The sequence below is a fragment of the Podarcis pityusensis genome, assembly GCF_964106645.2.
Source record: "Podarcis pityusensis genome assembly, chromosome: 17".
Taxonomy (NCBI): domain Eukaryota; kingdom Metazoa; phylum Chordata; class Lepidosauria; order Squamata; family Lacertidae; genus Podarcis; species Podarcis pityusensis.
Genome location: NC_138042.1, coordinates 10150720 through 10436021, shown reverse-complemented (window position 1 = coordinate 10436021; position 285302 = coordinate 10150720). Strand labels below are relative to the sequence as shown.

At 47.1% G+C, this 285302-nt stretch overlaps 7 protein-coding genes and 3 long non-coding RNA genes across 24 annotated transcripts in view; 4 read left to right on the top strand and 6 right to left on the bottom strand.

The window, feature by feature from the left end:
- The window catches only part of LOC308466951 (uncharacterized protein), a 20483-nt gene extending 13562 nt beyond the window's left edge, over positions 1-6921 (bottom strand). For 3 of the 5 annotated variants that reach the window (XM_080988320.1, XM_080988321.1, XM_080988324.1), the window contains exons 1-2: positions 6655-6920; positions 3924-4028 (exon numbers count right to left, since the gene is read on the bottom strand). In XM_080988320.1, coding sequence (XP_080844446.1) covers positions 3924-4028; positions 6655-6736 — 187 coding nt within the window. In that variant the 5' untranslated portion in view covers positions 6737-6920. Of the gene's footprint in view, positions 1-3923; positions 4029-6654 lie in introns of all 5 variants that reach the window. The other 2 variants (XM_080988323.1, XM_080988322.1) reach the window with 2 other exon arrangements.
- Positions 6922-7106: 185 nt separating this feature from the next.
- PNPLA6 (patatin like domain 6, lysophospholipase) lies at positions 7107-96291 on the bottom strand. 6 transcript variants are annotated; one of them, XM_080988047.1, is made up of 37 exons: positions 96195-96291; positions 68838-68919; positions 67613-67681; positions 66088-66175; positions 65899-65981; positions 64573-64667; positions 63171-63311; positions 60825-60984; positions 59818-59898; positions 58966-59094; positions 58171-58251; positions 57149-57299; positions 55155-55238; positions 54938-55044; positions 53926-54117; positions 51646-51723; positions 50336-50541; positions 48352-48483; positions 47089-47212; positions 45561-45674; positions 43985-44060; positions 43765-43905; positions 43600-43663; positions 42689-42857; positions 41730-41912; positions 39631-39749; positions 31244-31400; positions 28949-29065; positions 26965-27034; positions 22943-23059; positions 21791-21907; positions 17190-17338; positions 15831-15983; positions 14706-14822; positions 13138-13234; positions 12444-12559; positions 7107-10888 (listed from the first exon to the last, which is right to left on the bottom strand). In XM_080988047.1, the coding sequence occupies exons 2-37, from the start codon at positions 68874-68876 to the stop codon at positions 10811-10813; spliced, it is 4194 nt and encodes a 1397-aa protein (XP_080844173.1). In that variant the 5' UTR covers positions 68877-68919; positions 96195-96291; the 3' UTR covers positions 7107-10810. The 6 variants fall into 6 exon arrangements, with proteins under 6 accessions (XP_080844173.1, XP_080844175.1, XP_080844174.1 ...); XM_080988049.1 differs by lacking the exon at positions 96195-96291 and adding an exon at positions 89178-89198; XM_080988048.1 differs by lacking the exon at positions 96195-96291 and adding an exon at positions 74035-74409.
- Positions 77594-80280, top strand: LOC308466614. Its single transcript, XR_013980914.1, has 2 exons — positions 77594-79360; positions 79459-80280. It is a non-coding gene; the product is annotated as an uncharacterized lncRNA (long non-coding RNA).
- A 9407-nt stretch (positions 96292-105698) lies between the features above and the next one.
- Positions 105699-127789, bottom strand: MCOLN1 (mucolipin TRP cation channel 1). The gene is made up of 15 exons (XM_080988180.1): positions 127713-127789; positions 124322-124435; positions 123833-124050; positions 120625-120792; positions 120386-120542; positions 119047-119164; positions 117230-117326; positions 116937-117036; positions 115397-115503; positions 114029-114178; positions 112762-112863; positions 111621-111743; positions 110278-110484; positions 109105-109235; positions 105699-107465 (listed from the first exon to the last, which is right to left on the bottom strand). Exons 2-15 carry the CDS (start codon positions 124323-124325, stop codon positions 107429-107431), a joined length of 1719 nt encoding a protein of 572 aa, XP_080844306.1. The 5' UTR covers positions 124326-124435; positions 127713-127789; the 3' UTR covers positions 105699-107428.
- On the top strand, positions 120801-218697 carry LOC308467007. Of its 2 annotated transcripts, XR_013981060.1 has the most exons (4): positions 120801-121134; positions 212462-213385; positions 216101-216499; positions 217731-218697. It is a non-coding gene; the product is annotated as an uncharacterized lncRNA (long non-coding RNA). The 2 variants fall into 2 exon arrangements; XR_013981061.1 differs by lacking the exons at positions 120801-121134; positions 212462-213385 and having other exon boundaries at positions 214928-216499.
- CYP4F22 (cytochrome P450 family 4 subfamily F member 22) lies at positions 134300-193355 on the bottom strand. 3 transcript variants are annotated; one of them, XM_080988185.1, is made up of 13 exons: positions 193276-193355; positions 171060-171282; positions 167610-167754; positions 158669-158722; positions 155214-155341; positions 149457-149578; positions 147935-148202; positions 146371-146437; positions 145010-145139; positions 139222-139355; positions 136746-136810; positions 135996-136078; positions 134300-135091 (listed from the first exon to the last, which is right to left on the bottom strand). In XM_080988185.1, exons 1-13 carry the CDS (start codon positions 193338-193340, stop codon positions 134914-134916), a joined length of 1662 nt encoding a protein of 553 aa, XP_080844311.1. In that variant the 5' UTR covers positions 193341-193355; the 3' UTR covers positions 134300-134913. The 3 variants fall into 3 exon arrangements, with proteins under 3 accessions (XP_080844311.1, XP_080844310.1, XP_080844312.1); XM_080988184.1 differs by lacking the exon at positions 193276-193355 and adding an exon at positions 176009-176144; XM_080988186.1 differs by lacking the exon at positions 193276-193355 and adding an exon at positions 175562-175728.
- Positions 178424-183466, bottom strand: LOC308466953 (uncharacterized protein). Its single transcript, XM_080988328.1, has 2 exons — positions 183321-183466; positions 178424-179527 (listed from the first exon to the last, which is right to left on the bottom strand). Exon 2 carries the CDS (start codon positions 179337-179339, stop codon positions 178488-178490), a length of 852 nt encoding a protein of 283 aa, XP_080844454.1. The 5' UTR covers positions 179340-179527; positions 183321-183466; the 3' UTR covers positions 178424-178487.
- PGLYRP2 (peptidoglycan recognition protein 2) lies at positions 196057-207830 on the top strand. Its single transcript, XM_080988224.1, has 5 exons — positions 196057-196211; positions 200511-200620; positions 201437-202333; positions 204321-204531; positions 207308-207830. Exons 2-5 carry the CDS (start codon positions 200560-200562, stop codon positions 207642-207644), a joined length of 1506 nt encoding a protein of 501 aa, XP_080844350.1. The 5' UTR covers positions 196057-196211; positions 200511-200559; the 3' UTR covers positions 207645-207830.
- Positions 218698-223093: 4396 nt separating the features above from the next.
- Positions 223094-269432, top strand: RASAL3 (RAS protein activator like 3). 3 transcript variants are annotated; one of them, XM_080988059.1, is made up of 20 exons: positions 225656-225962; positions 227141-227468; positions 227851-228268; positions 236265-236389; positions 237859-237940; positions 239143-239240; positions 240357-240445; positions 241488-241593; positions 242150-242248; positions 243840-244385; positions 245751-245895; positions 247604-247748; positions 257267-257503; positions 258203-258404; positions 259317-259420; positions 261627-261927; positions 262771-262893; positions 263650-263849; positions 265064-265139; positions 267479-269432. In XM_080988059.1, exons 3-20 carry the CDS (start codon positions 227851-227853, stop codon positions 267632-267634), a joined length of 3252 nt encoding a protein of 1083 aa, XP_080844185.1. In that variant the 5' UTR covers positions 225656-225962; positions 227141-227468; the 3' UTR covers positions 267635-269432. The 3 variants fall into 3 exon arrangements, with proteins under 3 accessions (XP_080844184.1, XP_080844185.1, XP_080844186.1); XM_080988058.1 differs by lacking the exons at positions 225656-225962; positions 227141-227468 and adding an exon at positions 223094-223902; XM_080988060.1 differs by lacking the exon at positions 227141-227468.
- A 3657-nt stretch (positions 269433-273089) lies between these two features.
- LOC308467035 lies at positions 273090-275222 on the bottom strand. Its single transcript, XR_013981109.1, has 2 exons — positions 275082-275222; positions 273090-274283 (listed from the first exon to the last, which is right to left on the bottom strand). It is a non-coding gene; the product is annotated as an uncharacterized lncRNA (long non-coding RNA).
- Positions 275223-285302: the final 10080 nt, after the last annotated feature.

The window sequence follows — 285302 nt, the reverse complement described above, 5'->3', positions numbered from 1 at the left end:
TATCCAGAGAAGAGAACAAACAGTTGTTATACATATAACAGTCCCCTGTTGTTTCAGTTCCACCCTTGGAACTCCCCACCACTGGTTTCACCAGTGTACCTCTCTGGTTGTCTGGCTTCCAAGGAATGAGTGCTTCTGCATTACCTTGGCTAGCTACCCTCTGTTGTGTCTTTGTCTCTGACTTAGACACTGCTTCAACCTGCTTTGAGTTGTTAACAATAGCAACACACGCAACAGCTAAGTTAGCAAACTCTTTTGAGTACCTGTTTGGTGGTACACCCTTTGTAACTCTCTCAGACCTGCGTATGAGGTGCTGATCCTCTCTGCTCACTGGTTCAACCTTTGGACTCTGTTGAGAACCAGTAGCAATCAGTGGTTCTTCCTTCATCTGTGAAGGTCTATCCATTGTGTGAGATTTTCTCTCAATGACTGTTACAACTGAACTCTCTGAGCTCTCACTGTCATCATCATCAGTACCACTGTAATCTGTGACATCAGAAAAATCATCATCATCATCTGAATTGTCACCTGTGGGAAATGTCTGTACTATCCGCTCTTGCTTTGGAGCACTCTCTAGGAACTTTGTGAGAATCACCTGACCAGATTCAGACAAAATTACTCTGTAGAGACCCTTTTCATATCCCACAAAAATGCCTCTGGCATTCTTTACTCCACCTGGAGCTTCTGTTCTCACATGAGACCCGAAAACCTTAAAATAGGCAACAGAAGGTTTTCTATTGAACAGCTTCTCAAAAGGAGAACATCCCAACTCTGTTGAGACCTTTCTCAACCACACATGAAGATAGGACGCTAGCGATTCGGCCCAATATTCATGTGGCAAATGTGAACTCAGCAATTGCGCATTCATCCCCTTTTGCAATTCTTTGTTCACTCTTACACAGACCCCCCTGTTCCACGCTTCTTGCGAAACTGCCACTTTGTGGTCTATCCCTTTTCCATCCAGGAACTTCTGAAACTTCTGTAACAGAAAAACTTGTTTGTCATCTGTGAAAAGACAATCAATGTTAGCATCATGCATACTTTTAACCTTGTCACAAAACTCCTGAAACTTTTCTAAAGTTTCTTGTGGTTTCTCCATCATATAAACCCAAGAATAATTTGTGAAACAATCCACACACACAAGGTAAAATCGTGCACTGCCTCTAGATGGTTCTAGAGGACCAATTACATCAGCATACACCCGCTGAAATGCTCTGTCGACCTTCTTCGTCACCTTCCTGGTGCTCACACTGGTCACACCTGCAAGAGAGATTTCGTTAGAAACAGAAGAATTACATTTCATGTAATCACTTTGATCAAAAGTCAACAAATACAGTCCATCTTTCTCTTTGGCAGTAAGAAACAGTTCTCCATCTTTGTAGATCTTGCAGCTTTTAGCATCATAGTACAGTTTCAGTCCTTTCTTTGCAATCTGCGACACGCTCAGCAGATTATATCTCAGTTCTGGAACCAGGTAAACATCATTTATAGTCAAGTTCAGACTCTCAAGATACACAGTCCCAATTCCAGTCGCTTCCAACTCCTGACCGTTGGGCTGTTTCACAGTGAAGCTTTGCTTCCTCAACGTCGAAAACAGTCCTCTGTGCGGGCACATATGAACCGTCGTGCCCGTGTCAATTATGAACGAGTTCCCAACATTTGGCGTGGTTCCTTTCGCCATCATAGCCTTTGCAGGTTTCACCTGGCACTTGGTACGGCTTTTGCCTGACGCCTCAGGCTTCGTAGAGCTGCTCTTTGCTCTTCTTGACTGGCGCGGCTTCTTACAGTTTCGCTGTAGATGCCCAGTCTGTCCACAATTGTAGCATCGGACAGCACTCAATGCTACTCCATGCTTCCCGGTAGCATCAGCAGTGGGGGAATTTGAACTCTGTTCTTCCCTCCCCCTGTCAGCAACACCCGTTGCACCTTGTTCAGGAACACCAACAGTTCCTACAGCCACAGTTCCTGCACTCTCCCCTCTGGGGTCAAAGCTCTCCTCAGCTTTCGTTGAGCTCTTAGGAACTTGGCCAGCATCATCTTGGCTCACCCCTTCTGGGGTAGTTATCCATCCAGACCCTGATGAATAACTGTCTCTGGTCAGGGGAGATGAGTTAGGCAAGTCTCCCCCCCTTCTTGGCATCCATTTTGAATCCAAGCCTCCAGCTCACACTGTCAAACAAACTGTAAAATCCAACAGTTGTTTTTTCCTTTCTCACGCAGGAAAACTGCAGGTTGTTTACGCTCTTTGCACCTGGCAGCTAAACTCAGGCTGCTATTGAAAGTCCCTTCCAAGAGCACGTAAACTTTGTAGCCAAAACACTCTCTGGTTTTGTTTCGCTTTCCCAGGCTCACAGTCCAGCCCCTTTGCCAGTAACTTTCCAACTTTCCGTTACTTAGCAACAATGCATGCCAATAGGACTTCTTATCTTAACCACAAAAATTTGTGGAATGCAGGCCTCTTCTCCCGGAGCTGTATTTTTCCAAGATGCAGCTCCTTGAAGCAGTGAATTAATCCAACTGCGTTCACACTTTTAGCCCGAAATGCAGCATACCTTGAGCTCCGTTGCTTGGAAAACACCTCTTCTTTCCACCAGCTGTCTGTGGAGCCTCTGGCTTCTTTCAGACGCTTGCCTTCTCCCTTGGAGCAGAGGAGGACAATCCACCAGCCTCTCATGCAGATGTCCGATGAATCGCAATCATCCTCTGCTACCATTTGTCAGTATCTTCTTCAGCTCACAGGCAGAGGTACCTGGCCTCCCCCGAGGCAATTGAGCAAGATACTGTGTGTTTACCGTCCGTCTGCGACCTCCGGCAGGCTAGGTAAACAAACCGGCGATCCTCCTCAAACGTGAGCAGGACACACCCTCCTCCTTCTCTCCCTCCCTGCACTCCCCCAGGGAGGGGAAGAAAGACAGACAGGAGTCCTTTCTACATGTTTTATTCCTGTCACTCAACAGTACATAGAAATGTGACTGTTCCCTTCAGACTCCATCAGAAGAGTCTCACACTCCTCCCCTGTACTTCCAGCACAGGTCATATGACACACTGAGCTAACATCCGGTGCTCAGTACAGAGAATAGGCTCCACCTTTTCTCCAACAGTACATCTGCACTGTTTTGCATTCCAGCCATCTGGAGCTGGCTTTTGCCTTGGTGCTTTTTCCCAGTACATTAGCTTTGTAAACAAGCATTTTGGTTTCCCTGCGAATGTCCTCAAACACTCTGCACCTCAATCGAGAGAAAGCTCAAAGGGTCCTCTAACCCAACCCTCTGCAATGCACTCTTAACTCTATAAGTTTATTGCTTTGGGGCCATTTGCTATTTATTTGTTTCAGCAGCAGCAGCAGCAGCAGCATCAGATTTTATGACACAAAAAAGGCAGTAGTAAGCAAACTAAAAAGGAAGCAACCTCCAAAATACAATTTAACAATGGGGGGAGTCTAGAACATTGGGGTTCATTGTAAAATACAACCCTGGGTTTGGGCGGGGTTGGGGGACGAATGGAGGTAAATGAACACCAGGCTCAAGAAATCATCTCCCTACACCAGTGATGGCCAGCTGTTTTGGAACTACAACTCCCATCATCCCTAGCTAACAGGACCAATGGTCAGGGATGATGGGAATTGTCCCAAAACAGCTGGATAGCCACGTTTGGCCATCACTGCCCTGCACAATATGGAAGGCTTCCCATTTCCTACTTTGCACAAATCACTCTCCATTTTCTTATCTTTTCTTCCCCAAATAAATATGTAGGTCCTTTGCATGGCCTTCTTAGTGACGAGGCTCCAATATTCTCCACTGCTAATGGGACTTCCCACCCCCCCCAGCCCACTGCCTAAAGAACAGCCCCAGGGCAATACGTGGTGACTTGTGAGTGAACTCCAGACCCCCTGAGGATCCCCCTGAAGCTCAGGCCGGACATACCTGGGTGCCATGGAACAGCCACCTGTCCTGCTTGCTTGCCCTCCAAACTGGCCACAGCATCAAAGGGCTCATAGACACTCTCTTCCTCGGGGTACTCCTTGGTGTCTGCATGGAGGAAAGCAGGAGCTAAGTTAGGGCATTTCCAGACTGTCACTATTTTGGGGTGTCATCAGGCCACATACAGGCCAAGCCAGGTTGTGCATGTATTGTTGGTGATGTGCTTGACAAACTCACCTCCCTGCCAGAACCAGTCTTTTCGTGATAAGGAAAAGGACAAGGAAATGCATCTGTAAGTGTGGTCCCTATGACCTCAATAACATACCTTCCAACATTTCTCCAATGGAAAATGGGACATCCTATTCCTTAATAATAATAATTTTACTATTTATACCCCACCCATCTGACTGGGTTGCCCCAGTCATTCTGGGCAGCTCCCAATATATAAAAAATAATAATAAAACATTAAAAAACCCTTCCCTGTACAGGGCTGCCTTCAGATGGCTCGGGGGTCAGAAAACTCAGGTCTCCGATGAAAATATGGGTGTCCTAAGGAAACGTGGGACATTCCAGGATCAAATGAGAAACCGGGGAAGATTCTGTAAATCTAGAACTGTCCCTGGAAAATAGGGACATTTGGAGGGTCTGACAGTGAACTTGTTGTGGTCTGTACAAAAAACTAACTGAAAAAAGCACTTTGCATCAAGTTAACCTAACATTTGTGTGAAGAGAGAAGCTGAAATTCCACTGTGGGGGGGGGCACAGATTATGCAAACCATGCAAAAACTGTGTGTTGTTTAATTCATTTAATTTATTGTGCTTTTGCTGCACATTAAGTTAAAACGCCTCTCACTCCCTAACCCTTCCCCATGTCTGCTTTGCAGCTATTTCAGCCAAAGTGTCACTCAAATGTAAAGCAGTTAAGAGACTTCTCTGCCATGGAAAGTGGAGTGTTGGTTCTGTGTTTTGCCAGCTGTGCTTCAGCTGCCTGTCCGACTCCTTCAAGGCTTTGGGCTTCTCAGGAAACCTGGGAGCATTTTGCCTTTGGTGTGGAAGCAGACAATGCCTCTTGATATCCAAAAACCTAACCCATTGGGCGAGAGCAGTTGTTGGCTTTCATGGACAAAGAAATGTTTTTGAATTCAACTAGAGTCATAAACCTTTTGGGGCAAAGCTTTCCAAACTGTGTGTTGCGACATGTTAAGTGTGTCGGCTGCAGTGTGTAGGTGTGTTGTGTGAATGCTCCCCTTGATCCTCCCAGAGCTGGAAAGGGGTTAGATTAACCTTTTGTTTGCCAGCAAACCTGAATTGCTTTATTTTTCTGTGTATAACATGCCTCCTCCCCTGTATAATTTGGGACTCCAGATTGAGAAAATGGGGGGAGATTGCCCAGTTGTTTAGATTTTTTGGGGAGGGAGGGGGGGGTTGCTGAATATCACTCACCCACAGGACCGCCACAACCACATCAACAAAACCACCCATCATCGGCACGCCCGCCTAACAAAAGCAAGTGCCAATCACCCCACCCAATTGCTGCAGCAGTCAATAGCCAGCGGAGTTTGCCACACCCACCAATCACCCACAAAAACGCCGCTTACAATCTCTTGTTACCGGCAGCCACCAAACGCCAGTCTCACCTCTCCACTATCCGTGTATAAGATGACCCCCCAATTTTTAGCATAATTTCTAAATAAAGTAACCTCATCTTATACACAGAAAAATACGGTACCGTGTCATGAAACGGTGCATGTCCAGAAAGTGTGCCACCGACATGAAAAAGTTTGGAAAGCTCTCTAGACCATTATCAGGGGTCTGCCGCGCCTACAGAAGTTGTGTGCCGTTGGGAGAAAATAAGTGGGCACAATTAGGGATGGGGGGGAGAGAGATAAAAACACAACAGCCTTGGTTGAAGCTGCATCCTGTACGGAGCTAGGAATGGAGGCAGGAGTAAGATCATCAACTCTGGGATTGCTCCACCAGGACCCTTGCCATCTCCTAATAATCCTCAGCAATGGACCCTTTTCCTATGCGCCTCACTCTGTTTATTTATTAAAGATTTTCTTGATTTACAAAAGTGTGTGCAATGCCTCTCTCTCTCGTATTTCCCCCCCCCCCCATGTAACATTTTTACAAATCAGTTTCATTTGTTGAGGCATTAGAAAGAAAAGGGGGAAAGTTGTGGGGGGGATAGATGGGTGGGGGTGGTGATGTTTCTATCTTACTTACTATATGTAGGGTTTGGTGTCAGTGTTGCTTGTGCAGGTTCTTTGCTGTTCACTTGTGTTGCTTGGGTGGTGAGAGAGGTTAGGGTTGGCCTAGGGTGTGGTTATTCATTTGTGGTTGGCTGTGGTGGTCTTTGTTTTCATGTGTGAGTAGGGTGGAAATTACCCCAGAATTGGCCTTACTAAACATCTCCCAAGACAACAATGCCCATTTACACCACAAAGAACTCATAACCCACCTACTTTCAGCAGCCAGAAGCATCATAGCCAGACACTGAAGAGACCTGTCAGGTGTAAGCATGGACCAATGGTACCAAATAGTATGGGAAACAGCCCTACTAGAAAAATTAACCAATAAACTGAAACTGACATGGCGACAGATAGAAGACGCCTTCACCCCGGTATAGCTCCCCTTTATCACATACACAGCCCAAGAAGACAATGACAAAAATCCACCAACAGCATACAAATAAATATGGCTAACCTAATGTGCCTCACTCTGTGCCACATACCTGCTTGACTCCTCTGCTCAGGGGCCTTTGGGTCTTCTAGCCCAAGGTCAACATTTCTGTAGAGTCCCTTCCACGATGCCATCACAGCAGAAGGCTCCTCGGAAAGCCCAACAGAGGATGCTTGCCAGCTGATAAACAGAGAACTGCGGGGCCAAAAGGCAAGGAGCAGGAGGATGCCACAAAGACCATGGCTGGCTTCCAGGAAGGAAATGATGCATTCAAAGGATGGCTCTCAGGTCCTCGCTGCAAAGTGCAACCAATGAGACGTCTCCCATGGTGCCCTAAACTAAACAGCAGCTGTTTGGTGGGCAAATGTTGGTTGCCACCACCTGATGGGCGAAAGCTGAGATCTTGAGAGAGGAAACCCAGACAGAGCTTCAAATTTAATTTAAAATTTCCTATTTTTTTGGTGTTGTGTGTGTATGTACGCAAAGAACAAAAAAACCAAAACGAACACTTTTGGTAATGTATTATCAACCAGCCAATAACCACATATCAGCATTTCACAGAATGGTTTTAGCTCACACAGCAAAAGTCCATTTCTTCACATCAGCCCAGTTTACTCACGGGCCTGCCTAATCTGCATTCAACCCTGAGTGAATCTACTTCCTTCCTCCCAAATGACTCCATCCTATGGCACTATCTCTGTTTGAAAGGGATATATTTGCATGCAGCAGCCTTGCAGTTCACTGCTGCAAACAAGGCTCTCTGGATGAGGGTGGATGTTTTCCGTGAAATTTAAAGCCAAAGGCTTTCTCTGTAAGTGTTAAACCATCTTGAACACGGGCTTGCTTTTAAGCTGGGACTGGAACTGTTAGGTGTCTTCTGGACAACGTGTTTCTTGAGCGTTCATCCCGATTTGCTTGCACAAAGTTTGCAGGGAGAGTTCACAATGTCAGATGCTTATTGAAATTATTTCCGGTTTGGTTAAAAGACATTGTGTCAAGCAACTGTTAGGTCAATGCATTTTCCAGTCACTTTTCTTACAGGTAGAAGTATTCTTGTTCTTTTCCAGCAGCAGCACCAGGTTCATTGCACAAGAATGCCAAACCTGAATCTGCTGGTGTGTGGATGAATCCTACCTGCATAACAGCAGCAATCTGCAGAGATTTCTGCCTTCGTGAGATATATATGGCAGCTGAGTGCATTGCCATATTACGATAATCATTGCCATTTTAAAGTGCAGCTTAGGATAGAAATGTAAACAATTAAATGCCCAGGTGCATACTAGTCAATCTCTTTTATGGGTTGACAACCATCCTTTTCCAGTAGGAAGTCATGCAATGCCAGCAGCTGTAGAGGTCCGGGCAGAGGATTAGTTCGGCGGCCAAGTCTTGCTACGTTTTTAACCTTCTGGCAAAGAGGACCACAATCAAACACTCAGGCAGCAAAACAGTTTTCTTTGAATTAAATGTTTGCCTATCAAGTTGCTGCCATGCTGGTCACATTGGACAAAGTGTTGGTGCTGACCTTTAAAGCCCTAAACGGCCTCAGTCCTGTATACCTGAAGGAGCGCCTCCACCCCCATTTTTCAGCCCAGACACTGAGGTCCAGCACCGAGGGCCTTCTGGCGGTTCCCTCGCTGTGAGAAGTGAGGTTACAGGGAACCAGGCAGAGGGCCTTCTCGGTAGTGGCACCCGCCCTGTGAAACACCCAGATGAGCCCCGTAGGATATGGACAAAAAAGCTGTGCCAAGGAGAGGAGGCAAGGTGCGGCAAGATCTAACCTGCCACCCCGAGAAACTACAGACTCACGTGGGTCACCCATCTGCATCAATACAGCACACATCCAACATGAATAGATTTTTAAAAAATTAGTCCATGTTGCTTCCTGGGTAAGGGTGGCTCATGTGAGCCCCCGCATTTCCACCCCAGGAGCCCTGGCCTGCATGGTCAATGGTCAGGGACGATGGAAATGGTAGTTCAGGGACATCTGGAAAGACACAGGTTAGATACCCACCCCCTGAACTAGAGGTTGGGGGTGAGCAATAGGGGGAGAGGCTGCTAAGTGTTTATTTGAGTGCCGGGCCGGAAGGAAGGGAAGATCCTGGGTGCACAAGATGGGCAGGAAAAGCACATTGCACACCCTGTCTTGGGCCTGAACAGGAAGCTGCCTCTGCCTAATCAGCAGCCTGGTTCTTGCGCGATGCCAAGAAGTCAAGCCCAGAATCAGAAGAGGTGGCGGAAACAGCCAGCTGCCTGGTGGCCGTGTGCCCCTTATCACTTCTCCAGCCCTGTGTCCTGTCCCCCTTTCCACCCAGCTGGCTGCATTGCTGACAATCAGTCACACACAGGCACACATACACAAAGTGCCACCCAAGCCCAGAATCCAAGAGGCTGGAGCCAAGCTTCGACACCTAACCTTTTCAGGCTCTATTCCTGCCACCTGGCAGCCTGATCTTTATCTCCACTGCCCACTAGTATTGCTTTTCTAGCATGCATTTCTATTTATTGCATTTCTAAACAGCTCAGGACTGCAATATCTCAAGGACCGCCTCTTTCCATATGAACCTACCCGGACTCTGAGATCATCTTCTGAGGTCCTCCTTCGTGTGCCTCCTTGAGAGGTCAGCAACACGAGAACGGGGCCTTCTCTGCAGTGGCTCCCCGTCTGTGGAATGCTCTCCCCAGGGAAGTTTGTCTGGTGCCTTCATTAGACACCTTTAGGCACCAGGCAAAAACGTTCCTTTTTAATCAGGCCTTTGGTTGATCCAATTTACATCCTATGCCCTTTAAAAATGTGTTTTTTGGTTTGGGGGGGCGATATTGGGTTGTTGTTTTTATTAGGTATTTTGTGGTTTTATATCTTGATTTTATTCTGTGAACCACCCTGAGACACTCAGGTATAGGGCGGTATATAAATTCTAATTCTAATAATGATGATGATGATGTCAGCGGCCTAAGATTCAATTGCCCTTTCTCTTACCCTACCTGTCCGCTGCCTACCTTGAAAGCTTCTTTTTTTGAAGAATGCTTCTGAATAATCTTCTTGAAAGAAGGGTGGCTCTGAAGGTGATAACCACTGTGCCCCCCTCCCGAGTTTTCCTTGCAGGCATGCCAAATCTAGGGGAGCCATGCATGCTAGGCCCCCTCAATCTTGGGGGCAACTTGGTGCCTCTGTTTTCTTGTAGATACTTTATGGTCCCAGGATATGTATGGTTTGAAGGCAGATGAGCAGACCTGGTTCTGGTCAAGGTCTGGATGGGGGGCTGCCAGACAACCACATGGGCAGCACTTTTGCATTCCAAGCGGAAAGGGAATAAATAAATACAGTACATGATAAACACCCCCCTCCCCACCAAACATAAGCCCTGCATTTCTTTCCTGTAAATCCGAAGCAAAGAAAAAGTGGGTTTCTCATTCGTTTCTTTTTTTTCCTTTTTAAATATAAAATAAAGAACAGTCTGTGTGGCCACAGCCCGAAACCTCAGGCAGGCTAGGAACATAAATGCCAAGGAGTGTCAGGGCTCAGCTCAAAGCAGGATTAAGTTAAGTCAACATAGGGACAAGGTATGTTTCTGTACCCTATTCGCGGCGGTGGTTCTTCCATAACGGTTAATGCTTTGACTAGGAACGCTCAGCATCAGAGAGAGCCTCCCTTTTGTCAGGTCACTGTGCAAGATCCCTCCCTAAGCTGGTTGTGCTAAAAGGGCACTGCCTGGGGACGGGCAGGATTCGAAACCGGTCCCTCGTGGTACTAGGCCAACGCAGGAGGAACCTGCAACGTCTTCTCCCTGGCCCCTTCCTAAAAATGGAGTGTAGTGTAAGTAAAATGCTGCCCTCTCCTCCCCTTCCTCACTCTCCGGCCCACTTCAGGGCTGTTTCAAGTAGGGGAAAGCTGGAGGAGAAAGGCAGCGGTCCAGCCAAGGAACCCTGAAAGCACTCGGCTCCATCCCCACACCTGGGCAGGTAACTCTGAGCAGCATCTGCTTGGCAGCATCCTTCGGTTTGTGCTGGGAGGTCTACAGTTCCGTCCAGCGGGTCACCTTCTGGCGTGGCACAAGAGGATCAAGGAGCACACCAGGGCCAGCGTGCCTGCTAGCCAGGCGGCAAAAAGTTACAAACGGTGTGATCTGGAGGGCTCCTCGCTGCAGCTTCCAGGAGGGCAAGTGCAAGGTTTGGTCTCAGTTTCTCTAGCTCAAGTAGCAGCACCCCTCTCAGGGGGTGGGGGTAGTCGGAAGGGCAGCGGCTTCCTGATGAGTCCCACGGCGATATCGTAGGCTCTTTTCCTCATCCTGAAAGAAGGGGGAAATGCTGCTGTGAAACCAGCGTTGACGGAAGAGAACCGCAGAGAGGCATTGACTTGATGTGATATTCAGGGCGCGATCCAGTATTGATGGCTGGATACTGACCGCGGGGCAATCTGGTAGGAGAACAGATACCCTGCAATCGTGGCGGACGCACCAGTGGGATGCTGACAGGCTTCAAGGGAATCTGATCCCTCCCACGGTGGGCAGCCAAAGAGTAGACAACAAGAAGAGTTCTTAAAAGGTAAAGGGTAAAGGGACCCCTGACCATTAGGTCCAGTTGTGGCCGACTCTGGGGTTGCGGCGCTCATCTCGCTTTATTGGCCGAGGGAGCCGGCGTACAGCTTCCGGGTCATGTGGCCAGCATGACTAAGCCGCTTCTGGAGAACCAGAGCAGCGCACAGAAACACCGTTTACCTTCCTGCCAGAGTGGTACCTATTTATCTACAGTGGTACCTCGCAAGACGAATGCCTCGCAAGACAAAAAACTCGCAAGACGAAAGAGTTTTTCATTTTTTAGTTGCTTCACAAGACGAATTTCCCTATGGGTTTGCTTCGCAAGACGAAAACGTCTTGCGAGTTTGTTTCCTTTTTCTTAAAACCGTTAATACCGTTAAAACCGTGCTTCGCAAGACGAAAAAAATCGCAAGACGAAAAAACTCGCAGAACGAATTAATTTCGTCTTGCGAGGCACCACTGTACTTGCACTTTGATGTGCTCTCGAACTGCTAGGTTGGCAGGAGCAGGGACCGAGCAACGGGAGCTCACCCCGTCACAGGGATTCGAACCGGCGACCTTCTGACTGGCAAGTCCTAGGCTCTGTGGTTTAACCCACAGCATCACTTGTGTCCCTCTAGAAGAGTTCTTACCAAGTCCTTTATTCGATAAACACAGAGAGAGGCTTTGGAAAGTGCCTCTATATTGCAGTAATGGCGTTGCTCCAAGTAAAGCCCCACCCCTCTGTCTCTCCTATTCTACGTCATCCCTGCGCCGGTTGATCAGTGCTTTCTGCCTCTGAGCTTTCTGTTCCTCTACTCTCAATGCACGTTGGGTCCTGGGGGTGGTGGTGTCTGGCATGCTTTCTAAAGACACTGAGTCTGTCAGCTGTCTCTCACCTGGTCTGCTTCTTCTTCCAGCTCCACTCCCAATATTTCCCAGCTTCTCCCCACTGCAGCCTCTGAACTATGCCCTTCTGCAAACCGCTGTTCTAAATCTATGCTGTCCTCTTCTCGGGAAGGTTCAGGAAGAGGAGGGGTCAGTCCCCACCATTCCTCCTCCGTCCAGTCCCTGAAACATGCTCTGCACCAGCAGGACAGTTTTGTTGGTGAAGATGCCCCAAGCAAGGGATGAGCAGTTGGGGAGCCTTGGATGCCCCTGACCCAGGAAAAGGGAGGCCATGTCCCCCTCTGGCGTTCAAGGCTAGACTTTGGCTCCCCTGCACAGGCTGGCCCTTACAGTCAGAGGAAACCTATTTTGTTTATTTATAGCTACAGACGAACATTTTCACAGGCTGCCCTATAATCAGAGTACTTTGGCGACTTACTGTTTCAAAGACAGCATTCGGCTCTGCTGGGGCAAAGAGCAGCTCCTGCCCTTCTTCCTCTCGCACGGTGTCCATTCCTTCGTCCTCGTACTCAGTCAAGTAGTCTGACTCTTCCCCTGGTTTGCAGGCACACAGAAGCAGCTTCATTGCTGTGGTTTTGGTTGCTGGACAAAAAGCAGTACCCTTCCCTCAGCCTAACCTCCCACTGCTGCCGCCGCAGCTCCTAATCCCCTAGTGTGGGATTTTTGTAAATTTCCAGGTGTGCTCACACAGCCTATGTGTGTGTGCTTGTGTGCACGAAAGAGTGAGATAGAACAAACACCAGCAAACATTGCTAAGGTCTTGCCACTGGTTACTTGATGTACATAGAGATAATAATAATAATGATATAATGATAATGATAATGATAATTTATTTATAGCCCGCACATCTGGCTGGGCTTCCCCAGCCACTTTGGGCGGCTTTCAACAAAATATTAAAATACAGTAATGCATCCAACATTAAAAGCTTCCCTAAACATGGCTGCCTTCAGATGTCTTCTAAAAGATATACTTGCTAACTTGATGAACATGGGAACTGTGGTGCCAGGCATGCCACATTCTGCTCCCAAATACCTCCAGCTGGAAGCATCCCGGGTCCATTGCTAAAAGCGGGACCTGAACTAAGTTGAACCTGCTAAGCAATAAGTACTCACCATCGGCATAGCTGTCTGACAGGTAGCTCTTGGCTGGCTCGATACGGGACACAATCTCAGCCAGGTCTGTGAATCCTGCGCTGGGGCACATCAGTACCTGAGGAAAGGAAAGGAAGTTTGCCAGAGCAGCTGAGACTGTCTATGCACAACACAGAGGTGGAGAAGTAGTGCGTGCCAGTACAGCCGTAGCTTGGAAGTGGAACGGAATCTGTTCCAGAAGTCTGTTTGACTTCCAAAACATTTGGAAACCAAAGTGCGGCATCCGATTGGTTTCAGGAAGCTCCTGCAGCCAATCAGAAGCCACGGAAGCCCCGTCGGATGTTCGGCTTCCAAAATTAGTTCGCAAACTGCAACAATCACTTCCGGGGGTGCGGTATTCGGGAGACAAAACATTCGAGAACTAAGCTGTTTGACTTCCAAGGTACAACTGTAATTAGCAGGTGCAAAATCAGGGTGGTTGGTGTTCTGCCTGCAAAACTTTCCCTAGTTTGGAGGCAAATCATTCCAGTAGGGAATATTTGTTTATTTACATATTTGGATTTATTTTCTGCCCTGCCACAAAAGGTCCTACGTACGTCCAATATTTTGAGCAACACTTTCTTATTTTGCATAAAGTGGGGCCTGGAGCTAAAAACTTAAGTCTACAGGAAGAGCCTGCCAGATCAGGCCGACAGCCTATTGAGTCCAGCATCCTATACTCACAGTGGCTTGTGGGAAACCCACAGGCAGGGCCTGAGCACAAGAATACACTGAATACACTGGTATTCAGAAGCATTTATTGGCTCCAACTGTGGAGAGCAGACCATAGCCACCCTGGCAAGTAGCCACTGACAGCCCTCTCCTCCACAAATCGGCCTAATCCTCTTTTAAAGCCATCTATGTTGGAGGCCATTAGTGACTCCTGTGGGAATGAGTTCCATAATTTAACTTAAGTGCAGCATGAAGAGGTCCTTTCTTTTATCTGTCCTGGATCTTCCAACATTTGGCTTCGTTCGACGTCCACGAGTTAGAGGATTAATTACGAGAGAAACTTTTCTCTATCTGCCTTCTCCGTACAGTGGTACCTCTGGATGCGAACGGGATCCGTTCCGGAGCCCTGTTCGCATCCAGAAGCGAATGCAACCCGCGTCCGCGTGAGTTGCGATTCACTGCTTCTGCGCATGTGTGTGACGTCATTTTGACTGCGCATGCGCGAGTGCATGCACAGCGCACAACCCAAAAATACTTATCCCGAAGCTACTTCAACCCAAGGTATGACTATACTGTGTATCATTTTACAAACTTCTATTGTGTAATCACTGACTCGCCTTTTCCCTAAACTGAAAAGTCCCAAATGCTGCAACCTTCCTTCACGGGGTTTTTGTTTCAGCCGCTCTGGGCAGCTCCCAACAGAATATTAAAAACACGCTAAAACTTCAAACATTAAAAACTTATTGGCTGCCCTTTCCTGAATTTTCCAGCTCTTCCGTACCCTTTTTGAGTCGAGGCAACCATAGCTGGGTCCAGCAGAAAGAACCCCAGGTGAGGGCTGTTTTGACTCCTTCCCAATCCCCCATCCCCACACTTACATCCATGCGTTTACTCTCATAGAAGTCTGCCGAATGCCGATCCTTGACCATTTTTTCAATGATGTCGCCACGGCACCAGCCGTCAAACACCACCTTCCCATGCTGGTACCCTACGTCCTATGGGAGAAGGCCAGAGGAAAGTAAATTAAAAGTTTCCTGGGTTTATAAGGAAGTTTGAAGAGGGTTCTTCTGGGGGTTTTGCAGCAGACCCCAAGACCTTTTGACTGGAGACTGCAGTTGCCATAGAAACGACACATCACACGGAATTTGAAACAAATGTGTGGGTGGGGGTCCCTTGTCATACAAACAGTGAAGAAACTTTAAAGAACATCCTAGGACTCGGAGGTTATTGGCCCAGAGGTAGAAAGAAGATAAAGTCCCGACCAGAGAAGAATGGCAGATTAAGTTGATGGATTAAGTCGAAATGGCTAAAATGACCGGAAGAATCAGAAACCAGGAAGACCAAAATTTTAATAAAGAATGGGGAAAATTTAAAACTTACCTTACATTTTTAAATAAAGAACGAGGAAAATTTATAATTTATCTTAAAAACCATTGTAAACAGATAAATTTGTTAGTAGGATTGGAGCAACACTTGTAGTTTAATGGTGAATTTTGGATATAATGGAGACCAAAAAGATGTGGAGTATTATAAAAGATGCAGGAGGAAATGACTAGCAATAGGACCCACAAAGGGGAGGAGGGAAGTCCAGGAGATTCCGAGGAATCTTGTTTGTTGTATGTTGGATATGTGATTGTAAGACTGTAATTCGAAAAACCAAATAAATAAATGAAAGGACTCCAAAAGAGTTTCAAGGAGATGAGCACAATTTCCGGGGCTGGCGATTAATTTGCACCCCACCCGGCAACTGGAGATGCTGCCAATCTTTTGTCGGCGGCCAGGAGGCCTGACACCTCTTTCTTTCAAGAATTTGAGCACTGTGAAAACACAGCTTAGACCAGGTTTAGATTGAACATTGGGAATCCCTTCCAAGGCTCAACTCTCCTAAGGAGGCATGTGTGGTCTGGAGAGGTTTAGCCTTCCGAAAAGGCAGCCATTATGACTGGACGAAGCTCCTGATATCTAAGGATGTGAACAGGCCCAGCTGGGGTCCCAGGACTCACGTAGATTTCGTCAAACTTGCCGAAGTCCATGGTTTTGAAGCGATCGATGGGAGGGCGGATGTACTCACAGTACGAACTGCTCTTCACCACCTCCAGCTGCCGCACGCAAGAGACATAGGCCAGGCGAGACTGGATTTCGGCCATGTCAGGCACCTGGAAGGAAAGTGCAAAGGCACTCTGTGGCCACAAAGAGACAAGGTGCGTGTGTGTGTGTGTCTGTGTGTTTTCCCTTTAGCCATTTCCCAATTCCCTGTTTCCCCCCAAACCTTGTGTAGCGCAAGGAATAATAATAATAATAACAATAACAATAATCATAATTTATTTATACCCCACCCATCTGGCTGGGTTTCCCCAGCCACTCTGGGCACAGAATATTAAAAACAAAAAAAACATCAAACATTAAAAACTTCCCTAAACAGGGCTGCCTTCAGATGTTTCCTAAAAGTCAGGTAGTTGTTTATTTCTTTGACATCTGATGGGCAGGCGTTCCACAGAGCGGGCACCACTACCAAGAAGGCCCTCTGCCTGATTCCCTGTAACCTCACTTCTTGCAGTGAGGGAACCGCCAGAAGGCCATCAGTGCTGGACCTCAGTGTCCGTGCTGAAGGATGGGGATATCCTTCAGGTATACTGGGCCGAGGCCGTTTAGGGCTTTAAAGGTCAGCACCAACTTTGATTTGTGCTCGGAAATGTACTGGGAGCCAATGTACATAGGACTGGTGTTATGTGGTCTCGGCGACCACTCCCAGTCACCAGTCTAGCTGCCACATTCTGCCACACCGTGACGGAAACCAGAGCACATGGAAACGCTGTTTACTTTCCTGCCACAGCGGTACCTATTTATCTACTTGCACTGGTGTGCTTTTGAACTGCTAGGTTGGCAGGAGCTGGGACAGAGCAACGGGAGCTCACCTGTGGCGGGGATTTGAACCGCCAACCTTCTGATCCGTAGGCCCAAGAGGCTCAGTGGTTTAGACCACAGCGCCACCCGCGTCCCTAGTCATCTAGTTCTATATCGCAACATATAAAAGCAGTAATGTGAGTAATTAATGTTTCGCTATTTACATTGACATTCCTGGGCAGAGAAGTCACTGGATCCCTCACAAAGAAAAGATCTACGCATTTAGAGGACCACCCCTCCAACAATATTTGAAAAGGTCCTAAAATGTATTACTAGAGTTATTATCTTGGAAGTAATGCTAAGGTGGAGGACTTCTTCCTGATTCGTGCTTTCTAGACAACAAACAAGAGATTCAACAACTTTTGAAAGCCTAGAAAGAAGAATGATATGACAGATTGATAACTAATGAGCCCCACCCAGACAGGAATCTTCACCAGGAAGTTGGGGGGTGGCCTTACCTTGACCTTTTCAGCCCAGGGGTTGAGGCGCTTCCAAAGCAGCCACCAACCGGACAGGCAGTCTCCGTAGTTGCACAGGTCTGTTTCATCCTGACTACCCACATCGATGGCAATCACCGTCTTGGCACCCATGTTGCGGGCAATGTCAGCTGCATCAAGGGGAGAAAGAGAGAGAGAGATGCCTCAGGGAGATGGAAGCAACCTGGATTTCCGAAGGGATGGGCCACAGGAGATGCCTAAGAGCATCACAACAATATCAGAGAGCTGCAGTGGGAGAGGGCAGAGCGTTGCCGGTACCCCGAGTTGCAGAAGGGGAATCTCTCTCGTCTCAAACCTCTCTAGGGTTTGAGAGTGGATGGAAGAGTCGCTGGAGTCACCTGCCAAATCTCTTTTTTGCCGCACAGCTATTAAAGATGCCGAAATTTTGGGCCAGTAGCTAAGCAGCCTCACAAGACAGCACATCTCTTTTCTCTGTTGGTTTTTGGAGAAGGGAAAAGCAAGCCAGAAAACAAGGCCAACTTCTCCCTCGGCTTCGCTCAACAAGACAGCTTGAGCTTACCGGCCTGCCTGAATTGGAGGAACGGCAGCATAGCTTGCAGAGGGGCAGTTAAGGTAGCCGAGCCAAGCCCTTCACCCAGACTCTCTTCCTATAAGCTCTAGGAAATGAAAGAACCTGAAATTTAACATCCAGGGATGTTAATCAGGTTCGCAAAATGGTTTTCAACCATTTCTTTTAACAAGTCCTGATTCGGATTCAACATCTTGCTCACATGGTTTGAAGAAAAGTCTAAACTGGCATCCACTGCGTTTAATGTCTAGAATATAATTGGATTCAGCATTCTGAACTTTCTTTAAAATAAGTTTCTAGCCCTTACGGTGTTGAACAGATTTAGAAAAAACAACCGCATGGGCAGTGAATGGTGACATCTCTGAAGGTGCTAAGTGGTTAAGGAGAGGGAGATGTTTTAGAGGGGAAAATTCTGTGTAATCATCAGCAGAATATATTGAAATAATGCATAATCTATTCTGGTATCAGAACATGGCTTTTTATTGCTCAGCCATCACAAGAGCTCTGGTTGCAGCTGAGCACCAGTCAATCAGGCCAATCGGGTGCTGCAAGCACAGAAAACCAAGGCTGCAGGGACAGAAGCATCGGACAAAACCAAGGCCGCTTGGGGGAAGCATCTGCACTGAGATGATCTCGTCCAGGAGGTTGTAATTTCGTTATCACAAATCTGGTGGGAAGCCGAGAATGGGGGGAACAGGGCAGGGGGAAGATCAGACAAAGGCTACACAGATAAAAGAAGACCCGGAACACATCAACAGCCTTTCCTGAGATACGAAAGGAAGAAGAGAAAAGAAGAGTGTGCGTCAGCTCCGCCAAACAGAGGGAAAAAACCACAAGTCTGAATTTTACAAAGGCAAGGATAAGTGTTAAGAGGGAGTTCAGCAATAGACCAGAAGCAGAAACACAGGTGTCCAACAACATGCAGTAGCCTACGGGAAATGACTTTTGAAAGGGCTGCCTTGCGGCCCAGCCGTTGCTCCGGAGTGGGCATTGCTGCACAAGATCTTGAGAACAAGAGGGACGCCCACATTTTCCTTCTGCCGTGTTACATACCTGCCTCTTGCAGTGCAGGCATTGGGCAAAATAGGAAGTAACCCATCATAAGTCCATCTGCAGTGCAAACTTTCACCAGGAGGAAACTTGGGAATTATAGTCTGGTGAATACTCAGAGCCAAACTAAGTGCAGTGCGGAGGAGTCACCATCCGATCTTCTAGCGTCGCCTTCCTTTTGCTAAAAGTAGTCACGCTTTGGGACAGGGCTGATATGAACTGAGAATGAGGCAGAAAGGTTCTTTTAACCCTTTCCCAACTAAAAATCCTGCCCACTTGGGCTCCCATCAGTGACAGAGGGGGAAACATACAGGTAAATATATATATCGTGCCCTATGTTTTTTGTTCTGTGATCAACAGCAGTTCCAGAGTTGTTGGGGAGAATTTGCATCAGAAAATTGGCATAGAGGAATGAGTAACCATAATCAGGCAGCCTCTTTGTTCTGTACGGTGTGACAGCTTTTGAGGAAGACCCATGTCTTGTTCTGGGTTTTATTCCTCCACTGTTACAGCCAAGGATTGTGATTTTTTTTTTTTTTTTTAAGCAATGGGCAATGCCTAGCAATCCAGGATAGGGCCCTCCTGGTTGAGGTGTCCCAAATCTGAGATGTGCAAAGGCTCCAAAGGGATTTTTTTGTGGCATGACTGTTAGTTCCTAAGAGACAGCCAGCTTTTTTTTCTTTTTCTTTTTAAAGAAATCATGATTGGCGTAGGGGCATAATTTTCCTGGAACACTGAATGGGACTTGCACAGGAGACGCTCATAGGTGGATGGTGTACAAAAATGTTAGTCCTAATTAGCTGCAGAGATAAATTGAAAACATTGTATTTGTAAATGTAAAATGAACAATCTGGCACAAGGCTTTCTTGGTTGTGGTGCCCCAGATTTAGAATGCGCTCCCCTGGGAGACTCTGCTGGTGCCAACGCTGTTCTGCTTGGGGGTTTTTTGTGTGTGAGTGAAACCCCCTTGTATTTTCTCAGCCCTTTCAGACCTTTTGGTTGTATGCTGGCTGGAAGTTTCTCCTGTCGCTGATCTGACATGATTTTTTTAAACAAAAACAAACTGTTGTTGTTCATTCAGAGAAGCAAACCACCTGAAGCGGTGGGACAAGATGAGAAAAGAGGAAACTGAGAGGAAATCTTCAAATATCTCAAGGGCTGTCCCGTGGAAGATGGAGCAAGCTTGTTTTCTCCTGCTCCGGAGGGTAGGACTCAAACCAATGGCTTCAGTGACAGCTCCGACCTGGTGGAATGCTCTGTCCCACGAGACTAGGGCCCTGCAGGACTTGATCTCCTTCCGCAGGGCCTGTAAGACAGAGCTATTCCGCCTGGCCTTCAATCTGAATTAGCCTGATCCTCTATTCCCTTTCCCCCTTTCCTCTTCTATGAATAAACCCTTTCTGGGACCCCACATTTAAATTCTTCCCTGGTCTCCTTGCTGGCCCTAGTAGGACCAACGTGGCCAGTTAGCCCTGGTGATCATTTGATGTCTACTGACTGGGTCCCCCCCCCAAAAAAAATGACCCCTGAATTTTTGAATTTTATTGATATTGATGCTGCATTTTATGTTGTATTTTATGCTGTTTCTAAGTCTCATTTTAATCAATGTTTTATATTTGCTGTTAGCCGCCCTGAGCCCGGTTTTAAACTGGGAAGGGTGGGGTATAAATAAATTATTATTATTATTATTATTATTATTATTATTATTATTGTGGTACCTCAGGTTAATAACTTAATTCGTTCTGGAGGTCCGTTCTTAACCTGAAACTGTTCTTAACCTGAGGTACCACTTTAGCCAATGGGGCCTCCTGCTGCCGCCGAGCATTTCTGTTCTCATCCTGAAGCAAAGTTCTTAACCCGAGGTACTATTTCTGGGTTAGCGGAGTCTGTAACCTGAAGCGTCTGTAACCCGAGGTACCATTGTATTATTATTATTATTAAAGTCGCAAGAAAGGAGATTCTGACTAAACATCAGGAAGAAGTTTCTGAGGGTAAAAGCTGCTTGACAGCGGAGCACTCTCCCTCTGGAGATAGGTTTTTAAGCAGAAGTTGGATAGCCATCTGTCAAGGATGCTTTAGCTGAGATTCCTGCATTGCAGGGGTTCAGACTGGATGACGCTTGGGGTCCCTTCTAACTCAACAATTCCTCTCCCCTCTCTCTCTCTCTCTCTCTCTCTCTGAATAAATAGAAATGCGCATGTGGGCCTTAGTCCACAGGGGCTCAAAGTGGAAATCCCCCACAGGTTTTCCCCTCACTGACACTGAGGAGCAACGGGGCAGGCAGGAGACCTGTGGGAGATGAAGTCACAAGTAGGTATGAACTGTGACCAGATGATGCCTTCCTCTTCTTATGACTGCACTATAAAAAGGGCCTCCTGGATGACCAGCTCAGTCCAGCCTCCTGCTCTCAAAATGGCCACAGGGGCCTGTTAGAAACCTGCAAGCAGGATTCGAGTGTGAGAGCACTCTGCTCGCGATTCCAAGCAACGGGAATTCAGAAGCAGGGCTGTCTCCGGCCGCAGAGGCACAGCATACCCATTATTCTGTGAACCGCCCTTTATTCTGTGAATTGTCCCCGGGTATAGGGCGGTATATAATTTCAATAAGTAAATAAGAACAGCTAGCAGTCCTGGGCAGCCTTATCCTGCCCTCCCTCAGCTCAGGGGATGTGGAATTCAGTGCTGAATTTTTCTGCATACTCTTCCCAACAGCAGATGTTAGTTTATTAGGGTGAATCCCTTTGTGTGAGCGCAGCCATCATAAGGCACACACAGAGTTCCCAGGCCATTACTGTTTGTTCACTTCCATAACTTTCGGCAAGGCGGGGCTTTAGTCGGTTCCCCAATCCCAGCCCGTGTCCTCCTCGCGAGGGCTGCTAAAGGTGGGTGCCCGCTGCTGAAAATGAGATGTTTCAGGGGGTTGGGAGGCAAGGCGGGGTTTCCACAACCCTGCTCCTTGTCCTCCGTGACCAGCCGATACTTGCCTGGGAGGTTGTTGATGTAGCCGCCGTCCATCAGCAAATTGCCGTCCTTGGGGTCGCAGAGTGGCGGTAGGTACCCGGAAAGGGTCATGCTAGCTCGCACGTACCGCCACAGCGAGCCTAACCAATGTGGGAACAAATGCAATCAGTAGAAGAGAGAGAAACCCAGAGCAGCAACGAGCCCTTCGGAAGAGGGATGGAGAAAGAGGCCCCCAGCACGGCTCCCAAGGCCACCTTTCCCCTGGCGGGAGAATTCTGCATGGCTCTGGTAGGGCAAACTCTTCTGGCCCCAAACCTACCGTATTTTTCCCTCTATAGGACGCACCGAACCATAGGAGGGGGAGAACAGAAAAAAAAAATTCTCCCCCTCTCTGCTCAGCGCCCCCTTCAGCGAAGCGGCAGGAGAAACAGAGCCCCTTCCATTTCTCCTCCCGCTTCGCTGAAGGGGCGCTGCACAGAGAGGGAAAGCTGTGTAGCACCTCTCCAGCGAAGTGAAGCCAAGAGAGCAAGAAGGATCGGTGTGCACTGACCCCTCTCGCTCTCCAGGCTTCAGACGGCTATCTGCAAGCCTTCAGAGTGCAGCGGGAACTCCCGCTGCGCTCCGAAGGCTTGCAGATAGCCGCCTGAAGCCCCCGGAGTGCAGCGGGAGTTCCCGCTGCGCTCCGGGGGCTTCAGGTGGCTTCAGCGAAAGCAACGCGAAGCCTCTGGAGCGCGGGGGGAGCTCTCCCGCTGAACTTCGGAGGCTTCGCGTTGATATTGCTGAAGCCAAGGAACCTGCATTCGCTCCATAAGACGCACACACATTTCCCCTTCATTTTTGGAGGGGAAAAAGTGCGTCCTATAGAGGGAAAAATACGGTACCAATTTGCCTCCCCTTCTAAGCCCAGCAGCAGCAGTAGGGAAGAACTGTTCCCTTTCCATCTCGGCCCGCCTTCCCATATTGGGAACGGTCCTCCACGGGGCACCAGCTTCCCTTACCATGCAGAACCGCCAGCCCGGGGAAAGGGTGCCCATGGGCAGGAGACAGGCTTGTCGTAGCAGACGAAGGGCGGCGGCAGCGGTTCGGAAGGGTGAAAAGCGTGTCCCAAGTCAACTGACTGTCTCCATCCCCACTGCGCCCAGCAGCCAAGGTAGCGAGGCGAACGCGATGCTGACCTGGGACATTGTTAACATAGCAGCCATCCACAAGCAAGTGACTGTCCTTGGGGTCGCAGAGAGGAGGCAAATAAGGGGTGTAAGATGCACTGGCTCGGACGTAGCGCCACACGCTCCCTGCCGGATGGAAGACGGGAGATTCAATCAAAGGGAGAGAGGGGAGGGGAGGGGAAGGGAGAGGGGAAGGAGCACAGGACAGGAAATGACATCATGACAGAAGCTTCAGAAATACAACGTGCACGTGGTGGGGGAGTGAGGGTGGAGAAAAGGATTCTGGGAAGGCTTTCTTCACTGGAGGAGGACCAGGGTGTGCATCCATCAATCCATTCGATGTGAGAGGCCAAGAAACAGAGCAGGCGTCTTGCTGAAATCGAGCCCTCTGGGAATGCGGCTGTGCTTCCTATCCCTTGCACAACCCTGCCACCTACCCACTGCCGTGCCGTGTCACCGAATTTGTTTTCTGGCCTCTCCTCCTGTTTAAACTCCAAGTACCATCCGAAGGGACGCAGGTGGGGCTGTAGTCTAAACCACTGAGCCTAGGGCTTGCCGATCGAAATGTCGCGGTTCAAATCCCTGCGACGGGGTGAGCTCCCATTGCTCGGTCCCTGCTCCTGCCAACCTAGCAGTTCGAAAGCACGTAAAATAGCAGTTCGAACACACGTAAAAGTGCAAGTAGATAAATAGGTACTGCTCCAGTGGGAAGGTAAATGGTGTTTCTGTGGGCTGCTCTGGTTTGCTGGCCACATGACTCGGAAGCTGTATGCCAGAGCAGCGCATGGAAACACCATTTACCTTCCCGCTGGAGTGGTACCTATTTATCTACTTGCACTCTGACGTGCTTTCGAACTGCTAGGTTGGCAGGAGCAGGGACAGAGCAACGGGAGCTCACCCCGTCGTGGGGATTCGAACCACCGACCTTCTGATCGGCAAGCCCAAGAGGCTCAGTGGCTTAGACCACAGCGCCACCCGCGTCCCAACCTCTACTGTACAGCAGGCCAAACTAGGTCTGAGGGCCAAAAGCTCTCAATCGCTGGAGTAAAGGACACGGCAGAGTCTTCAGGGCAGCCATCATGGCCAAGAGATGGCAGAGTTCCGAAACAGGGAGGCTGGTTCTGGATCCCAAAGCACTGGGAAACCAGAGAGCCCCTGCCTATGGAGCAGCAACCATAGTTACCTGGGCCATAAGAAGCGGGATTAGGGCAAAAACGATGAGGAACTTATGTTGCATGGAATGGGGGTTGCAATGAGATTGATTTGTTTCTTGAGGTTAACAGTCACCCCTAACCACGGTTCTCTGGGTGACGAACCATCTAAACAGTTCAAGAAAACACAAGGCCACTAAACCAACAACACAACAACCAGAGAGAGGTGGGACATCCCCTTCACTGGGGGGGGGGTCAGTAGGAGACTCTCCCAGGGAACTTTGCAAAGAGGAGTGTTGGAGTCCTTTGGCAGCAGACATGATGCAGACAGGCTGCCACCACCATTGCTGCCAAGTCTAAGGCAAGGGCAGATAACCTGCCCTGCCTTGGTTGGCTCCCCACCCCCAGACTAGGAAAAAAGAGAGCAGGATGCTACCAGAAGCAGCACTTCATAGGAAACACTGGAATTTTCAGCCCCCCATAGAAGAGAACGTAGCACACTCCAGCTTTCCTCTGCAGGGTTTCCCAAACTTGGGTCTCCTCTCCAGCTATTTTTTTGACTACAATTCCCATCATCCCTGACCACTGACCCTGCTAGCTAGGGATGATGGGAGTTGTGGTCTAAAAACAGCTGGAGTTTGGGAAACGCTGCTCTATAGCCAATCTCTTGCAGATGGCGGGATCTGCAATGGAGCGCCCTCCTCCACCTTAGTTTGAAAGATCTGACTCCCTAGGTATGAAAAGATATATACAGTGGTACCTCGGGTTAAGAACTTAATTCGTTCTGAAACTGTTCTTAACTTGAGGTACCACTTTAGCTAATGGGGCCTCATCCTGAAGCCAAGTTCTTAACCCGAGGTACTATTTCTGGGTTAGTGGAGTCTGTAACCCGAAGCGTCTGTAACCCTAGGTACCACTGTACACACACAAACGTGCACACACACACACAGCCTGACTACCTGGGGATGGGGAAGAAGGTGTTAGCTGTGTTAGGAAGGACAGAAAAGTGGGCAGAGAATGAAGAAAGCCAGGCAGTTATAGCCTCCCGGTACCCCTGCCCTGCAGACGGGCATGGCTGCTGTGACAATGTCCCAGGTGAGATCTGATGTTTGCAACAGTGGGGCCCGAAGGGGACACGGCAACACCCCCCCACCTCCCTTCTCTGCCCCAGACACGATCCATCCCCCTTCTGAAGCAGGTTACAAAGCTCATTCATTCATTGCAGTTCACTGCGTTAAGACCGCTTGCCCACCCCTCTCTGCCCCAGCAGGACGCAGCTGGCAGGTACCCATTGCCTCTCCCCCCCTTGGGAAGGCAGGGAGGGGAGAGCTCTAGCCCCCCCTTGCTGCCTGGATCCCCCAGGACATGGGAATCTGGCGCAAATATGGCAACAGTTAGTGAGTTTAGTGCAGAGCAGAAGGGTTACAAGGAAAAGCAGGCCCCAAGGTTGGGCTGGAGAGTGAGGAGGCCACGGTAAAACAGATCACAGAGTGCTCTCTTCACTCTGCCAGCACTGCCATTGGAGATGGAGGAATGGGACCCAATGAATGCCAGGACTCAACAAACCCCTGTCTCCCCGCCCCTCAAAACACCCCTTTTTGCAATCCAAGGAAAGTAGGTGCAACCTTAGTTCTTTCTGACCTTCTCTAGTTACCTCTAGAGCAGCAACCTGTGGGTCCCCAGCTGTTGTTGGACTACAACTCCCATCATCCCTGAGCTCTGGCCTTGCCAACTAGGGGTGATGGGAGCTGTAGTTCAACAACATCTGGGGACCCACAGGTTGAGAAAGGCTGCTCTAGAGAAAGGCAGGATGCGAAGGACTCATCTCCAGCCAAGTCTTCTATATTAAGGAAAGGCCAGCCTCCCTGAGGGGCCACCCCAGATTTGGGTGGCGACCTAGGTCTTCTCAGCTTCTCCTGGCCTGCCTTTCAGCAAGCTGAAGACCTAGCTTCGCCAGATTGTGCTGGCAGGAGAGAAAGAAACTCGGGCCTTGCTCTAATGTGGGGGCTCTTTGACCAGAGACAAGTGTGAGGCCATAAAGGCCTGGCCAGGATCTTTGCAAAGAAGAAACTTCTCTCTAAAGCAGGATAGTTAAGTGGGGGCCTGTGGGCCACATCTGCCTCCTCCAATTTTTTGTGTGGCCCTCTCAAGGACCCTCCCCCCCAAATTATCATTCTTTTATATATCTATTTCTCTCTCTATCTCAATCACCCCATGGGTCCTTCCTGTTGTGGTGTCATGATGTCCAGATGTTTTATTGTGGCTTCTCAAGGTTTCCCTCCTCCCCAAAATGTTGTTCATTAAACGAGGCTTTGCTCTGAAGGGCGCCTTGTCTTGGCTGTGAAAGGGGCGTTGAATGGCCTTGAGAACTGAAGGTAAGCATCTGCCACAGAAAATTGTGCATACTCTGGGGCAGGATGACACAGTCTGCTCTCGCTTGGGCAAGCAACAGGCCCTCACATCTGTACCCCCCCCCCAACCTGAGGGGCCTGGGATTCTGCAGGAGACTCTAAGGGTACATCAGTAGGACCACCACACCTCTTCCTGTGCCAGGAATTGAGTGTTATGGTCCTCAAATGGGGATGTGGGCAAGAACCAAAACTGAGGCCTGGAACAACAGCAGCAGTGCAACAGACCTATTTTGAGCAGGAAACCAGGGTTCTCTGGAGACACCCGTTTCCCCTTCAGTCTCATTACCTCCAACACCCCAGGGGCCTCTCTCTAGGGCATTCCCGAAACCACATTTCCTTCCAATTGGGGGGTTCAAGGCCAGAAGTGTTTGGACATCATGGGCCGTCGCTGAACTTCAGGGGCCTGGTGAGTGAGTGTGTGTGTTTCGAACCCAAGCCCCCTGGGCCAGAAGAGGAAATGCACACTTACCATCTTTGTGGACTCGCATGGCGGAAGCTGTGATGTCTGTCGTCACGTTAAAATACGGGAGCCACAGATCCTGCATTGGACACAGCAGAGTGGGACAGAGATCACACACACAGGAATCCCGTCTTCAAGGGCTGTGAGGAGGGGGTGGCGAGGAAAGCTGCCAAGAGGACACATCTGACCTGCACATGTGAACTCACTTGCCCTCGCCCGAGTTCTATACCAGTCAAATTCTGCAGCTGGTACAATTTAGGCATATTGCTGTCTCTACTTGATTTGCTATGTTCCTGGTAGCCTTAAGGGAAACATGCAGAGCCTTGCAGAGAAGGGATGGCTAACCTTTCTTCAGCCAGACAGCTGCTTTGATGGTCAGCCAGCCCTACGAGGACTGCAGCAAGGGATGTGGTCAGTATACTGATACACTCACATGCCACACATGCACTGGGCATTTAACACACGCACTTGCAGTTCACACCCACCAGACATAGAATATCTTGCTCTTTTACCCACACACATATGCGTACACACTCATACTCACGCTCACTCAGGAAGACAGGCAAACTAATGCTAGTGTACTGGAAGAAGCAAAGATTACCAGTGTCAAAAGCAATGATTCTTCAACATCAACTTTATTGGACTAGTCATGTTGTGCAGATGCCTGATTATCATCTTCCAAAGCAACTACTCTATTTCCGAAATTAAAAATGGGAAGTGTAATGCTGGTGGTCAACAAAAGAGGTTTAAAGACTCTCTTGAGGCAAATCTAAAAAAGTGTAGTATAAACCCCAACAACTGGGAAACACTGGCCTGCGAGCGCTCCAGTTGGAGAACAGCCTTTACCAAAGGTGTTATGGGCTTTGAAGACACTTGAACTCAGGTCAAAATGTGCTAAGAGGAAGGGACACTTGGCAAACCCTCACTGTGATCAACTCCTGCCCGGAAATCTATGTCCCCACTGTGGAAGGACGTGTGGATCCAGAATGAAGGACGTGTGGATCCAGAATTGGCCTCCATAGTCACTTACGGACTCACTGTTAAGACTGTGTTCATGGAAGACAATCTTACTCGGCTACAAGCGATCGCTAAAGAAGACACACTCATACATACATTTTCACAGACAGACAGACAGACACACAAACAAACAAACAAACCATGTACTGAGCATTCCCAGTGCTCCTCCCTCCAGGACTGGGGCGGAATTGCAGGAAAACCTCGCCTTTTACTTTGCATAGAAGGATTTGTGAAAAGCAAACAGCAGCATTTCCACACATGCTCAAGTCCATTCTCAGTGCTGGCAGAAGGAAATGCTACCTTAAAGCCTCCTGCCTGCTCTCTGAGGTTAATCTCCAGACCGAGTGTTGCGGTGCTTAGTGCTAAAACCAGGGATAACAGATCCTTCTGACTGCTATTTATAGATTCTCTCCAAAAGGGCAGCCAGAGGGATTTTAAAACTCCCAATAAAGAGGGCTGATTGCCCTTTAGAAGCTGCTCTTTAAAGAACAGAAAAGCTTTATCTCCTGCTCAGATCAGCCTGGGGGCTGGGGGGTTAGAGCGCTGCCAGGGTTGGTGAGCTCCTTCCTGTGGTCTGGCAGGCCACATCTGGCCCACAGGTTTATCCTCACTGATGTAAACCAATGAATCTCTACTGAACGTGGCTCCAGACATTTAACACGGCAGCTTCCACCTGTGGTAATTAAGAGAACGAGCCACAAAGCAGGCACCACCAAATTATGGATTCTGAAATTCCCATATCTCAACATCCTGCATTTTGGCAGTAAAAGGGTTAGCACAGGATGTTTCGGTGCTGGGGGCAAAACACCCCACACCACAGATCCGACCCCTGCCGATGTGTTCTCAAGGAAAAGCGCTTCACCTGGCCTCACGCACAAGCCGGCCTTTGCCAGACACAAAGCTGCCATGATACAGATCAAAATGGCAGTGAAAGAGACATGCACAGGCATCCCTCATGGTGGCCCTGGGAGCATACCTCAATCTGCTTGTCCTGGAACACCTTGTGAATGCTGGTGTTGAAGGCAGAGCCTGAGAACATGGAAGTTATGGGATAGGTGAGGTCCAGCACTGTGGCAAACACCGAATTCATGATCTGCAGAAGCGACAGAAAAGTGTCTTGATGTTAGACAGAAACAGGTGAAAAATTTAAAAAGGATTCAGCCTCACCGAATCTAGAACAATGGGCTTCCTTCCTCACTCATACTGCCTCTTATAGCTTTATCAAATTTCATTTACGTGTTCTCATTTCTCAACTTATTTCATCTTCTGCATTCATGCTAACTTTTCGGGAAGAAAGTGTTGTTGCGTACACATATTAAAAAGCATGAGGGAGACAGAACCCACCTCATCTAAAACTCTGAATCTGTCCTTCCAGTAAACATTCAAGAATTCAGTTGGCCCTCCCCCATTTTATTTACTACCTTCTAAGGCTGGGCGATACTTGGTTTTCAACATTGTGAGGTTTTCCCGGCTAACCATCGTGACACAGCGACAGATCACGATGTCTGAAATAACACTGGAAAAGGCTGGAAAAGTGGCTGGGCTGGGGAGATAGGGAACAACCAGGAGAAAGGGAAGGAGATTGCCTGCTTGCTTGGGCGAAGGAGGTCCTGCTTGCTCCCTCCCTCTCTAGCTCAGTCCTGGCCTTGGCAGAGGGAGCCTGAGAAGCTGCTCCATCTGCCTGCCTGCTGGTCTGTTGCTTTGCCTTTGCAAAGCAAGCAGGGCTGGCTCTTTCCTCCCGGTGGGTTGCAGGAGGAGTGAACATAGAAAAGATGTAGCCCACTTGCTTGGGAGAATCAAACGTGCAGGCAGATGTGCGATCAGGCAATTTAAGGTGCCAGTACATTGCAGCTCCCTGGGCGCCACCAGCACCGTGCCTTTCTCTCCTGCCGGCCTGTGCTGGGGAGCCGTGATGTATCGCCAGCTCAAGAAATCTGAAGTAGGCATTGCGATCTGAACTTCGAACCCATTTCAGAAGATGCATTGCAATATTGCCTGGTTCTACTGCCTTCTACCCACCTAGGGCTAAAAAAGGTTAAAGGATCCCTGGACAGTTAAGTCCAGTCAAAGGTGACTATGGGGTTGCGATGCTCATCTCGCTTTCAGGCTGAGGGAGCCGGCGTTTATCCACAGACAGCTTTCCAGGTCATGTGGCCAGCATGACTAAACCGCTTCTGGCACAACGGGACACCGTGATGAGTGCCAGCGTGCACAGAAACACCGTTTACCTTCCCACTGTTGTGGTACCTATTTATCTACTTGCACTGGCGTGCTTTCGAACTGGGAGATGCCAGTGGCTCTGTGCTCTAAACCACTGAGCCTCTAGGGCTTGCTGATGAGAAGGTCAGCTGTTCGAATCCCTGCGACGGGATGAGCTCCCGTTGCTCTGTCCCAGCTCCACCTAGGAGCCCTCAGTCAAGAACCAGGGATGCAAGAGAGAAACAGCTGTACCAAGCGGAATTCCCGCAAGGCACACTGGAATGCCTCTCTCGGCTTGGGGGAGCGCCGTAGCTCCGTGGAAGGGCACTTGCTTGAATGCAGAAGGCCAACATCAACAATGTCTAGGCAACACAATGACCATATACATACGTAATAGACAATCTTTATAGAATTCCCTCAAACCATAAAAAGTTCTAAATGACATCTTTAGTCTCAAAGCCTCTGAAAATCTAAATGAAGCGAGGTACCAAATTTTGTACGATGAAAGACAAGCTGTGAAGCTTTGTGTATTCAACAAATATGACGTCCAACACTGAACAGTGATTCCGGATATTGACTACTGTTTCGTAGAATTCTTCATCAGCGTGGTGGGTGGATACAGAATGCTTCATAAACCCATCTTATTTCGAATGAATGCAGCGACTACATTATTACACGAGCACTGTTCCACAGCATTTGATATTTTCATTTACATACATTCATTCTTTGAGACTAAAGATTTCATTTTGAACTTTTTATGGTTTGAATGAATTCTATAAAGATTGTCTATTATGTATGTATATGGTCATGGTGTTGCCTAGACACTGCTGACGTTCTCTTTGCAACACAGGGGTTTGTTTGGATACTTACTGCATGCAGAAAGCCCCAGGTCCAATCTCTGGGATCTTTGGTTCGGACTGGGAATGCCACCCGTCTGAAACCTTGGCGAGCCATGGCCAGGCAGTGAAGGCAATACTGGTGGGGGGCAGCCTCCTAGGTCCTTATGTTTCCCGAAATTTGGCTGGAGTTTCCCCTCCCATTCCAAACCCTGCCGCTTCCAATACTTGCTCACTTTGGCCCACTCCCTGGCTCGCTGCTTCGTGCGCACGGCGCTCCTCTCCTCCGCGTACAAGGCGCCGATGAAGGAGCCAATCGAGGTGCCGCCAATCAGGTCGATGGGGAGACCGGCTTCCTCCATAGCCTTGATCACACCGATGTGAGAACAGCCCCTGCGGTGAAGGGAAGAGCCACACCTGAAGCAGGCCAGAGCGCAAGGACCGAGGGCAGCCGCGATGTCCCAGCCCTACTGCCCTGGGCTGCTCCAAGAGAGTCTGGGCCCCTCCTTCGCTCCTCCCTAGGCCAAGGGAACCGGGACGGCTCTCTTCTTCTTCCAGAGGCAGGGAACGGCCAAAGGAAGGTCCGCCCTGCTGCTCAAAGGCATCCCACCTCCCATTTCATGAGTGGAAGAAGGGTGGGCTCCAGAGGCTTGGCGGGGAAAGAGCTAGGTTCCTCTTTGGGGCAGGGGTGCTGGACGAATAGCTGCCTTCCCAGGACCCAGGCAAGCTGCATTCGGGCACCCTCCGGACCTCCCCTTTCGCCCCGCCCCAATTATATTTTCTTAAGTTTCAATATTTTAAACTTCTTCAATCAAAACACAATTTCCCCTTTTCTCTTATATTTGTCGACTTCCCACCCCCATTTTCCGGAGTTGTTGTTTTTCCCCTTCTGCTGTACCCTACCTGCTATTAATCATAACCATACAATTATAATCTAATTGCTTCAGTTGCACTTCCGGAGGCGGCGCCAGCGATTAATGGCGGATTTCCTCCACCGGAGGAAATCTCACTACGAATTAAGGGTCGGATCCCGCTTTCGGCGTAGCGGGGGACCCCTAAAAATCACAGGCGGGAGAAGCCTGTGAGCCTGGGACCCAGCGGGCACATTTGGCGCCCCCCCCAACCCGGTAGGAAGCCCGGCAACGGGCTTTGAAGCGGAGCGGGGAGAGCGCTGTGCTGTGGGCTGTCTGCTCGTTCGTGGTGTGAAGCCGCAAGCTGTTGATCGGAGAGCGCTGTCTTTCTTCCTTAAAATCCGGACCTGAAAATCAACGATCCGTGAGTAGGATACAATTTAAATTGGAACTCTATAAAATTGGAATCTGGCCGAAAACGGAAAGAGGCTTAAAAAGGAAGTCAGCCTCTTTATTTGTAGATAAAATAAAGCATTGAACTTGAAAGCGGAAGCAATTGGAAAGTACGTTTTAGCGGACTTTAATCCAATCATCTAACCTGGACTTTTCCCCTTTCAAATTGAGGGAAAAGGGGGAGAATTGTGGATGTGATTTCTTCATAAAGGGTGGAAAAGAAGGGATTGAACCACCACTCAACTCCCTGGGAAAGGATCTCCAGATCTCAGGAAAGAAAGAGAGGTACTGTCTTGCAATATATTTTGACAGCTAGTCCAGCACAAGAAATAAAAGTTTGGACAATTTATGTGAATATATTTCTCCTGGTCTTAAGTTAAAAATTCTGAATAGACTGCTTCTGTTCTGAAAAAACTAGGGGGGCTTGGAAAAAAAGGAATTAAAGTATCCAAGAACTTTTATGACTGTTACAGTGTCCCCCTAGTGGAACTTGGAACTGTTACAATTTGTTACAATTGAAACTGTAGCAGACTTGAGGAGTTCTCACACTGCTTGGCTAGGAAATTTCCACTGTTTAACTTCAAATACGTGACTGACCTTGGAGTTATCTAAGGAATGGCAGAGGGGAAAGAGAAAGCGGATGCTTTGACCACAAGATCTGGGAAGATTCTTCGCACAGAAGAAGGATTACAAAGGAGAGCTTCGGCCTCAGGCCCCTCTGGAACCTCATCAACAACCTCATCGGCACAATCAAAGGTAAAAAGTACGACAAGTAAAGAAGCCTTTGCTCATGTTTTGGCCAAAGTTAATGAATCTTTGAATAAAATAAGTCAACAAGTAGCAGAGGCTTCTGAGAAGATTGACCAAAATACATTAAGTATTAATCAGAATACAGCAAGTATTAACCAGAATACAGCAAGTACTAATCAGAATACAGTAAGTATAAATAATTTGGGCCAAAAAGTAAATACCAATACAGAGACTATCCAGAAATTATTAGAGGAATCGGCCTCAATTCGCCAGATTGCTGAAGAGGCTAAAGAAATTGCTACAACTTCTGCTACGGAAGTTAAAGAGGTTCAAGAGGAATTACCAACACTGCATAAACAATTGGAAGACCACAAACTAACTCTGTCTATGATAGATTTGAAGGAGAAGCAAGTGAACCTTCGGGTCAGATCGGTACCTGAGGTGGAAAAGGACAATCTAGCTGAATTTCTCACGCAGGAATTTTTGGACTTTTGGGATCCAGAATTGGTAAAAGACAGTTTCAGAATAGTAAATGCCTTTAGACTCGGGAGAAGAGGAGAGAAGAAGGTGAGAGACTGTCTGATTACTTTTCGAACAAAAGAAGAGAGAGATAAGATTTTGGGCCTACATTTTAAGAAGGCACTGGAAATCCATCGGACAAGGGTGGAAATATTCAAAGATATTCCGAAATATCTTCTGGATCTCAGATCAAAATATAAAGACTTGGTTATCCTGCTGAGAAGGAACAATATCAATTTCAGGTGGGAACTTCCTCAAGGCCTGTCTTTTAGCTACAAAGGAAAGAAGAGGAAAATAAGATCAGAAGACGACAAAGACAAATTTTGTAGAGACCACGGAGAAGACCTACAAAAAGAACTATCTCCGGAACCAAAAGACCTTTCGAAAGAAGGGATACCACCGACGGATGAGGAACAGGCACTAGGTGCAGTAGGAGGAGAACTAAAACAATAATATCATGGCCCTGCAACTTCTAACATGGAACTGTCGGGGTCTGAATTCCCCTCAGAAGAGGAAGTCAGTATTTCATATATTAAAAAAGGAACAATTGGACCTAATTTGTTTACAAGAAACACACATAACAAGATTACACAGGAAATTGTTGATAAATAAAAGACTTGGTTAGGAATTTATTTCGTCAGATAAAGTTAAAAAGAGAGGGGTTGTGATTTACGCAAAAGACAATTTATCACCAAAATTTGTTTTTAAGGATGACCAAGGAAGACTTGTGGCAATTGAAATTCAAACACAAGGAGAAAAATTTTTGATTGTAGGAGTTTACGCACCAAATGATGGGAAATCTGATTTTTTCAAGAAGTTGCATGAGACCTTGATGGACCATATGGATTACAACATGATTTTGATGGGAGATATGAATGGAGTGGTATCTACTTATATGGACAAGGCACAAAGACAGGTAGTCACCAAAGATGGTAGACTACCGAAAACCTTTTTTGACATGACAGACAACTTGGACTTAGTGGATATTTGGAGAATTAGAAACCCCTTGGCAAAAGAGGGAACTTTCTTTTCTGAAGCCAAAATGACTTGGACAAGAATTGACCAAATTTGGATAACTAGAGGAATGGCACCTAAGACAAGAAAGGTGGAAATCTGCCCGAAAATTTGCTCCGACCATAATGCTGTTAAGATGGAAATGAGACTAACACCAACTGGCTCCTTCAGATGGAAGATGAATGACACCTTATTCAGAGATGAAGAATTTTTTAAGAAGGCCCAAAAAACTCTAAGAGATTACTTTGAGATAAATCTCAGTTCCAACGTGGAGAAAAGAGTAATCTGGGATGCAAGTAAAGCTGTTATGAGAGGGTTCCTAATACAACAGAATGCGATAAAGAAAAAAACCCAAAATGAAAAGAAGGATAAAATTATGAATAAAATGAATGAATGTGAAAAAAGACTGCGAGTAAATCCCAAATCTCAAGAGATTCTGAGAGAGCTAAAGTTACATCAAGTACAATATATGAAAATAATGAATCAGGAAATAGAATGGAAGATTAAACAAATGAGACAAAAGACTTTTGAATCGGCTAATAAATGTGGTAAATTGTTGGCATGGCAAATGAAAAAGAGACAAAAATTAAATACGATTACGAATCTAGAAGTGGAAGGAAGGAATATACAGAACCCTGCAGAGATTAGAAGTTGTTTCCAGAAGTATTTTAAAAGACTATATACTCAAGGGCCAGTGAAAGAAACAGATTTAGACCAATTTTTGAAAACAAATGGATTACAAAAAATATCTCAAGAAAAGAGACTAATTTTGAACGACAGAATAACTGAACAGGAAATAGAAGGTGCCATTCAAAATATGCAACTGGGTAAATCTCCAGGACCAGACGGCTTGACCTCTAGATACTACAGATCTTTAAAAGAATGGTTAATCCAACCATTGAAAGAGGTCTGTAACGAAATTATGGAGGGGAAGAGGGCACCAGAGTCGTGGAAAGAAGCGTACATTACACTTGTACCAAAAACAGAGACTGAAAAGACACAACTTAAGAACTACCGCCCTATATCATTACTTAATGTGGATTATAAAATTTTTGCAGATATTTTGGCGAAGAGATTTAAGAAAGTGCTGTTGGAAGAGATTCATAAAGACCAAGCGGGCTTTCTCCCAGGAAGACATTTGTCTGATAATTTGAGGAATATAATTGATATCCTGGAAAAACTAGAAGTGAATATTAACACTAAAGCAGTGTTGATATTTGTAGACGCGGAGAAAGCCTTCGACAATATTTCTTGGAATTTTATGAAGAAGAACCTTCAGGGTATGGGGGTAGGCCAAGGTTTTGAGAATGGTATAAGTGCAATTTATTCAGAACAAAAGGCTAAACTAATTGTAAATAATGTTGTTACGGAAGAACTTAAAATTGAAAAAGGGACACGACAAGGTTGCCCAATTTCCCCACTTCTTTTTATTTCGGTCCTGGAGGTTCTGCTGAATATGATCAGAAGGGACCAGATGGTTAAAGGTATACAGGTCGGAATTAAACATTATAAATTGAGAGCATTTGCAGATGACTTAGTATTGACGTTACAGGAGCCAGAATCTAGTACAAAAAGGGTTTTAGAACTGATTCAAGAATTTGGTCAAATGGCAGGATTTAAATTGAACAAATCAAAAACCAAGGTTTTAGACAAAAATTTAACACCGTTTGAAAGAGAGAGGTTTCAGAATGAGACAGGTTTAACAGTGGTTAAGAAAGTCAAATACCTGGGGATTAACATGACAGCAAAAAATGGGAATTTATTTAAAGATAATTATGAAAAATGTTGGTCAGAAGTGAAAAAAGATTTAGAAATTTGGTCAAACTTGAAGCTTTCACTGCTAGGCCGTATTGCTGCGATAAAGATGAATGTATTGCCTAGAATGTTGTTCTTGTTTCAAACTTTGCAGATCGTGGACAAAATGGATTGTTTCAAGAGGTGGCAGAAAGATATCTCTAAATTTGTCTGGCAGGGCAAGAAGCCTAGAATAAAATTTAAAATACTAACAGATGCAAAGGAAAGAGGTGGATTTGCCCTGCCAGACCTTAAACTTTATTATGAATCAGCAGCTTTTTGCTGGTTGAAAGAATGGCTACTTCTTGAAAACACTGACATTTTGGACTTGGAAGGTTTCAATAATGTATTTGGATGGCATGCATATCTATGGTATGATAAGGTCAAAGCACATAAAGCATTTAAAAATCACATTGTCAGGAAAGCGCTATTCAATGTTTGGTTAAGATATAAGGATTTGTTAGAAAACAAAACCCCAAGGTGGCTGTCACCCATGGAAGCGAAAGCCTTGAAAAAGGTCAATATGGAGGTCAAATGGCCGAAATATTGGGAAATTTTGGAACAAGACGGAGATAGACTGAAATTGCAGAGTTTTGAAAAATTAAAAAACAAAGTGCGAGACTGGCTTCATTATTATCAGATAATGGAGGCATTTAAATTGGACAGGAAAATTGGCTTCCAGGTGGAAAGATCCAAATTAGAAACAGAATTGTTAGAACCCAAAACTAAGAATTTGTCAAGAATGTATAACTTGCTGCTGAAATGGAATACTCAGGATGAAACGGTAAAATCAGCTATGATTAAATGGGCACAGGACGTTGGACATAACATTATGTTTGCTGACTGGGAACAGTTATGGACCACAGGTATGAAATTTACGGCATGTAATGCCTTAAGAGAGAATATTATGAAAATGATATACAGGTGGTACATAACCCCAGTCAAGCTTGCGAAAATCTATCACTTGCCTGATAACAAATGTTGGAAATGTAAAGAAACTGAAGGTACATTTTTTCACCTTTGGTGGACGTGCCCAAAGATTAAGGCTTTCTGGGAAATGATATATAATGAATTAAAAAAGGTATTTAAGTATACCTTCCCCAAGAAACCAGAGGCCTTTCTCCTGGGCATAGTGGGCCAAATGGTGTTAAAAAAGGATAGAACTTTCTTTATGTATGCAACAACAGCAGCAAGAATACTCATCGCAAAGTATTGGAAGACACAAGAACTTCCCACGCTGGAGGAATGGCAGATGAAACTTATGGACTATATGGAATTGGCGGAAATGACTGGCAGAACCCGTGACCAGGGAGAAGAGTCGATGGAGGAAGATTGGAAGAAATTCAAAGACTATCTTCAGAAACACTGCAAAATTAAGGAATGTTAGAGTGATGTTGGATTGAAAATAAGTGGTTTCCAGCTGTACAGGTTAAAGTTAAGGATAGACTAAGATCAAAGATTAAGATTAAAGATGTTTAAAGAAATGGAAATTTGATAATAAAAGGGAAAAATTTAAAGCTATATGACATTAAGAGTAAGGATTAGGTTTAAAAAAGTTGAAGTTATATATTTTAACATTTTATTAAATTAAAGATTGGGATAAAAAAGTGGAAAAGAAACTGCTGGACAAATAATGTGGATTGGAATACAAAAGAGGGAGGTATGAGGAAGTCCAGAAAATAAGTTATTTAAAATTGGAAATGGAAAAGAGAGTTTGTTTTTAATTGTTATGTTTTATGTTTTCATTGTTAAGTTTTGTACTGTTCTTTGTGAGTGTTGTTTTTCTTTTTTCTTTGTTTAAAACTTTAATAAAAAATTATTTATAAAAAAAAACTAATTGCTTCAGTTGCTCATAGTTCAAATCCTCTGATAATATTTCTTGAAGTACAGTGGTACCTCAGGTTACAGACGCTTCAACTTACAGACTCCGCTAACCCAGAAATAGTACCTTGGGTTAAGAACTTTGCTTCAGGATGAGAACAGAAATTGTGCTCTGGCGGTGCTGCAGCAGCGGGAAGCCCCATTAGCTAAACTGGTGCTTCAGGTTAAGAACAGTTTCAGGTTAAGAACGGACCTCCGGAACGAATTAAGTACAGTGGTGCCTCGCAAGACGAAATTAATCCGTTCCGCGAGTGTCTTCGTCTAGCGGTTTTTTCGTCTTGCGAAGCAACCCTATCAGCGGCTTAACGGATTAGCGCTATTAGCGGTTTAGCGGCTATTAAAGGCTTAAAGGCTTAGCGGATTAGCTGCTAAAAGGCTATTAAAGGCTTAGCGGCTTAGATAAAAGGGGGGGGAGCGGAAAAAAAATATCAAGACTCGCAAGACATTTTCGTCTTGCGAAGCAAGCCCATAGGGAAATTCGTCCTGCGAAGCAACTCAAAAACGGAAAACCCTTTCGTCTAGCGGGTTTTCCGTCTTGCGAGGCATTCGTCTTGCGGGGCACCACTGTACTTAACCTGAGGTACCACTGTAGTCCAAAAAAAGATATCCATTCTTCTATAAAACATTCATCATTAGGTTCTCTTAATTTTGCTGTTAATTTTGCCAGTTCTGCACAGCCCACTATCTTACTTATCCATTCTTCTTTGGTGGGAAATTCTTCTGCTGACCAGAGACAAATGGCTGATGAAGATGATGGACTATGCTGAAATGGCGAAAATGACCAGGAAAATCAGAAACCAGGAAGAGAGGAACTTTAATAAGGAATGGGAAAATTTTACAATGTACTTAAGAGAACACCGTAAACATCTAAAAACTTGAGCAGCATTTGAGTAACGCTTGTAATGTACTAAAAACTAAGGTAAAAATGGATTATTTAAGAAAAATAGAGAAAATATGTGAGGCAGTTGAAAAAGGTTGAAAATGGAAACCATGGAAGGGTGGAGGGGAGTCAAAGGATTAGGGAACCCTAAATGCTGCTGATGGTGTCTAATGTTTGAATTTAAATGTTTAGTGTAAAACTGAATAAAAAAGATTGTACAAAGGAACTTCTTCCTTCTTTCCTTTTCTGTGCATAAAGAATCCTAGCTGCTGCTGTTATATACATAAACAACTTCAACATTTTCGGGGGGATTTCTGCCCCAATAATACCTAACAAAAATGCTTCAGGCTTTTTTATATATATACTCATTTTAAACAATTTTTAAAAAATCTCATCACGTATAATTTCCCAAAATACCCTCGCTACTCCTCAGATCGTATACATTTTTCAGACCTTCCCCGAGTGCTTGAGGGCAAATTACCTGGCTCCGCCACCCCCCAGCACTAAAGCGATGGTGTTGCCTGTGAGGACTCTCGCCAGGCGGGAGAAGTCGCTGTGGCGATCGGCGTTCTTCTCAAAGACCTTCTCATACATCTCCCTCTGCAGTGGGGGAAGCAGAAAAAGAAGGGAAGGGGGCTACTTCCACCAGCCTCCAAAGAAGCAGGAGAACGTGAAGGGGAGTCCTCAAGAGTTTGCCTGCTTCAAGGCATCAACTTTTCCCATCCAGAGAAAGGCACTCAAAATACCATATTTTTCGCTCTATAAGATGCACCAGACCACAAGACGCACCTAGTTTTTGGAGGAGGAAAACAAGAAAAAAAATATTCTGAATCTCAGAAGCCAGAACAGCAAGAGGGATCGCTGCGCAGTGAAAGCAGCAATCCCTCTTGCTGTTCTGGCTTCTGGGATAGCTGCGCAGCCTGCATTCACTCCATAAGACGCACACACATTTCCCCTTACTTTTTAGGAGGGAAAATGTGAGTCTTATAGAGCAAAAAATACGGTAGGCACCCGGTGGGGAGGGAGGTCCACTCACCTATCAGCAGAGCCCAAACAACAAAGCACACTTTCCCATTTAAGGAGCTGAGAGGCAGGGTTGTGCAATAGTTAGAGCGTCAGCCTAGGAGATTAGGGTTCAAATCCACATTTGGCCATGAAGCTCGAGGGCAGGGGTGGACTTTGGTAAGCTTTGAGCAAGCCCAAAATTTGGCACCCTCCCTCCAAATGCGTTATATGTAGGGCTGCCTACATATAGGTTCAGAAACTTCAGCTGGTGCAGAATTCAGTTGTTCATTGCAGCAAAATGTTTGAGCATCTTACACCGATCCTGGTTCGACTGCACTGGCTACCAATTAGTATCTGGGCCCAATTCAAAGTGCCGGTTTTGACCTATAAAGCTTTAAACGGCTCAGGATCACAATACCTCAAGGACTGCCTCTTTCCATATGAACCTACCCAGACACTATTTATTTTAAATAGTGTGATCTTTTCTGTGAACCGCCCTGAGACCTCCGGGTATAGGGCAGTATATAAATTCAACAAATAAATAAATAAAATAAATAAATCTCAATTACAGCTCCTCTGAGTTTTGTGCCCCTTTAAGCTTGGCGCCTGGTGCCTGATGTTGGCACCAGGCGTCCTTGGGACGGTCACCACCTCTCGCAACCCAGCAACAGGGTTGTTGCGGGGATTAAATGGCAGAACCACATAGGCCACCTTGAGCTCCTTGGAGGGAAGAAGACAGGGTACAAATGTGACAACAAACAAATACCGTATTTTTTGCTCTATAAGACGCACCAGACCATAAGATGCACCTAGTTTTTGGAAGAGGAAAACAAGAAAAAAAAATTCTGAATTCCAGAAGCCAGGACAGCAAGCTATCCCACTTGCTGTCCTGGCTTATGTGATAGCCACGCGCAGCCTCTCCCGGGCAGAGGATGAAGGCTCCCCCAAGAGCCGCGCTCCCTTTAAAGAGCGCACGGAGTGTGTGTGCGGCTCTTGGGGGCTTTTCCCCGAGGAGGAAGAGCCGCACACACGCTCCACGGGGCTCTTTAAAGGGAGCACTAAGCAGAGCCTCCCGCCTGCATTCGCTCCATAAGACGCACACACATTTCCCCTTACTTTTTATGAGGGGGAAAGTGTGTCTTATAGAGCGAAAAATATGGCAAATAAACAGGGAAGGGGGTAGGTGTGGGAGGGAGGGAGGCTTGGAGTGAAGGGAAACACTGTGCAAAGGCGAGTGGGGTTCTAAGCTCAATCAAAATGATTCAGGGGCAGGCATAGAATCACAGAATCATAGAGTTGGAAGAGACCACAAGGGCCATCGAGTCCAACCCCCTGCCAAGCAGGAAACACCATCAGAGCACTCCTGACATATGGTTGTCAAGCCTCTGCTTCAAGACCTCCAAAGAAGGAGACTCCACCACACTCCTTGGCAGCAAATTCCACTGTCGAACAGCTCTTACTGTCAGTAACATCCTCCTAGGAATGGGCAACTAAGCCTTGCCAGGGAGAGCAGTGGGATGAAGGGACAGGCTTTTGGGTGGGGAACACACATGGGAAAGTGGAATTGGCTAGTACCAGCTTGTTTGGGCTGCGTCTGGAGAAGACCCGACGCGGGCATTTGATGTGCAGGTGCCCCGAGCACCAGCTGCGCATGTTGAGCCACTCCACGGTGCGGGCAGGGCTGGGGCCGTCCTCCCGGTGCAAGAGGATGAGCTGCTTCAAGGCTCGGACGGCCGTGCTCTCCAGCATCTGCTCCAGCTGGGGAAAAGCAGAGAGAGGAAGGACATGGAGGGCAGGTCCTCTTTTTATCATCAACTAATAATCATAAATAAATAAGAATAAAAATGTGCACCCCACCTCCCGAGGCCATTCCATTGTAACTATCCAACCTTCCAATATTTCAACACCTCTTGCGATGGTTTGACCACTTTCTGTTTTAACGGTACAAATTCTACAAACTCCCTCCATATCTCCTCAAAATCATTTCTCCTACATATTCCTCACCTTTATAATTAATAGCTATATCCCACACCTCTTTATACCATTCTTCCATTTTATAGTCTGCTTGCCCCTTCTACTTCTTAGCTATCGTAATTCGTGCAGCTGTCAATAAATTTGCGAGCGAGTCCTTCATAACCTTCCACCCCATCGTAAATTGATAACAATGCTACCTCTGGACTTGCGCTCAGCTTTAACCCAGTGATTTGTGTTATCTCCTTAAAGACCCTTTGCCCAAAAATTTGTACAGATTTACACCTCCACCACATGTGAACACAATTCCCTGTTTCCTGGCCTCCCCTCCAACATAACACTGAATATTCCTTGTTTATTTGATTTAATCTGACTGGTGTTAAATACCATCCCCAAACTAATTTATAGTAATTTTCTTTGATTCTTATAGACATTTTCAACGTACGTTTCCCCCATATGTTCCCCCAGGCCAGGTCCTCTTGCCTCTGCCAAGGGCTCCCTGATTCCTCCTCCCGGGCCTCCGATCCCAGCAGAGAGCGCCTCGCTTCCCAGACCCTGCTCACCTCGCCCAGGGTGGGCTCCTGGTCCCCGAGGCCCACAATGAGGATGCAGTCAGCTTGGCGGATGCAGCGCACAGTCCAGGGGGTCAGGGTGCAATCGGTCTGGTACAGCACAATGCGATGGATGTCCTCTTGCTGGGCCAGCCAGCCAGACAGGCGGTATTCATGGATGCTGGAGGGTGTTTGGGGACATGGGAAATTTATTTTTATTTACTGCCATTTTTTATAGCCCACCTTTCAGGGTGTGAATCCTACCAAGGTGGTTTACAAGCAGTATTCAACTACGTGTTTTAAAAGCTACAACAACGCTATTAAAAATAAAAGGCAAACTTTCAGACTTGTACAAACAAGACTTCTCTAACCTCAAAAGCTTGAATTCTATTTCAACTGAAAGAAAAATGTTTAATTATAATTGGGGAGAAAAGGACAGCCGTTCATGTTCTTGCTGTATCCTCCTCACTAGGTGGTACTCAAGGTGAGGAACGGAGGTGGGAGAGTAAATTTAGGGAAGTCAACCTTTCGCCTCTCTCCTTCCTATCCCCTCTTGACCCCGCAAAGCGCCCACCCTACTGAACCTCTAGAAAACCTAATATATGGGAAATAATTGTGTACAGCTGAAAACACTGGCAGCATTAAGATAAATTCAACAGTGTAAACAAGTTTTGATGGATGCATTAATGGAATACTGAATGGTATAGTTTTTGTAAAATACGCAGGGATTTGTGATATGCAAAATGAACCGTGGAAAGAGAAGAAGGGAAATCATTGATATCTTAAGGAAGTAAAATAAGTTTTTGAAATTGTAAAACAGGAAATGTAATAAAACCTCTAAACCCCTGGAAGAATCTGGCAGTCACGACAATTCTGCCTTCGGACCCTGTGCAGGGGCACACAGGAACACACAGAGAACTTACCTGTCCAGGGCGGAGGCCCCAAGACGGGCCCGGATGATGTCACTGGTGAGAAGCAAGGTTGGGCCTGAAAAAGCCAGAAGAAAAGTGGTCATGACTGGTGGAGCCAGGGCCAGGGAACGGGAGACAGAGAGAGCGAGAGTGAGAGAACGCTGTAGTTGGGCTCACCAATGGCGTTCAGGGCGTGCTTGAGTTCCAGGGTGAAAGCTGCCATGGGAACATCATCACAAACCGGGAGGACGGCCACCGTGGAGAGGTTGCTGGCTGGATTGGTCAACTCTGAGCTGGAGGTCATGCCCAGTCCAGAACCTACAGAGCGAGACCCAGTGAGCATGTGGCTGGCACAGGCATTCTATGAATGAAAACGGGACTCTCTACACACTCCTACCTGGGAAAGGGCCACGCAGCTGCTGCAAGTTCCCCAAGATCTTCTGACTCAGTAGGTGTATAAGGCGAGTGACAACCTGTTTAAGGCAGAGGAAGTCAAGCAAACACAGAAACCAGCGAGTATCTCTGGCATGCTTAGCCTGGTTAAGCAGAACGCCGGATGAGCTGTTGTTGCCAGCTCCTGAGCAACACACATTCATCTCATGTGGGGCCCTGAGCCAGGTATTGGATATACTATGAGCAAGGGGCTGGCTGGGCCACTTGAAGCTCACAGGACAGCCCTTCCTCTAATCTTCCCTAAACAAAAAAGGTAAAGGTAAAGGACCCCTGGATGGTTAAGTCCAGTCAAGGGCGACTATGGGGTTGCGGCGCTCATTTCACTTTCAGGCCAAGGGAGCCAGTGTTTGTCCACAGAAAGCTTTCCGGGTCATTTGGCCAGCATGACTAAACCACTTCTGATACAACGGGACACTCTGACGGAAACCAGAGCGCACAGAAACGCCGTTTACCTTCCCGCCACAGTGGTGCCTATTTATCTACTTGCACTGGTGTACTTTCAAACTGCTAGGTTGGCAGAAGCTGAGACAGAGCAATGGGAGCTCACCCTGTCGTGGGGATTTGAACTGCCAACCTTCTGACCCACAAGCCCAAGAGGCTCAGTGGTTTAGACCACAGTGCCACCCGCATCAAGGTCCTAAACAAAACAACAATATCTTCCTGCACACATTTTTAAAAATAGCTCCCTGCATGTCATCACTCCTGGCTATAGCTTCACTCAGGCACCAAAGAGCAATTCTAAAGTGTACCCCTTGGTAGGATTCTCTCCAGCTACCATTTATGGGGCAATGAACTCTAGCCTGATAACAGAATAATATTTGTAGGAGGCATTATGTTAAGTGTGAAGTAGCATCTTCTTGTTGCTGCTCTCACTCACCAAGGCGATGCAATATGTGTGTGTTTCAGAGGGTCTTTCTGCTACATGGCACAGCAAGCTCACGGCAGTCCAGGAGAAACTGCAATATGAGGGTTTGCCTGCCTTCATCAATCAGATGTGTGGGTCTCAGCAACATCTCTGGGCATATTCAACAAACTTGGGATTAAGTTCATTGTGAAACAAGCAGAGGGCCTAGCAATTAAAAACTGTCTAGAGAGTTTGCAGGCAGAAAAAGAAATTGCTAATTTGTTTTATAATCACCAGGAAAGTCTGTGCGTTGTGAATTTATTCTCATGGAATTTCCAATACATATTTTGGGCAGTAACTGCTTACAATGGTGTGGTAGATGTTAGTAAAGTGCTTTGTTAAGGCTCCAGGCTTCGCTCTCTTGTGCTTTTACCACTGCTCTCTTTACTTCGAGTGTTTATAAAACCACTCTGCCTGGGTACATCTTCTGTCCCAAACACTTATCTCATATGTTTATGTCAGGAGTCTCATATTACAAATGATGGTGAAATAAACCCTCAAACCAGTTGCACAAATTAAAGTATGCGAGTTCAGGACCTGTTATGAACCGGCTTGCAGAACTTACTTTGAAGGCAGAATCTGGTACTTCTTAAGCACAGAATTCCTCGCCACCCACCTGAGGATACCGTCGCTTGATGTTGTTAAGGGTCCCTTCTGGGAGCTTGGCCAGCTCTGTGTCCCTTACAGCATGGACAGTGGTGGCTCGGACCTGGCGAGTCAGGGCTTCTACCTGAAGGGGCAAGAGGGGGAGGGGTGTCAGGAGTTCATCCTACACTCAAGTAGGACCCTGGCAGAGACACATGCCCGACTGGCATGTTCCCTCCCTCCTGGTCGATCGTTCGGGAGCTTCATAAGCTTTCTTCAGCCCAAACATCACAGCAACTGATGCCAACCGACATCGGCACGCTTAGGGATCTGCACAGTTTGTGCATCATGCGTGACAAACCTCAGCAACTCAGCATTTTGGCTAATCTACTTTATTTACATATAAATACACACGGAGCACTGCAACATGGCTCCCTCTCTCTCTAGCATCAGACAGCAAAGAGAAAAAGAACAAAGGACAATAGTCCCACTTCATGGAACACAGTAACACAAACATCCTGTCTCCGTCACTTCCCACTCTGTGGAGCCAAAACATATACCGTCATGTGATGGACAAAAATCCCATGACTGCAATCATGGAGCAGGAATTCTAACATCGGGGTCACATTAAGCAGGATTCCTAGCATAAAACGGATGAGCTCCTCAGATGTCAGAGCTGTGCCTGACAAATAATATGTTGGCATTAATGATTTAGGTTCCAGGCACAGAAGGACAGATATCTAGGAGGAGCCATGACTGGGCAAAAGTAGAGATGCTCACTGTGTGTGTCCAAGTCTAGGCTAAAGCGAGAGTCTGATACTGTGTACAGCTTAAGGGAAGAAAGGGACCACTGTACCCTCTCTCCTAAGAACAACCCTTGGGACCAAATTGGGTGGATAGGTCTCTTTGTCACGATTACCAGGAAATAGGCCTCTGTTCCAGCAAGACCTCCCCTGAGCAAGTCTCAAGGTTGCTGCAGATAGTTCAGCAACTACATGAGACTGCTCAGAGAAGGATCTGTATCTGCAAGGAATCTAACATTTGCTGCAAGTCCCAATGCTCCACTGGAACAGAGGTCTTTTTTCAGACACCATCAGATCACGCTGGAAGAGAGCAGAGTTTGGTGGTGTGGTGAAATTCTCCATCAGCAGTTAATGGAGTCTCTCCAACCCTACTTGTAGAATCACTCTGTTTTCCAGTCTGTCTCCCTGAGCCTTTCACCCTGGGACAACCCCCTACCTTGAACTTGTATTTTCTGCTCACTATTTGCCCAACCAAACAACAGCACTTTGCAAGGAGGGAGGAGCAAGTGGGCATAGTTTGGTCTCAGTTATGGTTTATAAACCCTAGAAGTTACCAGTGTCTTTGGTGGGGGAAGTTGGAGGAGAGGGAGAAAGAGGGGGGGAGAGAGAGACTGTACCCGGGAGCAGAAGCATCTATTCAATGACTTAGAATTGCAGAGTTGGAGGGGACTTAGCCAGACACACAGAGCAGGCAAGCTGCCCAGCATTCCTCTCCAAGACCTCCTTCTGCAACCATCCTCGTTAATAGCAACTCACCACTCCAATGAGGTCTCCACGGCCATATTCCCCAACCAGCTCCTTCTTGCCGTTGCCCTTCTGGATGACGGAGCGCAGCCGGCCATTCAGCACAATGTAGGTGCAGTCGGACTTGTCGCCTTGCCTAGGAAAAATGGAAAGAGGAGGAAAACCTGGTCAGATTGCCCTCTCTCTCTGTGCAGGGCATCACTTTCAACGGCTGGCTTTAGGGGACAGCAGAGGCCATCACCAAAGAGAGATATAATAATAACAATTTATTATTTATACTCTGCCCATCTGGCTGGGTTTCCTCAGCCACTCTGGGCAGCTCCCAACAGAATAATAATAATAATAATAATAATAATAATAATAATAACAATAATGTGATAAAAAGGGACGCAGGTGGTGCTATGGGATAAACCACAGAGCCTAGGACTTGCCGATCAGAAAGTCGGCGGTTTGAATCCCCACGACGGGGTGAGCTCCCGTTGCTCGATCCCTGCTCCTGCCAACCTAGCAGTTCGAAAGCAGGTCAAAGTGCAAGTAGATAAATAGGTACCGCTCTGGCGGGAAGGTAAACAGCGTTTCCGTCTGCTGCTGTGGTTCGCCAGAAGCGGCTTAGTCATGCTGGCCACATGACCCGGAAGCTGTACGCCGGCTCCCTCGGGCAATAAAGCGAGATGAGCACTGTAACCCCGGAGTCAGCCACGACTGGACCTAATGGTCAGGGGTCCCTTTACCTTTACCTTTAATGCGATAAAACATCAAACATAAAAAAATTCCCTAAACAGGGCTGCCTTCAGATGTCTTCTAAAAGTCAGAAAGTTGTTTACTTCCTTGACATCTGATGGGAGGGCGTTCCACAGGGCAGGCGCCACCACCGAGAAGGCCCTCTGCCTTGTTCCCTGTAGCTTCACTTCTCGCAGGGAGGGAACTGCCAGAAGGCCCTCGGCCCTGGACCCCAGTGTCCGGGCTGAACGATGGGCGTTGAGACGCTCCTTCAGGTATACTGGGCCGAGGCCGTTTGTAGAGTGGTTTGGATGGGAGCATGGTGACATGGGGCACATTGGTGGGGGGGGGGGAGGGCCGACTGGGGCTTCCTAGCAAGAGGGTCCCTCCTTCAGCAATGTCCTGGAAGCTCCTGCCCCACTCCCCGCACTGAAGCAGCAGGAAAGGACCAGAAACTGCCCCGTGGGGAGGATAACTTCAGAGCCCTGCGCCAAGGAGAAATGGGGGTTTCTGGGCACAGGGTGGGCATGGGTGGCAACAGTGCTTGCCCCTTACCTGTAAAGCGCCCGGCCAGCCTCCACAGCCATCCAGTCAATAGCAAAGTCCATCTGGCGCACAAAGGGAGACATTCGAGCTGCTACCGTGTGAGCCACGCTCAGGACCACACTGGGCTGTTCCCGCATAATCCTGGGGGGGGGGGGGGAAGAATCGCAGGTTAGTGGTAGAGGAAGTTGCCCCAGTTTGGTTCCCCCCACAGCCCAGCCCAGCATTTCCAGGGCCAGCCCCAGGAAGCACCTCTGACTGAGACCCAGGAAAGGCCAGCCAGGGCTAACTGCACAAGGCTAGCTGGAAAAGTGCCTGGGCTCAGCGCAAGGGCCAATTCACACACCAGCACCGAGTCACTACTAAGGGCAGAACAACCCTCCCCAAACACGGGGAGCTGAATTTTCCCTTTTGAACTTCATGACATTGTGCTCATCTTTACCTTTTGTACTTCATGATCATCAGGTCTATTTATTTATTTTTAATTAACTGGTGTGGCTTTTACTGGCTTAAGCGGATGGTTTTACTGTACGCTTGAGTTTTGCAGAACAACATTTGGTTATTTATTTTTTTAAAAAATATATAGTAACCAGTTTAATCCATTGCCCTAAATAAAGTAAATGAATAATAAATATTAAAATAAAAAGATGGGGACTGTCATAGTACCAGTTTCAACCATCCCAGCCAATCTTTTTGTTTTCAAAGAAATTAGCCAGCATGCTGAAAAAGTGATTCCAGCGGCTGCTTTGCTACTCAAGAAAAGAAAGAATAATCCTTAATGGTGGAGGATAGGAAAGCCCCCCTCCTCCCCCTATCCCCGGACTGTAGCCACATTACCAGAATGAAGAAATGAATGGAATCTGGGCTTTTCATTCTGCCCACCTGACTCTCCCTGGATCACATAGCAGAGGAGGAAGGATGGCAAAGGCGAAGAGAGCGGAAGTAACTAGGCAAGACTTGAGGAACAATATCAAGAGTCCAGGAGTGAGCAATGACAGGTGGGCAGGTGAGGAAAAAACAGGTACCACATGGCAAGGGGTGGGTGGAGGTGTGTTTGTCATTTTGCATTTCTTAGTGCAGAAAGCATTGATCTGATGTGTGTGATCTTTCCTATTCTACTTAATTCAAGAGGGTTCTAGAAGCTTCTCTGTGTGAAATAAACAAGCAGAAGGTTCCTGATGTTTGGGTTATTCCTTCAGAGAAGCTGAGTACAGCTGGCTTAAACTGGTCCTGTTATCTCTTTCTGTCAAGGTCATGCTGATTGTAATAAGGGTATACAACAAAGAAAATCCCCTGTGTTGCAAAGCAGAAAACTCTGAACCACCACAAGCAACACGCGGCTAATAATATATTAACAATAAATTTATAACATTATATTGTTCCTCAATTTATAAACAACAAACACGTAAACGTGCATGAAGTCACAAATGATAGGAGTCCAATAAATGTTCCATCAGCTTACTACACTTTTAAGTGATTGCTGATCCATTGCTATTAGATGTACTTGTGTGGACAATCTATTTGCTGATGAAGAATCATCTTTGAAACAGGTTAGCAGAGTGTGTAACCTGAAGCGTATGTAACCCGAGGTACCACTGTACATTCTTAGCTGCGTGTTGCTTGTGGTTGTTCAGACTATAATAAGAGTCCAGAAGGAGCCGGGGTTTCACTTTCTATCTCTTTTCCTTCTGGTGTGGTGTTCTGCACATAGTGTTAAGGTTTAGTCTTATTATAAGTTACTGTAAGCTTAGGTTAAGTCTGCTGCAAGTGGATCCCTTATGGACAGTGCCAATCCTGAATGTATTGGATCTGTGACCATTATGCTCATTTGCCTTCAGTAGCAGTAAAGCTCTGCTGGATGAAATACAATTGCCTCTGGTCTATTTTTTGAGAATCCTGCAACGTGTTTAAGTTTTTATTCTGCTAACCATACGCTGGAATCTGCTCTGAATCAATATTGAGTACAATTCCATGACCGCATTCCCGTGCCACTCACTCGTAAAAGTCGGACTTGGAGATCTTGAGGAAAGTGCAGTCGCGGTTGGCCTTGATGGTGAAGATGAGCGGCTCCCCAGTAAGCACGGCCAGCTGGCCCACCATCTCTCCGGGCTGCGTCAGGAAGAGGCACACGTCTTCGGCCTTGTCAATCATCCTCTGGTAAACGTGCAGGCAGCCCCAAAGCACAAAGTGCAGACTGACATCCTGGCAAGAGAGATCAGCGTGAGCAGCGTCTCCCCAGGGAACAGGCTCACTTTGGAGCATGAAACCCAACAGCAGAGCTCTAGAAAGCATTATTTTTTAAAAAATATTTTATTAAAGTTAAAGTTAATTAAACAATAATAAATGGAAGCAGAGGGTGTGGAGAAAGGCTTGGGGAGGCAGGATTTGCTAAGAAACATGTCCATCAAACATGGGGGGCAGCACTAGATGCAGTCTACTGGTAAAGGCAACTATTTTATGAGAGAGAGGGTGACAAAGAGAGGGGAATGTGCACTTTCCAATTCTTTCCTGTGCTGCATCATTGCATCCTCTCACTATATTGTGTGTGTGTGTGTGTGTGTGTGTGTGTGTGTGTGTGTGTGCTGGTCCCGTGGGTTACCCGAGAGGCAAGGTCCAAGTCCGGTCTGTGGTCAAAGGTGCAACATGGAGGCAGTCCGTAGGAGCTGAAGATGGGTGCAGGGCAGGGAGTCGGGTGAAGTCAGGAACAGGCTTGCAAGCAGGGAGCCAGGGCGGCTCAAGAGCTCAGGCAGGAAAGCAGGACAGGGTTCAGGCAGGAACTAACAATCAACAATGTTGCTCCCGCAACTTGGGACTGGGGCTGACCGGCTTTTATCTGCCCCGAGGCATAGGGCGGCCCCGATCCTCTGGTGACTCGCCTCTCCTGGCCTGGAGGCGAGCACTCCTCCTGCGGGAACTTAGTTCCCTCCGCCTCTCTGCCCTGAGCCTCTGCAGCTCAGGAGAGGCTGGAGGGTCACCGGACCCAGAGGCAACCTCAGCTTCCTCCTACAGGGCTGAGAGAGGAGCACCTGCAGGCAATGGGTCCTCCATCACCTCAGGAGCCAGAGCAGACTCAGCTGGTGCCTGCACCTGAGGATCCGGCACAGGTGAGGACCCTTCAGGCTCATGCTGGTTCTGGAGGCGGGGAATCCTGTGCAGGCTGGGATCCCTCAGGTTCAGCATCTGAGTCCGAATCCCAGGCCATCACAGTGTGTGTGTGTGTGTGTGTGTGTGTGTGTGTTTAACACTGGACTCCATCCTCCCTCCTCGGGGCCAGACGACTTTGCTGGTGCCACCCATAAAACTTACTTGATCTCCTTGGCGGGCAATGACGGTCCCAGCCTTAGCATGGTGCAGCAACACCCGGTTATTGAGCAAGGAGGAATCCTGTGGAAAGAGAAGAAGGGTGAGGGCAATCTGGGACGAGGGTGTGCTAGCAGGGCTGTAGTCCTAGCCCTGCAAGAGGAGCCAGGGTCTCCAACACCCGGAGCAAAAGGAGCCAGGCCAGCGACTGATCCTGCAGCAAAGAAGCCAAGTCCTCAGCATGTCAAAGCCCATGAAGACCCCGGCTCCTGCAGTGGCAGATGTGGGGGAGCTGAGCTCCCAGAAGGGAAACAACTTGCTGGGCCAGGTGAGGAAATCAGCACTCTTGAAAATTCCCTTGCCTGATCGTGACAGGTGAACATTGCACTGGCTCTCAACCCAAGCATAGTAAAAGAAACATCAACCCAAGAAATGAAACTAATACGGAACCGGTCTAGCTATCATGGCTCGCCTCAAAGACCATGGGAACTGCAGTTGTCTCAAGGCACCGAGACTCGCCTCCTTTCCAGGACTCAAAAAGCTCTGAACCTTAAAGCAGTTGGATGTAAGCCCTGACCCCAATTGTTTATGTAATTTACAGGGCATTTAATTTCTGTTAATTTCAATGCAAATTGACCTGATCGGCACCTCCCAGACTAATGTGTAGATCAGAATGTAATTATTCTTTTACGAGTTTCGCAAGCGCGCTTTTACGAGTTTTGCAACTGCAGTTCTTGAGTGACTCCAGATTGTCGGTATTTTGTGGGAGTGATTCAATCGCATGTCAGAAATTTAGGTTTCCGCAATTAAGGAGGATTAAATAATGGGCCCTGCCGCCAACAAATCCACAACCAACTTCTTACAGGTAGGAAGAAGACAGTGTGGGATTAACGACCGACTGATGGAAAGATGCATAGCCTTTGAAACCTTAAGTTCTTTTTCCTAACCAGTTTTTAAAATTGATTTTTTAAAAATTCCTTTTAATGTAATTTTGCATGTTGTATAACACCTTGCTGCATTCCCCCCCAAAAAAACCTCAGTCTATGAACACTGAAATATATATGAAATATATATTATAAAGCCTCTGCACAAACAAGTAGAGAAAGCTCACTACTTGTGATTCCCAGCAACTGGAAATCAGGGGCGTGACGGGACAAAACTAGCCGCTGATGATCAGAAGTCTCTTATGTGGCCTTGAAAACAGAGCAATTGAGAATTTCTGAAACAATGGGATATTAGCTCTGCCCAAGGCATGATGGAGAACAGCAACAACCGAGAAAAGATAGACATAATATTTTACAAGGACAGGAAGATACATCACGGACAGAATAATAGCCACACACAGGAAGAACAAGGATACAGTTTGAGTGCCTCACCTGTAGTTTTATAAATCATTTAATGCATGGGTAGGCAAACTAAGGCCCGGGGGCCAGGTCCGGCCCAATCACCTTCTCAATCCAGCCCATGGACGGTCCAGGAATCAGCGTGTTTTTACATGACTAGAACGTGTCCTTTTATTTAAAACGCATCTCTAGGTTATTTGTGGGGCCTGCCTGGTGTTTTTACATGAGTAGAATGTGTGCTTTTATTTAAAATGCATATCTGGGTTATTTGTGGGGCATAGGAATTCATTCATTATTCCCCCCCCAAAAAATATAGTCTGGCCCCCCACAAGGTCTGAGGGACAGTGGACCGGCCCCCTGCTGAAAAATTTGCTGACCCCTGATTGAATGTGTCAGTACAAATGGAAGTCATTAATATTGCAGTTGTCGTATAAGGGATTGTCATTTTGACCGGAGTTTAATTGAAATTAATAAGATTTTGGAACGCAGAAATAAAGTAAATCATCCAACCATCAATTCTAGCATGCTGGGAGGGCTAAATGATATAATTTGGCATCCGAATGATTGGTATTAGGAACTTTATTATAATTTAGAATTGTTAAAATGAGGCTATTATTGGTTTACAGTGGTACCTTGGATTACAAACCCCTCGGGTTACATTTAGGGTTGCAGACTCTGCTAACCCAGAAGTAGTACCTCAGGTTAAGAACTTTACCTCAGGATGAGAACAGAAATTGCGTGGCAGCGGCGCAGCAGGCCCCATTAGCTAAAGTCGTACCTCAGGTTAAGAACGGTTTCAGGTTAAGAACGGACCTCCGGAACAAATTAAGTTCATAACCAGAGGTATGTATTGTAATTGAAAACTAATAAAAAATTATGTGGCCTTGAAAAACAACCAATTCCCATGCAGAATGAGAAGTAAGGGATCCCAGACGGCATCTACCTCAATCTTCATGAGCTTGACCAGCTCCCGCTTGGCAGCCTCAAAGATGGCGCTCGTCTGGCATCCTTGGTAGGGGCCGAAGGGACAGTCGCCCGTTGCAGAGTCGTCCTCGCAGTAGTTGTAGTGGTAGATCCCAGACGGCTGTTCCTCCACTGTCACAGACTTCCGCTCCCGGGGCTCATGGGATGTCGACTGCCAAGGATGGTGACAAGGTAAGGTCAGGTAGGGGGCAGAGGGGGCAAGAAACTACCGGAGAGGAAGGCTCCCGCGAGAGGGAAAGGAAAGAACCCCACCATCTCCACCAGGCACAACCCCTTTTTTTATATACTGTATAAATACACTGGAACCTTGGTTTTGTTTTGTTTTTTACTTTTTCAATTTAAAGTTTTACAATCAATTATCCAACAACCAACATAAAAACAAGATTACAAAGATTCTCCTGAACTTCCCTCCTCCCCTCTGTGGGTCCTTTCATTAACCATTTCCTCCTGCATCTTTTAGAATAATCCAAATCTTTTACATCTCCATTATACCCAAAAATAAACTACAAGTGTTATTCCAATCCTACTAATGATTTTAGCTGTTTACAATGGCTTTTAAGATAATTTTTTCTCCGTTCCTTGTTAAAAATTTGGTCTTCCTGATTTCTCCTTTTGCCCTTCTAGGCTCTGACGCTTTCTGGTTTAAATTTCTGATTCTTTGCTTCTTTTTGTTATATGCTTGCACTTTGGTTGTTGCTATTGAATCAATAAGAAAAACGAAACAATGCAAGAGTTTCTACAAAAGCAGGGTAGCTCTAATTCTCTCTCACCTGAAGTCATCTGACTGAGAGACTACAACCACACATCACCACCTGACAGGCTCCATCTTGGGGAAACCTAGCCAGATGGGTGGGGTATGTATGTCTGTCTGTATGTATAAATAAATTATTATTATTATTCCCTCCCTCGCTCTAGGGCAGCAGCAGCATCCCACAGGCACCAGCAGAGCATCCCAATCGCTAGAGACTCACCCGGGCGAAGCCAGCCAGTGAGACGGAGCTGTCTTCCTGAAGGGACACTGAGATGCGGCCTCGTTCGTAGGCCATGTCAAAGTCTGAGCGGGGGCCCCTCTGGATCCCTGGGTGAGGAAAGAACACCAGAGAAATGGAGCCGACTGAGCCCAAGGCCCGCGGATGCTGCATCTCCACAGGAAGGCAGAAGGTGGTCAAGGCAGAGAGAGACACATACCTGAGATATCAACTGGCATGGAGATGCAGCGACTCAGCAGCGGGGCAGCGGGAGGTTCCAGCAGACCTGCTTTCAACGGGTCACCTGGAAGTATAAAAGACTATCACTCACCAGGCCCAGGAGACATGTGGGCACCTCATGTTAATAATAATAATAATAATAATAATAATAATAATATCTTTATTTATACCCCGCCCATCTGGCTGGGTTTCCCCAGCCCCTCTGGGTGGCTCCCAACAGAACATTAAAAACAGAATAAAACTTCAAACATTAAAAACTTCCCTAAACAGGGCTGCCTTCAGATGTTTCCTAAGTCAGGTAGTTGTTTATTTCCTTGACATCTGATAGGAGGGCGTTCCACAGGGTGGGCAGCATTACTGAGAAGGCCCTCTGGTCTGGTTCACTGTACATTTCTTGCTGTGAGGGAACCACCAGAAGGCCCTCAGAGCTGGACATCAGTGTCCGGGCTGAACGATGGGGATATCCTTCAGGTATACTGGGCCGAGGCCATTTAGGGCTTTAAAGGTCAGCACCAACACTTTGATTTGTGCTCGGAAACGTACTGAGAGCCAATGTAGGTCTTTCAGGACCGGTTTTGTATGGTCTTGGTGGCCACTCCCAGTCACCAGTCTAGCTACAGCATTCTGGAACAACTGTAGTTTCCGGGTCACCTTCAAAGGTAGCCCCACATAGAGCGCATTGCAGTAGACCAAGTGGGATGCTCACATCCATGAGAGGGACACCCAGACCCCCCAAACTCACATGTGCCACAAAATCATTCCTGGGGACATTTCTGCCCAGGGATAACCATCCAGATACTGTCAGGGACTGGCTGGATGAAGGGAACACCCAGAGGAGGAAGGCTCAGAGCCAGCGGATTGGTGGCAGTACACCGAGAAGAGGTCAGAAGGAGAAGTTTGGTGGGAGGTGTTGTTAGAAGCCGAAGGGGCAATAGGCTTTAGTGAGCAGGAAGAACCTGTGACACAGAGCAGTTCAGACTTTGAGGCGGAAGCAGAGGAGGGCAGTCAAGAGGCTAGTGAAGACCCCAGGGAGTCTCCCCTCTCCTGCTGCGACAAGCTCCCCTCCCCACTGGTCTCCAAGAATGCGCAGGATAATGATGGCAACGGAGGAGAGGCCAGAGGTGCGCAGAAGCATTTTGAGACTGCTTGGGAAGCACCCAGAAGAGGAGGAGCCTTAAGGCTGGCAGAATGTGGGGACCTTCAGTCCTGGCAACTGCTCCATAGGAGCAAGACCTACTGGGAAGTGTTGCTGAGACCACTAGGCTGAGTGTATGTTCGTTTCCTTGAGAAAAGAGTTCACTGAAAACGGAGATCTGCTTCTTTTAGCGCTGACCTGCATCTGGCTCCAGCCTTGACAGATACGTCCACCTGTCAAGGCCAAGAGTATGCAGGGAAAGGAGGAAGGACAGCGAAGAGGGGAGAATCAGCCGAGACAATGTGGGGTGCTGCTCTCCCGGCTGCTATGTAACTCAGACAGAGACCTGCAGAGGCCGTCAGTAGCATCACAGCCTCCCTCCCAGCTCCTGTGGTGCCATAGTGAGGGGAAGCCACTGGAGGCAGAAGCCAAGCTTGTTTGCTGCCCCAAACATTGGTGCACCCAAGAGAAGCGGCTTAAATTTCTGCCTGCTTGGAAGGAGTCAAATATAGCTGTCTGGGGCACAGTAGACAAGAGGGCAGGATCGCTGCTCAGAAAACTGACAACCCTTACTTGTCTCCCCTGAGCTCCAGTTTTGATTCCAAGAACAGCCCTTATTTCCTCCCCCGGAACCGACAGCTAAATCCACGTCTGAGGCGGCATCCTTTGTTTTTACCTCCCTCGCCTCATCTGCGTTGGGGAAGTTGAAGGTCAAGCTGGGGATGAGCTAAATGTTTAGCAGCCGGGGCCTGCAGAGCACCAGGCTCTCTGGAAACAGAGGACCCACCCACAGCTTCCTCATGGATTAAGTCAGATGCACGCGGGTCAAATTCCCTTACCTTGGTCCCTGGAGGAAGCTTCCCCCTGCCTTCCAGAGCTATCCTTGGCATCCTCGATGGAGGAGGCGCTAATGACACGCTTGCTGTGTCGGACGGGGCTGGTACGAGAGGTGTGGCCCGACTGGGGGAATAGCCGGAGTGGTTGCATCTCCTGGGGATGGAGAACACAGTCATGTTTGTCCGAGTACGTTTCCAAGCAAAATTCAAAGTGTTGGTGTTGACCTTTAAAGCCCTAAACAGCCTCAGTCCAGTATATCTGAAGGAGCGTCTCCACCCCCATCGTTCTGCCCGGACACTGAGATCCAGCGCTGAGGGCCTTCTGGCGGTTCCCTCATTGTGAGAAGCAAAGCTACAGGGAACCAGGCAGAGGGCCTTCTCGGTAGTGGCCCCTCCCTTTGGAACGCCCTCCCATCAGATGTCAAGGAAATAAACAACTATATGACTTTTAGAAGACATCTGAAGGCAGTCCTGTTTAGGGAAGTTTTTAATGTTTAATAGGTTATTGTATTTTAGCGTTCTGTTGGAAGCCACCCAGAGTGGCTGGGGAAACCCAGCCAGATGGACAGGGTATAAAAATAATATGATAATAATATCAGATGTCAAGGAAATAAACAACTACCTGACATTTAGAAGACAACTGAAGGCAGCCCTGTTCTGGGAAGTTTTTAATGTGTGCCATTTTAATGTATTTTTAATCTTCGTTGGAAGCCGCCCAGAGTGGCTGGGGAGACCCAGACAGATGGGTGGGGTACAAATAATAAATTATTATTATTATTATTATTATTATTATTATTATTATCACATAAGCAGGGGGGGAAGGGGGTGGTAGTGGAGGAGAGATGCTGCCCGCCAAAGCCTTTTGCTTAGCTTAGAAGCCCTAACCCCTAACACAGTGGAGGAAAGGTGGGATGCGTTCTGCACATGCTCAGGAGCCAGGTACGGTTGCTTCCCACTCTGAAAGCAGATTCCAGCCGGACAAGGGTGAGGGAGAGAAGGTGGAATGGGGTAGGACAGGAACTCACGTGGCTGAAAAGCTCATTGGTCAGGCCAAGGTAGTTGTGCAAAGCCAAGAAGGTGACTCTCTGAAGGCGCACCATGATGATCTGAAAGGGAAAGAGGCAGAAGGGCAGGTCACTTGTACAATTTCCTTGCAAGGGGGGCTTTTCAATTCCCTTTTCAATTCTCTCAGTCCGAGGGTCACTTCAGTCCGATCAAAGCTTGTGGGGTTCTCTATAGCAGGGACTGGCGAGGAGGTTTCAGAAACCTCTCTTCTCCACCACCGCATCTTTCAAGGACTTGGAAGCTGCTTGGGTTATCAAAAAGACTGAGCCCCACAATTCTGCCTTGGATTGGCTAAATCCAAATGGCATTTGGATGCCCAGAAGATGAACACCCACCCCCCCAAAAAAAGGATAAAAGCCTCCAGCAGCTGTTAAGTTCTTGGGCATGCCTTGGCTGAACACTTTCAGAGATGTGGTGTTCTGAAGATTGTGACAAGTGGGGGATGAGCCCTCTTTTTCCATCCATTTTTATCATCATCATCATCACCATCTCGTGGCCTGCTTCTGCCAATCATGGCAAGAGTCAATGACTTATACGAAGACACACAAACATCCTGGAAACCCCTGCTCAACCACCACCCATGGCAAGTATGTGAAATATACTCAACAACTTGATCTGGAGGTCAACCGTTGTGCATATATGCCAGGCCAAATGCATGGGGGGGGGGGAAGAGAAAGGGAAAGGGGGGGAAAGGACGGGAGGCAGAGAAAGAGAAACCACTCTGGAGACAGTGAAGCAATGGGCAGGGCACTCACCTGCACCACCCGGACCAGGCTCTCAGGGTACTTCTCAAAGACAGCCGAGAAGGCCTCCACTGGCAGACGCAGGACTGTGGAGTCCTCAGCTACCCGTGCAGAGACTGTCCGGTACGGGCGTTGGTGACCCTGTTGGGAAACCAATCTTAGAACAACAGGAGGCTGCCCCTGATTCGACCCACACCCGCCACTCCAAAGGGCCCATCCTCCTAGACAACCATGCCTTTTTTGTCAGAAGGCAGCTGCTTAAAACGGGGAAGTGGTGGGGGAAAGAGGAACATGTGGGGCCCCACTGGGCATGGTTGGACTCCAACTCCAACCCTAGCCAGCACGGCCAATGGTCATGGATGATGGGAGGTGGAGACTAGCAATAGCTGCAGCACCATGGGTCAGCCCCCCTGGACTTAAACGGTTCTGGATCCTTCTGCTCCACCAATTCCACTACACAGAAGAGATCATGGTGCCTCGGCCGCTGCTAGCCTCGAGATCGGTTCCCACCTTTAGCTCTTCCCGTGGGGCAAGCCAGGGGAGGGAGCAGCATGGGTGGGAGAAGGAGCAATGAGGCTGGAGCCCACAACTAGAAGAATGTGGAGCCTGGAGCCACATGGTGGAAATGGCAAGGAAGCAGATTTAGGCTGACGACGAGGCGAAACTTCGTAACCGCAAGAGTTGTCTGACAGGGGAACAGACTTGCCTCAGCAAGGGATGGGGTCTCCTCCCCTGGAGGCTTGGGATGCTGTGGTTGCATCCTGCATTGCAGACGCTGCGTGGAGAAAGGGGCCAGACTAGATGGCTTTGCAGGCCCCTTCCGTATCTAGGATTCTAACAGGCTGAGGTGGACAAGGATCCTACCGTGATGACGTCCAGGATGCTGAGGAGGCTGTGGACGCTGTCGCCCGGAAAGACCTCCTTCACAAGGGTCTCTTTCCCATCCTGAATCAAACAAAGAGATATTATTTTTTTAAACAATTGTTTATTTGGTTTTCAAATCAAAGTTTTACAATCACATATCCATATATAAGAAGACTCCAAGGAATCTCCTGGACTTCCCTCCTCCCCTCTGTGGGTCCTATTGTTAATCATTTCCTCCTGCATCTCTTATAATAATCCAAATCTTTTACATCTCCATTCTGTCCAAAATTCAACATTAAACTACAGTCGTAACCTCGGCTCCCAAATGCCTTGGGAGTCACATGCCAGCACCCAAACGATCAAAAAACCAGAAATGAGTGTTCTGGTTTTCAGATGATTTTGGGGAAGCCGACTGTCCAGTGCAGCTTCCGCTATTGTTTCCGGTGTGTCTGCGCAATTGGAAAGCAAACGGAAGCCGCACCTTGCTTTCCGAACATTTCGGATTCCGTTCGACTTCCGAGGTATGACTGTACAAGTGTTATTCTAGTCACGCTAACAATTTTAACTGTTTACAATGGTTTTTAAGATAAATTATAAATGTTCCCCATTCCTTATGGAGATGTTGGTCTCCCCGATTTCTGATTTTTGCCCATTCGGCATTTTCCATCAACTTAACCTGCCATTCTTTTCTGGTAGGGACTCTGTCTTCTTCAACCAAAGAGATTTGCAATTGGCTAGCCGTCCTCTGAGCCAACCAGGGGACCCCTCCCTGCGTCACCCTTTGCAGGAACCACAATCAAGGTCTCCCACACAAGCCCCACTGAAACGAACAAGAGCTGCATGCAACTGTGCCAATGTGTCTTGTGCAGCTCTGTTCGTTCCCTGCCGTGACGAACGCCAGGCCATGCCCAGCTCTTGTCCTCTGAGCCACATAGCCATGCACGGCTATGGAATCGTCCCCATGGAGTTTCCTGATGTTGCCCGACTGAGCTCCCTGCTGCCCTCACCTGCTCAGACAGGAAGAGCTCCAGCTTTCCGTCTTGGACCACGTAGATGCTGGTGTCAGGCTGACCTGGGCGAAAAACGTACTCGCCTTGCTGGCACTGATGGAAGGTCATGTGCTTGCACAGCTCCAGGAACAAAGGCTTCTCAAAGTGGCCCAGCACCCTGTGAGGAAGGAAGAGGGCATCATCACCAAAACACTCTCCTTGCACCATGCCATGCCCCTGAAGAGGGTTCAGAAACACCAGCTAGTTCAGAAACATCAGGATTCAGTTGCTCATCGGAGAAAGATGGTTTGAGCATATTACACCGATCCCAGTCTGACTGCCCTGGCCACCGATTAGCTTCCGGGCCCAGTTCAAAGTGCCGGTTTTGACCTATAAAGCCTTAAATGGCTCAGGGTCACAATACCTCAAGGACCACCTCTTTCCATATGAACCTACCGGGACCCTGAGATCAACTTCTGAGGCCCTTCATCGTGCGCCTCCTTCACGAGAGGTCCAGAGGGTGGCAACACGAGAACGGGCCTTTTTTGTAGTGGCTCCCTGTCTGTGGAATGCTCTCCCCAGGGAAGTTCGCCTGGCGCCTTCATTATACACTTTTAGACATTAGGCGAAAACATTCCTCTTCAACTAGGCCCCCAGCTGATTTGACATCCAATGCCCTTTTAAAATTTGTTGTGGGCATAGGGAATTATTGGGTTATTTTTGTTTTTATTACATATTTTGTGTTTTTATACTGTGATTTTGCGTTAAGAACCATCTTGAGATCTGCAGGTATAGGGTAATATACTACTACTAATAATAATAACAATGTTGGCTATTTGCTCTGGGCTGGCTGCAAAACCCATAAGGATAGCAGCAGCAAGGCATTCCTTTTAGGTATAATCACAAACGATATTCCTGACATTCAAAGGAAAGTATTCCTCTATGTGACAACAGCTGCTAGGATGCTCATAGCAAAAAATTGGAAAGGGAATAAAATTCCATCAATGAAAGAATGGCAAATTAAATTTTGTGAGTATATACATCTGGCAAGACTCACAGCATTCATAAGGGGACAATCGGACCAAAAATTATTAAAAGAATGGGGATGTGCTAAAGAGTATATGAAAAAACATTGTTCTGGAGTAAGTATATCGGTATGTAATGAATGAAGCTTTGCAGAGTTAAAGAAAGAGATAAATGGTGCAAAAAGTATAAAGATAGAGGTAATCTAAATTAGACACAATTTAGAAAGAGTAAAAATTTCGAGGTCATAGAACAAAGGAAGGAAGTCAATATGTATATACGTACGTAACAATTAGAATGATGATATGGTTTTATTTGTAGATGTGGGGTTTTTTTTTGTTTTGCTTGCTTGTACTGCTTTATTTTGGATTCAATGTTTGTAATTTTTGTTGTAATTTTGCATTGAAAAAATAGTATTTTTTTTTTTTTAAAAAAAGGATAGCAGCAGTAGCAGCAGCAGCAAAGCCAAGGAGCTGGGGAGAGGATTTTTTTTTTTTAATGATATTTATTAAAGTTACAAAAAATACAGAATACAGAAAGAAGAAGAATAAAGAGAGGATTTAGCAACCTGTTCCCCAGGCACAATTTCCTCTTCACGGTGAAGCTATATGCACATCCTCTATGAGGTGTGGTGAATGTGCAACAAAGGCCACTTGTTAGGAACATTAATTCTTGTTATTCCCCACGCACAGCAATCCAATTTGCTTGAATTCCCTCCCTTCCCCGACAGGCATTTCTGTGTACTGTTCTAAAAACCAGTTCGTTGGATTCTCTTGAGAGTAGCAGAAGCAGCAAGAAGAAGAATGGCAGAAGCTAGTAAACGGCCGTCCCAAATGTTGTGTGGAACCGACACTGCTCAAATCTACGCCAAGGAAAACAATGCAGGGAAACTTGAAAGCTGGAGATGTAGCTGTTACTTCAGGGGTAGCCAAGATGGTGGCCTCCAGATGTTTCAGACTACAACTCCCATAATCCCTTGCTGGCTGAGGCTGATGGGAGTTGTCCACAATATGAGGAGGGCACCAAGTTGCCTGTTCAGCAGCCTCAAATTTGGAAGCGTTTTGGCAAAAGCTGAAAAACAGCCTCTCTCCCGCTTGAAGCATGCATGCAAAAGCATCACCTTCCCCACCGCCATCATATTCTTATTAATTTTGTTAACTGTATCATCATCTGGCTTCCTACATTCTGGTGAAGGGTTGTGGCCTGGCAACAGGATCCTGACTCTGTGGCAAAGCAGAGGCACGCTCTGTTCAATGGCTGTGCCAGCTGCCCAGGTACTTCCTGCGGCTTCCCCCTTGACCTCCTATCCAGGTCACAACCTGAACCCCCCCTGCCACGTACCGCACATTCTTCAGCATGTAGAGCACTTCGGAGGGCAGGTGAGAGTTGGCCACGTCAAACTCTGTGAGATCGGCCTCCAGGACGGAGGGGGGCGGCTCCTTCAGCTGAAGGGTGGGCAGCTCCTTCTTGATACGCAGGATCCTGAGCGGAGGGAGGAAAAGGCAGAGGTTCCTCAGAGGGATGGAAGGAAGCCAACCAACCAACTAGCCAGCTTCTTGTTCTTGCAAATAAAGACAGAGACTCCCTCCTTCCCTCTACAGTGGATGCTCGGGTTGCAAATGTGATCCACGCAGGAGGCACATTTGCAACCCGCAGTGTTCGCAACCCGCAGCGCCACATCTGTGCACGCGCGGGTCGCGATTTAGCACTTCTGCACATGCACCAAAATCCGGAAGTAACCCGTTCCGGTACTTCCGGGTTCGGCGTGGTGCGCAACCCGAAAACACACAACCTGAAGCGTCTGTAACCCAAGGTATGGCTTTATTCCCCAAGCAAATAAGCAACTAATACACCCTTCTTCCTTCCATGCTCATTTTGGCTTCCGGGGGAATGTGCCAGTTTTAAAATAATAAATAAAATAAAATAAAATAAAATAAAATAAAATAAAATAAAATAAAAAAATTTTTATTTATACCCCGCCCATCTGGCTGAGTTTCCCCAGCCACTCTGGGCAGCTCCAAATTGAGTGTTAAACATTAAATATTAAAAACTTCCCTATACAGGTGTCTTTTAAAAATAGGATAGCTGCTTATTTCCTTGACATCTGATGGGAGGGCGTTCCACAGTTTTAAAGGCCTGAAAGAGGCACTGATTGACTCCCTCCCCCACACTGGGTCCTCTGTTTCATTTCTATATCGTTATTCTGCCCCGAGTTCACTGTGCCCACTTAGGAATAAACAACTTTGCAAGTTTCAAGGCTCATGATGCATGCTCTCTCTATCTCTCTTCAAGTTTCTAGTCCTCACAGGTGAAGGGAGCAAAGATGCAGAACTTGAAGGGATACAGAGGCATGTCTGAAGAAGGACCCAATTTGTGTCTTTGTGCAGGTTACCTACCTGCTCGCAGACAGCCTCGCCAGAGTGGTGCATGCTCTAGTTATCTCCCGCTTGGACTACTGCAATGCGCTCTACGTGGGGCCACCTTTGAAGGTGACCCAGAAACTACAAGTAATCCAGAATGCAGCAGCTAGACCAGGAATAGGCAAACTCGGCCCTCTGGTTGTTTTTGGCCTACAACTCCCCGATTCCCTAGCTAGCAGGACCAGTGGCCAGGGATGATGGGAATTGTAGTCCCAAAACACCTGGAGGGCCAAGTTTGCCTATGCCTGAGCTAGACTTTGCCCAAATATGGCCCTTCGTTTCCCTGACATGTGCATGCTTTCTGCTCTAGCTGACTGACTCACTTTTTGGCAATGTTCAACATCTTGAGCTTTTTCTTCATGCGCGGTCGGGAAGCAGACATGGTGGTGTCGACAAGAGAGGACGTGGATTGAGAAACCTAGCAAGAAAGGAAATGTGGTAAGTGGAAGGAGGAACCCTGCAGCCACCCAGCCCTATATACCTGCTGCTGGTCTTTTGTTACGCACATTTACTAGCCAGGATCAAGGCACCTCAACAAAGGCTTCAGGTTACCCTCCCAAGAGCCATGCTTTACATATCAGCTTCTCCCCTTGGGAACCACATGACAAATATCAACAGGAAGGGACTGATCCTGGCCCAGCCACACAAACACCCTCAACAGTCCCTGCTCCCACACCTGCCAAAGCCTTGACTGTCCAAGATATTTTCCTGAATAAGCAGACTGAAATTCCCAGGTGTCAAAAAGGGTGACTTATGTATGCCACTACTGTGGCACGAGTTTTGTTAGTCCCAAAATGGAAAATGAGCGAGGTCCCAACCAAAGAAGAGTGGCAGCTTAAGTTGACAGAGTATGCGCAGCTTGCAGACTTAACATATAGAATAAGAAAACAAAAAGAACAGGCGTTTAGAGCAGACTGGAAAACGTTTATTGAATAGATGGGAAATAACTGTGTACATTTGAAAACGCTGACAGCGTTAAGATAAATTCAGCAGTGTAAATAAGCTATGATGGATGTAATAATGGAATAATGAATTGTATCGTTTCTGTAAAATATGCAGGAATTTATGATATGTAAAATGAACCATGGAAAGAGAAGAAAGGAAGTCACTGATATTTTAAGGATGTAAAAATGAGTACAGTCGTAGCTCGGAAGTCAAACGGAATCCGTTCCTGAAGTCCATTCGACTTCCAAAACATTTGGAAACCAAGGCACAGCTTCCGATTGGCTGCAGGAAGCTCCTGCAGCCAATCGGAAGCCCCGTTGGACGTTTGGGTTCCAAAGAACGTTCGCAAACTGGAACACTCTCTTCCAGGTTTGCGGCGTTCGAGAGCCAAAATGTTTGACTTGCAAGGCGTTCAGGATCCAAGGTACGACTGTACTTTAAATTGGAAAACAGAAAATTTAATAAAAATTATAAGCAATAGCAGAAGGGTCACGGTGACTGACCCAGACAACAGGAGGCTCAAGTGAGCTTTGGGATGCAGAGAAGCCATTCGCTGGGACGCCACATAATTCCCCATTCCCAAGTCAACCAATTCATCTCAAAGAAGTCATTCTACCACTCCAGCACAACCATTCCATGCCACACACACACACACACACACACACACACACACAGTGTGGGTCCTGTCCCTTTCCTCCAATTACCTTGCGCATTATCTTCCTCCCGTAGAACAACACTTTGTCCCGCTTGCGAAAGCGATATTTGGGTTGTTCCTGGGCCTGGACCTCTGCAGGGAAGGGAGGAAGGAGGAGACCAAAGATCAGGTCAGGTCAGCAGGCCCGGCCCGGCCCCACCTTGGCAAAAAAGCTGCCCACAGCCCCATAGGAACTTACTCTGAAGGCGGAACCGGCGGATCAGCACCAGGATCAAGGCGGCAACAAGCAGCACGGAGAGCCCGACTCCTATCATGACACCCAGCACCTGTGGGGAAGGGTTAGTGCCCAGTTGGCGTGTGGGTTATGGCCTGCTGGAAAAGTGGCAGGCTGGCATTCTGTGCCCGGCCATTGATTCACTTTACTGTGGGAGTCACTCAGGGCTCTACTGTTCTGGGTCGATGCATAGAAGATTCCAACCTTGAACAGGCAGCTGTCAATTATCTGTAGTGGGTGTTGCCCCAGGGGTTTGCCCATCACTGGAATTTACAGGTAAAGTGGGTTTGGGTGTGTGCGATAATTGCTTTTAACATCCACCTGCCCTGGAGAGCCAGAATGCGACTGGCCTTAGGAAGCCACGTGGACAGCGAAGCTCACCAGTCCAAACCACTTCACTGCCTTTAAAATGCAATAGCAGGATAATAATTTTGTGACTAAACGGGCATAATTTTAGCCTCCAATGAGCCGAGTCTGTTTTCTTGACGCTGCTGGTAAATGCAACGAAACAAGCCTCTGGCGCCTGTCTCAGTACCCAGAATCCAGCTGCTGTGTGTTTAGCAAGCCAACACTGTGGGACGCCCCCCCATTCAGAGATCTTCTTCTCTTCCTGCTTACAGAAAGATACCCAAGACTCTACTGCTTTGACAGGCTTTGAATTCTCAGCGATAGATGTTGCTGATTGAAGTGTGTTTAAATCTGGCTTATTCCTTATCTTGGAGACCATTGTAAGCAGATGAAAACACTAGCAGGGTTGCAATAACACTTGTAATGTAGTAAGAACTATGGAGACAGTGGAGTTTTAGGAACATGGACTATTGAAAAAGATGCAGTAGAGAAGGTTTGAGAATAGGATCCATGGAGGGGGAAGGTGGGAAGTCCAGAGATTCAGAGGAATCTCTCAACCGTTGATGTGTATGGTTGTATTGCTATAATTTTATATGTGTAAAATCAAATAAAAAATATTTCAATAAATAAATAAATCTGGCTTATTCCAGGGCTGTTTTCTGAGGTGCTTCAAGTGGCTTACTCTGAGATTACGGTATTTTTATTGGCTGCTTTTATATTGGACTTCGATTAGGCGTTAATGGTTGGGTCACCAACTTGCTCAGAGAAGCAAGATAAAACAAGCAAACAAAGGCATGGCACTTTGCTTTTATCGTGCAAGAGCAAATATGGTGACAGTTCCCACATCTACCTTATAAGGTGGGGAGGTGAAGCCCGGAATCTGCTTTCCGAAGGACTGAAGAAACAGATCCCTTTCCTCAGGATTACACAACCCATCCTCTAGCAGTGTGTGTCCTTCCCCACTTAGTTTGACACCCATGCAAAGAGGTGTCTGTCCCTGGCAGCAGGAAACACAGACCTAACTTTCCTGGTGTCTCTGCTAGGAGGCGGTTTTGTACAGGTGTGCCACAGGTGGCAGCACCCATCGCATACCTCCCTGAGGCAGACCCCCAAAAGTGGTCTCTGTCCCCTTTCTACTCACCATGCTGGCCTGCAGCTGATCTGCCACAAAGAGCTTGACGTTGGAAAGTACAGCGGTCAGGGTTGCATCCTGCAGTGGGAGAGAACATAGCAGACACTGAAGGGCAGGATCAAGGATGGAGGACTCCAACGCAGAGGAGGGGGAAAGAGGTTAGAGGGCTTCCTGGGGCAGCGGGTATAGGCCAGGTTGTGGCGGGTGTTTCAAGGATATAGTTTGAGTGCCTCACTTGTAGCTTCATAAATCATTTAATGTGTGAACACAAATATGTTATCAATATTGCAGTTGCTGTATATGGAATTATTATTTTGACTGGAATGTAACTGAAATTAATAAGATTTTGGAACGCAGAAATAAAGAAAATCATCACACCATCAATTCTAGCACGTGGGGGGCCATCTAAATTATATAATTTGGTATTTGAATGACTGGTATTAGTAATTGTATTATAATTTGGCATTGTTATAATAAGGCTATTAGTGGACTGTAATTGAAAACTAATAAAAATTATTATATAAAAAAGATTATGTTTTAAGCAGTCATGCCTAAGTTTCCATTCAGCTCACACAAGAAACGTTCCTTTGACAGCAACTAAAAGGTAAAGGGACCCCTGACGGTTAGGTCCAGTTGCGGACGACACTGGAGTTGTGGTGCTCATCTCGCTTTATTGGCCGAGGGAGCCAGTGTACAGCTTCCGGGTCATGTGGCCAGCATGACTAAGCCGTTTCTGGCGAACCAGAGCAGTGCACAGAAACGCTGTTTACATTCCCACTGGAGTGGTACCTATTTATCTACTTGCACTTGATGTGCTTTCAAAGTGCTAGGTTGGCAGGAGCAAGGACTGAGCAACAGGAGCTCATGCCGTCGCGGGGATTTGAACCGCCGACCTTCTGATCAGCAAGCCCTAGGCTCTGTGGTTTAACCCACAGCGCCACCCATGTCCCATTCATTCATTCATTCATTCATTAACTAGGGTCCCATTGATTCCCAAGGCCTTCAAAAGAACAGAGCCAACCAACAAGCAAAAATAACGTCTCCGTCTAGAAGCAAAGCTGTTTCCCTGTACAGCAACAGAAACTTAACAGGGATAAAGGAAAGCTGCAAAAAGGATGGATGGGCAAATTTCAGGTGGGAAAGCAGAACAGCTCTAGCCCATTCTTTTTATTATTATAAAAGATTTTCTTGATTTACAAAAGTGTGTGCAATGTCTCTCGTTTTTTGGCGTTACCTCTTGCTCCTCCTGTGGCTCTGATTCACTCTGCCCCATGACGGCTATCGATGCCGCTTCCAGGCCCAGTGCATTAAGGACCCTGCATAAAAGAGAGAAATTATATATAGCACCCAGGACAATATAGAACGTGTGTTTTTCATGTAACTGGGCTTGAAGTATTGTACGGTTAGTGGGAGAGGAATCGAGGTGGGCCTGTCAATAGTGGTGGTTCCACGGCAGATACCGCTATGGTTTTCCAGGGAGTAAGAGCCTGTCAGAGCAGGTCGTATCAGGGTCCTGATGCTCAGCACAGGGCAAGTGTTCAACACATTGCTACTGCTGGCTTCACTTGAACTCAGGGCCCCAAAAGGACAGGTGACACCAGCCTTTGTACACCCTCAGTCATCCAAGACATTATTTTACAAACTTGTAGGCTGGGATCTTTCAAGAGAAGGATATGGCTTGATTTTAGGTTGCCAATATTCTCTCTAGCCTGTGGGCCATGATGGGCGACACATATGTAAACAAATTGGTTTCACAACCTCCAAAGTTTGACGAGAGAAAAATGAGTCATTTTTCTACGTTAAGAGAAAAATGGTTCCATAGGGAGCATGATGAACCTTTGAGTGATCTGCTAGCATGCCTTGCCAAAGAAGTATTGAAATATCATTTACAAAAATATTTGTTCTTTATGTAACATTGGGCTGTGTTCAACATAGCACCAAGAAGCATTTGCAAAGTGGAAAAACGTCTGCTTGTACTACGAGACCTCTGTACTCATATAAAACTGCAGGTTATTACATTAATCCTGCCAATGTTCTTATCTGTTTGCAATTGATCTGTAGATATTCAATAAACCATTTCCATTCTTTTACAAAAAGTTTGTTATCTTGATTTCTTATTCTTCCAGTAAGTTTCGCCATTTCTGCATTTTCCACAAGTTTTCATATCCATTCTTCCTTTGCTGGGACTTCTGCTTATTTCCACTTTTGGGCAAGTAGCATTCTTGTTGCTGCAGTAGCATACACAAATAAATTTCTATACAGTCGTACCTTGTTTTGCAGCCGGGATCCATTCTGGAGCCCCAGCCGCTAGCCCAAAGGGACGCAGGGCAAAGTGCTGCGTCTGCGCACGTACGCAATTTAGCGCTTCTGCACATGCGGCAAACCTGGAAGTAACATGTTCTGATACTTCTGGGTTTGCTGCGGACGTTCACTGGAATGGACGCTAGACAAGGCGGATGTTCGCAGAAGTATTACTGTACGATTTAGGTAGTTCTCTCTCCATAATTCCCAAATTCTTTTGTTTTTTTTAATAATAATTTTTATTCCATTTTCAATTTTATCATAATCACAATTTCCATACATAATTCAGTAAACTCAGACATTGCTCTATCCAAGCATCAACCTCCTCCCGCCCCTCTTTCTGACTTCTGTACATATTTACTTTATTCTTAGCATTTCTATAACCACTTTTTTAACCTTCTCTCTTATTTTTAAATTTCCCTCATTAAATGTAAATCAGTTCCTTATATTCTCATTACAAAACATTTCAAGTCAAAGCTACAAACGTTTTCAAATGTTTACAATGTTCTTTCATATATAATATGAATTTGCTCCAGTCCTTTTGAAACAATTCATCACGCTGATTCTGGATCTTCCCCGTCAGCTTTGCTAACTCCACGTATTCCACCATCTTACTCCGCCATTCTTCCACTGTTGGGACATAATTCCCAAATTCTTTGGGGCGCATTTATTTAATTATCACCCACTGCCTGGGATCCTCTGCCCTCAAACAAGCCAGCAGGTGTATGAGTAAAGAAAAGCCAAACTTTGCCACAGGACCATTTGCAGTGCTATCTGGGCCAGCACTCGAGGGAGCAGGAGGAGCTCTCCAAATGACAGGGATGCAGCAGCTGGAAAGGGGAGCTTCAGATGCCTCAAAATTAATAACAAAGCAAGAGAGGCAGAGGGAGAACTGCCTGTCAGGCATTATTTAGGCAGGGAAGGTCTGGCCTGAGGAGAATCAGGTCCATCGCTCAGGAGAGGAGAGGAGTGTGGGCAGCAGGTGAAGGAAGTCAGAGTGTCTGGAGGCGGTTGGAGGATGAATGGCTGCTAACAGATTGAGGTTGAATCCTGACAAGACGGAAGTACTGTTTTTGGGAGACAGGAGGTGGGCGGGTGTGGAGGACTCCCTGGTCCTGAATGGGGTAACTGTGCCCCTGAAGGACCAGGTGCGCAGCCTGGGAGTCTTTTTGGACTCACAACTGTCCATGGAGGCACAGGTCAATTCTGTGTCCAGGGCAGCTGTCTACCAGCTCCATCTGGTATGCAGGCTGAGACTCTACCCGCAGACTGTCTCACCAGGGTGGTGCATGCTCTAGTTATCTCCCACTTGGACTATTGGCATGTGCTTTATGTGAGGCTACGTTTGAAGGTGACTCAGAAACTACAACTAATCCAGAATGCGGCAGCTTGACTGGTGACTGGGAGCGGCCGCTGAGACCACCTAACACCGGTCTTGAAAGACCTACATTGGCTCCCAGTACGTTTCCGAGCACAATTCAAAGTGTTGGCGCTGACCTTTAAAGCTGAAAATGGCCTCGGTCCAGTATACCTGAAGGAGTGTCTCCACCCCCATCGTTCTGCCTGGGCACGGAGGTGCCTTCTGGCGAGGGCCTCCTGGCGGTTGCCTCACTGCAAGAAGAAAAGTTACAGGGAACCAGGCAGAGGGCCTTCTCAGTAGTGGCACCTGCCCTGTGGAATGCCCTCCCACCAGATGTCAAAGAGAACAACAACTACCAGACTTTAAAAAGACATCTGAAGGCAGTCCTGTTTAGGGAAGCTTTTAATGTTTGATGCATTACTGTATTTTAATATTTTGTTGGAAGCTGCCCAGAGTGGCTGAGGAAGCCCAGCCAGATGGGCGGGGTATAAATAATAAATTATTATTATGTTATTATGAAAGACAGATCCCTTCCTTCCCATTCTGAGGCTACTGAGGAGGAAGAACTGGGAAGAGAGGCCTCTCAAAGCTGAAACCCCATTTCACATTTTTTACAATTTCAATTGTCACCAGCATCTCATTCCTTTCACACTAGCAACATGACCAAACAGAGTCCTTGCCACTCAATTTCCCATTTCCTGGGAAATGATATACAATGAATTGAAAAGGATAAGTTTTATTAAAAAACAAACAAACCCAGAAGTCTTTCTTTTGGTATTTTTATGGACAAAACTACCTAAATTGTACAGAAATTTATTTACGTACACTACTACAGCAGCAAGAATGCTACTTGCCCCAAAGTGGAAAGAAGCAGAAGTCCCAGTAAAGGAAGAATGGATACAGAAACTTAGGCAATATGTGGAAATGATGAAACTTACTGGAACAATAAGAAATCAAGATAACAAGCTTCTTGTAAAAGAAATGGTTTATTGAATATTTACAGATAAATTGTAAACAGATAAGAACATTGGCAGGATTATTGTAACAACCTGCAGTTTTATAAGAGTATATATTTAAAATAGATGAATAAATGAGCAAATTAAATGAATTTCGATATGCAGAAGATATTTAAAAAATTAATTTAAGGAACTGCAGAAAGAGGGGAAAGGAAGTCAAACTTTGAAATGTTAAATTGATTGTAAAACTAATGAAATTGTATAAAATTGAAAAGATTGGTGGAAGTCAATGTCTTGTGGTTGTTGTTTTAGTGTTTATAATATTAACTTGTAAGACATGGATTTGGTTTTTTTTGTTTTTTGTTTTAGTTTTCGAATGTTGTTTTTTGTGTGTTGTGTATTGTTATTTTTTGATATCTTTTGTGTTGTTGTTGTTGTGTGGAAAATACTAATAAAATTCATTTAAAAAATTAAAAGAAAAAGAAAAGAAAAGTATAAATAAAAACTTGTCACTCAAAATGCTTAAGGTAAATCCCTGTATTAGATCTGACAACAACAACCGGTACATGCAATGACAAAACAGGCCATGTGCCGATAATACGCGAAAAGCAGGATACTCCTGGACCTCTTGGTGCTCCGAAAGTACCCAGAGTGTAAATTCCAGAAGCTGATGCCAAAAGGCTGCTGCTCTGCTCCATAGCCGCTGGGTTAGAGGGAGCCGGAAGATTTCATCTCAGGTCCTGTGCTTTTCAATCCCTACGTCAGGGATGAAGTACCTGCGAGCTTGAAGCTCCACCATCCCTAGCCATTGGCCATGCTGGCTGGGGCTGATGTCGGGTGGCAACTCACGGCATCAGGAATGCCAGTGTTCCCGCCCCGGTCTACTTTCAATTCTGGGACCCTACAGACCTCCAGATGTGGCTGGAAAGGTGACTCCCATCCCCCCAAAAACGATGCGTATGATTGACACTGGGCACCCACTCTCTTGCTTCCAACTTCTGAACTCCAAGAGGCAGGAGAAATTTTGAACTAGTTGGCGGTAGGTTTGGACCAGACAAAGATGAACAAGATGAAACCTAATCCCTTCCAAATGTGTTAAAGCCCTTCTCAATGAAGGTCGGATTTGCCATTTGCACCTGAATGCTCAGGTAGCACCAGCGGCCACCTATATACGTATATCGTCTTCCAAAGCAACTACTCTATTCCGAACTTAAAAATGGAAAGCGTAATGCTGGTGGTCAACAAAAGAGGTTTAAAGACTCTCTCGAGGCAAAGCTAAAAAGCATGTAGTATAAATACCAACAATTGGGAAATACTTCCCTGCGAGTGCTCCAGTTGGAGAACAGCCTTTACCAAAGGTGTCATGGGCTTTGAAGACACTCAAACTCAGGATGCAAGGGAGAAACGTGCTAAGAGGAAGGCACACGTGGAAAATCCAAACCGTGATCAACTCCTGCCCGGAAACCTATGTCCCCACATGTGGATCCAGGACATGTGGATCCAGAAATGGCCTCCACAGTCACTTATAGACTCACTGTGAAAACCGTGTTTATGGAAGACACTCTTACTCGGCTACGAGGGATCGCCAAAGAAGAAGAAGACTCCACATAAGACAATGCACAGAGCCACAAAGACAAGACAAGTTTGCGAGGGCTGCACAGTGGGAGCCAACAACATGTGCCTACTGACCCACAGGAATCTGGAGATCAATAGTCACCGAGTGTGCCTTCCTCAGCAGTCACACAAGAACCCTGCTCTCCCACTCTGGGGGAACATGATGCGCACATGCGTGCGCGCACACACAAAGCACTTACCTGTCCTGTGACGTGGAGGCAAACAAACAACAAATGCTGGTATTCGACAAGGCAGCCAGCCTACAAGAGAACCTCCTCAGGCAGTTCCCCTGACCACAACTTGTGGGGAACTTGCCTCCCCCCCAGTAGATTTTGCATTAAAGCTGAGCTTTCAGGAATGGTCCATTCTTGCTCCTCTTCCCTGATCAACAGGCCAGCCAGCAGAAGTCGCGCACTGTGTCTTTAGCCAGCTTCCCGGTGCAAGAGCAGGGTCATGTTCTCCTTCTGGCATGTTTCACAATAGCGAGAGCCCAAGGCGCAGTTGCTTCATGCCCAGGGATTGCAGCATTGACAGACTGCTCCTGCTCCAAGACACACAGAAACCTCTTTTCTCCTCTGGGGCTGTAGCAGGAACCCCCCCACCCCAATCATTCTGCTTGTACAAACTTCATACACACACACACTCACACACTACATACGCCACATTTCTGTTATAAATTCATAGAAAATCAACCATACATTGGATTTGCACTGTTCCATTTTTATTTTACTCCATATGACAAGAACTAAGAAAAGGGGAGGGGGGTTTGACCCTGGTCAGCCAAAATCCCTTCACTGTCTCAGCACATCTGCAGGAGCCCTGCCCAGATGATCCCAGACAGAAGACAATCAAAATCACAAAGAACCTGCATATGGGAGTGGATTCAGCATGGACTGAAACAAAGGACAATGATCAGATCTTCCCTCAGGGGGCAGGAAACTGCAAACTCCCTTTTGTCTCCTGGAAGTGACTCGAGGGGTAGGGGGGAAGGGAGGAACCAGCCAGGTGACAAGACACTCAGGTTACCACCAACTCCTCCCTCAACCCCTCCTTTCTGTAATGTATGCATGATGTTTCCACCACAACTCCACCCTCAACCCCTCCTGTCTGTAATGTATGCATGATGTTTCTGGGGGTGGGCTTGATCTAGAGGAGGGGAATTTCAAAAGTTTTTATAAGACCTGGCACACCATTTTTCTGGGTCCTTCCTCTCACCTGCGAGTGAGGGGAGCACCCTGTCGCGACAGTCTTTCTTCAATAAAGACCAGGCCTACAGGCTGCTGATTTGCTTCAATTTGCTCTGGTTGGTGTTTTATTTTTGTCCAAGGGAGCCCTCAGATTTTTCCTGCAACAGTTGGCGACCATTCTCAGGGACACTTGGTTCTCCTGCAAAGGTGAGAGGGGAGATAGAGGGGATCAGGCGCCACTGGGCAACCTTAGCCCAGGGATCCTTCTTCCTCTCCCTGCCTCCTCTTTGCGGGCGGTAATCAATCGTCACCAAAAGCCCAACCAGGGGAAGCAAAGGCGAGGTCAAGCCGGCTAAGGGGAAAGGATCCTGAAATCCGCAGGGGACATCTTCGAACGTGAGTATGGTTTGAAGTAAATACATTGGGAGGGGGGTGGAAAAGGAACATCTTCACGACAGCCAGACTTTCCTTCTTTCATTTCTGACGTTACCCCTCGGAGTCGCCCGGGTACGTTTAAATTCTGTCCTTTTCTACCCCGATTCTCCCCTTTCGGAAAGTGGCCAGGGAAATCGCGGAGCTTTACTGTCTGGCGCTTACCTCTCGGAGTCGTCTGGGTACGCCAAAGCCTTTCTCTTCTCTCCCCTCAATTTCTTACGCGGAGTGCAGCCGGGGAAATTGTGGAACTTTACTGTTTTCCGGCGCTACCCCTCGGAGTCGTCCGGGTACGCCTTAATCTACCTATCCCTTTTCTCCCCCGTTTTCCGTCTTGGAATTGAGTCCGGGAAAGCGTGGCTCTTTTACTGTTTCTCTGATGTCTTCCCTCGGAGTCGTCCGGTGGCATCTTTTCAAAAGTATTTTAACACAAGGTCATTTGCTTCCTTTCAAACCTTGGTTGTTTTCTTGGACCCCGATCTGGCACTGCATTGCGCAGGCGTTCAGTAGGGGATTCCGAACTTAGTCTCAAAGGCTAGGCAGGAGGCTGTTGTGGGTGGTAGAGGGGGTTTAGTCTTGTAAACAGCGCTGAGGTAAAGGAATTCCGGGCAGAGAGACCCGTGGTTTGAGTTTTCGGGCAGAGGGACCCGTGGTTTTGAGTTTCAGGTTCAGGTTTGAGATCTCCAGAAATTAATTCGTGGTTTATAGATAAGTAGGAATTGTGTTAGTCAAGGGTACTTTGAGTACTGAAAGGATCTTTTATCTGTCCCCCCTTTCTTTCCCATTGCCCCTCCTCCCTTGTGTGTGTGTTTCCACTCTTTCTGTCTTTAGTGTACGTCGTTAACGAAAAAAGCCCAATAATGACATATGAGAGAATGGGAGCTCACTAAAACACCCTAGCTGGACTCCTCCTGGCAACAAAGCTTCCATGAAGCCTTTTTGCCCCAGAGAGGATTCTAATATGCCCCTCCAGCTTGTCATCTCCAATTGGAAAAAAAAATAAAAATAAAGGGGAAAAATGGTCTTTCAAGTACAAAGTATGAGACCGTTGTAACTTTTAGTGGGTGGCTTAGGCTCACCACCTGGAACCCAGGGCACAGCAGCCACCTCAGGGATCCTTCAACAAAATCAGGGTGTGAACCCTTAGGGAGAGCTGAAAACATCAAATTTGTGTTGTTAAACTATAACCTAAAGCTAGAACATGAAACCGTAAACTTAATGGTGCTCAGAAGGCAGTAGATATAATAACAGCCCAGCCTGAGAGCCCACGCATTATAGAGATCTTAGTTATTAAAAAATAATAATAATAAATGAATAAGAGATGTACTCAAAGATTTAGAAATATTTCAAGGGTTTGTATTTACATTGGCCTCGGCATCCACAGACTGTTCTTAAAATGCACATAGTTTTAAATTGCAAACTTGCTTCAAAATTTTTAAAAACTAAGGAAGCCATGTTGGGCCTTGCCAATCTTAAACAAAACAAAATGGAGAATGAAGTGTGCAAATGTTTATTATTTGAGAAAAGCTCTAAAAGAGAGTTTTCCTCCCATGTGGTAAAATCCTGTATACATGCTACCTGTGTTCTGAAAGGGGGATTACCCCACCTCCTTCCTCTAATTTAAGAGAGGAGGGTGATTTTAAGTCTAGTGGTAAATGATGTTTTCTTGTAACTTTTGAGTTTGTGAGTCTACATCCGTTTTCCAGTCTTTTGTTCCAGTATTTTGAAATGTACTGTGAAAAAACAACAACAACTAATGTTTCTGCTGCAAAAGCCTAGTTGAGCCAACTGCTCTCTCAAGCTAAAATGCAGTGTATGTATTTCATTAAGCACATGCCTATGAAAGTGTGGTGTTCTTTCTAAGAAAATTGTTATTAAATGTAGAGGCTTCCATGGCCAGCAAAATTCTATGAGTCCAGTCCAAATATCAGTCTCTATAAGACTTCCTGGCTTCTTTCTTAGAAGATGCCCCCCCCTGTTTCATTCTGTCTCTTTCAGGTTTTTCCCCTCTCTCTCTTTCTTCTCCTTCTTACTTCTGTGCCAAGTGCATTTACTCCTGAGTAAGCTTCCTTTAAAGGAAACTGCAAGGGGGGGCTTACTATTCCCCTGCAAGTTCAGGAAAAATTGTTCACTCTTGTATTCCTTTTAAATCAAATCTATGGCTGTTTTAATTATTTGTGAGTGGTTATATCAATTGAATTAACTTTGCTTTATAAGAGATCCTCTCCCTATCTTAGGAAAAATGTTCACTTCAATCTTCCTTTAAAGATAATTTCTCTAAGAACTTGCATTCTTTAGTCTAAGGAAGCAAACTCACTCACACTATCTCAAGATCTGCAAAAAGGGTTCTGTGTAAAGTTGGGTACTTTTATTTTCCTCTTCCTTAGTACATGATAGGAGCATAGATGTTTCCTTTCCCAGTTGAAAATCTGTACTTAAATGTGTATGTCTCTTTGATAGTACAAATCCTGCTGTGAAATCTTGCTGTGAACTCTATATTTTGGAGGGTTGGACTAGATGACCCCAAGGTCTCTTTCAACTCTCCCAATTTGTGGCTGTGTGGAAGGAACATGTGTCTGCAAGCATTGGAGGGTAATTCCTAAATTCTGGTGTGCTGATGGAGTTGAAAATCAGCCTAGCTTTGCTCTTTAGTTTTAAAAGGTGAGAGGTGAAGCTGTGATGTTTTGAAGCACAACGGGTAATATCAAACATTTGAGTGATTACACTGTTTATCATTGGGGGGGGGATCAGACTTCAGAGTCGATTCAAAGTTTAAGCACATACAAATACATATGGGGGCCTTGACCAATCCTGTAAATAAAGGGCAGAGAAAAAAATTTTTTTGTCTGTAAATGGTGAGGCTGAAATGACTGAGAATATTTATAATAATAATAATAATAATAATAATATCCTATGATTTGTGACTCTCTGGCCATTTTCCCCATATATAAGGGCGTGGCATTGTTCTGCGAATAGCCAGAGGGATATTAGCCCTTTCCTGTACATAAAGGAAGCAGTCCTTTGCTTGGGCTGCAATTGCTAGCTTTGGTGAATACTTGAATTGCTGAGTTTCTCCTTTTGTTTTAAAACCTAACCCTATTTTTAAAATCTACTCCTTACCCTTTCCTTCCCTTATTCAAATTCTAATTTAGCCAAAGGTGCAACATTTTCAATAGTATAAAAGGTTTGCTTAGACATGAACTCTGCACATACACAGAGGCTAGATCAGTCAAAAAAGAGAGAGAGAGAGAGAGAGAGAGGAAAGGGGGGAACTGTAGGGTGTAGAGAGGAGGTTTCCACAAGACCTGGGCTGCAGGGAGGAACTTATTCAAATTTCCTTATGTAAAAAAACTTAGAACCATTGAGGGAAATCACCCTCAATGTGTCTTTGCTCCAGGGGCTACGTAAGACAAAAGGGTCAAAAAAAAAAAAAACTAGCCCATCAAAAGTCAAGAGCTTTCCAGGTTCCAAATCTTAACATGCCAAAATTCTTTTCACAGGTAAATATCAAAGCATTCCCCCCCTCAATGGAATTTAAATCACAGACTTTGTTTGTGTGCATCTTAGGAACAGCATTTTCTGACAGGCTTCTCACATGAAATAATTTTCCCTTTTAACAGGATATGTGAACCCCAATAACAAAGTGTTTGTCCTTTTTTTCCTCCCACAGCAACTTTCTTTCTGATCTGTGAAACAAGTCTGAATCCCTGCTATATTAGTGACCTCCATCTCTTTGTGGCTTTGACACTTTTAAAGTTACAAATAATCTGTTTTCATGTATTTAATCTGTTTTTCCATGATGTCTATGAAGTTAATCGAAGCACAACCAAACATTGTTTGTGAAATGGTACTTGTTTACCTTTGCCTGAGCATCTCTTATTAATTCTGTCATTTTGGCTAGTTCAAGGTACTTGCACAATTTTAAATTGCCATTCATTTTTCTTGGTATTAAGTCATTTCCCAGCATTTTGCTATTAACATTCTAGCCGATGTTGTCACATCAAGAAACACTCTTTTATTTTCATTGTTACTTCAGATTACTTAAAATTGTGTGTCTTAGCATTTATTTATTTTTCGTTCCTCATAAGTCATTGTGTGTGTGTGTGTTTCATTATTTTAACCTTGTATTTTTTTTTTCAGTTCTCTTTCTCTCCAAAGTGAAGGAAAGCAAACGAACTTAGCAGATAATAACAGTAATTATATGGAAATGTGATAATAATATTAAAATGAGTAAAATGCTTAACATGCTAAGATTTTATTATTTGCAGCTGATAACTCAAGGAGATTATCTTGGGGAGGGGCCTTTTGCCCCTTCTTTTCCTAACTCTTGTCTTTTAAGTCTCCAAACCCCTGCCCCTTACAGGATGTCACTTCTACAGATGTGTTGCTACAGACCTATGATGAAAAAGCCACCGGCTGCACCAACAACAGACACCAACAGACACCAAAGGATATAAACTGACGGGGGAGTGGGGCTGACAAAGGGGGGTGGAGTTGAATTGCAAGGACATTTTCTCATTTTTGAACCTTAAAGACTGTGCTCCAGGATTGAGAAGATCACAATTATCTCAAGATATGCAACTGATATTTAATTAGTTTGTTTTGTATTATGTGTTATTACGTAGGAATGTTGAAATGTGTCTGACAGTGTGCTATTTCCACAAAGGGGGGGGGCTATTTTGGGGGCTATTTTTCTGTATAATTGTTTTTATGTTTAATGTCTTATTCCTTACAACCCAGTGGAGGATTCTCATACATTTTATGCCTTTTAAGAGACCAGGCTATTATGTAGTCCAATGTTTAGAATTAGATAAATTTATAACCATATTTCGTTGTTCCACCTGGCACTATGCCAACCTTCCCTACCCATTTTAAAAAATGTGCTAAAACTCGCTTTACTAAGGAGAAGCTTCTAAGATACATGAAGGTGGATATGCTTTGGTTTAGCAGGAATAATCCCTTATAGAGTTAAATTGACTTATTTGGACAAATGCCCTCTAAGAATGGTTTTGTTTTAACAGATTGGTTTGAGAAGTTGGGAACCATGGGGCAAGATAAATTCAAATTGGACTCAGTTTGAATTGGGCAAGTGTATCCAGGCTGCAATTAGCTTTTGGTCCTTAAAGTGCAAGTGAGCAACTTCCCATGACTGCAAGACCAGAGCTGTGATGGGACGATGAGCTGCTTGTGTGTAAAATCCTAGTCCCTCAGAGTTTGGTCAAGTTTGCAAACCTCTGTCTGTAACGGAGCCCCTTAAACATGGCTCCGTCAGTCGCTGGCAGATTCCGACAGTGGTTGCTTTCGGAATCGCTTCCAACATAAAAGCTCCTTAACGGAAACACGTCTTCTGGACTCTCTGCGTGACAGTTTCCGGCGAGGAGTGGGTGTCCCTACAGGAGGTCCTGAAACCTCCCCACTGTTTTCGCTGGAAGTGTCTCTGAGCCATCCCTCCAGCTCCCTTTCCCTCAGCCCAGCTCCTCTCCCCCTACTGGTTCCCTCTTCAGCTGCTGAGTCTCTCCCAACCTGTGTGAGCCCTTTCACTTCCCTTCCTTCCGATGGCAGTTCCCTGACATCCACCTCCCCTCCAGGGCCCCCTTCATCCCCTCTCGCCCCCTCCTCTACGGGCGGTGAGGAGGCAAAACCCCGGAATGAACTTCCTTCATCTTCCGATGTCCCGAACACTTCTCTCCACCTGTTGCGGTTCCTGGTCTCGAAGTACTCCTCCTCCTCAGAGTCCATCTCCCCTTCCCCTTCCGATTCCGAGAATCCTTCCAACTCCTCCTCCTCATCGGTGGTCCCAAAGTATTCCCTCCGGAACCTCTCCACAGGCTGAGGTTTCCTTGGGAACCTTTGATGGAACGTTTCTATCAATACCTCGTCATTGATATCTTCTGCCATTACCCAAGTGTTTTCTGACTCCGGTTCTCCTTCCCACGCTACCAAATACTCCACCTGATCCCCCTTCCATCTGGCGTCGAGGATTTCTGCCACATGGCTGCTGCATTCCCTTTCTTCTATGACCGGTCCCCGAGTGGCCATCCCTTCTCGTCCCCCCTCATACGGTGACAGTAACGACCTGTGAAATACTGGGTGCAGTTTCATGTGGTTGGATAACCGGAGCCTGAAAGCCACTGGGTTGACCTGTTGAATGACCTCAAAGGGACCCAATCTCCTGGGTCTTAATTTCTTACAACCTCCTTTGAACGGCAACCCTTGGGTTGACAGCCACACCCTATCTCCCACCCTTATGGTTTCACCTTCCCTTCGGTTCTTGTCTGCCTGCCTCTTGTATTCTTCCTTCGCCCTTTCTAAGTTGAGTTGGAGCTGACGATGGATTGCTTCCATTTCTTCTACAAAATGCTCGGCTGCCGGGACACCCCATCTCTCCCCTTCTCCCCCTGGGAAAGCCCTGGGATGACACCCATAATTAGCCAAGAAGGGGCTCATCCCTGTGGACACATTCTCGGCATTGTTGTAGGCAAATTCCGCCAGCGCCAACTTTTCTACCCAGTCATTCTCTCTGTCATTGACATAACACCTCAGGTATTGCTGGAGGACCCCGTTTGCTCTTTCCGCCTGCCCGTTGGTTTCAGGGTGCCGGGCAGTCGAAAAGTTGACCTCCACCTGCAGTAAGCTCATGAGCTTCCTCCAGAACCTGGAAGTAAATTGTTTTCCTCGGTCTGAGACCACCCTCAATGGCACCCCGTGCAACCTAAAAATGTGTTCTACAAATAACTTCGCTGTCTCTTCCGCCGTGACTGCATGCGAGCAGGCTACAAAGTGGCACATCTTTGTTAGTAGGTCTACCACCACCATGATGGCTGTTTTCCCCTTGGACTTCGGCAGATCAGTCATAAAATCTATCGACACTGCCTCCCAAGGTCGTTCTGGGGTTGGTAAGGGTTCTAATAGCCCCGCCGGTGCCCGCCTCTCCCCTTTGGCTCGCTGGCATTGCTCACACCCTCTTACATACTCCCGTACATCTTCCCTCACCTTAGGCCACCAAAATTCCCTGGTGACCAACCACATGGTTTTGTGTTGTCCAAAATGCCCCGCCGTGGGGCTGTCGTGCAACTGCTTGAGTACCCTCCCCCTTAAGTCTCCTTCAGGGATATACAGTGCCCCTTTGTAATACAAAGCTCCATTTCTTTCCTCGAAACCCCCTGGTTCCTCTCCCTCACCCCTAAGACCTCTGAGCTTATTCTGGGCGTATTCATCATTCTCTGTTTCCTCTACCAGTTCTCTTTGTCCCACCAATGCCGCCCCACACACCCAGCGGTCCTCTGGAATGACATGTCTCTCTTCGGGTGCTCCCTCCTCCTCCAAATATTCAGGTTTGCGTGAGAGAGCGTCCGCCCTAATGTTCTCTGGGCCTGGCACGTAACAAATCTCAAAGTTAAATTTGGAGAACTCCTGGGCCCATCTCACTTGCCGTTGGTTGAGCACTCGTGCCGTCCTCCAATACTCTAGGTTCTTGTGGTCAGTGCACACTTGCACCTTATGTTGTGCGCCAATTAGCAGGTGCCTCCATCTCCGGAACGCCTCATGAATGGCTAGTAGTTCTCGGTCATACACCGTGTAGTTCCTCTCGGATTTGTTCAGCTTTCGCGAAAAAAAGGCACACGGTCTCCACTCTGACTCCTCCTTCCCTGGCTGCAGAAGCACCGCCCCAATCGCTCTGTCTGATGCGTCAGTTTCCACTCTCATCGGTTTTTGTAAATCCACATGCAGGAGTTGTTGTTCCGAGGCGAAGGCCCTTTTTAGTTCCTCAAATGCTCGCTCCGCCTCCTCAGTCCAAACGAACTTCTTCTTACTGCTGAGACAGTCCGTAATGGGCGCCGTCAGGTGGGCAAAGTTTCGGATGAACTTACGATAGAAGTTCCCAAATCCTAGGAACCTCTGCACATCCTTCCTTGTTTTGGGTGTTTTCCATTCCAGCACCGCCTGGACCTTGCCGGGATCCATGGCCAATCCCTTGTCTGACAGGCGATACCCCAGGAATTCCACCTCCTTGGTATGAAACTGACACTTCTCCAGTTTCACCCACAGCTGGTTGGCTTGCAGCCTGCTCAACACTTCTCTGACGTCTCTCACATGCTGCTCCTCATTCTCAGAATACACCAACACGTCGTCTAAGAAGGCCACACAATTCTTGTAAAGCAAAGGCCCCAGGACGTGGTTCATAAACGATTGAAAGCACGCGGAGCCTCCTTGTAGGCCGAAGGGCATAACTAAATATTCAAATGCCCCCAAAGGGGTGAACATGGTGGTTTTCCATTCATCCCCCTTCCTTATTCGTATCAGGTTGTACGCCCCCCTTAGGTCCAGTTTAGTAAAAATCTTTCCCTTCCTGACCCTTGTCAAAATGTCGTCAATCCTGGGCATAGGGAAAGCCACTGGTTCTGACACTGCATTTAAGGCCCTGAAGTCACACACAAGCCTCGGCTTGTTCGTGTTTTTTTTATCCACAAAAAACACTGGGCTGCCCCCCACCGCCCTGGACTCTCTGATGAACCCTCTCTTCAGGTTCTTGTCAATGAACTCTCTTAGCTCCTGCATCTCTCTGTCTGACATGGCGTACAGCTTGCCTACAGGGAGCTGTGCCCCAGGGAGTAAATTGATTTGACAGTCAAAGGGTCTATGCGGGGGTAATTGGTCAGCTTCCCTTTCGCTGAAGACGTCGCGGAGATCTGCGTATTGTCGTGGTACCTTCACGTTCTCCGTTACTTCAGTCCCTGCTAGGGTGGCTTGGGCCCCTGCCAAACCCTTTCCCTCTTTGCAGTGTTCTAAGCAATGTGCTGAACCAAAAGAAACCACTCTCTGATGCCAGCCCACCAGCGGATCATGTAACGCTAGCCAGCTCATCCCCAATATAATGGGAGCTCCTCCCAAGGTGGCCACATTAAACGCTATCAGTTCGGTGTGCCTTGCCACCTTCATTATCATTGGGACGGTCTGCAAGCTGACTTCTCCTCCCAACAGCTCCCTGCCATCGATCGTGGTCACCTGCAGGGGGTTGCTTAAAGGGATCGTCTGTATCTGGTGTTCAGCTGCAAACTCTTTGCTCATGAAATTGCAGGAGCTGCCTGAGTCCAACAGCGCCTTTATCTTTAGAGGGTGTCCGTTTGGCAGCTCTAGCGCCACTTCTATCACTAGGGCGGGTTTAGGAGGTTCTGGCGTGGGCACTTTCACTGCTCTTTGGCCTGACTGCTGTGCCCCGACGGTGGCAGCCAGGCGTTGGCTTTTACTTGCTTCGGTATTTCTTCCTCTCTTCCCTCCACAGCTCCTACCATCCCTTGCCATTCCTTCCTCTGGGGGCAGACTCTGGCAAAGTGACCTGGCTGTTGGCAGAGATAGCATTTCCGGGCGCCTTTTCCCTCCTTCTTTCCCCCCTCACTGGGCTTTGAAACTGCGCGCGCGCGCGCTGTTCCGATTTCCATCGGCTCTGCCGGCGGGAAAGTTGGCTCTGGAATGTCTGGAATGCGGAACTCCTTCCAACGTTCCCCCTTCCCTTCCCGCCTCTCCAATGCTCTCGCCTCCTGGCGCGCTCCTATGGTCAGCGCTGATTTGGTCAGCTGGTCCATAGACTCCGCCCTGGGCGCCCGGGAAAGTTCGTCTTTCACAGCCGAAGAAAGCCCTTCTTCAAAAAGCATTTGAATGGGTTCCGCCGATAGATCCCACCCCAATTTATGGATCAACATGGTGAATTCAGTCCAGTACTCACGGACAGATCGGCTCCCCTGTTTGCAAGCCATTAACTGTCTGCGGACCACTCCCTGTTCAATATCGCTGGAAAACATCAGATCCATGGCGCGAAAGAACTTCATCGTGTCCTTTAGGACGTCACTATTCGCTGCCATCAGGGGTCTAACCCAGTCTCTCGCCCCCTTTTCAAGATGCCCAATCACGAAAGCCACTCTTGATTCCTCGTCAGGGAATTCATCAAACTGCAGATTGAGGGCATATTGCATCTCTGTCCGAAAGCCATGATAGTCTTTGGGCTCCCCCCCAAACTTCTGCACCAATCCTGGTACCTTTCTGACGAGCTGGGTGTCTTTCCCCTTTTTGTCTGCATCCTGAGCCCTCCTCTCCTCAAGCCTCGCCGTCTGCAGCGCTAGCTGGACCTCCAACACCCGGTACCTTTCTTCCAGGCTTGGACCCGCTCCAGCTCCTGCTTCTCCGGTTCCGGCTGGGTTGCTCATGATGCCTTCTCCTGCACAAGCTGCTCACGAAGACTGTCGGAATGCTGTGATGGGACGATGAGCTGCTTGTGTGTAAAATCCTAGTCCCTCAGAGTTTGGTCAAGTTTGCAAACCTCTGTCTGTAACGGAGCCCCTTAAACATGGCTCCGTCAGTCGCTGGCAGATTCCGACAGTGGTTGCTTTCGGAATCGCTTCCAACATAAAAGCTCCTTAACGGAAACACGTCTTCTGGACTCTCTGCGTGACAGTTTCCGGCGAGGAGTGGGTGTCCCTACAGGAGGTCCTGAAACCTCCCCACTGTTTTCGCTGGAAGTGTCTCTGAGCCATCCCTCCAGCTCCCTTTCCCTCAGCCCAGCTCCTCTCCCCCTACTGGTTCCCTCTTCAGCTGCTGAGTCTCTCCCAACCTGTGTGAGCCCTTTCACTTCCCTTCCTTCCGATGGCAGTTCCCTGACAAGAGCCTATAATAATAATAATCCCATAGAGCGGCCAAGGCAAAGACACTTCTCTCATGACGTGCCCAAACCTGTGCCAGCTATGGTGGGTGCCATACAACATGGTTAATATGAAAGCCCTAAGTGGATTCACCAGGGATTGCCACTGCTGTGACACCATGCCAGTGTGAGACCATAGAAGAGCTACCTTGACACCTGAGAACACAAAAATGGCGGGGGACAAAGCGAACTGCATTTTTCAGTCATTAGTGGACCTTCCTGCTAAATGTAAAGCATACGCCACTATTGAGAAAATATCTCTTCCAAGGTACTAGAATGCCACAAGTAACTGAGCAACAAAATATTAATTTTGCATGATATCCTATGTCTAACTATGTGCACTGTTACACCATTATATTTCTATGCAAATATCCTTAAGAAGCATGACATCCAAGTCCCTTTCACGTTCACATGGACACACGGAGAATAGCAGGTTAATATTTACCACCTTAAATTGTGCGGAGAAAAGGATTGCAAAGTAGCCACCTTTGCAATCTTATCTCCGAAGGGGGGAACTGTAGCAGGAACCCCCCCACCCCAATCATTCTGCTTGTACAAACTTCATACACACACACACTCACACACTACATACGCCACATTTCTGTTATAAATTCATAGAAAATCAACCATACATTGGATTTGCACTGTTCCATTTTTATTTTACTCCATATGACAAGAACTAAGAAAAGGGGAGGGGGGTTTGACCCTGGTCAGCCAAAATCCCTTCACTGTCTCAGCACATCTGCAGGAGCCCTGCCCAGATGATCCCAGACAGAAGACAATCAAAATCACAAAGAACCTGCATATGGGAGTGGATTCAGCATGGACTGAAACAAAGGACAATGATCAGATCTTCCCTCAGGGGGCAGGAAACTGCAAACTCCCTTTTGTCTCCTGGAAGTGACTCGAGGGGTAGGGGGGAAGGGAGGAACCAGCCAGGTGACAAGACACTCAGGTTACCACCAACTCCTCCCTCAACCCCTCCTTTCTGTAATGTATGCATGATGTTTCCACCACAACTCCACCCTCAACCCCTCCTGTCTGTAATGTATGCATGATGTTTCTGGGGGTGGGCTTGATCTAGAGGAGGGGAATTTCAAAAGTTTTTATAAGACCTGGCACACCATTTTTCTGGGTCCTTCCTCTCACCTGCGAGTGAGGGGAGCACCCTGTCGCGACAGTCTTTCTTCAATAAAGACCAGGCCTACAGGCTGCTGATTTGCTTCAATTTGCTCTGGTTGGTGTTTTATTTTTGTCCAAGGGAGCCCTCAGATTTTTCCTGCAACAGGGCCAACCTCAGAAAGAGACAGAGGAGGTGGACAGAAGCTCTAAGGAGTGTAGCTGTGCTAGCCTCAGGCAGCAGAAAGACACAGGAACAGCCAAGGGTTAAACCACATTGCTCAGATGAGGCAACAGGAAAACAACATCCTCAGCTGGCAGTGCTAAACAGGGGTTTCATACAGAGCCCAGCTTCTGCCGGAAGGTCAAAGCATGAATATGCAGCTTCCATAGACCACGTCACCAAGTGGGAGACAATTACTATTGTAGTGCAGGAACCACCCACAATCATATTCTAGGAAGCAGAACCATTAAGGAATCGGGACTCCTCAAACTTGCCTTCACGTGTTTGTTGGGACTTGCTCAGCGCAAGCACGGAGGGCCAGACAAGAAGCAGCAGCTCATTTTTTCAGAATTCTCGATGACACCCCACCCACATAGTAAAAGCAAGACAAATCGAACTCAGCATGGATGTGGCCACTGCTATTTAGACTGCAAGCCTATGAACGCTTGGCTAGGGGGAAGCCATACTGAAAACAGTGGGGGCTTATACAATGCAGAGGACTGAGGCACCACCCAGTTACTGGTGACTGGTAGTATAAAGCAATATTGCAGGATTAAACAGACAATGGGCAAAAAACACAAGTGGCATAAAACAGGATGCAATAAGTTCTTTCTGGACAGCGGACACACACCTATGCTAACGAGTGCAGAGAGGTTGTCTCCCTATTCCCAGGTGTCAAAAAAGGTTGTTTATGTATGCCACTACTGCAGCCTGTGTTTCATTAGCCCAAAAATGGAAAACGAGCGAGGTCCCAACTAAAGAAAAATGGCAATTTAAACTGATGGAATATGCGCAGCTTGCCGACCTAGCATACAGAATAAGAGAACAAGAAGAACATACATTTAAAGAAGACTGGAAAATGTTTATTGAATATATGGGGGGGGGCAAATTGTGTACACTTGAAAACGTTGGCAGCATTAAGATAAATTCAACAGTGTAAACAAGTTTAGATGGATGTACTGTATTTTTCCGTGTATAAGACTATATTTGTTCCTAAATTTTTTGAAGTTTAAAATTAGGGGTCGTCTTATACATGGATAGTGCATTTTCTTTATTTGGAGTCCCCCCCCCCCGAAAGGGGGCGTCTTATACACGAAAAAATACGGTAATAATGGAATACTGAATGGTATAGTTTAGGTAAAATATGCAGGGATTTAAGATATGCAAAATGAACCCTGGAAAGAGACGAAGGGCAATCACTGATATTTTAAGGTTGCTTAAATTAATATTCTAAATTTAATTTAAATATATATATTAATAAAAGAGAAGTTGCCTCCCCAAGATCGTGGCAGACTTCCACACATGGCTTGTGGTCAGTATAGAGATGCAGTGAATGAACTCAATTTGAAGTGAAATAAGAAAGCATTCACCCTACCCTTTGAAATCTATTTGTTCTGGCCAGGAGGCAGCAGAGTACACCCCTCCCTCCTTTTTCGCCCGATCAGAGACTCAGATTTAGGTGGGACAACACAAAGATATACCCCGTTCCCACCCTCTCCCTAGGGGAAAGTTATGATGTAGAGAAGGCTGGGAGAAGCAACTTGGGTCTCCAGCAGCACCCAAGTCTGACAGTTAGCCAGGAGGCAAAATAAGCCCGGATGGGGCATGGGGGAACCTGGTGAGAAATAACCAGGATTAAATTAAATAAAGCCAGGGGGGAAAACAGGCAGGTCCACTGGCAGCGCTTACCTCTCCTTCCAGTTCAGGGGACAGTCATGCTAAGAGATAAAGAATAAACCAAAGACTCAGGCAAACTGCTTCAAGGAATAGTTGGGGGGGATACTAAACGGCTGTGGAGCCTTACTGTGGCTTAGAACGTTACAAATCTTGCTCACTTCAATGGGGCAGGCACAGGACACACCCCTGGCAGAAGGACCCACATCTGGCAAGTCGCTGGAAACCCATTTTGGAAAACAATGGAGCAAACACACCAGCTGCCCTGTAGGCACAAACAAGAGGAAGCCTGGAACCAGCAAGGACTGATGGATTGCAGTGAGCGTGTTAATGTCTGACTTGGCAGAGGGCCAGGCAGAGAGGCAGCTAAGAGGTCCTGGGAGGAAGCCAAACACAACCATTTATCCAGTCATCCTCTTTTCATCTGGGATGGGCGAGGGTGGAGCTCGTCCAATCAGTTCTGCTAAAGGCAAAAGTCCACCGAGAGCGAGACCCAGGAACAATCGAGCTTTGCTGTTTTGTTTTCATTGCCCGGCGATTGACTGCAGATTAGAACCCCATAGCCTAAGATTGGAAAATGTATATTGACTATATTGGGGGGAGGGTTGTGAAAACGTTGAAAACGTTGGCAGCATTAAGACAAATTCAACAGTGTAAATAAGTTTGGATGGATGTCAAAATCGAGTACTGAACAGTTTGGTTTATGCACAATATGCAGGGTTTTATGGTATGCAAAATGGAAAGCGAAGAAGGGAAGTCATTGATATTTTAAGGATGTTTCAATAAACCACTGAGCCTAGGGCTTGCCGATTGGAAGGTCGGCGGTTCGAATCCCTGCGACGGGGTGAGCTCCCGTTGTTCGGTCCCAGCTCCTGCCAAACTAGCAGTTCAAAAGCATGTCAAAGTGCAAGTAGATAAATAGGTACTGCTCCGGCAGGAAGGTAAACGGCGTTTCCGTGCACTGATCTGGTTTTGCAAGAAGTGGCTTAGTCATGCTGGCCACATGACCCGGAAAAACTGTCTGCGGACAAACATCGGCTCCCTTGGCCAGTAAAGCAAGATGAGTGCCGCAACCCCAGAGTCATCCGCGAGACACACACACACACACACACACACACACATCCCATACCCAGACAGCAAAAAGCCAAAAGATGTACAGAGACCCCTATGGCCATGGCTTTGTTTTCTCAAACATCCAGTGGCTCGCCATGCTCCTGAAGCAGGGCAGGGAGCAAGAAGGAAGATGAGGAAATGGGAGCCTCCTTCCAGAGAACTCCTGGCTGCGTCAACCTGGCCTCTTCAGGGACATCGCCAACAGTGCATGTTTACTCAGAAGTCAGTCCTACTCTGTTCAGTGGCGCTTACTCTCTAGTAAGTGCGTTTGGGAGTGCAGCCAACACACACACCTCTCTCTCTCTCTCCGGCGGGAAGAAGCAAACCCTGCTACTGCTGGGTTGTGTGTTGGAAGATGAAAGATGGTGTGTGTTGGAAGACAAAGAACCTTGTTTGTTGACTCTCCCGCACAGCCTGCTGAATGTGCAAAACAAAGCAGAGGCGAAGTGAGTTCACAAGCGCTTAGCTCGGGGTTACTCGTTCTGTAAGTTCTTGCCCGGAACAGCAGCTCTCATGTCCTAACATCCTCATGTGCACCTGCCAGAGCCTTTCACTTGGCTTCTGTGGGTCACCACGCCCTATACCTGGAACATTTTTGCCGGGCGCCTAAAGGTGTATAATGATTTGTTTGTTTGTTTGTTTGTTTGTTTATTGATTGAATTTATATACTGCCCTATACCCGGAGGTCTCAGGGTGGTTCACAGAAAAGATCACACTATATAAAATAAAAACAATAACTCAATAACACCCCCCTAAAAAAGAGCCACATTTTAAAAGAGCATAGGATGTTGATCAGGTCAACCAAAGGCCTGATTAAAAAGGAATGTTTTTGCCTGGCGCCTAAAGGTGTATAATGAAGGTGCCAGGCAAACTTCCCTGAGGAGAGCATTCCACAGACGGGGAGCCACTGCAGAGAAGGCCCTGTTCTCAAGTTGCCACCCTCTGGACCTCTCGTGGAGGAGGCACAGAAAGGAGGGCCTCAGAAGATGATCTCAGGGTCCGGGTAGGTTCCTATGGAAAGAGGTGGTCCTTGAGGTATTGCAGTCCTGAGCCATTTAAGGCTTCATAGGCCCAAACCAGCACTTTGAATTTGAGGAGGGTTGGGGAAACTTCTTCTGGCCCAAGGGCTGCCTTCCCTCCTGAGGCAATACTCTGGATGGAACTCTCACCAGTGAAGCAAGAGCTGCATTCTAGCCATACGAAAGTCAGAGGTTTCTCTGCACATGACACAGATCTCTACCCTGCCCTTCTCCATACAGGAAATGAGAAGCACAATCACAGTTACAACACACTCCAGCCAGGCAAAAGCATCCAAGCAAGGCTGGTGATGACTGTGGCCTAAAAAGCCCTGATCCAGGACTGGACACAAAGCCTGAGGGTCTTGACCCCTGGGCTAGAGAAAGGAATTTCCCTTGCCCAGCCATACACTGACACTGGGATGAAGTCATAAAGCTCTTTTTCTCTTCTTTTTGTGCAAAAGCAGAAGGAATCCGAAATACCCTCTGGCAAAGAAATCCAATCACTGTGGACGCCAATTCCTGCTTATCAGACACCATTTGCTGATCAGAGGAACTTGAGAACACCAACCTTCGGGTAAAGCCAGTGAGCTGGAATCAACGCAAACTTGCCAGCTTTTAAAATCCCAAAGCACAGAGAGGATTCAGGGCCCCAGCTTTATAGATTTTGGTTTATTCTTTCGGGTCCGTCTCTTGGCTCTTGTAATGTATGAAGGGGCCTGGGAATTCTGAGCCTGCAAAAGGGCCCACTGGCAAGGGGAGAATTGGGACCAGAGGATGCACAGTCCGCAATGACCCCCTCTCTTGTACTCCTTTTGAGTGTCAAAGCTGCTGGGCAACAATGCAGGACAGCTAGGACAGGCTTCCTCAAACTCGGCCCTCCAGATGTTTGGGGACTACAGTTCCCATCATCCCTGACCACTGGTCCTGCTAGCTAAGGATCATGGAAGTTGTATTCCAAAAACAGCTGGAGGGACAAGTTTGAAGAAGCCTGAGTTAGGAAGTTGCCACCACATCTCAGGAGCTCCTGGGATAGGAAGGCCCCATGAGATCCCTGCCAACAAACATCATCTCCACCCCAGGTGACTTCATGCAGAAAGTTCACATGGGGGAAGAGGGAGGCCACTTTTGTAGGAGGTGGCATCCATCTGTCTTGAGAGACAATGGAGTGCGCCTCTGGGGATGAAGCCAAACCGCTGTGTTAAAAGCACTGAAGTGACCTCTAAGGGGTGCAAGGCTGGGCAACGTGTCTGGAGGTCTTGGGCTGCCCAGACAAGACCGCCGCCCCCAGTCCAAAGGAAAGCAGAGCAATACATTTGGCACCAGTCTGGCTACAGGAGTTGCCAGGAGGAGGCGTACAAGGCGCCATCCAACCGTCTTAGGGACTCCACTCCAGATTTGTGTAGGATTTACTCTTTTTCTTTCCCCGAAGATATCCCACAAAGCAGCAGAAATTTAGGGTCAGAGTTTTCCTTCTCCTAGATGGGCCACCCTTCCCAAGCAGAAGAACCCCATTTGACCCTCATTGAGGTGTAGGCTATATTTTCTGCATTCCCTCCTGGGCAACTCCCTGCAGAGGCTGTACATACGACTAATACAGGCATCCCCAACCTTCGGCCCTCCAGATGTTTTGGACTACAATTCCCATCATCCCTGACCACTGGTCCTGTTAGCTAGGGATCATGGGAGTTGTAGGCTAAAACATCTGGAGGGCCGCAGGTTGGGGATGCCTGCACTAGTAGGTGGACCCCAAACTGGCAGTGAATGAAGCAAGGTCCAAAAGTTGGCAAGACTGCAAAGGAAGAGATATAATGCTCGGGAATTGATTGCTCACAAGGTGCTTTTGACCTTAATCTGAGGGCTGCATTAAATTAGATGGAGAGCTGCCAGGGTCCCTGCCCTGAATTTGGATTCGATGACCCTTAGGGGCCCTTCCAGCTCTACAATTCTATAATCAGGAGCATAAACATCTATCATATAATGTAGTGTCAGGAATGGAAATAAGGATTCTAGAAATCTCAGCTTTCTTTAAAGAAAGAGAAGGCACCCTTTTGTCCTTGTAATGGCAGAGCCCATTTCAAAGTGTGCAGTCCATGCTTGGTAAACTCTTCAAAACCAAAAGGCTTTATTGCCATTGCCCTTCACTGGGACTTGTGGAAGAGGAACAAATTGTGTAAAACGAGCAAATGCATGCCAGTGCAATTTGCACAAATGTTTCGGATCAACCCTAGCAATAAACAACTGTCAGATAATGATCACACACCTGTTTAACACACCTTAAACAGGTAACCAAAAAACCAGCGCCGCAACAATTTCACTACAGTACACAGAAGGAGGCATGGAATCCCTGAAAAAGATTCCCCAAGGCAGCCTTCTAGATCTCATTCACACAGAAGGAAACCTCGATAAGTGTGGGGACAGTTTGTGCACATAGCCCCTGGGTACTATTAGGGCAAGGACGTTCTCCTCATTCAGCACAGGTACCCAGTTCCTGCCTTTCTGTCTTGTAATAAATTTGTATAAATCAATATAAATCAATATAAATACCCACACACACACCTTGCCCTGTGATCCTTGGGTGACAGGTGTTATAGAAATTTAATTAATAAATAATATACCCCCGATCATCAACAAATAACTACAGTGGTACCTCGGGCTAAGTACTTAATTCGTTCCAGAGGTCTGTTCTTAACCTGAAACTGTTCTTAACCTGAAGCACCACTTTAGCTAATGGGGCCTCGTGCTGCCGCCGCACCGCCGGAGCAGGATTTCTGTTCTCATCCTGAAGCAAAGTTCTTAACCTGAAGCACTATTTCTGGGTTAGCGGAGTGTGTAACCTGAAGCGTATGTAACCTGAAGCGTATGTAACCCGAGGTACCACTGTATTATTATTATTATTATTATTATTATTATATCACCTTTTATCTGAAGATCACAGGGCAGTTCACAACATGAAAATACAAAGCGAGAACACAAAATACCTAATAAAAAAGAACCAAAACAAAGACCAACCGGTAACCCCCTCCCCCATCCCGCAAACACATTTAAAAAGCCGTAGAATGTTAATGAGCCCAAGGCATGATTAAAGAGAAACCTTTTTTTTTGCTTGGCAAGTCCTCCAAGACTGACAATAGGATGGCCCTGGGAGGAGCCACAGTGCCCTCAGGGTAAAGTTTAATTGGCAGCTCCATGAGTTGTCAATCTGAACCAGCCTCCCCCTGCAAGCGCATGTTAATTTTCCTACCAATGAAAACAAGACACTGAGTATTTATTTACTTACTGCATTTATATCACTCCTACTCCCTGGCTGGGGGGTCCAGCCTTTCTCTCTGCGGCTTCATGTCAGGCAATCCCCCTGCCCGCCCACCCCCATTTCTGCCTAGGCAATGGCTCTTCCATACCTTCCATACCTTCCCTCCTTCCTCTGCTTCTGTTTTGCTGGGGTTTTAAAAATTACTGACTTACTGCACACATACCACCCTCTCATGGCCTGTTGGGAAAGTCTGATTTCATTACGCTCTGCCCCTTTTGCGCCCCCAACAAAAGCCAATTCGTGCCCATCTGATGATGACCTTGAGCCTAGGCTGGGCACGTGTTGCTGGAAGGGGTCCAGGTTGCCAGGCAATGCGGTCTGCTTGAAATATTGGCTCCTGTGCAGGGCCCCACTGAACACCCCCTGCCCTCATTGGATGGCACCAACCCAACTGGGCAGGACCACCAGCAGGCTGGGATTGGTCAGCTGGACCCCTCCCCGGGTCACTTAATGGGGGGGTGAAGGCAGCAGCTGTCCTGGCCCTCATCTGGACAGTCAGCCGGCCCCGCTCTCTGCCATCAGACTCCCCAGCGGGCCTGCCCACCTGATAGCTCCAGAAGGGCATGCGCCACCTTTGTGCTCCATGCAGCAGCCAAGCCAGGTGGTGGAAGGGGCCGGCTGGCTTTAACCTCATCCAGAGTGGGTCTCGATCTCTTACCAATGCTCCATTGGCATGACCCAGGCCTGGGGAAGGTCTTGACCCCAGTGCCAAAGTTTCTCGTGGGGAGGCTCTGCTCAGTTGCCAAAAACGAGGGCGGCAAAAACGAACCAGGATTCCAGGTACACGGCAGTCTCCATCCCAGTGCCTGAATGTCTGCAGCACAAGTCCTACTCCCCGGCTGGGGGTCCAGCCTTTCTCTCGGCAGCTTCATGCCAGGCAATGCCCCTGCCCACCCACCTGCCCACCCATTTCTGCCCAAGCCACGGCTCGTCCATGCCTTCCCTCAAACCCCTGCTGCTGCCTGGCTGGGGTTTTAAAAATTCCCAAAAGGAGAGGGACCAGGGCTCAAAGCCTCTCCCCCTTTCGGCGCAAGCTATAAGGGCCTCAGGGTTACAGAATCGGGCTAGGACCCTGGGAGAGACCCGGGTTCAAATCCCCACTACTGGGCCAGGAAGTTCCCTGAGGTGACCTTGGCCCAGCCACTGACTGCCTCGTCTCTCGGCCTAACCTACCTCACAGGGCTGTAGTGGGGGTTCAATCTGGAGGGGGTGGCTAGCTCAGTCCGTACAGCACGAGACTATGGATCTGAGTCATGGGTTCGAGCGATGCGGCGAAAGGGGGTTGGACTAGATGACCCTGGTAGTCCCTTCAACTTCTAAGAACGTTTGTGGACGGGGGGGGTATGTACACCGAGAAAAAGCTGGGCTACAAGTGCAATAAACACGCGAATAAATATTTGACGTGGTGTTTCTGGCTGAAGGAAGAGCGGGTGGCGGGGAATACGCGTTCGCACTCTGTACATGCTCAGAGGCTCCACTGCCGCCTCTTCATTTCTTCGCACGTTACCGAGCGGGACCCCAGCGCTGGGCTCCAGCCTTTCTTTTACTTCCCCCGCCCTCTCGCATTGCTGTTATCCGCCCAAGACTCACCCGCCGCCGCCGCCGGCTCCGATCTGCAGGGCGGCCCTTTGAAGCCCATGCCTCTCTCTCTCTGCCTCCGGCTCGTAGCGGCGCCCTGGCCAATGACATCATCGCGCCGCGCCGCCGAGCTGGCAGCCGGCCGCCATGTTGCGAGGGGCAGAGAGGCAGCGCCATTGCGGGAAAGACGCCGTCGGTGGCTAGGAAGCGGGTTTTGTAGGGTTGTGGGAAAGGGTCAGAAAAGGGTCTAGAAAGGGTGTGTGTGGAGCCACACCCCTAGGAAGGAAGGTTGCAGTGCTTAGGGCTTGTTGTCTATATAATAATAATAATTTTTATTTATACCCCGCCCTCCCCAGCCAAGGCCGGGCTCAGGGCGGCTAACAAGCAATAATAAAAACAAGTTGAATGAATACAACTTAAAAACAAGATTAAAATACAACATTAAAATATTGAAACAGTAAAATATTAAAATGCAGCCTCATCACAGGAGGAGAAAGGAAAAAGAAAGGGGGGAGGGAATCAAATTGGCATTATTATTATTAATTCTTATTATTAATAATAATAATTTATTTATACCCCGCCCATCTACTTTTTCCTCTGGCCTAAAGTTGAGAATACAGTGGTGCCTCGCAAGACGAAAAGAATTCGTTCCGCGAGTCTTTTCGTCTTGCGAAGCATGGCCCGTCGCAACTTCGCCTCTTCAAGCGGCTTTAAAAAAAAAGCGCAAGACGTTTTCATCTTGCGAAGCAAGCCCATAGGGAAATTCGTCTAGCGAAGCAACGCAAAAACGGAAAACCCTTTCGTCTAGCGAGTTTTTCGTCTTGCGAGGCATCCGTCTCGCGGGGCACCACTGTAAGAGAATTGTAAAGTTGGAAGGGACCCTGAGGCTCAACTAGTCCCAACCCCTGGAGTAATAAACAAAAATCTTCCCTTATGGGGGAACACAAGAGCCCTTATAGAGTCCTTTGTAGGTTCTCCATCGGTAGGAGAAAATAACAGAGGCCAACCAGAGAAGCAAAGCAGCTAGTAAGCCTGATCTTTATTGAACGGTTGCAACAGGGTGCTCCCCTCACATGCAGGAAAAGAGGAGGACCCAGAAGGTGTGCCCGCCCTTATATAGACATTTTAAATTCCCTGCCCTGGAGCTCAGGACCAGCCCTCCATACATCATACCTGCATCACAGAAAAGGCGGTCTACAACAGAAATTTGAATGTTGTTGTTTTCCCGCCTGCCTGGTTATCTGATAATGCCTTATCTGATTGCCTTTCCTGGTAGTCTGGCCATTCCTTTGAGATGTTGATCACCCAATTCCTGAGACAATGGGAAGGTTCCCTCACCCCCTCCCTCCTTGCAGAGAACACATTTGGTCAGTTTGGGAGTCAAAATGGTTTCAGGACTGTTTTCCTGTGCTGCTTCAGACATGTTGTTTATATATTTATGTACATGCTTGGTTGGTACATTTATGAACATTTATTTTATATATATATATATATATATATATATATATATATATATATATATATATGACCTTCAATTTTTTATTTCATCTGCAATGCAGGAAGATGCAGTCGAACAAACCTGGAACCTTGGCATTATCAGCCCCATGCTCTAACCAGCTGAGCTCTCTAGAAAGGAATCTGCTAGATGGGTAAAGAAAAGGCGCTTGATATATGTGCATTACAACACTGTGACACCAGATGGCGCTGCGGAGTTCCATTTTTGCCAGCGCGATTTCTCATATAAAGTTTACAACGCGATTCCCTTTTTTATTTATGATTTTAAGATTTATACATGTCATTAATTTTACAATCATTTTAACATTTCAAAGCTTGGCTTCCTCCTCTTTCTGCGGTTCCTTAAATTTATTTTTAATATCTTCTGCATATCCAAATTAACTTAAATTTGCTCATTTGTTCATCTACAGTCGTACCTCGGAAGTTGAACGGAATCTGTTCCAGAAGCCTGTTCAACTTCCGAAAACGTTTGAAAACAAAGGCGTGACTTCCGATTGGCTGCAGGAGCTTCCTGCACTCAATCGGAATCCAGAGAAGCCACATCAGATGTTCGGGTTTCAAAGAACGTTCACAAACAAGGAAAACTCACTTCCGGGTTTGCTGTGTTCAAGAACCAAGGTACGACTGTACTTTAAATATACACTCTTATGAAAATGCAGGTTATTAGAATAATCCTGCCAATGTTCTTATCTGTTTGCAATTTATTCATAAATATTCAATAAACCATTTCCTTTCCTTTATAAAAAGTTTGTTGTCTTGACCTTTTTTTTTTTTTTTGCAAGTTTCACCATTTATGCATGTTCCATAAGTTTTTGTATCCATTCTTCCTTTGCTGGGACTTCTGCTTCTTTCCATTTTACAACGCATTTTCCGGAAACACTTCTTCGATGTGTCTAGATCCAGCATTGTGAAGTTTCTGAGGTGGGTGTCAAATGGTTCTCAGGGGAGAATCACTGTTATATGATATTAATTAAACAATTGTTCGGTAGCTGGGACAGGGAAGTGACCCCTTCTGCTGCTGTGCAATTCACCAAAAGGAAGGTACTTCTGGAACATCACCATATTGGACATATGGGATTTTTTTTTGGAGGGGGAACAGGCATTATGTTGAGGGGGGCAAAACTGTTGTCTGCAATGCAGTTGGTCATTTAGTTAAATATTTTTATTTTCTTGATGGGGGGGGGTTGCCCCCCACCTACACTCATGATTGGATATCGCATTTTTTCGAGTTAGTCTGTTCTGTCTACACCATGGGTAGGCAACCTAAGGCCCGGGGGCAGGATGTGGCCCAATCGCCATCTCAATCTGGCCTGTGGACGGTCCGGGAATCAGCGTGTTTTTATATGAGTAGAATGTGTCCTTTTCTTTAAAATGCATCTCTGGGTTATTTGTGGGGCATAAGAATTCGTTCATATTATTTTTCAAAATATCGTCGGCCCACCACAAGGTCTGAGGGACGGGGGACTGCCCCCCTGCTGAAAAAGTTTGTGACCCCTGGTCTACACCACACCATGTGAGACATACAGGAGCACGACAGCAGCTGGTTGCAGTTAAGTTAGTGTGCGAAATGTTCTTATGTTGCTATGCCTTTGATCCACGCTGGCCCAGGATATCTGGCCACCTGAGGCAAACCACAAAATAACTCCCCGCCCCCCTGCCAGGGAAGAAGGGTGAAGATCTGCATTGGGAACAAGAGGAGGAATCAAATCAACCTTACCTGACAGTTGACGTGGGATTCAAAGGCTGCCATGTGCAGGGAGCAAGGGGCTCACTCTGAATCATGCTGGGTGGGTGCAGGAGAGCAGCTCCTGCAGTTTCCTCCTCTTGAGAGACCACTGTAGAGGTGGCATTGGGGGGCTGAAGCCAAGGAGGCAGCTGATCTGGCCTCCAAGGAAGAAGCCCAAACCGTTGCCATTGTGGCAGCGGGCGATGCATTCCTTGCAGGACAGATCTGCTGGCCCTGTGGATCCTGCCGTCTGACGCGGCCGCCTCACCTTGCCTCACTAATAATAATAATAATAATAATAATAATTACTATTATTTATACCCCGCCCATCTGGCTGGGTTTCCCCAACCACTCTGGGCGGCTTCCAACAGAATATTAAAATACAATTACCTATTAAACATTAAAAGCTTCCCTAAACAAGGCTGCCTTCAGATGTCTTCTAGAAGTCTGGTAGTTGTTTTTCTCTTAGACATCTGATGGGAGGGCATTCCACAGGGCAGAGGCCACTACTGAGAAGGCCCTCTGCCTGGTTCCCTGTAACTTGGCTTCTCGCAGTGAGGGAACCACCAGAAGGCCCTCGGCGCTGGACCTCTGTGTCCGGGCAGAATGATGGAGGTGGAGACGCTCCTTCAGGTATACTGGACTGAGGCCGTTTAGGGTTTTAAAGGTCAGCACCAACACTTTGAATTGTGCTCAGAAACGTACCGGGAGCCAGTGTAGGTCTTTTAAGACCGGTGTTAAATGGTCTCAACGGCCGCTCCCAGTCACCAGTTTAGCTGCCGCCACTGGCTGTGGCGTTCATACAGAGCCCCTGGTCGTTTCATGGACTATTGACCTTTACACCACTGCTTTATTCTTCCGCTGCCACCAACCAGGTTTCTTCTGGTGAAATACTGAGTCTCTGTCAGGTTGTAAAGTCAACAACGAAGATTAAAGTTTATTGAAAAACAAACAAGTTTTAAATATGTTCAGAACGGTTTCTCAAATGCGTGCCCTTAACTAGATGTGGCACTATCTCACATTGTCACACTGTTCTCTCTCAGTTCCATCCCTGTCTCTCACCCTGTCACAACCGCTATATTCGTCTTTTACTCGCTCTGTCCGACTCTGACTCTCCTATCTCCCCATGGCAAAACCCCTGGGCTGAGCTGAGCCTCAAAACCAGGTAGGTTCCACCTCTGAGCTTTCTCACTGGTCAATCTACATTAACCATTCCCATCCCCCTGTACAAACATAATAACAAGGAATGGGCAAACGCCACACTGGCCAAATTGGTAATTACTGGACAAAAGGTAGGGGGTTGAGACAGCATTGTCTGGCTAAATTATGGCATAAAGAATACAGTCATACCTCGGGTTGAAGTAGCTTCGGGATGAGTATTTTCGGGTTGTGTGCTGTGGCGACCCGGAAGTAACGGAGCTCGTTACTTCCGGGTTTCGCCACTCGCGCATGCGCAGACGGTCAAAATGACATCACACGCATGCGTGGAAGTGGCGAATCGCGACCCGGGTTGCGTTCGCTTCAGGATGTTAATGGGGCTCCAGAACGGATCCTGTTCGCATACAGAGGTACCACTGTAATGGTTTCTCAGCTGTTCCTGGCATTGAAACAATTGGCTGCTGAGAACTTTCCCCTCAGAGAGGTCTTGTCTTATTTGAAGTTCAAATGATGTACAAATGTTTATGCAGAATGACTATGCATCTATTACAACCATGAAGGACATCCTCCCCCCTCTCTTTTTTAAAGAATATGGAACAGGCCCAGAGGGTTATTTACTGAGAACTGGCAAGTTCTGTTGGAGAAAGGAACTCTCTTGCTATGTTCCATCTGATGCCTTCTTACAGCTCTCGAAAGAACTGCAGCCAGGATGCCCCCTCGCCACTGGGGTTGAGATGTGCCTAAGAATGCACCCCCTAAATCTATTTAATTAATCACTGACACAAGTCGTTACAGAGATGCATCTTGCCGATATGTTAATCTTGCAAATATGTGTCGAAAGCAGAACATTCTGCCTTTTAAAGATATTAAGATACCAAGAAGAGCAGTCACATTTCAAAAGAACTAGTCAAATTTCACAAGGTAGACACACAAGATAGGACTGAAGAAGCTGGAGTGTTTACATTGTCTCATTTTTATTTTTGTTTCATTATGGCCAATAATCCAATAATTTTAAGATTGGGAACTGGTATGATGAAAACTCAAGACTAGGTAAATTACTGGCTGAGCTGGGTTTGGTCATTTTGGGTCAACTCCCAGATTTTACTAAGTCGCTTTTTATTGATTTCATTACAGGGAAGGACCAACTCCCTTCTCTTGCGGGGGCCCAATTAGTGCCATTGCCTTCCGTTAAGAGTTTGGGTGTAATCCTTGACGCCTCCCTTTCCATGGAGGCGCAAGTTACAGCAATAGCCACGGCGACATTTTTCCACCTTCGCCGCATCAAGCAGTTGGTCCCTTACCTTTCCCGCCCCGATCTGGCCACAGTGATGCATGCGACGGTCATCTCCAGGCTTGACTACTGTAATTCGCTCTACGCGGGGCTGCCCTTGAAGCTGACCCAGAAACTCCAGCGGGTACAGAATGCTGCAGCGAGGCTCCTCACGGGGTCTCTGCCATGGGAGCATATTCATCCAGTGCTTTTCAAGCTGCACTGGCTCCCGGTGGAGTACAGGGTCAGATTTAAGGTGCTGGTTTTGACCTTTAAAGCCCTTCACAGCTTAGGACCCTCATACCTACGGGACCGCCTCTCCCGGTATGCCCCACGGAGAGCCTCAAGGTCCATAAATAGCACCATAGTGGTCCCGGGCCCTAAGGAAGTTAGATTGGCTTCAACCAGAGTCAGGGCCTTTTCAATTCTGGCTCCGGAATGGTGGAACACTCTGCCTCATGAGACCAGGGCCCTGCAGGATCTGATTTCTTTCCGCAGGGCCTGTAAGACAGAGTTGTTCCGCCTGGCCTTTGGCTTGGAGCCAATTTGATTCCCTCCCTCCCTCTCTTTCTTTTTTCCTTTCCTTCCCCTCCTGCGATGAGGCTACATTTTAATATTTTAATGTTTCAATATTTTAATGTTGTATTTTAATTTTGTTTTTAAGTTGTAATCATTCAACTTGTTTTTATTATTGCTTGTAAGCCGCTCTGAGCCCGGCCTTGGCTGGGGAGGGCGGGGTATAAATAAAAATTATTATGATTATTATTATTATTATTATTATTATTATTACATTTCTCGCACCGTATCGACCCACCCATTTTATTTTATAATGACTTTGGTTGCATTCATTCCTGTTTTAGTTTAGACTGTGATGGACTATGGTTCAATGCAACGTGTTTGAACAGACTGCCTGAACTTCAGCACAAACAGCGACAGGAACACATTTAATAATTCTTGTTTGCTCTTAGACCAGTTCCCAGCAGACACTGCATACTGCTCTCACCCTGAATTCTCCAAGAGGCTGCAAAGCCTCCTTTGGCGAAGAGAAAGCAAGTGGTAAATTGTGCCAAACACTGCGGTGGAATCGCTGAATATATTGCACATTCACGCAGGGACAAGCTCACAGAAAGCAATTCAGAGAAAGGGGAGTGGAGATTCTTTGCTCCTGAAGCTATCAGCAGTAGAAAGGGCAATCTCCTCCTCATAGGAGCCAGAGTCTAAGCTAACTGGGATTAGACAATTTCACACTGCAGACTTCTTGTCTGCTTTCTCTTGCACCATGTGCTCCTCCTATCTCCCTTGCCTAGTATTTGGTGGCAGGAGCCGGCACATGACCTTATGGTGCCAACAAACTCCTTTCATCAAAACAACTTTCCCACCAGCATTCAGCTTTTGGCTATGAGGTTTCCGGCAGCATGGGTGTTCCAACCTTGACACCACAGCACACCCATGTTTGTGCTTCTATCCCTCTCTCTTCAAGATGAGGACATGCGTTATATTTCAGTCCCCCGGCCAGCATATCAGGAGGTTTCCTCTGCTGTTCTTGAGAAGCTGCAGCGGCTCCAGAATTCACAAAAGCCAAGAAAGAATCTGCAAAACCTATCTCGCTTTTTAATGTGGCGCCAAATCACCCCAAGGGAGAACCGGCAGGGGAAGGGAAAACATCTGCATGCAAAAGCACATGTTTGATGAACACACTGTTCCCGTCACCGCAGCAGACCAGGGAAAAACTTAGCATGAATTTTTTAGACCTTCAATAAGAAGAAAGCTGATCAGCTCATGTTCACACGGGCAGGGACACTTGTCAATTAGTTCACCAACAATTTCTTAAAGCTGGGGAATTATTTACATAGATGGCAATCTACTATTTTAATTGTAGATGATTGTGCCATCAGGTGAAAAATAAGCAGTATTATTATTGTTATTATTATTATTATTACTATCACCCACCCATCTGGCTGGGTTTCCCCAGCCACTCTGGGAAGCTCATAGCATATCTAAAAATATAATACAGTGGTATCTCGGGTTAAGTATTTAATTCGTTCTGGAGGTCTGTTCTTAACCTGAAACTGTTCTTAATCTGAAGCACTACTTTAGCTAATGGGGCCTCCTGCTGCTGCTGCACCACTGCTGCACAATTTCTGTTCTCATCCTGAAGCAAAGTTCTTAACCCGAGGTACTATTTCTGAGTTAGCAGAGTTTGTAACCTGAAGCGTATGTAACCCAAGGTACCACTGTAAAAAACATCAAGCATTAAGAACCTCCCGATCCAGGCCTGCCTTCAAACGTCTTCTAAAAGTTGTGCAATTCGTTATCTCCTCGACATCTGAAGGGAGGGCTTTCCACAGGGAGGGTGCCACTACCGAGAAGGCCCTCCTCCTCATTCAACCTAACTTCGATTCTCTCAGTGAGGAAACCAGCAGAAGACCCTCGGAGGACTTCATAAGGTTGCTGTTGCAGACCGGGCAAAGGGATGCAGAAGGAAGAGAAGATCCTGGCTACACACCCACACCCACCACTTAGAATAGGGGTGGCTAACCTTTCTCAGCTGGAGGGCAGCCCCAATCCTCTTGAGGGCTGCATGCCAGTGCCAGGCATGGCCAAAGCAAAAACAGATCCAAATTGTGCATAACACTCACAACAAATGCAGATAACCTCTCCTCCCTGCAATCTCTCCCATTTTGCTGGACCTTTCTAACCAGGGAGCTTCCGACTTCAGCATCATCTTCTTGCAGATCTGGGCTCTCCCTTCCTACTCAAGCCAGCTCTGCATTCACTTTTCCTCTTCAAGAGAGAAAAGGGGGTCAAGGCTAAGCCTCCAGGAACCCCAGCTGGCCGACCTGACTGGAAGAATCCGCGACCAGAAAGAAGAGGAGACACAAGAGGACTGGAAGAAATTTAAAGATGATTTAGCTAAATATTGTAATATAAGATAAATAGGAAATTCTTGGAAGTAACAAATAGGCCTAGGGGTAGAATAAGAATATGTGTTAGTAATTATTATGGATTTCAATATTAATAAAGGAGAAGAAGTTAGTAAATGAAAGAAGTTAATAGTACAGTGGTACCTCAGCTTAAGTACTTAATTCGTTCCGGAGGTCCATACTTAACCTGAAACTGTTCTGAACCTGAAGCACCACTTTAGCTAATGGGGCCTCCTGCTGGCGATGCGCCGCCGGAGCACGATTTCTGTTCTCATCCTGAAGCAAAGCTCTTAACCTGAAGCACTATTTCTGGGTTAGCGGAGTCTGTAACCTGAAGCGTATGTAACCCGAGGTACCACTGTATTAGAAATATTAATTTGGAGAACTGTTAAATAGGTGATATAATGAAATTCAGTTAGAGGGGATTTGAGGAAGTTAGTTATTATTGTAATGAAATTAGTAATTTGAAGTAAGAGTTTATTTTTGTGTGTTTTTTGTTGTGTGTTTTGTAATGTTTTTCCTTTTTCCTTTTTTTTTCTGTGATAAATGTGAAAATCAATAAAAAAAAATTTGGGAAAAAAAGGAACCTCAACTTCAAGACACTCCTCACTCCCAGCTCCCTAGCTGGCCTGCAACAAGGATAGGGGCAGCCGCAATAAAGCCGGAAGAAGACTCTGAATAGCATCCTGATCAGAAAGATCCAATGAGTTCATCAGGGAGCTCAGAAGCCTCTGAGCTGTGGAATTAATGTTGAAGGAGCCCCCTCTGCCTTTTCCCATGTTAGGGAATGGAATATTCATTCTTAAGAACCAACAAAGCTTTTGCAGTTGATATTTGAAATTACAAATACAAGATCCATAACTGTTTTAGCAAACCCTCCAGGAGACAAAAGCCAAACAAAAAACAACCCAAACGCTGAAACATCACTTTTCTCATACCTGTATTTCTGTTTAGCTGTAAATTATTTACTTCAGTCATTCAGAACTGAACTTCGTTGTTTCATAAATTATATTAACACTCAAAATTGGTTACATCTCATTTGTTGTAGCAGTTCTATAAAATTAATGCTTTAAAACAAGTGACCATTATTTGACAATACTTAAGAGGTCAACAGACCTCCCTCTCTCTCTTTTTTCACTAGTTCATTTATAGACAGTGGAAGGGAAGAGACGGCACAGTTAGCTCCTCTTCCTCCTGACAGAGTCCGGCAAGGCAAATTCTAAACCTGGTTGTAGACATTTCTGCGCCTGAAGTGAAGAGTTGCAATAATCCCCCTCGTCTCCTGGAACAGAGCTCATTTTTCTAAAGGAGGCCCAGAGAAAGCAGGAGAAAATGGTGTCCTTACTCATAAAAGCAACTGTTTCGGAGTAGAGCCAGAGCACTCTTGGGAATCAGTGGATGTGGTGATCCCTCGTTGGCATAAATACCAATTATCTTCCTTAGCCTCAATGCAAAATCCCAAACAACATGGAATTGTGTGCAAGAGACTGCCTTGAAGATCAAACTACCCACAGAAAGCAGTCCCATGCCTTAGCTGTAGGCGAGTGGCTCTTCTGAAGCAGAAAAACATATTCTCCAAAGTAGATTCCAGTCTTAGCCTACTCACAGTTCATTTAAGATCCCATATTCTCTTAATCCTAAACCTGACCAGTGAGCATGCTGCAATCTTCCTGTGCAACAATCCAGGGGAAATAAATTGATATACTGATACCTGATTGAAACGCAAGCCATGCCCAGCACAGTTGTCTATACAGAGGCTGCAGAAATGGGATTAGATGTGTCATCCTTAAGACAGGCCTACCTGCCTGATCGACAACAGAATCTGTTCCAAACCAAAACAGCAACAAGGCCCCGGACTGAAAGAGGATGGGAAGGGCACTTTAGCCGAACCCCAGAGCAAATCTTCCACAGGACGAGGCAGGAAAAGCCTTGCCCTTCACCCCAGTGTTTTGAAACAGCTTCCCCACCCCTTACGACACAGAGGCTTTGTTAAAATCCATCCTGTAGCATCCCAAACCTTCCAGGTGCCAGCCAGATGTCAGGTGCTTGAGGGAAACAAAGCAGAACCTTTGCGCCAGTCCTTCGGAGGCAAATGTGGCACTTGAAAAAGTTGATGCGCAGGCAGTGTGGAAACCTCCAAGGTCCTCAAAAGCGACGTAAAGGGCTTTGCCTTGACTCACTCCTGGCGTGACCTTTTGTAAGTCTTTTCTCTTCCAAAATAAAACCTTTTTTTTAAAAAAAACACTAAAGCAAAACTGCATTCCCTCGCTGCAACTGTCTGGCAAACCTGCTAATCTCACAGGGAGCCTGGGAAAAGCCAGTAGACACAGGCCAGCAATAAATCAGCCGGGACTATTGCAGCGCCAGTTCAAGACTGGGGGAGATACTGGTTAAAACTCTAGTCCCCTCCCCCTCCCCCTGGTCCCCCAAGTGTCTGTTGCTCAGACACCAAGGACTGTCTCAACAGCTCTCCGTGGAACCAGCACATAAGGTCGCAGCCCACAGGAGGCAAGGATATAGGCTGCCCTCTTCCGTCCTAGTCCCTGCCGGAAGACAGGAGACAGGAGGCGTCGTCAGTCTCAGAAGTCCACCTGCAGGTCCGTGCCCAGCAATGATCAGTCAAGGCAGTCCTTCTCGCTCTCTGTCACAGCGCTCAGTTCACCACCAGAACGTTCTCCTGCAGTGGGGTTCTTGCGGGAGGGGAGGGTTCAAGGAGGGAGGAAAAAAAGGGTCCTTGAGAAATAATCTTACAATGGGTCGCAAACGCTGTGGAGAGAACATGAATCGCAAAACAATATGGGGCCCAACACAAAATGGGTGCTGACTGGTGACAAACAACTACTGGAAAGTGAAATATGAAATGCAGAAATAAAAAAACCCCATCAGTTCTAGCATGGGAGGGGCCACCTAAATTATATAATTTGGTATCTGAATGATTGGTATCAGTAATTGTATTATTATTCGGCGTTGTTTTAATGAGGTTATTATTGGACTGTAATTGAAAACTAATAAAAATTATTATCAAGATGCTAAATACGGTGGAGAAGATAAAAATGGCGGCAAACGCAAAAGAAAGTAAAATTAATATGGAAATAGTAATGATTTAAAGTGGACAGGCAGGGGGATGTATAACTTTAGTTTTTTAAGGGAATATATTGTATATACAAGCAGGAATTGATAAATAGATAGCTGATGGATAAGGGGTAAGGGAATTTAAAAGAAATAGTAACTGTAAATTGAATATAAGGAATGAAATGCGAATTAGAAATAAATATGTAATAGCAAGCAATGGGGGAAAGTAGGGACGCATTTAGGATGAAGAGCGGGAAGACAACTTTTCGGAAAAATTGTATCCAAATTGATGTAATTTGGTATTGATGCGTTAAAAATTTGGAAAACTAATAAATATTATGTGGGAAAGAAAAAGGAGGGAGAAGAGAGAACCACCAAGCTTTGTGCCTCAGTGACCCCTAACCAAAGATGTGTCCTGGGCTCCAATCACTGACTTCTCTGCCAGCAATGAGTCCTTTAATACCTGTTCTGGAGGCACAGCCCTGACGCCCTGCACATAAGAGGGATTTGGGAAGGGGCAAGGTGGGGTCTTATGGGACACAGGTGGCGCTGTGGTCTAAACCACTGAGCCTTGGGCTTGCCGATTGGAAGGTCGGCGGTTCGAATCCCCACGACGAGATGAGCTCCCGTTGCTCGGTCCCTGCTCCTGCCAACCTAGCAGTTCAAAAGCAGTCCAGTGCAAGTAGATAAATAGGTATCACTCCAGCGGGAAGGTAAATGGCGTTTCCATGCACTGCTGTGGTTTCACCAGAAGCTGGCCACATGACCCGGAAAAACTGTCTGTGGACAAACGTCGGCTCCCTCGGCCAGTAAAGCTAGATGAGAGCCGCAACCCCAGAGCTGTTCGTGACTGGACTTAACCATCAGGGGTCCTTTACCGTTGTTTTTTTTAAGGTGGGGTCGGTTCTTGGAGTACAAAAGGGGCCTGGCCACCCAAAGAAGAGTTTGGATTTGATATCCCGCTTTATCACTACTCGAAGGAGTCTCAAAGCGGCAAACAATCTCCTTTCCCTTCCTCCCCCACAACAAACACTCTGTGAGGTGAGTGGGGCTGAGAGACTTCAGAGAAGTGTGACTGGCCCAAGGTCACCCAGCAGCTGCATGTGGAGGAGTGGAGACGCGAACCCGGTTCACCAGATTACGAGTCTACCGCTCTTAACCACTACACCACACTGGCTCTCTCAAATGGCTGGAGCCCAAGAACAGACATTCATAATAGCGGGAAAGTCGCTCGAGACCCATCCCCTGCAGACTCACCTCTCACAGCAGCAGAAGACCGAACACGAGGAACCACTATCCCGGCGGAACTTGCCCGATTTGGGGCTGTCTTTGCACTCGGCTATGTAAGCGTGGAGCTGGGTAATGGCCGCTTCCCCCTCAGACTGATGCTGCAAGAGCAAGAGACGAGAGACAGGGTTTGCATAGCACTATCTAGGGCTCAGAGCAGTTCTGGGACTGCAGGAAGGAGAGGACTCCTATCAGATGCAAAAATTCAGATGGTGTCTCTGGACTGGCGCTAGGCCTCAGGGCTGGAGTCAGATGCAGCTCAGCAGAAGAAGCAGAGCCAGCTGTTAGTGAAGTTACCTTCTTTATTCAAGGCAACGAACACACACTCAGCAACGCTCTCAGTAGGTCTCGCCAGGGTGGATAAAAATCAATTTATTTTTTTTAAAAAAATTAAAAAATGGATTTTTTTAAAATTTAAATCAGATTTTTTAAATTGGATTTTTAAAATAAAATGCTTTTGGAGGAAAATAGCTTTCTAAAGATAGTTTTCTATTTAAGTTACATTACGTATAGTCCAAAGGCTATTCATCAGAAAATAAGGATTTAAGTTTTTCATGTGTGCTAAAACTCAGGAATTTTTTTTTTTTTAAAGTCATTTAACCACATCAGTTAACAAACATGGATACATATCCTATAATGTTATCATTTTAGTTAAATAAATGGTTTAAATGGTTATTAAGGAACTGATTATTTTTCTCCTTCCAATGAAGTACAGAAGAAAAGTTGTCCAAATATAAACAGTTAACTTATTAAACCTCACAATAATTTCATAATTATCTGTCAATGTATTTCTAAAAGTATAAGCAAATCAGTAGTTTTTGATATAACTGTAAAAACTACTCTGAAAATTTATTATTCAAAAAATGAAACCTTCATCTGCTTGTAAATATTAAGATTATACCAGCAAGAATGAGTCTTTCTGTAAAAAAAAATGATTTAAATCAAGTCCTACTGACTAGTGATTTAAATTGTGAGGGCACAAGGAGAAGACGACGACAGAGGACGAGATGGTTGGACAGTGTTCTCGAAGCTACCAGCATGAGTTTGACCGAACTGTGGGAGGCAGTGGAAGACGGGAGTGCCTGGCGTGCTCATGGGGTCACGAAGAGTCGGACACGACTAAATGACTAAACAACAACAAACCTTGATGGTCTCGTAGGAGCCAGTGATGAGAGCAATGAAGAGGCTGAGCACCATGTAGATAAACAGGCTGATGAAAGTGTACAGGTAGACCTGGCTAAAAAGCCACACCAAGTAGCTGTTCTGCTGCATCGCGGCAAAGGTCACAAACATGTCGTCCCCGTTGATGAGCGAGAAAAGGCATTCTGACACCATCGAGAGGGTGCGGAACTGAAACCAAAACAGCAGACAAGAGCTGAGGACAAGCGAGGCCCCAAATCTGGAGACAATAGGTGAGTGGGAGAAACAGCCATTTATGACAACAACGACAACGATTTTCAGGTTTTCAATAATTTGACAGCTCTGCTGGCTTCACAGCGAAGCGGGATGAGGGACGGAAGGGGCTCTGTGTAAGGGCTCCCTTCCATCCCTCCTACTGATTCGCTATGAAGCCAGAAGAGCAAGAGCTGCTGCACAGCTATCGCTCTTACTCTGCTGGCTTCAGTGAGAGCTGTGCAGCGCCTCTTGCTCCTGCTGGCTTCCCACCTTGCTGTAAAGCCAAGCAAAGCACCTGCCTGGTGTCTCCTCCTTCTCTTCTTGCTCTGGCATCGCCGCGCTTTACAGCAAGGCGGGAGAAGGGATGGGCGAGCAAAGTGAGAGCTGTGCAAAGCGGGAGAGAAGCCATGTAAGCGGCTCTCGCTTTGCTTGCTTTAAAGCAAGGAAAGCGAGAGTCGCTTACATGCTCTGCGCAGAATTGGTTTTTTTCTTGCTTTTCCCCTCTAAAAACTTATGGTCAGGTGCGTCTTACGGAGCGAAAAATACGGTAATTCGGTATTTGAATGATTGGTATTATCAATTGTACAGTGGTACCTCGGGTTACATACGCTTCAGGTTACATACACTTCAGGTTACAGACTCCTCTAACCCAGAAATAGTACCTCGTGTTAAGAACTTTGCTTCAGGCTGAGAACAGAAATTGTGCTCCGGTGGCGTGGCAGCAGCGGGAGGCCCCATTAGCTAAAGTGGTGCTTCAGGTTAAGAACAGTTTCAGGTTAAGAACGGACCTCCGGAACGAATTAAGTACTTAACCTGAGGTACCACTGTATTATAATTTGGTATTGTTATGATGAGGCTATTATTGGATTGTAATTGAAAATAAATAATAAATAATAATAATAATAATAATAATAATAATAGCTACAAGCACTTGGCTCTGTTGTAGTGTTAACTCTTCCAAGATTTAGGCAACCATCCCTTTCCCCAAGGAAGACGCATATTAACAGTGACAATGATCTGAAAAGTTCTTTGCTTTGTTTGCACTGAAGCTGGTGGCTCCATGACAGTTCTGTCCCCCCTGCTCCCCTTACCTTGACATGGTAGGGTCCCAGCACAATCCAACCACAGAAGCAGTAGCCCAGGTAGATGACGGCCACACAGCAGCAGAAACGGATGACGTTGGGGAGGGCAACCCGCATGGTGACAATGAGGATCTAGGGAGACAGCAAGCGAGAAAACTTGAGTGGGAAAATGCCGCCCACAATTCGGATCAGGGAGACCTGGTTACAAGTCTCAGGTCGGCTCTTGTCTTGGTGAAATTAGTAGTGACCCAGATAAGGAACATTGAAGCTGTAAGAGCATCGGGCAACAGGCAGGAGATGCAAATACAACATTTGTTTTGGGGTACAGAATCCATCACCCGGGAAATCTCAGGTTTCTCATACGTGGTGGACATGTAAGGTAGTAAAAGAATTCTGGGAGATGATATATAATGAACTGAAAAAAATGTTCAAAACAACCTTTTCTTAAAAACCCGAAGCTTTTCTTTTAGGAATTTTAGGTGCCGGACTCCCAACGGATCAGAAAAGACTATTTATGTATGTGACCACTGCTGCTCGGATGTTATTAGCTCAGAGATAGAAAGAAGTCCCTACCAGAAAAGAATGGCAGATTAAGTTGATGGACTATGCCGAATTGGCAAAAATGACTGGAAGAATCAGAAACCAGGAAGACCAAAATTTTAATAAGGAATGGGGAAAATATATAATTTACCTTAAAAACCATTGTAAACAATTATTAGTAGGATTGTAGTTTAACTTGTAGTTTAATGTTGAATTTTGGGTATAATGGAGATTTAAAAGATTTGGATTAATAGAGGATTAATGCAGGAGGAAAAGGTTGATATAAGGACCCACAAAGGGGAGGAAGGAAGTTCAGGAGTCTTCAGAATTCTGTTTCTATGTTGGTTGTTTGATAATTGCTTGTAAAGGCACGGGAGTTGTATGATGGAAAAAAATATGGATCCCTAATGTAGATCTGTAAGCAAATTTCCACTGGGTGGAGAGAAACTCAGAACACCTGAATCTCAAAACCAAATAATTTTTTTTTAAAAAAAGGAAATCTCAGGTTTCATTTTTAAAAAGATAAAATAAAGGATTCATTTTGGGATCTTGCTCCTGCCTGTATATACTGTATAGGGCATGAGAAAGCAAGCAAAGGGACTCAGCTTACATTGTACTTCTGGAAGAAGCTGAGATAACGCATGACGCCGACCCAAACCAGGAGTGTGGAGGTGCCCAGGAGAATTCCACATACATCATAGTTGGCAAAGTTCTGCAAATAAACAACACATCGTGCAGGGTTGCTCTTTAGGTGTGGTGAGAGCAGGGTCTCTTCTGCTCAGACTGTAGCCCAGGATCTGAGACCTTCTTCCCTGGGCTCTAGCCCTCAGGCTGCCTGGTGTCAAGGCTTCAGGAAATCCTATCCCTCCCCCAGTGGGATGCCGAAAAGCAGAAAAACAAAGAGAGTTCTTACCAAGTATAATAATCATCATAATCATAATTTATTATTTATACCCCACCCATCTGGCTGGGTTTCCCCAGCCACTCTGGGCGGCTTCCAACTGAATATTAAAAACAATACAGCATCAGACATTAAAAACTTCCCTAAAAGTTTTAAAAGTAAAATAGTTGTTTATCTCTTTGACATCTGATGGGAGGGCGTTCCACAGGGCGGGTGCCACTACTGAGAAGGCCCTCTGCCTGGTTCCCTGTAACTTGGCTTCTCGTAGCGAGGGAACCGCCAGAAGGCCCTCGGAGCTGGACCTCAGTGTCCGGGCTGAATGATGGGGGTGGAGACGCTCCTTCAGGTATATAGGACCGAGGCCGTTTAGGGCTTTAAAGGTCAGCACCAACACTTTGAATTGTGCTAGGAAACGTACTGGTAGTTGCGCAGTCATACCTCGTGTTGCGCTAGGTTCATGGTGCGTCTTTTCAGCTTGTGAACGCGGCAAACGTTTTGCCGGGTGCATACATGCAGAAGCACTCTATTGCGCTCCACGCTTGCGCCGCTCCAGTTGCGGACTTTTCGGGGTGCGAATGGCACCCCGGAACGGATCGTGTCCGCAACTATAGGTACCACTGTATTCACAGAGACAAAGGAAGCGGTCTCTCTTGGATAATGGCGTTGCTCTGAGTAAAGTCCCACCCCCTAAGTCCCTCCTATTCTACGCCACCCTTGCGCCAGCTAATCTTTCTGCCTCTGAGATTTCTGTTCTGCTACTCTTATTGCACACCTGCTTCTGGAAGAGGGGGGATCAGGAATGCTTTCAAGAGACACTGAGTTTGTTAGCTGTCTCTCCCCTGATATTTCTTCTTCCTGCTGCTCCCCCAATATTTCCCAGCTTTCCCCCTCTGAACCATGCCCTTCTGCAAACCACTGTTCTAAATCTATACTGCCCTCCTCCTCAGTCCAGCCCAACACCTGGACTGTTTCTTACCTTGGACTCAATCCCAATCTTCATGATGGTTCCAGACACAGTAAGGATGTCACTCACCACCAGCAGGATGTACCAACCATTCACAAATTCCAGGCGGTCGGACAGGCAGATGTCTTGATTGTAGCGGCGCTGGAAAAAATGGCTGAACTCCTGTGCAAGGAAAAGGAGCTGCTGGTGAGCTTCCCACCTCCTGAAAAACACACGACCTCTTGTTCCCTCCTGTCAAAGTCCCCTCCGCTCTCGATTGCTCTCCTTTCCTGCTTCCCTTGCTCCAGAAGGGGGAGATAAGGACTTCTACCATTAAGCTTGGAAGACCCCAACCACGATGCACAAGCCTAGACAGCAACACAGTTCTTACGAGGCAACCGCTAGCTATTCCGCAATGGAGGGGGAAAACTAAGGCTGGGCGATATCTGGTTTCCAACATCGCGATAACAGCTAAACATTGCAATATACTGATATATCACAATGTATGAAATAAGGATGGAGCCACGTAGAGGCATTGACTGGCTTCACGGTTTTTCCCCCACATTGTGATTTTTGCATAGCGCACGCGCACACGCACACATACACACCAGGAGTCACAATATATTACCAGGTCAAAAACTATGAAACCAATACAAGATACGGAATTCAAATCAGGTTCGGATGATATATTGCTATATCACGCAGCCTGATAAAAAACCTGGCCGACATAGTCCCCACTGCTAGAAGAATACGGCACTGGAGTCTCTGCAGAATAAAAACTGCTGGATCACATAAACGCAGGATTTTTAATTTTGAAAGCAATTTTTGATTGCTACATTAAGCAGTGCCTTAAGCAGACGATGAGGTTTTCACCAATGTCCTTTGCTAACATCCCTGGGCAAACGTCTCATTTACGTTCTACCCCATCCTAACAACATTTTTCATGTTCTTCTTTTAAAAGTTGTTTTGGCACATTATTCCCCACCCCACCCTGCTACAATCACCAGATCTCCCTGCAATTTTATGTGTCTGTGTGTGTGTTCTGGAGGGGTGGTAGTCACCTGGTGCCTTCCAAACCCCCCCCTCCCTATTTCTGCACCCCACACAACTATTGCTGTGGCAGGTCCTCGTGCCATGGCCTGGCCAGACCTTGAGTTGCACGGGCTCCAGGTTTACGAATGCAAACGTACTTTGGAATATTTGTCTTCTTGCCCCACCAATGCTAGATCGCTTTCGGCTACTGCTCTTTAATGAAGCAGATTAGTGCAACAAAGCTTCTGCCTGCAGACAGCAGCACCCTGAAATTTGTGTGTGGCTGGCTCAGTGACAAGAGCACAGACTTTTCATGCAGAAAGTCCTGGGTGGTACGTCTGTAAATAAGGATGGCCCAGCAATGCTCACATGCTGCAGGAGAAGCCCCCTGATGATGGAGCGGCCGCACAAGATGAAAGATAGTACGCAGATGAGGAGCACCACCACATCAAAGAACATCCGGAAGCTGTTGTCTCCTGCAAGAAAGGAGGAAGGCAGTGGTGGGTTTCTAGAAAATGCAGGGGGGGGGGTTAGAGAACAAGGAAATGGTCACACTCCCCACCCGCAGAATTTTCAGTCCGAATAGGCTTGGTTAGAGAGCCCAGAGGTTGTGGGGGGGACGAAAGTTTGCACAGGCAGCAAAAATGATGCTATGAGGCACATGGAAGAAGTCCTAGGGTTTCTGGAGAGAAAAGTAGGCCAGCTGGAGCTGGGACAGAGAGCATTGTGGGAAAAGGAGGCAAAGGGGGTTTGCCAAAAGCAAATATGGGAGAGGAAGAGAGAATAGCCTGAGCTGTAGGGACTTAGGACTGATCGAGCCTAATTGGGATAAAAAACACACAGGGCAAGGACCTTGGGATCACTGAGAATATAAGCCATTTGGCTGTGACCATTGTAAAAAGGGCCAATTCAATGCTACAAATCATTAAAAATGGAACTGAAAGTACCGTATTTTTCGCTCTATATGACACACTTTTTCCCTCCTAAAAAGTAAGGGGAAATGTGGAAATGTGTGTGTATCTTATGGAGCGAATGCAGGCTGCGCAGCTATCGCTGAAGCCAGAACAGCAAGAGAGATTGTTGCGCAGCAATCCCTCTTGGTGTTCTGGCTTCAGGGATAGCCGCACAAAGCCTCTTCAAAAACATTTGATTCAGAATATTTTTTTTCTTGTTTTCCTCCTCCAAAAGCTAGGTGCGTCTTATAGAGCGAAAAATACAGTAAACCAGCAGGTGTCACAATGCCATTATACTAATCTGTAGCATGCCTGGCATATAAGGTACAGTCTGGTCATCCCAGTCCTTCAAAGAAAAGTTTATGTGCTTGAGAAGGTCCAGAAAAGGGACAAATAAACCTTAGTGATGCAAACATCTGTCCCTATGAAGAAAATCTTAAAGAGGTTGAGGCTTTTGAATTTAGAAAATGAAAACCACCAGCTAATGAGACGTTTGTGAAACTGGATACTAAAGAAATATGTTCCTTTCTGCAGCATAAGCTTATGAAATGATCGTCTCAGGCTTTGGCAAGTCATTAAACTAGACGACTAAGAAGGAACTGAGAGGTTTCCATAATCAAAGATGCAATTCAATGGGTTCATGAATGGGATAAGTCAGCAATGTGGAGGCTGAGAAAGAGTTCCATGTAACACTCAAATCTCTCTTTCCAAAGTCCATGTTTTGGCAGGATGAGGCTACCCCTTATGGACACATTCAGATTTACAGCCAAATATCCTTTAAGTCAATTAGGATATTGATTCTCATTAGCCAGGAACTAAAGACCAAACCCTTAAAAAAATCAGTCTGCAAACGGTCCCTGAGCAGTGCTTTAAGCGCTGCTCTTATACAGGTGAGGTGCTGCTTTCGAAAAGGTTTATGCTTGTACTGTGTTGCTCCCCCTGAAACCCCCTAATACCTTTGCCAGAGACACTGGGGTCTTTGCATTCCTGGATATCCACTTTGTTGTCCAAGTGAATCTTCACTCGGCCACTGTGTGCTTTATTGTCAAATGTGATCTGAGGGTGGAGGAGGAGTAGAAGAAGAAAAGAATGACAATGTACATCCTGGGGGAAATTCCACCGGGCAGCACAGCAGAAGAAGCCCCAGAGCAGCATCTCCGGCCCTCTCAGTCCAGCGTGTGAATGAGGGCTCCTCAAACACAGGCGGAAAGGAGGCAAAAGCAACACCTCCTCAAGCATCCTTACTCACGGTGATGGAAAAGGTGTAACAGTCCGGGATTTCGTTGTTGATGATGGTTTGGATGTTGATGGCTTTCAGCTTAAACCGGATGGTGACATTGATGAGCCTGGCAGAGACAAGACGTGGGGGGTCAGCTCTGTCACAATCTACCACCGAACGTCACAGTTTCCCACTGAATGACTGCAAACAGAATGGAGAGCCTCTCTTGTAGGAAAAACTGAAGGGAGCTGAGCCTTATAAGCTCAGAAAAAAGGAGGCAAAACCTGCACATTTTGAAAACCATGTGCTTCAGGGACTTGGCTTCCTCCCCCACTTTTGGCCGTGGATAAGCAGAACCAACCTAGCAGTTCAAAAGCACGCCAAAAGTGCAAGTAGATAATTAGGTACCGCTCCAGCGGGAAGCTAAACGGCGTTTCCGTGCGCTGCTCTGGTTCGCCAGAAGCAGCTTAGTCATGCTGGCCACTGGCTCCCTTGACCAATAAAGCGAGATGAGCGCCGCAACCCCAGAGTCGGACACGACTGGATCTAATGGTCAGGGGTCCCTTTACCTTTAAGCAGAACAAAGCGAAGGGAGTCTCTTACCAGTTAGAAATTCTAATGATCACAGCAAGAGAAGAATCCATCCTTTGGAATGAAGGTGCTCCCAATTAAGGGTTCCACCCACTTCCTCCCTAGTCCCCCCCCCCCGTCACTCCCGCATCTTGCAACCTGATCTCGCAACCATTGTGTTTTCTGTGCTGCCACCTTATCTGCTCTTCTTGACCTTGGGCTGAGTGGATGGATGCTTTCCAGAGTAAGTGGGTCTGTTAACTCTCTCTCTCTCTCTCTCTCTCTCTCCCAGTTCTTCTCCTCCTAGCTGGACTACTGGAATGCGCTCTATGTGAAGCTACCTTTGAAGGTGACCCGGAAACTACAATTAATCCAGAACGCGGCAGCTAGACTGGTGACTGGGGGCGGCCGCCGAGACCACATAACACCGGTCTTGAAAGACCTACATTGGCTCCCAGTACGTTTCCGAGCACAATTCAAAGTGTTGGTGTTGACCTTTAAAGCCCTCAGCCCAGTATACCTGAAGGAGCGTCTCCACCTCCATCGTTCTGCCCGGATGCTGAGGTCCAGCGCCGAGGGCCTTCTGGCAGTTCCCTCATTGCGAGAAGCAAAGCTACAGGGAACCAGGCAGAGGGCCTTCTCGGTAGTGGCACCCGCCCTGGGGAACGCCCTCCCATCAGACGTCAAAGAGATAAACAGCTACTTGACATTCAGAAGACATCTGAAGGCAGCCCTGTTCAGGGAAGTTTTTAATGTGTGATATTTTAGTATATTTTGGGTCTTTGTTGGAAGCCGCCCAGAGTGGCTGGGGAAACCCAGCCAGATGGGCGGGGTACAAATAATAAATTATTATTATTATTATAGCTGTTCCCCACCCAGTACTTCCCAGCTTCTGCCTTCTGAACTATGCCCCTCTGCAAACCACTGTCCCAAATCTATACTACTTCCCTGCTCCTGGGAAAATTCAGGAGCAGGGAGAGGCTCCCACCATTCCTCTTCAGTGCAGCCCTCCTCAGCACGGTCCCTGACACCATGTTGGGTACAAAAATCAACAGATGCAACATGTCAATTGATAAATGTAAGATTAGTAGGCAGAAACCTTCAGATCTGTAAAGCTGTCGTCCCCACAAAAAATGTAATGAGAGGCAGGAAGCCTCAATGACTTAAAAATAAAGTTGCAAGGGAATACATGAATTCCCTCCTGCGAATTCCTCCAGTTGGAGTGTGTGTCTTTCCCTTCTGGCTATTGCAAACACCAAGGAAGTGTGTCTACTTACTTGTAAAACTTGAGAGTGAAGTTCCTGTAGCTGCGGTCTGGTTCCAGGAGGGCTCCAGACGGCTCCTCAGAGTCCTGGGCAGATGGTATATTTTGTGGGGGATCCACACCAAGGCACTCTACACAGAAAAGAGGAACAGATTCCAGGCCTTGACACATTCAGATATGTAGGGGCAGCATTGAGGAGAAAGGAAAAAACGCCAGCAGTTTTGTGGTATCTTCTCAAACTAAAGTTACAGCAGCTACTCATTTTTTATTTGTAAAAGGTAAAACGCAGAAAATAGCATTCCATAAACAATAGCTCCTGCATGAACAAGGCAACTTCCCTCAGTCTGAGTCACAGATCAACACGAGTCAAGTAACTTAGAAACTTGAAAGAAGCACAACTCAGGAAAGTAGGAAGTGTAAAGAGCAGAGTTTCCTGACTCTACAGTGGTACCTCGGGTTACAGACGCTTCAGGTTACAGACTCCACTAACCAAGAAATAGCACCTCGGGTTAAGAACTTTGCTTCAGGATGAGAACAGAAATCGTGCTCCGGCGGCACGGCAGCAGCAGGAGGCCCCATTAGCTAAAGTGGTGCTTCAGCTTAAGAACAGTTTCAGGTTAAGAACGGACCTCCAGAACGAATTAAGTTCTTAAGCCGAGGTACCACTGTACAAGGAACCGTGCCTTAACTCTAAACACCTGCCTTTCCTCTAAACTAGGCTTGCCATATGTCAGGAAAATTCCTGACATGTCCTGGTTTTCAGGTGTAAAAATGGCATCGGGGAAAAATTTGCCAAATTGGCAAAATGTCAGGGAAAACTTGCAATGTGATGAAAAAAGCAGCTGGTTTGTTCCGAAAACAAAGCTCAACAATTTTGGTGAGTTTCAAAAAACTCAACAACTTTGTAGGTATCAGGAATTTTACTTTTTGAAATATGGCAACCCTACTCTAAACCCCAGTGTGGAACTCTCCACAGGTAAGGTAAAGGTAAAGGACCGCATGATAGTTAAGTCCAGTCGAAGCCGACTGTGGGGTTGTGGTGCTCATTTCTCCACAGAAAGCTTTCTGGGTCATGTGGCCGGCATGACTAAACTGCTTCTGGCACAATGGGACACTGTGACAGAAACTAGAGCACGTGGAAACGCCGTTTACCTTCCCGCCACAGCGGTACCTATTTATCTACTTGCACTGGAGTGCTTTCAAACTGCTAGGTTGGCAGGAGCTGGGACAGAGCAACCACCAACCTTCTAATCGGCAAGCCCAAGCGGTTCAGTGGTTTAAACCACAGCGCCACCCGCGTCCCTCACAGAGCATAGAGGATGCTGGAGACTCTAGGAAAGGCACTTGCTCACCTGTGATGACTTTGGGGTCGATGTTGAAGGTGTCATTGGCCGGGTCAATCCTTCCTTTCCGGTAGTAATGCTGGCAAAGCATGAGCGCCGACTGGTTTGCACTCCCCGCATGCACGTAGGCATAGCGTCCGACTGTCTCGTTCGCAACGGCCAGGTACTACAGGGGGAAGTTGCAATGGTCATCCTGGTCAAGTCCAGCTGCCTTCCCCTTCCCCACCAGCTTTCTACTCGCTTCTCACCTTATCCACCGCGTAGACCATGTGCTCATAGACATCTGCCTGTGTATAAACTGCATAGGTCTCCTCTGCCCCATCCACATAGTTCTTCAGGAAGAGGTGCTTGAACGTCATCGTGTTCTCCTCTTTGAAGGTGACCACCATCTGATTGCTGAGCCCAAAGAGGACGAGCTGTGCGGAGGGGAGGCAGAGAGCAGGGACCAAGCAGAGGAGCAGTTAAGAATCTATGACACACTGGGCAATAGATATAGGACATAATATAGATTTTAATTTTCCAGATTCATTTCTTTTTTTAACGTTTCAGTTTAATATTTGGTAAACGAGGGGCTATATGTCCTTTTCAAGGGGGTTTCAGCATCGTAAGTCTGTTTGTGTTGCAGTTTATCTGGGTCTGAGGTAACTTCTGTTTCTGCTTGTCTTATTTTCATATTGTTAAACTTTGGCTGTATCTGCACTACACATTAAAAGCTCTGGAATAACATTTTTGAATAATGGGGCTGGGGCTCCCTCAGGGTGAACCCCCACCCTCCAGCTCTCAATCCCCACCCCAGGGTGTGGAGGGCATCCTTCAAAGCCACCATAGCCTCATACTCCTTCCAGTATTGGAGGCAGCCTAGCTTACCTCAGAGGGTTATTGCCAGGATAATTTGGACAGGGAAAGCACACCATGTATACCACCTTGACTTCCTTGGAGGAAAGGTGGGTTTTTCAAGTGAAAATAAAGCAGCAAGGAAGACCCCCTGAGAGCACAAATGTGTTTTTGAAAGCACCTAGATGTGGTGAGTTAGCCAGGCGGAGAGAGAAGGTGTAGCCCACACCCTAAAATGAAAAGGCAAGAACTTTCAAACCACTGGAACCACTAACACACAATGACTAAATGAGGAACAGCCGGCCAGCCAACATCTTGGGGAGACAGGTGAGTTTTCATAAGGTGTTGGAAACCGGATCACAGTCAGGGCCCACTTTATTTTCTTCGATTCCCATAGGGATGCGAGGCAGTGGGTGTTTGGGGAAAACTGAAATGGAAGCCCAGATCCAGATGCCCTGGCCCTCCTGGTGAGGGGTAAATTAAGGAGCAGGCTAGGTGCTTGGAAGTTGGATGAAGATACCAAGTGTTGACGTGGGCCTGAGATGGAGAGAGAGAGAGCCCACAGTACATTGGGCAAAGCCTTGGCTAAGATCTGACTTCACAATGGGCTGCAGAATGTTTTGTTTCCCAGGAAACCAGGTGAGTTGTTTGAAAGAATACTGAGATCAGTTAAAAGCTCATTTAACTGTCTCCTTCAGATCAGTTGACACCAGAGATGTCTTGCTGCTTTAGAGAACTGTCTTTTTTGGGTCAGTTGCAATCGGAAAAATCTGTCTCCTTCGGACAACTATCTTTGGCTGGGTTGAAAGCCCAGACAAAGGTCTTCTGCCTCCCCTGCTGCCACAGAAGGTAAGGTAAGCGGGGAAGAGGGGAGACATTCTGAAGCCGTGTTCTCCCCCCACCCCATGGGCAGTTTTAAAAGTTGCTCCTTGGTTATTTGGACCTTCATAAATCCCATGCTCTTAGGGAGCGTTCTGGTTAATTTTCTAAGTTTTTCATTTGTCTCCATCCAAATGTCGGGAGAATTGCCACCTCCCCCCCCCCCAACATCAGTAAAATCCTCCCCACCCCCAATTTTACCACCCACAAATAGGAATTTCTAGGTGCTCATTTTTCACTCAACCCTAAAATACACACCCCACCTCTGCAGGGCTCACACCCGCAGCCTTAAGTATTCCCTCCCTCGGGTGCATTTCCAGCATCTTGAATTGGTTTCTCAACTCCCAACTCCTATCAGCCCTAGAAAGCAGATCCAGGGTGTCAGATGTCATGGAGTAGGGGGAGGAGGGCAGTTGGAATCTAGCAACAACATCTGGAGGGTTTGGACACATAAAACAAGGTGATTTATCATCATAACATTGGGTAACTAGTCAGGAGTCTGTCCTGACCCTGACTGTGAATGGCCAGAACTAGCCACTCACTGTCTAGTGTGGAAAGTGGAGCAAAGGACCTTTTTAGGAGAGCAGACCCTGGGATCAGTTCTGCACACAAAATGAAAAATTGTGTCACTGTGTGGAAAGAGAAGTAACCGGCTGTGACCTTTGTCTGTTTAAAAAAGTCAAGTGGTGACTTGACACAAAGGAAGAGAGGCTTTCCAACTGAGAAGTGCCAAAATCACCTCAAAATGTGTGGCTGGTGGACACCATCTGCAAGGAGGAGGAGGAGGCCCTCACCTGCATCTGGAGAGCTTACTCTCATTTGCTTGGCACCTAAAGGTGTATAATGAAGGCACCAGGTGAGCCTCACTTGAGAAAATAAAACCCCTTTTATAAAACTTCCTCCTCATTCTTGGTGCCTGCTGGTGGACCCAGAAACATGTCACCTCTTCCTTCAGCCCTTTTCTTGGAAATGCACGCAGGGCACTGCTAGAAAGAGGGAGAGAGGCAATGTCTTCCGCTCCGAATCTCTCTCACTGTGTGTGTGTGTTGGGGGGCAGGCAGGGGGCAGAGAGAGTTAAAGGCCAAAGGCCTGGTTATAGAAGATACCTTTTTGCCTGGTGCCTAAAAATATATGATGGTAGTCCCAGTTCAACTGTACAACTGTGAAGCCTTTTCTATCTGTGGTAACTGACTAGAGCAGGGGTAGTCAACCTTTCTATACCTACCGCCTACCGCAGTCTTGATGGTAAAATTTCCTTACCGCCCACCAGTGCTCAATGGAAGGATGATTCAGCTTGTGCCGTAGAACCCCTACCACCCACCTCGAATCCTGAAACGCCCGTTAGTTGACAACCCCCTGGATTAGAGGATAATTTGGTGGGTCATTCTACGCCAAATCACCTGGTGCCATGTGCTTTCACGCCTCAGATATTGTTCAAAATTTTTGTGTGTGAACATACCTATGAGATGACCTCAAGTTAATTTTTTAAGATTTTTTGGTCCAAAATTGGGCGCAGGAGAATTTTGAAAATTTAAATTTCTGCACGTTTTAGGCTAATGCAATTTCTCTATCAGTTTAGAAAAAACTTCCTTTTCCGCTTATTTTTCAACCAATTGGGCTTATCTTGGTATCAAAATAAAGCTATTTTTTTGTCTCTTTCAAAATAAAGTATAAACATGATATTAAGTGCCACAGAAAGGGTCATGGTGGTTTAGACCACAGCACCACCTGCGTCTCACATACCTGAATGGTGACTATTAGGATCTTGATCAGCTGGAGCACCAGTTTGAATGGCTTGCGGCCTTTGGCACGAAACTTGTCACAGGGGCTCATGAAGAAATACTTCAGACGCCTGCGGAGCTCCTCTTCTTCTGGTTGAATGGAAGCAAAGCCCAAGTTTGGCCTCGTGTCCCCATCCTGGGACCCGTAGCTATTCACTGGGGTCAGCAGCTTCTGTGTCTCTGCAAAGAGGGGGGAAAGCGCACAGGTTTCTACAGTCCCGATTTCATGCCATAAGGAAGGGGACTGAAATCCTTTCTGTTCACATCAGCGTGATCCAGAGATTCCTGTGGTTTAGCCAGATTAGGCTACTCAAGCGCTGAAACATACAGTGTTACAGCAATTAACCCCATCAAAGCATAGCCCAATTTTACATCCCCTGATACCCAGGAATCTGACCAATCAAGAGGAAATAAACTTCACAGCGTTCACAGCAATGTCCTCTACCCTTACCCATCCCGCAGTTTCGGAGTCAGCTGCTATCAGAAGAGTCTCTCACAAGACCGGCTTTGTGACTTCTTGCTGCTTTTCGATCCCCTTCGAGGCGTTCTGCTTACCAGCGAGGACCTAAGAACAACACGAGCGAATGTCTTTGAAGACGCAGCCATGGCAAATTATGCCTACGCGCAACATCAGCCACAGCAGCTCTAGGAAATGTGAGCAGGCAAGACAGGCCTTGCCACAAAACAGCTCATTTTGTTGTTTGTGATGCTGTTGTGCAAAGTGAGCACAAAACAGCTGCTCCCAGCTCCTTTGAGGCAGGTAAGGAGGGAGGTGCACCTAGCACTCTGGCAGAACTGCAAAAAGGAGGAACCATTCTCAGTGAGCCAACCCTGTGTTTCTGGTTACTAGTCCAAAGAGGAAATTCCTCACGGGATCTAAACTGCTGATTGGCACAGACACAAAGTTCAGCACACTGAACAAAAGAAACCACAGTGTTGTATGCTTCAGCGCGCACCCCCCCCCCTAAAATCCAAGACGGCACGTGCCTCTGAAGGCAGGAGAGTTCCCTAAACCAAATATAAACATTGCATTTATATCCCACTGTTCATCCGCCACCATTTTTTCCTCAATCAATCCTGTGAGGTTGGTTAGGATGAAATCGAGCAGCTAGCCCATGGGTAGGCAAACTAAGGCCCGAGAGCCGGATCTGGCCCAATCGCTTTCTAAGTCTGGCCTGCAGACTGTCCAGGAATCAGCGTGTTTTTACATGAGTAGAAAGTGTGCTTTTATTTAAAATGCATCTCTGGGTTATTTGTGGGGCATAGGAATTCGTTCACCCCCCCCCAAAAAAAATATAGTCCGGTCCCCCAAAAGGTCTGAGGGACAGTGAACTGGCCCCCTGCTGAAAAAGTGTGCAAAAAAAGTTTGCTAACAAGGTCACCCAATTAGCTTGATGGCTCAAGTGAGGATTTGAAGACAGCCCTCGCCCATGCTTTAGCTGACAGACAAATGACCACTGGGTCCCTTAGATAAGCACTTTGGGACCTATTTCTGCTCCATTCTTCTATTTCTGCCTTCGGAGAAGCTCAGCTCTTTCCCACCTAGACTTATCCGTTAAAGATTAGCTGGGCAGTGGCAGGCTTACACGGTGGAGACTAGGGAGCACATATGAAGGGATGCAGGACTTGTAGCCCCATGGAACATGTTGTTTTTTTCCAAGCACCCACTTGCAACAGATGCACTGAGCAGAGGGAGAGAACTGGCAAGGCAAGCTGTCTCCAAGAGCAGTTTGTACGGCTGTTGAGCAACCTCAGGTTTCCACCGGACGCAATCGGAAAACTTGAAGGGTTGGGTAAGGACACTTGGAACTCCATCGGGGTCCAAACATTAAAAAGCAGCATGAGAAAGTCAGGGGGAAATGATTCACGGATGTTATTTAACTCCGAGTAGACTTGCTAAGATGTATGTATAAGACTGAATCAGGAAAGTGCTGGAGATGCAAAGAGGTGGAAGGAACATTCTTTCATATATGGTGGACTTGTAAAAGGGCAAAAGAGTATTGGGAAATGATCTGTAATGAATTGAAAAAAATGTTTAAAAGTACTTTGCCAAAAAACCAGAGTCCTTTCTGTTGGGGATAATTGAGACTGAAATTCCCAGGTGTCAAAAATGGTTATTTATGTATGCTACTACTGCAGCCCGTGTTTTGTTAGCCCAAAAAAAGGAAAATGAGCGAGGTCCCAACCAAAGAAGAATGGCAACTTAAATTGACAGAATATGCGCAACTTGCAGACTTAACATACAGAATAAGAGAACAAGAAGAACATACGTTTAGAGAAGACTGGAAAACGTTTATTGAATATATGGGAAATAACTGTGTACAGCTGAAAACGCTGGCAGCATCAAGATAAATTCAACTGTGTAAATAAGTTTTGATGGCTGCAATAATGGAATGTTGAATGGTATAGTTTTTGTAAAATATGCAGGGATTTATGATATGTAAAATGAACCGTGGAAAGAGAAGAAGGGAAGTCACTGATATCTTAAGGATGCAAAATGAGTATTTTAAAACAGAAAATTTAAGAAAAATTATATAGAGAGAGAAAGTCAGGGGAAAGAGAGAAGAAAAGAGAGGAATTGGTAAGACTGGACACACTTTTGATTAGTAAAGGGGAAGCAGAAAATAATTGGAATGTGATGCTGCGGAGTTTGGTCCCAGCAGATCCAGGGACCTTCTAGCTCATCACAGAAACTGTCCCTCTTTATTCAGCTATTTCATCCTTGACACTATTGATCCTGCTACTCTCGGTTTCTGCTCCCAGACTTTGGAACTCCCTCCCCAGAGAAGTCAGACCAGCTCCCAGGCAAAGACAACCTTTCTTGTTCCAACAGGCTTACGGGAACAGATTGCTTTTAATGAAAGTGTCGGTGCAGTGCTGTTTTAATTGCAATTATCAGTACGTTCTTAATAGATCTTACACCCACGTACATAGTTTTAAGAGCCGGTCTGATGTCGTGGTTGGAGTGTCAGACTAAGGCCTGGCAGACCAGGGTTCGAATCCCTGCTCTAGCCATGAAACTCACTAGGTGACCTTGGGGGCCAGTCACTGACCTACCTCAAAGGGTTGTTGTGTGGATTAAATGAGGAGGGGGAGAACTATGTACACAACCTTGGGCTCCTTGGGAGAAAAGGTGGAGCAGAAATGCAATCAATCAATCAATGGTTTGTTTTTAATTAAATGATTGGTGCTCCCCACAACTATGTTTTTAGCTGTTCTTATTTTTATGCATAGAGTGCCTTGAGTCCCTATCAGTGAAAAAGGTGGAGTAATAATAATAATAGCCAGTCAGCAGTAGATGATCCTGCTCCCCGCTCTGATAGGATCTCATTCATTCGATTAGATCCTGTGTGCTATTGTTCTCTGAACTGTCCTGGGGCAAAAACACCTCCTCTCAATTGCTCTTCAATTGTGTGGCAACTTTTTGCCCGTGTTCTCCTTCCCTCCCCGTTCGCAGGATCCGTATTCTTCCCTCCCCACAACCACCCCAGGCGAGGCTGCATCAAGGGGCGCTGGGGGCAAACGATCGCGCCTCCCTCCCTCCGTGCCGCAGCCCCGATCCAACCCGCCTCCCCAGCCCCCGATGCGGGCAGCTTTCCCCCCAGCGAAAATAAAGGTCGTCGGGATCCCCCGGACACGCGTCCCTCCTACACGTCACGTCTGGTTTCACCAATTCGGGTGACAGCCAGCCAGGCGCCCTTTGGCTTTCCGAGGATCGCCCGCACTCAATCCCGGATTCCCAACGCCGGACCCGCATAACTACACGCGCGCGTGCATGCACACGTTCAACATGAAAGCCTCGTTTTTTGGGGGTTGGGGGGACGACGACGGGACTCCCTTACCTCCTTCGCGGCCGGCTCGGAAAGTAACAACAAGAGGATCCCAACATCCGGTCATGAGCCCAGAAGGGGCGGGCAGGGGCGGGGCGAGGTCGCGTCAGAACCCGGAGGAGAGGCGTGGGAGGCGGCGCTGGATTTCCGGGCTTAGAAGGTGGCAAAGAGGCGCGGGATTTAAGTTAGAGATGCTCGCGCTTCAACTCGGAGCTGCACACGTTTCAGTTCAGATATGCACGCGTTTATGTGCACGCTCTTTACTCCAGATGTGCACGCGCGTTTCGATTCAGATATGCCCGTGTTTAAAGTCACATGTGTATGTGGTTTAGATATGCCGGTGTTTGAACTCAGATGTGCATGTGTTTTATGACTGATACAGGGCCGAATTTAGGTTTGATGAGGCCCTAAGTTACTGAAGGTAATGGGGCCCTTTATATGTCCAGCTGTCCTTTGTCAACAACAAATTGTCGCTGTTTTTTGTGTTGAATATATGCTATATGGTAATTTATGGACCTAATAGTGTCGCAGGAACCCCCCCCCCCCATCATTCAGTTTCTACAAACTCGACACACACGACATACGCTACGCTTCTGTTATAAATTCATAGAAAATCAACCATACATCAGATCTGCACCGTTCCACTTTTATTTTACTCCATGAAGGAAGGACTACAAAATGGGGAAGGTTTGATACAGGGCAGCCATAATCCCTTGAGCATACCAGCACATACACAGGAGCCCTGCCCAGTTGCTATGCCAACCCTGATGGTCCTAGACAGAAGACCATCAAGGTCACAAAGGACTTGCATATGGGAGTGGATTCAACACGGACTGGAACAAAGGACAATGATCAGATCTTCCCTCTGGGGGCAGGAAACCGCCAACTCCCCTTTGTCCTCTGGAAATGACTCATGGGGAGGGGGAGAGGAGGAACCAGTCAGGTGACAAGATACTCAGGTTACCTCCACAACTCCTCCCTCAACCCCTCCTTTTTGTGATGTGTCAGTGATGTAGTCATGATGTGGTTGTGATGAAGTTCTAGGGGTGTAGTTTGGGGGATTATTAACTAATAAAAGTTGGGGTTTTCTTTTGTTCGGGGCTTCCGTTTTGTTTCACCTGGTGGCAGGTGGGAGTCCTGTCGCGACAGTCTTCAATAAAGACCAAGCCTACTGGCTGCTGTTTTGCTCTGGTATTCCTGGCTGGGGTCCTTGTTTTTTGTCCAAGGGAGCCCTTGGATTTCTCCGTTAACAATAGGTAACTAAAGCCATTTGCACATAACAAAATATGTATTTTATCAGTTTATCAATTGTTGAACTGAAATACAATTAAGAAGAAGTATATTAATAGTGAAATACAATTAAGAAGAAGTATATACCAGTCCATGCAGAATGTAGGCACCCTATATTTAGAAATGAGCAAACCAGTGATATTTTAAGGAGCAGGCGGCGCCCATTACTTCCTTCATAGGAGCCTACAGAACACAAAACACTGTTGCTGTATGTAATTATTACAGTTTTATTTTATTTGTTTTTTTTATCTTATATTTTGGAAATGTACATCCAGTTGTTTTTTTCCTTTAAATTTTTTGGGGGCCCCCAAGAGAGTGGGGCCCTAAGGTATAGCTTGTTTAGCTGATACGTAAATCCGGCACTGGTCTGATATGCACGCATTTCAATTCAGATAGGCCCGTGTTTCAACTCTGATATGCACCGTTTTAATTCAGATTTGCACAAAGTTTCACTCTGATATATGCACACGCTTTTAACTCCAGGCAAAGGTGCAGCCTTTGGTTTTATTGCAACATGTTAATAATTTAAATGACTTGGTCATTTTGTGCTTTATCTTGTATTATCACAATTGCCACTTTATTATATCACGGTGGCCCTACAGCAAAATAACATTTAGAAGAAAAGTACAGTAAATTTCGCTCTATAACACGCAGATTTTTTCTCCTAAAAAGTAAGGTGAAATGTCTGTGCGTGTTATTGAGCGAATGTGTGGTCCCTGGAGCTGACTTGCCGGAGCGCAGGGGCAAAATAGGCAAAAATCAAGCAAAAATAAGATCGGGCGGGCGGGCGGAGGGAAGAGGGAAGGCGGAAGCTTTCCTGCAGTCTGCCTCAGGGTCTTACTGCCCACCCGCTTCTGTTGCTGCGTTTGCTCAAACTCAACAAAGAGCAGGGAATCCCCTGCCCTCCTGGCAAGCAGAGGGTTAAGGAAAGGATCCAGTCCTTCCTTCTAATTCTTTCCTAGTCACACTGCGTGCAGGCTCCAGCCCACCACTTCCTCCTCTCAGTGCTCTAGGGACTCGCAGGCAGCCGAAAAGCAAAAGCATGCAGGTGGGAGAGAGAGAGAGAGGGCTGGCTTGTGGGGGGGGGGGGACTTCTGCTTTACAATGGTAGGTTTCTCATTTCTTTTCCAAAAGCAGAGAGCCCTGCCCCCAGGCCCCCTCCAAATTACAGCTTCTCCAAGCAATGTACTGCTGGAGGGAGACAGTATGCTTGTTTGGAAGAGAAACCCTGCTTCCCTGCTCGTAAGTAACAGCAGGCTGGATTGCAGAGTGAGACATGGAAATCTCTGGATTTATATGCTGTATATCAAATATCTTAATCTATACTTTCTACACGCGGCTGGTAAATCAGAATCTCCTGAGCCAGGAGGATTACAGCATCTCTCCTCTCCCCTTCATTAAAAGCCTAATACTCTTCTTTGAAGAAGTATAACGTGAGAATGTTTTTTATATATATTTTTTAAAGTTCTTTTCCTCATTGTGCGCTATACACTGATAATTGCTGCCACAATAACAATTGATTGAAAATGGAATTTAGTCTCCCCCTCCCCCCCCATAGAGAGCTGTTCTTCAAACGTTTAGCCTTAATACAGTGGCTGATGTAATACCCTTCTGCTTCACTAGGCATTTTATATAGGGACATTAAAATTGATTTTCTACATCTTGGCAGATGAAAAAAAGTGTGTTACATGCCCTATTGCCCAAAAGTGTGCAAGCACAGAGCAAAGGTTGCAGTGACAGAGGTGGCCAAAAAAGAAATACCGTAAATAAAAAAGAAATCATACTTCGTATATCCTGTCTGGCTTGGGGGGGGGGGGGCTTTTGCTTTCCTTCCCTCCCCATTTAAAACGTGGTGACAAAGCACGGATCCACATGGATCCTCAGGATTTTTGCATTGGGTCACCCCAAATTCACCATCAGATCACATTACATGTCCATGGCTACAGTCTGTACCAAAAAAATCACGCACCCACTGTTGCCTGGGGCTGCAATGGTGCAAAAACGTAGTTACAAAGCATGGATCCACATGGATCCTCAGGATTTTTGCATTGGGCTACTCCAAACTCACTGTCAGATCACATGTCTGTGGCCACAGCATGAACCACAAAAATCATACACCCACTGTTTCATTTAGAATATTTTTTTTCTTGTTTTCCTCCTCTAAAAACTATGTGCGTGTTATGGTCTGGTGCGTGTTATAGAGCGAAAAATACGGTAATCCTAGAACCATAGGATTGTATAGAGTTGGAAGGGACCCTGAGGGTCAACTCCTGGCAATACAAGGAATCTCTTGCCTGTTACGGAAATTTGTGGTGGGGGGAACATCTTTAAAGTTGTTAAATGTTACAAATATTATGCATAAATGTTTCCTTTCGACTTGACAGCTCAGGGAAGTTACCTAGCTTTAACAATCATATAAAATCAACTCCTTTGCCAGTTTCCTCCATTTCAACACTACTTTGCCCTTGGAAAAATGACTCTTTTCCCTGCCACCTCCCCAAGCCTGAGGACATGTATACACACCTCCTACCCCAGGAAGTGCCCAGAGGTGACAATTGCTGAGCTGATTGTTGGCCAAGGAAAACCTAATCCCATCACCAGACTTGCCAAGGGGTCCAGACATGCAAAGGAAGTTCTATCGTACTTTGGGTGGTGGGACTTCAGAGGTGTTTGCCTATGCTAATCTTATACCTGGGTCTTGCCCTGACATGTCTGCTTATGCTAATCTTGTACCAAGGACTTGTCTGGACATGTTTGCCAAGGTTAAACTAGTGTAACCCCTGTCTACCCTCCCCTTTTGTGACATGTCAGTGATGTAGCAATGATGTAGCAATGATACTGTGCGAACTGTATTCTGGGATATGGTAGGAAAGTTTTAAAAGTCATTGTCACCCCAACCTCGGGGTTCAAAATTCCTCTTTGAACCTGTTGTGCAATAAACTTTGGTCTACAGCTATTTGCTTCAGTTGGTGGCTGGACTCCTTCCTTTATTTCGCAGGGACCCCGCAGGGCTCTGCCCGACGAGATGGGTAACTGAGATTTTTCCGTAACATGGTAAAAGGTAAAGGTACCCCTGCCCGTATGGGCCAGTCGTGTCCGACTCTAGGGTTGTGCGCCCATCTCACTTAAGAGGCCGGGGGCCAGCGCTGTCCGGAGACACTTCTGGGTCATTGACGAAGCTGCTCTGGCGAGCCGGCACCAGCGCAGCACACGGAAACACTGTTTACCTTCCCGCTAGAAAGCGGTACCTATTTATCTACTTGCACTTTTTAGGGTGCTTTCGAACTGATAGGTGGGCAGGAGCTGGGACCGCAGACGGGAGCTCACCCCGCCGCGGGGATTCGAACCGCCGACCAAGCGATCGGCAAGCCCTAGGCGCTGAGGATTTACCCACAGTGCCACCCGCGTCCCAGTAGTGATATATGGAAGTGAGAGCTGGACCATAAAGAAGGCTGATCGCCGAAGAATTGATGATTTTGAATTATGGTGCTGGAGGAGACTCTTGAGAGTCCCATGGACTGCAAGAAGATCAAACCTCTCCATTCTGAAGGAAATCAGCCCTGAGTGCTCACTGGAAGGACAGATTGTGAAGCTGAGGCTCCAATACTTTGGCCACCTCATGAGAAGAGAAGACTCCCTGGAAAAGACCCTGATGTTGGGAAAGATGGAGGGCACAAGGAGAAGGGGACAACAGAGGATGAGATGGTTGGCCAGTGTTCTCGAAGCTACCAGCATGAGTTTGACCAAGCTGCGGGAGGCAGTGGAAGACAGGAGTGCCTGGCGTGCTCTGGTCCATGCGGTCACGAAGAGTCGGACATGACTAAACGACAACAACAACCACATAAAAACACATTAGGGGTAACAACAAAGATTAAATGGCCCCTTTAACCCAAACACCGGTGCTCAGTTGAATACTGTACAGTACTTATTTGGAGACAAGACTTATTTGGAGGCAAGGCACACTGTACTCCCCAACAATGCACAACCGAGATAAAAGATTTGTAAAAAGAAGCAGCAAGATGTTGGGTCTATAGTCGTTCACCTTCCGCTTTGCCCTTTGCTCTCTGGGTGTGGAGAGGTGCCCTTTGCTAGGCTGATTGCTTGGATAGATGACAATGATCGATTTATATTTTCTCAAAGGGAGGCCTGGGGATACTCTGGTTAATAATCTACACACAGAGTGGGATCTGAGATAAGTGGGAGAAAATGACCTGCTTTAGCTGGACCTAAATCAAATCCTCAACAAGTTACTTAATACTCTGGTATTGATTTCAGTATCCTTTCTCCAGGGCATTGAAACTGTTGTTTTCTGATCCAAGGTTCAACCACAACGTGTGTAGAACCTATGGAATTTGCCCAGTGATGCCAAATGCAGCAAACATTTCACTAAATGTGCTGCAAGGTGCTTATTTCTTGCAAAGGTGAAGGACCTGCAAATTTCCCAAGAAGCAGTTGTGCGGTACTATAAGAGACCAAACTATTTTGTGGCATGGGTTTTCATAAGGCTAAGGCTAGCGCGCTTCTCAGATAGCTTGGAAAGAACTTCTAAAAGGCGACATTTCGGGGACTCACCAGGTGGGCACTTTTTAAAGGTTTTACAGCCTCCATTTCCATGCTTTTCTTTGCTGCTTGCTTTGCAGTGTTAAATCTCAGCTGCCTTTCTCTCACCAAAGAGTGCTTGGGTTGTACTGTGGTCCCCTCCATGTAGGTTTTTTCCTAATGTTTTTGTACTTCTGCAAAACTTGGGCATCCCACTCCACCCCCCGCCAGCCAGGAGACACCTCCATCTTCTGTGTGGACTGTGGCTACTTAAGGATTGGCACTCACTTCTTCAGAAGAGAGAAATATTTTCTCTTTCATGCAAAAACATTTCCAATTCTTAATAAATGTCAATGATTTTGAACTTGGATTTGAAGACTGAAAAAATAGTGGCTTATAGAAAATAGAATAGGTAAAGGTAAAGGGACCCCTGACCAATAGGTCCAGTCGTGGCCGACTCTGGGGTTGTGGCGCTCATCTTGCTTTATTGGCCGAGGGAGCCGGCGTACAGCTTCCAGGTCATGTGGCCAGCATGACTAAGCCGCTTCCCGCTCCAGTGGGAAGGTAAACGGCATTTCCGTGCACTGCTCTGGTAGTTGGATGTTAATAAGTGAATACTGTATTTAGGTGACAGAGAACCAGAAGTATTTCCATTTTCTTTTCTCTCTCTTTTTTTCTCTTCTCTTCTTTTTGCTCCTGTTCCTTTTTAGGTTAGATTTAAAAATATTTCTTTTATTCTGGTGTATGAGAAAAATTGTAATGGGCATGAATGTTATATATCTTTTTATAAGTAGCAATAAAAATATATATTTTACATAGAAAGAGAAGGAACATGCAAATTTTTCAAGAAGCAAAGCGACTATACTATTTTTTTTAGCACTCTCTCATCCAAAGGTTGCAGGCCTTGGTCTTCTCATGATCAGGACCAAGGGGAGCACTCAACCAACATGAAGTGTAAACAAGGGAGCCTCTTCCAACCGAAGCCAAAGTTTGTTTGCAATGCCTGCCTTCAGATGTGCTCCTTTACAACTCAGGAAGTAGATTCTCTTATTGATACCAGACAGGCCCTATGGCCAGAGTTGTGCAACAAACTGCTAGGGAGATGGCGGATCTTCTATGCATGCCATTATCTGTCAGGGATCTACAGCAAAATCAAAACTGCATTTTATGGTCAAGACACTTCATCTTTAATGTAGCACAAAACTATTGCTAGCGCCTTCACGAAGGCAAGACAGAAATGAGGGCTCAGAGGCAAAGACAATTGAGTCGTGCCTTCCATGTCGTTTGAAGCAGAGGGCTCTCTGGCCACCATAAATCTCTTTGCACATTACAGTGCAGGCTGAAACGCTGGAACAGAGACTTCCAATCTGGTGCATCTCCCTGATCACTGCCGGGTACACACTGGCTCCACCTGTAGCCACAGTCCATTTTCTGCCCGTAGAATTAAGGCTGGCAAACGGCGCACAGCTTGGCTCTCATCCAGCCTCACCACAAACCTCAGCAGGGTCAAGGCCAGGGCCACCTTCAACTCCGACATAGCAAAGTTCTGCCCGATGCAGTTCCTGCAAATGTAAAAGAGGTCAGTGTCATGGAAGGCTCCCCAACATTCCTTCCCCCACCACACTGCCAAGAGGAAATACAGTGGTACCTCGGGTTACAGACGCTTCAGGTTACAGACTCCACTAACCCAGAAATAGTACCTCAGGTTAAGAACTTTGCTTCAGGATGAGAACAGAAATCGTGTGGTGCGGCGCAGTGGCAGTGGGAGGCCCCATTAGCTAAAGTGGTGTCTCAGGTTAAGAACAGTTTCAGGTTAAGAACGGACCTCCAGAACGAATTAAGTTCTTAACCCAAGGTACCACTTTACCCATAATGTCCAGGGAAATCTGGATGTATGGCAGTCCTATCATCATGGCTAGTAGCCACTGAGAGCAGTCTCCTTCATGGTTTGATGTTATGTGCCCATAGATGAACTGTTTACATTTTTACAGATCAGCACTGGAGAATTCTATCCAGTGATAACTCCCCCTTTCACACGGGGACCAAAATAAATTCAGATGTCCCTGACCGCAAGCTCTTTCTGGGGGAATAACTGCAGAAGGAGAGGGCTTTTCATAGAATCAGAGCTGGAAGGCGCCACAAGGGTCATGGCATGCAGGAATCTTTACATCCTACATGGGGCCTCAAAACCACAACCCTGAGATGAAGAGTCTCGTGCTCTACCGACGGAGCTATTTCGCCTGCAGCAGTCTCCTTCATGAATTTGTCTAATCCTCTTTTAAAGGCCTCCAGGGGGAGGGGGTTTGATAGACTGACTGTGCACAGCATGAAGAAGGACTTTCTTCTTCCAAGAGGAAGTGGCCACTGTCAGTATCATCTAGGCCAGAATATCTCACGATACCCTGCAGTAGCCGACACTCAAGAAAATTAAGACCTGGCTCCAGGAGGCTCTGAGTTCTCTGTTACCTGGGTCCAGCTGAAAAGGGCACGAAGGCCAGTGGTGACTGGTTCTGCAAGGCCTTCGGTTCAAAGCGGTGTGGGTTATAGACCTATAAGAACAAAAACAGACTGAACTTATGGGTGGCTGGAAAGAAGGTAGGTAGCCATGTTGGTCTGATGCAGTCAAAATAGATATAAAAATTTGTCCAGTAGCACCTTAGAGAGGGACGCAAGCCTAGGGCTTGCTGATCAGAAGGCCGGCGGTTCGAATACCTGCGACGGGGTGAGCTCCCGTTGTTCGGTCCCAGCTACCCACCTAGCAGTTCAAAAGCACATCAAAGTGCAAGTAGATAAATAGGTACCACTGCAGTGGGAAGGTAAAAGGGTGTTTCTGTGCGCTGCTCTGGTTCGCCAGAAGCGGCTTAGTCATGCTGGCCGCATGACCTGGAAGCTGTCTGTGGACAAACGGCGGCTCCCTCGGCCTATAGAGTGAGATGAGTGCGCAACTCCAGAGTTGTCTGCGACTGGACCTAACGGTCAGGGGTACCTTTACCTTTAGCACCTTAGAGACCAACTAAGTTTGTTCTTGGTATAAGCTTTCGTGTGCATGCACACTTCTTCTTCAGAAGAAGGAAGAAGCAAGGCAGTTGGGAGTAAAATAAATTAGCAACACGACCTACTGAGTCCTCCTAGAGGAGCCCCCACGCCCAGGAAAGGGTCCCAAAGGGTCCCAAGGGAGAGGGGAAGAAGCAGAAAATACACAGCAGAAACCGATACCTCAGGCTCTGGCCAGACAGCAGGGTTGTGATGGGTTCCGAAGATACTGACCAGGCAGATGTTCCCTAGGGAGGGAAGAGTTTCTAATCAATGTGTGGATATGCACACAATAGAGAATACCACGCACAAGATGTTGGGTTGTTGTTTTTATTCTGATTATATATGTTGTGATCTTTTCTGCGAATCGCCCTGAGACCTCTGGGTATAGGGCGGTACATAAACTCTATTATTATTATTATTATTATTATTATTATTATTATTATTATTTATTATTATTTGGAGCATAATAATAATAATAATAATAATTGGAGAATAAATAATAATAATAATAATAATAATAATAATAATAATAATAATAGACTATGGACTCAGCTTAAGAGCTGCCGTTAACTCTTTGCAATGGTACATCCTGAGCAAAAATTGCTCCACATCTCTGTTAGTATTGCCGGCTCTCAATGAACTCGGGATCTTCTTTTGGCTGGGGCAGTCAGGGGGCGGGGCGGTATCTGTGTACATCATCATCACCATCACCATCACCATCATCATTTATTATTTATAACCCGCCCACCTGACTGGGTTTCCCCAGCCACTCTGGGCGGCTCCAACAGAATATTAAAAGCACAATAAAACATCAAACATTAAAAACTTCCCTAAACAGGGCTGCCTTCAGATATCTTCTAAAAGTCAGATAGTTGTTTATTTCCTTGACACCTGGTGGGATGGCATTCCACAGGGTGGGCACCACTACCGAGAAGGCCCTCTGCCTGGTTCCCTGTAACCTCACTTCTTGCAGGGAGGGAACTGCCAGAAGGCCCTTGGAGCTGGACCTCAGTGTCCAGGCTGAATTATGCCGTGTTCTGTTCATGCAGTGGGGCTTTGCTTTCCTCACCTCTCTCTGCACACCCTCAACATCTTTTCCAGGGGGTCAGCCAACCATCTGGAGCAGATGTTAGGGGTGAGCAAGGTAGGAGCCAAGTCCGGGGCATCCCACCCACAAGACAAAGGAAGGTCAGCAGTGGATCCAGAGGCCTAGCTTGCTGCGGTTACAAAAAGAGCCCTAAGGACATGCCAACACTGCAAGCTTCTCAGTACTATGGTATATTCAATGGTATGTTCCAAGGATTAACATAACATTTACTTGTCACGGGTAATCACCCGTGGAACATACCATCATGAATGCTGCTGTTAAGTGTCCTTGATTGTCCTTTTGGTGGAAAAGCAAGGTAAAAAGTCAAAACAAAAATGTTTTTATGTCACCATCACTTAGGTCCAGACTATATATCACCAGGGAGACATGACAGCATCTCTGAGCCGTCTCTCCCTCGTATCTTTTCGTTAATGTGCACTTGAAAATGCACAACCTGATCCCACCATGTGTTGCCTGATCTCCTGAAAGTGGAAGCCAAAGAAGCAGAGCAAAGGAAAAGGAAAACAACTGAAACCAATTAATGAGGCTGAATTTCTTACTAATGTCCTTCCTCAACACTTTTAGATTCACAACCATGCCAGTAAATGAATGATGGGGGGGGGGGAACCATCCCCTTCCCCATTTTCTGATACGATTTTGCATCAAATACGGCTTCTGATGAATCTTACAACTTGTAATTATAGATTAACCTGGACTGAAAACATGTACCTGAAAGCATTTGAATTTTTTTTACATTAAGTTCAGTCATACCTCATGTTACGTTTGCTTCATGATACGTTTTTTCAGGTTCCGTCCCGCGACAACCCGGAAGTACCGGAAAGGGTTACTTCCGGGTTTTGCCGTGCGCGCATGCGCAGATGCGCAAAATGACATCACACGAATGTGCAGAAGCGGCGAATCACGACCCGCGCGTGCGCAGACGCGGGTTGCGTTCTTTTCAGGTTGCGAACAGGCCTCCAGAATGGATCCTGTTTGCAACCAGAGGTACTACTGTAATTGTATACGTAAAGACTTCACGGTATAAGAGTGAGCAAGCCAAACAAGGAACCCAATTCCCGCAGGACATTCTGAAATACGGACTTAATTCCCTACCGCCAATTTGAATACCTTTAGGGCTCACGGCCTCCTGCCCACCTAGCAGTTTGAAAGCACGTCAAAGTGCAAGTAGATAAATAGGTACCGCTCCGGCGGGAAGGTAAACGGCATTTCCGTGTGCTGCTCTGGTTTGCCAGAAGCAGCTTAGTCATGCTAGCCACATGATCCGGAAGCTATACGCCGGCTCCCTCGGCCAATAAAGCGAGATGAGCGCCGCAACCCCAGAGTCAGCCATGACTGGACCTAATGGTCAGGGGTCCCTTTACCTTTACCTAGGGCTCACGGCATCTTTCGTTCTGACAGGGCAGTAAAAATACAACAGCACAGCAGCACCTTTGGCCTCAAACTGCCGCTGCTGCAGGATGTAGCAGTGGGGGAGGGGTGGAGTCTACCTGCCAGGTGCTGGCACAGGGCATGATGCCAACTGTCATGGGATGGGCTGAGGCCAGGTACCTTTGGGGATGATCTTTCCATCAGGCAGTTTCACATCCTCGGTGCAGCGGCGGGAAACGGCCGTGACTGGTGGGTGGAGGCGCAAGCTCTCTTTAATGCACATGGTGGTGAAAGGCATCTGGGACAGGTCTTCCCTGAAGAGAGGAAACATCACCGTTACTGTTTATGACGGCCAACTGGCATAATGGCATCACGGAACCATAGAGCATCTGTGTGCAGGGCTACAGGTGGCAACCCCTCTACTCTTTCTCTTCCTGCCTTAGGGATGTAGCGTGGATGTTGCATTCTGGGGACCTTGGTAGGGAACTGTGGCGTTTGCCTCCTAGGTGGGTCATAAGGAAAGGGTTAAAATGAGTGTGATGTGATTGGCCAGTGAGAATGCAAGGGGGGAGTAAAAGTTAGAGTGGGAGGTTTTGAAAGTCAGTGGAGGTTTGGGTTGTTGACAGTTGAGGTTTGGGAGTTTAGAGTTGAGGTTTGGTAGCTGAAGAAGGGAGAGGGAGGAATAGGCAGTGGGTTGGTAGAGTTGTATTGTGAGAAAGAGTGAGAGGAATTGTTAGGTTGAGTCAGATAGATAGTTGGAATAATCAATTTGGAGTTGTTAGGAACTAAGATTAAGAAACTGACAAGAGAAAAATAAACTGAAACCATACACTTGTTCCTGCATTTAAAAATAAACTTGATTATTTGTTAATGTTAACAACTGTCTGGACTCTGTGTGTCCCCATGAGAAACGGGGTGGTGGCAGCGAAGAAAGCTAACGCAGTGGTGGCACAGGGTCAATAGACCGTCAAACGTCTGGGGGCCCTGTGAGATCGCCACAGGAACATGTGGGAAACTGCCACAAGATAGCCTACCTTAAGGCTGTGTTGACTGCATTGTATTGTTCTTGTTGAAATGGGTGCCTCCGTCGTGTTCCCGTTTCCCTCACTTCAAAATAGGGAATGAGAACAGGAGCGGTGTCAAGTAGACACACCCTTTGAGCTTTCTCGCTGCGGAAGCACAAATAATGGCGCCTGCAGACTTTCCCTATATAATAGAAACATAACTGTTCTTTGAGATTTGTACGCAAGGCTTTGTGCTTGTCTGTCAAAATGCTGGCCTGCAACCTATCAGAAGCCACGGAAGCCATGCCGGACGTTTGACTTCTGAAAACTGTTCGAAAACTGGAACATTCACTTCCAGATTTTGATAGTTTGGGAGCCGATTTGTTTGGGAGCTGTAATGAGTATGGGTTGCTCGTGCGTAAGTTGCCGCCTCTCCTGGCTATGTTGCCTGGTTAAACCTTTGTGTCTGGACAGCCCTTCACTTTGTGGCTGCCTCAGTCGCTAGCAGAATCCGTCAGTGGGCGTTTCTTAAACCTTTTCCAACATAAAAGTTGTTTGACGCCAAGTCTCCTCCTACTCTCCCTGCGCGGATGTCTTCTGCGCAGGGAGGGCGTGGGTAGCGGATGACCCGTGCTCTCCCCGCTGGTGTCCGGTGAAGAGTCCTGGAGCCCTCTCGCCGATTCCCCCATCTGCCCCCCTGTTATGTACTGAGTTGAATAGGATCCAAACTGTAGCAGTCTGATTGGTCCTAGAACAATAGGATCCAAAAGGCAGCAGTCTGATTGGTCCTAGAACAATAGGATTCAGAATGCAGCAGTCTGATTGGTCCTAGAACAATGCAGCAGTATGATTGGTTGGCAGGAACCACCCAATCCTGCTCCAGATAGAAGTGAATCCACAACCTGATTGGCTTACAGTAGAATTCCAGAATTAGCCAATCATGTGCAGCCCATTGTGTAAATAATGTATATAAAGCAGATACTGTGAGGGGACATTATTCATTCCTCCTCACCACTATGAGCTGAATAAAGAGCATGAAATCACTTTGCGACTCTGAGTATATTTCACTGGCGACGAAGGTGGGATCCCGCTGAGCTGACTGCCACACACAGCACCGCAGCACCGCCAACTGCCGCACCGCTGCCTCGCACCGTGTATCCAGGCTTCAGCTCCGGGGCACAAGGAACTCAGAATGGCAGCCAACAGCAGCTTCTCGCCATTCAACCCAGCATCTGGAGACTGGGAAGCGTACGCCTCCCGTTTCACCTTCCTCCTAGAAGCCAAAGGGGTCACCGACGAAGAAGACGCCAAGAAGAGGGCGATATTCTTCAGCGTCTGCGGAGAGGAGACGTTTGAAATCGCCCGGGCTCTCCTTGCGCCTGAAGACGTCGCTACTGTTCCATACAAAACAATAATGGAACAGCTGAAGGGGCACTTTTCGCCGCAGCCCTCAGTGGTGGCTCGTCGAAATGCCTTCTACGCAAAGCGGCAAGCCCCTGGGGAAACCATAACTGGGTTTGTGACCTCTCTCCGCCAAGCCGCCCGGTTCTGCAACTTCTCAGAGCTGGAGAACATGCTTCGTGACCGCCTCGTCGGTGGCCTGAAGGATGAGAAGCTGCAACGACGCCTCTACGCTAAGAAGGACCTAACGTTCCAGGTCGCTCTGGAGGAGGCCCTGGCAACAGAAGCTGCCGAGAGGTCGACCCAAGAGGCACGGCCGAGCCTGCCATCCCAACCGAGGGTCCACCATGAAGACCTCACCGACGACTCAGGATCCGACAGGGAGGAGGTGCACCGAGTACAGCAGTGCACTCAAGCAGCGCACAGACCACAGCTGCCTCGACGAGAAGGAGGGAACTGCGCAAGCTGCGGGGAGAGTCACGAGAGGAGGACCTGCCGTTTCCGCAACGCAGAGTGCAGGCAGTGCAGAAAATCGGGACACATCGCCCGGGTGTGTCGGGCTCGGCCCACCCGACACCAGGCATCAGATGACCAATCCAAGAGCCCCAGGTCCCGGGGCCCAACGCACCAAGGCAACTCGACAGAGCTCACGGACTTCCAGGTATACCAGTTGCCCCACCCCAACGTAGAGAAAATTTATGTAGAGGTACAGATAGAGGGGGCCCCATGCCGCATGGAGCTTGACACGGGTTCAACTCTATCCATAATCTCGGCAAGGACCTTAAGGAAACTGTGTCCCACTGGGGGTCCCAAACTCAGGCCGGCCCCATTCACCCTCCGGGACTTCCAGAAACGTAAGGTCCCCACAATGGGGGTGGGGACCTTCAGGGTGCAATACCGAGGGCGGACGCGGCAACTGGACTTGCTTGTGGTCAAGGGCCCCTACATTAGCTTACTGGGATTGGCATGGTTTGGACCACTGGGGCTAGCTGTCACCGGGGTGAACCACACTAGCTTACAAGTAGACGTGGACGCCATATGCAAGGAATTTCCAGGGGTTTTCGATGGGAAATTGGGACAGTATACGGGCCCCCCCATTGCGCTACAGCTTGACCCCGCAGTACGACCGGTCAGGCTCAAGGCCCGCCGGGTCCCGTTCGCCTTGAAACCCCGTATAGACGAGGAATTGGACCGACTCGTAGAGCAAGGAGTGCTGGAGCCGGTGCCTAATGCTCCCTGGGAAACCCCAATCGTCACACCCGTCAAGCCTAATGGTTCGGTCCGCATCTGCGCAGACTACAAATGTACCATAAACAAGGCCCTCACGGCCCACGCATACCCAGTGCCAGTGGTCAGCCATGTCCTTGCCACCCTGGCTGGGTCGAAAATTTTTGGCAAGCTGGACTTGGCCCAAGCATATCAACAGCTGCCAGTAGATGAGGCCACAGCAGAGGCACAGACGATTGTGACGCACAGAGGAGCGTTCAGGGTAAAGCGGCTGCAATTCGGTGTCAGCGTGGCACCAGGCATATTCCAGAATATAATGGACTCTCTCCTTAAAGGGATTCCTGGCGTCACCCCCTTCTTCGATGATGTGTTGATTGCCGGCCCCACACCAGAGGAGTTTGAGGACCGCCTCCGCACCGTTCTGCACCGTTTCCAGACGGCGGGTCTCAAGGTGAAGCGGGAAAAATGTCTACTAGGAGTGCCTCAGGTGGACTTTCTGGGATTTATGGTGGACGCAGAAGGGGTCCACCCGACTGGGGACAAGGTACGGGCCATTTGTGATGCCCCAGCGCCCAAGAGCAAGACTGAACTTCAGGCCTTCTTGGGACTATTGAACTTTTACCATTCCTTCCTTCCCCACAAGGCGGCGGTAGCGGAGCCCCTACACAGACTCCTGGACAAGCGGGCCCCTTGGGTGTGGGGCCAGCGCCAGGAGGCCGCATTCCAGGCAGTCAAGGACTTGCTTGTCTCAAACTCGGTCTTGGCACACTTCGACGAGAGGCTGCCGGTGGTGCTAGCATGCGACGTCTCACCCTATGGCATTGGAGCTGTCCTGGGGCACCAACTCCCGGATGGAAGAGAGGTACCGGTGGCGTACTTTTCCCAGACACTCAACACAACCGAGCGGAACTACTCGCAAATCGACAAGGAGGGTCTGGCAATCGTAAAGGGAGTAAAAAAATTCCATGATTTCTTGTACGGGCGGCCCTTCACCGTGGTGACTGACCACAAGCCATTGCTTGGCTTGTTTGCCCCCGAAAAGCAGACCCCCCAAGTGCTGTCTCCTCGCGTCCTCAGGTGGTCAATTTTCCTTGCCAGCTACCAGTATGCACTGATTCACCGACCTGGGAAGGCGATGGGCCATGCGGACGCCCTCAGCAGGCTACCACTACCGGAAACAGGCCCTGACCCAGCACCTGCACAAGAGGTTATGAGCCTGGAGCTGCTTCCCGACCGCCCCATTCAGGCACAAGAAGTTGCACACCATTCCAAGAAAGATAGGGTCATCTCCCGGGTCCTGGACTGGGTGTGGAGGGGATGGCCCAGCAGCAGCTGCTCTTTATTCAGCTCATAGTGGTGAGGAGGAATGAATAATGTCCCCTCACAGTATCTGCTTTATATACATTATTTACACAATGGGCTGCACATGATTGGCTAATTCTGGAATTCTACTGTAAGCCAATCAGGTTGTGGATTCACTTCTATCTGGAGCAGGATTGGGTGGTTCCTGCCAACCAATCATACTGCTGCATTGTTCTAGGACCAATCAGACTGCTGCATTCTGAATCCTATTGTTCTAGGACCAATCAGACTGCTGCCTTTTGGATCCTATTGTTCTAGGACCAATCAGACTGCTACAGTTTGGATCCTATTCAACTCAGTACATAACACCCCCTTTATCCCTGGTGTTGCGCTGATTTGCTTCCCCATCTGCTGAGCTGCCTCTCTCCCTGCTGGGCCCTTCTCCAGCATCATTTGAGAGCCTTCCCTCCGCCTCTAGCTCCGATGTCAGTTCCCTGACAGGAGCCAAGGTGTTCAACTGCCAAGGTATGACTGTATACTCCTCTTCTCATGTTGGGTTGGTGGAGGGGAGAATAACAGACCCAGATATTAAACAGCAGATAGTAGCTGCACAATTTTGAACACAGAACCTTTTCCCATTCACCAGATGACCGGTGCTGAGCTGAGGGATCCAGAAGTGTATTTAGAAAGGAGACGTAAGATCAGATTTGAGGAGTACCCCTTGGCACACCAGATTCATAAACATAATATGCTGCAAGATGCCTTTTAAGAAAAATAAGCACAGGAGATCTGCAGAGGTGTGTCAGTGAAGCTACGCTTTGTCAACGCTCAGCCATTTTCATTCCCATTGGCAAGACTGGATGAAATGAGAGCCTAGCACTCGGTCCTCTGTGGATTATCTTATTTTCTAAGCTGTGCGCATGCAGATGGACATACATGCACAAAAACATTAAACTGCATTGTAGATGAGCAACCCACACCTGGGCTCAGTTCCACCTGCCACCCTCTTGATTGCCCACTTCATGTCCCCTCACCATTCAATCTCCTCTGTCTCCCGGCCTCGCAGCAGATTCTGAATCTCTTCCCGGCACTGGTCTTGGTAGTTGGGATGTCGAGCCAGGTTGTACAGCACCCAGGACAAGCCGCTTGCTGTAGTGTCGTGGCCTGCGGGGAGGGAGAGTGAGTGTGAACTCACAGAAGAGGCATGCAGGGTTCCCTGCCTGATCACCTGGAGCTTCAGTGCAACCACAGCACTGGCTGACAACAGAAGCTCCAACCAGGGAAGATTTTTCTGGACCTGCAATTGGCTGTCAATAGTACCAAAAGTTGGAAGATCCCAACTGGAGAGGACTGAGCTGCAACCCCAAAGTAAAGCTGGAGACCTACTACCCCTGAGCACAAGGAAACTATTATTATTATTATTATTATTATTATTATTATTATTATTATTTCTACCCTGCCCATCTGGGCAGCTCCCAACAGAACACTAAAAACTGAATAAAACTTCAAACATTAAAAACTTCCCTAAACATGGCTGCCTTCAGATGTCTTCTAATAGTCAGATAGTTGTTTATTTCCTTGACATCTGATGGGAGGGTGTTCCACAGGGTGGGCGCCACTACTGAGAAGGCCCCCTGCCTGGTTCCCCATAACCTCACTTCTCACAGTGAGGGAACCGCCAGAAGGCCCTCAGAGCTGGACCTCAGTGAATGATGGGGGTAGGGACGCTCCTTCAGGTATACTGGGCCAAGGCTGTTTAGGGCTTTAAAGGTCAGCACCAACACTTTGAATTATGCCCGGAAACGTACTAGGAGCCAATGTGGGTCTTTCAGGACTGGTGTTGTATGGTCTTGGCAGCCACAGCAGGTCACCAGTCTAGCTGCTGCATTCTGGATTAATTGTAGTTTTCGGGTCACCTTCAAAGGATCATCCAGTTGACAAAAGCATCTAATCCCAGAGAGCCTTTCTCTCTCTCTCTCTCTCTCTCTCTCTCTCTCTCTCTCTCTCTCTCCCTCTCCCCCTCACCCCCAGCTGCACATATAACCCCAGAGTCTGGTTTTTACTGAATCAAAAGTATTGTGTCTCAGGAAACCAGCATACAATGAATGACCTGACCCCAATGGCTGTGGATAAAGGCTGCAGTTTGTATGCAGCAGAACTGGGGCAACAGCAGGTCAGAACCACGGACAGCACACAATGATCCTCCCTGGGAAGTAATTCACCTCATGGGGATCAGAACCCATAATTCAACCCTTCCTAAACACTCAGTTGCTGAACATGACCTGAACATCCTTCTTGTCCTTCTGTGACTTGGGGGAGGAATTGTGCCCTGTTTCTGTCACCCCAGAGAGATACTGCAAACGGTGACTGACCAGACCCAATCCAGGCACCTCACCTTCAAACATGAAGGTGTCAGCTTCAGCTGCAATGTCAGCATCAGACAAGTGACGACCCTCTTCATCCTGCAAGCACAAAGGGAGGTGTTTGCAAAGACACAAAGACCAGTTGATAGTCTCACGCGCATCTCTGCCAGGGGAGGACACCAGGGTTAGACCCCTGGTTAGTGTAGCTCAGGCTTCCTCAAACTCGGCCCTCCAGATGTTTTGAGACTACAATTCCCATCATCCCTGACCACTGGTCCTGCTAGATAGGGATCATGGGAGTTGTAGGCCAAAAACATCTGGAGGGCCGAGGTTGAGGAAGCCTGTTGTAGCTCAGCTCCACACTGACTGGAAATGAATCTCTGTAATGGACTATGCAGAAATACATAAAATAACAGCAAGGATTCGAAACCTGCGGGACCAGAGATTCACAGAAGATTGGAACAATGATGCAAACCATTTGAAGAGCAACTGTAATCAACAAATTACGCTAGTAGGACTACAAGAAGTTTTGTAAGGAGGAATATATGAAATATTGCAGAGAAGATAAAGAAGAGAGATATTAGTTATGATAATTAAAAGTAATAGTGAAAGTAAGAAATGTAAATTAAGTGGAAAAGATTTGAAAATTTTCGGATGTGATTGACGAAAGTCGGGGGGGAAATTGTAAAGATATAAAAGTATGTTTTATTATTGTTGAAAATGATATGTTAAAAAAAATTATATACCGTATTTTTCGCTCTATAGGACACACTTTTCCCCCTCCAAAAATTGAGGGGAAATGTGTGTGCGTCCTATGGAGCGAATTCAGGCTCCTTGGCTTCAGCGATAGCAACGCTAAGCCTCCGAAGCACAGAGGAAGCACTCCCTTCGTGCTCCAAAAGCTTCGCGTTGCTTTCACTGAAGCTTGGAGAACGAGAGGCGTCGTTGCGCACTGACCCCTCTCACTCTCCAGGCTTCAGGGATAGCCGCGCGCAACCCCTCCGGCAGGGAGAAGCTGCACGGGGCTATGGCTTCTTTAGTCCCATGCAGCTTCTCCTGGTAGGGAGAGGTTGCGTGGGCTAAAGACGAAGCCAAAACAGTGAGCGGGATCCATCCCGCTGGATGCCTTGGCTTGTGCCTCCGGCAGGGAGAGGTTGTGCACATTCTGTATGCTGCTCTTTGGGGCTGGGGGGGAATAAGATTTTTTTTCTTGATTCCCCCCCCCCTAAAAACTAGGTGCACCCTATGGTCCGGTGCGCCCTATGGAGCGAAAAATACGGTGTGTGTGTGTGTGTGTGTGTGTGTGTGTATATATATATATATATATATATATATATATGAATGAAATGAATCTCTGGGGTTTCAGATAAGGGACCTTCTCCATGTAACACAGATGGTTAACCACTGAGCTATGGCTCTTCCCTTTCCTTGTCTCCAAATAGTCTGGTCTACCTCTTCTATAAGCCACAGGGTTAAGCTTTCCCAAATTGACGCCAACCTTCCTCTTTAGGCAGGGCATCAGTTCCCATAAAACCCCCCTCTTCCATAGACAAGGAGCCACACTGTCCCTTTCCTTGTCCTCTTTCTGCCAAGTACCTTTGCCAGCAAAAGAACATCAATGAAGTCCACGGTTTTGCCTTGCTTGGATTTGAGCCAGGCATCATCCCCCAAGCGGCTATGTGCCATTCGTCGCTGATGAATCACATTGGCTGTGAAGCGGTGCACAGTGTCACACGCACGGCGGAAGCGGCGGCCATTCGTCGATAGATAGTAGAGCCAGTCAAAATGGTGGATCAGGGCATGCTGCCGCAGAACGACAAGATTGCTGAGTTCCAAGATGGCAGCAATGTAGTCACTTGATTTCCTGGAACATATAATAAGTCTACTTGTCAGGAATGGGAGGAAGTCTCGGCAGAAGATGTCCTTGGAGTCTGAGAACAGGTTCTTTGGAGAACATTGCTCAGGTCTTGACATGGCCCCAGTATGAGCAAGCAGCACAGGCCCAAACAGCTGAAAAACTCCCCAAAAGATTGAACATTTAGCAGGTAACAGTACCTGTTTCTCATTAGCACTGAAACTGCAAAAAGCCTAGGCTTTTGCTGTTAGAATGCTCATGGAGAAACATCTAGTGAAGTACTGTCAATGGATACTTGTGATGCCCCAATAACACAGGTGTAGCACAATGCTGGGACACGGGTGGCGCTGTGGGTTAAACCACTGAGCCTAGGACTTGCCGATCAGAAGGTCGGTGGTTCAAATCCCCACGATGGGGTGAGCTCCCGTTGCTCGGTCCCTGCTCCTGCCAACCTAGCAGTTCGAAAGCATGTCAAAGTGCAAGTAGATAAATAGGTACCACTCCAGTGGGAAGGTAAACGGCGTTTCCGTGTGCTGCTCTGGTTCGCCAGAAGCGGCTTAGTCATGCTGGCCACATGACCCGGAAGCTGTACGCCGGCTCCCTTGGCCAATAAAGCAAGATGAGTGCCGCAACCCCAGAGTCGGTCATGACTGGACCTAATGGTCAGGGGTCCCTTTACCTTTACCTTTTTAGCACAATGCTAGGTGTTTACTCATTGGTAAATCCCACTGAGTTCAATAGCGTCCCAAGGCAGCCCTCTGCTTCGTGAACCTGCTGCACACCAACATAGCCACCCTTCTGAGTCAAATACTTTTGTTTCTTCCTGTGCAAAACATTTAAGGCATTGTCAAAGTAGCTGAACTACTGCGGATCCCTGCGAACACACCTTGTAGGGATTTCCAAGGAACACTTGTTTACATCCCGAGGAAGCCCCCTGCCTACTGGATTGCTATGAGAGTGACTCATACACGCCATTTGCTATTCTGTCACGTAACATAACCTTGTATCTTTTTCTGTGGGGGAGAAAGAGCATCTATTCTGAGAACAAGCAGGCAGTTTCTCCTTCTCCTGAGTCCTGGTTTACCCTCTCCTCCCACCTTCCATGGGCTTTCCAGATCCTTATGATGTTGGGGCTATAGCACTGAAGCTAGCTTGCTCCAGAATCAATGGGTAAAGGGCCTTGTGGAACAACCTAGAGGCTGGGCGACAAAGGATCTGGAAAGCCATGAGTTCCCCCAGCGTTCCTTCTGCCAGCCTACTCACTCTTGGCAGTTGCTGTCGTAGCTGAAGACACATTTCTGCAAGCTGTCCAAAGTCATGAGGCTGATCTGCTCAAACATGTCAATGGAGGCTGGGCCTGCTGAGGTCAACTTGCGCCACTTGGCCTGCCAAAAAATGGAAGGGGAGAACAAGAATCAACGTTTTGGAAGGCAGCAAATGAAGAGCATGGCGAGGGACTGACCAGTGAGGTGACACAGCACGGGCAGAAGGGCAGCAGGCGAAGGCCCAGGCTGGGGACAGAACCACATCACACATGGGTGCAATGATGGCAGATGAATGAAGCTGAGAGAGAGAGAAAGACAGACAGACAGACAGACAGACAGATAGAGATGCTAATGTTCAATATCTATGCGGGAAAGAGCTGGAAACAGAACTTTCATTCAGCAGCTGACTGTGTAGCATTCCTATTGCGTGGCCTCTTTGATGCATGCTTCCATGTCATGCTTAAATTATATTCAAACACGCACAGCCCATGCATACACATTTATCAACATTAAAAATGAAACATGAGTTTATTCAGTGCTAACTGCAGGTGTGGCATTCTAAAGTAGAGGAGCAAAGTAGGATTCAAAAAGTGCAGTTACTTTACAGGCAAATCCCTATAAAGCCCTTCAAAACTGCTTGAGAAGCGGTAATATATTATACTATTGCAGCACACCGTCAGCAAGAAAATACTGAGTGGGGAGGCAACTGAAAAAGCATTCTTGTTGTTGTTTAGTCATTTAGTCGTGTCCGACTCTTCGTGACCCCCTGGACCAGAGCACACCAGGCACTCCTGTCTTCCACTGCCTCCCGCAGTTTGGTCAAACTCATGATGGTAGCTTTGAGAACACTGTCCCACCATCTCGTCTTCTGTCGTCCCCTTCTCCTTGCGCCCTCCATCTTTCCCAACATCAGGGTCTTTTCCAGGGAGTCTTCTCTTCTCATGAGGTGGCCAAAGTATTGGAGCCTCAGCTTCAGGATCTGTCCTTCCAGTGAGCTCTCAGGGCTGATTTCCTTAAGAATGGAGAGGTTTGATCTTCTTGCAGTCCATGGGACTCTCAAGAGTCTCCTCCAGCACCATAATTCAAAAGCATCAATTCTTCGGCAATCAGCCTTCTTTATGGTCCAGCTCTCACTTCCATACATCACTATTGGGAAAAACATAGCTTTTACTATACGGACCTTTGTTGGCAAGGTGATGTCTCTGCTTTTTAAGATGCTGTCTAGGTTTGTCATTGCTTTTCTCCCAAGAAGCAGACATCTTTTATTTTTTTTAAGAATATTTTTTTATTAACCGACCAATCACATCAAATCAAACCAAATTACATAAATTCCAAATTACACAGCCGAATTTTAAATTTTTGTTGGGGGTACCCATATTTCAAGTTCCGAAGGGGATCCAATCAACTTCTTGCTTCTTACTGCTGTTTTAATGTCCACAAATCTAACCTTATGATGTTCACAGTACTATCCAGTCCTTTCTTATTGTTCTTCCACATCTCTTGTTGTTATTTTCATATATTTTTCCTTTCTCTTTGTGACCTCTGATAGTCTCCACAAACTGGTTAGAACAGTTTGTAATCCTGCATGGATATTATTTTTTTCATCCAGTAGCCATATCCAGACGTTTTCCATATAACATCACTTCCATACATCAAAACAGTCTTAGCGTTATTAATCTTCACCAATCTGCCTCCTTTCTCAAAACCTCTGAGGAGATTCACCAGGAATGCAGTCTGAAAACAGGTCCGTTCCTCCTCCCAGCTATAAATCCTTTGGCAAGATGGCGACTCCGAATTAATTGCTGCGCCATCCCAAATGCTCTTATTGCTTCTCGATCTCCATAAAGCATACTTTTGGTTAAAGTTTATCTCCACACAGACCTTAATCATCTTGCTTGGGTCAGTTCAACCGATGATTCTAATGAGGAGGGGTTCTTGTAAATCATATAGAAGGAAAGTAAAAAAGGTTCCCCCCCCCCCATTCAGTCGCGTTGTCAACATACCCAGCCTTTGGTGTATCTTCATCGTAAAATATTCCTGTTTCTCCAACCCGTCATCTTCTATCGCAGAGGTCACTTAAATTAGCAGACTTCATTTTTTAAAAAAAATAATATTTATTAAAAGTTTAAGAATTAAAGAATAAGAAACAGAAAAAATAAACAGTACAAATCAACACATTACAATACATATACATAAAAAAACAAAGCATAAAAAACACAATACATCAAAACAAAAACAAAAACAATTAAAAACATATCCAATATTTCCATATCATTATCTTTCATTAACTTGTTTCATCGACCTCCTCACACCTCCCTTTTTGTATTCTAGTTATTAATTGTTTCAGCAAATCCTTTCCATCTTTCACTATTTTCTATCATATAATTATGATAATTTATTTTAACCTTATCTTACCATTAATGCCCTAAAACTTATTTATACTTAACTCCTTATAACATTTCTACTAAAGCCGTATAATTTCATTCCAACATTTTTCTAACACTCATTAATTTTACATTTCTCTAAATAAAATTAAATTTAAAATTCCAATCCTCTTCCACCGTCTCCTCTCCCTGGTCTCGGATTCTGTCAGCCCTTTCTATCAATACCATATAGTCCATTAACCCGGTGACCTTCTGTACGAGGCTCTTAATTCTCTTCCCTGTCCCTTCTGCAGATCTTCTTCATATATATCCATGCACAATACTTTGTCTTCTGCTGATCTTGGTCTTAATTTCCTTCCTTTGGCGCTGAGGAGTAGCTCTCGGGGGAGCTCCAACCTAGCAATATCTTTATTCCTTCTCAACAGGTCAGCCCATCCATAGTCAGAACTAAAGTCCAAAAGATATTTCAGAGCGCCACTCTCCCCCTGACCCAAATCCAAATCCCAAAGGCCAAAGCATCCCTGCATAGGAGGATCTATCCAACTTTCCTTCTCCAGTCCAAGCAGGGTTTCATCCCACCAAATCTGACTTTCTCTAGATTCAATCATAAAAGGCAACAGCTTATTTTCATCAAATTGCCTCTGGGAGGTCGGGGCTCCCTCCACTTGAATTACTTGAGATTCAACAACAACTTTCTCCTTCATCTTCTCCACAGCTTGCCATGTCAAAACAGATTCCTGGGTCAATTCCTGAGTAATTTCTGTATACGTATTCCCTTTTTGTCCCAACTTGGCCGTTTTTTCCCCCAAGTTGTCAATTTTAGTAATCCTCACGTCCGTCTTCTCATGAAGCTGTTCCAGTAAAGCACTTGTTTTGCAAAATGCAATCACTAGGGCTTCTTCTGTCAACATTCTTGTCCAAGGTCAAACTCTAGTTCTCACACTCTTTAATCTCTGCAACTGGAAAATTCCCCAGATCCACTCCTGCAACAGTTCCAAAAGCACCCTCTAAAGGAAACAATTTCTATTTGTATCCATCCTTTTAAGCACAGATCCAGCCACCGAGCTAGTTTCGATTTTCAGTTACTTTTTTTCCTCCTTTTTAAATGTGAAAGGAAACAATTGAAACAATGTATTACTCTTATTTAACTATCTGTCAACATCGTTTTGTTCTCAGTCAATGAAGCATTAATCTTACTGATAGTCCGTTCCCAGGTTCGGAACGGTGATGATTTATTTTTCTTCACTCTCTCTCCTGCAGGCTTAAACAATAAAATTTTCCCCCTCTTCTCCTGCTTCCAAGGGGGGTTTAGTTACTTTAACCGCTGGAGATTTAATCCTTTACAGAAAACTTTCCAGGCTTTAGCTTGCAACGTCTTTGCTTTACTCTGTTTACAAGAAAGGAAGGCGGACTTCCTGTTTGAGACCTTCCCGTTTCGATGCCAAATTAATAAGTTTAGAAATCCAATTTTCCGTTCTACTCACGGGTAGTTGTTTAGAGTCCAGTTGTCCACAGGAAAAAGTCAGCGCTCTCCGGCAACAGCAATGCGGCTTCACTCCGTGAAAGAAGCAGTCGATTCAAAGCACCGTGCCGCTCACCCCACGTCGCTCCGGATCCCCGAAACCGGGTCTCCCCACGAGTAGGGGGGGGCACAAAAGGTGCCAGCTGAATCCCACATCCACAGGCTTCTCCCGCCTGTGGTTTTTAATGGGTCTCCGCCTCGCCGTGGCGGTTCAGACCCTGTTTTCCACGGAGCGGATTCCTCCCGATCAGAGGAAATCCGCCATTGCCAGAGGCGCCAACCCGGAAGTCAAATTAGCAGACTTCACTCCCCTTCTTCACTTGAAATATGTGCTTTTGCTTCTTTTGTAATTAATTATTCCAAATTACTGCAGCTAGTGCGCGATCAGAGACAGCGTCCAGGAGAGCCGAGGTCCACACGGGGGCATTCTGCCTAGGGCCCTCACCCCCTTCTTTCGAATTAGGGGGTGATTTATGGGCACAGGGGGCAAGGGCAGTGTTCCCCATTTCCTTGGGGCAACAAGGGAGGCTGCCTACTCCCATAACAGCCTCTTAATTACCCCATGTGGGTCGGAGAGATGGTATTGTCGGCCATCTTCCAATGCGCCCCTAGTGGCCCCTTTTCCTAAAGAAGCAGACGTCTTTTAATTTCGTGGCTGCTGTCACCATCTGCAGTGATCATGGAGCCCAAGAAAGTAAAATCTCTCACTGCCTCCATTTCTCCCCCTTCTATTTGCCAGGAGGTGATGGGACCAGTGGCCATGATCTTCGTTTTTTTGATGTTGAGCTTCAAACCATATTTTGCGCTCTCCTCTTTCACCCTCATTAAAAGGTTCTTTAATTCCTCCTCACTTTCTGCCATCAATGTTGTGTCATCTGCATATCTGAGGTTGTTGATATTTCTTCTGGCAATCTTAATTCCAGCTAGGGATTCATCCAGCCCCGCCTTTCGCATGATGAATTCTGCATATAAGTTAAATAAGCAGGGAGACAATATACAGCCTTGTCGTACTCCTTTCCCAATTTTGAACCAATCAGTTGTTCCATATCCAGTTCTAACTGTAGCTTCTTGTCCCACATAGAGATTTCTCAGGAGACAGATGAGGTGATCAGGCACTCCCATTTCTTTAAGAACTTGCCATAGTTTGCTGTGGTCGACACAGTCAAAGGCTTTTGCATAGTCAATGAAGCAGAAGTAGATGTCTTTCTGGAACTCTCTAGCTTTCTCCATAATCCAAAAGCATACAAACCTTCAATACTAAGATAGGTACAAGCAGTGGGAGTAGCTGGAACATTGCAAGTGTTCAAACATCCCCCATTTGTATAACATAAACTTACTGAAAAACATTGGTGGAGAAGTGAGTTTCCCAACGTTGGAAAACTTAAATTTTTTTTTTAAAAACAACAACAACAGCACCACTGAGTATTTGAATAAAACAAGGAGGTAGGATGAAGTTTCTGTCTGCCAAAGTGTTCCTTTGCGGGTATTTCTCTCCCCCCCCTTAAAAATCACAATCTCTACAGCAATTATGAAGGAGAGGAATGCCCTGAATGCTGACACACAAGTTTCCCAGGCACAAGTCTTTGATCAGAGTACATGACAAGTGGAAACAACAGAATGAATGCAGAATGAATGCAGGCCATCTCTTCCAGACAGAAAGCAAGTGTGCATTGACTCTTACACACAAGGTCATGCAGATGAACCCCAGTTCATATAAGTTCCAGGGTAGAAAGCAACCCAAAATTGGTTGCATTGCACACATGGCACTGAGGCAGAGCGATGTGTAAGAGCATGAGGAGAAGCACATGGAGCGGAAGCGCATTAGCATGAGTATTTCGAAGGAGCTCACGTGCATGATGTCTGTGCTCTGGTTGAAGAATTTCATGTAAGGCTTCAGGATGTCAAAATGAAAAGCCGGGGTGAGCATCCGCCGATGTCGTCCCCACTTCTTTCCACCGCTCAGAAGTAGTCCATCGCCTGGCACAAGGAAACAAGAGGCTCATTGAGGTGCATTATCCTGGCAGCGGAACGGCCTGCCTGCAGCCAGTGAGACTCCCAGAGAAGATGAACTGCTAGGTCCACAAAACCACACCCCAAAGATCAAAATATCCACCCTGATGGGTAAACATGGGTGGAACTGTGCAGTGCTCGATTTTGCCTAGGTATACCACTAGTTCTACTAGTAAAAAAGGAAAAGGTAAAGGACCCCTGGACGATTAAGTTCAGTCAAAGGTGACTATGGGGTGCGGCACTCATCTCGCTTTCAGGCCGAGGGAGCCGGCATTTGTCCGTGCAGATAGCTTTCCGGGTCATGTGGCCAGCATGACTAAACCGCTTCTAGCGCAACAGAACACCAGGACGGAAACCCAGAGCACACAGAAATGCCGTTTGCCTTTCCGCCACAGTGGTACCTATTTATCTACTTGCACTGGTGTGCTTTCGAACTGCTAGGTTGGCAGGAGCTGGGACAGAGCAACCGGAGCTCACTCTGTTGCGGGGATTCAAACTGCCGACCTTCCGAGCAGCAAGCCCAAGAGGCTTAGTGGTTTAGAGCACAGCGCCACCCGCGTCCCTTACTCTACTAGTAGCTAATGGTCATGAAAGATAAAAGCGGAATTGCCATATTCAGGCACAGGATACCTCCATCAGATGCTGCGGACTAAGAATGAAGGACAGGCACCGGATCCTACCCTTGTCTGGCCACCCTGGGATTATCTGGCTTGCTCCTCCTGATAGGCAGGATGTTGAACTGCATGAACAACCCTGAGCTCAGAGGACATTAATCTGGTGGGTTGACTAGGGAGACTAAGGGGCGTCACTGTGGATGCAATATTATCTCTTCGCAAGGAAGTTCTAAAGGAACAGATACCAACTTGATCTCCCAATCAGAAGTCGATAGACCTGCAGGTAATTAGTTGCCCTAATTAGGCGGCAGTTGTGAAGTCAGCTCAACAATGATGCAACAGCCCCTTCGGGAGATGAATAGCAGTAGCTTTCTGGCGTCCACAAATTAGAAGCCTTGCAGAGAATGATTTTATTGCGTGTAAAGAGTCTCCTATGAGTGCTTTTTCAAGATTAACTGCAGTGTGAGAGGGGAATTTATGAGCTTGCAACTGGGGAGGGAATTCCCCTCCCCGGTTGCAATGCCTTAAGGGCTCTCACATGGAAGAGGGAGCGAGCTTGTTTCTCCTGCTCTGAGGGTAGGACTCAAACCAATGGCTTCAAGTTACAAGACAGGAGATTCCAACTAAGGGTCAGGAAAAACTTTTTGACAGCAAGAGCTGTTTGACAGTGGAACAGTCTCCCTCGGGAGGACTCTCCTTCCTTGGAGGTTTCAAAGCAGAGGTTGGGTGGCCCTCTGCCATGGATGCTTTAGCTGAGATTCCTGCATTGCAGGGGGCTGGACTAGATGACCGTTGGGTCCCTTCGAACTCTACAATTCTATGTTCCTGGCTGCTGTTAAAATTCATCCCTGGCTTTAAACAAAAGGCTGATCCAGGTACAAATTAAACTCCCAAGTTTCCCCTTTATTTGTGGCTCGTCTTGTCTTGTGTTGTAACGCTGGTAACTCTTTTTTTTAAAATAACTTTTTTATTCAAAATTAAAACAAAACATATTATCCAGAAATCATCCTTATTTCCCCCCATTTTTCCTCCCTCCCTCCCCCCACAGAACCCCCCCACCCCCGACTTCCCTCAGTTCCTGTCTTTCATTTCTCTAAAAATGCTGTTTTCTGCATGTTACACAGTTGTATAGATCCTCAAACTATTTAGCTGATTAGTATCAATAAAAAGTTTGTGAATCTTTATTCAAAACCAGCCAAGGAATCCAGTTCACTTCGTTGCGTCTTCAAATACTTTGTAAAGGGTTCCCATTCATCTTTAAAGTCACAGTTATCCTAACGCTGGTAACTCTTATAAGGTAAAGTAAGCTCTGTTGTTTCATTGGCTGTAAAAATTACCGTATTTTTTGCTCTATAAGACTCACTTTTTCCCTCCTAAAAAGTAGGGGGAAATGTGTGTGCGTCTTATGGAGCGAATGCAGGCTGCGCAGCTATCCCAGAAGCCAGAACAGCAAGAGGGATCGCTGCTTTTGCTGCGCAGCGATCCCTCTTGCTGTTCTGGCTTCTGGGATTCAGAATATTTTTTTTCTTGTTTTCCTCCTCCAAAAACTAGGTGCGTCTTGTGGTCTGGTGCGTCTTATAGAGCGAAAAATACGGTACTCTCATACTGTGCTTTCAGTACTATAGCAGGTATGGAAGCACATTAACCATTTCAGGGTCCTGTTTGATGTCCCTACCTAAGCCCAATCAAGACCTACAGTATCTATCACTCCAAAGTGACTGGAAGCTTATGCATGCTAGGATAAGCACTCCACTGGCAGACAGCATACAATCCTTTTTGAACTTCTATATTACTGGTCTTCAATTGGTGGGTCGGGACAGGAGCACTACCACCATGCAAATATATGGTTAAAGTTTTGAAAATGGGTCCCCAAAGGCATGTTTGGGTGAAAAGCAGGGCCTGGATCCGAACAGGTTGCAGATCCCTGACCGGAAGAATCAGAAATCAGGAAAACCAAAATTTTAATAAAGAATGGGGGAAATATATAATTTATCTTAAAAACCATTGTAAACAGTTAAAATTGTTAGTAGGATTGGAATAATAGTTTAATGGTGAATTTTGGATATAATGAGGAGGTAAAAAATTTGGATTACAGTGGAACCTCTACTCACAACCACAATCCGTTCCGGAGGCCTGTCCAGAAATCGAAACAGGTCGCTGGAAGAGGCGCTGTTGTGTGCAGGCGGCCTTTGCCCGCTTCTGCGCATGTGTGAACGGCGGCAAACCCGCCAGTTACTTCCAGGTTTGCCACAGATGTTGGGCAAAATGGACACGAGTGGAGGCAGACATAAGAAGAGGTTTGACTGTATTATAAAAGATGCAGGAGGAAATGTTTAACAACAGGACCCACAAAGGAGAGAAGGGAAGTCCAGGAGATTCTATGGAATCTTGTCTTTCTGTTGTATGTTGGATATGTGATTGTAAAACTGTCATTTGAAAAACCAAATGAACAGGTTGCAGATCCCTGTTCTGCATCAATTGCGGGGAACCCCTGTCCCTCCAGATGTTGCAGAACTACCACCAGCTCCAGCAAGCATGGCCAATGGCCAAGAATGAGGGGAGTTGTAGTTTAATAACATCTGGAGGGCCAAAGGTTCCCCACACCTGCTCTACGTACTTATCCCTGGCACAAGAGCTCATGGTCTGACAAGTTTCAGTGGTGGTGGTGGGGGTACCTTACCAAGCCAAGGCTTCAAGAAGCCGTAGAAGAGTTTGTCTTTGGGAGCAACAGCAGCTGCAGGGAAGAGAAAAACAGAAACACGTTCACTCTAGTCCTCTCTTTTTAAAAAAGTTCAGATTCCCCAGACATTTAAGTATTAAAGAAATTGAGCATACAATTATTGTGATGTTTATTTATATCCTACTCCCCCCCCCCCCAGACCGCAACTCAAGGTGGCTTACACAAATCAAAGGAATAAAAATTATTTAAAGTGTTTTCAGGGGCACCTTCACTGGGGGTGGAGCAAGGGAATTGGAACACCTTCTGCCTAGCAGCACAGAGCAAAGGCTCAGGAAGGGATCATCCCCCTCCCCCGATATTTGTATCTGCATCAGACTAGAAGCACAGAATGGGCGCACTTGCAGGGAAGCTCACTGAGGCCAAGCAGCCACAAAAATGGAATTATCATCAGATTAAAATAAAATTAAAATAAAATAAAAGAAGCATGGCAAAGATAGCACAGACTTACATTTGCCATGCTTTTATTTTGTTGGAGAGGTGGTGTAGTTGTTTTTATTTTCTTTACAAAAATCAACTCTTTCCTACAGAACTCCACCCTGAGAACATGCAGGGAGCATCCTTGGAGCCATGCTCAGATCCCATGATTTGCATAGCACCCTTCAACGCGCTTTACAAAACCTTCCCTCTCCCATCTCAATTAAAGCAAAATTAACCGCGCAGCATTGCATTTTGAGTCTACAGATTAATAGATGCAGAGCATGAATATACACATACACAAGCACACTCCACGTAAGGCAAAGGCAGGGTGGGACATTCTCATTTCTCTGACAGAGAAGGAAGACGCAGACCCGGTTTTTACGGGTGGGAGGGGGTGTTAAGGGAGGGGTAGTACTTCTGGTGAGGGACACGTCCTGCTCCTTCGGGGGCAGTTTGTCCACCTTTGGTCCCCACCCTGCACTCGGCTCTCACCTGCAGCTCCTAGAAGCTGTTGGTGTGACAGCGGCCACACCCTGGGAATGGCTTTGATTGGCCAGCTAAACCAGGTGAGGGTAGCCGATGGGTTTCAAACCCTCAGTGAGTTAGGGACTTCCTCTCCGTGCAAAGACAGGCTCTGGCAGATTGAACGGATGAAACCAGTAGTGCATCCAGTGGTCAATAAGACGATTTCTGCCCATGCTCTAGGGGCAAGTGAAGGGCAGGTGGGGCTTGTCAACCTGGAAAGGTGGTCCATGTAGGACAGGGGTCAGCAAGGCTTACTGGGCATGGGCCGGATCACTCCTGCGGAGATCCTCCGTGGGCCGGACTGACACAGCACAACACCAGAAATTGCATCTGCGCATGCCCAGACACTGGAAATCGCGCCTGCGCATAAGTGATTTCAGTGTTTGGGCATGCGCAGACATGATTTCTGGCATCTGGGCATGTGCAGAAGCAATTTCTGAAGAAGCGGAAGATGGTCCCTGCGCCGCACCGGTTTAGCGCAGCGCGCAGGGACTCGCCGAGCGGGCGGCTTGGTTAGGGGGCGGCTCATGGGCCGGTTAAGCGACCCTCATGGGCCACTTCTGGCCCATGGGCCTTATGTTGCCGACCTCTGATGTAGGAGAAGGAAAACTCTGATCCAAATCTGCACTACTTTGCAGGATATATTAGGAAGAAGAAAAGGCTAAGGAGTAAACCCTACACAAATCCAAAGTAGAGTCCCTAAGATGGTTGGATGGCACCTTATATGCCTCCTTCCGGCAGCTCCGGCAGCCAAGCTGGTGCCAAACGTTTTGCTCTGCTTTCCTTTGGACCACATCAGCGAGGCCAAAAGGGGGGTCTTGTCGACTGGGCAGCCCAGGACCTCCATGCACATTGCTTAGGCTTGCGCACTGCTGAGGTCCCTTTGGTGCGGCCAATGCAGCGGTCTGACTTCAGCCCCTTGAAGTGCACTCCATTGCCTCTCGAGAAAATCAGGTGCCAACAACAGCAAACCCAGCTCAGCAGACTAATCATAAATTGTTTTCTGCTAACAAATTGTGATGGAAAGCCATGATTTGGTGTTAGCTTATGAACCATGGCACGCTTGGCGTTATGTCTGAACCAGATAGCCCTAATTGGTCCAATCCTGTTTGGCCAGTCCACTCCAGACAATTGCTGGGGCACAAAAACCCAACGCAAGAACAGTTGGGAAAACAAAGCAAGCTTTGGAGAAACAAGTTAGAGATTGTTTGCTTCTCTGTGGGACAATTCATGGTTTCCTGAACAAACCATGGTGAAAACAAGCCTTCCTAAAAACATCTAACAACGTCCCTTTGCAATGATGAATGGAAGAATTCCTCTGACAAAGCCATGCTGCAGATTCAGCTTCTGACAATTGACCGTCCATTGTAATTACAGAGAATGCATGATTGGGTCTACAACTGCCAAAGGCTCCAGTGAGAAAATATAATGGAAGCCATCTCCATTGATTATTGATATATCCACAACCAGTTGATTATCATTTTGCATTTATGGCCATGCGTGAACACTATTGCAAATGCGGCAGTTTCCCAAGGCTTCTTGCTGTGTGATATTCCAAATGTGTGTGTTTGTTGTGCAACTCACTTTATTTCCTCTTATTCTTCACATAAAAGAATTGCTCCCTATATTATCGCCAGCTCTCCACATTAATTTCTCTTCCCACCCCAATAAAGTCACATGTCTAAGATGGCAGTCTGAAGGTCAAAACCTGAACTATGCAGGCAGGCATGGGGCAAGTTGTCAACGGCTCATTGAATTCTATGGACTGAAGCGGATAAGCTGCTTTGAAAATAGGGATGCCCAGTGCTATTTTTCAGAAAAAGAGGTGCCGGAACTCACCACGAACACCTCCCTCGTTCTCTTAGAATGGCAATGCTGCCAGAACTGAGCTGTTGTGGTTGTTTTTTTAAAAAATATTATGTATACTTTTCAGATATATACATTTCACTGATTTTACAATCATTTTGACATTTTAAAACTTGACTTCCTTCCCCCCTCTTTCTGCGGTTCTTTAAAATTGTTTTTAATACCTTCTGCATATCCAAATTTACTTAACTTACTCATTTACCGTATTTATCTCCTTTAAATATATACTCTTATATAACTGCAAGTTATTACAATGACCCTGCCAGTGTTTTGATCTGTTTACAATTTATCTGCAAATATTCAACAAACTATTTCCATTCTTTGCTTAAAAGTTTGTTATCTTGATTTCTTATTCTTCCGGTAAGTTTCGCCATTTCTGCATATTCCACCAGTTTTTGTATCCATTCTTCCTTGAGTTCTGGTGAGTTCCAGCTGAAAAAAAGCCCTTGGGACATCCTATTTTGTAGCCTCCAACATTTTCCCATTGAAAATAGGGACTCCCTAAGGAAAAGCGGGACATTTCAGGATCAAATCAGAAATTGGGACGGCTTCTGTAAATCCGGGACTGGCCCTGGAAATTAAGGGCGCTTGGAGAGTCTGATCCAACAGGATTTTCTTATGTTCTTATGCCCAACATGAGACCTACAGGCAGCCAGATGCCACCCTCAAGTCAGCCCGCTGCATGGCTCCAGCTTTGTGCCCTAAGGAACGTCCTCTACACGTGCCCACTTTCTCTGCCACAATCTACCTGATTCCCGGAGCACAGGACCGATGGTCTCTGGATGGAAAAGCCTCAGAATTGGAACCCAGGGCCCAAACCACCAGACACAGATCTGCCCGTACTGGGCAGTCAGCTGCGCGGCATCCTGCAGCCCTTCCTCGTTGCTTCGTGCCTAGGACAAGGATTGGGTTAGCAGAGACGCCAGCTCAGCCTGCTCCCCAAGATCTGTGTGAGTAAATAAGCCCACAAAGCTTGCTAGCCTGCAAAGAAACAGTTAGTTAAGAGTCCTGAGGTCGGAGAGCTCCAGCTTGTCGCATTTCGATTGTAGGTACAGTGGGGAGACGGCACACTCCATGCTCTGTCCACCAACCCATTCACTCGCTTGTGTGTAATTCCTCATCACCAGTGGCTTCCAGGCTACTGACTAATTGCAAGGCCCAAGCCTTCCTGGAATGGAAACGTTATTAACTCTCTCCGTGTGCCAGGGGGAAAGATGGCAGCCCGCAAGAAGAACCAAGCAGAAAAAGAAGGAAAGACAAAATGCAATATACTAGATCTCTCCATTCTCAACCTTGGGTCTCCAGATATTAAAAAGGTAAAGGGACCCCTGACCATTAGGTCCAGTCATGACCGACTCTGGGGTTGTGGCGCTCATCTCGCTTTATTGGCCGAGGGAGCCGGTGTACAGCTTCCGGGTCATGTGGCCAGCATGATTAAGCCGCTTCTGGAGAACCAGAGCAGTGCACGGAAACGCCGTTTACCTTCCCGCTGGAGTGGTACCTATTTATCTACTTGCACTTTGACGTGCTTTCAAACTGCTAGGTTGGCAGGAGCAGGGACCGAGCAACGGGAGCTCACTCCGTGGTGGGGATTCAAACCGCCGACCTTCTGATCAGCAATTCCTAGGCTCTGTGGTTTAACCCACAGCGCCACCCGTGTCCCTCTCTCCACTCGCGTCCCTCCAGATATTACTGAACTACAACTCCCGTTATATCTGACAGTAGTTCTACTACTCCTGACCACTGGCCATGCTGGCTAGGAATGGTAGGAGTTGTAGTCCAACAATGCCTGTGGATCAAAGGTGGAGAAAGGTTGCAGTTATAGAGAGAACTAGTACTTTTCCTATGACAAGTGTGATAGGAACATGAGGAAGCTAAAAAGCTGCGATGTCTTCTTTAGCTAGAAATTGACTAGCTGGCCAGGGGGGCAGGGAAGAGGCATAGCCCAACGGTGAAACGCACGCTTTGTTTACAAAAGGCCTCTGGCACCTCCAGGGAGCAGGTGTGCCAACTCAGGCTTGTGGGTGCCCGCCGCCACAACGTGGACATATGATGTCACACACACATGCCTGCACATAGTGCATTTGACATCACACGCATGTGTGTGATGTTGCGTGTCCGCGTGGTGGCTCCTCTTCTTCCTCCTCTTTGCAGCCAGCGAGGCACCCTTTTCCGCAAGGAGGGGCACAGTCAGAGAGACTGTGCCTCCATGTCTGAGGCCCTCCCCCCCCAAAAAAGGGTGCTTCGCTCTCTGGTTGCAGAGGGCAGAGCTGAACTGCTTCTCTCTCAGAGAAGAGAGCCGTGGGAGAAGAGAGTCACTGCCACCTACCGGCTTTTCTCATTGACTTTGTGGGTTCCAAGCCCCCACAATTATATTATTGTGCACCCACGGCCCCCTGGATTTGGCTCCCGTGCCAGGTAGGGTTGGGGAAACGCTGGAAAGCTTCTGCAAGTGTTCACAATAATGAGCAACCTTGATCATCTTCAGAGAATGAGATAAGAGAAGGAGATAACACCGATGTGGTGTTGAGAAGGAGAAGGAGGAGTTGTTTGGACTCGATATCCTACCTTTCACTCCCCTTAAGGAGTCTCAAAGCGGCTAACAATCTCCTTTCCCTTCCTCCCCCACAACAAACACTCTGTGGGGTGAGTGAGGCTGAGAGACTTCTGTGACTAGCCCAAGGTCACCCAGCAGAGGAGCGGAGAATCAAACCCGGTTCACCAGATTACGATACTACCACTCTTAACCACTCAGTGGCGTAGCGTGGGTTGTCAACACCCGGGGCAAGGCAAGTAATTTGCGCCCCCTAACCCGTGGATTTTAGTAGGGGCAGAGAGCTGCGAGTGCGAGCGCGCCCCCCCAGATGTTGCGCCCGGTGCGGCCGGCCCCCCCTGCACCCCCCACGCTACGCCACTGTAACCACTACACCACTGCTGGCTCCAAAAGTGCCTGGACTCCAAACATCTGTTCACTTCTGTGCTTTACTTCTACCTGAGCCAGCAAGCAAAGAAGGCCTGCTTCGGGAAAAGCCAGGACCACAAAGGTCATACCCTTTTGGCTCCAGCTGTGTTTGGATCGTGGCCAGAATGGTCATGAGAGGGGGCAGGAAACGCTACCTGTCATGACCTCCATTATTAATGACACCAAAACTAGGGCAACCAGTGTTTCACCAGTGAGGGATTTGGGGAATCCTGCCAGTCAGTGTTAGCCGTTCTCTGATCCATGGCACATCATATTCCCCTTCTCTCTCAAGAACGGACGCAGGAACCGCTTAGTTAGAGGCTGCTGCTCTGACTCCTCGATCAAATCAATTGTCTTAGCTTCAACATCTGAACTGCAACCTACTTCCTAGCTGCCTTCCTACAAGATGCTGAATTCATTACCTTCTAGCACCCCTGCCTGCGCTTGAAAGGGTCCGCCTTTCACAATCATGGCTCCTTAGGAACTCTCATTGTCATCACCACGGCTTATCTTATTGCTAGATCCATTTCAGCTGGAGTTTAGGACTGGTTTGGACACAGAAACTACTTTGGTCACCCTGTATGATGACCTACCATATTTTTCGCCCTATAGGATGCACTTTTTCCCCTCCAAAAATGAAGGGCAAATGTGTGTGCATCCTATGGGGCGAATGCAGGCTTTTGCTGAAGCCTGGAGAGTGAGAGGGGTCAGTGCGCACCGACCCCTTTCGCTCTCCAGGCTTCAGGAGAGCCCCACCGCCAGCCCCACAAGCTCGGGGGACAGCGGGGAGGCGCAGCGCACCTTTCCCGCTGTCCCCCGACTTGGTTAGAAGGCTGGCGGGGGGGAGAAGCCTGCTCCTCCCCGTCGCCAGCCCCGCAAACTCGGGGGACAGCAGGAGAGGCACAGCGCGCCTTTCCCGCTGTCCTCCGATTTGGTTAGAAGGCTGGCGGAGGGCTTCCCCTTCCTCCAGCCCTGCATGCTCCCAGAGCGATGCCAAAGCTGCACGCAGCTTCGGCATCGCTCTGGGTCCTGTTCTGGGGGCTGGGGGAGGGGGAAGCTTGGGCTTCCCCCGCCCCAGCCCCGCGCCTGGGGGGGGAAATAAATTTTTTCCCCTTTATTTCCCCCCCGGAATCTAGGTGCGTCCTATGGGCCGGTGCGTCCTATAGGGCGAAAAATACGGTATGTCAGGAGAGAGACAGGGAAAATGTCTCCCTGTAAATTCTCCTCAACCTCTAAGCAGCTTTTGAAACCATCAACCATGGTATCGTTCTGGAACAGCTGCCCAAGTTAGGGGGGCGGCGGCACCACTTTGCAGTGGTCCCGGTCAGGGCATAGAGGGCGTAGCAAGTGAGGTGCGGTAGGTACAGTTCGCCTCGGGTGTCCCCACTGGGGGGGGGGGTTTGACAAAATGGCGAGTGGCACTCACCATGGGGCCTGCAACGCGCCCAAGCCACGCGACTTTAAGCTATGTCTGTGAGGTGTGTATGTGTTCTGGTCATTGTTTGCTATGCTGTTGTGTATTTCTGTGTTTTTCTGTTATACAGTGGTACCTCTGGTTACAAACTTAATTCATTCCGGAGGTCCATTCTTAACCTGAAACCGTTCTTAACCTGAGGCACACTTTCGCTAACGGGGCTTCCTGCTGCCGCTATGCCGTCGCTGTGCGATTTCCGTTCTCATCCTGGGGCAAAGTTCGTAACCCAAGGTACTACTTCCGGGTTAGTGGAGTTCGTAACCCGAAGCGTTTGTAACCCGAAGTGTTTGTAACCCGAGGTACCACTGTACTGTCAACCACCCTGTGATCCTTGAATGAAGGGCGGCACAGAAATTTCATAAAAAACAATAATTATTATTCCTCTTGCAGCTAGATAGAATCACTAACACACACCCTATTCATAATAATAAAACCATCCTGAAAATCCACCATCAGAAAATGAAAAAAATACTTGCATTGTTACATTTTTTTTTGTTTGCTTCTTCATTTAAAACATTGCATACTACCCTTTCATTAGGGTGGTCGTGTTATTCAGTTTAAGTCTGGTTTAAGGATAATCAATCCTAAGGAGGAAGGAGTTGAAGTTGTCTATCAATAGTTAGCTACTGGACAGCAGACCGAAAGGGCGCACACAGTTCACCCAGTTAGCCTTTGACAAGACGGCGAGATGTCCTGCATTAAATCAATCATTAACAACTTTGCATCTATATATGCAAATCAGTAAATTTTATATGCAATTTTCCGCCCTTTTTTTTTTTTTTGGCTCAACCCTTCCTCAACAGATTCCTGGGCGGTAATGAAACCCTAAAAACACAATAAAATTGTCGCGTTAAGGATAATACAAGGCAGCCACTAAAAATGTCCACAAATTAAAATGTCCAAGAAAGCAAAATGCCCTAGTCTAGAAACAAAACAAGAATCGAATGTAGGCACCGGCTGCACTTCTTTAAGACATGTGCTAATTCATTATTAAATGAATAAAACAAAGTCTTCTGCTTTGTTGTTATTCGGAGCACTTCCAGTTGGGAAGGGCGCTTAGAGAAGAGCCTCAGCAGATCTCAGCACGTTGGCAAGCTGGTTTCAATCACAATACTGTATCGTGGTTAAAGTTATTGCATCTCTCATCTCAACACTGTTTCCTTCACTCCCATCCTGCCTTCCCCCCAGTCAGTTCAGTGCCTGTGTTGAAACTCTGGTCTGGAGCGGAGGGACAACTTCACACCAGCATGAGACCATGTACAGTGGTACCTCAGGTTAAGTACTTAATTCGTTCTGGAGGTCCGTACTTAACCTGAAACTGTTCTTAACCTGAAGCACCACTTTAGCTAACGGGGCCTCCTGCTGCTGCCACGCCGCCGGAGCCCGATTTCTGTTCTCACCCTGAAGCAAAGTTCTTAACCTGAAGCATTATTTCTGGATTAGCGGAGTCTGTAACCTGAAGCGTATGTAACCTGAAGCGTATGTAAGCTGAGGTACCACTGTATTTGGCCAAGGTCCACCTTTCGCTATGGAAACTCCATCATTCATGCCTTGGGAAGATGGCCGCTACTGAATGCTGTGGCCTCTTGGGCCTGCGATCGACTCTTGAGTCTTGCCACAATCTACCACCACAGTACCTGAGGCTGTTGCAACTGGCTTGATATAATCAGGATGAACCAAGGAAATGAGCGGTATGAAGGGCCCCATCCACGTCACAAATCCCTGGGAGTAGGTGGCTACCAGCTCGGAGACTTTGGCCAAACCCTCATCACAGGGCAAAACCTGGAAGCAACAGAGGCAGTGAGTGTGGGCACTAGCAGGGACCACGGTGCCATTGGGACAGCATTCTGGGGGCTAAGTCCGAAGCCCACCAGCCAGCAGAATGAGGAAGAGGGACACCAAAGGCTGACCACATCTGGAAAGAAGTGACGTAGAGAGAGGGACCCATGTGGGGCCGTTGAGTCCAAGGTCCCGCCACATCTAACGGCATCACTGTGCAAGTGGCAGTACTGCCAGGAATGAGGCAAAGGCAGCGATGGATGCCGGCCAAGGTTTGCAACAAGAACAAGAGGAAAGAGGTGGCGCTTCATAAAAGGAGCTTGCTGTGGGGCTTGGGCTCTGGCCGCCTGCCATCAGCAGGCATCTCAAGGTCTGGCAAAGGCCCCGTTCATCTCAGTGGGACGGGCACCGATGTTCCCACTGGCTGTGTAGGTGACTATACATACAGCATCTGGTAGGCAGCAATGAGTCCCAAAGCCAGAAGCTTTCTCAGAATTCCAGAGTGGTGCTTCATATTCACTAGAGATGCTAAAGAGACAAGAGCATTGGTTAAGGAGGCATATACTGCCACCCAGTGCTTTTCTTCTAGATAAAATGGGGCTGGTACTTGTTTACCCTCAGAGATAAGCACTGTTGCCACCCATCCCTAAGCCCGGGGGGAGGGTAAGGATGGGGGAATGAGCAGCGGCAGAGCAAGTCGATCGGGCGCCTGGAGTGGCGCGTGTGCCCTGCACCCAGAGGCAGGGCCAGCTGCCCATGGGGGGGGCAGCTATGGCAAGATGCCCTGTGGGTGTGATGGCCTGGAATTCAGACTCGGAGGCTGAACCTGAGGAATCCCAGCCTGCACAGGATTCCCCGCCTCCAGAACCAGCTGAGCCGGGGCTGGGGCTTGAGCCTGAAGGGTCCTCACCTGTGCTGGATCCTCAGGTGCAGGCACCAGCTGAGTCTGCTCTGGCTCCGGAGGTGATGGAGGACCCATTGCCTGCAGGTGCTCCACTCTCAGCCCCGTCAGGGGAAGCTGAGGTTGCCTCTGGGTCCGGTAACCCTCCAGCCTCTCCTGAGCTGCAGAGGCTCAGGGCAGAGAGGCGGAGGGAACTAAGTTCCCACAGGAGGAGTGCTTGCCTCCAGGCCAGGAGAGGTGAGTCACCAGTGGACCGGGGCCGCCCTATGTCTCAGGGCAGATAAAAGCCAGCCAGCCCCAGTCCCAAGTTGTGGGAGCAACATTGTTGGTAGCCAGTTCCTGCCTGCACCCTGTCCTGCCGGAGCTCCTGACCTCACCCAACTCCCTGCCTTGGACCCCGCTTCATCTTTGACGGACTGCCTCCATACTGCACCCCCGACCTCAGACTGGACTCGGACCTCGCCTCACAGTTAACCCACGGGACCAGCACAGTGGGGCCTCCGAGGCGTCTGCCTGCCTCCTCCCATTCAGCTGCCCTACAGCTGAGGGGGAGGTGGCGGGTGGACCGTTTGGGGCAGCGTGGAGCCTGCAGGTGCCCAAGCCACTACGTCACTCCCAGGAGAGATGCGTGGCTTGGGCACGCTGCAGGCCCCGTGGTGAGTGCTGCCCGCCATTTTGCCACCCCCCTCAGTGGTGACACCCGGGGTGGCCCGCCCCCACTGCCCCCCTTCCTCCGCCCCTAGGAGTGAGGATAATGAGTGCATAGGGGTTGATTGGGTGGGGCAAAGGGCCCAAGCCTATGAACCTCTGGGGGATAATTTGAGAGAGATACCCATGCCAACAGCCAGGAAACAAAGGCAAGCAAATGAGGGTTTATCCTCACTCAGTGACTGAGTGCTCTTTTTTTTCGCCCCACAGATTTCACCACAAAAGGATGACACAAAAGCATGACAAAAGGATATGGAGGTTATCCACAGGTTGCCATCAGCTCTGATTCAGTGGTAAACAGTGTTTTTTTGCAGGGAAACTCCAGAATTAGAGAGAGAGAGAGAGCGCGCGCGCGAGAGAGCGCACTTGGACACGGAGCTTTAAAGTGCAGACTGTGACTGGAAAGTGTGAATAAAACCCGAGATAGCCTTGTCATGTCCCTGCCATGGGCACTGCTCTACCCCAAAGTCGTCTCTGGGTTCATGCCCAGTCCCATCTTGGCAACTATGCTCCAGGGAAGCCCAGCCTGCTCATTAACAGCTCAGCAAAGACCTCAGCAGCTCCTGCCAAGAAGCTGGCCTCCTGAGAGACGTGTCACCAGGCCCAGGGCTCACAGTGTGCCTTGAAACAGTCCTGCAAGCGAGGGACGGTGAGAGGGAGAAACAAAGAGGGAGAAAACAGAGGAAGCGCTGTGAAGTTTTGGGGAAAGAAGAGCAAGGAGCCCGCTAGGCAGGGAGCTGAGTGCACGTTTCTGGAGCCTTTAATTTCTCTCCACCACCCCAATTAAGGTGACCGGGTCTTGCTGCTATTGCATTCTGAAGGGAATTGCTGGGAGCAGAAACCTCTGCCTGACTTCTACACGGCTCTGCCATTTCTGTGGCTGGGAGCAATCTGCTGGGAGGACGAGCCAAACTGTGGCAGAGCAGAGCTGGGTTCAAATAACCTGCAAGGAGAAAACGCAAGGAAGAGGAAGACAGGACCGTGGTTGGGGATGCGGCAACATTTGAGCAAGCTGGGAGTGGAAGTTGTTTGTGAGAACAAAGGACCCATTCAATCTGTCCCTGTACCCCTTGTGGCAAGCAAGATCTATTTTCTGAAACAAATTTTTCTCCCTTCCTCACATTCCAGCTAGAGCGCGTTCCGAATCTGAATACATATGCCGTTTGGGCTGGCTCTCTCCTCATTTCTGCCTCCCGTTTACAGTGGTACCTCAGGTTAAGTATTTAATTCGTTCCGGAGGTCGGTTCTTAACCTGAAACAGTTCTTAGCCTGAAGCCCCACTTAGCTAATGGGGCCTCCTGCTGCCACTGCACCGCCACTGCACGATTTCTGTTCTTATCCTGAAGCAAAGTTTTTAACCCGAGGTACTATTTCTGGGTTAGCGGAGTCTGTAACCTGAAGTGTATTTAACCTGAAGCGTATGTAACCTGAGGTACCACTGTATAACACAAATGAATGGATGGATGGATGGTGTCTCAGACTGAAAGATATTCTTAGAATGTCACAACCAGCCCGCCCTGCAGTTCTGAATTTAGGCAAGGCTTGCGAGCCATCGGCACGCAGGTACTGCGGTCTTCATCCCTCGCCCACCACAAGGAGGGCTGGCTGCTTCAGTGCCCCCTCCTTTTCCTCCCCTCAGCCAAGCTGGAGACCTCCCTCCTTGACCAAGCCAAGCCGCAGCTCCAGAGGCCACACTTACCAAGTTGAGGTGCCCTAGGAGCCAGTTGCGACGCGGGGGCTCTGGGAAGCAACGCAATCTCTGGCAGTTAACGTAAAAGCGGTGGCACATGCCAAAGGCGTCTGTAAGCGAACGGAAGAGCAAAGCCAGCAGCAAAAGCCCAAGGCTGGAGACAGCCATGGTCCGGAACAGGGTCTTCTCGAGAGCCAGTTTCTCCAGGATCCAGTCAGTGAAGGGCAACATTCTGGAAGAGGGAGACAAGGAGGAGAGGGAGGCAGGAGAGACACAGTGTGCTCAGTGGGAGAGGGAGGCTGAGAGCATGAATTTAAGCAAGCCTCCGCCACCCCCAGAATCGGTCACATTGGACTCTCTCCCTTCACATTGGCTCCCCCCCAAACCCACTACACCCTGCCAGACCAGTGCACATTGAAACTGGAGTAGGCGCCTTTTGGTGATGGGCCAAAAAACAAGAAAATTTCACCTTCAGACAGACTCGCTTTCCTATTTCCCTCACGGTGCTGGCAACCCTGCAACTCCCCAAACAGTGGGCAGAATGAGATTCCAATTAGTCATGTGTATCCACCCTCCACTGTGCCTGGAACATTCACTTAAGTTGTCTTGGCGGTTGTGATCAGGGCCAGGAGACCGGCTGAAGGGGGGCTACTTTCCCTTCCACCTTTTTTTTTTGCCTCACTCCAATTCACTTCCATGGGAAAGATAACAGTGCTAACATATTTTCTTCCGGGGGGGGGGAATACCCGGGGGCAATTTTGAGTGCAAAAATAGCACAATGGGATATGGTGAAGCTGCCCAGAACCGCAATACCTCAAGGACCGCCTCTTTCCATATGAACCTACCCGCACCCTGAGATCATCCTCTGAGGCCCTCCTTTGTGTGCCTCCTCCTTGAGAGGTCCAGAGGGTGGCAACACGAGAACGGGGCCTTCTCTGCAGTGGCTCCCTGTCTGTGGAATGCTCTCCCCAGGGAAGTTCGCCTAGCACCTTCATTATACTCCTTTAGGTGCTAGGCAAAAACGTTCCTTTTTAACCAGGCCTTTGGTTGACCTGATTTACATCCTATGCCCTTTTAAAATGTGGTTTGGGGGGGGCTATTGGGTTGTTGTTTTTATTTTTATTAGGTATTTTGTAGTTTCTTGTCTTGATTTTATTCTGTGAACCGCCCTGAGACTCCCAGGTATAGGGCGGTATATAAACTCAATAAATTAATAATAGTAATAATAATAATAATTCCCTCTGCTGCTTCTCCACTCAAACTCAAGTCTCCCCCAGAGCCTGGCAGAAAGATAACCAATTTGGACCCAAAACAAACATCGATGCAAAGCAGCTTCTTTATGGGAATATGCTCGCTGCCTTGACCAATTGCTCGCCTCTCATTTATCACCATTCAAAAAGCAGAAAACCTGCTGTGAGAATGAAAGGTGACTTTGTGACGTCACAGGAGGCAGCCAATCAGAGAGCTCTGTTCTGCAGGCTGGCTTCCGTCACTGTTAAGACCCAGCTTGCAACCAAAGCGGATGTTGGGGTGAATAAGAGGGATCCCACCACCCGCTGCCCCGGGCAAGTCCTGTATGTAGAGATTGCCTCTGATTCCCCAGACAGAAACTGGGAGCATGGGAGGGGATGCTGCTTGGGGTGACTCAGAAAGAGCCCTAGTGTTGCCATAGCCTAGTTTCTCAAACCTGGGATGCCTAATCCACTAATTGCTTTCGGTTTGCACAGTAGGGCAAGGTGCAGCAGAAAAGATTGCCTGCTTGCACAAACTTTTGAAAGCGTGGTCTCCCTCATCTGCTCTGCCTTCCTTCCTTCTGAGAACACGGGACAGCCTGATAGGGAGAGACCCAGCGGGTCCTTGTCTCCCACTTTTGCAGCTCAAACAGTGCAGGACTTCACGCTTTGCTCTGCAGTTATGTGAGAGTAGAAATTACAAGTGCGAGAAAGAGGTTATTGTTTTTCCCCTAAACCCTAGAAGCCTTGGCAGCTGTGTGCTAGAAACAGAACACTCATCTTTAGCAGGTAAAGTTTCAGGTGACATAACCAGTTATACTGAATGCATTTGGGGGGAGGGATTGTGGTGGAGGGAAAGGTAAAGGACCCCTGGATGGTTAAGTCCAGTCAAAGGCGACTATGGGGTTGCGGCGCTCATCTCACTTTAAGGCCAAGGGAGCCAGCGTTTGTCCAGAGACAGCTTTCCGGGTCATGTGGCCAGCATGACTAAACCGCTTCTGGCACAACAGAACACTGTGACAGAAACCAGAGCACACGAAAATGCCATTTACCTTCCCGCCACAGCGGTACCTATTTATCTACTTGCACTGGCGTGCTTTCAAACTGCTAGGTAAGCAGGAGCTGGGACAGAGCAATGGGAGCTCACACTGTTTGTGGGGATTCGAACCGCCAGCCTTCCAATCGGCAAGCCCAAGAGGCTCAGTGGTTTAGACCGCAACGCCACCCGCATCCCCTGTGGTGCAAGCGCCACCCATTACAATTAGGCACATTCTTTCCATAGGGTTTAAAGACAACAGTCTACAATCCAAATACTGGTGTGAACAAGAAGAAAAACACTAGAATGCTTGCATTGATGACTGCTGCTGTGAATGGTCCATATGGGCATCTTGAGTGTTACATAGATAGCTCATAGACCGCGATTTTTTTTTCCTATTTGGACCCATTGTTCTCTTTCTCTCCCTCCCTTCTTCGCTTTGGTATTCCTTTTTTTTTTTTTTTTTTTTTTTTTTTTGGAGAAGGTTGCAAATTCCAAGACAGTGTCCTGGGAGACTGAGATATCCTCCCACTTTTCTTTCTTTTTTTAAAAAAAGAAATGTTGCCATTTCTGATGCAGATTGGTGCCCATTTGTTCTTTTGCATTTCGTTATCATTTGATTCCACCCCCCATCCACATCCCAAAGTATGCACATATAGGGATTAAATGAAGATGATGCCGTCTCTAGTCTGCCAAAGTTCATACACTCTACCAGAGTGAGTGTGTTGGTCTTCCTCACTGCACTTCCTAGGTCAGGGTCCATGTTTTTAGAGCGCTAGCCCTTTGACAGGAAGACATGGCCAGACTGCGTCCAATAGAAAAGTGTTGGGAAACTAAGGTAGCCAACTTTCTTTCTGTGCCACAAGCGCAGCTTGGTTTTTCTAGGTGCCAAAATTCCAACAGATCAGAACAGACTATTTATGTACGTGACCATTGCTGCTCGGATGTAACTAGCAGGGCCGGATTTCGGTTTGATGAGGCCCTAAGCTACTGAAGGTACTGGGGTCCTTTATATGTCCAGCTGTCCTTTGTCAACAACAATTTGTTGCTGTTTTTTTGTGTTGAATATATGCTATATGGTAATTTATGGACCTAATAGGTCCATACACAACACAAAACACTGTTGCTGTATGCAGGTTTTATTTTATTTGTTTTTATCTTATATTTTGGAAATGTACATCCAGGTATTTTTTCTTTAATTTTTTTGGGGGCCCCCAAGAGAGTGGGGCCCTAAGCTATAGCTTGTTTAGCTTATACATAAATCTGGCGCTGGTTACTAGCCCAGAGATGGAAAGAAGACGGAATCCCTACCAGGGAAGAGTGGCAGATTAAGTTGATGGACTATGCCAAAATGGCAAAAATGACCGGAAGAATCAGAAATCAGGAAGAAAGACCAAAATTTTAATAAGGAATGGGGAAAAGATGTAATTTACCCTTAAAACCATTGTCAACAATTAAAGTTATTAGTAGGATTAGAATAAACACTTGTGATTTAATGTTGAATTACGGATGTAATGGAGATTTAATAGATTTGGATTGATAGACAAGATGCAGGAGGAAAAGGTCAATATAAGGATCCACAAAGGGGAGAAGGGGAGTCCAGGAGATTCTTCGGAATTCTCTTTCTATGCTGGTTGATAACTGTTTGTAAATTTCAAAATTTGAAAAAAATAATAATTATAAAATAAAATAAGGGCAGCTTGGTTTGTCAACATTTAGCAGAGGGCCTCCTTGGTAGTGGCGTCCGCCCTGTGGAACGCCCTCCCATCAGATGTCAAGGAAAGAAACAACTTATCTGACTTTTAGAAGACATCTGAAGGAAGCCCTGTTTAGGGAAGTTTTTAATGTTTGATGTTTTATCGTATTTTTAATGTTCTGTTGGGAGCCGCCCGGAGTGGCTGGGGAAACCCAGCTAGACAGGTGGGGTATGAAATAATAATAATAATTGTTGTTGTTAAAAGGTAGGGTACTTTTGGGGGGAAATCATGGGTAAATATACCCCCAAAAGGGGACATTACGGGAGGCATGCTTTGGTTGGGGGGCAGGTTTCCGCTGGGAGGGGGAGCCTCAGTTAATTGAGTACTTTCAACGCTTTTCAATATTTTTTGTTGATCTAGGGGAGGCAGCTGAACCCCTTGGCTACTCCCATGGGGGCGCGCGTCTGTGCCCTTTTTGCAATATTTATTTCCCCTTGATTGCATGCTTACACGATTTATCTCCCCTTTCCTTCCTAACACACAAACCTGCGAGGCACTCCGCGTTACGCACAGGAGGAAAGCCGGCAACCGACCGAGCGAGCGCCTCCCGATCCCACTTCCCCTTCCCCTGCGGGGGTCTCTGCGCTCCGCTCCGCCTTGCTCGGGGCCACTTTCCCGACGTTGCTTTGGCAGGTAGACAGCCGTGCCAGGAATGCAGCCAAGCAGGTGCGGAGGGGTGGGGAGCCAGGGAGGGAGGCGGCGCTTCGGCGGGATCTGGGCTGCCCAGGAGCCGACAGCATCGCCTCTCCACCCCGGAGAGGATGCCCTTTGGACTGCTGCAAGCTGGCGCAGGACCTTGGCTGCCAAAGCCAGAAAACGTGTCTGGTCGGAATGGCTGGAGACCCGCGAGGAAGGCGGACGGCAGCTCAGCGGGGGCGAAGCATCTCCTCTCTCCAAAGAGTCCCCCTGCAGCGCACGGCTTCCCTTCCTTACCTGGCCTCGCGCGTGCGCTCCCCTTCCCCTTTTCTACTCCGTCTCTTTCTGTGCTGTGCCGCAGGTGAGAAGCGAGCCGGGAGCCACCTGAGCATGCTCAGCAGGCGCCCATCTCCGCCTTCCCTCTTCCCGCCCCTCCAGGCGGGGCAAAGATGAGGCGCTTCTGCCCCCGTGCGGCCTTACCCATCTCCAGGCTCATCCACACTCCCCTTTGCCCCACATTTCTTTCTGGTTTTGTAAGAACTCAAAGGTTTCAAATACAGAATGAATATTCATGAATGCGCACATATCTAAATATGTAAACCAAGTGTCTGAAATTGTACAGGAGAGCAATCCTGAAGCCATTTTGACTCTCCCAATGACCTCAAATATTCCTCTGCAGTAAGGGAGGCAAATGGGGAAAGCCTTCTCTGAGGAAAAGCCCCGCGCCCCAGCAGATCACACACAGCCCTCTAGTGGGGAAATAGGAAAACCAAAGGAAATTCCGGCTCCCATTCAACCAACCCTTCTCTTGACGTTGCAAAGAAATCCCGTGTACCCTAACATAACAAAAAAGGATCAAGATAAAACAACACAGACTTGTTGGAAGCTAACGTTAAATAATCACAAACTTGCCTTCACAATACTTCCCACAAATAGAGGTCACCCATCATATGCTCAAAGAAAAGTAAATATTCCCCAAAAAATAGTCACCAGGGGCCTCGTGACAGCAGAAAATATAATCAAGGTAAAATTCCTCCCTGATAGGGCCCAAAATAGGGCTACAGTGACTTTTAAGGACGGGCTCTCAATAAACAGACCCTTTCAAATACAGACAATTTCCTGAGGGCTGGTTTGCTTGTGCACCGTTTCTTCGAAAACATCGAAGACCCTTTACCACTTCTAGGAGCACATAGGCCAGCCAGACCAAAAACCAAAACCAGCACTGCAGATTCCTTCCCATTGTCTTTTCGCTTACAAATCCTGTCTTAAGGATGTACAGTGGTACCTCGGGTTACATACACTTCATGTTACATACGCTTCAGGTTGCAGACTCCACTAACCCAGAAATATTACCTCGGGTTAAGAACTTTGCTTTAGGATGAGAACAGAAATTGTGCTCTGGCGGCACGGCAGCAGCGGGAGGCCCCATTAGCTAAAGTGGTGCTTCAAGTTAAGAACAGTTTCAGGTTAAGAACAGACCTCCGGAATGAATTAAGTACGTAACCCAAGGTACCACTATATTTGTGTATGAATAGGGTGAGCCTGTGACCTGGATTCAGGAACTAAAGTATTTACCATCACAAAAGAATGGCCAAGCTGCCCAGGTAATGCAGCCAGCGACCATTATCAGGTATCCTGGCAGACAGGATTTCTGCTGAAGACCTGCCTCCTATGATCTATGTATGATGATTTTGGGGTGGTCTTTGACTAAGGGGGTTGCACAATGTCAAAAGTCTTTAAAGGTTCCTGCACACTTTTGTTCAGGATCTCTCTCTCCTTGGAAGGAGGGAAAGGAACGTTGTTGCAACAGAAAAATAAATATCTCCCTTGCTTTCTGCTGGATCCCGCCTCCATCCCTCCTCCTCTGAGCAATCATGGACTTAGGGGACTCAGATTCCCATGGGGAGTTGGGCAGCAAAAGCCCTTTAAATATTTGAAGGTGGGTATCAGATCTCCTCTTAGTTTCCTCTTTTCCAGGCTAAACATACCTAACTCCCTCAACCATTTCTTATAAGGCTTGGTTTCTAGACCCTTTCTCACCTGGGTCCTCTTCCGCTGCACACATTTCAGCTTGCTAATATCTTTCTTAAATTTCAATGCCCAAAACTGGACACAGGACTCCAGGTATTGTCTAGTCAAGTCAGAATCAAGTGGTACTTCCCTTGATCTGGACACTATACTTTTGTTGATGCAGCCTAGAATAACATTTGCATTTTTCCTGCTGCATCACACTATTGACTCATGTTAAACTTGCAGCCTACCAAGACCCCTGGATCCTTTTCGCATGTACTACTGGTAAGCCAGGTGTCCCCAATATTATATTGGTGCAGCTGCTTCTTCCTGCCTGAGTGCAGAACCTTACATTTATCCCTTTAGTACCTCCTTCCTCATTTTCCTCTTTCCCACAGCATGAGGGTATGGTCATACCTCATGTTACGTCCGCTTCATGTTACGTTCTTTCAGGTTATGTCCTGTGGCGACCCAGAAGTACTGGAAAGGGATACTTCCGGGTTTTGTCGCTCGCGCATGGGCAGAAGCACAAAATGACGTCACGCGCATGCGCAGAAGCGGCGAATCACAACCCGCGTGCGCGCAGACGCGCCACTGCGGGTTGCATTCTTTTCATGTTGCGAACTGGCCTCTGGAACAGATCCCGTTTGCAACCAGAGGTACCAATGTATTGGGTAAATGTGTCACTCAACACAAAACAACTTTGAAACCATTGTTCTGTATATAATGGAAACTGCTCTGCGTCCATACAGGGCTAGGGTTCCTTTTATATTTCCTGGCAGGGGCGATGGGTGAAGGTGGGGTGGAACAGGTGCTTGCCTCCTGCTCTGCTGCCCTCAGCTTTGGCCGCTCCCTTCTCCTGGGTGGCATGGAAGTGTGGGCAGGCGGGCACCTGCGCTTCAAACATTTGCACTAGCCTGCCCAGGCTCTGACCGATGTTGGCAAGCTCCGAGCGAACACGCCGCACAGCCGGCACCAGCTCCTGCAGCCACAGCGTTTGCTGCTCCTGCACAGCCTTCAGCCTGGCCTCCATGTGGGACAGCTGCTGCTCAAAGTTCTCTTCCTTGTCCCTTAGCTGCCTTTCCCCCACCCCAAGGCAAAGAGGTCTGGGCGCTGGCAAGGAGGAGGGAGACTTCAGCAAGCCAGGTGGCGTGGAGCAGCCGGCCTCTCGCGTTGCACAAAGTGGGGTTCTGGGCCGAGGAGGCCAATCCTCTGGGAAACGGGAGAGGATGCAGCAACTTGTACTCCTGCTTGGAGGCAAAGGGAGCTGAGAGGAAGACTTCTGCGACTGGGCCTTGCTCGGGCCTAAGCGTCCTGACTTGAGGCTGCTCACTGTCTTCAAGCTGATGGCATCGTCGCTGAGGGAGCTGGACTTGGAGGAATCGCTCTGTATGGGGAATGTACTCACGCTCTTGGCAGCAGGACTTGTGTGCGGGTTGGAGACCAGAGAGGAGGAAGAGGAGAGGTCCTCCTCAGAGCAGGACATGGGCAGAACTGGAGCGGCATGGGAGACGTCTAATATCTGAGTTTCGGGTCGGAGAGTCCTGTGCTGCTGCTGCTGCTTCTTCCCTGAGGCTGGGGCTCTGGTGGGAAAGAGGCCTGGTGGTGGAGCAACCATTTTGTGCTTCCACAGAGGTGACACAAGTTGGGTTTGGACAGCATTCCAAGGCTGCCCTGGGATGGACACCTTCCTTCACTTCCAGGGAAACCCAAGCGGCAGGACACCCAGAGGGGATCGGGTTTTATGCCAACACCCAGCAGTTGACACAGCTGCTCCAAAGTCTCGGTGTGCCTCTGCCACTATCCCTGGGAAATGAAAGCAGTTCTGTTAATCCTGCAGCTGCAAGCGAGCATAGACTAATCACAAGCAGATCAAAAGGATCTGGTGTCAGTGAAGGGATGGCAGTCAATCGTCTGGTTTTTGCTGCAAAACCATTGCTGCACTTTAGCACTGGCTTGGAATGAATCGGACAACGCTGGGTTTCAAGGTGATAGCTATGACCCCGGGTTGGCGTACTGATTGCTCGGTTGGTGGGGTGCAGCAAAATGCAGCGTTTTTGCTGCAAAACTCTGCAAAACAACTGCAACAGTTTGGCAAAGAGTTTTTTTTTTTTTAAATTATTTGCATTTTCAAAAACTGGAACAGAGAGCATATTTAAGCCACCTCCCCCTCCCCCACTTACAACTTTATACCAAATACAGCCTGTATACATATACAGTGGTACCTCAGGTTACATACACTTCAGGTTACAGACTCCGCTAACCCAGAAATAGTACCTCGGGTTAAGAACTTTGCTTCAGGATGAGAACAGAAATCGTGCACCGGCGGCCCGGCGGCAGCGGGAGGCCCCATTAGCTAAAGTGGTGCTTCAGGTTAAGAACAGTTTCAGGTTAAGATCGGACCTCCGGAACGAATTAAGTACTTAACCCGAGGTACCACTGTACCATATGACTTCCCTTCCACCCTTTTCCTGGTTCCTTTGCTATTTGGAGACATCTTCAGTTGACAAACTGTGAATTTACCTCTCAACTGAACTTGAAATTCTGCCCTTATGTGGACCTGCCCTGAATCAATAGCATAAACTGCAAAGGTCGAGGAAGCATTCGGTTGTTCAAAGTGCAATACGAGTCTGTTAGGTAACACCTGATTGGCTGGTTTTATTTGGTTCCTCTCTTCCTTCCTGTCAAATTGTAGATTGTGAGTGCTCAGAGCGAGGGACTTGCCTTTTGTTTTTTTAACTATGTGACAAGAGCCAGGCACATTCCTGGTGTTATATAAAGGATAACAGAGCAATTCTAGCTGGGCCAAGTCATTTGCGATGTTCTTTCCAGCTCTAACATGTTGTGCTTTGTTGGTTCTCATAAAAAAAGAAGAAGGATGAAACCAAGCTTAGGGGTGGATATTAGAACTGTCATAGTTTAACAGCAACAAAACAACAAAAAGATGTATGTATAAAATACCACAAAACTCAACAAAAAACCCAAACCTGATGTATTATGAAATGAACGCTAAGTTGGAACATTCACAATAGGAGCTCAAACTGTTGTTGATTTCACAAATGTTGTGAATTGGCCATAACTCGTTTAATTACCCCATGCCTCTGAGTTATTGGGGAACAATACTGCAGGTTGCTGCACTCATGGTCTCTGTGTATTTCTCTGGTTGGCACCTGAGGGCAGAGGATGCTGGACTAGATAGGATATTGGACTGATCCAAGTGGGCTCTTAGGTGCTTAAACTTTATTTTGTGTCATATGATCCATCTCAACCGTTAAAGGTGGAGAAATATGGGGTCTGGCCTGATCCAGGAGAATCAGGTTATGTCCATGCTCATGTGGCAGCACTTCTGATGCCATAGATCCCTTAAGCTTGGATTGTTCTGTTTCTTTTCTCTCTTTCAAGTGCACCCCCCCTTCCAGTGACACTTTGGCAAGCTGTGGCGAGAGAAGCTAGCCACAGCTTGCAAAACTCAGTGTGAGTTTGCTTGCCTTTTTCCACTACCTATTCCAGGAGCCTTGACTTCAGCACTTAGGTGATTTAAACTAGCTCAGGAATTTTCTTCAGTGGGGGTGAGGAATTCCTTGAAGAGACAAGGAGAGCTGTTTTGGCACAGGGGCAAGACCTAGAATAACGTCACTGTGTACTAGAACGATCCTCTTCTTTCAATGTACAATTATGTAAATCTTTGCAATTACGCATGAAAGTTCAAGGCAGCGTGCCCTGCTACAATGTTTTCAGATGACTGCCAAAGAATACTGTTATCTTGCATGACGTTAGAAACCATCTGGCACGGACATTGAAATATATACACTTAGCATTTGGCTTAAAGCTCCAGGTCATGTCCAGGCCTGCCATCCTCTCTCTGAGCAACCTGAATCATTGGGCAAAACATTTTCCAATTCTGGGTGTGAACTCCTGGTTCCTCTCAAGGAAGCGGAGTGCTTCTCCCCAACAGATTGCCCAAGCGCCTCTCCGATTAAGCACAGGATATCCTGCAGGATGTAGGACTGGCATCTTAGCAAGACTCGGGCTCTAAAAAGGAGTTGCAGTAATCGAGACACACTGGCTTTTCGAAGCTAAGACAGGCAATGGGTTTTCCACTCACTTGAAATAACACCATTCATGTTCTGAGAATGCTTGTTCCTTGGGTGGTTCTGGCCTTAAATTATACTTGTCAGAAAGCACCTGTGCTGTGAGGACAGCATGAATCATACTGCAACCCAAAGCAACATCTGACTGTGTATCCATAAGGAAGTAGGATATCAAATGAGGGCTTAGAATCATGTATGAAATGGAATATCCATCTGTATCGCGATTGGTCAGGCATCTTATTTACAATAATTGATGCTTAAAGCTAGAGTTTTGTCATGGTAACCCCTGAGAGCTGGGGAACAGGAAAAAACTGGGAAATCCTTTTATAAATAAGGATCATTTAACTCTTCTCACTATAATCTCGCAGGCAATCCTTACTAAGCAGTGGTGATTATTGTGTGGCTGAAAACTCTGTTCTTGTTTTCATTAGTCTGAATGGGCTGCTTTGTAAAGCTGGGGAGACAGGGTTGTAACAGGCATGTTACTTGCAACCAATAAGGTTACAAACACTCTTCTCTGGGGAAAGATGTGGCCATGTTCCATTTGCAATGTCCTCCTTCAAACGAGATGGTGCCCAAGATACACAATGCCATTAGTCACAACAGTGTCATGCCTCTCTACCCTTGAATAGCAGCCGGACCTTATCCCTAAACTTAATGGCACCAGTGCTTTTTATGTAAGGTGTATTGTGCATTCCACAGGATCCCATGGGATCTGCTCCATGCTGGTGGTTCTGAGCCATAAGAAAAGCTCAGTTGCTGGTGCAACCATCGCCTGCGTTCTTCATGCATGCAATGATTGTTTTGATATCCAGACATAACACTCCACATCACTGCAGGCATTCAAAGCCATTCAACTCATCCTCCTGCATTCTATCACATCGGAGACGCAGGAAGGAAAACAGCAAAGAACAGCTTAAACAGACAACGTCAGGCTAGGTATCTGATCACAGTTCCAAAAACCATGCTGAGGGATCTCAGTTCTGGGTTGTCTAGCACCCAACCACAAACCAGTTTCACTGCGTAGGAAGAGTCCTTCATAAACCCCAAATATAGCACATGCTGGGTATGAAAATCTATCAGTCAAGGTCTATCTTCCACACATATAAATATTATTGGAGTGCATGTCTACCTAACTAGGCTTGTTATTCTGGGGACACATACCCTCTAAATAATTGGAGATTGTCAGCAAACGGGTTTATACCAAACACTCCAAAAGGTATGCTCTCAATCTGGGATAAGCCCACCTCTGAATCTTGGTTGTGTAAGCAAGCCTAGGAACGTGGCTTGACTAGACCCACTGAGACCCCCAAAGTAGATCATCTTGAAGGACTGGGCAGTGCTAGCTCTTGAACTAAAACATAACAGCCAATGAAAGATCATAAAGTTTGAGAAGAGTCTTGCCCAATTCTTGGGCCAATACCCATTTCTAGAGCTGACCTCTCTGCCCTTCATCCTCACACCTTCCTCTTAAATCTATATGCTGAGGTAATCTCATTTTCTCTTACCTGTGGGTAGCCATGACCATCACCCATCAAGACCTCCCAAAAGTAACCAGCTCTACCTGGCTAAATTTCAAGGCAAATGAGTGGTTGGCAGGCTGGCCAATAGGAGTGGGGGAAAGGAAATTGTGAGAAACCATTGGTCAAAGGCATAATCACCAGCCCATCTGAGGCCACACCCCTCACTGTGAGGTACACAAGGGCTCCTGGGAGTACAGGTGTCTGCATGTGAGAGGCTGTTCTGTAGCAAGACGAGAGTGATCACCACTATGTTCAGTCAAAAGGTCATATAAACGCAATAGCTGACCACACCCTCTGAAAAAGCAACACTCCTCTCTGATCCCAGATGTCTTGAGTCAGGTTATTATCACTTACTCAGAAGGGATGTGGGTGGCACTGTGGTCTAAACCACTGAGCCTCTTGGGCTTGCCGATCAGAAGGTCGGCGGTTCAAATCCCCTCAACGAAGTGAGCTCCCGTTGCTCTGTCCCAGCTCCTGCCAACCTAGCAGTTTGAAAGCACGCCAGTGCAAGTAGATAAATAGGTACTGCTGTGGTGGGAAGGTAAATGGTGTTTTCATGCGCTCTGGTTTCTGTCACAGTGTTCTGTTGCGCCAGAAGCGGTTTAGTCATGCTGGCCACATGACCCTGAAAGCTGTATGTGGACAAATGCTGGCTCCCTTGACATGAAGCGAGATGAGCGCCACAACTCCAGTTACTTTTGACTGGACTTAACCATGCAGAGGTCCTTTACCTTTACCTTACTTATTCAGAAGTAAAGAGAAACATATTCTTGGAAGATGCTATTATCTTGACCCATTTCAGTCTGGCTTTAGGCCTGCTTTGATCACCTTTATCACAACAGGGGGAATGTGACCCTGTTTCTGTTACCTGATCTCTCAACAGCTTCTGATGCATGAATCATGGCATCCTCCAGTATCAGACTCTGTGGGCACTAATTTGTGGCACTGTATTTCAGTGGCTCCACTCCTATCTGCTGGACCATTGATAGAGAATGGCTTTGGTGTCTGTTGGTCTCCTGGCATTTGTGCTTTGAGGTCCTTGAGGGTCCAATCTTGTCCCCAAAGCTTTTAAACGTGCCCTTGAAACCTTTGAGAAAGGCCATTAGGAGATTTAGAGCAAGGTGTCACTAGTGTGCTAATGATACTCTGCTCATTCTCTGTAACATCTGAATCAGTGGACCACTGGAGTCAGTGTCTGGAGTCAGTGATGGGCTGCATGAGGGCTAATACACTGAAGCAGAATCCTGGCAAGATGCCAGCTCTGTGAATGAGTGATTTTTATGGAGGCACAGGAGGCTGCGGAGAAAAGGGGGAGATGGAAAGTCCTGTTCCAGAACATGAACTTTGTTCTAGTCAAAAAAGGAAAGTTAGCATCCAACCTAGGGTCAATATTTTCTGCCAGTTTCTTAATGCTAACATTTCAGAAATTAAAAAAGAAACATGGGAAAATAGTTGACCCCCTACCTTTGCGATGTTACCTAACCAGGATATTTTAAATTCAGGCCACTTTTGTAAATAAGGAATCAGCTGATTTAAGAAAATGCTCTGAATAATAAAAAACTGTGTTTGTTCATAGATCATTCATATTCAAAGCTACACAGATACAAAGGTATTTTCTAGTCAAAGTTAAGACTGCAGCACTTAACAATTTTGGGTTCCCACCCCCAGATTAGTTTGGTTTTTTTTCTTATTAGTGTGATACTCTGATACTTTGCTTAATTGATCTATGAAATTTAAGAGCTCTAGGATTGCTTTTGTCATGTTTTTGAAAGAGATCGCCAAATCATTTTTATACAAGGAAATTCTGAATTATAGCTGTCTAAAGTTTGTCAATTACCTCTGAACTTGATTAGGTTGCAACTGGTTTGAGAGTTAATTGCAAACAAAGTAAAAAAAGAAAAGAAAAGCCTGTCTACTGCCATGTTTATATTGGTTTGTGGCTGTTACATTAGATAAGCTGCTGAACATTTTGAAATAAACATTACCACTTGACACGCTCAAAGGCTTTTTCTGCATCTGTTCATTTTACAAAGGGGTTATGCAAATACCGTATTTTTCGCTCCATTGGACGCACCGGACCATAGGACGCACTGGATCATAGGAGGGGGAGAACAGGGAAAAATTTGTTTTTCTTGTTCTCCCCCTCTAAAACAAGGTGTGTTCAAGGTACATTCACCAGAGCTTGTGGGGCTGGCGGTGGGGGGAAGCGCTGCTTTCCCCCACCGCCAGCCTCAAAGATCCCTGAAGCCTTTGGAGCGCAGCGCCCCGCTTCCCTGCACAGGTTTGCGCGCAGCCGTCCCCAAGCTAGAGCAGCGAAACGGAGCCCTCCGCCTCGCTGTTCTGGATTGGGAACAGCCTTGCTAGCTTCTGCAGGACAGCGGGGTGAAGGCACCCCGCTGCCCTGCAGAGGTTTGCGCGCAGCCGTCCCCAAGCTAGAGCAGTGAGACGGAGCCCTCCGTCTCGCTGTTCTGGCTTGGGAACAGCCTTGCTAGCTTCTGCAGGACAGCGGAGTGAAGGCACCCCGCTGCCCTGCAGAGGCTGTGCGCGCAGCCGTCCCCAAGCTAGAGCAGCGAGACGGAGCCCTCCGTCTCGCTGTTCGGGCTTGGGAACAGCCTTGCTAGCTTCTGCAGGACAGCGGGGTGAAGGCACCCCACTGCCCTGCAGAGGTTTGCGCGCAGCCGTCCCCAAGCTAGAGCAGTGAGACGGAGCGCTCCGCAGTGCTCCGTCTTCCTGTTCTGGCTTTGGGCTTAGCGGCGCAGCCTGCATTCGCTCTATAGGACACACACACATTTCCCCTTAATTTTTGGAGGGGGAAATGTGCGTCCTATAGAACGAAAAATACGGTACAAAGGGGTGCAGAGGCACACCTTTAGCTCTAGCCATGTAGACCCTGTTGTCATGTGGCTTCTTGTGGCTTCCCATGTGTTTGGTCTGCAGTGGGGAGCCTGCTGTACTTGTGTAGGATTCCCCATGCATCAATGGCCATAAGTATACCTCTGAATACCAGTGGCTGGGAATCACAAGTGGGGAGAGGTCTGTTGCACCCAGGTCCAGCTTGTTGGCTTCCCAGAGTCACCTGGTTAGCCACTCTGAGAGCAGGATGCAATACTAGATGGGCCTCTGACTTGATCCAGCAGGGTTCTTATATTTTATGCAATCTAGAAACCCCACAGTCTTTTTGTACTCGCATTACTCTTTCACACAAGTAACAAATGAATAGGGTTACTATAGGAGTAATCTGCCTGCAATACAGCCCAGTGTCCTATTAGCTTGTTTACTTTGTAAACTTTACTAATTATAAAGATCTTATTGACCTGATTTGACAATTGTACAGCTAGAGGATTTCGTCATTGTGGGGTTTCCCTTTTTCTTACATAGTAATTAAATCATTGCTTCATTCCAAGTATTTGGAACTGGGATGTTGTTGCAGACATGCGTTTAATAGATTAATTCCTAGAAATAAGCGAAATATCTATAAGAGTCTTACATTGTTTAGTTAGAAGGTCATCCGATCCAGGTGCTTTGTTTACCTTCAGACTCTTTATAGACTCCATAGACTTTTTCACAAGACAACTAAAATATTGCTATTTCCTTTGGGTTTTCATGGGGAAATGGGGGGGGGGGGAAGGATCTGGAAAGTCTGGATCTGTGCCTGGAAATGCAGTGCAAAGGTAAGTTTGGATGAGCCTCATGTTTATATCACAGAGTTTTTGTGAGAAGAAAATGGGGAATGAGGAAATCAATCTGGCCCATATACCCAACTCCAGCATAACTATAGTGGGACTATAAACTCCAAAACTGATCTCCCAGCTGAGTAATTTGTGACTCTTCTTGAGCAAATTGCAATTCAGATGGGATGCTTAATGCAGGAGTCATATATCAGTCCAAGCTTTAATCCCGATAAATACTGTAAATATATATTATCAATGTTTGTTCTTGTAGGGAAAAGCTTATTGTTCCAAGAACTGAGCCATGTTTTAAAGTTTAACAGTTATTGGTTCCTTTAACATTTAGCATCTAAACTTTATTTTACTTATGACACAGTCTAAAAAAACCAATAAAAGAAAAGAATATTTAAATTAGGCCATATAATTGACTGAGATTTGTTCATGTCTGTCCTTATGTAGGCTTCTAAGGCTTCAGAAATCAGAATTATTTTCTGTAATTTTCTATGTTTTTGATTCATTGTTCTGAAACTGTGCTTCTGTCACATCTGATTTGCCTAAGGTTACAGTTCTGTACTTGGAACAGGAGTAACCCCACTGAACTCAGTGGAGCAACATTGTGCCGCAATAAATTCCTCTGTTTCCTCTTTATTCTTGGTGTTCTTGTTCTTCGCACACGTATTTCAAAAGGGAATCCCCATTTTTACTTAATCTTCCCTTTAATCTCACAGTGCGATATTTGAAACCGGTCTTCTCGTAAAGTTATCAGCAACCTAGTTGCCAAAAAGACCCCCAAATACTGGAAATGTTGACCTTTCAATGTCAGGTCTCCCAAACAGCTGATATAATTGCTATAGGACAAATATCTGTTTAATGTTTTCCTTCGTGTTAGCACTGGATCAGGGGTCAGCAAACATTTTCATCAGGGGGCTGGTCCACTGTCCCTCAGACCTTGTGGGGGGCCAGACTATATTTTGAAAAATATAAATACAGTGGTACCTCGCGTTACAGATGCTTCAGGTTACAGATGCTTCCAGTTACAGACTCCGCTAACCCAGAAATAGTACCTCGGGTTAAGAACTTTGCTTCAGGATGAGAACAGAAATCGCACAGCAGCGGTGTGGCGGCAGCGGGAGGCCCCATTAGCTAAAGTGGTGCTTCAGGTTAAGAACGGACCTTCAGAATGAATTCAGTTCTTAAACTGAGGTACCACTGTACCCTGCAAGCCAGTCCTACAGCTGCTTCCGGACCTGGAGGAGGAACACACTCTGCACGTGCTCAGGAGCATGTCTTGGCGGTGCCTGCTCACCGGCATTGATGAACAGCAGCCGCTCCATCGGCCCGTCTCCATGGAGCTCCCAGGCGGCGTGTGTTATGTACTGAAGTTCTCACCCTGGGCCAGCAGGGGGATACTGTAGATAGTTCAGGTCCACATATGCAAATAAGGGATCAAAAGTGACCTTCAGTGATTGGATAGTTACAGAAAATGGTTACTGTTGCGTTCTAGTGGAGCTCTATATAAGCAGGCTGGCTGAACCCTTCAGTTCAGTTCTGTTCTGGCCTGTGAATAAACAAGAGCTGTTTGAAGAATCACTGTGTCGTCTGATATGTTCACCCACAACTTAACAGTGTGCACCACGTGCTGCCACCCGTCGTCTGAGGTCAGGTCGTTGAGCGGTGCCGACAAGCACTCCACCAGCAGCAGCGCTAAGTCGGGTGCCAGGCACGGGGCCAGCAGGCACGCCAAGCTCTGATTGAAGCCCCATGATGCGCCCGTCATGATGCCCAGACCTGCTGCCCGTCCGCCGGTCTCTCCGTCCATGGCTGTGCCAGGTTTACCTCAGTGCATGGGCAACGAGGCTTTGGATTGGCTGCAGGAACTTCCTGCAGCCAATCCGAAGTCGCGCCAGCGTCGCTGCCCACCCAGAGGCATCCGCCGCTTTGGATTGGCTACAGGAGCTTCCTGCAGCCAATCTGAAGCTGTGCCAGCATGACGGAAGTCAGTCCCCGTGTGGTGAGGCGTCTGCGGCTTCTTTTCATGGAAATGCTGTGCTGCGCTGGTTTATCTGAGTGTGGGGACTAACCGAGTGGGTGGCAGGGTCTGCGGGCCGGATTTACGAGGCTGGTGGGCCACATCCGGCCCCCGGACCGTAGTTTGCTGACCTCTGCACTGCATGAATACCATATGCTGTTCAAAGTCTGATCCCAGCATTCACAAGAAGAGATATCTGCATGAAATCCTTTGGGAAGAAGGGTAATAATAATATTATTGCAACATCTGCCTAGGAAGATAGGTCCATTTCCCTCAGCATTGTCTAAACTGACTGGCAGCAGTGAAACTAAGAGGTTTTTAGCTGTAATGCTTTAAGAGATATGAAAAAAGGTTTGCAACTGGGTAATTTTAATGGTAAGGATTTGCTGAACTAACAAACTGAACTGGAATACAAAAAAGGGAGGTATGAGGAGGTCCGGGGAAATAAGTATAGGGAAGATAGGTTATGGAAAATTAATGTCTTTTTAACTGTTTTATTTGGTATGTTTCTTTTTATTTTTTACTTTTTTGGTTATATTTTTAAAAACTTTATTCTTTTTCTTTCTGTATTCTGTATTTTTTGTATTTTTTGAAACTTTAATAAATATCATTTAAAAAATAAAAAAATAAAAATAAACTGACTGGCGGCAGCACTCCAGGGCAGGAGCCTCTCGCAGTTGTACATGGAAATGCAAAGCAGATGAGCTCCAGCTTTTGCTCCTTTTTTCCTATGCTTTTCTTCCTCTGCTGATCTTAAGATTCTTTCGTCTGCTCCCATAGAGCACTCCTATAGCGCTGTGTCTGCAGCAATCGGCAGACCTGTCACAGACCCTCCAAGTGTCCCTATTTTCCAGGGACAGTCCTAGATTTCCAGAAGCCATCCCTGTGTCTGATTTGATCCTGGAATGTCCCACTTTTCCTCAGGACACCCCTGTTTTCCTCGGAGAAATGTTGGAGGGTATGGAGTTATGCAACCTGCCAAGCCAAGGAGATAAGTAACTCTACAACCTTCATAAGATATCTGAAGGCAGCCCTGTTTAGGGATGTTTCTTAATATTTAATGTTTTATTATGTTTTTATATATGTTAGAAGCTGCCCAGAGTGGCTGGGGCAACCCAGTCAGATGGGAGGGGTATAAATAATAGAATTATTATTATTATCATCATGGAGTAGGGCACCTCTACTTTCATCGGTGGCGTTGTGGGTTAAACCACAAAGCTTAGGACTTGCCTGTCAGAAGGTCGGCGGTTCGAATCCCCGTGACAGGGTGAGCTCCTGCTGCTCAGTCCCTGCTCCTGCCAACCTAGCAGTTCGAAAGCTCGTCAAAGTGCAAGTAGATAAATAGGTACCGCTCCGGCGGGAAGGTAAACGGCGTTTCCGTGCGCTGCTCTGGTTTGCCAGAAGCGGCTTAGTCATGCTGGCCACATGACCCGGAAGCTGTACGCTGGCTCCCTCGGCCAATAAAGCAAGATGAGCGCCACAACCCCAGAGTAGGCCACGACTGGACTTAACCGTCCAGGGGTCCTTTACCTTTACCTTTTCCCCTAAGTAAGGTGGAATCTACACACACATAAAAACCGTTCTGAAAATGATTTTTTTAAAAGCGTTTTTAAAAAATACATTGAAATTTCCATAAGGCTCACCATCTCCATCTAGTGTCACAATGGATATTGCACTTAAAACGTTTTATTTGCAGCTGTATAGCCGAGTCCTAAGTTGATGGAAAACGTTATTGAAGACGTTCTAATAGTATGAAGGAAGAGTTTGGCTGAGGAAAATAATTACTTTGGCTGTCACCAAACTCTTAGAATTCTTTGAGGACATCAGCAAATAGAATGATCTATCAGACAGCTTACAGCTGAACTTACAGTCAGGTTTTGGAAAATTGGCACCAAACCCTCTTATGAAAACTTAGCTATCATGGGGCAAGGGGCCGTATTCTCTTTTTTTTTGGGGGGGGGAACAATATTTTTTATTAATTTTAACTATTTTTTTTAATATATATAATATAATATAATAATATAATATAATATAATATAATATAATATAATTTTATAATATAATATAATATAATATAATATAATATAATATAATATAATATAAACTTAATTTAACTTTAATTTTCAATTACAGTCCAATAATAGCCTCATTATAACAATATCAAATTATACCAAATTATATAATTTAGGTGGCCCCCCGCATGCTAGATTTGATAGTTTGATGATTTTCTTTTTCTGTATTCCAAAATCTTATTAATTTCAATTACATTCCAGTCAAAATAATCACCCCTTATACAACAGCTGCAGTATTAACAACTTCTATTTGTGTTGAAACATTAAATGATTTATAGAGCTGCAAGTGAGGCACTCAAACTATATCCTTGTTTTTCTTCTGTGTGGCAATTATTCTGTCCGCGGTGTTTCTTCCTGTCCTTGTAAAATGTTATGTCTATCTTTTCCTGGTTGTTGCTGTTCTCAATCATGCCTTGGGCGGAGTTGATATCCCATTGCTGTTCCAGAAATTTCTCCATTGCTCCATCCTCATAGGGACTAAAAAATGTTTACAAAAATAGGGAGCTGATCAGGAATGAAGAAGCAGCTTTCATAATCAAAGAGGCATTGGAATGTCTACAGTGGGACAATTTCCGTTTTATCTGTCCAGTAATTATATGCTTATTGGCCTCATCCTGCCAGAATGCCCTTGCAAATAGCTAGGAGCCTGCTGGAGTTACCTTGGCCTGCGGCCAATCTCTCGCCAGTAAGACTTCTCTGCTTGTAGCAGCTGTATAGATGAGGGAAGTTTGGCTTTTCAAAACCCTCCTGCACAACACTTGGAAACTTAATATTTGTGTTGCACCCCTGGCTCCCTTGGCAATGGTCTAACAAGGTTTTTTTTTTAAGCATTTGTTTAAAGCGATGCCATATCAGTCCTCCCAACATTTCAGTCCTTCAGCTTCACGAATACTTTTGAATGAATGAATCTTTATTTGCCACAGACAGAATAATTGCCACACAGAGGAAGAACAAGGATATAGTTTGAGTGCCTCACTTGCAGCTCTTTATTTGCTATGGCCATCAGCCATAGCAATAAAACAACAATATGATATACAGTGGCACCTCGGGTTAAGTACTTAATTCATTCCAGAGATCTGTTCTTAACCTGAAACGGTTCTTAACCTGAAGCACCACTTTAGCTAATGGGGCCTCCTGCTGCTGCCGTGCTGCCGGAGCACGATTTATGTTCTCATCCTGAAGCAAAGTTCTTAACCCAAGGTACTATTTCTGGGTTAGCGGAATCTGTAACCTGAAGCGTATATAACCCGAGGTACCACTGTACAAAGAATAGGAATAAAAAGTCAATAGCATAAAATACATTTTAGGGTTTTGAATCACTAGCTGATTGCCCCAGCTAAAAACCTTACAACCTTTGCTGTCACCTGCTCATCTTGATCTGCCAAGAGAAAGGACACTGTGTCAGTGGTTGGGCAACCCGGAACGGACAATAAAAGAGGAGTGATAATCTCATTCCTCAAGTCTTTATAAAGAGTGCAAGCCAGAAGGGTAGGTAAAGGTAAAGGTAAAGGTACCCCTGCCCGTACGGGCCAGTCTTGACAGACTCTAGGGTTGTGCGCTCATCTCACTCTATAGGCCGGGAGCCAGCGCTGTCTGCAGACACTTCCGGGTCACGTGGCCAGCGTGACAAGCTGCATCTGGCGAGCCAGCGCAGCACACGGAACGCCATTTACCTTCCCGCTGGTAAGCGGTCCCTATTTATCTACTTGCACCTGGGGGTGCTTTCGAACTGCCAGGTTGGCAGGCGCTGGGACCGAACGACGGGAGCGCACCCCGCCGCGGGGATTCGAACCGCCGACCATACGATCGGCAAGTCCTAGGCACTGAGGTTTTACCCACAGCGCCACCCGTGTCCCCAAGCCAGAAGGGTATGCGCCACCAATTCGGTACTGCCATCTCCACAGGGACATAAGCGTTTTTCGTGTGGAATCTGTTGGAATCATCCCTCAAGTACAGCTGAGGGCAGTACATTCAATCACGAATACTTTTGGCAGCATTCCTCTACCTTTGTTGACTTCCGGCCTCCACCCGTACGGTCAGTGTTTTTCCATTCTTACAACACAGCTTAACCCGCAAAGCCTGATCTGGCCTTATTGCCTCATAGTACCCTACATTAAAGAATGGCTTATACATCTGTAAACCTGGAAACTGGACAAGACCAGAAATCTCACCTAAAAGGAGGGAAACGATGTGCTACGTGCAACGAACGAACCGCTACCCTTTCTATTACTGGCATTCAGTATTTCATTCGGCGTCAAAATGGCGCTAGCTGCTGTGCGGAACAACAGAAGCCGTGTGGTATCAGCTCGGAGGAATTGCAGTCATCCCTAGATAAGCAGGTAGGTGGAGTTTAGTTAGGTCATTGCAGTGAGCCGGGAGCACCTTAACATGGTAACAGTCTTTAAAGGAATGATGCTACTCTTTCAGATGTGGACGGACCAGAACAGGCATTCCCTGCAATTAATACTCTGACATTTATTTATTTTGTTTCGCAAGCTTTAGATACTGCTCGATTGTAATAACACCCGGAAGCAATTAAGTAATAAAAGGCTAAAACGACAATTTTTCAGGGAACAATCTATCTCATCCGGCAATAAGTCATTGGTCTGTTAGGGATTCTCCACCTTAAGCAAATCTGGATTTAGTTGCATGAAGCTCACTGGAAGACAATCACTCATCTAGCCCCAGGGGGGTTGTGGGAATAAAATGGAATGGAGAGAACTATGTTTATGGCCTTGAGCTCCTTGAAGGAAAGGCAAAATATAAATGTAGGCAATAAATATGATGCAACATGGTAATTATCCGCAGATCTTAACTAAATTGCAGCACCTGACCTCCATTATCGCTATGTCATGTTTGGTGTCAGTGCAGGCCAGCAAATCAACATTGGACTAAAGTTCTGTTTGTGGCAACTGATTGGTTGCCTTCCTTTTCCCATGTTCCAGCTTGTCGATATCCTTGTTAAATTGAGGTGCCCAGAACCCGTTACAGGACTCCAGGTGTGGTTCACAACTGCACAGTTCTGGAGATGCAGAGTGGGGATCAGTGGCTAGCCTGGAGATTCTGGGGGCTAAATCCACAGGGGCACCAGTTGCCTATGGTTGTCCAAGAAGAGAATCTGTGGCGCACAGAAACGTTGGCCTCCATTAACAATCACGGGGCTGTAAGCTAGAAAGAAAGTCCTCTTAGCTTCTGTGGGTTTGTTGGGTTAGGAGTCAATACAGAGATGGGGACAAGCAGCAGGGTATCCCTATGAAGCACAAACCCCATGTTTCTATGCTAATGAAGGAAACAAAGTAGGTAATTGAGTGAGCAAATGTGTTTTCTTTTTCCTTTTTTAATAATATTTTTGTTAGTTTTCAATTACAATCCAATAATAGCCTCATTATAACAATACCAATTTATTACAGTGGTACCACCCTTTACATCCACCCTGTCTTCTGTCCATTGTGGTGAACGGGTTACTTCTGGGTTTGCTGCTTGCGCATGCACAGAAGTGCTAAATCGCGCTTCACGCATGTGCACAATTGCAAAAATGCTCTGCGCACGTGCACAGAGCGGTGCTTTGTTGAGCATCACTTTCGTCGAGTGTCTGGGGCTCTGGAACGGATCCCGGACTCAAAATGAGGTACCACTGTATACAATTATTATTACCAATCGTTCAAATACAGTATTAGATAATTTAGATAAAGTGGGCCCCCGCGTGCTAGAATTGGTGGCTTAATTATTTGCTTTATTTCTGCATTCCACAATCTTATTCATTTCCATTACATTCCAGTCATAATAATAATCCCTTATACAACAACTCCAATATTAATAACTTCTATTTGTGTTGACACATTAAATGATTTATAAAACTACAAGTGAGGAACTCAGACTATTTCCTTGTTCTTCCTGTGTGTGGCAATTATTCTGTCCGTGGCGTTTCTTCCTGTCCTTGTAAGATGTTATGTCTTTCTGTCCCCCAGTTGTTATTGTTCTCCAACATGCCTTGGGCAGAGCTGATATCCCATTGTTCCAGAAAAATTCTGCATCGCTCCATCCCATACTTCATTGTTTTGCAACTTTAACAACAGCTGCAAAAGTTACTCTGTCCCAAGAAATAATCTGTTGACACCATTTTTCTTCTCGGCCTGGGAAGAAGAGTGCTCTTTCGAACTGCTGATGACTCAGTAAAGAATCTTATCAGTTCCTTGGCAAGCTCACAGACTCCTTTCATCCTGCCTTCCAACTGAAGATATATGAGCAATTATACTTCCAATTAAATTAAACTCCAAGTCCTCCGTGTTTTTCAGTTCACTCCATAAATAATAAATGATGGGGAAGAGTCAGCTCTACAATCGTACATTGGTTTTCAAACAGCTTAGTTCTTGAACATTTTGACTCCCGAAGGCTGCAAACCCGGAAGTGACTGTTCTCGTTTGCGAACTATTTTTGGAAGCCGAACGTATGATGGATTTCCTCAGCTTCCGATCGGCTGCAGGAGCTTCCTGCAGCCAATCAGAAGCCACGCTTTGGTTTCCGAACATTTTGGAAGTCAAACGGACTTCTGGAATGGATTCCGTTCAACTTCCAAGGTACGACTGTAATGTGTTTTCTCCCCACCCTCTGCACATGGTGGACACTTTCATCAGCAAACACAGAACATCGTCTTCTTCTCCACTGACTGAATCCACCAGGCATAATTTCTGCCACTTTGGAGATGCTAAGGAAATGAAACCCTTACCCTGCTGCCTTGGTTTCCCCACCCCCAGATACCAAAGGGTTGCGTGCCTTCATGTGTTGCCCTACTTTGTTTAGGTTCCTTGTGTCAATAATGTGCCTCCCAGCAAAACGCTGCCAAATCCCTGCTTGGAGCGCTTAGGGGATCTCCCTCAGCAGGTCAACAAGGTCAGAGCGCTGGGAATTCCTCCAAGCAGAGGGGTTGGGTAGCTCACCCACGTTGACAGAGCAGGTTTGCTAGCGGTGCAGAAGCAGCAGCCTGTCGCATCTGTCACGAACGTGGGGAAATCGCTTGGGTAAGGCTGGCCGGCTGTCAGGAATGGTATAAGATCCCTGAGCCCAGGTAGCTGGCAGCATTACCACACTGGTTCGCTGCATGAGGAAGGTAAGCATCCATTTTCCAATTAGATAGCACAGGGGAATGGCTCTTGTGGGCTTTGGTGATGGGATTGCACAGAGAGCACTGTGCATAGAGGTGCCATCTTCATCTTTCTCCTCCCCTAAAAGAGGACAGGCTATTCTCCCCAGGGCTACTGCACTCACCAGGAGTTCAGTCCTAAAGGATGTTGCAAACTCCCTATTTTCTGGTTCTAAGTCTCCTCTGCATCTCACCCTTGTTGTTGTTTAGTCGTTTGGTCGTGTCTGACTCTTCGTGACCCCATGGACCAGAGCACGCCAGGCACTCCTGTCTTCCACTGCCTCCCACAGTTTGGTCAAACTCATGCTGGTAGCTTCGAGAACACTGTCCAACCATCTCGTCTTCTCTCATCCCCTTCTCCTTGTGCCCTCCATCTTTCCCAGCATCAGGGTCTTTTCCAGGGAGTCTTCTCTTCTCATGAGGTGGCCAAAGTATTGGAGTCTCAGCTTCAGGATCTGACCTTCCAGTGAGCACTCAGGGCTAATTTCCTTAAGAATGGATAGGTTTGATCTTCTTGCAGTCCATGGGACTCTCAAGAGTCTCCTCCAGCACCATAATTCAAAAGCATCAATTCTTTGGAGGTCAGCCTTCTTTATGGTCCAGCTCTCACTTCCATACATCACTACTGGGGAAACCATAGCTTTAACTATATGGACTTTTGTCGGCAAGGTGATGCCTCTGCTTTTTAAGATGCTGTCTAGGTTTGTCATTGCTGCATCTCACCCTAGCTGTGCCAAAACTGTTGTGATCCCATAAATTCCAGGGATTTTATGCCCTTGAGTGAAATGGCTGCGGAGTGGAGAATCCCTGTAGGAGGAGTTTTCCAGGGGAGCACTGAATAGCTTTTCTCTGTTGCGTTTAGGAAGCTGAAATGTAGAATTACAAAATTCTTCCTTTTACAACTAGAAAACCCATAGGGGCTACTGTGGTGGAAAGGAAGCTATGCTGAAATGCAGCTTCCTCACCTCCGGAAACCCTACAAAGACATGACTGATTCCACTGCTATAGAAGTCTGCCAGGTGCTGTAATAGGCACAGAAATGCTGCAGTTACTTGCCCAAAGGAATGTTATTTCTGGATTCAACTGACAAGAACAAGGATGAGAGGGATCAGGAATATACGAGTAATCTGGATAGGGAGACAGGTATTACTAAAGAAGCGAGGAAAATGGAACTCTGGTTTCCAAACTTACAGAAGAAAGAAGGCTTCAATGTTTGTCACCTGTGTTCTATCATCATGAGGTCTAGAATCCTGAAATAGCAATTGGATTCTGCATCAGAGGCCATTTGCTGCAGATTCTGAGATATACACCCTTGCCCATGCCATGGCTTTCATCAGAAGGGGCACACTTTTTTGTGATGTTCTAAGCTTTGATCTAACCACAGTATCTTTGCTGAATTTTGGGGTGGACGGGTAGGAGGAATAACAGCCAAGCCCCTCTTGCAAAGAGAGGAGGAAAATGAAGTTGTTGTGCAATGAGCAAGTTGTTAATAATTGTTTATATTCTGCTGGGAGAGGCCCAGAGTGGCTGGGAAAACTCAGCCAGATGAGTAGGGAATTAATAATAATAATTAATTAAAAAAATTATTAGTGGGTTGTGATGCCTCGGTCCAGATTAAGATGTGTAGGATGAAGGACAGAATATAAATTTAATCAATTAATTAATTAATAGAAGAAGCAACAGCTGGATAGGCAGTCTAGCCTAAATTCTTTCTCTCTCTCTTTGGAGGAGAAAAACACAGTGAGTGGAACTTGACATTTTTTTATGAATTGGGGCCAACTGGGTGCAATCATATCCACTAGAAAACTGAATGAAAATTGTACATGGGGATGCGTCAACTCTGCGTACAACCAGCTAGTTTCTTGCAGGTGCCACCAGTGGCTTTGAATTAAAGTTTTTGATGACACCACCGCAAACAACTTAAAAAACAGTGTGAAGCGAGACAGGTACCTACCGTAATTTTGTTGCTTGAAACCAGCAGCCTGCAGAAAAGGAGCTGGTTTGTGCGGGAGCGAAGTAGTTGCTGCATGCCCAGCAACTGTTTGACTCAGCCCTTGGCGTGAGTCATGCTGCCTTCTGAACATTCAAGGAGGCAAACAAGCATACCCACTCGGGTTATGAGGGAGGAAAGTTCACAGAGTTACAAAATGACCCCTCAGATAGATAACAGAGAACGTTGTTTATTCTTGGAAAGGCATGTACCGTATCTGGTGAAATCGAATGATTTAGATAGGACTGAACAGGGTGGGAGACCAGCTGTTTCCTCACGAAGGGAAGTGGGCAGTGTGTGTGTGTGTGTGTGTGTGTGTGTTCAGACTTGCTGCTAAATCATTTTTAGGCTAGGGGTGATTCCTTCCTGATGGGAAGAATAGGTTGCACCAAGCAGGGAAGACACCTCTTTTCTTGGAAGGATATGTAGTCTTAATGTTGTACAGTGGTACCTCGGGTTACAGACGCTTCAGGTTACAGATGCTTCGGGTTACAGACTCCACTAACCCAATAATAGTACCTCGGGTTAAGAACTTTGCTTCAGGATGAGAACAGAAATCGTGCGGCGGCAGCACGGTAGCAGCGGGAGGCTCATTAGCTAAAGTGGTACCTCAGGTTAAGAACAGTTTCAGGTTAAGAACGGACCTCCAGAACGAATTAAGTTCTTAACCCGAGGTACCACTGTACTAAGTGTCCTTCCAGATACCTGCTTCTGCCAGGTAATGTTCCCACTCCCAGTCTGGCTTTTATTTTTAGAAGCTAGACAAGTGCAAAAAATGACACTTCTGGAATCAGTAAGGGTCTAGTATAAGGGCTCCTTCATCCATGTGTTTCCGTCAAGTTTGTTTCAGGGTTGATCCGCACATTCCCTGCATCTTCAGACTATAGGCAATCCGTCATAGCTGCAATACTGGGTGCCTCAGGGACGCAGGTGACACTGTAGTCTAAACCTCTGAGCCTCTTGGGCTTGCTGATCAGGTCAGCGGTTTGAATCCCCATGATGGGGTGAGCTCCCATTGCTCTGTCCCAGCTTCTGCCAACCTAGCAGTTCAAAAGCATGCCAGCGTGAGTAGATAAATAGGCACCACTGCAGCAGGAAGGTAAATGGCATTTCCGTGCACTCTGGTTTCCGTCACGGTGTTCTGTAGTGCTAGAAGCAGTTTAGTCCTGCTGGCCACGTGACCCGGAAAGCTGTCTGTGGACAAACACTGGCTCCCTCGGCCTGAAAGCGAGATGAGCGCCGCAACCCCATAGTCGCCTTTGACTGGACTTAACCATCCAGGGGTCCTTTACCTTTACCTTTTACTGGGTGCCTGTTTGCTGCTGTTCAGCAAGCCTTGCAAGGTCCAAACTGACAGTTCCCCTGACAAAAATATGCTCCATTGCATGTTCTGAGCAAGCCAAGCTGATGTAATACTTACACCACAATCCTAACCGCATCTACTTGGAAGTAAGTCCCCCTGAGGGATGATAGGGCTTACTCCCAGGTAAGTGGGGGCTAGTCCCTAGTCCTGTTTGCACTTAAATGTAGGCCTATTTAACTCAATGGGATTCTTTTCTGGGCAGACATGTATATGATTGTGGTGGTAACTGAAATGCAGTGTTACATCTAGAGAAAGTTTGGTTGTGTATGTCACTGAGGAGTAATAAGAGAAAAAAATATGTGTTGGTCAGCTGCATTCATGGACAGCTGTTGTTGCAAGGCACTTTTCAAGGAGAAGTCAGACATAGGGTGCATTGCACTAATCTAATCCGGAGGTCACCAAGGCTATGTGTGACCTCATAGCAAGATCTTTCATATCCAGGAAAGAACGCTGTCTGTCACAGCTGCCTCCTGAATACGCTGAACAAAAGCCAGGTTCAAAAATAAGCTATGCACTTGACCATTCTTTCACTAATAAAATACAATGGAAAGTTTTTTTTAACAGTCCCAAGAACATTCTGCACACATCTGTATCTCTGGACAGCTTTCTAGGTATTTGCAGATCAATTGCAGCAGAACAGGGTACCAAAAAAAATCAGAACTTGTGGAACATCAGCATTTGCTTTGCAACACCATTCAAGGGTCCTTAAAAAGCCACTTTCTACATAGCTTCTCAAGTGAAGAGGTGAAATTTGCATGTTCTGAAGACAGGCTTTGCCATTCAGGATGATGGGGGGGGGTATGGTCTGGGGATGTTGTGAACCACTGCCTTTCCTCTTTGGCTCCAGCTCACATTCAGCAGTCCAGCCCCTTGACATTTATTTGTTTCTCCCCTCCCCGCCTCATTGCTTCAGGTGCCAGCTGGCTCCACAATCAAAGGCTGCACTTCACCCAGCAGACGAGATGTTGCTACCATGGCTGAGCCTCGTACCTGCGCTTTTCTGTGTCTCCGCGGACAGTACAGGTAAGACTCGACCAATATGCACCCAGCGCTGTGCTAGCTCTGGTCTCACAAAGCCTCTGGTGACAAACGAACGAGTCTGAGAAGGACAGAAGGGAATGGGCAGGGGCCTGAATTCTGTTTGAAATCACAGGTGTCCAGGGAATCTGCTTCTAGCCCTGCCTCAAAACTTTCACTATTCCTGCATGCTTTTGCCGGATGGATAACCAGAAAGCCTCGCAAGCGCTATTCATTTCTGTTTTAATTCTCTCTCTTCACAAAGGGCATGTTCTGATAGACCTAATATGAGTCAGCCAATATGGTTACCAACAGCTGACTTGCATTAGCTGAGCAGTGTGTTAATTTTACAGTCCTGGCATCGGTTGCCAAAGGGCAGCCCGGTTCATTCTGGCATAGGCTACAATCCTGTTCATACTTACCTGGTTGTTGCCTGATTTTCCTCTGTGCCAGCCCAGCCCTTGCCACCAACACCTCCAGGCGGGTGGGCACAGAGCCTGTGCACCAGCTCAGCCCTTGCCACCAGAGCCCAGCCAGGCTGCACTGTGCCATCTGCCTGCCTGTGGAGGGAGGAGACCAGCCGTCAACACAGCCCTTGACAAGTGAATACCCCCAGTGCTGGCTGAGCAGCCATTCAGTTAGAGACCCCCTTGCCTGGGGGTACCTGGTTTGCGCCCCCTAAAAACTGTGTGCCCGGGGCTATGCCCCCCCTGACCCCATGCCACTTTCCCTACAGAAACCTGCTCTTTAACATCTGCTTTCTCTTGTCCCACTGTCTGCTTGCTCACTCCAATTGTGATATTTCAATCCTGCCCTTTCCAGATTATTCAACATTGCACATGGACTCTGTGACTGGAGTTTTGGAAGACTTTGAATCCCAGCTGAGAGGGACCCCAGACCAGACTGTGACAGAGCTTTTCCGGGAGCTGGAATGTTGCGAGGGCGAGCTCTGCCAGCTTCTCCTCGGCCCGGTGACTTCGGCTCTCTCAGATGTGTCTTATTTGAGTGAGCAGCAGAGCATTTTCCTCAAAAACCTGGTGAACCACGAGGTTGACGCCTCCTTGGTAGAACATGGGGTGGTCTTGACTCCTGATGGGACTACAGTTTCGCTCAGTCCTCTTCTTGCTGGGATAGCTGCAGGGCTCCAGAGGAGCCATAAGGAGACTCTGCATGCCACACCTTTGATCGCCAACTCCACCAATAGTTCTGTGGTAGAGCTACCCCTTACTCTGGAGCCCCTCTTCGCCACAACAATCGCCATGGACCTCGGCAAAGCCTTTCTCCTCTTTCACACCAACCAAAGCCAGGTGGCCCTGGGACCAGACGGCTGCTGGGACAGCATCTCTGCACCTCAAAAATTCACCTTGATGGGGGCTCCCTCGACTCTTCCAGATGCTTTTATCAATGGTGCAATGGATGGCCTCATTCTAGGTACTTACTTGGCAGAGAAAGCAGATCCGCCATCCAACCTCAGTGTCCTACTGAAGGATTATTATGGCGGAGAGGGCCTAGGAGGTGAAAGTCCGATGCAGAGCAACTTCCGACGAAAGAACTTTGCAGCTCTGGTGAGCGAGGAAAAGCTGAGGATGCAAGTAGAGGATTCTCTCCTCCTGCTCCGGAGGCTGAATGAAAGCAACCCCTTGTTTGATGGCCTCACAAATGAAGAACTGAGATCTGTCGCAAACCAGGCTGTAGAAGAATTCACGGCTTTGTATGTAGGTATGGATCACATGTGGAAAACCATATCTCCAGAACGGATTTATTCCTGTCTCCTGTGTACTTAGGTTGGAGAACTACACTGGCAAAATTCAGAGAAGGGCACATTTTGAAGGATGGGTGCGCTTTAGTTCTCAGATTGTTTCGAAAAGGGCAATACATTCAGCTGTAAATGCACACTGAATCAAATCCCCTCCCACATCCCTTGTTAGAGGTCCTTAAATGTAAATATACTTCTCCCTACTAGTTCTCTGTTTGTCTCCTACCCTATTCCATCCTAAACAAGAGATCCTCTTACTACATAAATGGGATACTGCCCACATGTACGTCTTTTCAAAGCCCACGTGGTTCATTTATTTAACATAATCACATCCCACTTTTCTGCTAAGACGTTTGGGGCAAATTACACAGACTCTCATTTTGTGGAGGGGAAGGGGAAGAGTAGAGGACATGGATCTCACTGCAGACCCAGGAAAAAAAGAAGTAGGAAGGACCCCCCCCCACTCGCATTTCTTCCTCCCCCCTGCATTTCTGCAGAGCACACCTGCCTCCAACGTGAGCAACTGGGAGCAGGCCTTTCCTCCCCCCCCCCCGTCTGCTCACCCCTTACCTCCCACCCATGTGCAAAACATTTGGGGCTGCTCGCTTGCCTCCCATGACCCCTCCCCACCCCCACCCCCTTGCCTCTCCTAATGGCCGGCCAGCCTGCCTCTTCCCAGATGCCCTTGTTCAGATGTGCTCAGAAATGGTGCCGAAAAGGAGGAAGGCACCAACTTGCACAAAATATTGTGTGTGTCCCCCCCTAAATATTTTATTGGAGGGGCAAAGGGACCAGGGCCCCATAGAGTTGGTGCCTATGACATTAGCAATGTAGACCAGGGGTCAGCAAGGTTTACCTCGCCTGGGCCGGTTCACTCCAGCAGAGATCCCTCCATGGGCCGGATTGCGGTTGCGCCCACAATTTCCGACGTCTGCGCATGTGCAGACGTGATTTCTGGCACCGCGGAAGTGAGTTCCCGCACCACACTGCATCGGTTTAGTGCAACGCGCAGGGACTCACTGAGCAGGCAGCTCAGTTCGGGGGCAGCTCATGGGCCAGTTAAATGACCCTGGTGGGCCGCTTGTGGCCCATGGGCCTTAAGTTGCCTACCCCTGATGTAGACTGTACATGAACACATACCTTTCAAGCATTCCGATTTGAGTGGAACCTCCTGGAATTATTGAAGCCGTCCTTGCTTCTGGCTGGATCCTGGGATGTCCCCGCTTGGGGTCCATTGCTCTAGCACGAGTCAGCTGGCTCCCGTAAGAGCTTGGGACCAATTCCGATCACTAGGATTTTGGAGGGTATGTGAATGCGAAATGTAACCGGGTAGGGGGGACCATATGAGCCTGGTTTATCCTGATGCACAGGGATAGTTGAGAGTGAAATCACATAATAGCTCTAAGCACACGGAGAGCTGGTTGTCTGTGATCTGGCCCTAGGATGCAGGTGGCGTTGTGGTCTAAACCACGGAGCCTCTTGGGCTTGCCGATCAGAAGATTGGTGGTTCGAATCCCCATGACAGGGTGAGCTCCTGTTGCTCTGTCCCAGCTCCTGCCAACCTAGCAGATCAAAAGCACACCAGTGCAAGTAGATAAATAGGTACCGCTGTGGCGGGAAGGTAAACAGCATTTCCGTGCGCTCTGGTTTCTGTCACGGTGTCCTGTTGCGCCAGAAGCGGTTTAATCATGGTGGCCACGTGACCTGACAAGCTGTCTGTGGACAAACACCGGCTCCCTCGGCCTGAAAGCGAGATGAGCGCTGCAACCCCATAGCCGCCTTTGACTGGATGGATCTGTCCAGGAGTCCTTTATCTACCCTTACCTAGGAGCTGTGCCTCAAATAACACCTTTGTCCTACAATTTGCCCCTCCACCAAGCAGACATGCTGGCTGACCTGCTTTCTAACTGCATGACCTACTTTATCGGCCGTGTTCTTCTCCCCTCACAGAGTGTCCTGCAATCATCCCACGGTGCATGTGGGGTGCCCGACCCTACAGAGGAACACCCTCGCAGCTTCAGTTGCCCCTGGGCTTCGTATACATCCACCACACTAGCACCCCTGCAAAGCCATGCCGAAGCTTCCCATCGTGTGCAGCGGACATGCGCTCAATGCAGAGATTCCACCAGGATTTCCGTGGCTGGGATGACATTGGCTACAGGTAAGCACAGTCCTATTGTAATACACAGCTAGGAATGGACAGATCTGTCACCTGTTAAGAGTTGTTTTCAAATGGTTTTTCATTCCATTTCTGAATTAATGTGCATTAAAAAATTCAAAACAATGCTTTCTAAACCCTATCTAAGTGTGTATTTTCTCTCACCGTGCATACCTAAAGGCAGATTCCAATCAACTCAAGCTGCAAAATAACTGTCTTGCAACCTTTGAAGAAGTGCAGTTTCTGGTGGATAACTTAGTTCTCATTTGTGTGTTAGGGTGGATCTAAACACAGGTCTAAACCACAGAGCCTAGGGGTTGCTGATCAGGTCGGTGGTTCGAATCCCCGCGACGGGGTGAGCTCCTATTGTTCGGTCCCAGCTCCTGGCCACTTAGCAGTTCGAAAGCACGTCAAAGTGCATGTAGATAAATAGGTACCACTCCAGCGGGAAGGTAAACGGCGTTTCTGTGCACTGTTCTGGTTTGCCAGAAGCGGCTTAGTCATACTGGCCACATGACCCGGAAGCTGTCTGCGGACAAACGCCTGCTCCCTCAGCCTATAGAGCGAGATGAGCTGGCAACCCCAGAGTCGTCCGCAATTGGATCTAACGGTCAGAGATACCTTTACCTTTAAACACAGGAAAGCAACGCTATAAATAAGCCAGAAATTACATCGTTTTAACAAAAGGAAAAAATCTCTATGGCATTTTAAAATTTCCTTCTCTCTGGCGCCATCTTGTGTTGCATGTTTATAGTGCATTCAAATCGCTGTTTCTTTGCTAATGTAGCTGAGTCCTTATTCCACCCAGGGCATATCAAGGCCATTTAATTAATAAGTATGGGTGAATATCAAGTTCCTCAAGCAGCCCTATGTTTGATGCACCGTAGGCTCAGAGAAGATTTCCCAGTGCAGAATCCTGTGAAAGGTGAATTGAGTTCTGGAAGTTGGGGTGAAATTGCAGTTAGAGGTCCTTCTCATCCAAACTGATGCCATTCTTGGATAAAAATAAATAAATGAGGTCTAGTTCTCTGTGTTTCAGGTACACCACTTAACTTCAGACTGCTGGTGGGGGCTCATTTACTGGTAAATAAATAACTAAAACCCCTGCACAAAGAAAGCTAGCATCATATGGGAAAGCCAGTCTAGAACCTATTTCCAGACTTCTAATTTGTGGATATTTTTGCATGGTTGTGCCTTCTCAACTATGGCCTGAAGTGATACCTTCCAAACAAAAGTTTATTACTACACCAAGAACTATGAAATTCCGAGATCAAGGAAAGGATCATAATCTAGTCCAGCTTCTGATCCCAAAAGCTTAATTTCACTGACACTGGAGTATAAGACTAGAGTTCACGGAAAAGGTGGGCTTTTTTTCATCTGGAACTCACCGGAACTCAGTTCCAGCACTTCTCAGGTAGGAGACATTGTCATTACAGTGGTACCTCAGGTTACATACACTTCAGGTTGCATACGCTTCAGGTTACAGACTCTGCTAACCCAGAAATATTACCTTGGGTTAAGAACTTTGCTTCAGGATGAGAACAGAAATCGTGCTCCGGCGGCGCGGCGACAGCAGGAGGCCCCATTAGCTAAAGTGGTGCTTTAGGTTAAGAACAGTTTCAGGTTAAGAACGGACCTCCGGTACTTAACCTGAGGTACCACTGTATAAGAGAATGAGGGAGGTGTTCAGGATGAGTTCCTGCACCTCTTTTTCTAGAAAAAATAGCACTGTGGAACTGGATGAATAGCCCACCTTTCAACTGGAAAACGAGATTGCAGACTGGTTTTTGCTCTCATGTATGCAAAGCTGTGGGCAGCGTTCAAGTAGCACATCCTGTCCGCACAAACATTTCTGCTTCTGCTATGGGACTTTCCTGCTGCTGCCCTTGCATGTGCCCCACACCCTCCCCAAATCTGATCCAGAGCATTGCGAAAGCCCCAGACACATATTTAGGGGACATGCAGGGGTAGGAGAGGGAGTGACTGTTCCATTGTGCAAATGGAAATCCTTGAAATGATAATGATAAATTTTTATATGCTATCCATCTGACTGGGTTGCCCCAGCCGCTCTGGGTGGCTTCCAACAAATTAAACACATCAAGCACAGTAAAACATGATGATAGTCATTGTTTGGATGGGGGGCTTTTATCCATTTCCGCAGTCACACAATCAATCAGTCACAAAAACAAATCAACCGAAAAAGCCTCAAAAGCAAAAACGCAAAATAAATAGCAAAAACAAAAGCGCCAAACTTAATCCATTCCGGAAGTCTGTTTAGCTTCCGAAATCTTCAAAAACCAGGGCGCAGCTTCTGATTGGTGCAGGTGCCCTGGAAACAATAGTTGACAGCTGCATTGGTCATTCTTCTTCTGAAAATCGTTCGAAAACTGGAACACTTACTTCTGGGTTTTCGGTGTTTGAGAACCAAGGTACCACAGTATATATACACAGTCATACCTCGGGTTAAATGTGCTTCAGGTTGAGAATTTTCAAGTTACACTCCGCAGCAACCTGGAAGTAACGGAGCGTGTTACTTCCGGGTTTCGCCCCTTGCGCATGTGCAGACGCTCAAAATGACATCACGCGCATGCGCAGAAGCGGCAAAATGCGACCCACGCATGTGCAAATGTGCAGTCACATCTTACATTCTATTCAGGATGCAAACAGGGCTCCAGAACAGATCCCGTTCGCATCCAGAGGTACCACTGTATAGAGAGAGAGAATGACAGCAAGGCTGAGCTCCTTGGTAAGACAATACTTATTTTCTATCCTTGCACAGCTATGTTGCCGGAGGTGATGGATACATCTACCAGGGGAGAGGCTGGCACTGGGTAGGAGCGCACACACGGAGCTACAACACCAAAGGCTACGGCATCAGCTTCATCGGGGACTACATGGAGGCGCTGCCAGATGCCCACAGCATGGAACTGGTGAAGAACAATTTCATAAAGTGTGCTGTGAGGGGCTCCAAGCTGCAAGCCAACTACACCATCCATGGGCACCGCCAGATGGGGAACACCCTATGCCCGGGAGACAGACTCTTCAAAGAGATTAAAACCTGGAAAGGTTTCTCAGTGAGGTGCTTTACAGACAAGGGTGTTCGTCGCTGCATCTGACGTAGAGCTTCCTGATGTTGTTTCCTGATGTGAGAGTCTTCAAGAACCATCATCCCGCAGACTGGGGGAAGAGTGCTGTCAGTGCCCAAGTCCAACACCAGGGGGCGGCTGTTCAACACCTGCAAGGAAGCCAGGGCTGAATTCAAAATCCTTAAGCAAAATAAATGATGGCAGTCATACATACAATACTTTGATTTGAAAATCTGGGGAACGCAAATATAAGATCCATGGGACTATGGTGGGGGCAGTGGTGTGGAAGAAAGGGACTGAAAATAATGAAGGAATGCAGCTGGAGGTGAACTAGAGAAATCTGTCCAAGAATAACACAGCCAGCCCACTGTGTGCCTCTGCTCCTGTCTGCAAGGGCAAAGATACAGAATAGAGATACAGAGCCACTGAAAAAAAGGCACTTTCATGTGCAAATTTTGTGTTTTCCCTGATGATAACAAAATGCTGTCCCAAATCAGAGCAGGACAATACCATGCTATATCCAAAGGCATTTCTAGGGGGGTGGGACCCTGCAACTATGACATCCAACGAAAGGGAAGAGGTGGGAGAGGATGCCAGATTTTTGCATCGCTGTGGGTTAAACCACAGAGCCTAGGAATTGCCGATCAGAAGGTCGGCGGTTCAAATCCCTGTGACGGGGTGAGCTCCCGTTGCTCGGTCCCTGCTCCTGCCAACCTAGCAGTTCAAAAGCATGTCAAAGTGCAAGTAGATAAATAGGTACCGCTCTGGCGGGAAGGTAAACGGTGTTTCCGTGTGCTGCTCTGGTTCGCCAGAAGTGGCTTGGTTATGCTGGCCACATGACCTGGAAGCTGTATGCCGGCTCCCTCGGCCAATAAAGCGAGATGACTGCTGCAACCCCAGAGTCGGCCACGACTGGACCTAATGGTCAGGGGTCCTTTTACCTTTACCTTTTAGGGTGCCACTGAAATCTGAGCTCTGCCACAGCTATATCATCAGCCCCGGACCTGAAAGCCATGGGGGGAGATTGCACCATTTCACATCTAGCTACATGTAAGATGACCATTGTTTTAAGAGACTACGTTTAATTCCCTTATCTAGAGCCCATATAGAGTCCCTCAGGAGATTTCTATCGGTCGGAGAAAATAACAGAGGCCAATTGTTAATTGAAAGCAAAGCAGCTAGTAAGCCTGATCTTTATTAAAGGAAATAAACTGTTGCAACAGGATCCCCACTCACCACACGCAGGAGGGAGAACCCCAAACAATGGTGCACAAGACCCTATAAAGACTTTTGAAATTGCCCACCCTGTAGCCCAAGACCAACCCCCAAAACATCATACATACATCACAGAAGGAGGTGGTCTCCAGCAGAAATTTGAGAGTGTTGCTTCTCTCCCGTCTGCCAGGATACCTGGTAATGCCTTATCCTATTACCTTTTCTGGGTAGCCTGGCCATTCTTTTGAGATGGTAGATACTTTAGTTTCTGAATCTCTTACACATATTGATCGTTTGCTCAGCTTAACAGATACTTGCCTGACTGTATTCGAAAAGGGAGGTGTAAGCCCCTACAGTCCAAAGACAACTGGAAAGCTTTTCCTATTGCCTTCCTCCTTGCCGAGAAATATTTGAGGTCAATTTGGGAGAGCCAAAATGGCTTCAGGATTGCTCTCCTGTACTATTTCAGACACGTGGTTCATATACTTATGTATGTGTTTGCCTTGTACATTTATTCTATATTTGAGACCTTTGAATTCTTATAACACTGCGTCAACGTGGTTTCTTCCTAGCTACCAAGATAGCAATGGCAGCTGTAATAATTGTTCTCATATTCTCTGGCCCATCTGCACCGGACATTTAAAGCAGTATCATATCACATGAAGCAGTCATGGCTCCCCCCTCAAAAAGAAAAAAATTCTGGGAACTATAGCTTATTAAGGAAGCTGAGAGCTGTTAGGGGACCCTAACAGTTCCCTGGAAAGAGTGATTGACTGCTAAGCCACTCCGTGTAGTTAAATCTATAATGTGGTCAGAGTCTCTGTGTGGCTCTGTCTAGATTACGAAAATCAACATTGCAACTGCTTTCATGTCCAAAACAAAGTAAGACATCCTCATTCTATGTGATAAGTATGCATATTATCCCACAGTGGACCACAGAAAAGGCATTGTCACCCCACAGAAGAAAATACCCCACAACAATACAGAGTTCTGCAGAAAAATGTGAACCTTTTCACCATTATTGAGGTCATGTGTTTAGCAGCTGTGTTTTTAAAATAAACAGCATACCACTTTTGTAAAATATGACTGAATTGTCTAAATAGTTCAGTTGTCTAATCTTTGAGTGAAATGGGTTCTACTTCTTGGAAAAACATCAGCTTTCTGATGGACAAGGTGGGCAAAGATACCAAATTAAAAGCTGTCTTCTTAGGGCCGCTGAAAATGCTGTGTAGATCTTGCAAGGGCTTTCATATTTGCAAACTGCTGATGAAGTCAATCAGCCCAGTTAGGTTAATAATCTCTGTGCCAACAGTTGCCAGGGAAGTATCTGCTTTGTGATGTAAGCTTGGGCCAAAATGTTGCTATGGAAACTAATTCACTAAAGATGCTCCAGGAAAGGGAGCAGAAAAAGGCACAACTTCCTCCCTTGACCCTGTCTGAAGTGTCTGCGTCCTTGAGAGAGAAAACCAGGCAGTTCTGGGACTGGTGCTGGAAAAGACAATAAGGCCTAACTTGCCCTCTGTGAGAACCAAACACTGACGGTTTGGGTGATGCCCCTAGAACCCTCCCTAATGGGGTCTCTGCTGGAGTGTAATGTTGGCAACCCTTCCATCTTCTGTTCAGCCTGAATATACATGAAAAATAAGCCTTGGACCATAGAAAAAGACACCCGTCTCCAGGAAACCTTCAACCCAAGGACGCCAGATAGAAGGTATGTTCCGAAAGACTTGGTCTGCTCAGAGCCTGAGGTGTGGAGAATGAAAGGATATTTAGGAAAATGGGCCACTAGTCCAGTGAAATAACTTGCCCAGGATGCTGCCAATGATATGAAAGGCTGCCTCCATTCCTATCACTCTTTTCAGGAGTTAATATCTGCATGGGGGCAGGCTCTTGTGTTAGTTCTACCCACCATCAGACATGGGGGGGGGGTGGAGGGCAGGAGGAGCGGGAGACAGGGCTTTCTGCATGGCAGCCCCTACATAGCGGAACTCCCTCCCCATGGAAATTTCCCTCCCTGCTGAAGATTTCATCTTTTTTTGTAACCCCGACATTTCTGTTACACTCATCTCCTTTTGCTGAAATTTATACTGTTCTCCATCCAGAACAGTTTTACTGGGGAAGCCGCCCAGAGTGGCTGGGGAAGTCCAGCCAGATGGGCAGGATATAATTACTATTATTATTATTATTATTATTATTATTATTATTATTAGCACCACAGAGGGTTGGACTAGATGATCCCCGGGTTCCCTTTCTAACTCTGGGCTTCTTTTATCTATTTTTATAATGGTATGCTATATAGCTGTCACCCACCCTGGGATCTTCTTGTGAAGGGCAGGTAAGAAATCTGATAAATAAAATAAAAGGGAAGAAGTGTGTGCAAAGAGACATTTTTCTGGGACTCAGGCTTCCGGGCCTCAGGTTCCAGTAAGGTCTCCAGCGCTTCTTGCGGGATGCCAACATCCAGCTAAGGAGGGGGGAAGGCGTGCAGCAGGAGGGAGATGCTGGACGTGGCGTGGATGATGGAGACCACCTCCCCAAAGTTGGACAAAGAGAGCAAACTGGACCTTGGGGGAGACAGACTCACAGCTGCGAAGACTTGGGAGACACCTGCAAGAAACGGTGGGTGGGAAGGTGGGGAAAGCAGAAATCTGGCCAACCCTGAAGGCCAGTAGCCCCATCCCCTTTGCTGCCATCCCCAATTATAAGCCCATTTCATGAGGGGAACTGGGAGGCCTGAAAGACGAAGCGTGGCCAGGGGCAAGACTTTATTTGGAGGTGTGCACAGTTGCAGAGCAGCTGCCATCTTGAATCATACAGAAACTCCATGTGCCCCAATGGCCATGATGTACAGGCCTCGCCAGGATGTTTCCCAGGCAGCTGCAGACAACCCACTGGGAAACCCATCTGTCGAGGACAATCCGACCTTGGGCAGCAGGGCCCGTGACATTCCCTATGGCGGGCAAAAGTTAAAAGTGTTCTGCCAGAACGACGAAACCTCTGGAACGACTGAGGCACCTTCAAATGTGTAGTGTCATTTGTTGGCTGAGATCAGTAGTTTTCAGAAGTAGGCACACCTTTGAAAGAGGAGGCCTTCACCCTGGTATGGCTTCCCTGTATCACATATGATGGTAGTCCCAGTGCAACTGTACAGATGTGAAGCCTTTTCTATCTGTGGTAAATTTGTCTGTGAAAGAAAGAGTTCTGCATCTTGCTAGAAAGATTGAGAATCTTAAGTTCCTTTTATGCTTTTATCCATTTTTTGTTTTAGGTCACTTTTTCCAGATTCATTCTTTTTTTTAATGTTTCAGTTTAATATTTGTTAAATGAGGGGCAGTATTTCCTTTTCAAGGGGGTTTCAGCATCGTAAGTCTGTTTGTGTTGTAGTTTATCTGGGTCTGAGGTAACTTCTGTTTCTGCTTGTCTTCCTTTTGTATTGGTTAGGGAAGTTTTTAATGTTTGATGTTTTGTCGTGTTTTTAATATTCTGTTGGGAGCCGCCAATAGTGACTGAGAAAACCCAGCCAGATGGGCAGGGTAGAAATAATAAATTATATTTATTATTAGGCTGTATGTGTGCTACACATTTAAAGTTCTGGGATAGCATTTTGAATAATGGGAATGGGGCTCCCTCAGGGTGAACCCCCACCCTCCAGCTCTCATTCCCCAACCCAGGGTGTGGGGGGGCATCCTTCAAAGCCACCATAGCCTCATACTCCTTCCAGTATTGGAGGCAGCCTAGCTTACCTCAGAGGGTTATTGCCAGGATAATTTGGACAGGGAAAGCACACCATGTATACCACCTTGACTTCCTTGCAGGAAAGGTGGGGTGTTCAAGTGAAAATAAAGCACCAAGGAAGACACCCTGAGAGTACAAAAGTGTTTTTGAAAGCTGCCTAGAGGTGGTGAGTTAGCCAGGTGGAGAGAGAAGGTGTAGCCCACACCCTAAAATGAAAAAGCAAGAACTTTCAAACCACTGGAACCGATAAAACACAATGACTAAAGGAGGAACAGCCAGCCAGCCAACACCTTGGGCAGGGAGGTGAGTTTTCATGAGGTGGTGGAAACCGGATCACAGTCAGCGCCCACTTTATTCCCTTTGATTCCCACAGCGATGTGAGACTGGGGGTGCGAAACTGTAAGGGAAGCCCAGATCCAGCTGCTCTGGCCCTCCTGGTGAGGGGAAAATCAAGGGGCAGGGCAGGTGCTTGGAAGTTGGATGAAGATACAAAGTGTTGACATAGGACTGAAATGGAGAGAGAGAGAGCCCACAGTCCATTGGGTGAAGCCTTGGCCAAGATCTGACTTCACAATGGGCTGCAGGATGTTTTGTTTCCCAGGAAACCAGGTGTGTTGTTTGAAAGGATCCTGAGATCAGTTAAAAGCTCATTCAACTGTCTCCTTCAGATCAGTTGACACCAGAGATGTTTTGCTTTAGAGAACTGTCTTTTTTGGATCAATTGGCATCGGAAACATCTGTCTCCTTCGGACAACTATCTTTGGCTCAGCTGAAAGCCCAGACAATGGTCTTCTGCCTCCCCTGCTGCCACAGAAGGTAAGGTAAGCGGGGAAGAGGGGAGACATTCTGAAGCCGTGTTCTTCTCCCCCCGCCCCATGGGCAGTTTTTAAAGATGCTCCTTGGTTTTTTGACCTTCATAAATCCCATGCTCCCAGGGAGTGTTCTGGTTAATTTTCTGATTTTTCCATTTGTCTCCATTCAAATGGCAGGAGAATTACCACCCCCCCCCCCCAAATCAGCAAAATCCTCCCCCTGCCCCCAATTTCACCACCCACAAATAGGAATTTCTAGGAGCTCATTCAGCCCTAAAATACACACCCCACCTCTGCAGGGCTCACACCCGCACCCTTAAGTACTCCCTCCTTCGGGTACACTTCCAGCATTTTGAATTAGTTTCTCAACCCCCAACTCCTATCTGGGGGATGTAAAGGTGCAGTCAAGTGCAACATTCCGACATGGCCTCCATGTTCTAACTGGTTGCTGTGACAACCTGTTTGTCGGTTGCTGGTAGTTTTGAAAAATAACTGCTCAGTTGCTGTCACCTCAGGACCAACTTCTCTCTCGTATAGTTTATTTGCTTGCTATGTAATCTAAGCCTGCCTTCAGGTACAGTTCTGTAAACCTGAATCTGAGAGTAAAATAGATTATATATTAACATGAATCAGATTCGTGTGTATATTCCAGGGGTCTGCAACCTTTAAGACAAAAAGAGCCACTTGAACCCGTTTCCGAGGGGGGAAAACTGGGAGCCGCAAAACCGGGAAGGTGACGTCGGGACGGTGCGTGACTAACGCACGCACCGCCCCCATGCGACGTCACAGCCAGTACAGCGCCCGCCACAGTGGGGAGTGTCGGGGCGCACAATGCGCCTCCTCCCCTCGCTAGTATCCGCCCCGGAGCCGCGGCAAAGGTGTAAAAGAGCCACATGCGGCTCCGGAGCCGCGGGTTGCAGACCCCTGGTATATTCTTTAAGAGGGATTCAAAGGGATTTTAAACCAGGAAGGCATCTTTATTAGTAGAACTCAGACGAGTCAGCAACAAGCTGATCGCTGCATAAACTTATAAAGGGGATTGTTTAACTCTGCTAAAGTAAACCTTCCCACACTATCAGCCCTAGACAGCAGATCCGGGATGTCAGGTGTCATGGAGTAGGGGGAGGAGGGCAGTTGGAATCTAGCAGCAACATCTGGAGGGTTTGGACACATAAAACAAGGTGATTTAGCATCATAACACTGGGTAACTAGTCAGGAGTTTGTCCTGACCCTGATTGTGAATGGCCAGAACTAGCCACTCACTGTCTAGTGTGGAAAGTGGAACAAAGGTCCTTTTTAGGAGAGCAGACCCTGGGATCAGTTCTGCACACAAAATGAAAAATTGTGTCACTGTGTGGAAAGAGAAGTAATCGGCTGTGACCTTTGTGTGTAAGAAAGGCTTTCCGACTGAGAAGTGCCAAAATAGCCTCAAAATGTGTGGCTGGTGGACACAATCTGCAAGGAGGAGGAGGAGGCCCTTACCTGCATCTGGAGAGCTTACTCTCATTTGCTTGGCACCTAAAGGTGTATAATGAAGGCACCAGGTGAGCCTCACTTGAGAAAATAAAACTCCTTTTATAAAACTTCCTCCTGTTCTTGGTGCCTGCTGGTGAACCCAGAAACATGGCACCTCTTCCTTCACCCCTTTTCTTGGAAATGCAGGCAGGGCACTGCGAGAAAGAGGGAGAGAGGCAATGTCTTCTGCTCCGAATCTCTCTCACTGTGTGTGTTGTGGGGCAGGCGGGGGGCAGAGAGAGTTAAAGGCCAAAGGCCTGGTTATAGAAGATACCTTTTCACCTGGTGCCTAAAAACATATGGTGATCGTGCTAGTACAACTATACAACTGTGAAGCCTCTTCTATCTTGGTAACAGAGGATATTTGTCTGTGAAAGAAAGAGTTCTGCGTCTTGTCAGGGAGATTGAGAATCTTAAGTTCCTCTTATGTTTTTATCCTTTTTTTTTTTGGTTATAGATCACTTTTTCCAAATTCATTAATTTTTTTTAACATTTCAGTTTAATATTTGTTATAAATGAGGGGCAATATCTCCTTTTCAAGGGGAATTAAGCATAATAAGTTTGTGTTGTAGTTTATCTGGGTCTGGGGTAACTTCTGTTTCTGCTTGTCATACTTTTGTTTTGTAAAAATTTGGCCGTATCTGTGCTACACATGTAAAGGTCTAGGATACCGTTTTTGAATAATGAGAATGGGGCTCTCTCAGGATGAATCCCCCACCCTCCAGCTCTCATTCCCCAGCCCCCAACCCACCATAGCCTCATACTCCTTCCAGTACTGGAGGCAGCCTAGCTTACCTCAGAGGGTTATTGCCAGGATAATTTGGACAGGGAAAGCACACCATGTATACCACCTTGACTTCCTTGGAGGAAAGGTGGGGTTTTCAAGTGAAAATAAAGCAGCAAGGAAGACCCCCTGAGAGTACAAATGTGCTTTTTGGAAGCTGCCTAGAGGTGGTGAGTTAGCCAGGTGGAGAGAGAAGGTGTAGCCCACACCCTAAAATGAAAAGGCAAGAACATTCAAACCACTGGAACCGATAAAACACAATGACTAAAGGAGGAACAGCCAGCCAGCCAACACCTTGGGCAGGGAGGTGAGTTTTCATGAGGTGGTGGAAACCGGATCACAATCAGGGCCCACTTTATTCCCTTTGATTCCCACAGCGATGCGAGGCTGGGGGTGTGAAACTGTTAAGGGAAGCCCAGATCCAGCTGCCCTGGCCCTCCTGGTGAGGGGAAAATCAAGGGGCAGGGCAGGTGCTTGGAAGTTGGATGAAGATACCAAGTGGTGACATAGGACTGAAATGGAGAGAGAGAGAGCCCACAGTCCATTGGGCGAGGCCTTGGCCAAGATCTGACTTCACAATGGGCTGCGGAATGTTTTGTTTCCCAGGAAACCAGGTGAGTTGTTTGAAAGGATCCTGAGATCAGTTAAAAGCTCATTCAGCTGTCTCCTTCAGATCAGTTGACACCAGAGATGTCTTGCTGCTTTAGAGAACTGTCTTTTTTGGATCAGTTGGCATCGGAAACATCTGTCTCCTTCCGACAACTATCTTTGGCTGGGTTGAAAGCCCAGACAATGGTCTTCTGCCTCCCCTGCTGCCACAGAAGGTAAGGTAAGCAGGTAAGCGGGAAAGAGGGGAGACATTCTGAAGCCTTGTTCTTCTCCCCACCCCATGGGCAGTTTTTAAAGATGCTCCTTGATTTTTTGACCTTCATAAATTCCATGTTCCCAGGGAGTGTTCCAGTTATTTTTCTGAGTTTTTTTTTGGTTTGTCTCCATCCAAATGGCAGGAGAATTACCACCTCCCCGCCCCCCCATCAGTAAAATGCTGTCCAGGCAGGCAAAGGGCCATTGCTCAGTAGTGGAGCCTGTGTTTTTGCATGCAAATTCCCTGATGTCATTTGCAGGCAGGGCTGGGAACAGCCCCTAGAGAGCTGCTTCTGCCAGTCAGTGTAAACCATAGGGAGCTAGATGTGCTAATATGGTTTGAGTCAGTAGAAGACAGCTTCCTGTGTTCTCATTTAAATCAGCCCTTTGGGACTGTGAGGACTAGAATCTTATATTGTATTTAGGCAGGGGAGAAACTAGGCTTTATTTCCCCCGGGTCAATGACCCAGTTTGGCACCCCACCCCGCCCCCCATGCAGTGGCGTAGCGTGGGGGTGCAGGGGGGGCCGGCCGCACTGGGCGCAACATCTGGGGGCGTGCGCTCGCACTCGCAGCTCTCTGCCCCTACCTGGCTCACTCACTCTCTCTCACTGCAGTGCTGGCTGTGCGAATCCGATCCGAGCCGCTGGGTCGCCGCCCACTGTGGAGGGGGTGGGTGCCAGGCGTGCGGTGCGGAGAGAGAGCGAGTGACTATCTGGGGGAGGGACAGTGCAGCGGCCGCCCAGCGCAGCGCTGAGCGCGGGAGAGAACCACACCAGACCAGACCAGGCAGCAGCAAGAAGAAGCTGGCAGCGGCGGCAGGTTAGGGGTTAGGGGGCGCAAATTACTTGCCTTGCCCCGGGTGCTGACAACCCACGCTACGCCGCTGCCCCCATGCACAAAGGACTGGAAAGGAAAGACTCCTGCCTGAGGCCCTGGAGTGCCACCTTCTAGTCAGCGTGGAGGTGGACCAATGATCTTACTGGACAAAGCAGCTCCTTAAGGCCCCACCAGGGGTGACTCTTTGGGCATCGCTCCCAGTCCAGGAAGAGAGCGAGATCCATTTCTCCTTGAAAGGCAGAACCCAACTCTACTTTAAAAACAAAACCTACTTTAGCTGCATTGTTTCCGAACCCTGGTGGGATTTGGCATCTATCTGATGTTCCTCCCCTTTCTGCCTTCTTGTGCACAGCTGTTTATGATGGAGGCCTCTCACCTGCGGTTCCTGCACATCCCAACTGTCCTTCCCCAACCTTGGAGAGTTTCTAAAGATCCCAAATAAGGCTGCTTCTCTTGCTCAACTGGAGACCCTCCAGACTGTTGTGCAGGCCATCGCCTCATCGTGGGTCCCTCCCCCCAGCTCATAGGCCTCGCTCAGGAGGACAATTGGAGGACAGCAATAGATGAGCCCTGCAGCAACTGGATCAGGCCCAAGGAACCCTGCTAGAGAGGCAGCCTGTTCTCAAAAGGGCCTACAAGCAGCCTGGCAAGACACCAATGATAAAAAGGGAGACCATAAAACCACGTTTCCTCGTTCAAAGGTGGGAAACTGCACAGGCCAGTCCTGGTGTATAGACTCTTCCTCCGTCTTGTCTCTCTTCAGATCCACAAGTGCTCTACCACTTCGTCGACACTTCAGAAGTGGCACCCCAGGTATATAAGTTGGTGGCGTCCAGCCCTTATGAAAGGAGGCAGGGGCTTAAGCCACAAATGGATCAGATTTGGAGCCAGACTATTCTGTGTGTGGCTGTTGCACATTCATCCTCCACTTCCCTGCTTTTTCAGTCATGGATTCGGCTATCCGGCTGCTTGCTGTCCAGCTGTGGGTGAAGCTTGACAAGATGCCTCCAGCCTGAGTTTGGGAAAGTTTTGAAGCTCCCACCACAGTCCTCCACCAAGAGAAGCAGACAGCAGCCATCCCATAAGAAGGGAGCAGGCCCCCACAAGAGACGAGAGCATCTCTATACTCCCAGAGTATCTGTTTCTTTAAAACATAGGAGCTTTTTTTTCTTTTCTTTTCTTAATATTTTCATTTATTTTCCAAATTACAGTAACAACAATAAAACAACAAATTGTCCAACAACAAACAACGAAAACTTGTCCTGGTATTTGTACAGACTTGTATCATTATAATAAAGTTTCATTGAATTATTCCAAAAGGTCTCATTTAGTGGTTTCCTTCGGTGATCTAAACCATTGTTTCTCAACCTTGGGCCTTCATCATCCCTGACCACTGGTCCTACTAGCTAAGGATGAAGGGTGTTGTAGTTCAAAAACAGCTGGAGGCTGTATTTAAAAATTTTTAAAAATACATTGCTCCAGAAAGTTTTAATGTTATTGAGGTGCCACCACATATGAATATAAGTACCTTTAACAGCACATTTCCTCCAACAATTGGGGCTAAATTCTTTAGCTATCCGGGATAGCCTTATTGGTACATAATGCCACCTATGCAATAACTTTAATGAAGACTCCCAGATTATGACAGAAACTGATTTCAATGTCAGACTACAAGGCAGGCTATTTTTCATTAGGTATGTGAATTTCTAAGGGACGCGGGTGGCGCTGTGGGTTAAACCACAGAGCCTAGGACTTGCCGATCAGAAGGTTGGCGGTTCGAATCCCCGCAACGGGGTGAGCTCCCGTTGCTCGGTCCCTACTCCTGCCAACCTAGCATTTCGAAAGCATGTGAAAGTGCAAGTAGATTAATAGGTACCACTTAGGTGGGAAGGTAAACGGTGTTTCCGTACGCTGCTCTGGTTTGCCAGAAGCGGCTTAGTCATGCTGGCCACATGACCCGGAAGCTGTACGCTGGCTCCCTCAGCCAATAAAACAAGATGAGCTCCGCAACCCCAGAGTCTGTCACGACAGGACCTAATTTCTAGGTCCATTGCCCAGGACATTCTTGCACTTACAAAATTGCCATATTCAGGGGCTATTAGCACTCTATAAATTGAAGATGCTATCTCCTTAAACAATTGAAAAGTTAACAAAAATGTGTTCTAACATTGTCAGATTCCTGTATGCCTGGACAGAGAGATCTGGTTTTAAAAGCAATCCTAACAGCTGGTTAAGGTGATACCACAACCATCTGCGATTTTGTAGACTGACAAGGAAAAGTCCCCTCCATGTGGGAATACCATTTACATTAGAATATTTTTAAAGTAGAGTCTGTCCCAACTGCTCCAATCCGGCCATGCCCCCTGCCTCCTGAAAAGACAGAGTGCGAGGGATGAGAAGTGAGATCAGCGGGACTAGCTTAAAAAACTTTTGATTTCCATATGGTCACTGTAGCATATAGGAAGGGGTTTGTGCCTTAGCAAGCAAAGTAAGTGAGAAAAGACCTGCTCTATAGACTGATTCTGAAAGTTCTGTTTTCACACATGGTTTCCCCTTCGGCTAGTGGATTAGTACCATCAAGTTTTTCAACTGAAAAGCATTATACTGCTGCATCACACTGCTGACTCATGTTAAGCTTGAGTCCACAGTGTGAAAAACACACATCAAGAAATAAATATTAGAAAGGGACAGGATTAGACACGTACACACAAAACATTTTTTTAAAAAATCAGGACTCCTTGTGCTCTGCTCTGCTCCCCCTTTCTTCTTGCCCCTCAGAGCTGGTGCATCACACGGGGCTGGCAAGGCCTTGCTGAGCCAGGCAGAGGCCCGGAACAGGAAAATAATGTGCCCCCCCTTTTTTACCCTGGGGATAACTGAAGTCTTATAAGTACAGTGGTGCTTCGCAAGATGAAATTAATCTGTTCCGCGAGTCTCTTCGTCTTGCGGTTTTTTCGTCTTGCGAAGCACGGCTATTAGCGGCTTAGCGGCTATTAACGGCTTAGCGGCTATTAACGGCTTAGTGGCTTTAAGAAAAAGGAAACAAACTCGCAAGAACTCGCAAGACGTTTCATCTTGCGAAGCAAGCCCATAGGGAAATTCGTCTTGCGGAACGACTCAAAAAACGGAAAACTCTTTCGTCTAGCGAGTTTTTCGTCTTGCGAGGCATTCGTCTTGCGGGGCACCACTGTAAGTATATAAATAATTTTCATGAAAGTTATGCTGACAAATACTTTTATTTCAAGGCTTGAACCATATCTGCATATAAAGACAAAATGTAAAATATAGATATACAGTGGTACCTCTAGATGCGAACGGGATCCGTTCCGGAGCTCCATTCGCATCTAGAAGCAAACGTAACCCGTGTCTGCGTGTGTGCGGGTCACGTTTTGGTGCTTCTGCACATGACGTCATTTTGAGCTTCTGTGCATGCGCAAGCGGTGAAACCCGGAAGTAACGCGCTCCGCAGAGCACAACTTGAACACGCTCATCCCAAAGCACATTCAACCCGAGGTATGACTGTACAATAGTGCTGACCGAGGCCCCCTTTAGAATCGGAGGCCCGGGCCAAGTGGCCCATATGGCACCCCCTCTGTCTGGGCCTGGGGCCTGGACCTCACCAGGGGCAGCCTCCCCTCCTCCTCACCCCCTTTTCGGCAGCCGCTATGAGTTGCCCAAGGGAGGAGGTTGGCAACAGAGAGTTCTTTGCAACTGCAGCCACTGTGGAGACAACCACCGGCTCATCCTCTTCCCCGAGCGCGATGGTGATGGCAGGGAAAATCGGGACATTCTGGGGCCAGGTGAGAAGCCGGGATGCCTTTCATAATTCCAGGACTGTCCTGGAAAATCGTGACACTTGGAGGGTATGATAGTAAATGGAACTGAACCCCCTGATGGGATGATAGAGGCCTGCAGAGATCAGTTGAATATATATGGGGTGAGATTTTTTTTCAGGTATCCTGATCCCAAGCTGCACATATCTTTTCGCACCTTGAACTTAGCTTGGTAGTTGACTGGCAGCCAATGCAATTCTTCAGCATAACACAGTGGTGACAGCATTTTGGTGAGCAGGCAAGCTGCTGCAATCCACACTCGGCACATTTTCCGGGCCAAGTATACAGGCAAAAGGAAATGCTGGTCTAGAACTTTCTGCAGCCAGCCCGGCCCTCAGCACTGCTGCTGAAGGGCGAAAAAGGAGCGGCTGAAGCTTTGCCCCGGGAGCCACACTGAAAATAATGAGCTTTTACTTTTATGTTAGCGCCACAGCGCTGTCAGAGGAAACAGTAGCGCAGCTATTTTGAGAAACCACAACAATTTAGGTAAATCATGCAGTGCATTCAGTTGTGTGTGTGTGTGTGTGTGTGTGTGTGTGTGTGTGTTGGGGGAAGAGGACTCTACACATATTTTTTGATTCTGAATTGAACACCTTTTCATATCAGTCTGGTGTGGAAAACAGCTTGAAGCGCTGAGTTAAGTCTGCTTCCAATTACAGGCCTTTGTCCTCAAATGTAAGTCTGGCTTTCTCAGGTTGGTTGTGCTGCATGGGGGTGGGGTGGGGACAGTACGATTATGAGTCTGCTGTCTGCATTCGATGGCTGTGGTGAAAACTGATAGACCTGCTCTTTCTAGCTGCTGTCAGTGGCCTCTGAGAAACAGGTCAGGTATCCTGTCTGATGTAGCACTCTCCATCACTTGCTGCTTGGCAGGGCTTAATCTGGACGAGGGCTCCTCCGACCTACTGCAGGGGGTGGTCTGTTCAGTAGCAATGTGCCTCTGAACATCTGCAGAGAGCCTTTGCCTTCCCAAAGAGTTATGGGGATTGCCACCCGTGCCTTTGTATTAGAAAGAATGTTTCCAGACCAGAGGATGTGGTTTTCAGGCAGGCTTGAGCGCCAGGCTTTGAGATACGTAATTCTTTTTTTTTCAAACTTTATTTACACTTTTCAAGTTTATACATTTCACTAGTTTTATACATTTCACTCATTTTTCTTTCTTCTTTTTTTTGGGCAAATCATTGGTTTCTTTTAAGTTACATTCATAGAATCACATTATAACATCTCAGTTCTCCTACGGCTAAACATGTATTTATAAATAATAATAAAACAAAAACAAAAATTGATTCATTCGTATTCCTTTTATACTTGACTACCCTTCCCTTCTTACTTGGGTCCTCAGTTTTACTTATTTGAATGCCTCTCTTAACACGTCTATGAGTTTGTTTTCCTGTTTTTCCACCGCTGGTTTTGAGTGTTAACTCGGGACAGGTTTTCAACGCACTATGTTATTTCCATGTGGATTGCAACAGTCACGTTAGTTCACCTATGTTTTAAACTGTGGTTTAGGGAGTGAAAGTGCTTGGCTCCTCCCCTACTGCTGTGCTGTGGGAAGGTAAACCATGGTTTGGCTTGGTGTTATGTCTAAACTTGGACTTATGGTTTGTTTCCCCCAAACAAACCATGAGTGGTTAGCCAAGAACAAACTTTGGTTACAGCTCACTGTGGATTTTTATTATTATTATTTATTGCATATTTATTAGTGCATATTTGCAGGGACTCAAGGCAGCTGACAGATAAAAATAAGAGCTAAAAACATAGGAAATAAGCAATTGTTTTCTTAAAATTAAGCTTTGACAGAATTTATCTATATTAAAAAAAATCTATTAAAACCATACAAATAATAACAGTAAAACCAGGCCTTTCATTAAAAGCAGTCTGTTCCCAAGAGCCCTTGTCGGCAGAGGGACAACAAGGAGAGAAACAGTCAAAACCGGGAGGGAGTTCCAAGGTTGCCTGGGAGCAGCCACCAAGAAGACCCTTTCTCAGAATCTCAGAACCAGGGCAGGTTCACATGCGGGAGTATGGTATTTCAGAGAGGTAGAACCTAAGCCACGCAGGGCTTCATAGGTCATAACCGGCACTTTGAATTGTGCCTGGACACAGACCGGTAGCCAATGGAGCTCTTGCAACAAGGGAGTTGTCCACTTCCTATAACCATTGCCAGGCAGCAATCTGGCTTCAGCTCTTTGAGCTGGTTGAAGTTTCTGAACACTTTACAAAGGCATGTTGCAGTAATCCAAACGGGGTGTAACTTAGGCGTGTGCCATTGTGGTAGGGCAGGTACTGCAGTACTCAGGTGTAGGCCTGGAGAGTGTGGGAAAGGATGAGGAGGAAGCCTGAAGGCCGGGTGCTGCTGCTGTGTTGTCTGAGCAGCTGGAAGGCCAGGATCCTCGTGTCGAAGCCAGACTTGGCAAATCCAGAGGCTTCATACCGCTTACCAATCGGAGACGCCGGTGTTGTCCATACTGGTGCAAGGGAAAAATAGATATAAACAGAGAATTCCTGGGTGCCAAGATCCAAGTTTGGGGCAAGTACACTTTGGTGGGAGAAACACCAGTGGAGATTTAAATTTGCAAAATATGCAGCAAACCGTGGAAATATAGGCTGTTAGACATTTAAAATATGCCCTTCAAAGTGAGTTCCAGAGATTCCCTCTTCTTCCGGAATAGGAAAAAGACCACAAGTTTGGTAAGTTAAATTTTTTTTTTGATTATAAACTCTCTAAAGCTCAGATTCACGTGCTTCAGAAAGTTCACAGACCATAAAACCTGGCTTAGTATAAAAGGAGAGTAAGTTAAGTTAATTTAGAATATGCAGAAAATGATAAAATAAATGCAAGGAACCGCAGAAAGAGGAGGAAGGGAGGTTTGAAATGTTAGAACTATTGTTAAACTATTGAAATGTATATAAATGAAATCTATAAATAATTATGTTAAAAATTTAAGCCGGCTTAGTTGCAAAGTGGTGAAAGTTCCTGAATTATTGGTATAGGAACTCAAGAGAGGCTTGTGAGAGCCATGTGGTCTGAGCTGTAGCAACCAACTCAAACCTCTTTACACAATGAGCTTCTCATGTTGACTGAATACAACAATAGGTAGGGGGATGTGACCCAGCTAAGCCTGGCAGGACAGGACAGAGCTTACTCTATGGTTTTAACCCCTTCATACATGAATTAAGCATGGTGGTTATATGAGGCTGGTTGTCCCATCGTCCACCCATATTCTCTTCTGCACTTGATGAAAGCTGTGATGCCAGAGCTTTCACAGTTCTAAGAAGTTCGCTGCAGCCTATGAACATCTGCTCTGAACTTTGCTTTCTTTTAGGTGTCAGGCAAAAAACTTTTTCTTTTCACCTAAACCTTATAAAATTATTTCAGAAATCATGAATATTTTGACATCTCTCGTTGCTAATTGTGCTTTGATCTGCTGTAGGTTTTGTTTATATTGTTTATCATTATTGAACTTGTTTTTAATGTTTATGAACCAATTGAAAATTATTGACAAAAGGTTGCATATAAATATCAGTCAGTCAACCATAGGTTACACCAAAACATAGAAACTTTTCGAATAAATAAAAGACACACATAGAATGGGTCAATGGCACAAGGTGAGAGGGTTTAGCTCACATCCCCATGTGTCATGACCCTGATCTAATTTGGGCTCCTCCACTTTGATCTTTTGAAAACAAAACTTGGAAGATCCAATCACAACTCACATTTAATTTGGCTCTTGCTCCAGGGTCTTACCTGTTCAATTGTCTAAGAATCCTCTTTGCACTGTTATGCTGGAGGCAGGCATCATTTGTCCTAGGAAACTTTTACTGGCACTGCTTCAAAATGGACTTGCAGCATCTGAATGGTTGGGCTCATCCACACTTCCCCCTGTCCCGCTGCTTTTCTCCAAGGAAAACTGCTCTTTAGTGCTCAATCGGAGCAAACAGCAATTCAGATTTCCCCCAGATTGCCATTTGTTCTGACCTATCACTAAAGAGCTAGTTTTCTCTTGGAAAGAAGTGGAAAATTGCCGAGACCTGGGCTTTCTAGGCCCAGGACAAGCAGAAGGATGGGTGAGTCCTTTGATGCACAAGCAAGATGCAAAACCGAATGAGATGGCTTCAACTGAATAGCCAGTACAGCAGGTCCCACTAGTGCAATAAGGGCTTTTCTCCCCTCCTCTCCCAAAACAGCACAAGGAAGAGAGAGATGGTTTGGCAACTGGCTCAAAGAACGATCACTGTAGCATGGTGTTGAATTCCACTCAATGTGTGCTCGTCACACACAAGTCTGGAGAAGAGCAATCCTGGGGTCCTTGGATGAAGGACGGATATAAATTTAATAAATAATAATAATAATAACAGCAAGGCTTGGTCCACTTCAGCAAGTTGCCCGCTCTGAACTGGGTTGCCATGTGGCTCCTCATAGGAAGAAATGCAGATGTGAAATGTGTATAACCTGCTCTCTGGTGGCAGAATGGATTGACCGGGTGAGAGCTTTGGCTGAGCCTGGTCCAAGCAGCCCAAGTCCATTTTGCAAATGTGCACTTTCTGAGCTAGACAGACAGAGAATGGCTTCAGCCACCCACACTGTAAGAGGCAGCCTTGGTGCTGCTCAGGCAGAGGGAGGTGAGATTGTTATCTTTGATGCAGATCACATGGGGACTTGCAGAGCACAGGATGAGGAGGGGAGGAAATCAGCCAGACAGTGAAGTGGTGAAGGCAGGATGGGGTGAGGAGCTCAGCAGGAAGCCAAGGTAACTGGGCAGATGGCTCTGTGCTGTGGTGGAAGGGGAACTGGTTATTGGGTGGGGGTTGCAGAATGAGGGGTGAGGAAGAGAAGTAACAGAATTGGGACCGGGAGATGTACTCTGCACCCCTTTGTTGCAGGAGATCTAGCTGTTGATTGGGCAGATACAATTGAAAATTGAAAATAAAACATTTTTTAAAAATGCATTATTCAGGAGAGGCACTCTTGCACTGTGGCACAACAAAGGCAGGGCAAAAACCAGAACATTTGTGGTGCAAAAAGCTTGCATAACTAATGATTAAATTTCAGGAGGAAGCTATGGGGCATGCACTGGTTGGAAAGGAAGCAGTATGTTCCCCTGGAAACTTTTGCAGGTGGAAACAGTATTGAAAAGGGGATTGTGTACAACTGCCCTGATACCACCAGGAGCACAAATAAAAACTGATGCACAATAAAAATGATATCCAGAGAACCCAGCAAAGCACAACTGAGACTGAACGAAATCCTGCACAAATATGCCCTAAAAGATTTTGCTCTGTAGGTGTTACTCAGCCAGGATTTTCCCTTCGGTGGTTTTTTGATGAACTTGTGCCAGACGAACCTGCTGCCCCAGTTCCTGTGGGTCCCATATTCTCACCCTCTGGACACCTCTGAAGTATTAAACCGGGCTGTGGAGCTAGCTGCCTAGAACAAAGCAGTGCCCACAGCAGGGAGGAGGGTAGGGAATGAAAGGTTGGTCCTCGCTTTGGGATGCACAGCAATCCCTGCTCAGAGCAATCCCTGCTCCAAGGCTGGCACCATGCAAGGGGGTTGGGCAGGATGGCTTCCCAGTGCACAAGGGATGTGGTAGGACAGGTTCTGTGGGTCAGGGCAGAGCCGGTTGCTCAAGAGGCAAGCCCCACAGTGCCCCACCCATGGCTCTTTGGAGCTAGACCACAGTCTGTGAGGTTTGGCAAAGCACGGTGAACCTTCTCTCGACGGTTTCAGACAAGGCAGATGGGCTTCTGTTGATACTCCACTGTCCGCTCCCAGGTTCTGCAAGCCTCAAGGAGCTTAGCTTGCAAGTTACAATTAGCAATGCTGCGCGGTGCAATCTCTTTCATCACAGGAAGTGTCTGGGTATGAGAATGACAGTGTGGGATGCAGTTGGGCTTGCCATCTTATTTTCTGTTCCTGTTGTTAAAGGCGCAGGAGCCTTGCTAGAAAAATGTCCGTGACTGAAACACAGCCGGTGCAGGGCAGCATCTCTCAGGACCAGAAACCTCTCAGTTGCGCTCCACGAATGGACAGGGATGGAATTTGACTGCGGTAACCCTGCTGCAACATCCACCTGCCACTAAAAAGGACTGTTCCTTGGTGGGGAAAGACTACCTTCTGGGTTTCAGGAGGAGAAAAGTGCATCTTTCAGTTGCCCTGAGAAGCATAGCTGTCAACTTACAGATTTGAAAATAAGGGACCAGCAGCCTCGAAAATAAGAGATCAGCAGCCAAAATAAGGGATTTTCCAGGCACAGGTATGTTTAGCTTCTGAGCCCCTCCGAGCCAAAGGCAGAAAGCCCAGCCAGCAGCCAAACGAAGCCTCATCAATAAGGGACAGCAGCGGGACATGGTGCTGGGATAAGGGACTGTCCCGCCAAATAAGGGACACTTGACAGCTATGTTGAGAAGGCAGGTATCGCTTGTGTTTCCTTGCTGCTCAGGAGAGGGAACCATGTGGCTTTGGTCAAACTGCCAAGACAGGAAGAGTATTAGGCCATTCAGTAAGAACCAGAAGGTGGGAAATCTGGACTCACTTTTAGCTTAACTGCGATATCCCGAAACCTTGCATGGAATACGAGGGTCTTTTGTTTTTGATGCTTTTCTGGAACCTTCTGCATTTACACTTTTGCTTTTCAGATGGAGGCTCCCCAGAAACACAGGTCTGGAACAGATACGCCGTCCTTGTTGAGGTCCTACAGGTGGCAGACAGTTCTACAGAACGGGGAGAAGGAACCGGAGTTTAACCATGCGACATGGGGCAGCAGCAGCCGGAGGGACAAGTTACAGAAATGGAGGCGAGTACAAAGCCAGCCAGAGACCGAGCTTTCTGAATCTAGCCATGAGCATCCACAAGCACCAGCGGGCCCCCAAGACAGCAGAGCTGCTGCTAAGAGATCCGTCTTCCAGAGGGCTTTCTCCACTCCGGCCAAAGTGCCCAAGGCCCAGGAGAGAAGCAGTAAGATGAGTTTAAGGAAGTACTTGCGCTCTGTGTCCCACCGAAGGAACCAGGAGGGGACCCTCCGATCGGAAAGGGAGACTAAGGAAGCGAGCAAAGGTAAGACAGCTCTCCCCAAGGGCAGTTTTGTGATGGACCCAGCTGGATTTCTGTGTTGTTTTGAACTAGAAGAGAGCAGACCATACGTGCAGGACAGGCTGGGGGAAGTGGGTAGCTGCATAAAGCAGGTTCAAGGCCTGACATTGCTCAAAAACACCTTCCACATCCTGTCTAGGGTTCTATCGCCTATGACTGAGATATCTTTTGAAAGCATGAAGGCAGTGACTGGTGAAATCCCAGGTGACAATGCAAGGAGCCATGAGGAATTGATGCTTCAGTGCTCTGCATGACTTTACCTTGCACAAACCATAGTATATGCAAAATAAAAAAAGTAAAAAATAAAAGTAAAGGACCCCTGGACGCATGGAAACGCCATTTACTTTTCTGCCGCAGCGGTACCTATTTATCCTTTTTTTTCTTTCAAAGTTTCAAAAAACAATTTTACACACACACACACACACACACACACAAACACATGTTTACATTAACCCATAATCCATTTCAGTACATTTATGGGGTTCCCTGAACCCCCAGACTTCCCCACACTCCTCCCTTGGCTTCCATAATTTATCTTCCTTTTTTACTGCATCTAATTCAATTTATCTAAACTATTACACTTCAACTTTATCCTTTGTTGTTTTAAATTATAAGTGCTAAATCAATCCTGCTAACGTTTTTAAATGTTTACAGCGTTCTTTAATATATTCTATAAAGTTATGCCATTTATTATCCTCTTGGTGCCTGATCTTCCCAGTCAGGCTTGCCATTTTGGCATAGTCCATCCCTGGGCAGATAACATTCTAGCTGCTGTTGCTGCATATATAAACAGTACTTTCTTATCCTTCGGTAATTCTTCTCCTATTATACCTAATAAGAAAGCCTCAGTTTTTTTAAACAATAGTTATTTTAAACATCCCCCCCCCCCAGTTCATTTATAAATCATTTCGCAGAAGAGAGGGGTGGTACCTATTTATCTACTTGCACTGGCGTGCTTTCAAACTGCTAGGCTAGCAGGAGCTGGGACAGAGCAACGAGAGCTCGTGGGGATTCGAACTGCTGACCTTCCAATCGGCAAGCCCAAGAGGCTCAGTGGTTTAGACCACAGCGCCACCCGCGTCCCTATAAAGAGCAAAATAAATGCCCTTAATGTCCGTATTTTATTCATGCGCAGAATTTGGGTTGTTTCAGCCAAGCTGACACAACCCATAACTGTTCTGATCGGTATTAGAACGCAAAAAGAACCAAAGTGAAGTTGATATTCTGGATTAATCTGCCAAGGAAAATAAATGATGTGATAATATGTCTGGGCTGCCAGTGTCTTCCTCTGTTTCTCAAAGGGTGAGCCTCTCCACCTCTCCAGGAATTTCTCTCTTCTTGCCAAATTCTGGGAAGAATAATGGTTGGTTTTAAACCACGGTTTAGAAACTATTGTGCAATAAGTAAGCAGCTGTCTGTCTTTCATCAGGCTGCCATGAAAAAAAGAAGAAGAACTGGTGTGGTGATCGGCTGGGGAGATAGTTAAAAGTTTAGGAAAGTGCAAAGTTCCTAGTCTTCTTTAATTTACCCCTATACCACATTTCAGTTTAGATGCAAAATTGAGTGGGATTTTCTTCCCTGTGGGGCAGAAGGGAGGAATGCTGGCTGAACTAAAGACGATGCAAAATAGATCTATTGCTGACCCAGTTAATCTGAAACGATTGACTGCAAACCACTTCCGTCCTATTGACACCATTCTGAAGTCAGTGAGGCTCTTGATGCCTAAAGTCATTTGAGCACATCTGAATGTGTTCTTTGATTTGATTCCAACTCTCAACCTGCAAAGGAAAATCCCTTGACACTCCCTGCCCTCTCCTGCTCCATTGCTTCTGCCAACTGCTAATAATACGGTTTGGGTGAGCTTAGGTCTTCCTTAGGTGTCTGTTTCATGCCTTAGTTTGGTTTACTTGACTGCACCATTTTAAAAAGTCTGCATTGAAACATGCAAGCTTTTTCGTTCTGCTGGTGTTGAAATGACGGCCGTAGCAGCTACTTCCTTCACTTTGGTGAAAAGCCTTTCCTACACGAGTTGGCGTTCCGCTCCATACATCTGCACTTGTTTGTTGTGCACAGCCCACACTCCTTACCTCAAAGCAGCGCTTTTGTGGAATGTGATTGCGAAACAGCTGTGTCTGTGTGTGGTGTATTTTATATCATTTATAATAAGTGACACATCCTCTCCCTTTGCTGCCAGTGCTATCGCTCTGCCTTTTGTTCCCGTTTATATTTTATTATTTAAGTTTGTTTGTTTTAAAAGCAAATAAACTATTTATTTGGTGGCGTGCTTTGGTGTGAACTCCTGCATGCGTGGGAATGCCTAGCCAGTTTTCGTTTCTTTTAAAAAAAGTTTTATTTATGCTTTTCAGGTTTATACATTTCACTAATTTTTCAATCATTTTAACATTTCAAAACTTGACTTCCTTCCCCCTCTTTCTGTGGTTCCTTAAATTTATTTTTAATATCTTCTGCATGTCCAGTTTAACTTAATTTGCTCATTTATTCATCTTATTTAAATGTATACTCTTATAAAACTGCAGGTTATTACAATAATCCTGCCAATGTTCTTATCTGTTTACAATTTGTAAATATTGTTTAGGGAAGCTTTTAATGTTTGATGTATCATTGTATTTTAATATTCTTTTGGAAGCCGCCCAGAGTGGCTGGGGAAACCCAGCCAGATGGGCGGGGTATAAATAATAAATTATTATTATTATTATTATTATTATTATATTCAATAAACCATTTCTATTCTTTTATTAAAAAGTTTGTTATCTTGATTTCTTAGTTTTCTGGTGAGTTTTGCCATTTCTGCATATTCCATAAGTTTTTGTATCCATTCTTCCTTTGCTGGGACTTCTGCTTCTTTCTATTTTGGGGTGAGTAACATTTTTGCCGCTGTGGTCGCATACATGAATAAGTTTCTATACAGTTAAGGTAGTTCTGGCCATATAATTCCCAAAAGAAAAATGTTAAGTTGTGGGTGAACATATCAGATGACACAGCGATTCTTCCAAAGCAGCTCTTTATTTGTAAGCTGGAACAGAACTAACCGAGGAGCTCAGTCAGCCTGCTTATATAGAGCTCCAGAACAATAGTAACTGTTGCAACTTTCTAAAACTATCTATCCAATCACAGAACGTCACTTTTCGATCCTTCATTTGCATACAAACTATCCAATCACTGAACATTACTTTCGATCCTTCATTTGCATAACTATCTACAGTATCCCCCTGCTGGCCCAGGGTGAGAACATCAGTACATAACAAAAAACTTCTGTGGGTTTTTTTTACAAACATTATTTTTTAAAAAATATATATATTTATTATTTTCTTCCTTAAACAGTATTTTCAACATTACAATACCAAACACAAAGACTTTCTGCTCTGCCCAGCATACGACTTTCCTCCTTTCCTTCAGTAGGTTTTCCACTTTCAGATCGCGCAGTTTAAATCTTTAACCTATTGTCCACATTGTAGGATTTATTTCAATCCTGCTTGTGTCTTCAGATTTTTGCAATTATTATTCAAATATGCAATAAATTTACTCCAGTCCCTTTGGAATTTCTAATCGTCCTGGTCTTGAATCCTGCAAGTCAGTCTGGCCATTTCTGCAAAGTCCATCATCTTCGCCTGCCACTCTGCAATGGTAGGTACCTCCTGTAACTTCCACTTTTGGGCCAATAAAGTTCTCGCTGCAACTGTGGTGTACATAAATAGTCTTTGGTCTATCTTTGCAATTTCCTCTCCCATCAAACGTAGCAAAAATGCTTCCGGTTTTTTTGGGGAAGGTATATCTAAACATATTTTTTAGTTCATTATAAATCAGTTCCCAAAATATTTTTACTCTTGTCACAAGTCCACCGCATGTGATAAAAGTCACCATCTGATTCTTTACATTTCCAGCATATTTTATCTCTCATTCTATACATTTTAGTTAACTTTACTGTTGTCAAATACCAACTATCTTCATTACATTTTCTTTTAATGCCATACACTGTAAATTTCAAATTTTCATTCCACAATTTTATCCATGAATCAAATTCAATGTTGTGCCCAAAGTCTAGTGCCCATTTTATCACCACTTCTTTCACTTCCTCATCTTTGGTAAACCATACTAACAACAAATTGTACATCTTAGATAAAAGTTTACTTCTGCTTTCCAACAGATCGATTTTGAAATCTTGATTTTTTTGTTTTCAAAACCAACCTTCTTCTTATCAACATTAAATGTGTCACTAACTTGATGATATTGCAACCACACTGTAAATAAACCTTCAGTTTGATCATATGGTTTAAGTTTTAAGCCTTGCTTGGTTTCCATCAAAATCTCTTCATATGTGGCCCACCTTCCCTCCATATTTAATTTTTTGACCGTCAATACCTCAAACATTATTTTAAACAACCCAGCCAGTTTTCTCTCTGTGTATGTGTGTGTGTTTTAAAAAGATGAGATATAGTAGCATGGTAGTGTTGGGCTCCATCTTTTTTTTAAAGTCATCATAAACCTCTTAAAAATAGGAAAATATTCCAAGAGGTATGTGAGGGGTGGTGAGAGAGAGAGGAAGGAAGAGAACTTGTAGCATCTCAAGAGCTAGCCAATTAGTGCTCTGACTTCTGCTATGAACAGGAATACCTAGGATGCATCCACACAGCGGTTTAATGTACAGTGGTACCTCGGTTTTCGAACAGCTTAGTTCACGAACAACTTGGAACCCGAACGCTGCAAACCCGGAAGTAGGTGTTCCAGTTTTTGAACTTCTTTTCGGAAGCTGAACGTGCTCTGTTTTGAGTCCCCCTGTGTTTCCTGTTGCGCTGCTAAAATGAACTATGAAAAGAAAAGAAGGGAAGTCATTGATATCTTAAGGATGTAAAAATGAGTACTTTAAATTGTAAAACAGAAAAATTAATACAATGGTACCTCGGTTTACGAACTTAATCCGTTCTGGAAGTCCATTCTTAAACCAAAACCGTTAAACCAAAACCGTTCCTAAACACTTTCCCTAATGAAGCCTCCTGCCGCTGGTGCCCTTCCACCATTTGGATTCCGTTATTAGACCGAGGTAAAGTTCTCAAACCAAGACACTATTTCCGGTTTTGCTGAGTTTGTAAATCAAATCGTTCTTAAACCGGACTGATCTTATACCGAGGTAATGTGTGTGTGTCTCTGTGTGTGTGTGTGTTGTTTCAGCTTTAGGGATCTGCCCTGTATCTTCCGCTGTGAAGACGGAATTAATGCAGCTTCTCTGAAAACATCTTCTCCTGCTTTTGCCTGCTTTTGCCTTCCTTGTCATCCAATGGTCCAACCATCTCCCTAGCTTATTTCCTGTTGCTCCACATTATGTTGCATTTTTGTGTTGAGCTAGGTATACAAGTCTCTTTCCATTGGGTTTTGGTTTCCTTTCCCCCGCCCTTCCTAATTGCACCCAAACCCTCTATGCAAATTTTGTTTGGGATTGTTAAACTGGCAAATAATTGCTAGCTGCCGCTCAAAGGAGAGGGCGGGATGGGCAGGGCTGCTGTTGTGGGTGGGGATGTCTTTCAGAGATTATCCTGTGGTGATTGGCATGTCAGAAGGAAGGTGGAACGGTGTGGCACAAGCTTTGCTGTTTTGCAGGCACTAACTGGCCAATGATGCAGCTCTTGGTAGTAGTGGAAACTGCAGCTCGATGCTTTTCTGCTGTGATTGACTATGCCAACCCATCCAGCTTTCCGATCTCTATCTGCATGTAGCCGCACAAGCGCGGGCAGGATCCACCTCAGGGACAGGAGGAGCCGGCAGCCACCCCCTCGTTTCCCTCTGACCTCTCCCTGTGCTTGAGTGGGATAGAAAAATCTCAGCCACCAGGAGGACAGCTGCGACTCATAGGGAGGGCATGAGATGCTTGACTTTCCGGTGCCCACAGCCTGGCAGCGTAATACTTGAAAAGACCCTAAATGGTGTGCCCATCAACCCCAAAACACCAGTATAGTGGTACCTCAGGTTACAGACTCCGCTAACCCAGAAATAGTACCTTGAGTTAAGAACTTTGCTTCAGGATGAGAACAGAAATTGCGTGGTGGCGGCATGGTGGCAGCGGGAGGCTCCATTAGCTAAAGTGGTACCTCAGGTTAAGAACAGTTTCAGGTTAAGAACGGGCCTCCAGAACGAATTAAGTTCTTAAACAGAGGTACCACTGTATTGTCATTTTTTGTGTGTGTGACTCAGTGAAGCCAAGTTACAGGCTGTGCTACTTTCCAATGTTCAAGGCAAATTTAGCAAGGTGACCCCGTCATAATGGTTGCGCTCAGCTTCCAAATAGATTTTGTTCAGTCTGTGTTAAGGGATCCCATTAAGTGGGTGATTTGCACTTCCTGGATTAATATGCACATCCAATGTCCTGCCTTGGTTCCTTAGAGCAGGGGTAGGCAACCTAAGGCCCAGGGGCCGGATGTGGCCCAATCGCCTTTTCAATCCAGCCCATGGACGGTCCAGGAATCAGTGTGTTTTTACATGATGATGATGATAATAATAATAATCATCATTATTATTATTATTATTAGTAGTAGTAGTAGTAGTAGTAGTATTTTATTTATATCCCGCCCTCCCCAGCTGAAGCTGGGCTCAGAGCGGCTAACAACAGTAAAAAAATAACACAGTTTACATAAAATCACAATCAATTAATTGAAATACATTCTAAAATCAATTCATTCTAAAATCAATTCAAAATCAAATTAATGGCAACCCTTGGGCTGGAGTGCTATGAGGATCACAGAGGGAGGGGGTCAGACTGCACCTTGGCCAAAGGCCTGGTGGAACAGCTCTGTCTTGTAGGTCCTGCGGAAAGATGTCAAGTTCCACAGGGTCCTAGTCTCTTGTGACAGAGCGTTTCACCAGATCGGGGCCACGGCCGAAAAAGCCCTGGCTCTGGTTGAGGCCAGCCTAACCTCCCTGTGGCCCGGGATCTCCAAGATGTTTTTATTTGAAGACCGTAAGGTCCTCTGTGGGACATACCAGGAGAGGTAGTCCCGTAGGTACAAATGTGTGCTTTTATTTAAAATGTGTCTCTGGGTTATTTGTGGGGCATAGGAATTCCTTCATTTCCCCCCCCCCCAATGTAGTCCAATCCACCACATGGTCTGAGGGACGGTGGACCGGCCCACAGCTGAAAAAGGTTGCTGACCGCTGCCCTAGAGGAACTCACAGAGCAAGGCAGCAAAGCAGGCCAGGTATTGCAGCACTACGGAGAGCTCCAAGTGAGCTCCAAAGGTCTAGGGGTGAACTGAGGACTTTTGAGCCTTTGTCCAGCTGTTCATTGCTGGGCTCTGAGGCCATGGCAGAACATCAGTTATCCTTCAGTTTTCACACATCTCTAAATCTTAAGATACACTTCTCTGGCCTAAACAAAAACAAACATTGTTCATAAATGCATATTGTATGTTAGAATGCATATAAAATGCCCCCCTATATATAATTAAATTTTCTTTTTTACAATTTAAAGTACTCATAATTACATCCTTAAGATATCAATGACTTCCCTTCTTTGCTTTCCATGGTTCATTTTACATATCATAAATCCCTGCATATTCTACAGAAACTATACCATTCAGTATGCCATTACTGCATCCATCAAAACATATTTACACTGTTGAATTTATGTTAATGCTGCCAGCATTTTCAGCTGTACGCAGTTATATATATATGCTAAATCTAAAGTTGCCTGATTTATTCAATGGTGTTTATCTAGTCTTTTATATATTGTATGTGTTTGGATTATCAATGTATGATTTTATGATTTTACTGTTTTAACTTATGCCAATAAAGGCTAGTTACAAGTTACAAGTCACAAGGGCATAGCATATAATGGAAAGACACGTTGATGGTAGTTACTTAGTTGGGAGGAAAATATATTTTGCTCTCACGTCTTTATTAGCAAGTATGAGCCCGGGTAAACCCAAATGCCTCCTTGTTCTTCTTCTTGCAGGTGATGATTCTACTGTCCAGTTGACCCAACTGACTTCGGCTGTGCCAACGGATGCAACCATCTGGGATGTGGCCAATGTGTCGCTGGTGGATCGACAGCTAATGGTCTTGGGCAGAGATGAGGAGGTGGGGCCATCTCTGACATTCAAAACTGTAGGAGGGAGAAGGAGGGTGTGTCTGTCTGTCTGAACACACCCAGCACATGGTCTCATGTCACGGAAGTGTATGCTTCTCAGGCCGTGAACTGCTGGCTGAGTGTTGACTGAAGCCACTGCTGCTCAGAGACCTGAGCCCAACTTTGCTGGTTATGGATGGCATCAGTACAGTGGTACCTCGGGTTAAGTACTTAATTCGTTCCGGAGGTCTGTTCTTAACCTGAAACTGTTCTTAACCTGAGGTACCACTTTAGCTAATGGGGTCTCCTGCTGCCGCCTTGCCGCCGGAGCACGATTTCTGTTCTCATCCTGAAGCAAAGTTCCTAACCTGAGGTAATATTTCTGGGTTAGCGGAGTCTGTAACCTGAAGCATATGTAACCTGAAGCGTATGTAACCTGAGGTACCACTGTACCTTAAAGGTTCCTGCCAAATTTTCTACACTGCCAGTAAGGATTCATAGAGTAATGGTCCTCCATGGGTCACAGATACAGGTCTCTCAACTCCAGGAAAGTAGAAAGGAAAATGGGCCTTCTATCCAGCCCCAATGCAGCTCTCACTCGGGGGGGGGGGGGGGGGAGCTAGGATGTCAGTGCCTGGGAAGCAGAGCAGAAATGGGAACTCTTATGTTAAGCTTGTTCTACAGGATCCCATGAGAGAAATGGGCCCATTTTCCTTTCTGCTTTCCTGAAGTTGAGAAATTTTCTACACTGGCTAAAAAGCCGCCTTCTTAACACACTGCTTTGGACCACGAGGGAAGTTGCCTCGTTTGTTTATTTATTTATCTATTATTATATTTCATCATATTATTTATATACTGCCTTTCATCAAAAGATCTCAGGGCGGCTCACAAGATAAAAATACAAGGGGAAAGCACAAATAAATAGTTAAAATGAAAACAACAACACATACACCCCTCCCTCAGACACTAAAAATATATAATGAAGGCGCCAGGCAAACCTCCCTGGGGAGAGCATCCTACAAATGGGGGCCATTGTGGAAAAGGCCCTGTTCTGTGTTGCCACCCTCTGGACCTCTTGTGGAGTAGGCACACAAAGAAGGGCTTCAGTGGTTGAATGCAGAGTCTGAGATGGCTTCTATGGGGAGAGGCGGTCCTTGAGGTCTTGAGCCCCACCTTTTCCCCTGACAGGGTCTCAAGGAGGCTTACAGCTAAAATAGAAACAGCTAAAAACTTTGAGGGTGGGGGGAAGCAATCATGTAAAACAAGCAAACATTTATTTTTTATTTTTTCTGTTAAAACATACAGATCATTCCAATAAAAGCATCACAGCACTAGCCCTTTCCTTAAAAAAACATTTAGCTCTTGTTGTTGGAACAAGAAAGTCTTCACCTGCTGTAGTGTAGAAGTATGGGGAAGAGGGAAATCATTATCATTATCGCTATCATCTATTTTGTCCGTGGTGTTTGGTTTGCCATTTTAGGGTCTGCTCCAGAATGGGAAACGAGCCAGTTCTGCTTCAGAGTCAAGTTTACTATACCCGCCAGGTACCCAGAGGGACAATGGTGAGTACTGAGAGACTGCCATATGCACACACACAGAGAGAGAGAGAGTCTGTTGAAAAGGAGAGCAGGGCGTTGGAAGGATCCAGTCCTTGCCAGCCTCTGAGATCATGCCCAGGGTGTTTGTATTTTTGACATCAAAGCCCAACAACCCAAATCATGCGAGCCACGGAGTCAGAGCCCTACCAACCACTGGGAAGCTAGTTTTCAGTAGCCACCAACCTGCTCCGCAAATTGGGATCCTTTAAATGAGGTAACAGAGGTGGTGGACCCTGAACAATTTCCCCTGGCACAAGATCAGGAGAGCCATTGTATCATGTGTCAAAATGTTTCCTTGAGAGCTCCAGCGTAGAAAGTACCGTATTTTTCGCTCTATAGGACGCACCGGACCATAGGAGGGGGAGAACGGGGGGGGGGGATTCTCCCCCTCTCTGCTCAGCGCCCCTTCAGCGAAGCATCAGGAGAAACGGAGCCCCTTCCATTTCTCCTCCCACTTCGCACTGCGCAGAGAGGGAAAACTGTGCAGCGTCTCTCCAGCGAAGCGAAGCCTGGAGAGCAAGAGGGATCGGTGTGCACTGACTCCTCTTGCTCTCCAGGCTTCAGGCAGCTATCTGCAAGCCTTCGGAGCGCAGCGGGAACTCCTGCTGCGCTCCGAAGGCTTGCGGATAGCCGCCTGAAGCCCCCGGAGCACAGTGGGAGTTCGTGCTGCGCTCCGGGGGCTTCAGGTGGCTTCACGTTGCTATCGCTGAAGCCAAGGAGCCTGTATTCACTCCATAGGACGCACACACATTTCCCCTTCATTTTTGGAGGGGGAAAGTGCGTCCTATAGAGCGAAAAATACGGTATTTGTGACCATTCATTTCGCAGGCCCACCTCACCCGTGAGGGCAAGGTGAGGCGGGTCCACGGGAGCAGCAGGTCCTGATGTCAATCTTTATTCCCCCCGTATTCCTGATATAGATCTTCCCTCACTCCTGCTTCCCTGGTGGGGAGGGGGGACACCATTTTGGGATCTGCCTCCGGCGCCAACATGCATTGGGTGGGTCAGAATTGGGCTGGCAAAGAACCTCAGTCCAGGATACAGAGGGAGCAGCAAATGGTGAGCTGGGTGCTGGGTACTGGGTACCCATCTTCCAGGAACTGCCTCTTCTGGCCAACATGACAGCCAACCAGTCCACTTTGCTTGGTCCACTTTGCTCCCGACAGAAATGCTCATCGAGGGAAGAAGCTTCTTAGACTCACAGACTCCCGAAAAAAAACCCTGCCAAGAGACTTCCTCCGGCTCGCAGCTCAGCAATGTGAAGGTAGAGAAGATGTTCAGTATATTACAGGTTCAGGGAGCCCAGACTGGTGCTTACTGGGAGTGGAGGAAAGAGGGGGGCCTTAGGAGGGAGGCATGACTCCTCAAGGGAGACTACGAAGAGCTATTTCATTTATATATTATTAGTTTTTTTAGCATATCATTTTCAACAATTATTAAACATACTTTTATATCTTATACAATTTTTTTTACTTCCATCAATCACATCTGAAAATTTTCAAATCTTTTTCACTTAATTTACATTTCTTACTTTCACCATTACATTTAAATATCATAACTAATGTCTCTCTTCTTTCTCTTCTTTGCAATATTTCATATATTCCTCCTTACAAAACTTTTTGTAGTCCTACTAGCATAATTTGTTGATTACAGTTGCTCTTCAAATAGTTCCAATTTTCTGTAAATCTCTGGTTTAAAGGTAAAGGGACCCCTGACCATTAGGTCCAGTCGTGACCGACTCTGGGGTTGCGGTGCTCATCTCGCTTTATTGGCCAAGGGAGCCGCTTCCGGGTCATGTGGCCAGCATGACTAAGCTGCTTCTGGCGAACCAGAGCAGCACATGGAAACACCGTTTACCTTCCTGCTGGAGTGGTACCTATTTATCTGCTTGCACTTTGATGTGCTTTCGAACTGCTAGGTTGGCAGGAGCAGGGACCGAGCAATGGGAGCTCACCCCATTGCGGGGATTCGAACCGCCAACCTTCTGATAGGCAAGTCCTAGGCTCTGTGGTTTAACCCACAGTGCCACCCGCGTCCCTAAATCTCTGGTTTACGAAGAGCTATTTCAAAACAGCACTGGGCTGAGCGGGCTCATGATGGTCTGGCTTGGCGTAAGGTAGCACCATTATCTGACCTGGGGCGCTTGTCAGATGAGACCTGTGTTCGTCCAGATGTTGTTGGGCTCCAACTCTTGTCAGCCCCAACCTCCATGGTTGATAGTTGGGAGTAGTGGGCGTTGCAGTCCAGTCGCATCTAGAGCAAACCAAGTTCCACATTCCTGTTATGGGGCAAGTCACACAGATAAATACTCTTCTGCACTCAGAATTCCTTCGTTTCTTCATTTATTTATTGCATTTATTACATCTCACACCATCTCTAGGGGCTGCTATGGAAACGCATCAAGGACCGGAAAGGACGGCTCCAGGCCAAGGCTGACTCCTCTACTGGACTTGTTGCTAATGGTAACAGGTAGGCCCAGAAGCCAGTTTGGAACAGAAGCGTCCATTGTTTTCTGTCTTTTATGCCTCTTTATGGATGCAGTGGGACGCAGGTGGCGCTGTGGGTTAAACTACAGAGCCTAGGACTTGCTGATCAGAAGGTCAGCGGTTCGAATCCCCACGACGGGGTGAGCTCCCGTTGCTTGGTCCTTGCTCCTGCCAACCTAGCAGTTCGAAAGCACGTCAAAGTGCAAGTAGATAAATAGGTACCACTCTGGCGGGAAGGTAAACGGCATTTCCGTGCGCTGCTCTGGTTTGCCAGAAGTGGCTTAGTCATGCTGGCCACATGACCCGGAAGCTGTACGCCAGCTCCCTCGGCCAATAAAGTGAGATGAGCACTGCAACCCCAGAGTTGGTCATGACTGGACCTAATGTTCAGGGGTCCCCATTACCTTTACCTTTTATGGATGCAATGGGCCCCATTTCTTTCCGCCTGTGTTTATATTTCCTGAGAACTAGAACGAAACCAAGGTTAGATCAGGGAATTTATCTAATAACTTGGATTGGCTGCATTAAATGCTGGCACCATGTCTTCTTCAGAGGGGGTAGGATGCTATGGACATTTTGTCAAACTCACCATGCCTGAAAGGATGCTCTGTTTACTTTGTTGCGGGTACCAGATTGCTTCACAACCACTCTGTTTGGCTGGGGGCCCACATGGCCTTTCCCCCGGGTTGTGATGCTAGGAAGGGGGGACTCCCTTTGAACCCTGTATGTGCTCGCCCCGTGATAGGGTTTCACTCTTCTTCCAACATCTCCTCCAGTTCCAGGTTGGTGCTGCTAGGAAAATGGCAGGAAAGAAGACAAAGCAAGATGTTAAGGGAGGGACAAGCCTCTGATAACTTTTTCTGCCGGATGCTGCAAAGTTAGTCTAATTTGAACAGAAATAAAAGTCTTAATAAAATATGCAAGGAAGGGATAATAATGCTTCTGTTGGTGATGGTTTCAGATGTTCAGGATTGTCCACCCACACTGTCTTCTCCTATCCTGGCCCCTCTTGTCACTTCCTCCAGGGAGGCCCTTCCTGGCCCGGCTGTTCTCATGGACTTGGGCAACGAAAAGGACGCCTTGATCCGCCCACTTCACAACAGCCTTCTGGGAGAGCGGTACTGCTTTGAGGTATGAGCCTATTGTCATCCCTTGACCTGAGAAGCTGCATTTCTCCACTTATGAAGGGGGACGTTCAGGGCCAGGCCTTGGGAGCTTGACCCAGTGATGAAAGAAATGCCTTCTGTACGCACTCGAGGACTCTGTCTCCTCCAGCTGGTCCAAGACGTGGAGAACTCGGCTTCCCAACCTCAACAAAGCTGCCTTCAGGCTGAAGCTCCGTCATCTGCCGTGTTCTTTTATCTATAAAGCTGTCGTGGCTACATGAGGGGCTTCAAGAAGTTCTTTTGTTGGGACTGGACCTGTAGACGAAGCAGAGGAGCATATTTTGGGGAAGGAGTAGGGCAAAGCCAGAGTCTGGCCATTCTTAGCGGGAGACAGCAATGCAAGCACTTTTTTTTAAGCTTACGGCAAGGCCCTAGCATTGGCACTGGGATGCAGTGCTGATGCCTGGCTTGGATTAAACCCTGCCTGTTCCTTGTCCCTCCCAAGTCTCCCAGGGTTTGGTTGCCCATGGGACAAACCCAGCGTGTGCTCTTAAGCACAACCCTCCCTTTCCTCTTCTCAGGTGCTGAGCACTGCGGGGCGCCGCTGCTTCAGCTGTGGCTCTGCTGCCGAAAGGACCCGCTGGATGGATGACTTGCGCCGGCTTGTCCAGCCCAGTATGGTAAAGAAGCATCTTCTTTTTATTTTTTTATTTTTTTAATCATTTTTTCAATACAAACAACCACAAAAAAACACATGTAACAAAAACCACAATAACACTAATAACACAATTTAACAATTCAGATTTGAGTACTGATATACCTATAGCTACACCTTTTTAACAATACTACCCCACCTCTCCTCCCCCTACTCACCACCATTGTCCACCTTATCGCTTAAGTATTCCTTCCAGATTTCTTCATATTTATCCATTCTTAATTTGCGTCGACATGCAATTTGTTCGTATGTAGCTAGTCTGTCCATATTGTCAATCCATGTGCTCAATGGAATCTTTTTGCGGCTCTTCCAATTCATCAAAACAAGCATCTTCTGTACTTTGTGTTGCTTGCAAGGGGTGCATGCTGCCTTTGTAACCAGTTTTCCCACTTGCCCTGTGGTGTATTTGCCCACTCACTCACCCTTCCCTCTCGTCTTCTCCTATCCCTATTCCCTGTATAAATCCCCGTCCTCTGTTGTCAGGCTTTGAGGAATCAGATCCCTCCCCCTGGTGGCAGCAAAGAAGCAGATAAAAAAGAAGAGTACCAATTAGTTTATTCAATAATCACAGCGAGAGACAAAGGAATGAGGTCTCTCTCTAGAAATGGTGTTGCTCCAAGTAAAGTCCCATCCCTCCTTCGTGTCCCCTAATCTATGCCAGTCCTGCATCTGAGCTTTCTGCCTCTGAGCTCTCTGTTCTAATACCCTCAATGACCACCTGGTCCGCGGGGCGCGGCGGGTCAGGAATGCTCTCCAAGGACACTGGACTCTGTCAGCTGTCTCTTCACTGGTGCTTCTTCTTCCTGCTGTTCCTCTCCTAATATTTCCCAGCTTTCCCCCTCTGCAGCCTTTGAACTATGCCCTTCTGCAAACCACTGATCTAAATCTATACTGTCCTCCTGTTCTTGGGAAGGTTCAGAAGAAAGTGGGTGGTCCCCACCATTCCTCCTCAGTCCAGCCCCTGACATCTGTCCTGTTCTCTGCACTTGTCCACACCTCTCCTCTGGGGCAGAAGTTGTGACCTGACCATTCCACGGTCTCATAGAAGAGTTAGCACAGCTGTACTTAGAAGCAAACACAGGCCCTGAATTCCTCCCGTCTTTTGGCCTTGAATTAAGTCACCACTCTTTTAGTTCATTTATCAATGCGGGTTCATCTCTGAGCTATATACATTGCATAGCACATAGTTAAAATTCACAGTGGACAAGTGCATTCAAAGTCATTGCACAAGGCATTTTTTTCATTTGATGTAAATTCAGGTTCCTTCCTCCCAACCCCCAATAACAAAATCAAGCAAATTAAATTTAACCTTGAGAATGAAACATATATTCTGCCTCCATTGTTGAACTAGATGACCCTCAGAGTCCCTTCCAAGTCTACAATTCCATTATTCCACCTTGACCCACCTTCCGCCTTCAACCTCATCCCACTTGCCTCTTGCTTTCCCTTCATCCTGCGTTCAGTCTGCCTCTCAAGTGACGGATTTCCGGCTGCATCTGCTTGCCTTGCTCCATGTCTCGGTGTTCCTTAACCAAACCGCTGGCTCATTTCCCCAGGACAACTGCGAGCGGATCGAACGCATGCTGAGCCTCTGGGTGTACGAAGCCCGCGACCTTGTTCCCAGGAAGCGCTACCTGGGCGAGGTGCAACTGGATGGGGTCCTCTACGCTCGCACCACAACCAAGGCAGCCAGCCCCACTGGAACCATCTTCTGGGGGGAGCACTTTGACCTGAAGACTCTTCCGCCAGCAGTGGAGCTGCAGGTCTGCCTGGTGCAGGAGGAGGACGGGCAGCAGCGGGCAAAGGGCAGCCCAGTTGCCGGCATGGCCGTTCCCCTGAAGGAACTGGCTGCGGTCCGCCAGCCCTTGGAAAGGTGGTACCCCTTGGGCAGAGACAGGCCCAACACGCCCGCCCTACGGCTACGTGGACGCTACTGCAACATCCAAGTGCTGCCCATCGTGCAATACAAAGAGTTTGCTGAGTATCTCACCTTCCACTATCGGGAGCTGTGTGCCGGACTGGAGCACAGCCTTAACGCCCGGGACAAGGAGGAGCTGACGGGGGTGCTGGTTCGCGTCCTGCAAAGCACAGGGAAAGCCAAGGTATCTCTTTGTTTGCAAAGGTAGACAGGGCCGGCCCACTCATGAGGCTAGGCAAGGCGACTGCCTTGGGCGGCAGGATCCACAGGGCCAGCAGAAATCTAGGACTAGATGATCCTCAGGGTTCCTTCCAGCTCTATGATCCTATCATTCTACATCTGGAAGGGACCCTGAGGACCATTCAGTGCAACCTCCTGCAATGCAGGAATATGCAGCTGTTCCATACGGGGATTGAACCTGCACCTGTCAGGATGCTGTCAGCGGCTCCTGGCTGGCTGCCCAGGAAAGTATAAAGACGAGGAAAAGTTTCTTACTGTCCTTTTTTATTTCAATCTTTACAGAGAGGCCATAGAGCCCAGCCTCTTGGATAGTGGCATTGTCCCAAGTGAATCTCCACCCCCCGTCTCTCCCACATTCTCATCTCCTCTATGGGTTCTTCTATGTGCCCTTTGCTCTCCTACTTTTAAGGCTCGCTGTGTTCTGGGAGATGGAGGGTCTGGAATGCTTTCTAATGACAATGTGTCAGCCAGCTGCCGCTCTGATTCTGCCTTCTCCTCCTCATTATTTCCCAACTTTCCTCCTCATCTGCCTCTGAGCTGTGACTTCCCACAGACCACTGTTGTAAATCTAAATTGCCTTCCTCTTCCTCCTCCCTGGGAGGGTCAGGATGGGGAGGTGGTCTCCGCTATGACTCCTCTGCCCAGTCCTAGACATCACCCTTGGCATTATCAGCACCATGCTCTAACCAACGGTATTATTGAGGCTGACTTATCCCCACGACCACCTTCAGCGCTAGAGGTGCCGGAACTCACCATGAACACCTCCCTCATTCTCTTAGAATGGCAATGGCATCCACCTGAGAGGTTCTGGAATTGCATTCCATTGAGTTCCAGCTGGGGGGAAAAAAGCTCTGATGTTCCTGATGTAGATCTTCACCCATCCCTTCTTCCCTGGCAGGGAGCGGGACGCCATTTTGGGATCTGCCTCAGGTGCCAAAATGTCTTGGGGCTGGCCCACAACGTAGAAGATGGGAAGGCCTTGGATACAACAGCTGCACAGCCAGTTCAAAGCTGATTCCCCTCACCTGTCATTGTGTTCCGCTGGTTCTAGCCTTCCAGCCTGCTGCCCTTCTAGGGTTTTCTAGTATTGCAGGGTTACTAAAGTGGCTCTCGGAAGCCAGGTTTGCTGCAAGAATAACCCTGGACTGCTTTGCGCTTTCCCAGAGCTGCAGCATGGACACAGGGCCCTGGATATCATTAAGTTGGGAGCCTGGTTCATAATCAGGATTCCAGGGTGAGTCAGTTGGTATGGGAGATCTCTGAGGAAGGTAGGGTTTGTTCAACTAACCCTTCCTGTCTTGTGTTGCAGGACTTTCTCATTGACTTGGGTGTGTCAGAGCTGGACCGTTTCGATGAGCGCGAAGCACTGATTTTCCGTGAAAATACCCTTGCCACCAAAGCCATCGATGAATACATGAAGCTGGTGGGAGGCCCTTACCTGCTGTCCACACTGAGTAAGTTGGCAACTGGCGGATAGGGGCGTGCAGAATTTTCTGAAGGAGCTAGTTAGGTTTCCCTGCTTGATTGCTGCCAGAGGAAACTCCAGAGTTTGGGCCTCTAGCAACAAAGAGTATTGCGCTCCTTTAAAGACTTAACATATTTTATTTTGTGAGCTAGAACCCACTTCAACATCTGCATGAGTGCTATCCTCAGTTGCAGGATTGGTACAGAATGTCATTCTTCTCTGGTTAAACTTAAACTGGCAGATTAAGTTGATGGATTATGCAGAAATGGCAAAAATGACTGGAAGAATCAGAAATCAGGAAAACCAGAATTTTAATAAGGAATGGGGAAAATTTATAATTTATAATTAAAAGTAATTGTAAACAGTTAAAATTGTTAGTAGGCTTGGAATAACACGTAGTTTAATGGTGAATTTTGGATATAATGGAGATGTAAAAGATTTGAATTATTATAAAAAATGCAGGAGGAAATGACTAACAATAGGACCCACAAAGGGGAGGAGGGAAGTCCAGGAGAGTCTTTGAAATCTTGATTTTATGATGTATGTTGGATATGTGAGCGTAAAATGTTAATTTGAAAAACCAAATAAATAAATTTTAAAAAAGAAAAGAAGTGGCAACGGAATGCAAAAAGTACAGCTTGCAACTCTCTATGGCCTGTAAAAGTGTGGGCGAGAGGATAGTTATTATGATGATTATTTTTTTAGTAGGCTGTCGGTCAGTATGCTTTCTTTACTAAGTTATTATTGATGTTTTGTAAAGTGTTTCTAATGTCATGCACCGGCTTGAGATCTTTTGATAAAGGGTGGTATATAACATTGAAATAAGAAGAAGTCATTTTGACCTCAGGTCTATGCAAAACGACCCTTCATGGCAGTATTAGCTGGGAACGCTCAAGTAGTCTGGTCAGTGCCGGATTTACGTGTAAGCTAAACAAGCTATAGCTTAGGGTCCCACTCTATTGGGGGGGGGGGCAAAAAACATTAAAGGAAAAAACTGGATGTACATTTCCAAAATACAAGATAAAAAACAAATAAAACAAAACCTACATACAGCAACAGTGTTTTGTGTTGTGTAGGCTCCTATGATGTAAGTCATGGGCCCCGCCTGCTAGCCTGCTCCCTAAAATACCACTGGTTCGCTCATTTCTATATATAGGGTGCCTACATTCTGCATGGCAACATGTGCAAATGGCTTTAGATACCTATTAGGTCTATAAATTATCATATAGCATATGTTCAACACAAAAAAACAGAGGTAATTTGTTGTTGACAAAGGACAGCTGGATATATAAAGGGCCCCATTACACCAACCTAGCAGTTCGAAAGCACGTCAAAGTGCAAGTAGATAAATAGGTACCGCTCTGGCGGAAAGGTAAATGGCGTTTCCGTGCGCTGCTCTGGTTCGCCAGAAGCGGCTTAGTCATGCTGGCCACATGACCCGGAAGCTGTACGCCAGCTCCCTCGGCCAATAAAGCGAGATGAGCACCGCAACCCCAGAGTCGTCCGCGACTGGACCTAATGCTCAGGGGTCCCTTTACCTTTACCTTTACCTTCAGTAGCTTAGGGCCTCATCAAACCTCAATCCGGCCCTGAGTCTGGTCTTCATTGTGGGTCATGTTGTAGTCCAAGGTATCCCTGTTGTAACTCTAGCCAACACTGTAGCCTGGCTGAAATTAAAGCATGAGGCTGTGTTGCAGGTGATATAGTCGCCCAGCCATACACTTTAGAGGACAGCTGTGAAGTGGATCCCAGCAAATGTGCGCCGTGTGACCTGGCTGACAACCGCAGCAACCTGCAGCACATCTGTGAAGAGATCTTCCGGAGGATTGCTGTTTCTAGCCAGTGAGTGCTTGAGTGGGTCATTGGCGGGTGGAGGGGGGCAGACGCTCTCCCCACTGGGCCTGCAGAAGTGAAGCCGAGGGCACCATTTGTGGTTTTCTGTGCCCGCCACTATGCCTCTCATTCACAGAGTATCGAGCCAGAAAGTTGCAGTCCGGGATCCCTCTTACGGCCCCCTCAGCCAGGCAGCACTCTGGCCCAAATGAATGGGAAACAGCAGTGTGGGAATGTTCAGGGATGCAGGAGAGGATATATTGTTTGATTATAACCTTTCCAACTTGTGTAAACAAGTTCACAATTTAGCAGAGTAACCTTCCCCTTTTTAAACTCACAGCGGATGCGTTTGCTCAGGCTCGCTAAAGCCTCTACAATAACTGTCCTGGTATTTCCCCCCCCCTTTTATTGCCTCATAAAAGATAAGACATGCCACAGTCTTCTATAAAAGTATAAAAAGAGTTTACTCACTCACATTCTGTTCAGAATCGGATCCCAGAAGGCAGACTTAGCTTAGAAAAGCAACATACACCTGGAAACTATCTCATAAGGAGACAGTCCCTTTGTCCTCTCTTGGCTGGAGAACAAGAGAGCATCTTTGGCTAAGCAGATTGTCAGGGGTTCAGGAGCAGAGGCAAGGGCAAGGGAGGAAACAGAGAGCGAGGGAGAGGAGGCAGAAGAAAAGATGAGTGATGACGACGACCCGAGATCTCCGAGTCTTTCCAGTGAATCAGAAGATTCACAGAAAGGAGCACCAGTGGCCAGGGCAAGGGGGGAGCCTAGGGGGACACCCCAGGAAGATAGAGCCAGAGGGGACTCAGAGGGGAGCAGTTGGAAATCAGGACCAGCGTCACCGCCAGAGAGCAGGGAAGAGGAAGGGCGCCAGGGATCAAGCGCTGGCAGCTCACAACAGGGGGGAGGGCACGAGTCAGGAGTGGCCACACCTCCATCGGGGAGCGAAGAAACGGTCAGACGGAAGGTGGAAGGTTGGGCGCGCGCGCCAAGTTCAAATGCACAGGAAAGTGGCGCAGTAGGCAGCCCGGAAAGGGAGCCAGGTCCTAAAGCCCGCCGAAAGGAGGGAGAAGAGTCAGGGGGGTCAGCGTCAGAGGAATCCCGGAAGGAAGAGACCCCGGGGGGCAGAGGGACCCAGAGAAGAACAGTCAGGCGGAAAAGGTGGAGCAAGGCTAGGATATTAAGTTGGTGTACAAGGGGCGGAGACTCAGATGGAGCTTCGCCGATCTAACCATTAGACGTAGGGTTGCACGCAGCAGCTTGAGAATGGAAACTGTAACTCAATAAAGACTTTTATTTAATGATCGCTGGCTAGCGTGATCCTCTGTGAGCTAGGATCTGGAAGCAACTCTGACAGTAAGCTCCATCTCATAAATTGTGGGCATCTACAGCCTCGCGGAGAGGAGAGAAAGCGGGTGCCTACTAGCGAGCTCACGAACGGCAGACAACATGACGGCCGAACAGCAGATAGCGGAACTCAGAGAAGCAGTGTCGCGACTGAATGCCGAGGCTCTTGCATCCAGGAAGAGGGAGGAGGACGCAGCTGCCGCCTACAGGGATCTCCAGGTCAGGTTGGAAGTGCTTACGAAGCAAGGGCAACTGACACCCAAACCGGAGGGGATTGGGTTGGGGAGACGAACAGGCGGTCTGGTCTCTCACTTCGATGGGAATTTGCAACAGTACCCCAACTTTAGAGCAGATGTAATGTGTGCACTGCAACTGCTGAACAAAGACTTTAGAGATGAGCAAGAGAAGGTGGGATTCATCATGTCCCATTTGCATGGAGATGCTAAAGCATGGCTGCGCAATTTGTGGAGAGATAAGGATCCGGCGCTCCAAAATGCGGATGCCTTTATTAAAGCGATGGATGGGTGCTTTTTATCAAGCATTGACGTGGATCTTGCTCGGCAGCAGATACATGGACTGAAGCAAGGGAGGGCCAGCGTAAGGCAGTACCATGCCCGCTTTTTCGCTTTGGTCAGTGCTCTGGAATGGGACAGAGATTCGGCTCCTGTAAGAGACCTGTTTTGGGAGGGATTGCACGGCTCGGTTAAAGATGAAATTGCGAGGGGGGAGAGACCCCGGACCACGCAGGAGATCGTTCAGAGGGCGCTGGCGGTGGGGGTGCGGCTGGAAGAACGTCCGTGGAGCAGTGGCGAAGGGCGTGGAGGGCGCGAACCAGCCAGGGGCTCCTCCTTCCTTCCCAGAGAAGCAGCGCGTGCGCAATCCACGCCTCCGCCAGGAGGAGGAGCGGAACCTATGGAGGTTGGAGGTGCAAGGGCTCAGTCAGCAGCCAGAGCCCTAGCACCGGCAGCAGTGAAAGCGAAGCCTCCTAGAGGGAACAGGAAGTGTTACATCTGCGATGATCCACAGCATATGGCGAAAGAGTGTCCCCAGAGGCTCCACAAGCACACTGCAGCCTCAGCAAAGGTAACTGCAGCAACGCAGCAAGGACAACCACAGCAGGGAAACGACGGAGTCTGGTTGGAGGAAGAGGCACTGGGGCCCAGCCAGACGTGTCAGTGAAGCAGTCCCCAGAGATTTTACAGCCCATGGACCCCCTCCCGCCCAAACCAGTAGTGAGGCTCACCGCGTCGCTCCAGCTGCCCAATGGAATCACCATGGACGTGCCAATCACCATTGACTCCGGAAGCAATGCGGACTTTATAGGGCAGGACTTTGTCGACCGGCACGCTATACAGTTGCTGCCTGCCACGCTGCCCCTGCAGGTTGTCACGGTGGATGGCAGGGAGCTGCTAGGGGGGCAAGTGGTGAAGCAGACGCCACCAATGGTGATGCGACTTGGGAATCACAGGGAAATCATCAGCTTCAATGTCACTCAACTATCGGACACGCCCATTGTATTGGGCATGAGTTGGCTGGACAAGCACAGCCCGACGCTGGCTTGGTACCAGAGGCAGCTGACCTTCGGCTCTTCCTTTTGCGCTGAACACTGCATCGTGCCCAGGCAGGAAGGAGAGGAAGAGGAGTCACAGCGGCAGCTAGGCACGCTGCAAGCGGTTCCCCACAAGTACGCAGAATTTTTGGAGGTTTTCTGCGAGAAGGAGGCAGACAGGCTACCCCCCCACAGACCATATGACTGCAAAATTGACCTGCTGCCGGGGGCGGCGCTGCCCAAAGGGAAGCTGTATTCCATGTCTGAGGACGAACTGCAGGAACTCAAGGAGTTCATAGATCATAATTTGGAGCGCGGTTTCATCCGAGAGTCCAAGGCAGCGGGGGGCAGTTCGGTATTCTTTGTTAAGAAGCGGGACACGCCCCAAAAAAGACTTGTAGTGGACTATCGCATCTTGAACAGTGTGACCAAGCCATCGGACTTCCCCATGCCCCGAATCGACGACCTCCTCGCAAAGGTACGGAAGGGCAGAGTGTTCACCAAGTTGGACCTGCGAGGGGCATACAACCTCATTCGCATGCGGGAAGGAGATGAGTGGAAGACAGCCATGTTCACGCCCCTGGGCACCTACGAATATAGAGTTATGCCTTTTGGATTGCAAAATGGCTCCCACGTTTTTCAAGCTTTCATGCATCACGTGTTGGCGGGGCTCCTCTACAAGACGTGCGTCTGTTTCTTGGATGACATCCTGATCTTTTCGGAATCGCAGCAGGAGCATGACAGACACGTCAAGGAAGTGCTGAGCAGGCTACAGCAACATAGGCTTTACGCCAAGCTGGAGAAGTGCCAATTCGACGTGACCGAGGTGGATTTCCTGGGCTACAAGTTGTCTGATAAAGGGCTCGCCATGGACAGCGCCAAGGTCCGAGCAGTGTTGGATTGGAAAAGCCCACGCAACCGGAAGGAGGTCCAACGGTTTGTCGGCTTCGCGAACTTCTATCGCAAGTTTATCAAAGGCTTTGCGATGCAGACAGCGGCCATCACGGACACGCTCAGCTCCAAGAAAAAGAAGTTCATCTGGACAGAGCAGGCGGAGCAGTCCTTTCAGGCACTCAAGCGTCTCTTCGCGTCGGAAGAGCAGCTGTTTCATGTCAACCCCAGCAGGCCGATGAGGGTGGAGACAGACGCTTCGGACAGAGCCGTGGGAGCAGTCCTGCTGCAGAAAGACCCGCAGGGGGTTTGGAGGCCGGGAGCGTTTTACTCAAGGAAGCTCAGCAAGTCCGAACAGAACTACACCATCTGGGACAGGGAGTTGCTGGCCATTCATGCAGCGTTCAAAGCGTGGAGGCACTTCCTGATCGGCGCCAAGCACACGGTGCAGGTCTGCACGGACCACAAGAATCTAGAGCACTGGCGCACGGCACAGTTCCTGAACCAGAGGCAGATACGCTGGGCTGAGTTCTTTGCGAATTTCGACTTCCGAATAGAGTATGTCCCGGGGGACACCAACATCATGGCGGATGCTCTCTCCCGTAAGCCACAGTATCTGGAGGAGGCAACGCCAGCGGCCGCCATGCACATCTTCGCACCGACAGTGTGGGCGTGCGCGGCGGCAACAGTTGACCTGGATGCGGTGCGACGAGCGTTGCAGGATGACTCCTTCGCGCAAGCAAAGATGGCAGAGGTGCACAGGGGCACGGCAGCGACCGACGAGTTCCAGCTGCGAGATGGTTTGCTCATCCGTAAAGGGGCCATCTACGTGCCGGGAGACGAACTTCGCGCCAAGGTACTGCAGCAGCTGCACGACGCGCCCACTGCCGGGCACTTTGGCAAGGAGAAGACGGTGGAATTAGTAGCCAGAGACTTCTGGTGGCCCGGAATGAGAGGGGAAGTCGCGGACTACGTGGCGAGGTGTGACACCTGCCAGAGGGCCAAACCAGTGCACAGACCACCGGCCGGACTGCTGGAACCGCTGCAAACTCCGTTCGAACCATGGGAGAGAGTGGCCCTGGACTTTGTCACGGATCTGCCCAGCTCGAGGGGAAAGACGGCTGTGCTGGTGGTGGTGGACTTGTTCTCCAAGATGGCACATTTCATTCCGTGTGCGAAGGTGGCCACGGCGGAACAAACCGCCAAACTGTTCATAGACCACGTGTTCAAGGTTCACGGTCTGCCGCGGTCTATTCTGTCCGACCGAGGGCGACAGTTCATCTCGAACTTCTGGCAGAGGCTGATGGGCTTCCTGAACGTCAAGATCAACCTGGCGTCGGCTAGACACCCGCAGACCAACGGGCAAGCGGAGCGGGTCAATGCCATCATGCAGCAGTACCTGAGATGTTATGCGAATCAACAGCCTGCGACGTGGGTGGATTACCTGCCTCTCGCCGAGTTCGCCTACAACAACACGAAGCACGTGTCCACGGGGGTCACGCCGTTCTTCGCCAACAACGGGAGGCACCCCAGAACCTTCCCGGGACTGGAAAGAATGGGGGAGGGGGAGCCGCAGACAGCAGATGCGTTCGCGTCGGAGTTGCAGGAGGTCCACGATCAGCTGCGGCGGCACCTGGAGCTGGCTAAACACGCATACAAGGTACAAGCGGACAAACACAGAAGGGTTGGCGAAGAGATCCATGTGGGAGACTGGGTCTGGTTAGCAGCCCACGCAGTGCCGGCCAGGTCGTTGGCGAAGAAGAAACTAGGGCATAAACAACTGGGGCCCTACCAAGTCGAAGAACAGGTCAACCCGGTGGCTTTCAGGCTGGCTCTTCCGGAGGGTTCCAGAATGCATCCGGTGTTCCACAGATCGGTGCTCACTCCCTACAAGGCACCTCACAGGTTTCAGGAACCAGGAACGGCACCGGGTCCGCTCCGAGAGAGAACCGGGCAAGGGGGAGTGGCACAGGAGGAGCGCTTCAACGAAGTCACGGAGATTTTGGACTCCAGATGGGGGGAAGAGGGGGTAGAATACCTTCTCGCCAAGGAGGGCACCCCGGCCAGTGCCAACAGCTGGGTGCCGGGCTACGCTTTAGACGAACCTCTGCTCAAAGAAGAGTTTCATGCCCTCTTCCCACATAGGCCAATGCCAGCAGACTTTTTCGACGACTGGCTTTTCACGCCCACGCTTTCAGCCAGCACGTTCCGGGGGTTCGACTCGGACGACGAACCGACACGAGACGCCTGTTCCCCGGAGGGGTCACCCTCGGGATCTGCTTCAGAACCCTCGTATTGGTGGGATGATCGACCAGAGGAGCAGTTCCGCAGAAGGTGGCTGGAGGGTCCAGGACGAGCAACGTCTCCAGAAGGCAACGAGGGAGAGACGGACATGGACGTTTTCGGGGACGACCCGGGTTTCGAGCACGGCGGCACAGAGATGGAAGCGGAGGTGACCGTCGTCAACGAGAGCAGGGAGGAAGAACCGGAAGACTTCGGATGGCGGCCCGCCACGGGAAGCGAACTGTATCCGACATTCGTCCCCCTGACACGGCAGCACCCAGATCCCGCACCGGAAGGAGGGGAGGGGGGAAGAGGGGGCTTCGAGGGGGGGATGGATGTCAGGGGTTCAGGAGCAGAGGCAAGGGCAAGGGAGGAAACAGAGAGCGAGGGAGAGGAGGCAGAAGAAAAGATGAGTGATGACGACGACCCGAGATCTCCGAGTCTTTCCAGTGAATCAGAAGATTCACAGAAAGGAGCACCAGTGGCCAGGGCAAGGGGGGAGCCTAGGGGGACACCCCAGGAAGATAGAGCCAGAGGGGACTCAGAGGGGAGCAGTTGGAAATCAGGACCAGCGTCACCGCCAGAGAGCAGGGAAGAGGAAGGGCGCCAGGGATCAAGCGCTGGCAGCTCACAACAGGGGGGAGGGCACGAGTCAGGAGTGGCCACACCTCCATCGGGGAGCGAAGAAACGGTCAGACGGAAGGTGGAAGGTTGGGCGCGCGCGCCAAGTTCAAATGCACAGGAAAGTGGCGCAGTAGGCAGCCCGGAAAGGGAGCCAGGTCCTAAAGCCCGCCGAAAGGAGGGAGAAGAGTCAGGGGGGGTCAGCGTCAGAGGAATCCCGGAAGGAAGAGACCCCGGGGGGCAGAGGGACCCAGAGAAGAACAGTCAGGCGGAAAAGGTGGAGCAAGGCTAGGATATTAAGTTGGTGTACAAGGGGCGGAGACTCAGATGGAGCTTCGCCGATCTAACCATTAGACGTAGGGTTGCACGCAGCAGCTTGAGAATGGAAACTGTAACTCAATAAAGACTTTTATTTAATGATCGCTGGCTAGCGTGATCCTCTGTGAGCTAGGATCTGGAAGCAACTCTGACACAGATGTTGCTTCTTCAACGAAAGTAGTCATAGAGATGGAGAGATGGCGGCCAGTCCTATGCTTTTGTTACCTGCACAGGTGAGGCCACGCCCACCTCTAGTCACATGCAGAGGAAGTCTGTCCCAGCCCAGAAGGAAACAGGAAGTTTACCTGCTGGCTGGACAAACATTCCTCCCCATGTGTAAACATGTTCACTCTAGGAATGTTGTACTTGAGTGCTCTTGTGTTTCACATTCCACAGGCAGGGCATTCAGTTTGAGGAGGGGCTCCCCGAGATGTCGGGGCTCAGCAAGCGCTACCAGAGTGTCACTGTTTTGGGGTGGGATTCAGTCAAGTCCCAGGAAGTTCAGGCTGCACAGTTCATGCTGATTTGGAGCTCTTGTGAAACAAACCCACTTCCCCCAAAGATTGGATTTTTTTTAAAAAAAAATTTGCAATAAGGAAAGAGTGAAATGGCAGCTGCTTGATGCAGATTTGTCTTATCAAGATGATTGCTCATTAGATAGCCAAGGTTGTCTAATCTCTGTAAACAAATTGGGCTGAATGCTCATTAAACAGGCTGCTTGGAAGCGACCTTAGTCATAATGAAAAGAGTGCCTTTGATCCTATGCAGGATAAGACAAGCAACTCTCATATCTGAGGACAAGAGAAAGGATTTCTAGCAGAGTGGATTGCACTATTTAGGTTAGTGCAATTGAAGTGGCGTGCTCCATTACCCCTGGGCAACAAATCCATTAAAAACCCCCAAAACAAACCTGTAGCCTTTTTGCAGTTAGGAAAGTGACATAGAAATGCCCTGAGAAGTGTGAGACGAAGATTAACAGGAAGTTTTTTACGTATGCAACAGCTGCGGCCCATGTTTCGTTACCCAAAAATGGAAAACGAGCCAGGTCCCAACCAAAGAAGAGTGGCAACTTAAGCTGACAGAATATGCACAACTTGCAGACTTAACACATAAAATAAGAGAACAAGAAGAACATACGTTTAAAGAAGATTGGAAAACATTTAGTGAATATATGGGAAATAATTGTGTACAGCTGAAAACGCTGGCAGCATTAAGATAAATTCAACAGTGTCAATAAGTTCCGATGGATGCAATAATGGAAAACTGATTGATATAGTTTTTGCAAAATTTGCAGGGATTTAAGATATGTAAAATGAACTGTGGAAAGCGAAGAAGGGAAGTCATTGAGATCTTAAGGATGTAAAATGAGTATTTGAAATGGTAAAACAGAAAATTTAAGAAAAAATATATTTAAAGAAGATTAACAGGAAGACTGCAAGGAAATCAGGATGAATGCTCATTGTCATATACTGTAAGCACCCTATAAGCAAATCAGAAGAAACATTCAATCAAGTATGGACTGTGGGCCTCTCGAGACAGGTGTATCCTGCAATATGTCATCGTCAGTGATATATTTATAATAAATAAATTTATATTTATAATAAATAAATTTATTAGTTCTCTAATTCCTCCCCAATGTTTCCACATTATGCATGTCTAGGTGGGCTCTCTTGCGCTATATAGTACAGGAAAAGTGGGACGACAAGAATCCCCAGAACATTTGTGGGATTTCAACAAGAAGCTATAGGTCATTCACTGCTTGGAATTGAAGCAGTACATCTGTCCTGAAACCTCTGTGGGCACAAACAGCATTGGAAGTGGGATTGCTTATACTGTAACTGCCCTGATATTTTAATGAATATCCAGAAACAAGGATATCCAGAGAGGCCCATAATCTAACTGCTGTTTAAGCAAATCAGGATGATTGCAGAATAAGCAGATTGACAGGAGGAGTCCTCAGAGTTTCTGAGGCCAGTCACTGAGCCAGCCATTGGCAAATCATTATTTTGGCTCAGGTAACAATGTGAACTAGTCAAAAGACCTTCCTTGGGTCTGTTATTGTTCTGCTTCAGGATGTGCTTCTGTCCAACGCAGCTCTGTGTCACTCCACTAGAACGGCAGCCATTGTGGGGAGAGCGGGGAGTTTCAGCTGAGGGATATTCCTGGATCTTTCCCCAAATGTCCAACTTCCACTTTAAGCGGCTGTAAAGTACGAGGAAAAAACAATGGAGCAGTATCATACCGCATTGTCCAATAAGCGGCAAAAATGCCTGACTTTGGCATTGTGCGGGGAAAAACGCTGGCATCGCTGTCAAGCAGAAACTGATAATTTTATGAAATGGATTGTTATTTTATGAATATCATAGCTTCAGATGTCTTAGTCAGTTTTGGCTTGTTCTGTAGCGATTCCCTATCCTATCCAGGTGTTCTGTGCGGCCCCTTCATCACAAAATGTCTGCCCTCAGGCCTTCTCACAGCCAGCCAACTCCTTCTTTTCTCTCTGCAGCTCCTTCCCAGCTGAGCTCAGTGAGGTCTTCACTGCCTGGCAGGAGGCATGCCAGCTGAGGGGCAAAGCCAGCATCGGGCAGCGCCTCATCTCTGCCTCCTTGTTCTTGCGCTTCCTCTGCCCGGCCATCATGTCGCCCAGCCTCTTCGGCCTCACTCAAGAGTACCCGGATGACACCACCTCCCGCACCCTGACTCTGGCGGCTAAGGTTATCCAGAACCTGGCAAACTTTACCACGTAGGTAACTGTGGCCCTGGCTGTGCCCAGCAAGGGTGATTCAGTATGAGGCTTGAGAATGGCTTGGAATACTATTCCAGGCAAGTCCTCAAAAAAAGAAAAAACATCAGGATTTGCACTCAGGGCATTGGTATCAGTGCATGGGTTTCTTTGCATGTGAAGAATTCACAGCAAGGAAGGGTAATTGTGCTTTCTTTCAGAGGTTTATCAACTTAGCTTAAAACGGCATTTTCAGCTGGCAGTTTTAAAAAGAATCTGAAATGAGCACAAACAAGTAGGTTGTTTAATCGTTCAATATAATAAGAAATTAATTACAGTGGTACCTTGGGTTAAGAACTTAATTCGTTCTGGAGGTCCGTTCTTAACCTGAAACTGTTCTTTACCTGAAGCACCACTTTAGCTAATGGGGCCTCCCTCTGCCGCCGCACAGCTGGTGCACGATTTCTGTTCTCATCCTGAAGCAAAGTTCTTAACCCGAGGTACTATTTCTGGGTTAATGGAGTCTGTAACCTGAAACATATGTAACCTGAAGGCAGCCCTGTTTAGGGAAGTTTTTAATGTCTGATGCTGTATTGTTTTTAATATTCGGTTGGAAGCCGCCCAGAATGGCTGGGGAAACCCAGCCAGATGGGGGGAGTATAAATAAATAAATTATTGTTATTGTTATTGTTATTAATATTAATATTCCATTTTCTGCAGGTTTGGAGAAAAGGAGGCGTACATGAGCTTCATGAATGAGTTTCTGGAGCGCAACTGGGGCACCATGAAGTCATTCCTCTGCAGCGTCTCCAGCCCTGGCAGTGCCATCCACTTGCCAGCTTATGACGACTCCATTGACCTGGCCCTGGAATTGTCCATCCTGCATTCCCTGCTCTGCAACATCTTTTCTACCCTGGAAGAGGTACCAGCTGCCTGTCTTGTGTGGCACCTCCACTTGGATGGGCTTGGCCTGCCCCCTGGCGGCAAGATGCATTGACTGGGCCTGCTCATAGGTAGCGGGGCCTAGGAGGAGCCAACAATTGGAACCAACCCATCAGGGACTTTGCATCTGTCAACGCCTGTCATCCATGTTCCTCAGTCCCGCTGTGTATCCCCCTCCCTCCTGCAGCTCATAGGTGGCTTATACCAGCTATTTTACATAAAGGTGCCATCAGTTTGGCTAATATTGTTATGGGCTGCTTACAGGCGGGTGTTTATTATGGGATGGGTGCTCCTGGTGTAGGGAAGCTTTTTTATTTTTTGCAGTAACTCCATGACATTCTTGGCACCAAAAGGTCAGCCCGCATTTTCTCACTGTCTAATCCAAAATTTTCATTTTCTGCGAAAAATCCGATAAATAATAGCCACAAATCCCTGCTAGCCAGCTATCAGTCTGCAATATCTCAGTGACCCATTCACAAATTAAGTGTTAAATCTGGAAGAGAGGAACTCGGTGGCATTGCAGTCAGGAAGAAAAGGAAGTGATTTGAAGACACGAGAGAGGGAGCAGTTTTTGTGATGGGATGTGTGAAGGGTATTTGTTTCTGAATTTTGAAATTCACCATTTATTCTTCAAATATATTTGCTCATTCAGGCAGGATTGCAAGGGGTAGGTGTGGAGTTAAAATAAGGTGTTTGTGTATATTTTAACAAATGCATAAATGTGAATTTTAGGGTCTGATCCAGGTGTGAGTGTGATCCTCTGCTCCCCTTTGTCAGAGGGAGAGCAAATCCTTCGATCAGTCGTGCCACACCAGTAGCAGTGGTTTCTCATTTTTGCAAGCCCTCTGACTGCGTTCTTCTTACCTGTACTTTTTGCTCTGTTGCATATAAGCGGACAAAAGACAGACTGGAGCCTCTGCCCACAATCCTCCGTGCTATACAAGAGGGGACACCGGTTCCTGTCATCGTTCGACTTGGGCCCAGTGCAGAGGACAGGTAACAAACGACTTGCCTTTGGCTCTTGGGGTGGCTGGGAGGGAGGAATACACTGAAATCGCAGCAATGGTTGCTGGCTCTCAAGGCTCAAAAAGAAAACCAGCTTTCAGGGAAATCCAGGGGAAAGATTTTGACCATGTTCAGGGTTGAAATAGGGACACGGGTGGCGCTGTGGGTTAAACCACAGAGCCTAGGATTTGCTGATCAGAAGGTCAGCGCTTTGAATCCCCGCAACGGGGTGAGCTCCCGTTGCTCGGTCCCAGCACCTGCCAACCTAGCAGTTCGAAAGCACGTCAAGTGCAAGTAGATGAATAGGTACCACTCTAGCAGGAAGGTAAACAGTGTTTCCGTGCGCTGCTCTGGTTCGCCAGAAGCGGCTTAGTCATGCTGGCCACATGACCCAGAAGCTGTCTGCGGACAAACGCCGGCTCCCTCGGCCAATAAAGCGAGATGAGCGCCACAACCGCAGAGTCGGCCACGACTGGACCTAATGGTCAGGGGTCCCTTTATCTTTACCTTTAGGGTTGAAATGGCCACCACATTTGGTGCTGGAAAGGCATTTCCCCCAGATGGGATTGGCTTGTGTCCTGCCATGGAGTTTCTTTCTTTCGGTTTGGGTGTGAGGGGTTGGTTGGTGATGATGGTCGGTTCCCGGATGATGGGCAGTAGTAAACAGAAAGCAGTAAGCGCCACCACTGTACCAAGTGCAAAATGATGCACATCCACGTCTCATTTATCTCCTACAACAATTCAAAGTGTTGGTGCTGACCTTTAAAGCCCTAAACGGCCTTGGCCCAGTATACCTGAAGGAGTGTCTCCACCCTCATCGTTCAGCCTAGACACTGAGGTCCAGCACCAAGGGCCTTCTGGCGGTTCCCTTACTGTGAGAAGTGAGGTTACAGGGAACCAGACAAAGGGCCTTCTTGGTGGTGGCGCCCACGCTGTGGAACGCCCTCCCTTCAAACATCAAGGAAATAAACAACTATCTGACTTTTAGAAGACATTTGAAGGCAGCACTGTTTAGGGAAGTTTTTAATGTTTGGTGCTTTATCGTGTTTTGAATATTCTGTTGGGAGCTGCCCAGAGTGGCTGGGGAAACCCAGGCAGATGGGTCGGGTATAAATAATAAATAATTATTATTATGGTCCTACATCTTGGATATAGACTAGGTGATTTCCTGGAATTTTCAGAAGGCCTCACAGGCCCTTGTTTACCTCAGCCCCAATTCCTGGCACCCACGTACCTCCTTGCCTGAAATGATTCTCCATGTTTTGCATGTTCAAATATCAGATTAAAATCAAAGAAACTTGAGTGCTTTATGCCATTTTATAAAAATGCATATATTTCAGTTTTGCTATTTTTACATGAAATAAGGCCATCCCTGCTATGTGCCCCCCAGCGCTACTCACACACAGTAAAAAAAAAAAAGGTAAAAGGTAAAGAACCCCTGGATGGTTAGGTCCAGTCAAAGGCGACTATGGGGTTGCGGCGCTTATCTCGCTTTCAGGCTGAGGGAGCCGGCGTTTGTCCACAGACAGCTTTCCAGGTCATGTGGCCAGCATGACTAAACCGCTTCTGGTGCAACGGGACACTGTGACAGAAGCTAGAGTGCACAGAAACGCTGTTTACCTTCCCGCTGCAGTGGTACCTATTTATCTACTTGCACTGATGTGCTTTCAAACTGCTAGGTTGGCAGGAGGAGGGACAGAGCAACGGGAGCTCACCACGTCGCAGGGATTTGAACCACCGACCTTCCGATCGGCAAGCCCAAGAGGCTCAGTGTTTAGACCACATGTTCAGTAAAGAATGACAGCCAGGGCTCATCTCTCTCTCTCTCTCTCTCTCTCTCTCTCTCTCTCTCTCTCTCTCCCTCTCTCTCTCTGGCTCTGGGTTTGACAAGTTCAAGTGCTGCCTGTTGCATTATAGTCACGCTGAACTCCCACCCTTCCAGCCAGTGTGGTGTAGTGGTTAAGAGCAGTAGACTCGTAATCTGGTGAACAGGGTTCACTTCCCCGCTCCTCCATGCAGCTGCTGGGTGACCTTGGGCTAGTCACACTTCTCTGAGGTCTCTCAGCCCCACTCACCTCACAGAGTGTTTGTTGTGGGGGAGGAAGGGAAAGGAGAATGTGAGCCGCTTTGAGACTCCTTCGGGTAGTGATAAAGCGGGATATCAAGTCCAAACTCTTCTTCTCTTCTTGTGTTCCAGACAGGCGGAAAACCAGAAGCCGGGTTTTGTGCCCCCACGGGAGCTGGGCAAGCACAGTCCTCTGATCAAGAGCCAGTCCATGACCAGCATTCAGAAAGGCCGAGGGAAGGAAGAGCCGTTGGCCCCTTTGCACCCAGTCAGAACCAGGACCAAAGTGCAGCGCACCCAGAGTGTCCCGACTCAGAACAAGGCAGCCCGACGTCTCCAGAAGCAGAGGAGCACCGAGCACGTGGCCGAGAGCAGGGAGAGCAGCCCTCGACTTTGTAGCTCCTACCCGCATGGCGCCAGCAAAGCATCCCAGGTAATCAGGGCTCTAGACTGGCCCTCTTGACTACTGGTGGCCCACAACTGCCTGCAGCTCAACACAAGTTCCCTGGAAAGGCGTGAAGGACCAGAATCTGTAAGGCCCACTGGGAGTGCAGAATAGGCACCATCATGGGGGTCATTCACTGTCATAGAATCATAGGATCTTAGAGTCGGATGGGACCCCAGGGTCATCTAGTCTAACCCCCTGCAATGCAGGAATCTCAACTAAAGCGTCCGTGACAGATGGATGTCATCTTTAGAGGAGTCATGTTTGGAGAGTGAATAGGGTCTGGGTGATGAAGGGTGGCCTTTCTTCTTGACACAGGACAGCACCCTTGTCTTCCATGTCACTTCCCTAATTTGTTTACCCAGGAATCCCACTGCAATAGTTCAAATCCCAGGGTGAGCTCCCATTGCTCTGTCCCAGCTCCTGCCAACCTAGCAGTTCAAAAGCACACCAGTGCAAGTAGATAAATAGGTACCACTGCAGCAGGAAGGTAAACAGCGTTTTCGTACGCTCTGGTTTCCGTCCCAGTGTTCTGTTGTGCTAGTAGCGGCTTAGTCCTGCTGGCCACAGACAGAAAGCTGTCTGTGGACAAACACTGACTCCCTCGACCTGAAGCAAGATGAGCGCCGCAACCCCATAGTTGCCTTGGACTGGACTTAACCATCCAGGGGTCCTTTACCTAGTAAAATATGCAGGTAAAATGAACCACGGAAAGAGAGGAAGGGAAGTCACTGGATATCTTAAAGTTTGTAAAATGTTTATTTGAAATTGTAAAACAGAAAACTTAATAAAAATAATTGCATAGTAACAATAATGTTGATTGTGTTCTAGGGGTATCCGAAGCTCCACCCATCTGCCTCACTGCCCCGGAAGCCCACTGTGCCTTGGCTGAGGCACTCTGAAGAAGCAGCTGCCCAGCAAAGCAGCCTCTATGCCATGCAGCCACTGGAACAGGTGGGAGAATCACTTCCACTCAGAATATCAGACCCAGACACCCCCACTCCTGAGTGCATGTGCTAGTAGCACTTTGTATGGCATCCCAACATTTTACAGACTTGAGAAGGCGAATGGGATAGCGGGAAGATTCAGGACCTTCAGATGCTTCTGTAATGTTTAGAGTTAGGAAGCAGGCCTGTTAATGTCATCCCTAGGCTATAAAAAGTGATGGTGGAGGACTGGGAATGCCTCCTAACAGGCTAATGGCCCAGGCAAGATTTGAACCCAGGACTCATCTCTCAGGGCTTATCCACACTTACCTTTCCCCAGCTCTATCTAGGCACGGTCCGTGTTTAAAAGGTCTTTGTCAGGGTGCGTGTGTTTTTGCCCTAGAGCTTTCTCCATGAAAACCCACTCTTTAAAGCTCAGTCGGAGCAAACAGCCACCTGCAGAAAATCCACATTGACTTTTGCTACGATTGAGTGCTAAAGAGTAGGTTTTCACAGGCGAAACTCTGGGCAGAAAACAAAACAAAAACACCATGCTAGGACACAGAGCTTTTAAGTGCGGACCTCTGCCTGGAAAGAGTGGGGCAAAAGTTAGGTGTGAATAAGCCCGATGCCCTAGCGGCAGGATTCCTGCCTCTGGGCCCCTTGCCATGGCTATGACCTTGCTTCTGCTCCATTGACCCTGTGCAAGGCCACCCAGGAGAGAGAGCTTCCACTGCTTCAAGCCCCTGGCTGCTCTAACTACTAGCCTTGTTTACCCCCACAGTATGGGAAGCAGATGGAAGAGCTACAGATGGAACTGACCAGAGCGAGGGAGAAGCAGCAACTCTTCGAAGAGCAGCTGGAAAGACTGACGACCCAGAACCAAATGCTGCTAGAGGAGCAGGCCAAGTTCCAGGAGCGGGAAGAGGCTCTCTGCAAGAGGCTGGAGGAGACCGAGAGCTGCCTTGTGCAGCTAAGCACCAGGTGAGGGATCCACGAGATCTTCTAAAGACCTGCATGGTCACCTTAGCTCTGGTGCCTTGGCTCCTGGAAGCTTTTCATTCTGTCCCTGATTTGAGGGCCTTGTCATGAGGCACTGTCTTTTTTTTAAAAAAAACATTTTTATTGATTTTTACAAATAATTTCCAAAAATCATATAATGTGCTTTCTTATCTTATACAATGTTTTGGACTTCCATTAACTGCATCTGAAGATTTTCTTAATCTGCATTTCATTATTTTCAGTATTACATTTAATACTCCTTCACTAATAATTCTTATCATAGTTTTCTCTGCAATATTTCACATAGTCTTCCTTACAAAGCTTCTTGCAATCCTACTAGTTTAATCTGTTGCTTACAATTGCTTTTCAAACAATTCATATACTATTTACCCCAGTCCTCTGAGAAGCTCTGATCCTGCAGCTTTTTAATCCTTCCTGTCATCTTATCCAGTTCTGCATAGTCCATTAATTTCGTTTGCCATTCTTCTTTTGTTGGTAGTTCTTCTGGTTTCCATTTCTGTGCCAACAATACTCTTGCTGCTGTTGTTGCATGTAAAAGCAGTTTATTGTCTTGTCTATTAATGTCCTCACTTCATGAGGCACTGTCTTGGCCCAAGTCCCCTGCTAGGAAGCAATACGAAGAGGACATTTTCAGGAGCCAGAACCAAGCTGACCAAGGGCAGCTGCCTTGAATCTTGGGAGTCCAGTAGGTAGTTGCTAGGACACAAACCACTTGTGCCAAGTGACTTGGTTGAAAGAAGGTCAGCTGATGAGTTAAATCCTGCTCAGGTCGGCAGGATTCCATGCAAACCACATCAGATCCACTGCTAAAATGAAGGATTTTTCATCTGCTTTTGAACAAGGTTTAAAGAATGGGTTTTGCATTAGAATCCCCTGCCAAAATGAAGGGGTGGTGGAAATCTTCATTTTAGCAGCTCCTTATAAGGTTCTTTGAAGTTCCAAGTCCGATGAGGAAGTAGAGTAAAAAATGTTCCCCAGTGGTTTGGTGTATCCAGTGTGAGAAGAGTTTTGCATCTCTGTCCTTTGTCAGCCTTGTGAGGTCTTGTAGGCCTTGGGCTGAGAGACAGTGACTTGTCCAAAGCCAGCCAGTGTACTTATGGTAGGGACTGAGGAGGTTGAAACCAGGTCTCGCAGCTTGAGTTCGCTAGATTATACTGGATCCTCTTCTGTTGCAGGGTGACTAGTGTAGAGACCAGCTGGAAGAAGGATCACGAGAAGCTTCGAGTTAGTGAGGAGAAGACCAAGAATCTGGTAAGGGCTCTCTGTAGCCATTCAACCTGGTGGTCAAGGGGCAGGCGCAAGAGAAAATGGGGAGCCACTCAGGGGAATTGCTCAACAAAGGCTCAGGAACTAAACATCTTCCAAGATAATAATGCCCACTCACATCATAAAGAGCTCATAACCCACCTACTGTCGGCAGCCAGAAACATCATAGCCAGACATTGGAGAGACCTATCAGGAATGAACATGGACCAATGGTATCAAATAGTGTGGGAAAACAGCCTTATTAGGAAAACTAACCAAAATATCCAATTCAGGTAAACTCCCACTCTCCTTTTTTAATTTAATTGAAAATTTAAATCTTTATGATGCTTAGAGAACAAAAAACTCCAGGGTAAAGGATATAACACATTACTCTGAAGCACATAAATCAGGTGGACGAATTGATGCAATTTGGGTATCTAAAAAATTGGTGTTGAATCTCAATAAAGCGGAAATATTAAATAGATCTATATCAGATCACAATCCTGTGGCAATCTACATGAAATTCAAAAGACGTACCAAAGGTAGGTGGAGAATGAATGATGAGGTGTGGAGAGATGAACGAAGAGTAAGTAAAGCGAAAGAAATCTTGAAAGAATTTTTTGAATTAAATGAGAACCAAGATACAGACAGGAAAATAATTTGGGATGCGAGTAAAGCGTTTATGAGAGGGTACGGAATACAGCAAATGGGGAGAATTAAGAAAAATAAGGATAATAATATGATGGAAATAAATAAACAAATAAAAGAAAAAGAATTGGTAAAAAATCCAAAAAATGAAGAAATGCTTCAGAGTATAAAAAAATTACAATTGCATTTATCAAATTTACTGAAACTGAAATGGGGACAAATAGAAGAATAGAAGAATAGAAGAAGTATGGTTCCCCTTTATCACATACACAGCCCAACAAGGCAATAACAAGAATCCGCCGACAGCATATGAATCAATCTGGCTAACCTGATCCAAACACACACACTCTCACACAAAAACAAATTTCACTACAGCCAACCAGAGACAACCAACCACACCCTAGGCCACCCCCAACCTCTCTCACCACCAAGGAAATACAACAAGCGAACAGTAAGAGAACCCAAACAAGTGACGCTGACACAAAACCCCACAGAAGAAGAGAAGCATCGCCACCCCACCCCACTCCACTCACCATTCCCCCCTCTTTTCTTCCTAACCTAACACTGCATGCAACACTAATGTCTCACAACAAATGAAACTGATCTGTAGAAAACACAACTTGAAAAAAGAGATAGTGCATGTATTTTTGTAAACTAAGAAATCTTTAATAATTTTCTTTTTAAAAAAGGCTCAAGAAGAGTAGAAGCATCCGTATCTCATTTAGGAGGCACACTCCAAAGAGATATTTCAGCACACAAGCCCATTACATTGCAGTAAGATGTGAGTCGCTGGACCATCTGCAAAACGCCCACCTGATTGTTTTACTGCACATAGATATGCTGAAGTTAGACAATTGATTCACTGGGGGTTCGGTGGCCCCCGCTTGCCCACTGCTTGATTTGTACAGTGAGAGGTGCTGGGGCTTAATAATAATAAATAATAATAAAATTTTATTTATACCTCGCCCTCCCGGGCCAGAGCTGGGCTCAGGGCAGCTAACACTAGTAAAATTACAAATAAATAAATAAATTAAATAAACCAATTTAAAATACAGGCTAAAATATAATTTAAAATGCAGCCTCAGTTTAACAGTAGTCCATAGATCAAAATCATAGGGGGAGGGAAACATAAGGGTCAGACTGAGTCCAAACCAAAGGCCAGGTGGAACAGCTCTATCTTGCAGGCCCTGCGGAAAGATATCAAGTCCTGCAGGGCCCTAATCTCTTGTGACAGAGCGTTCCACCACGTCAGGGCCAGTACTGAAAAGGCCCTGGTCCTAGTTGAGACCAATCTAACCACCTTGCGACCTGGGACCTCCAAAATGTTGTCATTTGTGGACCTTAAGGTCCTCCGCGGGGCACACCAGGAGAGGCGGTCCCATAGGTACGTGGGTCCTAGGCCGCATGAGGGCTTTAAAGGTCAAAACCGGCACCTTAAACCTGACCCTGTACTCCACCGGGAGCCAGCGCAGTTGGTAAAGCACTGGATGAATGTGATCCCACGGCAAGGACCCCGTAAGGAGCCTTGCCGCGGCATTCTGCACCCGCTGGAGTTTCTGGGTCAGCTTCAATGGCAGCCCCGCGTAGAGTGAGTTACAATAATCAAGCCTGGAGGTGACCGTCGCATGGATCACCGTGGCCAGATCAGGGCGAGAAAGATACACAAGCCAACTGTTTTTCCAATGTCCCCTTTGCAGGAGCGCCGCCTGTCTGGGATGGAGAGGGACCACGACCAGCTCCTCCGTGCCGTCGGTCAGATGCTGGGATATGCAGGGAAACCGTCCAATGCACAGCAGAAGCCCCTCTCGGGGCCAGTGTGGGTGGACAGGGCTGAGAATGGGGACGAGACCTAGCCCGCTTCCCTTCGCGTCCGAAAATGCAAAGCTGGTGCATCTCCATAGTGGAAACTCTCCTCTCCCAGGACAGCCCTGGAAGTCTCTCCAAGGGAACCTTCCTGCACATCGCTCTGGTGGATCCTCCAGCTGGAGCCCACAGGGAGCTTTGCTTCAACCTCCCGTGCCTTCCTCTCGGCTTTGATTCCAGCGCTACGCAGCCATCGCCACCCTTTCATCCCCGCCTGAGATGGCATCCATTCCACAAGCCCCGGCTCTGCTTTCTGGCTTCAGCTTTCATCTGCAACAGCTGCTTTCCCTTCTCTTCTGAGACGAACCATTTCTCCTCCCATCTGATTTGCCCCCCAGTATTTTCATATCACAAGGGACGCGGGTGGCGCTGTGGGTTAAACCACAGAACCTAGAATTTGCCGATCAGAAGGTCGGCGGTTCGAATCCCCGCAACGGGGTGAGCTCCCATTGCTCGGTCCCTGCTCCTGTCAACCTAGCAGTTCGAAAGCACACCAGTGCAAGTAGATAAATAGGTACCGCTCTGGCGGGAAGGTAAACGCTGCTCTGGTTCGCCAGAAGCGGCTTAGTCATGCTGGCCACAAGACCCGGAAGCTGTACGCCGGCTCCCTTGGCCAATAAAGCAAGATGAGCGCCGCAACCCCAGAGTCGGCCATGACTGGACCTAATGGTCAGGGGTCCCTTTACCTTTACCTTATTTTCATATCACAATAGCAGAGATGTGGGTGTTTAAATCTGGACTTTCCCCAGCTATATAGAAAGGATGTGGGCTTGTTCACACTTCACTTCTCCCATGTCTAGAAAGCACGGGTCTGAGAGGTTTTTCACTTGCCCTGTTTGCAAAAACCCGATTACTGTTTGTTCCAACTGAGCGCTTAACCACTCCAGGGGGAAAGTGGCCAGGAAAATGTGGATGATCCCAAATTGCTAGGGTTGCCATATGTCTGGAATTTCCCAGACATAACGGGAATACTGCAGTTAGAAGCAGTATAATGTCTGGGTTGTAAATTGCTTTAAAAAGCTCTTGGCCAAACTTTTGTGTCCGGATTTTCACTTTTTGAAAAATGGCAACCCTACTAACTGCGAACCACCTTCTTCTTCTTGCAAATACAATGGACCCTCTGGATACAAATGTAATTCGTTCCAGGGGTCCGTACGTACCCCGAAAAATCTGCAAGTAGACGCACTGCTTCTGAGCATGTGCACAGCATGATAGAGCGCTTCTGCGCATTCACACGCGACGAAAGAATACCCTTCTGGGTTTGCTGCATTCGCAACCCGAAGGTTACGTTACGCAACGGTCATGTAACCCGAGGGTCCACTGTATAGCCCATCAAGCAATAAAGGCATAAAAGTGAAAGCACTTGTGTGTGGACAAAGATACGCAATTGTACACACAGAAACAGCAGCCCAATGTACGCATGAATGCCCTAGTGTGGACACAGCATAAAAGAGTGAAGGGGGAAGAAACTGCATCTCTCTGAGCGCACCAATTGCCTCCCTGCATCATTTTCTCTTAGCCAGGCTCACTTCCAGTGTCAGAATCTGGCCAGGTGGCAGGGTCATTCTCCTGGAAGACAAAGACAGGTGAGAGAAGTAAGCCATGAACAGAGAGAGGCTCCATACCTTTCACCCCTGCATCTCCTTTGCTGAGAATCAATAGTTTTTGTCTTTCTGCCAGGCTTGTTTCGGCATGCCTGTATAATCCAGCATCTGCCACTAAGCTATGCAATGTCTCAACTTTTCTTTTACCATGCAAATATAATTCTGGTTTGTCGGTTTTGAGATATATATGTTACGAAATTGCAGTTTTTCGGCAGGTACGAGGCTGTGGGGTGGGGATGTGGGGTACAAATGGATAAACTGTGCCATCAGGACTCCTGCCCCCTTTCCATCAGAAGGTCTTAAATTATTTCTTTATAGGCATAGAGAGCTGGATTTTCTTGGGAGGGGGTGTTGTCACATTAATCCGTCAATACACTGAATCTCCAACCGGCCTTGGGGAATCTGCATAAACTGACTGAATTTTGTACATCTTCAGCCAAGCTTTGCAGATGCTTCAAGGGCCTCTGGGATGCACAGTGCTGGCCTGAGTCCTGGACATTGGCCGGGATCAACTGGAATTTTACTTTCTTGGAGTCCTTTCCCATTTTGGTGGCTCTTTTCAGATGGAGAGAGGAGTTCAAAAACATCAGAGCCCACTTTTGATGTGGCAACCAGGTTGTTGTATGACTCCGAGTGGATCTTGTGCCTGGTGAGAGCATTTGTGCTGGTGTGCTTGGGACCAAACGTCTTTTCAGCCTGCCATGAAAACAATGATGCTGATGCGCTGGCTCACTTTCAAGAGATGAGGTCCTGAGCTCAAGCACTGGGAACTGCCATCAACTCAGAACCATTCCTGGAGGGCCTGTGGGAACATGGAGTTTTGTTGCTGTACCGTGTCAGGCTTCGGGGACTTGGCTTCCTACACCCCCCCCCCCTTGGCCGTAGATAAGCAGAACAAAGCGAAAAGAGTCTCTCACTATTTAAAGAGTTTTTAATGATCACAGCAAAAGAACAAAGCATCCATTCTCGGAATGAAGGTGCTTCCAGTTAAGCATGAGTTTGACCAAACTGCGGGAGGCAGTGGAAGACAGGAGTGCCTGGCGTGCTCTGGTCCATGGGGTCATGAAGAGTCGGACATGAATCATAGAATCATAGAGTTGGAAGAGACCACAAGGGCCATCGAGTCCAACCCTCTGCCAAGCAGGAAACACCATCAGAGCACTCCTGACATAAACGACTAAACAACAACAACAACAACCCACTTCCCCCCTAGTCACTTCCGCTCCTTGCAACCTGATCTTGCAACCACTGTGCTTTTTATGTAGCCACATTATCTGCTCTGTGTGACCTTGGACTGATAGGCTGGACACTTTCCAGTGAGAGAGAGTCTGTTAGCTCTCTCTCTTCCAGTTCTTCTTCACTTTGCTGTTCACCCCCCCCCCCAGTTCTTCCCAACTTTTGTCTTCAGAATTATGCCCCTCTGCAAACCACTGTTCTAAATCTATACTGCTCCACTGCTCCTGGGCAGCTTCCAGGTACCTGGCCAGAAGCAGGGGGAGGGGGAGGTTCCCACCATTCCTCATCAGAGCCGTACTCCTCAGCCTGGTCTTTGACATACTGGAAACATATGTCCCTTGATTTCCAGGCACAGGTCTGAGCGGTTTTGCTTTTGTCATTTCACTTTCCCTGGGAAAACCCACTCTTTGCTGTTGAATCAGAACAAACGTACGTTGGGTTTCCTCAGAGATTGACATTGGTTCTGCTTTAGCAGCAAACGGCGGGAAAGTGGGGAAAGTGGTGGGACAAAAGAAAAACCTCTGGGACCTAAGACATTGTGGGGCAAATGGAAGTAGGGATGAGCTCTTGCAACAGGGCTGGAGAAACCTTCCAAAGATTTTCCAGGAGTTGGCATCAGCTGAGGCCCCACATCATTTTAGAGCAAGGCGAAGGATTGGTTTCATTTGTTTTCAACCGCCTTGTCACGTAGCCAAATCTGAGTGGCTACATAGTGCCGTGATATCATCACATTCCCTACATATAATCCCTGCTTGGCTGGGATCCCCTGGGGAAAAAGAGAGCCAGGGCAGTGGGAAGGGGGTGATGGCGATGAAACAGGAGCAGAAGGGGAAACTGGAGCTCAAAAACTCAGTGAAAACTTAAAAAGGTAAGGTACTGTTTAGAGGAGGGGGAGTCATAATCATAATCATAATTTATTATTTATAGCCCGCCCATCTGGCTGGGTTTCCCCAGCCACTCTGGGTGGTTTCCAACTGAATATTAAAAACAATCCAGAATTAGACATTAAAAACTTCCCTAAACAGGGCCACCTTCAGTTGTCTTTTAAAAGTAAAATAGTTGTTTATTTCCTTGACATCTGCTGGGAGGGCGTTCCACAGGGCGGGTGCCACTACCAAGAAGGCCCTCTGCCTGGTTCCCTGTAACCTCACTTCTCGCAGCGAGGGAACCGCCAGAAGGCCCTCGGCGCTGGACCTCAGTGTCCAGGTTGAACAATGGGAGTGGAGACGCACCTTCAGGTATACAGGACCAAGACTGTTTAGGGCTTTAAAGGTCAGCACCAACACTTTGAATTGTCATTTTGTGGCCCCAAAGTCTGCTTTTCCTCCAAAAACATCCATAGGGATAAAATCAGTGCCTCTAGGGCAGTTTACATTCACTGCAGTCCCACCACTGGTTTGGGAAATGGTTTACACACAACAATGTTAGTTGCAATCCGTATCAGTCCTGTATCTATCCCGGGATTTCTTAGGAGACGCTGAATGTTGATGCATTTTCCAGAAAACCAGCTTTAATCTGAACAAAGGAGGTGGGGAAGAAACAACCTAGCTGCGTTTTAAGCCAGTCATGCATCCGAAGTCAAGCAGCCAAAACTATATGTTGCAAAAAGCACTTCTGGACACTAGGAGGTGCCCTGTTTCCAAAAATAAAAGTTTTCCTTTTGACATACTCGTTCAAAGAAAAGAGACAGACGTTCAAAGAAAAGAGACAGACGAAACGTTCACCTCAGGGACAAGGCAAATACTGTGCCCCCTAACCGGTGGTTCCTGTCAAGGCCGGGTGGCGATGGGGGTGAGGAAGGGTCTTCCTGGGAGGGAGAGGGAAGCTGGGGAGGGAACAGTGCCGACCGTTTATTTTATTATTATTATTTATTTCATGAATTTTTTACATCGCTTGTAACCCCTCAAAGTGGATTATTTTTCTTTTGAAATTTTGTGGGGCTCCTCTCTAACTTTGCACCCAGGGCAATAGCCCCTCTGTACACACACACACACACACACACACACACACACACACTGCTGTGCCATTAGCTTCACCTACTGAGTATGAAATCACACGTGTCAAAAACTCCCCTCTAGGAAGAGGCAGTAGTGGAACCTCCATACCTGTGAGTGTTTTTCTTCTGTTCTGTTCTTCCTTCAGAAAAGAAAAATAGGGAAAAGAGAGGTTTTACTTCAGGAGCTCTGTTCAAGGTTGGAGTCACCAGAGGTGGACTTCGGTATTTCAAATTTCAGCGGCGCCCTGTGCGAGGCCAAAATTTGGCACCCCCCCACCTTCTGTTCTGCTCATTTCACTACATCATAGATCTGACGACCTGCACCGCCCACTAGGCTCAGTGCCCAGTGCGGTCGCGTTGCCCTAAATGTGCCTCTGAAGTCATGACATCAAAATGCCAGTTCCCAAGGTTTTGTCACACTCTGCTGATGTGACAAAAAAACAAAACCTGGGAGGGTGTGAATGATCTGCAGTCTGCTGAGAAAGGACTAAACTTTGGAAAGAAGCAGAAGTCCCAGCAAAGGAAGAATGGATACAGAAACTTATGGAATATGCAGAAATGGCAAAACTTAAGGAAGAATAAGAAATCAAAATACCAATTTTTTAAAAAAATAAAAGAATGGAAATGATTTATTGACTATTTACAGAAAAATCATAAACAGATAAAAACATTGGCAGGATTATTGTAGCAACCTGCAGTTTCATAAGAGTATATATTTAAAGAAGGTGAATAAAGGAGCAAATTAAGTTAATTTGGATATGCAGAATATATCAAAAATAAATTTAAGGAACCGCAGAAGAAGTTTTGAAATGTCAAAATGAATGTAAAATTGGTGAAATGTATAAAACTAGTGAAATGTATAAACGTGAAAAGAAAGAAAGAAAGAAAGAAAAAGAAAGAAAAGAAAATAAGAAAGAAAACAATAAAGAGAGAGAGAGAGGACTAAACTTGCGTCACATCCTAGACAAAGGCAGTATGTATTTTTATTTTCTCCAGTACACATGAATGTTTGGTGGTTTCTCTTAAAGAGAAGGAAAGTACTGACGCAATGTTGTGGTTGGGGCAAACCGGCTTGCTGCCCCTGACCCGGAGACGCACCATGCTCACCACCAGGGCTCTGACAGAAAAGCATGCTCACTCAGTGCTTCGAGTGCCACTGTGGAGTCGTGGTGAAGAGTGTCGTGCTAGGATCTGGGAGAGACCAAGTTCAAATCCGTCCTGGACCATGAAGCTCCCTAGGTGATCTTAGACCAGCGCCTGTCTTTCAGCCCAACCTACCTTACATGGTTGTTGTCGGGGTTAAATGAGTAGGGAGGGAACATGAGCACCACCTAGAACCCCTTGGAGGAAAAAGTGGGATACAATTGGAATAAATTAAACAAACAAACCCTACTGGGTGTCTTTGAGGCACATTTATGGAATTTTTTTTTTTGCTTGGTTTAAATAAGTGTGGGCTGTTTCTTCTAGAAAGAAGGTACCAGTACTCGCTATGAAGTTGCTAGATCAGGGGTCAGCAAACCTCTTCAGCAGGGGGCCGGTCCACTGTCACTCAGACCTTGTGGGGGGGCCGGACTATATTTTTTTTTGGGGGGGGAGAATGAGTTCCTATGCCCCACAAATAACCCAGAGATGCATTTTAAATAAAAGCACACATTCTACTCATGTAAAAACACGCTGATTCCCGGACCGTCTTCAGGCTGGATTGAGAAGGCGAATGGGCCGGATCCGGCCCCCGGGCCTTAGTTTGCCTACCCATGTGCTAGAGTAAGTGCAACACTTTTTAAGAAAGAAAATGTGCCTGTACTGCGTACCCGTGAGTACTCTCAGAAAAAAACACCTCACTGAGTGTGGGAAAAGGAAGTAGGCCCCACTGGTTGTCTTCTTCTTCTTCTTCTTCTTCTTCTTCTTCTTCTTCTTCTTCTTCTTCTTCTTCATGTCTGACCTGACCAAGGCTGAAACTGAAAACCCCTGGAATTCCCATGGTAGTTGCAGAAAGAGACTGAGATAAATTTCTCAGAAGAACAGCTCTGGAGTGGCAGCATGTATACACAGCCATATAGCAAATAGTGTGGTTCCTTAAGAATGCACATTGTCTATCTATAGGTTGGGAATCTTTCCCCATCTCCCCAGCTCAAGCGACACATTCATCAACTCACAGACAATCTTGTGGGGCGGGGGTGGGACATGCTGTTTCGCCGCTTGAGGCGAAATGGAAAGTTCCACCCCTCTCTGCAGCACTGATCACCCCATTCCTGCCACCCCACCATTCACCTCGGCTGGCACTGCCACCCCCCGCTGCCCCCTCTGCTAACTTAGGGCGAGCTCTCAAGAGACCTTGCTGAAGCCTCACGAGATCTCTCACTCTCTGTGAGATCTTGGCGAGATCTCTAGCCGGAAATTGGCACCAATGCTTCTCCACCTGCAGTGGAAGTCAGCAAAGCATGAAGCACTTGCAATTGAAGCTGTGTTCAAAAAGGACTCATAACAGTGTCCTACATGCCAGGTAATGAAATTCCTGCTGATTTATTGCCCAAGGTTGTTCCGAAGGATCAACACTGTACCTATGTACAGAAACTGGGTTTGTACTGAGATTGTACTAACACACTGCCCAGTGGTGTTCACAGAAAGGGGGAGGATGTTGGTTTCTGTTTGCTGCCACTGTGCAGTTGCTTGGAGTCACAGGACTCTGTTTTACATTCCAGAGACATTCCAGACTGTTGGAAGTCTCACGGAAGACAGGAGACGGATGTGATGTTACTGTTTCCTGTTCCTTTGTTGTTGCAGTTGCTCTCTGCTTTCACAGAGAGAGGATGTACTGGTATTTCTTTTCTGTCTGCGTAGCTTAGTAATAAAACTCTTAGCATGTAGCTCATAAATCTCGTCACTTCTGCTGCTTTGAAACTCTGTGTAATGGGAACATGCTTGGAGCCTTATCAAAGGCTCAGGTCGTTAATCACGTCGGAGGAGTCGCTCGGCCAAACGCAGGTCCCGACCTCATGTGGGTGCTGCCTCTGGGGGCTTCAGCCACCTGAGGCAGCTGCTTCACCCTGCAGTGTGGGTGAGCTGGCCCTGTTCTGTGACCACATTTCTCTAGGACAAGGGATGTCGATTCAGGCGTTCAAGAGGCATTGTCATGGGGTTTGGGGGTATGCCCTGTCCAGACGAAAGCCCTCGAGGGCACGGAGCATGGATGGCATGATGAGACACATAGCTGGACATTAGTCAGGGGAAGGAGGTTTAACAAACTAAGGGACATTGTCCTCTTTCTATGCTCCTCCTGATGGAAACATGCAGATGGGGACAGATATGCTCCTGCTTTAAGTTCATAGAATCATAGAATCATAGAGTTGGAAGAGACCACAAGGGCCATCGAGTCCAACCCCCTGCCAAGCAGGAAACACCATCAGAGCACTCCTGACATATGGTTGTCAAGCCTCTGCTTAAAGACCTCCAAAGAAGGAGACTCCACCACACTCCTTGGCAGCAAATTCCACTGTCGAACAGCTCTTACTGTCAGGAAGTTCTTCCTAATGTTTAGGTGGAATCTTCTTTCTTGTAGTTTGTTTACATACTGTCTTCTCTTGCACATTATTTACTATAAAGCTTGATGACTAAGCTCCTTAGTGACAAAATGTCGGATTACCGGAATGACACCCGAGCACTTAACCACTGGTATATCACAAGTAGGGCTGTGGGTGGCACTGTGGTCTAAACCTCTGAGCCTCTTGGGCTTGCCAATCAGAAGGTTGGTGGTTCGAATCCCCATGAAGGGGTGAGCTCCTGTTGCTCTGTCCCAGCTCCTGCCAACCTAGCAGTTCGAAAGCATACCAACGCAAGTAGATAAATAAGTACCGCTGTGACAAGATGGTAAACAGCGTGTTTGTGCGCTCTGGCTTCTGTCACGGTGTCCCGTTGCACCAGAAGTAGTTTAGTCATGCTGGCCACATGACCCAGAAAACTGTCTGTGGGCAAATGCCAGCTCCTTTGGCCTGAAAACAAGATGAGTGCCACACCTCATAGTCGCCTTTGACTGTCCAGGGGTCCTTTACCTTTACCTTTTTTATTATCACAAGTGGACTCTTTATTACTGTGTCTGCAATTGTTCAAGATAAAATCCATTTTGGAAAGAGAGGAAATTGAGCACCAAACCAGTCACAGTGGTACCTTGGCTTAAGTACTTAATTCATTCCGGAGGTCTGTTCTTAACCTGAAACTGTTCTTAACCTGAAGCACCACTTTAGCTAATGAGGCCTCCTGCTGCTGCCGCGCCGCGCCGCCGGAGCACGATTTCTGTTCTCATCCTGAAGCAAAGTTCTTAACCGGAGGTACTATTTCTGAGTTAGTGGAGTCTGTAACCTGAAGCGTATGTAACCTGAAACGTATGTAACCCGAGGTACCACTGTATTATGTTACAAGTGAACTCTTCATTTACCGCGTTTGCTATTGTTTAAGATAAAACCTATTTGGGAGAGAAACTACTTTTGCCATTTGTGTGGACGTCTATTGTTTGTTTACAGATAGTTGCCTTGGGGATATTATCTTGTGTTGATTGCAGGGGAAAGAGGCAGCAGTTTCCTCTCAATAGTGCTACTGCAGTGTTCATCGGATGGGTCGGGACAAGGTTGCAGCGGCAAGGTCAGGGGAACTCATACCCTCCAACATTTCTCCATCCTATTCCATAATAAATAATAATAATAATAATAATAATAATAATAATAATAATAATAATTTATTAGTTATACCCTGCCCATCTGACTGGGTTGCCCCAGTCACTCTGGATGTCTTCTAACATATAAATAATAATAATCAAACATTAAATGTTTTTTTAAAAACACTTTCCCTATACAGGGCTGCCTTCAGATGTCTTCTAAAGGTTGAAAAACTACTTATCTCCTTGGCTCGGGGGTTGCATAACTCCATACACTCCAACATTTCTCCAAGGAAACAGGGACGTCCTAAGGAAAAGTGGGACATTCCGGGATCAAAACAGAACCAAAACAGCTTCTGTATATCTGGGTCTACCCCTGGAAAACAGAGACACTTGGATCGTCTGGGAGCTTGCCCAACCTCACTGCTGCCCCCTTACCCCCCCCCTGCCCTCTTGCAAGCCACCGCTGTGGTCTAGAGAGGTGGCATAGCGTGTCCCATGGGCAGGACAGAGAGGCCCAGAGGTCTCCATTTGGTCCCCATGCCTGTTGCATTCCCACCGCTGGTCTCTGGTTTGCCAGGAAGAAGCACCAGAATAGGAAATGTTCCTACCTGCCACTCCCAGATTTGCTCTTGCAGGCTCTGGTTCTCAAGAGTCTTTTCCCCACAACATGAAACAGGATGAAGTCATCCTTTCCCCACTTCTCAGGTTTGTTGACAAACCTGTCCAAGAATTTAAGGCTTGGTATCTATGAGTAATTCAGATGTGCCAATGCCGCCAGGTCTTCTTGACATGGCTTCTTTGCCTCAGATAATGTTTGTCCCAGGGAAGAAAAGGTTCAAGACCTGTGAAGTTTTGTCTTCCAAGTGGGGGCAGATTCCATCAGAAGGGGCTGCCTCTTAAGGCACACAGAAACGTTCGCCGGACGGATGAGGAGTTCTGTGTAAATCAAAAGTCTGTGTGGAACTCTTCTGCTGTCCTGTCTGGTTGGTGGGCCTTGAGGTAACAGCTGTCAGAACCCCCATAAACATCATGGAAATGTGAAGCTAGGAAGACCCCACTCTGGGGGCCTGGGCACAAAAAATGGAGGCAAATTATTTCCTCAGTCTCATCTGAGTCAGAGATGCCTCATTGCAAGTGACAACTGCCACACCTTGTGTGAGCAGAAAGCAAGCAGACGGCCACCAAATCAGAAATAAACGGCACTGGGTGTTATGGCCCCTGAGAAGACGGGTGTGCGTATATGGGCCATGCTGCTATCTATAAGTGAGCCCCTATGTCCCAATGCCTCTAAGGTCCAACAAGGCTTGGAGGAATTGGGTCTGTCTGCTTTTGCTGGGTGTCTGCTGGGGTCTCTCCCCACCAAAGCTTCCCCTGCCCCCAAATGCTTTATTTGATGCCCCCAGGGCTAGCTGATGAAGGTTTTGACACTTCAGGGTACAGAGAGCTGTGGACAAAATAGTACCACACAGAGGGCTATTTCTAGGGTGAGTTCAGGACGGCCTATTGGCCCCAAGACTCCTAACCATTCTGGTTTAAAGCCAAATGAGATATAATGGGGTGGGGGGCTACTGTGAGTAGATTTTATTTATGCACCATTCACACATAATCTGAACAAACACAGACCCCTGTGTTGCAAAATGTAACAATCTACAAAAATGCAAACACAACACGCTGGCTAATAACTGTTAGTGAATTGGTTATTATGTCATTCAAAATATACGAATAAGCCACTTCAAAATGATGTATATATCATACAACACATCTCACAAAATATACAAGTTAACTACAAGTTGTGATATGTATCAGAGTCAAACAAAGAATCAAACAAATCAATGAATGGCGAGGAATGCCAAGCTGTCTCTCAAAGGAAGACGTCTCACAAAAGTCTCAAAACCACAGTATATCTGGAAAAGTTCAACTGTTTCGGAATAAAATCTTCATCAGCAAAGAATTATCAATTAAATATTCATATTAGTGGGGATCCACTAGCATGATCCCCACTAGTATGAATATTTCATTGATAATTATTCCAAAACAGTTGAACTATTCCAGATATTTTGAATGACATCATAACCGATTATATATTCACTAACAGTTATTAGCCAGCGTGTTGCGTTTGCATTTTTGTAGACCATTCACACATAAGGCAGCATCTGAGATGTCTTTTTTTAAAAAAAATTGAAAGGAGTAAACTTACATTTACCTCTCACACCATATAACTGTGGCGGTTACTTTCAGTCCATAGGGATATCACACTGCTTTAAGACAAAGGACTCATGTATCTCCAAATCCCATGGGTGATGGTGCGTTTTTGACAACATGGGTGTGTATGTGTATGAAATCATGAGGGATGCAAAGTGCCTGCATGACCCACAGAAATCGGATCCTTATGATCCTTTGGCCTAAAGGGAAAAAACCTGAATGATTACGGGAGCTGAACATAATGCATGTTGTGCCAGAGCCGTCTTTCCCATTGGGCTTACTGGCGCGTTGCGCCAGGGCACCGGCCTCTCGGGGCACCCCAGCAAGTGGGGGAGCTGCACGGCTTTGCCAGCGGCCTCCCCTTTCCCTCCTGCATGCCCGCCAGCTGCGCCCTGTCAACCATATGGCTGGTGGGCATGCAGCTTGCCTCCCAAGTCTCCTCGGGAGGAGAGCGATCCCCGCAGAGGCTTAGGATGGAAGCTGCGTCCCACCAACAGTATGGCTGGCAGACGTGCAGCTTCCTTCCCAAGCCCCCATGGTAGGAGACCGATTCCTGCAGAGGCTTGGGAAAAGGTTGGCAACTCTGGGAAACAGGGGGTGGGGTGCCAGAGGGATCTTTGCACCATGGTGCCGGATATGCTTAAGATGGCCCTGTGTAGTGCTCACTCTGTCAGTTCCACAGCAAAGAGACCAATACATGTGCAACCCATGCTCTACTAGACACATAGGGTTTCCAGATGGGTGAGCATGTGAATCATGCCAAAGATTCACCCAGGGGCAGCCCATTTAGCCACCTGAGGTGAGGCAAGAATGTGCCACCCCTTGAACACGCTCCTCTTCCAAAACTTGGCATGAAAGAGGTGTTCCACAAGGCCTCACTCTTTGTCTTCTCCACCCCAGGGGCAGGGGGAAAGAACAGCAACACTGCGCCCTCTCCCGAAAAATGTGGCGACAGTGCGGCATCCTGGCAGTGGCAGAATCCACAGGGCAGGTGGGATGCTGCCTCTAGTACTTCTGCCGTCCGAGGCAGCCGCTCTATGTGCGCCTTGAAAACTGACAACTTCCCACACCCGCTGAGCTTTCCTAGGCAAGAACCTGCTTCATCGTGACCTAAACGGACATCCAGATCGGCTGAAGGACCCCAGCACATAATACAAATTCTAGAGGGAGGGAGAGGCAAATTGAAAATAACTGAAACACAAAGGGCACAGCTTAAGGGCTCATCTGCTGCCTAGCAAAGCTCCTGCAAACATTGCATGCAAACACTCTCGGTTTCTGCCACTCCAACCAACCAGCTCTTCCGCCCAAGGGTGACCTAGGAGGGCTGTAGTCTAGAGAGCTGCTTCAGAGGCAGGAAGCCCAGCCCAGGATCTGAGGAGAAGGCTGCCCTCTGCAGCTGTTTTGGGCTTGGGGATTCCGCACATTCTCTGCATATCTCTACCCCACTCCATGCAGTCTTGCAGCCAACCCACAGCAGCGAGGGGAGGAGTTGCAAAGTGGTCTGTTGCGCGTCATTGCGAATCAGCAGCATGTAGGAGGGCCTCTCCGGGGAAGCCAGAGATTCTTGAGATGTGGGCTGGGTGCCGCCTTCCCGGCAGATGTGCATAGCTGCACATAGAGTAACGTCCCACATGAGGGTGCTGTGTTGAAATCCTAGAATGAAATACATCTTTCTGCAGTGAGAGAGAGAGGAGGAGAGATTGTGGCCCTCAGCGTGGAGGCAAACACAGTCTCTTATTTATGCCTTCAAAAAACAGCAACCACCCTGCCCCGTTGCTACGTCTTTAGACTTCCTTCCTGTAATATTATGGGAGGAGTTCAATGTCGTGCTAAGGCAATCGTCCCACCAGGGCAAACTTTAAAAAAACAAAACTTTATATTTTTCAACGATGTTGTTGTTTAGTCATTTAGTAGTGTCCGACTCTTCGTGACTCCATGGACCAGAGCACACCAGGCACTCCTGTCTTCCACTGCCTCCCGCAGTTTGGTCACATTCCCGCAGTTTGGTCACATTCATATTAAAATAAACCTGTCCCCATTCATATCTTTCTTTAAAATAAACCAGTCATTTACTACTCCCTTCTTCCCCTCCCCTGGTTCCTTTAATTTTCCCACCTATCCCACATATTCTTGGCTATCCATCTAACTCCCTCATTCCTTTATGATTCCTTTGTTATGTGTTATAACTGTTGAATTTACCTTGACCCTAGAAATGTTTTCACGTGTTTACAGTTGTTTTCCAGATACTCCACAAAAATATTTTTCCATTCCTCTTTATATATTTGATCTTCTTGTTCTCTTATTTCACTTGTTAGACCTGCTAACTGTGCATATTCTGTCATTTTTAATTGACAGTCCTCCTTATTCACTCATCTGCCAATTTCTGGACTAACAAAATCCTAGCTGCTGTAAGGAGGCAAACATTTTGGCTTGCCAGATAGCAAACTTCTCTAGAGATGTCTTGACCCACCTACCCCCTCCCCCGGGCCAATTTTCTTTCTTCATTTATTTATTTATTTATACTTTTCAAGTTTGTACATTTCACTAATTTTATACATTTCGCTAATTTTGCAATCATTTTGACATTTCAAAACTTGACTTCCTACCCCCTCTTTCTACAGTTCCTTAAAGTTGTTTTTAATATCTTCTGCATATCCAAATTAACTTAATTCACTCCTTTATTCATCTTCTTTAAATATATACTCTTATGTAACTGCAGGTTATTACAATAAACCTGCCAGTGTTTTTATCTGTTGATGATTTATCTGTAAATATTCAAAAAACCGTTTCCATTCTTTTATTTTAAAAAAAATGTTATCTTGATTTCTTATTCTTCCAGTAAGTTCCGCCATTTCTGCATATTCCATATTTTTTCAGAGCCAATTTTTGGCTCTGCGGGGAGTATCTGTGCAAGTGGAAGCAGCTGCACAGGGCTTCCCTAATCTGAGTCCCACCCCGTGCTGGATTTACATAGGCTATAAGCTAAACAAACTATAGCTTAGGGCCCCACTCTCTTGGGGGCCGCCAGAAAATTTAAAGGGAAAAAACCTGGATGTACATTTCCAAAATATAAGATAAAAAACAAATAAAATTAAACCTACATACAGCAACAGTGTTTTGCGTTGTGTAGGCTCTTATGATGTAAGTCATGGGCCCCGTCTGCTCCCTAAAATATCACTGGTTTGCTCACATCTATATATAGGGTGCCTACATTCTACATGGACTGGTTGCATGGCAAGAAGAAGAAGAAGAAAAGAAGAAGAAGAAGAGGAGGAGGAGGAGTTTGGACTTGATACCCAGCCTTTCACTCCCCTTAAGAAGTCTCAAAGCAGCTAACAATCTCCTTTCCCTTCCTCCCCCACAGCAAATACCCTGTGAGGTGAGTGAGGCTGAGAGACTTCAGAGAAGTGTGACTAGCCCAAGGTCACCCAGCAGCTGCACATGGAAGAGCGGGGAAGCGAACCCGGTTCACCAGATAACGAGTCCACTGCTCTTAACCACTACACCACACTGGCTCTCATGTGTAACATGTGCAAATGGTTTTAGATACCTATTAGGACCATAAATTACCATATAGCATATATTCAACACAAAAACCAGCGACAATTTGTTCTTCACAAAGGACAGCTGGACATATAAAGGGCCCCGTTACCTTCAGTAGCTTAGGGCCTCATCACTGGCCCTGTCCCACCCACTGAGTCAGTCTGTCGGCTTGCCCTGTGAGGTCTTTGCAGGTTTCCCCCTCAATCACTGCCATTCCCCAACCCCATTCATTACTGCCCTAGATTTGGAAGGGACTTTGGAGACCGGCAAGTCCAACTCTCTGCCAGGCAGGATGCAATGACAGCATCCCCGACAGACGGCCATCTAGCTTCTGCTTGAATACCTCTAGGGAAGGAGAGCATGCCCGCTCTACTTTCAGAAGGTGGGGAGCAGGTGGCGCTGTTGCCTAAACCACTGAGCCTCTTGGGCTTACCAATCGGAAGGTCAGCGGTTCAAATCCCCGCGATGGGGTGAGCTCCTGTTGCTCTGTCCCAGCTCCTGCCAACCTAGCAGTTCAAAAGCACACCAGTGCAAGTAGATAAATAGGTACCGCTGCAGCAGGAAGGTAAACGGCGTTTCTGTTTGCTCTGGTTTCTGTCACGATGTTCTGTTGTGCTGGAAGCAGTTTTGTCATGTTGGCCACATGACCCAGAAAGCTGTCTGTGGACAAAGGCCGGCTCCCTCGGCCTGAAAGCGAGATGAGTGCCGCAACCCCATAGTGACCTTTGAGTGGACTAAACTGTCCAGGGGTCCTTTACCTTTACCTTTACTGTCAGAAGACTCTTGTGGTTGGGCAGTTTCTCATAATGTTTGGCCAGATTCTGCCTCCTGACAATTCCAGCACGCTGGCTCAAGGCCCACTCTCTGCAGCAATGGAGAACAAGTCCACTCCATCTTTCTGTGCACTCTGGTTTTCGTCACGGTGTCCTGTTGCGCCAGAAGCGATATACTCCTGCTGGCTACATGACCTGGAAAGCTGTCTGTGGACAAACACCTCCTCCCTCGGCCTGAAAATGAGATGAGTGCCACACCCCACAATACCCTTGAGCAACTGTATGTTGGATGCATTGTGCAAAATTAAAATGACCATCCAGACCTAGCTGCTTGGTATAAGGAGTCCCGGGGCAAACATCAGGAGAAGCGTCCTGGTAGTGCCCAAAAGTGTCCTGCGGTAACATCAGACCTTTTGTGTATGTGTGTGTGGTTGTGGGACAGGGGGAGGAATATCCTCTTAGCAATGGAGGAATCTTCCTCATCCCAAAATACCCACTACAGTGGTACCTCGGGTTACAGACGCTTCAGGTTACAGATGCTTCAGGTTACAGACTCTGCTGATCCAGAAATAGTACCTCAGGTTAAGAACTTTGCTTCAGGATGAGAACAGAAATCATGCGGTGGTGGCGTGACGGCAGCAGGAGGCCCCATTAGCTAAAGTGGTACCTCAGGTTAAGAACAGTTTCAGGTTAAGAATGGACCTCTGGAACGAATTAAGTTCTTAACCCGAGGTACCACTGTAGTTCCCCGACTCCTTTCCTTCAATTCACCCTCACAGAAAAAGTCACTTTAAAAAGTAACACACACACAGAGAGAGAGAGAGAGAGAGAGAGAGAGAGAGAGAGAGAGAGAGAGTTCTGAGGAACGTGGCAATGATTGGGGAGCAGGGCATTTTATCTCCTTTTTAATGGCATTGAAATGAGCCAGACAGACAACCTTGTATACCCCAGGGGAGATGATGCTGAGAAAGAGGGGGAGGGGCTCCTCTGGCATTTGGGGAATGTGAACAAGATGATCTGCCCCTGAGTTGCAGCTGCTCTAGGAGTCTTCGTAGCAGCAGAATCCAGGAACCATAAAACCGTATCCTCAAACCAAGGCAGGCATATGTTTGGTTTTGTGTTGGTAAACACAAGCTGAACTCTGAATGCAAACAGAGGGCAGGTTGAGAATGGCCTGTGGAAGGAAGATCCCTTTCTCCTCAGACAAATGACCCGGGTGCGAAACAAATAGATTCGATGCCAGTGGTGGAATACTAATCCCCCAGACATCGGCCGAGCTCTGCAACGTTCCCCTGGCGCAAAAGCAAGCTTGGCAGCAACACCTAGAATGGCTTGCAGCAGCAGCTATACATATAGAATAATCGCAAACTCAGAAGATGTGCAGATCTTTGCAGAGCCAAAAAAGCACCACCCATTCCACATGCAAGTAGGAAATATCACCTGGCATGATGGGGGAAGCCCAAGATTTGCAGATGTTCAAAAATATTTTTCGGGGCAAAAGCTACATAGCACTTGCCCCTCACCTCCCATTGGCTCCCCCAGCCAGCCAGCCAGCCACAATTGATTTAAAAGCTGCTCTACCATCTTTTTTAAACTTAAGTGGCAGCAGTTTAGGTCCATCCTTCTGTACATGCCCGGTTTGTCTCAAACTGT

Bases quoted from the DNA above. Each gene is read 5' to 3' on its own strand.
- RASAL3 (XM_080988058.1), top strand. From the start codon at position 223,837: ATGCCCTTCAAAGTGAGTTCCAGAGATTCCCTCTTCTTCCGGAATAGG. The intron at 236,390-237,858 runs GTGGGGCCATCT...TTGCCATTTTAG, and splicing joins TCTTGGGCAGAGATGAGGAG to GGTCTGCTCCAGAATGGGAA. The intron at 244,386-245,750 runs GTATCTCTTTGT...CTTGTGTTGCAG, and splicing joins AAAGCACAGGGAAAGCCAAG to GACTTTCTCATTGACTTGGG.
- MCOLN1 (XM_080988180.1), bottom strand. The intron at 120,543-120,624 runs GTGAGAAGCGAG...TTCCCCCTGTAG, and splicing joins TGGTCTACGCGGTGGATAAG to TACCTGGCCGTTGCGAACGA. The intron at 114,179-115,396 runs GTGAGCATTGCT...TTCCTTGCACAG, and splicing joins GGGGGCTTCTCCTGCAGCAT to GAGTTCAGCCATTTTTTCCA.
- CYP4F22 (XM_080988184.1), bottom strand. From the start codon at position 176,103: ATGCTCAGGTGGCTCCCGGCTCGCTTCTCACCTGCGGCACAGCACAGA. The intron at 167,755-171,059 runs GTAAGTGTGGCC...TGTTGCTTCCAG, and splicing joins TCCTAGGGCACCTCAACTTG to GTTTTGCCCTGTGATGAGGG. The intron at 136,079-136,745 runs GTATCGGTTTCT...TTGTTCTTATAG, and splicing joins CTGTCTGGCCAGAGCCTGAG to GTCTATAACCCACACCGCTT.
- PGLYRP2 (XM_080988224.1), top strand. From the start codon at position 200,560: ATGTTGCTACCATGGCTGAGCCTCGTACCTGCGCTTTTCTGTGTCTCC. The intron at 200,621-201,436 runs GTAAGACTCGAC...TGCCCTTTCCAG, and splicing joins TGTCTCCGCGGACAGTACAG to ATTATTCAACATTGCACATG. The intron at 204,532-207,307 runs GTAAGCACAGTC...ATCCTTGCACAG, and splicing joins TGGGATGACATTGGCTACAG to CTATGTTGCCGGAGGTGATG.
- PNPLA6 (XM_080988047.1), bottom strand. From the start codon at position 68,876: ATGGGGCAGAGTGAATCAGAGCCACAGGAGGAGCAAGAG. The intron at 39,750-41,729 runs GTACTAGCCAAT...CCCCCACTGCAG, and splicing joins GACGCAGCCCAAACAAGCTG to AGGGAGATGTATGAGAAGGT. The intron at 13,235-14,705 runs GTAAGTGTGGGG...TCCTTTCCTCAG, and splicing joins ATGAGAGTAAACGCATGGAT to GTACTGATGTGCCCCAGCGC.
- LOC308466953 (XM_080988328.1), bottom strand. From the start codon at position 179,339: ATGGTTGCTCCACCACCAGGCCTCTTTCCCACCAGAGCCCCAGCCTCA.